The sequence below is a fragment of the Lonchura striata genome, chromosome 2 (assembly GCF_046129695.1).
Source record: "Lonchura striata isolate bLonStr1 chromosome 2, bLonStr1.mat, whole genome shotgun sequence".
NCBI lineage: Eukaryota > Metazoa > Chordata > Aves > Passeriformes > Estrildidae > Lonchura > Lonchura striata.
The window spans coordinates 100,234,757-100,452,564 of NC_134604.1; the positions used below are offsets into that span (position 1 = coordinate 100,234,757).

At 40.8% G+C, this 217,808-nt stretch overlaps 3 protein-coding genes and 1 long non-coding RNA gene across 5 annotated transcripts; 3 read left to right on the forward strand and 1 right to left on the reverse strand.

The window, feature by feature from the left end:
* The first annotated feature begins 1,248 nt into the window (after nt 1-1,248).
* ZRSR2 (zinc finger CCCH-type, RNA binding motif and serine/arginine rich 2) lies at nt 1,249-20,042 on the forward strand. Its single transcript, XM_021532340.3, has 11 exons — nt 1,249-1,362; nt 3,116-3,195; nt 3,341-3,437; nt 3,741-3,849; nt 4,140-4,226; nt 6,477-6,515; nt 8,631-8,746; nt 11,582-11,795; nt 14,123-14,178; nt 14,340-14,449; nt 15,081-20,042. Exons 1-11 carry the CDS (start codon nt 1,316-1,318, stop codon nt 15,560-15,562), a joined length of 1,437 nt encoding a protein of 478 aa, XP_021388015.1. The 5' UTR covers nt 1,249-1,315; the 3' UTR covers nt 15,563-20,042.
* On the reverse strand, nt 19,969-50,844 carry AP1S2 (adaptor related protein complex 1 subunit sigma 2). 2 transcript variants are annotated; one of them, XM_021532343.3, is made up of 5 exons: nt 50,738-50,844; nt 49,600-49,778; nt 42,359-42,467; nt 41,329-41,466; nt 19,969-22,003 (listed from the first exon to the last, which is right to left on the reverse strand). In XM_021532343.3, exons 2-5 carry the CDS (start codon nt 49,776-49,778, stop codon nt 21,956-21,958), a joined length of 474 nt encoding a protein of 157 aa, XP_021388018.1. In that variant the 5' UTR covers nt 50,738-50,844; the 3' UTR covers nt 19,969-21,955. The 2 variants fall into 2 exon arrangements, with proteins under 2 accessions (XP_021388018.1, XP_021388019.1); XM_021532344.2 differs by lacking the exon at nt 19,969-22,003 and adding an exon at nt 24,276-25,737.
* Nucleotides 50,845-51,326: 482 nt separating this feature from the next.
* LOC110471617 (uncharacterized) lies at nt 51,327-132,321 on the forward strand. The gene is made up of 3 exons (XR_002465615.1): nt 51,327-51,364; nt 67,654-67,878; nt 132,226-132,321. It is a non-coding gene; the product is annotated as an uncharacterized LOC110471617 (long non-coding RNA).
* Nucleotides 132,322-165,333: 33,012 nt separating this feature from the next.
* On the forward strand, nt 165,334-186,105 carry GRPR (gastrin releasing peptide receptor). Its single transcript, XM_021532349.2, has 3 exons — nt 165,334-166,087; nt 182,832-183,183; nt 185,672-186,105. Exons 1-3 carry the CDS (start codon nt 165,669-165,671, stop codon nt 186,062-186,064), a joined length of 1,164 nt encoding a protein of 387 aa, XP_021388024.1. The 5' UTR covers nt 165,334-165,668; the 3' UTR covers nt 186,065-186,105.
* The last annotated feature ends 31,703 nt before the right edge of the window (nt 186,106-217,808 follow it).

Consider the following 217,808-nt stretch of genomic DNA (forward strand, 5'->3'; position numbering starts at 1 on the left):
AATGCACTGGAACTGTGGCTTCCCTCAGCTCCAAGAGCCTGTGGGGCAGGGCAGCCATGCCCACAGCAGCCAAGGGACACACTGCAAGTTCACCTCACGGCAGGCACCGAACAGCCCGCTCCCACACACAGCTCCCAGCACCAGCCAGGCAGCTCACACACGGAGCACAGGCTGGGGACATTACAGTCAGGAAAGGCCGAGGGAACTGGGCCTGTTCAGCCCTGAGGAGACAGCCGAGAGGAGACCTCATCAACACGTGTTAGAAAGGTGTCAGAGCATGGGTCCAGCTGTGGACCATATTCTCGTGCTGCCGAGCAGAACAGGCAACAGGCAGAAACTGATGCACAGGAAATTCCACCTGAACATGAGCAAGAACTTCCTTTACTGTGAAAAACGCCAATCACTTGCTTTAAAATTTTAAAAGTTTAATAGTAATAAAATGGTTATAGAGTAGTAAGAATTTAGACAGAGTTAGGACAATGAAGGACAATAAAAACAAAGAAATACGGACAGTCTGGATGCTTTGTTCAATACAGCATGACTGCTAACAAAGGAACAACCCTTAAAAGTCATAGCGCTTTGCATATTCACATGTCTCATACATGATGCAAATATTCCTTTCAAACTAGGAATTTTCCTGTTTTCTGTCAACTCTCCCCTCATCCTGTAGATCAATCCTTTCGGTTCCGAGGTGTCCAGATGTTGGGTACGGTCCAATGAAGAGGCCATAAAATCCCATCTTAGAATTTTTGGGGGTCCTGTTGCTGTTACCTCTATGTGAACAATTTCTTGCTTCTTATCCCTTCCCTGTGCTGGTCACAAAAAGGTATCTTAAATCACATAGCTTCTATTTTAATATTACACTATAGCCTAAAACTGTACTTACCACACTTCTTTCAAAAGATTAATAAAACATTACTAAAAAAGGACTAATACAACGTTACTTTCAAACATAACGCATATAGTATTCATTTTAATACTGCGAAGAGCTAATCATAGAATATTCAATCTTTTTCACGTTTACTGTGTGTGACCAAGCACTGGAACAGGTTGCCCAGAGCGGGTTGGAGCCTCCCTCACTGGGGATGGTCCGGACCCGCCCGGACACAGCGCTGCGCCCTGTGGTGGCCCCGAGCAGGGAGGCCGGGCACACGAGGCACTGCGCTCCTCACACCCGGCCCGGTTCTGTGAGGGGAGAGCTGGGACGGCAGCTCCCGGCGCCGCCCTCAGCCGCGGCCCCGCGGCGCGCGCCCGCCGGAACCGATCGCGCGCCCTTCCGCCGCGGGGTCACGTGACGTCCCGTCGGTCCCGCAAGATGGCGGCGCCCATGTTGGTGCCCGAGCCCCCCCTGGGGAAGCCGAGGTGAGGCCGCGGCCGGGCCGGGGCCGGGGCCCCCCGGGACAAGGGGAAGGGCCCGGGGGTCCCTGCGGAGAGTCGCGGCCCCGTCCTGGCCGGGACCGCCCGGGCGCACGACGGCCGCGGCTGAGGCCGCCCCGCGGCCGGGCCCGGCAGTGGCGCAGCTCCGCGCGGACGGGGGCACTGGGCTCGGCGGTTCTCGGGACGGGAGCGCGGCCGCGCTGGGGGCGCCGAGCGGGCCCGGAGGCGGCGCAGCCGCGGGCGGGGGGCGCTGCCGGTGCCGTTCCGTGCCGGACCCGGGGCAGCGGGGCCGCCGTGCCGGCCCGCCCTCGCTGCGGCGGGCGGGACAGCATTCCGCGCCCGGAAAGCGGCGGCCCGGACTGATGTGAGGAGCAGGGCAGGAGCGGCATGTGCGTGCCTGGCCTGAGCCCCGTCCAGCCCCGCCGCGGAGGCTGCGGGCCAGGGCGGCCGCGCTCACAGCGGGATTCCCCGGTCGGGCTCTCCGGGTGTTTGCCAAGGCCTTGCCCCGGTGTCGTGCCGCTGGACGCAGAGACGGACCCAGCCCTGGGGCAGCTTGGGCGCCGCTGCTCCTTGTGCGCCAGCTGTGTGCCCACCCCCTCCTGCGCTGGCCGGGGAGTAAGGGGAGTTCCTCCCTCCCTTCCTTCCTTGGGTTTCAAGAACAAGAAGTTCCCAGGAACTGGGAAAGAGCTTCTCGCTTGTCAGCCCCAGGCACCTGCCGAGGGCTGCGATCCATTTCGGGCAGGTCCCGAGGTGAGGACCGGCCAGGCTGGCCGGGCCGGAGGCAGAGGTCTGTGCGGGTGGGCGCCGCTGGCAGGACAAGCACTGTGGTGTCACCTTGGCACGCACAGGTGTGCACGCGGTGAGGATGTGAGCAATCCTGAACAGGACTGGAGATGTGGGTGACGTTCTGGCTGGCTGAGTTGCACTTGTGGAATCTTTTAAAATTACACACTCCAAAAGGGGAAGGTTTCAATCTCCCATCAGCATTTGGTGTGGCACAGTGACAAGAGCTGAAGATCATCCCTCCTTCCCAATTCTCCATTATGACCTGGTTAAGAAGAGAAAAGATAGAATGAAACTTGACAGAAAAGAGCTTAATGGGAAAAGGCTTTTAGACATTAGAGGCATTTTAGCCAAAGTGAAAACATGGTGGTGCCTGTAGGCAGCTGTTCAAAGCTATTAGACAAGCAAGGAAGAGTCTGGCCAAGCTTCTGTAGCAGAAGAGCAGTGCTGAGCATTGTCTGTGGGGGCTGTGGAGTGTGTTTTGTTAGCTGTGCATTGAGACTGCTGCCTGTGGAGAATATCAAAGAAGAAAAGAAAGGACTTGAACTTTCATGTTCTGTAAAGGAAAGACTAGAATGTGCTGAGAGTTGCACAAAAATTGTAGGGTAGGAGATCCCTAAGTTTTACTCCCTTATCTTGTCTAGTGACTGAGTTTCAGGAGCTGAAGGAGATTTCATGGAGTTGGTGATGATATTGAGTACTGCCGAGCTCATAAAGGTGACACCACATGTATGGTGTCTTCTTGCTGCTATCCATGTGCAAGTCTGAGCAGCGCAGCCACAGATTTACAGATTTCATTGTCACATCAGATGCTGCTGTGGAGTTACTGTTTCGTATAAATGCCTAGTAATTTTGCAGTTTGTGGGATTTTGTATTGCTTAAGGAAATTAAGTGAATGTATGACAGTAAAATTTGTTTGGCTGTCTTAACATAAGTAATGTTCTCTCATCCTCAGCCATCAAAAGTACAGAGCTATTCTGAAGAAGGAGAAGAGGAAAAAAAAGCGGCAGGCACTTGCCAAACTAAGAGACTCAGGTAACTGAAGTATTTGGTACTGTCAGTGGAACTAGAAGTGACTGGGTTGTTTTTGGGTTTTTCTTTTTAAATATGTCAGTTTGTGTATCTGTGTTGGCTGTAACATGCAGTTATGTAGATATATTGAATTGTGCTTTTTTTTCAGAAGCTGCAGAAAAAGATGAATCTGTGTCTGAGGAAGAAGAGGAGGAAATGGAAGAAGAGGAGGAAGAAGAAGAAGAAAAAAAACTTGAGGCAGAAAGGTGAGAAATATAGAAAATGTCATATGGGCAATAAACATTTTTGTAATCAAATCCATTTTAGTACTTTGAAAAGTTTGAATATATTCTGTGCAACACAATCTTTATTGATTATGTCAAGCTACACAGTCCTTTCTTCTAAAGCCTGAGTGATTCCTATGGAAATTTGTATTTTCAGTAAGATTAAATAAGATGCAGCTATTACTGTAGTAATAAATACAATATTGAATTGTATTTATGAGAGTTGCATCAGTCATGGGTAGTCCTTAAGTTGATGGTTTCAGTGGTGTCTGGTTTCTTTGTTAGACAAAAACTACATGAGCAGTGGTTGCTGAGAGAAGAAAAGGCCCAAGAAGAGTTCAAGCTAAAGAAAGAAAAAGAAGAGGCTGCAAGAAAGCGTCAAGAGGAAGAAGAGGTATAAAGATATAAAACCTTACAGTAGTGCTAGACAACAAGATAGACTTAGTGTAATAACTGTGATGGACCCTTTTTCTTGATGCTGGTGTGTTTGAAAGCATAGACTCTCCACTCTTTGTATAGAAAAGCACAATTGAAAAGAGAAGAAAACAACAGCTCTTAAAATGGTATTTGTCAGATTTAGTTGCTTCTGACTGGATGAAAACTTAATGGTCAAGCAGTTGTAGTGAAACATGGTAATTTTGATTGATTGTAAAGTGTTGTTCTTTATTTTTTTTAATTATAAAGAGGAAGATCAAAGAAGAATGGGAAGAGCAACAAAGAAAAGAGAGAGAAGTGGCACAGCAGAAGCAACAGGAGAAGAGAGAGAGAGAGGTGATTTGTGGTGGTGGGAGGATATACATGTTATATGTCCTGTGACATGATCAATGCAACAGTTATGCATGCTGAAAAGCGATTTTGTTGTAATTAGCAAATGCATTAGTTAGCCCATTCTGTCTAAGTTCCTAAACCATTATTCAGTGTTAAAGAGCATTCAGGGGGTCCATGTACTGAAGTATAACTCTTGTTAACCCATCTGGTTCTTCACAGTATGTAATTGTTTATGTCAGGTGAATACAAAGGTACTGTGCCAATGCAGGTTGTGGTAAGTGCACTTTATGCATCATGTGTTAAAGATAATCCTTCCTTAATGTCCTAGTTGAACACAGTCAGTGCTGAAGAAAATGCCCAAAGAGGATTTGGAATATGGAAGTACATTGCTGCTGTTCCTTAACGCAGTTCTTAATCAAAAGATGTGTTGCAGCTCTTCTTTACCTGACTCATCCAACAGGACGTATCTTTTTTCAGAGCTCCTTGGGTGGAATAAAAAATTATATTGAAGATACAAGTCATTGATAATATTTGTGTTAATGAAACATTCATCTTAAATTTTGCAAGTTCAGTGACCTGGATGTAAGATGTCCTATACAGTAGTCCAGTGTGAGGACTGGCCTCTTATTGCCACTGAAGAGTGACTGCAGCTTTCTAGAATCTGGTCATTTTAGATTCTCCACAGTCACGAAGTTTCCAGTCATTTCACCGGGAGGTGTCTTGTGGCTGTGTCTGATAGCCACAGCAGGAGAAGAGCCATGAGCAGACAGCTGTGGCTGTCTACAGTTAATAGTTGGTTGTGCCACTGATTATGTAACTTGAATGAGGGATGCAAAGAACAGCAGTTATTGTATTTCTTGTCTTGCTCACTCTGGTGTTCAGGTGTCCATTTCTCTCTTTGCAGAGTAAGGAGAGAAGATTATTCTCGTGTCCTTTATTTAGGGTTGAGATACAGTTTGGAGAGAGTTTAACCATGGTAACAGCAGGATTTTATTCCTCCCCTCTGTCCTTGTGTCTGGGTGTCCCCAAGCCCTCAGCAGGATAACTGGCGTCCCTGAACTAGATAGAAGCAGCTTTCTCTTTTCTTTGGTTGTTGGATTCTTTGCTTTGTTGTTTTCTGGGTTATTGTTTATGGGAATAGTGAGTTAAATTGGCTCATAGAGGGCAATGGCAGGCACCCAGAGGGAAACTGATTGCCCAGCTGAGAGCAGAGCCACCCATTTTAGCAGCAGAAAGTTGTTTAATTGGTGTGGCCTGTGTCTTGAAACAGCAGTTTATTCAAATTCTAACAGTGATAAAAGAAAAAAACTAATTTCCCTCCCTAAAATGAATAAATAGATTTTCTGGTTTGATGAGTGGTGGTGGTTTGAGATGTTTTTAGAGAGGGTGAAGGATTTGTTTTGGCTTTGGTATTTTTTGTTTATGTGGTTCAGGGAGTTTTGTTTGTTTTGTCTGTTTAGCTTTTCTTTATTAGGGTGGGTACTGTCTGACATCCTTGGTGATCAATACCAGATGCTGTCTGGATCCTCATCTTTAATTGCATTTTTAAATTTTTATTTGCTCTTTTTAAATTTAATTAATTCTCTTCTGAATTAAACCAGTCCTAGCATATTTTCTTGTACTGATTATGTTAAAATATCTCTTTCCTAGGAACGTCATAGAGCAATTTATTAGAAGTAGTGTCCAGCCAGTTTTGGAGAGTGGTATTGTTATGCTCAGCCTACTTGGAAAAATTAAGGGAAAGAATATCCTCATTGCTTTCCTGTATTTGGAAGGCTAGATATGGTTAACTTATGATGTTTAAGTTTCCTACCAGTTGCATCTCTTGCTTTAACAGAGGCTCACTAAGCATTGCAATTTTCTGTGTGTTCCACAAAATGTATAAGTTAAAACATTTTGTGCAGCTAAACAATTACGGGCTTACCTGTAACCAGGCTGTGTACTAGAGCAGGAGATAGATTTAAGCATCAATAGTTTAATGATCATTTCAAAAATGAAAATTAAACTTTTATGTTGTCTATCATTTAGTTCAGAAGATCATGTATGTGAGGGTCTTGTCTGATGTATCCTTTAACAGCTTTGTAGTACATGAATTGCTACAGAGCCAAAGTAAATCTGTTTTTAAAGGAAACTCCATTACACTTCCATGATGCATAATCACTGAGCATTGTAAATTAGGTTCTTAACTAAAGAAACCAGATGTTTTGCGTATCCTCAGGGTTTTCACTAGTCCTGTGTTTGCACCATTTATAGGCAGCTGTGCAGAGGATGCTGGATCAAGCTGAAAGCCAGGTATGCTCAGAGACTTTCTGAAAAAAGAACTGAAAAGTAATTTAATTTTCATCCAGTGTTTGCCTTCTAGCATGCTGTCCATCTGCTCTCAAGAACCTAATGGCCTGAATAAATTTAATATATAGTGTCTTGCATGAGCTGTACACAATTATTTACTGGGTGGAACATAATTAAGCATATTTCTGTCTGGTTGGTGGCAGTGCAGTTGTGCATGCTGATGACTGTTCAGGAGATCTGAGTCAAAATGAAGGTAGAAATATTGCTGTGTGCTGTTAAAAAACACTCTGCATGATGGGTCTACTTGTGAATTGTAATTCTAAATAAATCTATCAGTCCTGGGTAGCAAGATAAACTTGTCTTTTTAAGCAGATGTCGGGCTCTAAATAAGAGGATTCAGTGTTAGAGGAGGGCACAGATTCTTAAGGAAAAGAAAAAAAGGTGGGGGAGGGAGAAGCTTGATTGCTTGGATGTTGGAAGAGCATGGATTTCAAGCTGGCAGTGTGTAGAAAAGAAAACTGCAGTTTTCATTTGGCTCTTAAAGATTACCTTAAAGAATAATTTGGCTTTTTATCCCTGTCACATGGTTAAACTTGTGAAGATTCTTGTTCTGTTTAAAGGCATTCACTGCATGAATCTGAAAAAAAAAGTCTTAACCTAGTTATCCATTTTTTATTGACTGCCATAGCTACCCTGGAGTTAGATTTGTTTCCAAATCATGTTTAAACTGTTCTTTAGATAGGGAATCTCTTATATAAGATGGGTAGGAAACTGCTCTGAACTGCTGCCTGCCCATAGCTCATGATGCATTAGCAGTCATGTCTGCAAAGGAATAGTCAGAAATGTGGTATGTTAGAGAGCATTAGAGTACCAGTTCAGGGTTCATTTACTGCTGACATAACAGGGCTGTTCTGGTGATAGAAAATTATGGCTGCAAGTCATGAACAGAATTGGTAGCTGGGTCAAATGCTGCCTGTGAATAAAAAGAATTTTCAGCTGATTTAAAATGAGAACTTAGGCTAGTCTAGCTTTAAAGATTGTTTGGTTAGAATGAAAATTCCTTTTTAATATGTGTCTTGATTGTAGTCATTCAATGTTTGCAAGTTGGTGAGGCCATTTTGAATTACAGAAATCTTAATTGCCCAAGATGATCAGTACAGACACTTCTACTTCCAGTGCTAACTGTGAATTTAATTTTTTTAAATTCTGGCCTTTGGAGGTTACTTTTATTTTAGCCTTTTGTAGATGCACATAAAAGTGATAATGATGAGCTTGCTGAGCTTTGGGCTGTTGCAGAGAAAAATAAGTAAATATCCTAGCTTTCTCTCTGCCAGGTTGTGGTGGTTTTGGCTGGTGTAGAGTTAATTTTTTTCATGGTGGCTAATATGGGGCTTTGTTTTGAATTTACACTTAAAATAGGGTTGAAAGTGTGGAGATGTTTTTGTTATTGCTGGGGGCTGAGCAGGGCCCACACAGACCCAAGGCCTTTTGTGCCAAGGCCTTCTCTGCTTCACTGCCACACTGGCGAAGAGGCAGAGGGTGCATGGTTGGTTGGGAGGAGACAGCCCGAACAGGTGACCCCAGCTGACCCAAGGAATATTCCAGACCATCTGACATCATGCTCAGTATATAAAGTGGGGAGAAGAAGGAGGAAAGGGGGGACATTTGGAGTGATGGTGTTTGTCTTCCCATATCACTGTTACATGTGGTAGGGCCTTGCTTTCCTCAAGACGGCTGAACGTCTGCCTGACCATGGGAAGCAGCAAATTAATTCCTGGGATTGCTTTGCTTTTTTGCCTGGCTTTTGCTTTCCCTCTTAAATGATCTTTATTTCAATGCATGAATTTTGTGTCTTTTACCCTTCCACTCTCTCCCTGATCCTGCATGGGGCTTTGTGGGGCTTGGCTGCTGGCTGGGGTTAAACCACAACACAGATGTATAAAGTGAGACCCAAGGCACAGGGCAGCTTTGCAAAACAATGCTTTAAATAGGTTCAGCTTGCCTTGTAGAAACATAGTGCTCATAACTGCATGTGAATTCAGTTGTTAAGTTTTATTTTTGACACTCCTTTTCTTTACAGTTTTCTAATTTTTGTCTATTTTAATGTTTCTTCCACAGCTGGAGAATGGTGTGAGTTGGCATAACCCAGAGCCCCCAGAGAATCTGGGAACAGAGAAGGACAGAGCAAACTGCCCATTTTATATTAAAACAGGCTCCTGCCGATTTGGAGACAGGTAATCCATTGAATATTTACCAGGACAGAAGTGTGTTGGGGAGATAAAATAGAGGCAACTTAATTCAGTCATAAGCAAACTGAGGAAAAATTGCTGCATAAAATACTTTTGTGTATTTGGATATGGATAGAGAGCAGAGCATTGCCTGGTTGGAATTGAGCTGTTTATTGCTATGGCATATTACTGATGGTGCATTCTGGTTACATTGGTCAGACAAGTTTTCCTTAGCTTAGACTCATGCAGAGATATATTCTGATAGAATGTGTATGGTTTGTTATTAGTAAAAGTCTGATATGTCAGATGCTAATTTTTTATATTTTCTAATTTGCCTATGTTCAAATCCCAAATGGATCAAAAAAAGTAAGCTAAGGCAAATCTGCACACTTGGGAAAGTTGTTAGGTAGCTTCCAGAGTTCTCACTATTTAGATGTGTGATGCATTGAGTTGTGATTCTGGTACACTGACAGGGTGTCCCTATTTCAGGAGGGAAGTGTAGTAAAAGGGAAGAGCAGAGAAACTCATCAGGATGATGAGAGATGAGCAACACCTCTGTAGAAGTGACTGACAAGTCCAGACTGTTTTCAAAGAGGGCGATGAAGAGGACTGTGGTAGATAACAGCAAACTCAGGAGTAGGGTGGGAGTGATTATTTGCAATTTAGTCAGGTGTCTTAGAATGTTCACTAGCTTTTACAAAGGAAGGACTTTCTCATGTGAAACAAATGGCAAACTTGTTCTCAGAGGATGTAGAGGAAACCAGAAGTATAAATGAGTTTATGGAATACATGTGCATTGGCGACCAGGAACAATGATGACCCAAATGACCAGCTTTTGGTTTGAAAATCCCTGGTATTTTTTGTGCTAAGGAGAAACAACAGCTTAGCAGGGAAGGATTCTGATATTTATTACATGAATCTTCAGCAAAAACTTAAGAGGTTATTTTACTGACTTGTATCACTGAAACATGTGTGGTCTAGCTATTGTCATGTTCTTTATCCTGGGAGTAATTTGTCCCAGTGTGATATTTATTGTGGATAATTAGAAGATAATTTAACTATATGGAAGCTTGAAGTTCACATCATTTTTTTCTATTTTGAAGTATGTGTTGAATTCCATAATTAAAATTTCACCAGCTATGTCACTGCAGACAGCATTTTTTTTTTTTTTTCAAATGTCTGGATCTTGTAATCTTTGCAGTATTTCTGTTTTGGTGGTCTTTGATGGAGATAACTTCCATGGATTATGTATGGATTGCATAAAACTCGGTTTTGCTTTGAACTTTGCATTTGAACTATGAATAAACCTTGGAAAATAAATACTGAGAAGCATCATATTCTGCCCTTCCTCCTTCACCCCTGTTAATCTCAGCTACCTCCCTTTCATCTTCCTTCTTTTCTTTCACCTGCTTCCCTCATAATCTGGTCATTTTAATGTCTGGTGCTGTCTCCAAGTTGAAGGACTGGTACAGCTAGGGTAGGGCTGGAAGGATGGGTTGAAAGGAGTTATGAAAAACTAAGAGCCAGCATTATGAATAAATAACTGTTGAATCTTGTCAAAGCTCACTATGTCCTGAAGAAGCTGAAACTGGCTGTGTTTGCTACTACCAATTTCCCCAGTAATTCAAACCCTAACATTTTGCAGTAATACTGGATTCTTGGGTCATTCATTTTCCTTGGGTTCCTTTTCTTCTGTCATGTGAATATATCATTTTGTGTACAAACAATATGTGATGGGTTTAATATTTTCTGTTCTATTACTGAAATTGAGCAGCAAAAGGAGGCAGCTTTTAAAATGTAATGGTTTAGTTTGGGATTTGGAGATTGGATTTTTTTGTTGTTGTTGTTTGCTTTTTGAAGTCTAAGGGGTCAACCAGAAGGTGAGAGTCCTGACCTCCCTGCAGTTCTTCTGTGCTGTCCAGTGACAAAGAGACTAGACTAGTCTGGATGTTTTTCTGGTCATGTCATGAAAAGGAGAAAAGTGTTGGAGAGTGCATGACCCAGTTGCTTGGTGACATATTGAATGGGAATCACAAAGCACAGTGAAATAAACATGGAGAACATCTGTGTTATTAAGGAATCTAAAGGTGTCTAGAGGAGAACTGTATTTCAGCATGTTAGCAAGGTAGCCTGAATATGATGGATGGTGAGGGAGTTCTAATACTTTATGTCTGCCAAGAAGCTGCAGATTAAGATATGAGTAACTTAGAATAATTTTTTTGTTTAGTTTTTGGTTTTTGTAGGTTTTTTAGTTTGTGGGTTTGGGTTTCTTTTGGTTTTTTTTGTTGTTATTCTTTCCTTTCTTTTGGTTTGGGTTGTTTTGTTAGAAGTGGAAAAGTACCAGTCTTATACTTATCCAGGTGTAGGTCTAAATGTGCTGTTCTTCCCACATTGACACTTTCTACCTCCATATGATGAGAGCAACTTCAGTAAAAGTTGTTCAGTTTGCAAAAAGAAGAGCAGGGACTTGCTTTAAAATATCTTTATAGAAAGACTCCTGACAAGCTTTTAAGCCCTTCAGAAAATGGGAACACATTAACCCTAGTAGCCTAAAAGAAATTACTTCAGGCCTCATTGTGACACTGGTATCTATATCTTTTGTAGTTCTGCTTTCTTAAGCAAGAATGTGTTTGTTAATGGCATTAAGGAAGCCTTAAGGTTATGTACAAACTCACTCCAAAACATTTGGTTTAGTAATTGAAATATCTTGATCTTCCACTAATAGATTTTCTTTCATAGTAACTGTAACTGAAAATGACAAATGTTTGAAGCTTTAACAAGTGTATTTTCCTCTGAAAGTGCCAATCTTTCCACTTTTCTTTCTTCACTACACCTGTCCAGGTGTTCTCGCAAGCATAACTACCCCACATCGAGCAAGACGCTGCTCGTGCGAGGCATGTTCATCACTTTTGGCATGGAGCAGTGCCGGAGAGACGACTACGACACAGATGCCAGTCTGGAATACAGTGATGAGGAGACCTACCAGCAGTTCCTGGAGTTCTACGAGGATGTGCTCCCCGAATTTCAGAATGTGGGGAAGGTGGTTCAGTTCAAGGTACGCAACCAAGTGTGGTTTACGAGCCTTATGAGGAATTCTGTTCAGCATGCCCCAGCTAAATCCTGTGGGCAAGAGGGCACTATGCTGTGTCCTTACAGCAAACTTTGCATCTCTCATGTCACCTGTAAACTTGTCACTGCTCTTACAGAGCACCATCCTGCTCTGGGTGAATCTTCTCTCCCATTCCTCTGAAGTGTTACAAAAGCTTGTGTTTCTATATTGCAAGTTATTCACACTACTCAACAGTCCACTTATCTCATATTCCTTCCTTTTCTTATCCTGTGATAAGCCCCAGAGGGTCCATTAAGACTGTTAGATAATATAAATACATCTGAGCTAGTGTATTTGGGCTTAAGGAATGAAATAGTGGAGATATGAAATGCATTTGGAGTGTACACCCAACCAATGTCATTTTAGGACTGGCTGAATAAAATAAAATCAGATTACAATGAACTGAAAAGATAGCAGATATTTCAGTAGGAAGAATTATAGAAAGGTAAGTTACATAAATGACCTTGATATTTGTCATCCATCCTTAGTTTGTGCATTTGGTTTGCTCAGTGTTTTGTACTGATTTTTTTCCATTTATATTGTTATTTCTTATGGGGATTAAGAGGGATCTGTAAATGGAGACCTCAGAGATGAATGATGTGTGTTAACAGTCCTATGTTGCTCCAAAATACACAGCTTGGGTGGTGGAGTCTCCTTGTATCAGAATCTATTGCAGCATCCCTTTCTGCTTGCCATTCCTGAGTGTTTTCCTGCAGTCACCAGGAGGCATATAGTTTCTTTTCTTCTTTTGTGTTCATCTACTGACAGCTGCCTCAGGACTGAGATAGCATTAGCATTTCAAGCAAGAGGAAAGTAGAAAGAGTGAGTTTTCAGTAGTTGTATAATGAGCTTTATAGGTAAGAAATGTTCACTTGTTTGGAGGAGTGGAGCATCCCCTCCATATTTTGACTCATGGAGTAATAACCAGTTGTCCTCTACTAGAAGACAGAATAGAGATTCCCTATGCAGCATGGCTTGAAAAGCCTTATCAGCAAAGTCAGGTCCTTGGCTTTGTACCGTGTTTCTGTGCAGGTGTGTTAAGCTGCACCTGCTTGAGTTGCTGTGACTATTAATGTGGCATTCCTTGGCTTCTGAAGCAATTGTGTAACAGCAAGATGATTCTCATGCACATTTTCACTACATTCAAGATGCTTCAGAAAAACATGTTGGCTGCAGGGATCTTAACTGTGAGTGAGCTGAGACTCTGTGACCATTTAGAATCCGATTATACACGCCCCTCTGTCAGCTGACTTCCTTTTCCAATGTAGCCTAAGGTTTTCTTCTGTTTTTTCTGGGAAGCTGCTCCAGAATCTGGAAGATCCTGATAAAACACTGCCTTAGAACACTAGGGCTCTTTTCCCACCCAAAAATGCCTACAGCAAAATCATTCTCATTTGCTCTTGCATTGACACTGTTTATCTCAAATAGTTTAACTCCTTATCTTGTAATACTTAATTATACAGATCCTTGTTATTGTGGCTGAAGCCCTTTGCTGATCCAGCATACAAAGAGGCATTCCCTGAGGCTCAGTCAGGGTTCAGGGATGAAAGGAGCCACTAACCTTGTTTGCTGCGGATATTGCAAGAGGCCTGCGGGCAACAGAGGCTGGAATCACAGTTTGTCCTGGAGAACTGGATTCCACCTGCTTGGACCTGCCTCTTAGAATCTTTTGTAATCAACAGCAAGCTTTTTAAAAGTTTATTTTGTATTTTTGAGACCTACTACTACTACTACTGTGAATACTAAATTATTACAAGAAAGGTTTTCAGAACTGTACAGTGACAGATGGTGTCTTCAGCTTTTTGAACCCATTTTACAGGGATGCTGTGAAGATACATTGCTCTAGAGTCTCTTACTGTAATGAATCCCTCATTTCCACTGTGGATATTAATAATTATTGTCAGAACAGGATTTGGCTGTTGCACAGTAGGGTTGGCCCAGACAAGTGCAAGACAATGGAGTACAAACTTTCTTATGGACTAACTGAAGCCAAGGTCCCAGAGTTAATCAAAGCATAATGCTGGAAACAGTTAAACATAAGCCAGAAAGGATTTCTTTTTTTTTTTTTTTTTTTTGGGTTGGGTTTTTTTTTTGTTGTTGTTGTTTGGTTGGTTGGTTTGTTTTTTTTGTTAACAGTAAGTGTTCAGAAAAACATCACCTGTAAGTTGATATGGATGAACTGTCATAAATGAGAATTGCCTATCTCAGAATGTGTGAGCTGCTGTACAACATAAACCTTCCACTGCTCTAACTTCACGTTTCCGTCCCCTCAGGTCAGTTGCAACTATGAGCCTCACCTGCGAGGAAATGTGTACGTCCAGTACCAGTCGTAAGTACTCAGTCTTACCAATTGTTAGAGCTAAACTCCAGAGTTGAGTTATATCATCCATGCAGTTCATTCTCATACTGTAGTGGGAGCCCAAAATTGGTAAGGGTGTCTGAAATAATTGTGTGATGGTAATGCCATCTTGTTATTTTCACTTTTTAAAGGGAGAAGGACTGTCAGGCAGCTCTGGCTCTGTTCAGTGGACGATGGTATGCAGGCAGACAGCTTCATTGTGAATTCTGTCCTGTGACAAGGTGGAAAACCGCCATATGTGGTGAGTCTTGGAAAAGACACTGAAAGAGTATTCATTCATGGAAGTCAAAAAGAGGGATTATGCTGTAGCTTTCAGATCTGCCTAATGTTGTATTCATTTCTGTTTGGAAGACAAATGTGCTAGCTTGCTTGTGTAGATCAAGGAAAGAAAGGGAGTATTTACACCATGTCACATGTCTGATGTTCTAGGGGATTTACCATGGTCTAGGAAAAAAGGTCTGGATTCTAGCTTTGGAAATAATAATCTTAAGGTGAAACTCCAGGAAATACTAATTTATCTCTTGAGAAGCGACAGCAGTTTCTGGACTATCAACAGTTCTGAGCAGTAAATATAACATGTTATTTATCTAGATTTACCTTCTTACATTAAGGTAAATAAAATTTAATGAAATTAAAAGTTAAATTTGTTCTAAGCTAAAACCTAATCTTCATAGCTGTTAAAAAGCTAATTCCCAGAAAAGTACACAGTGAAAATTAATCTTGTGTGAATTAAATTGATAGGTGGTCAGATGCACGTTCTTCTGTTTGGAGAAGTAAAATCCAGTTTATTACATTTCTTCCAGTTGGTACATAATGAAGAAAGAGATTTAACAGGTCTGGTTCATAAAAACGCAAACCCTAATCTGTTGCAGGCTTATTTGAAAGGCAGAAGTGTCCAAGAGGGAAACACTGCAACTTTCTTCACGTATTCAAAAATCCAAACAACGAGTTTTGGGAGGCCAACAGAGACATACGTCTTTCTCCTGAACGGACTCATCAGTTGTCTAAAAACTCTGAGAGGAGAAACAGATCGAGCCATCGTGACGACTACTACAGCCGGTCCAGGAGAAGGGGCAGCCCGAGCCCAGACCATTCCTACCGCAGAAATGGAGAATCAGAGAGGAAAAAGAGTCGCCGCAAAAACAAGAAGCGGCGCCGCTCGGGGAGGTCGAGGAGTCGAGAGAGGAGAAGGTCTCACAGCAGGGGCAGGAAGAGGAGAGGCCGCAGTCGCAGCAGGAGCCACAGTCGGACACGCAGCAGGAGCAGAAGCAGGAGTTCCTCTCGATCCAGGAGCAGGGGTAAAAAGAGATCAAGCAGCAGAGGAAAAAATAGTGAAACTCCCAAAACAAAGTGAGAATTACTTTCAGAAATTGCTAATTGATAAAAATAGAGCTGACAAAGAAATCTTCCCAATAGGGCACCAGATATATTTGAATTTCAAATAAAGTGTTCTTGCACATTAAAATGTTTCTTCCTATTAAAGGAACGTAGTTTACTGTGTGCGAAGCTTGAGAAAATTAGAAGTCCTATAGAAGGTGTGAATGTCAAGTACTTTAGCTACTCTGTCCCTCTGAACTGCTGCAACATCTGGATGCACACTGAGTACAAGTAGAGAAGTGAAGCCTCTTTGGTATATGCTTATTTCTGTTACGTGTATGTTAAGTGTTTACTGTTCCTGTAAGGAGTTAGTACCGAACAGCCAGTGTGCAGTAAATTGGCACCCCAGCACACTGCAGATCCAGGTCTGTGTAGATGGCTGCCATTTGTATTTTTCATCTGTTTATCGGAAATTGTTTTTTAGACAAAGAAAATGTAATTGTTTTATGAGTCGGAGAAAAGGGATTTCAAAGACATCACTATTTGATTGTACAGTACTTGCCCAGTAGGAGCTTTTTGGTCACGAGTGTTGGATTTTTCTTGACCCTGACTGAGTTGCTGAGCTGATCGCTTGTAGGGATTGCAGTAGACTAAAACCAAGTAGAAGTACACAGAGAAACAATCACTTTATTCAGTACCTTAATCCCCAAGTAAGACAAGAGACCATGCAACTGTAATCCTTGAGTGAGGTTAGAAATACTCTGCATACCTCTTGGTTGCACACCATTTGTACATGAAAATTACCTGCCCACCTTGTGCTGGAGGGGTGAAAAGTGTCCCATCTGGGAACCAAAGATGTGATTGTGAAGGCTCAGTCAAGATGGCCGCAGAGTGGCTGGAGAAACTGAAGAGTTCATACATGAAAGAACACTTCATGGTTTTGGGAGAGGAGGACTTAAGAGCCTTTTTAGGTTTATTTTACAAATAGTTTAAGGCACCCTACTGCCTTGTTTTCCTAAGGCCAAGGTGAAGAGCAGGGTACATAAAAACAAAATTATTGGGACAATACCTTCTTGAAATGACAGCTACAATAGCGAATAGAAATCCTTACCAATATTTTTTCACTTTTAAATAAAAAAGATTTGTGCTGTTAGATGTACTGTATTTCACATGGCTTATCTTCAAGTTTTAACGTGGGCACCTTTGTCCTCAGACACTCGCAGAGAGGTTGTGGCACAAAGGTGCAGGTGCCCTGACGGTCTGTAGAGACACCTCCCTGTCCTTAGCCTCTCCAAAGAACTCAGCTCCTGCCTTCAGAGAACCAATCAGACCCCAGGAGTTAGAAGCCTAAAGCAGGCATGAAGTGCTCCCAGATAGGAATTCCTTACAATTCCCGGCAATGTAACATAAACTCCCTTAGAAAATACAGATATCTGAACTTTACCAATTTACCAATTACAGATATCTGAACTTTACAAATTTATTATTCTTCACAGCAACAATGTTTTTCCCCAGGATAGGTAAGATCAAGTGAACATTGCTTCTGGATATGATATATATATTTGCTTTTCTAAATGCATAGTGCACCTAGCATGCTGATTATACATTTTTCTTTCTTTCTTCATGTGTAACTTGTCCAATATGGAGTAATGCTACAAAAGCAATGTTCAGTTCAAACCAAATTTCCACAATATATTGTCATAACTGTAGGCAGAGCTTAGTTAATTTGATTAAATGTTTTAGTTATTAACAGATGTAGGAATTGTAATTATCATAACTTTTGAAATAATAACTTTTTTAAAAGGCATATTTTGAAGGACAGACAGCACAAAGTTTTTAATTCCATTTGAGAAATTTGTTACTGCCAGTTTCTTATAATGTACATTTTTTTCACCACACCTTAGAGACAAATTTTCCCTGAGGTTTCTGGTTTTTTTAGAGATGCTCAGTTGCCTCACTGGGTCACTTGCAACACATGTGGCAAACTCTCGTTCAGTTGGCCAGCAGCAGGCCGGTTTCATCCTCCATTCCCTGGGCTGCCCTGCTTCCCACAGCTCTCTGGTGGGAGAGCTGGCTTGTGCCCATGCAGATGCTGCAGACAGACTGTCACAGAGCATCATCCCAGCAAAATCAGCTGTCCAACTCAAGGAAAAGGGATGGAGTTGGTGGTGGGAACCTGTGACCAGTCAGCTGAAATAAGCAAACCAGGTTTCATGGGATTAGAAACTAAGTGCCCACTAACAACCACGTGAGAATTCCATGGGTGATTAGGCTTCTTGTCTCCACAGTTTTGCAAAAGGATTTGGGAAGCTGAGTGGCTGTATTAAAAAAAAACCAAACAAACAAAAAACAACTTGCTCAGAAATGCATGTATAAATTTAAATATACTTTATTTCTGCTACTACAATGGCTGCGGCTTCAGCTTGTTTCTCTTGAGGTCTGGACCTAAACGTGCTGGCTGTACCTGTACAGTGTAGGACTGGTAGCTGTGATTATCCTGCACTTTCACACACTGTTTATTACACAGAACTTGAATGCTGTAGGTCTGACATTTAGCTTGCACTTGTTAGCATGAAACCTGGGATTCCACCAGTTTTCTGACTTTGGAGTTTGTATTTTTCAGTACTCTTTCTCTGCTTCATAATCTTAAGTAGTGTTATATGCATGGTTTTGTGTTTCCTTATTATTATGTGTGAGTTATTTTATTCTGGAGAGACAGACTAGAAGTTTTTTAATGTTAAGCCTAATTATTTTCTTTCCCAAAGGGAAAAAGCCCCAGAACACGAAAGGATTTAAATTTGTAAGGAACAGCCTATTTGCATTGCGTGTTATTCCGCATATTCCACAGAAAAGGACCTTATAAAGTGAATTAATGTGGGCCAAGTTTTGTTTTGTCTTCAAAGACTACTTAAAAGCAGCAGCTTTCAAAATACTTTTTTCAGTTGTGGATTCTGCAGGGATCACAGAGGTGTTTGGAGTAATTCTGGCTTTTACACACAGGTTCAGGGTGCCTGTGCCAGATGCCCTACTTCAGTCAGGATGGTGCTGCCCTGCCCTTCAGTGGAGCAGGAGCAGCTCAGCCAGGCAGCAGCGCTGCCTTGTTCAGCAGCACAAGGGGAACTCCTGTAGGCAAGGGCACTGTCGCTGCCCAGCAGAATTAAGGCATCAGGGGACTGGGCTTGCCCCTCACAGCAGAGTGCCTTCCCATTCAACTGTAGCTGGTGGCCACTTCTGTGGGATTTCATTCTGTCTGTCTGTGAGGAAGGGTGGCACGTGGCTGTGTATTGAATACAAGGCATTTCTTGTGGACACCCAGCAAGGTATCCTCTCTGGCCCCAGCCCTTGTGTATAGGGCACATTGTCCAAAATGCATCCCAAGTGACTCCTCTGCCACTTTTATGCCCTGTGATGGCAGCATGGCTGTTTTGCATTGGCACGTTCAGTGTATTGGAAACTGCCCTTCGGTTTATCAGTGACATTCCTGTGTGCTAAATAACTTGGTTTTTTTCTAAAGACATGCAAGAGCCTGCTAAAAGCTCCTATTGCTTCCTGTCCTGGATCAGCACTTCTTACAAAACATGAAAGATGGAAGTTTATGCTAGTTAATAACCTAAAAGCTTAATTTACTTTCTTATATAATCCAAAGGGTGCAGCTCATTTTGCTTTCAGTGTAAGCTTGTAATTAAAATGAACCCCAATTCCACATATGCTCCTGCTCAGCACTGATGTATCAGGTGAACTGAGTATCTATGGCTGAAAACCAAAACTGATGTGATATGGACAGGTAACACTGTCGAGCCGTGAGACAGACTGCAAAGCAAACTGGACAACGTAACCCATGGTACGTGGGAGCTTGACAGAGGCAGCCACAGGGTGACCATCACTGTGGCCCTACCCCAGAAGAACAGCAGATGTTTAGGAAAGCCTCTTTGAGTTAAATTTAGACTTAAATAAGTGAAGACACTCAAGACAACAATCAACTTGCCTGAACAATCCAGAAATTCCTACTTATTCTTTAGCTCTCCCCAACCCTTCCACACAAGACAGGAAATTCAAAGACCAGAATTTAATTTTAAATTAATTTTAGAAATGCCTGAAGATGTTAATTTTTCCCCATGCTTTTGCTGATAGCATGAAGCAGTTCAGTTCTTTCAGAAAGGTGGAGAACAGATTCATCTGACATACTTTTGGTCGAGACCAGGACTGTAAACATTGCATTGACTTGTTCAGAATTCTGTGAAAAGAACTGAGTATTCAGTCTCTATTATCCAGAAATCTCTCTCAACATGTAGTTTAATTTTCAAATTAAGTGGTACTACCCCACAATTTAACATCCACTTAAATAAATTTCATGTTTAATGTGGCAAGCTTTCCAAAAACTTGCTAATTTATTGCTTTCTCTACAATTTAAATGGATGTAAATAACTAAACTTGGACACAGTATCCTCAACATTTTTTAATGAAGTGCTCAAGAACAGGTTAAGCACTGTAATAAAATTTCCCTTTTTTTTAAGCCAGCACTGTGTGGCCTCTTCTTTCCTCTGTTAATGCAGGCACTAATTACATATGAACACAGCAATGATGTAAAAATGGACATTTATTACAATTAAACCAATGTGACAGAGGTCAAACAGTTTGTCACAATCACAACAAAGCTTAATCCAGCCAAGCACATATAAGTGACAGTGTAAACTTTAAAAACATGTTTAATACATATAAAATTGCTTCTGGTTTGACTTAAATCCATTTTACCACTACAATCTTACACACAGGGTCCTTTCACTACCTCTCTACCCTCATCTATCCCTGCCAACTGTGCACTGGGGAAATGCCCTGGGACAAAACCAGCCTCTGGTCATCTGGAATTTGTGTGTAAATCCTAGAATGGGCAGCCGCAGACAAGTTCTAATGGCTTGAGTTCACAGGCACCAGCCTGGAACTGCCACAGGAGTGGCACACAGCCTGGGCCTGGCTGGCTGCTGTGGTTGCTCAAGTATTGATGCTGGGGTCTGGCTCTGGGGCCTTAAAAGTGGCACCACTGCACTTTTCCTTTGGCTGGGTACTACTGAACCCACTCTCCAGCTGGCCACACAAGTGCTGCTGCCAGCAGCACTGCCAGAGCTAAGCTGTGTGAAAGCATGGCACCACTCGGGTGAACAAGCCATAACTCCTAGGGGAACCTCCCCTCCATGGGGACAGGCAACAGAACTTGGCCACTCCCAGGTGTAGACTGCCCCTGTCTCCCTCAAAATCACACACAGATCACATTTTACTGAGAGTCTGTTCAAAGTGTCAAAATATTACTGGATAACAGTTTACATGATTTGTAGTGAATATGCTATACAAATCTAATGTTTAAGAGCTCTCACTGTAAATTCATTGTTTCAACTACATCATGCAGGAGTATTGTAAGGGATGTGTCACATGTTTAACGTGTTGATCAAGAAAAGCAGTTAAATGACTTTGACTCTTAGTGTGTCCTAAGGTACCTATACACCCAATAAAGCATAACTACAAAACACCAAAAAATACAAATTAATTGGTAGACTTCAAAATAAAGTAATAAAAGGTCCCTTCAGTAAAGCTTCTACTTTGAAAGTATTCAGTTTTCATTATGTATCTCTCTATTCAGTTAGAAAGCTGACTTCCCTTTTCTTGTGTACATGGTCAAAGTAAGCCAATATCAGACCTAAAAACAGTTTCCTTATTCAGTCTGGGTTGGTTTCCCTTCTCTCCTACATGCATTCCCTTTGGAGTATAGTAACTTGCACAGTTTTGCTCAAGGTAGCTACACTAAAATACACCTTCATGTCTAGTGAGTTGATCAGTTTTCTGAAAAAAACAGTTATCACCTTAACAGTTTTTTACCAGTTTGATATGCAGATCCTGGCAGGATTCTTTGGTATAATGACAAATTCAGTAGTAAACAGATATTTCCAATCTTTATGCAACAACTGAAATAAGCAGAATAATCACAAGTGGTGACTAAAATGTAGATGAACAAATTCTTTGGTTGCATAAACATAATTTCTATACCGTAGCATTTCATATTTGGAGTTGTCCATGTAGTTTCTTTTCATTTAAGTAGTCTATGCTTATGTCATAATAATACATTTCCTGAAGTCAAATTCTCTTATAAAAAACAGTAGGCTTATCGAAGTCAAATGCAATTTTCCTATAAATGCAGTGAAGGGAAACACTGAGTCAATTTAAATCTAATTCCTTTCATTTATAAATTCTGAACTTAAGATTTCTTGTTCCCTTTTTAAAAAGAAGTATTTTTGTATTGTTCTTGTAGGCCTGAATGAAGCAGCTTAGCAAAACAGTAATACTGACAAACAGCATCTTACACCATTAGCTAAACATTACAATGAAGGCAGTGAACATTTACAGTATGAAACACTGAGATGGCATCAGCTGAAGAGAAGATTTATGTCAATCCAATTTCTTCAAGTACACTACGTGGGGTCTCTGCTTCCTAGGGAGGGAAAATTTGAGACAGTAGTAAATGAACACTGTTTCTAATGAGCAGCGCTGTACATGAGTTAGTATGGAAGATGCTGAATTGGAAAAGAAAGCTGAAAAGACATGAAAACATGGAAGCACTGCAGTTTGCAAACATGGTATTAGCTGCACTAGTCACAAAGCTGTTATTTAGTCTGCTATGGTTCACAGGAATAGCTGATAGATTTTATGGCCTTTAAGCATAATAAAAATAAAACAATTTAGATCTATCAGCAGAGAACAAATCACAAACGAGTAACAGAGGAACTGGGGAGGGATGGGGAAGGATCTTGCAATGGAGTCAGTGATTGTTGTGGTGAATAGTTTCAAGGGTCTCAAAAATCTGTTTGGGAATAAGAAATAAGTGGATGAATGAAACTACAGATGCAACTAAGATACAGTATCCCTTAAGATATTTATAAAAGTTTGTTTGGTTTTTCATACAGTGATCCCATGTTTAATTAATAAAAACAGGTCACAGTACCTTAGTATGCCTGGTGTCAAACTGATCCCTTTCAAAGATGGAGGGGTTTTTAGGACAGGAATTTTATTATTCTACACCAGGCATAACTTTTGGGTTAATTCTAATCTTAGAAAGCTTTCCTTAGATTCAGAGAAAGTTGTTTAATACCAAATTCCAAAAATCATCAGCTTTGTATTCATTACTTCCATCTGAAAGGAAACGGCTTAAACTAGAAACATTAGGCTGAGCTTTTTTTAATAACTATTAACAATGCCATGATAAATAAAAGGGGATACTGTGTCCATATCTAAACAAAAGCTTTAACATCAAGAGTATGAATAAACTTACTTTAGCATCCTAAAACAAGACATGTCATGCAGCAGAAAAAAAAAAGGCAGATAACAGTTAAGGCAGCCAAAAAATTATTTTTCAACTGCTTTGCAAATATTAATTAAAAAATAATGTAGGTAAAACACAAAATTAAGGACCTCAAACCTTGCAAATACCATCAGAATATTGTCTCTATCAGCCTTGACTGTGTCACACAAAATGATCAAGTTTACTATCATCATTCAGCTCATATATAAGGTGATTCAGCAGTGAAGTAACAAGATATGATACTTTAAGTAGACTTCATTGAAAAATCAGTCAGAGCTTGGAACAAGTATATTGAGATGGCTTCTAAAATCCAGCAGGAAATAAAAAATTGCAATAAAAAGGCAAGTTAAATCTGAAAACAAGATTCTTGGTGTATTAAAGATGTAGCGTTGGCTTATTTTTTCCCCTCACTGATGCAATATTTAAATATCCTTAGAACTGCAGTGACCTTGAAAAAGCCAGACAGGATGGCAGGATTAAAGATTTACATGTGTATTTTAACAAATCCCCAAAAGGAGGCACTGACTAAAGAAATGGCTATGTAGCATTTTTAATGTAACTTTTTGTATTATATTCCCAGATTACTTTGTTAGATTCATTTTAGAAAACACATACCTCCCCTATCCACCAACGTAAGGTATTTTACTCAAGAAATCCTATACTGTTAACTAACTATGGCACCAGAACTCAAGAGTATTCTACAAGAATACAACTTCTCAAGCATTTCAGGGCCTTCAAAATATTTGAAATAAATTAGCTTTTTAATTTTAAATTTATTAGACAGCAGTGGGCACTTAAGAGTTACTCAGGAGTACAACAGGATATTTACCAAGTTACCTGAAAACAAAGTTCTTTATAGCTGTGAAGAACTACAGAGCAGTGCTGCCACTGTTTTTAGAGCAGTTTAGTATTGTTGTTCTCACTGCCATTTCAAAGTCTGAGATGATTTTCAGAAGGCATATGCTTAAACACTACATTTCTTCATGTAAACCATGGTCACTGGCTAACCATTAAAAGCAAACCATTTCAAGAACACGAGCTACATGTCCACAGATATGTCACCCATAGAACTCAGACATATTTTAATTTTTTTTCACTAAAGTAGTAATCTTTAGACATATGTGCCTTCCTCATCATTAAAATAATCTCAAGGAACACCTAAAGGTTAATGTCTTTTGCTAGAAGAACAACTTCATTAATTATTACTTTTAAAGAAACAAATAGAATGAATTAAGTTTCATTCACATTATTTGTTTTACTAAGTGTCAAACATTTTATCCAATTCTTAGGCAAAACATTCTGCAGTGCTATATACTACCTGCAGCTCAGAATCACCCAAGGCAAACAACAAATTTAAAATATCAGAACACAGATGAGGAAAAAAGTCATTCACATGAGACAAAAGTGCATGCAATACTTTATTTCAAACATGCCAGAAAAGCTAATTCATTACCTAGTCATTTAGAAGCAAGCAGCTGTATACAGATAACAAGAAAAACAGCATCTCATTACAGCTCAATGCACAGCATTTTAAGCCAACAGGCATGAAATAATGCAGGCTAAAGCAGCATTAACAAGACATCCAAACACATTGTTAATGGCTTACAGAAAAAAGGCAAACTTGGAAATGGAAAACCACTCCTATGATCTTGTTTTCTAAGATTTCAGAATGCTGCAAATCCAATCCAAATCTTTTGTCTAATCCCCTAAATCCCCCATTTTTTTGTCAGTTTAACATTTGGAAGGTAGTGCATTACCACATATAGTACGGGGAACTAGCTTGTTTGTGATTCGTTTTAGAAACTGCCTCCTTGATAATTCATGGAAACTATTTTCAGAATCAGTACTGGTTTTAGGTTAGGTTTTTTTAGGTTACAAACAGGACACATTACATGTCCTCTCATTCTGCCCACTTTTCAACTGAATGCACTTATATTCACCCTCGTGGCAGTTTTCCCATACACAACGCAGCCTGCATTTAAAACTGGAAATGCCCATTTAAGAAGGCATATTACAAGTTAATGGACTTAGATCTTTCCAACCCTAACCATTAATGGTTGGACTCAATAGGCTTAGAAGTCTTTTCCAACCTTAATGATTCTGTGATTCCATTATTCATTTGTAAAGCAATGACACTGTTCTCTCTTTCAGTGGCAGTAACACTTAAATTACTCACAAGAGCAATCTGCACATTTAGATACAAATGTTTTCATTTCAGATTTACCCATCATTCTCTTTGACCTAAGTAATTCTGCCCCCCTCCTTCTTGTAAGGTCAGTCACACTATTGTGTCAGTCTTCAGAAAGGGACAGTGTTATGTGCACCTTTAATTAAGATGCATGGTCTACACAGAATTTAATTCAGCATCATTTAATACTTGTGTGTATACACATTTCACATGATACTTCTTCACTACTTTCTCTGTAAGTCTTATCTTCACCTACAGACTTAAATTAAGAATATGTTTAAATACCACCACAACCTATTTAAAATATAAATGTAGGTTGAGTTATGTTACAATATAGGTATTGCAGTATATAGATGTTTAGCTCAGAAAATGCTACAGAACTTTTAAGCATAAGACTTCAAGCTTACACACAATAAAAAAGTTAAACCATATGGCAACAAGCACAAGTTTTGTTGGAATGAGACGTGAAGAGACAACACTGTAAAACAGAGGGGGAAGAGAAAAGTACAACAGCAGAGAATGGTTGTGGCATTCTATTAGATTCAGGATGACTGGATTCAGCAAGCTGATGATAATGTTCTGTCATGAGTAAGTCACAGGTCTATCTCCTCTGAAATTCTGCATGCATGATGAATGAAGCCATTTAGTACACTGGTACATTAAAGTATTCATGACGTGGCTACAAAAGAAATGTACATATTCTTATACATAATAGAAAGGTGGACAGATATGCAAGAAAACAAAAATATTACCTCGCTATTGTATCTCTGACATTAAAAGGACATTTGATACAGAAATACAATATTGTATTTTTGACTACTCTAGATGTCCAGGGCGAAGGGTAGTGAGGAGAATCATAGTTTTACCCTCCCCATACTTTCATGCTGTGTCCAACAACAGACAGAAAAACTTCATATGATAAATACTTTATTACATAAGCTCAGAGTTTCTTCTTAGCCAAAAACAGTTTGATGCTCCAGAGATGGACCACCCTATCTATTACTTGTCCCTGCATCAGGCACTGCCTGTTGGCTTCCGTCAGAGACAGGCACTGAGCGAAGTGGCATCTGACATCACCCACCACATCTGCTCCAATAAAACACATGTTTAGAGATACCAGGCCTCCAGAACATGGCTGTGAGCACACCATGTCAGGGTAGTACAGCGGTGGAATTAATGGTGACAAAAATTGTATTTTGTAGAAAGAGAGTCTGTTTAGAAAAATTGAGGTCTCTGATACACCTCTCAAAGCAGGCAAAGTTTTCTTGGCTTTTGGATTATCCTGCTGAATTCAATATACTCTTGTATGACTGGTATGAACATTAGTATTCAATCTGCTGAAAGATGAGATAGAAAGAAAGCAACACTCAATCTTAATAATGGAGTTACAGTAATTTAGGAGCATCGGCCCCACATATTCTGATTAAACTTTGTCTGCAGTGAAAATATGCAAAACTCAACTTTCTACATGTCAGTTTCCATCTTTGATCCTGCACCAATTACAGTCTTCAATCTATTTTCGTATCCCACTTCCCAGAATGGCAGAAGTTTTAAAACAGAACTGAGAGTTCCCACAGACTTCTAAACTGTCTCCTCTGTGCCATTTCAGTTTATTCACATGTCCAAGCTTCCACGTTTTTAAATTCTATTCTCAAATTACAAAAAAGCACAATAAAAATATTCCAGAAGATGTATAGTTTTTATACTATTTTTCAGTATCAGTAATCTGAAGACCATGTCACAGTAGCTTAAATTACCCTGACAAGGCTAACTACAAATCCACTAGCTATAGCACCTATATAACTGTCACAGTTACAAGTAAGCTATATGATTCATGCTATAAATTTTAGATTCAAAAGAATTTGGTATATAACAAAGAATTACAAATGTGAATTTCAACACTTAACACCTCTCGCATGGCCTAAGTAAAAAGCATCAGTCTACATTAAAATCAAAACTCTGCCACATATTCCTAACTGGAAAAGGCATTGCATGATAACAGCGTATGTTTTAATGGAGTAGGATTTTTGACTAAAAAAAGTACTAACTTCAGAATTCCTGGAGCCTTCACAGACTAATATTCCCAGAAAGGTCTCTAGGGAAAACTTCTGCTGTACTTACACTGGTTCATGAAGACAAATGAAGAACAGGCATACTGTAATAATCTAAAATGCCCAAATTTTATCTGAGTTACATATGCACACATGTGATTCCCCTCTTCCTTGTACCATTGGAAATGTGGAACCATCAAAGTTGGTGCCTTCACTGAAATGCCTGTCAAAGCTCCTAACAGACTTCTTATTTTTACATTAGCTCTCTGGACAGAAAGAATGACAGCAGCTCATTCTCTTTCTTATGAAGCTGACTGCAACCCACTGTTGTATTCAAGGATTATGTGTGTACACATTCTTAAGCATCATTTTTTGGCCTGGAAACACTGACTATATCCCATTTTACACAACTGTAAACATCAACAAATGATGTTTAAATCAATAAATAAGGCCATGGAAGTGCTAATTTACGTACTTTCCCAGCTTGCACAGTCCCACACAGTCCTGGCATTTTCCCCACCCTCTTTGTATTGTCAATGGTTTATACCTTGAGGAATTTGCCATCTTTGATGTTAAAATCATGGTACACAAAATTAGATTATTGACTCACATTACTGTTGTGGGATTAGTGCCTCATCTTCACAGAAACTTAAGAGTTTACTGATAAAGCAAGACAGATTGTCAGACAACAGGAAGAAAGTGGTTATTTCACTCCTGGTGGCTTTTTAGTTTACATAACGTGTAAACACCACCTGCAACTAGACTAGCAATAAACTGACGTTTTGGAAGTTAAACTAAAAGATTAAATGGAAGACAACAGTAATGGAGACACAAAGTGGTAACGCAGCAATATTGAGAAATAAAACTGGCATTCCAGTGAGGCCTCTGTACCCCACCAAGGACACCCAGGACCATCCCACACAGAGGGCCTGGCACTGTGGGCAGCCTGACAAACAACCGAAAGGAAAATAAAGTTGTGACAAATTGTTTGCCATCACAGAACTACAGCACCTCACAAGTCTGAACTATGACTGATCTTCTTTTGTGCCCCCTACTACATTACACTCCAGAGCAGCTGGCCTGAATACCAGAAAAAGAGAGTATGGGGAATGGACAGGTGTCAAATTCCACAATCAGTATCTACACTACCTTGCTTTCCTTCGGTGGGAACGTGCAGACCTCAAGGACATGCTTCACAGGCTCAGATGCCATTTAAGATAACAATCTAGATCTAATGAGTTTATGAATTAGTTGATCTAGAAGCCAGGGAAAAGGCAATAGTATCCTCACAGCACAATATAAGGGCAAAATAACATGAAATACCATCTCTGAAAAATCATCACGTAGAACTCTGGATACAAACCATTTATCTGACTTTAACACTCAGGTCTTAGATCCTAGTACTGCCACAAAAGTAACAGCTCTACAACACAAGCTGTACATTGTAGAATTGCAATATTTTAAAAGTTACTAAAATTAATCTTCTTCAAAATGACATCTGTGTTTACAACTCATTTTAAAAAGCTAATAATACTCTCTGAAATTGTCAGCCTGAGTCATTGGAGATTTTTTAAATTAGAAAAATGGTAGAGTTTATCTGAGTAAACAGAACTATTTATCCAGTCCAACCCAACTGACATTTTCTCAAACCAAATCTGTCATGACCCAAACTAACAAAAAATCATAGCCAAAATAAAATTAGAATGGCTTTCATTTAATCCAGTCCCCCGAACAGTATACCTATAACTTTCCTGAGAGATATTTCATCTATTAAAGGCATCAAGTGATGCCTTTTTATTGTGCCTCAGGCAATCTACTTAAATGCTACATTATCATCACCACTGGAAAATTTGCCTAACATCTACTTTGAACTGCAATGTAAGGTATTTTATGTTTGTAGTGGACAAGAAAACTATGCTATTTCCTCAGGCAAGAGAGAGGAAAGAAATTCTTTATGTCTATACCAAATTCTCACAAGTTCAGTGTGTTGCAGGGCTGCCATTTTACTGATGGCATCTCCTGGAAGTGACACAGACTTCAATACTTCACACGACTTTTTTCAGGGAAAGTTTGCTTAGGTTATTATTTTAACTTCTTACCCATCAAAACCAGCACAAGCCTGTGAAGGCAAACCATGTTAAACTGCATACAAAAATTAGAACTGCCATATTTTGATAAAGATTTGGCTTTTTTCTTCACTCAGCATCTAACAAAACCCTAGCTTGAACAACATACAAGATGTGGGTTCATGGAGTGTATGATAGTTTGGGAAGAATTCTACAGAAGCAGGCTATTGGGAAATCAAGAGCAGAGGATGAGGGTTTATGTTTGGAAACATGAAGTTTTTGCACTAGGAAGAGAGTCACAGTTAACAAGCACTTCCTTAACAATGCTTCAAAAGCAATTACTTTTACACTCCACTTCTGAATCATTATTAGGCAATATTTCTAATGAACGGCTGCTTTAGGAAATTACTGTTGTTCACTTGCCTTTTCAAGGATTTCAAAACAGGAGAGTACCTGTTTCCCAACCTTTAGTTAGCTAACTGTTCAGAGACTTCTATTAGATAGATGGGTTTGGGTTGGAAGGGAGATTTTAGATCATATAGCTCCAATCCTTGTGCCATAGGCAGAGACACCTTCCAATAGGTCAGGTTGCTCAGGGCCCATCTAGTCTGGCCTTGATATTTCCCACTAGGGCACTTTTATTACAAAATTCTATCTTTACTTTCAAGGAAGAGCGAAGTGTTTCCTCAGAGAACCTAGAAGCACTGAACATCTTCAAAGGTAAGTACTAACTACAATGCTCTTACAAAAAAAAGAATAAAAAGCCCACAAGTAAACAAATAAGAAGAATATCATCTCCTAGTCAAGATCTTGTCTGCAGCTTTCTATACAGAGAAAACAAAAAAATCTTCAAGATCGATGCAAACCGGTCAACAGAATTCTCAACTAGAGTATGAAAAAGCAAGCTGTCCTGCAAATGTTATGCAGCAAAACATCCGAGCACATGGACAGACTGTGGCTCTAAAACATCGCCTCAATAGACCAGAGCAGAAGGCTGCCTGCCTCTCTCCCAAAAGCACTACAAAGATCAGTTGAAGGTTTGTGTACTATAACCGGATAATAGCAGGCGCTTCCTGCCTCTTAGCTGCTGCTCTGATCTGCCAGCTCAGAGGTGATAATCACTCTGGGACGCTCTCCTTCACATGTGCCGATCAGTTGCTACGCAGCGAGCCAGGAACAAGCAGAGCCCAGCCTTCCGCAGTAAGGATGGTTCTAAGAATCCATCAGAGGCTCCACCTCGGCACCACGAAAACACAACTACTTTAAACACATATTACGGCTGAATACTTTGTATTGTGAAGTTAGAGCCAAAATTATTAAAAATCACGGAATTCTTCATCAGATAATCCAACAGTGCCTGTATGTTTGGCAAACTGCCAAACTATGCACAATAGGATTCATTAATGTTTTCTTTCAGCACTGCAAATACAGGTTTGCATCGCTTATTCTCCTTCGCTTAAGGAAGCATTTCTCCAACTTCAGGGCTGTTATCTTTGACGAGCTGACCAGAATATACTGCTGCAATAAGCCATGTCACGTCCAATACTATATTAAGCTTCCATGGCATTTAAGCATCCCCCTTCCTTCCTGGTACTACAGCACTTTGTGTTCTTACAATTGTTTGGACAAATGTTTGCAGGCACAAGTTGTAAACATGGAAAAGAAAAGCTGCTGACTATATGTTTTTAAAAATAAGCAATCCGAATTGGATCAGTTTAAAGGGATATGAAATCCAGTTCTAGAATGGTTGTAGAAATAGCTTTTCTGGCACAATGGAAAGAGGGAGGGAAAGGACAGCTGAAAACTCCAAAAGTCAATACTGCTACTGAAGCTCCTCATTGCACTCCTATGACTCAGGCCAACAGCAGGGGTGCAGCATATGACAAGTAAATTAGATCTTACCTAGACATGCTGACTTGGGAGTTCATAGCAGACAGCGAGTCAGGACAAGATGTGTGGAACACTGGCTTTTTAAAGCACTTAGATATTGTGAATTTTTTTTTTAAATAGGATGTAATTTAAGCAGTACTATCAACTTCAGCAAAAGTCCTGGCTTGCCAAAAGCAGCTCTTTCTACTTCCCTTTTCAGTGCCACTGCTTTTTTCCTCCTGGCAATTCGCTCATGCTCCCTCTGCATTGAGCTCAAGTTTTGGCTAACACGCTAGGAGCCCCAGAACCACAGGGCAAGCAGATCAACACAAAGGTGGCAGTAAGAACGGACCCAGCTGTCTCAACAACAGTCACTGTCAGCATGAGTTTGGGTGAAGCAACCTGCATCCTGACTCAAGACCATGACTTTACCACTGCAAAATGTTCTCAGTAGAAAGCAGCATTTCTACACTGAGCAATTTGAATTAAGATGCATGGTCTACACAGCATCAAGATTTCACGTGGTTTTTCAACATTATGCAAGGCTTACCATAAATTTCACCATATTCTCTATGAAACCAACTACTTCTGAATATGTGGCTTACTACAATTGCCACATAGAACATGTAGTACTCAACACCCTAGTTTATAATAAAATCTCTCTAAAACAGCCAACAACAACAAAAAAAAACCAAGTTCTACTCATTCTGGGCTTGGTTATGCCTCAGAGTAACAAGGATTAAAGTAATTTAAAGTTGTATAACCAATTAGTTAAACATCAGGTTAATCCAAACACCAAAGCTATGAGTCAAACTCCTCCCATTGCCCTAAGGCAACCTCCTTTACCTCAGGAGATCTTTCTTTAACCCAGATGATCTTCATTCCTATATACAACATGCAGCTCCTTACTGCAGGCTAACTATTCCCCATCTCTGATTATGTGCGACCATCTATCCTGTCCCTCTCCACTCAGCCCATCAAATGCCATTTCTATTTCTCCATATTCTGAGGAACCATGACAACCTTGTAGATTAGAGTCTGAACAAAGCAACTATTCCTTCACTCCTGCCAGGGAACAGTACAGGCCAGGAAGTAGCCTTCCCATGGGCATCAGATAATACAACTGTGTTTAATGAGGACAAAGTACATTTCTTCAACCAAAACTATGCCCACACACAGAATTCACACAGGGACATACCGTAGGCAAATAAACTGGGGTCACACAATTATCTAAGCCTGAGTTTGTATGTGTCAGAATTAGTCATTGTAGCCATCTGAGACATACAAAAAAATGATTAGTACTCCTAAGGTCTGTTCATAGCACAGGTGACAAACTGTTTAGGTAGCTTTTTAAAGTTCTGAACACAAGGGAAGTTTTATAGGCACAGTTTCAATTCTAACCTCACCATGAGAATCACACTCTTTTTAATGAACTTGCTATTATGAAGAGCATAGAAAAAGCAATAAAATTGAGGGGAAAATGTGGTAAGTATCAAGCTTGAGCACTTAGGTTTTCCTTACAGTTGTTTTAGAATATGTCCAAGTTCATAAAGAAATTGTTTCCAAAAAATGACTATTGGCTGCTCCCTTCTTCCCAACACAAATCAATGGCTGTATCATATACTAGGAAATTCTTAACTGGTACAAATACCCATACACCAACTGTTAATTTGGTTTTGAACATGTTACAAATACTTTTGCCTACTACAATTATTTTCTTTTATCTGGAAACTAAATCCTGGTATTTATAAAGCTGCATATGAAATTAGATCTATTATCACAGTTCAACATTACAAAAGCCAATCTGTTTACTGAACTACTTGTTTATCATTATATCAAGTAAACAGCACACTAATTAAGTTTTCTCCAGCAAATCATTTTCATGTATGTTGTAAACTTTTTTTATGCAAATTAAAATCTTACCTTTATTAGTAGGACTGCCACAACGTATTCCACTTATGCTTTGGACAAAAATATGTTGCAATGCACTATATATGCAAATAAGCTTTGTTCTGTCATGCAGCATCCGGCATTTTGATACACAGTCAATTGCAGCAGCACCCAGTCTTTTTAGGGCCCATTTTCTTTGCATAGCAGATGTAAACAGCTCATTTCCCAATAAATACATGTTTATATGGGCTGATTGTAAGTAAATAAAGCCAAACATCTGTTTAGTTATTAGCTTTGGTATCCATTTCTCTAACTTGCATTATCCCACTTAATTATCAACACCAAAGAAAGCCAGTAGAAGTCAGAGATTTCAAGTTGATGCGGTTAGTACATAAAAGGAAAATAAAAGGAAACACTCAAAGCACTCTTCAAAGACCATCATGCAAGTGTTGCAGAAAGTTAAGCCCATCACCCATTTTCTGTTTACCCTTGCAAGGACTTAATTACACGTGCAGCACTCTTTGCATAGCACCCATTTAATCCATGCCACCAAAATGGTAAACTTGGTAGTTACCAATCATTTAGATGGGGTCAAAAGGGCAAATGCCTTAGATTGCTCTTAATCATAAGATATCCTCAGACAAACCTCCCCAGTCTTCATTCTGGCTCTACAAACAAAATCAAGCAGCAGTGAAAATGTAGTATCAACTACTGAATTTAAAAAAAGGCAAATAAAAACTCAACATCCACCCAATCATGTACAGCTTATTTACATTTAAAATAAGACTTAAAAATATTCTAAACAATATACAAAAGCATATTTAGTTATTTCACTTAAATCTGTTTCAGCTAATGCTATTCTTTAGATTAATACAATTTTAATAGGTTTTCCTAAAAGTCCACTGTTAAGAACGCAAATAGAAATGCATCAGAAAAAAACATCTGTTCAAAGACTTCAAGGAGATGCAATAAAAATCTCTAAAGCTTACTTTTCATTTCTTAACCAGGTACAGGATATTGGAACCTTAAAAGAGTATGTTATAAAGAGTTCTTTAAAAAGCTTCAGTTGTGCATGAAGGAATATTAATTCAAATATTTTACTTTTTTTAAAGAGCAGTTGTTCATTACTGGAACAGATTAAAAGCATAAAAGAATACAAAATCTACATATATTTCATTCAGTAATTAACTGTCACACAGCATTATTATTAACATTAATAATAAGACTTGTTTCATGAAGAAAAGTTTCATTCAACCTATCATCCTTTAAGTAATTTAACAATTTAATTAAAAATTCATATTTATTAAATCACCATTGTTATTTGCTGAGTAGTCACTTTCATGTTGTATTTTTTAGTGCAGAAAGTTCAACATTTTCACTTTAATCAATCCATCAAACAAACTTAAGAATTCTCAGAGTTGTGAACAAAAGGTCTCAGATTTTTTTTGCCTTTTAATATCAAATTTTCAGCCTTTATAAAATGTAATATACACACTTTTATTGTATCTTGATATCCATCACCAAAACTACTACTGCTGCTAGAGAGCTTGGCAAAAAAAATACAGCTTCTCCCTTAAAAATAAATAAAAGCCCTAAAACACATATCAGCAATGTGCCCCAACATCTGTACAACACACAGAGAAGACCACAAAGAAATGAGAATCTAAAACCAAACACAACAGGATGCCTCCTGGGGACATTCGTATTCTTTTCACCTAATATTCTCTGGCACTCTAACACCATCTCACAGGTAGTGAAAATTCTAGGAAAGGATAGTAGCACTGCAATGTGACACATCATCTCAGACAACAGAGTAAAAATGGAATTTTCTCCTCACAATCCCAAGATCCAAACATTAACATTGATCTTTTCAACATCCTGCCACATCCAATGAAATTGTTCTATTAAAACGCAGATTAATGTGAGCATTCAGAAAGAGCACCTGATATTGAAGATAAGATACTCCTTACTCTCAAGCAGCCTTCTGCAATTGTTCACTGAATTTACCATGTTAATTGACAAGCAGCACATGACTAAACTCCTGAAAACAGCTATGGCACGTGCAGCCATAGCTGCTAAAATACTGCCAAAATTTTCACTGCACCGCCCTGACACAGTGCTTCTATTGCTGAGGACAGGAGACTGTCTCTGGAAAAGAATCTATCATTTTAATGTACAGAATAAATACATCCTTATTAGAATTACAATCTGCAAATACTTTCAGTGTATTGTTAATATATCCCCAACAGTTTTACAAGAATTCCTTATATCAATAAATGATCAAGTTCACAGTTTGCAAACTGATCAGTATTGGAATTCACATCAGAGAGGGTACTGCAGTTATGAGACAGCAAGGACTGCCTATGCTACTTTGTCTTATTTTTAATTGAAAGTTTCTGATGTTTCAATTTGCAAAGCTTAATGAATGCATATTTAACACTTTTCTGAAATACTCCTTCAACTTGAGTCTAAAGATCTTCTAATTTTGATTTCTTTGATGCAATAGAATTAGTCACATCTTACACGCATACAACACTTAAACAAAGAAACAACAACAAAAAAATCAGACTGAGCACAGGAAGAGGTCAAAGCATGATATGCTAATTTCCTGGATACTCAATGCCACTTTTTCAAGAAGATATTTAAATCTCAAAAGTGTTAACCTCCTCTTCTCCCATTAATATTCGGGAAAAAGAGACACAGGTTCTACTATTGATTTTCTGGAATACTTCCTATTGCTTTAAACATGAAAGTATGATTTGGTCAGTATTTGCAGGAAAGCCTATTTTGCTTTCCTGCAAGAAGGAAAAAATTAAAATTATCTATTAAAAATACAGAAATATCAAGGTTTCAGACCTGTCTGCTACAATTAAACTCACAGTCTTTAGAGGTTTTCTCCTAAGAGCTGCATGCAGCACTCCAAGGTAGAAGGGCAGAATCCCCTCCCTTGGCCTGCTGGGACACTGCTACTGATGCAGCCCTGGTTAGAACTGGCTTCCTGGGCTGCAAATACACATTGCCAGGCCATGTCCAGCCTCTCATCCACCAGCACCCTCAAGTCTTTCTGAGCTGCCCTTGACCTGCTCACCCTCCAGCCTGTACAGATACCAGGGATTGCCTTGACCCAGGTGCAGCATCTTGTACTTGATCTTATGGAACTTGCCAAGATTCCCAGGGGCACACTTCTCCAGTTTTGTCCAGGTCCCTCTGGATGGCATCCCATCCTTCACACGTGTCAACTTGTACCATTCAGCTTGGTGTCACCTGCAAATTTATTGAGGGGGCACTCAATCCCTCCATGTCATTCACCAAGACCTAAAACACCACTGGTCCTATTACTAACCCCTGAGGAACACCACTGAAATTCACTGGGACACCAAGCCACTGACCACTATCCTTTGGATGTAAATGTCCCATCAAATCCACCCTTCTTGAATTTAGAGAGAGCAAGATAAATTACATCTGTAGCCCTCCCCTGGCCCACTGATGGAGTTGCTTCATTATAGAAGGCCAATCCATATAAGGGGTTGGCAGGACTTGCCCTCGGTGGAGCCATGCTGGCTGACCTAAATCACCTCCCTGCCTTACACATGCCCCAGCACAGCTCCTTCCAGCTGTGGACAGCAGTCTGGATGACAGGTTGGTAGTTTCCAGAGTTCTCCTTCCTACGCCTTTCAAAATGGGTACAAAGCTTCCCTCACCTGGGACCGCATCTGATTGCCATGACTTTTTTGAGCATCATGCAGAGTGCCAAATACTCTTAACAGCACTATAACCCCTTTCTTCTATAAATACATCTCCAGAGACTGAGTTCTGAAACACATTTTACAAAAGCTACCAAAAACACTACAACTTGTTCTTCTGTGAGTTGGGAGGGATTCCAAATCCATAAAAATCACAGCCATTTCCTAATCCCTAAATAATGTACTAACAATTTATCATTTCTCATTCACAGTAACTCTGGGATGTCCCCATATATATGTAGCTTCTAAAATGTAATTGTAGATCATTATCTGTGTCTAAAATCAAGCAGATACATGTCTTAAAATTGCAGTGACCAACTGATCAACAAAGCTGACTACCTGAAACTGAGATGGAAGTTAAATGTGAAGAGCAGATGGTAGTCAAGGCAGCTGGATCTCCATGATAATAAAAGATTCCATTATTCATTCTTGTTTCACATTCAGAAGAACACAGGCACAGCCAAGGCAAATAATGCCACTGCCAACTTAGGAAGGCAGTCTATTTCAACAGTCCATATTTAAGAAACTACATTAAGTGAAGAATGAATTAATTGCATTCATTGTGGTCAGTTTCTCAGGCAAATGGTAATAAAAAGGTGCTTACAAATGTTGTTTCCTAAACCAGACAAAATCCCTTATACTCCCACCCAGTGGAGGCTTAAATTTAAGAATTTTCTTTTGCCAATGTTAATGACAAAATGAAGGAGTTTTGGCATATCTCAAGAACAACGTAATACCTACTATTATGCATACTTTCAAACCTATAGTCTCCAATAAGCACATTTCATCTCCAGTAAGAAAATTCTCATAGCATATGCAGGAAATTCAACAGAGTTTCATTTCCAAATATGCTAATTCTAAAACCAAAAGCTTTCATCTAAGTAGCAACCCTAAACATCTAAGGCAAGTCAGCCGACATGAACACTGTCAGCACCCTTCTGGATGTAGGACGAGGCAAAGGTTTGAAATAGCAAAGAAAATAAGGTTAATTGATAGCTTATCTTTCATTCTTCATGTGGAAGGACTAGTAAATACTGCCTGAGGCCAAACTGCAAGAGCCTAAGGGGAAAAAAAAAACGTTCACACAGCTTTTTAGTTTTTGATCATTACTGAAATAGTGACAGAAACAAGCAAGTGTGATTTGTGGATAGACTCATTGGCCTTTTTATTTAGAAATCCCTTTAAAAAAATATGTATTTTTAGATATTTAGATGTTCTGCAATCAAATACTAAAAAAAATCAAAAATATCCTACAAAGGAACAGTGGTGAATAAAATGGGGATAATTTCCAAAATACTTTTCTACAATTTTCCTAGGATAATCAACAAAAACCATTTTCATTCATAACCAATGTTTAGGAAATTTTTCCTACTTCAAATGAAGAGGAGCAAGTCTGTACAGACTTGCTTTAAAATACATACATGACTGCTCAGTTTAAATATTATAATTATTAACTCCTTGATTTCAGCATTTTAGCACAGTAAATGACCACACACTTCTAAGCACCATATTGAGTTACTCAAGCCATCAAAAAAAAAAACCAAAAAACAAAACAAAACAAAAAAAAAAAACCACAAAAAACTGAGCAATTAGACTTTTGAGAGAAATAAATCAAATCCTCTCTTTTGTATAGAACATCTATCATTGGTAGTTTCACGCCTTACAAAACTCAAGTGTCACAAAATTATGCACATTCTTATCTTTTAGCTGTTCCACACATCACATGTATATATTTAATTCATGCAACAACACACTGCATCTACCAATTTCTTTCAGTATAATTGAGTTGTTCACACAAGCAAAACCCATTTTTCAGCAGTGCATGCCTTTGTAATCACTAGTTAAGTATTAAAATCTCTCCGGCAAACAAGATACAAAATCATCAGCAACATGTAAAAACATTCTTTTCAACAGAAGCATTTCGACAATAGAGAGACAAGGAAGAATGGAAGCACTGGAGTTAATTACCTTTTACTACCCTTCATCTGGGTACCACTGCCAGTATTGATGACTGACTACTGATAAGTTATCAGGTGGTAATAAATATGGGGGAGGGGGTAGGGAATGAATACTTGAACTAAGTACATTCCTAAGGAACTAACAAGAACGTGAAGGTGAGAGGGGTTTAACAGGCTGGTGTGTTTCCATCACACCAACTGTAGCAGTCAGTGAAGGTGCTCAGACATAGAAGTACATCCTGGAAAACTCCAACAGAAAATGCACATAGGCAAGGCTATTAAGAACTAATTCACTACTCAGCAATTTATGCTTTAGTGTATTTCCTCTTACCATTACATAAACAGTCACTTAATGGATCTGTAATGATTTTCTTTTGTATAAGTATTCCATACAGCTCTTCATCTTTAAGGTACTTCTGACACCAATGCCTGTAGCATTATTAATTAATAATATTGTGTATTCAACTATATATATGTGCATACATATGTACATATATATATTTGGCAATATGAGTATTCAGGGCCAAATAAAAATTACTTTGTTGTACATAATTCAAAACTGAATGGTCAAAAACAAACACATGACAACCCTGCTAGAAATATGTTTTGCATTTGGAATCACACCATGTTTCAGTCTGGTAGTTCTGAAGTATTCTGGGAAGCAGATATTAACTCAAAGTATTAGAATTCTCCACATGTGAGAAACTTATTTTAACAACTCTGTTGATCAAACCCAGCATTTACATAGGAGCAGTTGATACAAAACCAAACTTCTATAGAAAAGAGTCCAAATTTATTGGAAGCTCAATTTAAATATGAGCCCAGACTTTTACAGGGCTTATAAACTAAAATACAGGTATAGGGAGTATACCTGTATATACCTTTATACTTGATCAACAGTCAATACAACTAAGATTGAAAAACACGGAAGCTCAACATTGGACTCCAGCAGTGCTGTGATACACTGCTACATTCCAAGTTAATCAAAATTATTTAATAAACATTGGCAACTGAAAAATCTCCTAAACATGGGGAAAGGAACAGTAATCAGAGTGAAGCTACCAGGGTTAGAGAAAAGTCTCACACTGAGAAAGTGATATTTCCCTTTGCCTAAGATTTTTAACTTGAAGTTATATTAATACATTAAATTATATTCTCTGTAAAAAGAAAAGGTTTGTTGCTTGGAAAGAAAAATTGTAACAAATTCCTAGAAATATATTTTTTCTTTAGAACAGCCCCACAGAAGTAGTGCAAAAAAGTTCAAAAGCAGTAACAATGAGAAAGAATATAGTTATTCTACTTTATGTGCAATTAACTGTATTTGCAGGAGACAAACTGGAATATATAACTAATTTGTTATATCTGTTTTCATATAAGGAGCAAAAGATCTTAAGAGAATAAACAGATTCTTTGTAAACTGCAACAGGACTTCTGGTTAAGATAATTCCTACAAAGAGTAAAGAAGGACTTAAATTGAATCAGAACACAAGAAGTAAACAGGGTAGCAAATCTGTGTGTAATGGCTGACCTTGTTCATGACAAGAACTTTAATGTGCGGTGGATTTCCATGTATTCTGAAGGGATTAAAAAAACAGCTACCAGGCTAAAGAACACCTTGTGTTTCCCCATCCTACTAATACTATGTCCAACAAAAGACTACCAAGTAGAACACAGAAGGCTTGTAAGACTATTAAGCAATTAATTCATAGGAGAAAATATCAAATTGAAAGTTCACATAAGGGAAATAGAGCTCTATTTTCTCTAAGTTGCTCTATTTCCCCTATGTGGACTTTCAACTTGGATCTATATAGCATCTAGCCAGTAAACCTCAGTACACTTTAAAAAATAAATGTGAACCATCCCTACTAAAACATATGCTCACTGACTTGCCACAAGACTGATGATTCCCCCAGCACACCAGCATTTTTGATTCCCATTCAGACATTCAAGGACCTTAACAGTGTACATTTCAGTAAGAAAAAAAAAAAAAAAAAAAAAAAGATAAACCCAAAATAACCAGCATAGTATGGAGAAATATGGAGAAATTATATTAAGTTTTTCTATGCCATTGAACCCCTTCACATCAATTTTTTTTTAATGGTAGACATGCAATCCATCATTCCTCAATGATAATAACAAACAACAAAAGCATTCAAAGTGAAAAAACAATGTTCTTATACTTTATTCTGTATATTTCTATGGCACTAATTTACTGCTTTGCCAGTTTGGAAATGTTCCACAGTAAGCAGCCTATAGCAGAAAAGCAGGTCTAAGAACTAATTAGAACTATACCTGAAAAAGTCTCAAAGAAGAGAGTCTAGCTTCTGGATTTCAGCAATGAAAAAGTAAAGAGGTGAACATGCATCAGGTATGACAAAAAAACTAATGGTTAATAAATAAAAAGAAGGAATGGAAGACACATGAACAACACTATGTTAAATAAGCACGACCTACAATTACCTAGGTATAAACACAGAACAGCCACTTGCATTTACTAGCAGAACACGAAGTCACAGTAGGTTACAAGTCAACATGCCAAACAGCTAATATCCTATTGCACACTTATGACAACTAGCTAAAACTACATGCTAAGCATGCTAAAAAGTACCTTCTAGAAGCTTAGAGGAACATGAAGTTTCTGAGTCACAGCCTACCATGCTGACACTTTGGCCAGAGAAGGTGGATTTCCTTACCTCCTGTAAAAGATCGGCTTGTTCGATGGCTTTAAGAACATTTTTCTTGGATGTCTCCTGAACTTCCCCTCCTAAAAGGAACTCATCCAAAATGAAATAGGCTTTTTCAAAATTGAAGATGATATCAAGTTCACAGACCTAGAAAGAACATCAAGCATTACTGCAAAGTGGGAGGATACTCTCACTTGAGGTATATCCTCTCACAAAACTTGTTCAGTTTCACCAAACTTTACCAAAATAAGATGTTAGCCTAAGGTTGTAACCCTGTAAGGACTAGGGCAATAATAAAAATCACAGTTTGGAGGAAAAAAAAAAACTATAGTATTTTTTCTTCAGTTAAAAACAGCTACAGCAAACTCTGAAAAAAGCTTTCACTGTTTAAAAGGCTTCAATTCACACAAGTCTGTAAGACACAGCTCTTCAAGACACAAGAGAACATTCCCTATAAAAGTTATCTTGTTGCGTGCAGTACGCAAAGGCAGCTCACGCAACCTTACAGAAGGACATGAAAATAATCTCAAATTTCTTGTTCAGTCTGTGCATTTCATAGCGAGAAGGACTACAAAGGAAGGCAGAATGAGCATCAGTTTTTCTAGGAGTGTTCATGTACATTACTGTAGCTGTTTGTGATTGCTGTCTGGGTAACCAGATGTCTCTCTCATCTTTCCTTACCATCCCTGCCACTTCACAACCAATTGCCCCCTTTGGAAGCAGACGTAAGAGGTGCCCACACTAGGGCAGTGCCAGGGAGAAGAAAAGCTTCTTGCTGAGAGTAAGATCTTATATGACCCCAAGTGAGACTACCATGAAATGAAATAAACACAGGCAATTAACACCAGATTAATAACCATTCTTCTACCAATCAATAATTTAATTTTGTATTTTAATAGAGGTAACCATCAGTTTGGTTTGGCCAAGCAAGCCACACAGAATGTATTAAAAACACCTTTTCAATTACTAGCTGGTTATGCTCTTGTAAAAGTGCTGTGGGCATAAAACAAAATGACAAAATATAAAGAATCTAACTCACACTTCCAAAATACTTGTCAAGAAGTTCTACATAGCGATGAATAATTTCCAGAGTTATTAGTTCATTGTCCTGATCTTCAATAGCACAGCAGAAATAGAGGCTTGCATATCTGTAATAACAAAATATTCCTGATGTTAGCATATGAACATAAGCAAATGAATGCACTTGAGGAGCATTACATTCTCAGCAGTCCTTCATACTCAAGTTCAGCATTTTGGTACTTCACAACCAAGCCATTCCTACCAAAGAATGGCTGAAAGACCAGAAGACAAACACATGTACAAGGGAGTTGCGTCTCTGACTCAAGCATGACTTCACTCTTTGCCATCCTTTAACTGACAGAACTAAAATAGCCAGAGAGATGGTTGGATATTTCATTTTGTGGCATCATGGCAGAGTTCTGAGATGGCATACTTTCTTTTCTTTCTGTAACATCCATAAACCAGTATACTAATTAACTGATCCAGTGTTCAACTTTCATCATGTAAGCTATACACAGATAATAAAAACCATAGAAATGTCTCAAGAAAGACAGACTGAATTAGCAGGTTTAGTCTTTATACAGAATTTTAAAAATTCAAAAACTCCAAAACTAACACCAACATCATCCACCCCAACTACTACTAAGTAAACAATGCAATCCCTACTAACTGTCCTGGTATCAGACTGATGAGAGGCCATAAAATAGTTTCTAGCAATCCTCTTCCATCTTGGAAGACAGGGAAGTCATAACTTCAGATGTGATTGAGTTGAACTTTAACAAAAAGACCATCCAATTCTACTGTGCTCTCTTATATTTTTGTTCAAGCCATGTTTAAAGAAAGCTGACTAAAAAAAAAAAACAGGAATGAAAGCTGAAAACCCCATTTAGTTTTTTCTAACATGCCAAAACCATACGCCTTTCAGTCACACATGGCACAAACCAGATTTCAAGTACCACCTGTTGTAACTGCTAATTTACATTAACCACAGCTTTTGTTTGCCTCTTTAGAGGAGACAATCGGCCACATGAAGCACTCCTCAGTAGCCAGCCTTACTGAAAAATAAGTAATTCAGATGTGAATACCTAGTTTAAGGTGCATAGTTGTTTCCCATACAGAGAACTCTATGCCTCTTTTAAAGATTACACATATTTTATCAGCTGGGACTTGTCAGATTTTTAGAAGTTAGAAGTTCTGGGAAAACTCCACTGTATTTTCAGTTACACTGAAATTAATCTCCAAGACACCTATACAGTACCATGATCTGAAAATGTCCCCCTTCTCCCACTCTGCTCCAAATGAAATTGCTACGGCTTCAACATGAAAGAATAATCAGAATAGGTTTTACACAAAATCTTTAAACTACTATAAGACATTATTGCCTATCCTACCACAAAGCATGATGGGGGAAGAGAGGAAGACACCTCCAGTGAAGGACACCTTCATTCCCTCTCTATTTCATCTCTTCACCACAGGGATTCATCAGCTCATCAGAAGTCCTATCTGAGAAAAGTTCTTTTGATTTTACATTGTTCTGTTTATGCCTAACTTTTCAAGGACATTTGCAGTCATTGTAGTAACTTGCAACATTCAATCTGTATAAGGAACCTAAACTATTTTTTAAAGTATTGGAAAGAGATATTATGAAGAAAAAACATGCTTTCAAACCTACTAAGGAATTTGTAAGTCAAGCTACATGTTATCATATTTCATTGTAGCAAAAAAGAACATTGACACATTATTTGATATTTGCACTAATCACCAGCACTCAAGCCAAATCCATCTAAACAAAGCCTTTCATTACCTTCAGAAGAGCAGCACTGATTATGATGAAGTGCAGTTAAACTGTTTCCTTATAGTGCTTAAACACAAGCTGAACCATGTACCAGCAGACCTTATCAAATCTGACTCAAATATTTAAAGTTTAGCCACATGGGACAGTCCTTCTCTGCTCCTCTAGTACTTAAGAGTCTCTCTTGACACACAGAACTATTTTATGGAAAAAGAAGGGGGAGGGGAGAGAGGGAGACCAACACAAAATACTTTTTCAGAACATGGTCTGCTCTCAGTGTCCTCATTTAAAAGAGAATGAAACATACTTTCAAAAGACCGTGTTTGGCAGCTAGCAAGTAGACTGCACATTCAAGCCCTGCCAACTGCAGTTCTGAAGAAATAAGACGAAGAAACACACAGTACTCAGTGGTTATCAACACAAAATAGAAGCCTGGGTATCTATTATTATATGCAGAGAATATTTTGGTATTTATTTTTTAAGTAGCAACCATAACTAATGGATCACTACTCAACAAAAGAAAACAAATGCAGATTTAATGAGCCTGAATGGCAAAAGGCAGAAAAGTATAAACAAGTCATACCAAAGGGCATAAGCATACTACAAAGGAATGCTTCAAATCCAAATTCTTAGAGGCATTATTTTAATTTTTTTTCCCCTGCAGGAAGGGCTTCAGAAAAAAAGTGTTCACTTATAATTCACAGCAGACACTGGAGGTTTTGCCAAGTGCAGAAGTTTACACGGACAGTATCCACACAAAGACAAGTAGATTACTCAGGCTCAGAAAGATCTCTGCTCTGCAGAACAGCTTCTTCCTAATGAGCCTGACAAAAACTTTTACATGCACCCAATGAAAAGGCAAACCTTGATAGAAATGTACATACCCAAAAAGTAAATAAAAAGTAAATAAAGTGTAGTGAGTAAGAAAAATTCTGCCTTTTTTATTCCTATTGCAGTTCTGGTCTTTTTCTTATCTCAATAAATATTATTAAAATAATCATTAGACTCAACTCAGTTGCTTACCCTCATTTAGAAAAGTATTTTATGATAAATATCCTCCATTTACCAGAAAGGAGACCAAAACCAGAGAGACCAAAAACTGTTTGGACCAAATCACCTGAAAATGTAACAGGATTAAAGAACAAAAAGGTAGCACAGCAGGTATAAATACTTATGCAAATTCCTGCCTTCCAACAGATGGCCTCGAGATTTTTTTTTTTCTTTTTTTTTGATAGGAAACAAATCCATGCATCTTCCCTCAAGAGTTGCAGTAATTCAGCTGTGGGAAGCCTCAAAACAGGCAGGCAATGTTTCAGCAGAGTTCTCTTCTGCTCTCACAGCCAGGTTCAGTAACTCTGCTGAGAGAACAAGTCACTGTGGGCAGAGCACAACTTACAAATCCTACCAGCTCAGTGGTGTTCTCCTCCTAGATAAAAGAACACCCTGCTTGAAGTCATCCCTGGAAGTTCATCACCACATAAGCCTGCAAACAAACCATGGATCTGTCAGCATCTAAGTCACTTTGCACATAGATCCCAACTGTGGAAGTTTAAAGCTCACAAATTCGGTACAAACAGAACTGAACTCTAAATGACAACGAGGAGGCAGACAAGTGCTCAATGACCCCAAGAATATGTCGTTTGCTGATAGCTAACCCAATGAAAATTGGGACAACTAATAAGCTGTGCCTGACGTAAGTTTTTTTTCTTGCCCCACAATTTTATGCATTTCTTTAATAAAACATGAACTTCTGAGGCTCCAGGACAGAGTCTACCAAAGTGAAGCACTTTTCCAGTTTCTTATTTCAGCAAGCCTATAGCCCCCAGCAGTTTCAAAATGAACAGGAACTTGATACTGCTAATTCTCTAAGAAAATTCTCTCTGTACCTTCTTGATACTGAGGTCCTCCTAGTGCCACATAAACTGGAACCCTGTACAAAGAAAACCTGATCTAATTAAATTTATCAAGCCCCAGTATCTAATTCACTATAATCACTGCATTCAGCCAGTTTTACAAAGCCACCTAACACCACTAATAATTTTAAAGAGGCACAACTGGCTGCTAATTTATACATAAGGAGAAAGAGGGATCATGCCAAGCTGGGCACATCCCACTGGCTACATGGCTGTACCTTCAGTTCACAATCCTTTAAGAGACCCAGTACCCGCACAATGGCCTCTTTCATGGCTTCTTTCAGTGGAGGGAGAGTAGAAAGAAAGTTTTAAAACTTACCTTGTTTTAAGTCTTTAATATAACCTCTGATTATGCTTATGTTGTGCAAAAGTAAAAGATAACTGACACATCAAGAGCAGCAAAAGCTATGGTAGCTCTATAATACCATATTCCAAATACAGTTCCAAACTGACACATAAAAGCAAAGTCACAATCCTTAATCAAATAACTAATCAACAATAACTACACCCCATGAATGCAGCTAATCAAATGTTAACAAAGTAAAATTTATATAAAATAAGTTTTTCTCCAAGTTCTCCACTTTGACTGCAATATACTACACAATGAAAATAACTCATATTGCCAGAAGCTAAAATCGTGAACAGAAGTCTTCAAAAAAAAAATCACATCCTAAGTTCCTTCTTTAGAAAAACTATAAATGTTAACATTTAATAAATTTTTTCTGACACAGGGGGAAAGCTGCATATTCTACCCTATATGCTCCAAAACCACTATGTACCTTTTTAAATTACAAAATGTGAAGAGCAAACACATCAGTTGTGTTTGTTAAATTTCTAATCAGCTGTCTGCAGATGACTCCCCCTCTGTTTTCATAAAGTGTAATTGTTGTCAGCTTCCCATATTTAATTTTTTATTTTGCCAGCAAGTCACTTCAAATCTCTATGCTTCTTGAAGTTAGAAGCTCACATCCTATTTTTAATCTTCTGGTGTGTATCAGCCTGAAAAACTATCTTCCAAACCAGCTACAGAATTCATATAAGCCAATTCACACACCATGACAAAAGCTGGGCACCTTTCTGTCTGTGTTTTGTAGTGCTGAAGGAAAAAAACTTAAGGAGGCAATGACTGAGCCTATGTTGCAACCATTATAAATGCTACATGTATGAAACCAGAGGGAAATAAAAGCTACATCACACAAGTTTAGATGAATTTTAAGATCCATTTCTTTGAAAATTCAGAAAACATCCTTTAAAGACAAAATGCTACAGGATTAGCTAAGGAGGCTAATCAAAATAGTCCAGCAGTTTTAATAAATGTTAAGTATCATAAGGAAGCTAAATCTACTGTTTTGCCAACTTCTGCGTTTGAGTTCATTTTGCTCCTGCAAAAAGGTATGATGAGACCCTCAAATACAGTTCTGATACTGCCAATCATTCTAGGTTCAATTCTCCTACATGTGAACAACAAATACACTCTAAAAACAAAAACAGCACTTAAACTTCAATAATTTAAGATGCAAAATAGCAATAGGCACATACTTTTAGAACTTATACTGAAAAACATTTGCACCAGCAGGTTCATATCATTCCCAGCAATAGATCAGACAAGAACAAATGGTAGCAGAGATCCTCAAGAGGAACTGGGAGCACCTTTTGCAATTTCACAAGCCACAAAGTTCCTTCTGGTGTGTTTTTCTTTTAGCCACCACCTTCTCAGTTACAAAAAGTCACCCTTTACAAAGAAATCATACTAGCTGGTGCTCATCATCTCGAATTATGATGCAATGATGGGAACAAGTCCCACAAACCTAAGAGCTGTTAGTGTTACCAGATACAGACATTTAAACTACCACCTATTACACCTAGTCCTTCTGGTGATGTTACAGTCAAAAAAAAAGTTGAGATGTTCATTAGCTTGGTACAAGCTCATCTTGAGCAGTTTCATAGGCTGTCTGTGCCAGACTGGTCTGCAGAGAGTGAAATAAGCTACTGCAGTCAGCTGTGCACACCAGCAGTCCAGCAGACAGACTGCAGTATTTAGACCATTTTTAGCCAGACATAGACGTCTCCCAGCAAATTTCTTCATTCTCCTTGACCACAGGACCCACAACACACCACTGAGATGCAAGACCTCCACAACATTCAGCAACTCAAACAGTTCTACCCCAACTTCCACCAGCTCCCTAGACACAAAAGGACATGGCAAATAGTTGTTAACAGCATCAAACAGGGAGGAAAAGAAGCTGTGTGGAATCATCCCCAGAACAACTACTGCTGTTCAAGACTGGGTAAGGAAGGAAACAGACTGGCCTACTAATGCCTCATTTTTCTGACTTAGTCCCATGAATGCCCAGCTGAAAAGGCACTTAAAGGCATTAATATAGAATTTCAACAAGTATATGAGCAAGCTTGTCAACATACATGTTCAAGGTGTTTTATGAGGAAATCAAGAGGCACAAGAAACTGTGTATGCTATCAGCATAGCCTCATGAATTGTTTCTCCTTTCTCCTCATGTTGAAGAACTACATGCATTAGGCAGACCAGCAATACTCACAAGCATGTCTTTACACAAAACGGTGTATATATATGAGAGCAGCACTTAAAACATCTAAATATATTTGATACTATCCATTTGTTATGCTGGAGAAGAGTTACAAACTCCTCATTTCTGGTCCAGACCTTTCTGTCCTATCTGCAGGGAATACAACAATATTTACCTATCATCTCCACTCGGAAACAGGAATGAATAAACATTCTCAGGTTTACAACTAACTAGGGAAGAGAGATAACTCAAGGCTTTGTAGCACCACCTTTAGCCAGAAGAGATGCAGCATACCACATCAGGAGGAGGATTACTGTTATTTCTGCAGAAGACTTATTTCTGGAGAAAAACTACACTCTGATACATTCTAAACATCAGCACAAAGCTAAAAAATGCCTTCTAAATACTCCTACAAAGGTTAGGGAATAACTGATAAATTAGGTTATCATGAAGAAAATTATACAGTACTTCCACTGAAAGAAAACTAGCCATGATTTTTGCAATAATGAAAAATCCCTTTTTGTACATACAGGGAAAAAAAACCAAAAACATAACAATACAACACCCAATCCAAGTACTGTGAAAAACTATTTCCTGATTTCTAGAATCCTTTGAAAGCAAGTTACATTTTCAGGTGATTTATGAAGCCACTTCTTGAGATAAGTATAAAATTTTTATCACTTATTAAATCCGAAATGCATACAAATATGAAGCATGTACATACTGCGTGAACCTAAACAAGCTACCAAGAACTGCCACTCTGTATAAAAATAGGAGGAAAGCTCATTTCTTCGGTACATTTCTAAATGCATGAGTGATTTTCCACACATGAATGACTCCTGCCTGGTTATCAAATTAGATGCAAGGGAAAAGTCAGTCTTCTCTGTAACCAGCAGAGGGAAGAAAAAAAAAAAAAACAACAACGAAACAAAAACAACTTTCATTATTTTCTTGCTACCTAATACACGGTTTGTAATGTATGGCAATTTCGAGGTTAGTGAGACAGAACCACCTTTTGTAGACAATCTTCAGGTCTCTCCATTCCAGGAAGCTGCACATTTTCGGTTTGCGGGCTAATACTGTTTGAACAAGTTCCCTTGTGATTTTCTTCTTTTCTTTGTCAGATAATGGGACATACCACTTCTGGAGTCTCAGTTTCCCCTGGCGACTAAAAAGCAACATAAACTGCATCTGTTGAATTGGAAGGAGGGGGAAAAAAAGAAAAGCGTTAATCTCAGTTTCCGAGTTTCAAAAAGATCTGAGAAAAACCAAGCAGGAAGCAAGACAGACATCCAAAACCCTAACAAATTATGTATTTCTATAGCACTGGCAGATGTTACACAAGATTTGGAAGTAGCAATGATACAAAGGATTCCGCTGAGCAAGGTCAGTCAAGCCAAAGGCAGAGGAAAGCACGTACAAGTTTCAGAAAGGGGTGTCAGAACCATGGGCTGGGGAGTGAATATACCCCAATTTCAGACCAGCCACGACCAGCACAAGTATGGTTTCATTTGCGGTTTCTACCCAAAATGACAGAAAAACAGCATAGCAGACTCTTCCAATACCTAACCTCATTTCCAATTCACCAGATTAGAGCCTTAGAGGAGCAATTTACACTTAAAAACCTTTCTGAAAAGCCTCGGAATACTTTAAAAGACATCAAACCTCCCAGCGGAGAGTCCTACAGCACAGAAAAGCCCAGTCTTTTCCCACATTACACAAAAGGAGAGATTAAGCGCTTTCCCTGCGGTCCTATGTTCCAGGTCTCGCTTCCTCTAAAGGAGTGATGTTGCAATTATATTTTAAGAGGAACTTGCCAGGCTATGTTTTCCAGCGGCCGTAATATTAAATGGAAAGGCTTAGGCTTTTTTCTTTTGCCTTTTTGCTCGAAGTTGTATCGGGCTGGAGAAGTTTCCCAGGCAATATGACACACATGAAATACGATGCGAAAGCCCAGCCTGGTCCCGGGTGACAAGCGCGACCAGCGCCAGCCGCGACGAGCGGCGGCCGCGCCCGCAGCGGCTCCGCGGTGCCGGGCGGGGGCAGAGCCCCGCAGCCTCCCCACATCCCGCCTCGCCTCCCCGCCGGCCCCAGCACCGCCCCGGCTCCCTCGGCGGGAGGAGAGCCCGGCTCCGCGCGGCTGTGCTCACCGTGCCCGGGAGAGAGCGGAGCTGAGGCGGAGAAGAAGGAGGCAGCGCTGCCCAGACCGGCACCCCCGACGCTGCCGCCGCGGCCGCCGAGCGGGACTGAGGGCGGGGCCGGGAGGGGCCGGGAGGGGCCGCCGCCGCCAGCGCGCGCGCGCCTCAGCGGCCGCCCCCCTCGGGCAGGTCAGGGGCGGGCCCGGGACCGCGGGGGCGGGGCTGGGGCGGAGGGGGCGTGGCCCCAGCGCCTCCGGACAAAACTTTATCGGCAGCCGCGGAGGGCGGGGCGAGCTCGGCCGTCACCCAATCGGAGAGCTCAGCGCGCGGGCCGCAGGGAGGAGCGAAGCGGTTTGGACCAATGGGAGGCAGGAGAAGGCGGGGAAGGCGGAGCTGGCGCTGGCGGCAGGAGGGGCTGGAGCAAGAGGCGGGGTTTAGACGCCCTAATCCGCGTGGCCCGAATTGCGATAAGGCAACGGCCGGCGCGGCAACAGCGAACCAGGCGGCGCGGTGCAGATAGCGGTCCGCGAGCAGCCAATGGGCGGGCGCGGCACGGAGCCGGGGAAATGACATCAGTCAATCAGGCGCCCGGAGACTGAGGCTCCTCCTCCGGCCCCGCCAGCCCCGAGCCGGGAGGGGGTAAAGGAGGGGCGGCCGAGCCGCGCATGCGCCGCGTGGTGTTTGCTTCCAGCACGTGCGCGCCCGGGGGGCGGGGAGGAGGGGGGCGGAGGCTGAGGGGGCGCGCGCCGGGCGGGAGCGGCGGGGCTGCGTGTGAGGGGACCGAGCTTGTGTCCTGAGGGGACGGACCCTGTGTGCGGACTGTCCTTCTGTGGGGACTGTCCTTCTGAGGGGACCGGCCCTGCGAGGGGACTGTCCTTCTGAGGGGACCGGCCCTGTGTGGGAATTGTCCTTATGAAGGGACCGGCTCTGTGTGGGGATTGTCCTTATGAAGGGACCGGCTCTGTGTGGGGATTGTCCTTATGAAGGGACCGGCTCTGTGAGGGGACTGTCCTTCTGAGGGGACCGGCCCTGTGTGGGAATTGTCCTTATGAAGGGACCGGCTCTGTGTGGGGATTGTCCTTATGAAGGGACCGGCTCTGTGAGGGGACTGTCCTTCTGAGCGGACCAGCCCTGTGTGGGGATTGTCTCTGCAAGGGGAATCTTTTCCCCTGAAGTCACCGTGATTGCGAGCTTCAATTAGATTGGCAGGACCAGCCGCCGACAGGGATTTAGCAGTGTTGTGTTTCATTAATGCTTGGTTTTTAAATTCACGTGTGTCTACAGAGGCTTTGCGTGCTGAAACAGCTCAGTTTGGGGGTTTAGTTGGCTGGCCGGTTTTGGTTTTGTTGTGGATTGGTTGGGTGTTAAAATTCAAATGGAGATGGGCTGAAAACACATTAGTTAGTTGAAAGAAACAGCGGTGTCTCTGCAAGCCGAATTCGGAGTCCCTTATTGTAAAAACAGTGTTTCAAACACCTGAAGCTGTCAGCCTCCTCGCTGCTCACCACCGCCCCGCAGCACTGAAGGAACAACAGTACCCTGACCGAGCTGATCCGATAATGGTGTGGCAGAGACCGACAGAACCCGGGAAAGGGTCGTGCTCCCAAAGCAGCGCTCCCTCGGGAGCAGCTCACTGCGCCTCAGCATGTGACACCCTTTTATTACTTTCTATTATTGACACTTTAAATAAGTGCCCATTCTTCTGGCTACGAAACGGCTATGGCAGCAGAAACTGGGGCTGGAAATGCTTTTGTGTAAAAAATGTGCATGGTCTGAAAGGAAAGCCAATTTTCTGGCGTTTCAAGGAATGCCACAGCCAATTGTACTTGAGGAAAACTGCAGATGTATTCCTGATTTTATAGAAAGAGGTTATAATTGTAGGAATGAAGTGGCATGAGGACAAGGAAGCGTATGTGAAACCAAGCTGAAAGGATCAGGCAATTGCAGTATTAGAGGTCGTGTAGAAAATGAGAGCTGCTGTTGTAGGGGCTTGTTTCTGTCACATTTAATGTTCGTTGCGCAGCTGTCCCGTTCTCATGTTAACCTGCATTTCATCAAGCACAGGAACAGTTGTGCGTGGATCTGTTACCTCAGAGAGTCTGCTCTTACACCAGGCTGTCACTTTGTCCTCAGCAGTTGCCCGGCTTTGCAGTTCTGCTTCTTCCCTGTGAGGTTATTCCATGGTCTAAAATACCCTGTTTTTCAGAAAACTTTCATAAACAATCTCTTTCCTAATCAGCATTTCACTCATCTTTGAATTCAGCATCACTTATTTGGTGATTCTCTGAGTGCATGTACAGTTTAGAGGCTTTGAGACTTCTAAATCATAATTTAGAATCATAATAATCATAACTAACCAACTTTTATTTCTCTTCATCTGTGCAACTTCCAGTTTATTAGCATTGTTATGGTAATGGGAGCTCAAAAATGGATTTCTGAAAGTGTTGCACCAGACCTGTGTTATGATTTGTCACTTCTCAGCTCAGCGAAATATTTCTGCATAGGGATCAAACCACACACTTTGCAAACACATAGTTGATTGAAATCAAGCTATCCAGATGGTTCAAGAAATGCCTATGTTTTGGTGACGTAATGTCTTGAAGCTTCAGCTTCAGATTCTCTTTTCATTTTAGAGTCTTGTTTATTTTTTCTTTTTTCATCTTTTTTTTTTTTTTTTTTTTTGCCAGATTTTACTACTCATTCACGGTGTATAATTTCATACAGTGATACAGGAGCAATTGTTCCATTACTTTTTTCCCTTCTCTCTTTTACTCGGTTGGATTTCTTCAGACCATGACCTGGAGTTTCTTCATTACATCTCCAGGGCAGAATCACTCTGCTATATGCAATTTCAGGTGCTGTGATGAGGCATGTGAGACCTGTGCTACATGCACCAGTGGAAGCACTGGTGGAAACTCTAGCGAGGTCCAACTCTAGCCTGTCCTGCCTCCTCCTCCCTATTTCAGACAGAAGATGCACTGTTCTCAAGCCTGCTGGGATTGCCACTCATATGATCATTCCTTAACTCATTTCTCTCAAAATGACCCTGCTTATTTTAGGCAGTTTCAGGTGTGATTCCTTGTCAGTTTCTGATCATCTAAACACCAACTTCTCCCACCCTCTCCTTTCAATCCAACCTCTGTGTTCCCATCTCTTTTCCTGTGCTGGCGCTTTGCTGCATCTCCTATTGCCAACAAGGCTGGTTTTGGCTGTACAGGTGACTGAGGGAATTGGCTTCAGGACTGAGCACCTGTGCTGGGGGACAGTGACAGAGGTAATGCTGTCCCTTCTGTTCATGCTGTTTCTTTCAGGAGCTTCAGAAGACTTGCTGTTTGCATTTTTTTTCAGTGTTACAATTTGCACTAATTGTCCCTCTTAATACCGACTCCATCATTTTTTCCTCTATGAAATTATCCTGTCACTTACCCATTGAACTAGCAATGTACTGAACTAGCTCTAATTATCAAATTGATATATATATGATGCTTACAAAAATAATATGTCTTTGAGTAGTCCACAAACCCGTGACAGTGCAAATATCAATGCAGTCTAATTTTAACATGACACAGTGAGTCTTCTGTTCATTAGCTTTTGTTCATTGTCTTATATCCAGCTTGATAATAATCCCCTGATTTATTTTGGATGGATTTTTTTTTAGCTGCTATAGTTGTATAATCCTTTGTATAGTTGGAAAATCCTTTGTATTCCATTTTAGATGTGAGGCAGGTCTTTGGGGGATATGTTCATTGACCATAAGACACTTGGGGTCCTCAGCCAAGAGGTTGCTCTGTAAGTTATTTCCAGCATGACTTGAGAGACAGAAGAGAACTGCCTGGAGCTGGGGAGAGACACAGGAAGGATGCTTACATCAAACAAGATTAAATTTGCTTGGGTTTGACTGGTATGGTTTATGTCAATTTTGGTGTGTTTGTCTGTTTGCTTTTAATTAATTAGACTATAGTTTTGTCTGTAATAGTGGGTCTTATATAAAAAATAAAAAATTAATGCTATAACCTCCTGGCATTTGGGACTTCATGCATGTTGTTATTGCCAAATCTGAAGCTCATAAAATAATTTTGTTGTGTTTTCACTCTCAGCCAAAGTGATGGGTAACATGAACTTTATAACATGAACTATTCATTAATTCAAATGGAAAATCTGCTTACTAAATGTTAGCAGCTTTTTTTTTCTTCACACAGTATTTAGTAAAGAAAGTGTTTGCTCCTGACTCCTTTTCAGCCATCTCAGCACCCTACAGAGGAGGGCAACATACTTTAAGAGTACATGCTGTTTTTGCAGTCCTCTGCTGAAGTAGGCCGTGGACGTGTGAGTAAGACTCACTTTACTGTTAATTTATCTTCTTGATGCTCAATATCAGGCTACATTTTCATCGACTGAATAACTGTGGAGTCATTATGAAGGCAATAAGAACTGAGTTACTACCCTTGGAAGTGATTACTGCTGGATTTTTGCCTCTTAAGCCTCCAAACAGGATGTTACGTTACTATATGCAGTTCCCTTCCCTGATGTGCTGTCTGAGCATTGGCCAAGCTATCAGATTCATGCAGAACACTAATCCCAGTGGAACCAATGGAAGTATAAATGAGACCACAAAGGACAGTTTTCATTTGCTTTGCTTCTTTTTTTTTTATTCACACGGAGTGATCCCTCTTAATGAAATACTATTTAGTGCAATCTAGTAGCCTGATTGCTAGCAGCTATTAAATCATCAGATTTGTCCTTACTCCTCTGTCTTTTCTTTGTTACCGGTTTGCCTGTCTTCTTCTTTTAAACACAGTTGGTTTTCAACAAACACATATGGCTCTCAGGAACACAGATGCCAGGTCACATGTGTGATAGGCACAGCTCCAAAATTATCATCATGGAGGTTTATCCCTGAAGCTGAATTTTCAGAGCTGAAGGAATAGTTTGAGGCTGAAGTGTGCAGCCTGGTTATGAGAATTACAGTCTAAACCATGCCTTACATGTGTCCTTTGCTTTGGAAAATAAAAACTTGGTTTTGAAAGTATCTGGATATGCAGAAATCAGGAAAGGGAGTGTGGTAGATGCCAGTCAGTGAGGGCTTCCTCTTAGCTACCATATTTATTAGCCTCAGCCTGGTGCAAGGCACAGGAGCCATGTGAATAGGAAACGCACAAACCAGCTGGCAGCGCTGGCTGTGTTAGGTTAGCGAGCAGCAGATTTCTCTCTTACTTAGGTCATATTCTTATCTTCTGCTTGTCCATCTTTATATTGGAGTAGTGTTCAGAGGCCCCAGAAGTGAAGAAAATAACTGCATTGCAGACATTTATGAAGAAGTTGTTATGACTGCTAATGCTTCTTCCTGCTCCACTGCTACAAACTCTGATATAGTGCAGCAAAGAACTGATCAGTTACTGAAGGAAGTGTGTGAGGAAACCTGAATTTTTAGCCTCACAAAGAAGTGGCTGGGAGGCATGGAGAGAGGAAAGGAGAGGAGGCTGGGATTTCTGAGACTGCATCAATACTTTAAAGAGTTGTTCAATGCCACACCTCACGTATATCTTGCTCATGCTTTGGCAATCCTAAGAAAGCAGTTGCTGCCACTGTAGTTTCTGAAGTGGCTGATGCTGCACGTTAATGTGCTTGCTGTATACATTCGCTTATATGAAGGAGTATCTGGACAGGCTTGTGCAGAACCACTCAATACTTCCCAGGATAAAGATTTTTTTTTTTTTAATATACTGGGGCATGACTTTGGATAGGGCACCTGGGAAATCAGGCACATTCAGAGGAAGACACTGCAATAGGTTTTCTGGTACACAGTTTGGTCATCCTTAATCCCCTGAAGTCCTCATGTAGGCATCTATGTCCACTTCTGTCCTTGCTTTGAGACACCTGGTGATCCTGTAAGGCCTCTTGATCTGTGTATGAAAACTGATCTTACATACCTTAGGAGGTACTGCCTGTGGGACTCAGATTCCATCAAAGAAAGAAACTGACAGTTTCTAGCCAGGTAGACGCCTGGGAAAGAGCTGGATAAAAATGTAAATAATTCTTCATCTCTCTTGTTTTTCACATTGTTTATAGTTAAGTTCTATCACTGTGCGTTAAGCACTTTGCACCAATGCTTTGGGTTGTTTTCACTTCAGAACTAATGGATTTGGTCCTCACAAAGCTCTGTATAAAAGAGCGGTGTATTTTGAATCAATCGGAGTTTTGCTTTCAATAGCCTTCTGATCTGGTCAGAGTCTCTTCATTCCTGTCCTGCCTCGACAGCGACAACTGCCCTTTGCAGCAATGAGATAATCCAGTTTCCAACCTCTGATTTTCCTGCACTGGCACATTGCTTTGTGTAGTCAGGAGATACAGACTTCCACAGCAAGTATCTTAATTTTCAGCACATAGAAACTTTTCATGAAAACTTGGAAAATGCTCTGACTCTCAGGTGGCAACCTGAAACCAGAATTTTTCATGTTGCAATCAAACTCATAAATCTCCCAAACTTCCACACTGATTCTACAGTATTACACTAAACTTTAATTTCAAATCATTCTGGAAGACTCAGTATAACTTCCTCTTTTATTTTAAAGAAAATACACTGCATGTTCTGCCACTTCCATAAAGGGATCACATAATCTGTAAGGTCTTCATTTGCTGCTATTTTCTTCTTTAGTTGAAATGTTTTAAGATGATGAAACTGGGACAGTCAAGGCCTGTAATCCATTTACTGTCTAGTTTTAAAGGCTTGAGAAGAATTTAAATGATGCGTAGTGATTGTGCTGGCTGTCCACTTGTGACAATTTTATCCATGTGAATTCTCATTCAAACTGCCTAGACCACCTCTATTGACATGGCTTTGTGAAGCCAATATTTGCAATGCAACCCTCCCTCTTCCACAAAGCTGCAGAACAGCAGTGACAGCAAACATCTCTGCCAGGGGATCATTTACCTGGGAACTCAAGGTTTGGACAGATTTTGAAGAACTAGAGTGCATATGGAATGAGTGTGATAAAGCTCAGCATAGTATCTCATGGAATGGGAAGGATATTTTATAGCAAAATCTCTTTAAACTGTTGACTGTTTCCTTTTATGCTTTCACACTCACATACTAGGAAATACCAAAATGTGTGTGTGTTTAATTGCTCTGGCCAAGATCATGTGTGTGATCACACAAAGAATAAGGATACTGTCTATTATTCCTCATTGTGCCTCTGGGTTTCTTGGTTGGCAAGTGACCTGATTTTGAACTTGCTTTTTATATTCTCTGGGAGGGAGTGGTGTTTGGGATACTTTGCCTCACTATTTTGTTTCACTTTTCACAAATCAATGAATTTCATGAATGTGTTTTGCCTTTGTGTATTATTTTGCCCTGGAACAAGGTATCTTGTTGGATACCTTATCTTTAGGTCAGTTTGTTATTCCTCTCTGTCCACATAACTTTTTAATACATCCAACTGCTTCTTCTGGTACTTTCACACACACACACAGACACTTCCACTCTCCACTCTCACTCCATTAATGCCAATCATAATACTTTTTCCAAATCACTGAAAAGAAACAAGGAGCTTCTCCTACCTCCCTGAACATTTTGTTTGAGTGCAAACCTCACTTTTTATTTAATCAGGATTTATTTAATACAGCAGGATATCAAATACACTTAGAAGGCTGTCCCAGTAAGAAGGGACCCCATTTACTCTCTGACTTTAGGACTCTGTGCTGTTCCAGAGGGTCATTAGTGGAACAGAGCCAAAAGGACATTCAATTATTTGCTCAAGTCTGAAAGGCCAATGTTTCACAAGTAGAGAGCATGCTATTAACAAGGATGAATCCTTTGGCAATGTATCCTTTCTACCGCAAAATACTTGCCATGTGGAACCAAAGACCCTTATTACAAATTCATGAATTATTTTAATGCATCCTGGCAGCTTTCAGAAGCATTGCAATCGTGTGGAAGCAAGAAAAGAAATAGAAAGATCACTGTTTTGTGCAAAATAATACAGCTATGCTCATATTTGATCTAGTTCTCTAGTGGAAAAGGAATAATTGAACTTTTCTTTAAAAAATTGAAAGACATTTCTACTACATTACATCTGACCAGTCATTTTAGAAGTCTCGTTCACATAAGACATAACTCAGTGTAGATCATCAATAAAAGAGAAAAGATGTCTAAAACAAGGACGGTCCTTGGTGTGTTGGAGGAGTTGTAAAATCACGTGTAAGTACGCCTTTCCAGAAAGTAATATTCTAACAGAAAAATCTAGCTTGCAAGAAGTCCTTTCATTTCTTAATAATATTTTAAACATTCTCCACAGATTGTGGGTTTTGCTTAGAGCGCTCTTAGCTTGGAGGCAGTTTTTGTTGCAGAGACAAAGGTGTCAGAAAGGAAAGTGGATCTGAGAGTGAACAGCATGTGTTTCCCTGGGGCAGTCTGGTGCAAAATCATAGTGACAGTCAACAAGTAACATTTTTTATGGTAGATGCTTGAACAAGTATCCAGTATTTGATTTCTAGTACAGTTTTCATATAATATTTTTCCCATTTAGCATCTGTTTGGGAAACAAAAGAGATATTATGTGATCACAAGCCAGAGAGGAAGTATTGAATAGGATGCATTGAAATGAAGAGTGTTGTGTATAACATAGTTGGCCCTTATGTAAGGCTGAAACTAAAGATTCAGACTTTCAAAATTCTATCCCTTATTTCTATAGAGCCAAACACAGTTGAGCTGTGGATGAGGTTCTTAAATGCTTTAAAATTTCTTCCTTTTGTAAGAAGATCCCACTTGCTCAGATTTGCAGAAAAAAATGATGTAAAGAAAGCTTAAAATTAATCTCTCTAATCAGTCTTCCATTAAGAATTCAAAGTTTAACAGTTTGCTTTGACACTGATAAATAATATGAATAATAATCATCATTATCATTGTCTTCAAAATTAAGCATCTTCCCTCCCTATTCAGTCATGAGTAATTTGCATAGAGGGGTACCAAAAAATAGTGTAGTGAAATCACCCCCGGGTAGCTAAATAGTCTGAAAAAATTAGACCTGTGTATAAACTATCGGTCAATTTTAATAGGTTCCTCAGACAAGAGAGCCATGCCTGAAACAGAGCAACAAGCCAGGAAATATTTAAGTTGGTTTATATTTATTTACAAATGTTTGTAGCAGATGGTTACCAACATTTCATCAGTGTGGCTGTTTAAGCAACTTAAAAGCTGTAACAAACAGCCCAATTTATGTAGCAGCTCGCCTGCTTCAGCCCACTCTCACTTGTGTTTCCCAGAATGGTTCCCATTACAATTCATCACAGCTAAGTAGCTGAAAAAGAAAATAGTGCAAAACCAGGAAAGTAGCCTGGTTGTCCAAAGCTAGCGATCAGTGGTTTCCCCATCACAGCTGCCTGCTTTGGGAGAGACATCTGTGCACAGCAGCTTGCAGAAGATTTCTCACTCTCATATGTACACAGTGTACCTGGGTTTTTACAGCTTGTAGAGACTACAGATGCAGACACTACCTTAGGAGCTAGTTGGGTATCATTTACCTCACCACTTTCTTTTTAAGAGAGCACATTTAGCAGATGAACTAAGCTCTTCCCCCACATTACCCACATTTTCATGCAACAGCTGAGGTGGTTCGGATGAGGTGGTGGCTTACGGGTGAAGGTGGCTACTCAGATGGGTGACTGTGGTTGGGTATGTGTGTATAGGTGAAAAAATACTGTCTGAACAAAAGAGATAGAAATTATGGTCTCAATTTAAGTTTCCCCAAAGAAGGCCTCACACCTAAGAATATTGCATTTCAAATTGTCATATAGAATATACAGTTTGTATATTATATATCTATATTCTACATATTCTATCTATATATCCTAATGAAACAGAGAGCTGGATTTCTCTCTCTTAGATACCTAATTTGTTCACAAATTCAAGAATAATGATTATCTCTTCATAGGCAGCTGGACAAAAGTACTTGTGATGCCAATGGAGGTAGAAGAAAGCATCAATTTTATCACCAAAAAAAGGATGGGTAGTATGAGTAAACAGTGATTTAAAAATGGAAACAGGACTGCTTGCTTTGTAAACATATATTGTGAATCTGACTTTCCTGTTTCTTTTCTAGAAAGTAGTAAGGAAAAGGGTAGTTGCTGGTTGAGGAGAATGTCACTGAAGTTGGCTCAGAGTAGAGTGTACCACCATCATTGCACTGCCTGACTTGGCCTCAGGGGCTGCCTGGTGTCAGAAACTCATGCTCAGCAAGAGCTCAAAGTGTGTGCTCACATCAGTGTCTGAGAAGGTGTTATTGACTATATATTTGCACTCATTCCCTGGAAAATTAGTTCCTTCCTGGGAAAATTCTGTCTACAGTGTACAACACATCTACATTCTATCTACAATGTGCAGCATCATGCAAACCAGGTGGAGTTTGAACTGGAAATGGTTATAGTTTATGCTGATTTAATTGATTTGGTTGAAATTACTAAAATGCTGAGAATAAAAGGGTTTTTATTCCTTTTCTATCTTTCATTTATATGTGTGCTCAAAACAATTTTTATGAGAAAATCTCCTAAATTAAGAATGATGTGTTTTAAAAGATCTTTTCTGTGTGACTTGGCACATTCTACAACAAGTTTCATTTAAGACCAAGATGTGCATGGTTAGATCTGATGCTTGCCCGCTGTACCCTTTGCTGAGGTCCCCCCTCAGAGCTGAGGAGATCTAAGCTTACACATTAGCCCAACGTGGGAACATTTCCATGTCACAGCGTGACTGATGCTCCCATTGACTCGTTATTGCTGTACCCATTCATGTGTACTGGAGCATTAGCCAGTAGCTCTCTGTGTGCCAGGACCTGCCATTGTGCCACCCAGGGGAGCCCTGGCATGCCTGGGAATGACAGGGCTGTGGGTCAGGGATGCGGGACTACTGACACAGGCTTGTCTGAACCTTCATTGCAGATCCACCCAGTTCTAGAACCAGACAGGCTCTATGTTAGTTAGTTTTGGGTTTTAAAGCAGCTCCAGACTGATATTGCCAGACTCAGGAGGGGATGATAGATGTGTGCAGCCTGGAAACTGGCTGGGAGCCCTGAATAACTCTCCAGCATAGACACTGACACTTTGGAAACTTTGGCAGCATCTCTGCTTACCTTCTACTGAGTGCTGAATCATCCTGCCCAGCTGGGATGAGCAGCACCTGGCCAGAAGAGGGATGCCAGGGAAGCCGCTGTGCTAAGGGGCTGTGCCTGACTGGGGCCCAGGGTGAGCTTTGAGGTTCAGGGTGAATTTGGGGATTTGGGACACTCTTGATTCCTGGACATTCCACGCATTCCAGACATTCTCCCAAGCACACAGGGCAGATGCCCCCAGAACCAGGCAGAGCCAGGCATGCAGGGTCCATATCAGAAAAAGGCAGATTCACCAGACACCAGGCAGGCAGACTTATGTGCTTGCCCTTTTCTCCCTTTGCTGCAGAGTGGAACCTGTGCCTTGCCATCTCTTAGGAAGCAGAAGCTGTGGGACTTGCTGCTGGTCAATGCAGCCAGTGCTGTTAGACTTGTCCTAGAAATTCCTGGTAATTACATATTTAAAATAGATCAGATTACATTTTCATTAGTGTTGCCACTTCTGGAGAAAGAGGAATGCCGAGTGGTGATTATTATTATTGTTTAACAGATTGTGTCTATGCATGGCTGCCACCTGCCACTCTCAGTACTGTGCTGTAAGATTATTTCGGTGATGCTATGAAAGCACTAATTTTTTTGGGGGGAAAATACAGTGCTCTGACCTTTGTCTTGATGCCCAATTTCCCTAAGACTTGTCCAAGCAGTCACCTGGGTCAGCATGAAATATGGTATAGATTGTTTAGAAAGTGTGGATTTGAATCCTTCTGCTGTGTAAATCCCGCATTCAGCAATTTAACAGGGATGTTCAAATTTGCACCAATGGCAAGTTTGGCCATGTCTTTAATTTATAATACAAAATCTTTGTCAGAAATCTGGGGAAAATTACTCCAATCTTTGATCTTCAACACTGGAAACGGTTATCATGTAAATGCAAACTGTGGATGGGCTGTGGTCAGAGGTTTATGATATGCATTGCTCCCATTTTAAAAATATGTGGAAAGAATGGATTTTGTAGCTGAAAGCCTGATAATTCTGTTGTCCTTGTTCAGTTTTTTAGCACCATCTGTTCTTCCGAATCAGAAATTCCTGACAAATCATATGAGCAAATGCTTACTTTATTTCTCCATGCAGTAGGCAAATCATTAGAATTACCAAAATCTGGTTGGACAAAGAAATATGTTTATAAAATGATTGGTTTAAGTCTTTGTTGTCTGAGAAAATTACTTTTTAATGTATTGGCAGCTGTCTCCCTCTGGCATGTTTTCAGTTTAACAGTTTATGTTAGAGCCAGATCATTTGTTTCATAACTGTCTGTAGCGTAACAAACAGCACTTTTAAATCTCCCATCAGCCCACACACCATATAAATGTTGTCTGTCCCAATTGGGATACTTTTCCAATCACTGTTTTCTTAATTGTGCCTGAAAAATGCTTAAATAATATGAATAATATGGTCACATTATAATCCTCTTTTAAGGCCCACAGAGTCATCTGAAATATTTGGATGTTTTTATTAGGTCATTTTAATTTAGTCAAGGAAGATACCCAGCACATTATTGCTGAGTAAGTAAATAAATAAATAAATGAAATTGCTAAAGTGGTTCTATAATGCTTATTTAAATCACATCTAGGGAAAAAATAGTGTTATTTTCTGGTTTCTATACCTTCCAAAATCTAGTGTGTTAGGCACTCTGCAAATACAATCTGGATGCTTACAGGCTAAATCAGGGTTTCAATTAAATGTCTTCAAACTTTCCTTTCAGATATGAGAGCAATGGGTTTCATGATTTCCTTCTTTTCGTATCCAGTGGTGTTCAGTGTATCCATGCTGGTTTTGTGAGTTAACCTGCACAGGGTTAGCTGTCCATGCTTCCATCCCTTGGGCATTGTACAGGACATCCTCACTATCACTTTGGTGCAGCACCTGCACCTTGGATTGAAAACTGCATTCTGAGCACTGAAATGAAGTAATAGGCCTGGCAGCTAGAAGTGAAACAGAGAGAAGCTCTCTTATTTTCCATCTGAAGTGATATTCTTACATCATTTTATCTCCTTAACTGTGTGTTGTGGATATGGCAAAGCAGTCTCAGCATTGGATTAATATTTCTGTTATTGGCAGTGTGGTGCTCCCTTTCCCTGTTCCATAGGGAAAAGAGAAGATTATAGGTCAATTGATCTATACAGTCTAATGCCACCAATTTGCATTTGTTATTTGGTAAGGGTTCCTTACATCCTTTTGAGGAAATGTTACTGATCTTACTAATTTATTAGATCTCATGGAGCCAGAGCAATCCTCAAGCACCTTAAGGCTTAAAGATGTTCTTTGATCAAAACAATAGCATTTGTACCATCTCCTAAGTCCCATTCTTTTAATAAATTTTGCAACCAAGTTAGGAAGGATCTACTGTAAGTAGAAAATTTTCTTGCTAACCACACAGTAAATGTTGCCAGTCTCTGGTATATTTCTGAGATGCATCTGTGTCTATGATCTCGCCCCAGGCTGTACACATTTGGAACTGAAACACTTACTCTGTGTCACAATAATGTGCTTATGGACCATGTAAAAACAGAACAAATATTAAAACCTTTTCAAGTCTTCTACCACAAATGAATTGATGCATAAGGAGGGAGAAATACAAGTTCTCTCTAGGAAGAAGTGTCTGGATAAGGCATCTATAAGGGAAAATGTATCTGGAAGGTGGCTTTTTAGGTGAGAAGCCGAAGCCCCATAAAATAAGAATATGTTGAAAGGCTACTGCCATGGGCAGAAAAAGTGGTCTTCTGGTCTGTGGCTTCTGAAATTTTCACTATAATCTGTAACTACTGATGTGATACCAATATGAAATGTGGAGTTACAAAGGCAGAATTGCCAAGGTAGTACTGTGCATTGCTTCCCTTCCCTTCCCTTCCCTTCCCTTCCCTTCCCTTCCCTTCCCTTCCCTTCCCTTCCCTTCCCTTCCCTTCCCTTCCCTTCCCTTCCCTTCCCTTCCCTTCCCTTCCCTTCCCTTCCCTTCCCTTCCCTTCCCTTCCCTTCCCTTCCCTTCCCTCCCTCCCCTCCCCTCCCCTCCCCTCCCCTCCCCTCCCCTCCCCTCCCCTCCCCTCCCCTCCCCTCCCCTCCCACAAGTATTTACCTGCAGATACTTTGCAGCTCTCGTCAGAACATTCTGTCCATGGGAACCAGAGTGGAGGAGAGACACCAATTCATCATTGGTGCTTGCTTTGGTTCAGGCAGTGTGCTTCCTGGTAACAGAGGTGGAAGCAGGGGTAGTTTTCAGGGCTAAACAGTTTTATTGTGAAGTCCCAGCTCTCAAGTGTTACTAAATGGAGGAGCTACTGGCAAGACCATATGCAGAGATCTCAAATTTGACTCATTTTTTGCTTCCTCTCTGACTTGGGATGCTCAGACTCATGGTATGTAGGCAAAGCAGTCATGTCTACCTGAGGAAGATTCAGTTCTGCAGAGCTCTGCCAACATAGTGGCATTCAGTGTGGGCTTTTCTCCAAGTGTCAGGGCTTTGGTGGAACAAGATGGAATATAGCTCTCCTGGGTGAAAGCAATGCTGATGAGAAAGCTGCAATTAAGCCACACTACTAGAAACAAAAATACAATTTTTTCTGAATACAATTTTCATAATTAATTTTTTAAAAATCCCTTCAATTCAATGTTTTAAAATGTGGAAGTTCTTGCAAGACACTCTCAGCTCTGAAGTGTGTCATAAAGTATTTTTTCATCTATTCAGATGGCAGTGGAGTGTCAAGAATGTCATATTCTGTGTGTGCAGATGTGTAATAGCATTCATGAGCTTCTGTGATGATACAGGTTTTGTTGGAGCTCTCTGACTATAAGAGATCTCAAATGAGCGATTGTACTGAGTAAATTGTCTATGCTATTGTTTTCCCACTGCAAACAGAACAGATCCATTTTTAAACAAGATGGATAAAAATGAGACAAAATTCAATGTGGGGAAAAAAGGACAATTTCAATTATATTTTCCCTGATATTTCCTGAACTCTTGTCATAATTGATTTTTTTTTTTTTTTTTTTTTTTTTTTTTTTTTTTTTATTGCATGGTTCTTTCTATTCAACAACAGTCAAAACTTTGGAAAGTGTTTTCTCCCATTAATAAACATGGGAATAATACACAATCATTCTCTTGATGTTTTGTCTCTTACATAGATACAAAAGAAGGCAGAATTTGGGAGAACTTTGATAAGGCATTTCTCCAAGCCACAGCTGAAGAGAGCTGTGCTTTTGTTTCCTAGATTTCAGATGGTAATTGCAGCAGGATACTTGTCCAGTGCATTAGTGAAAGCCTTCAGTAAGGACAAAGGTACTTGAGCAGTCAATATTCACGGTTGAGCAGATGAGCTGCAGCCTGGGTATTTTCCTGAGGAGCATGGTGCTGTCTGCCTGATGAGCCATTGCAGGGGGTTCGTGACCTCTCATGGTCATTAGAGGGCCCGTGTAAAATTTTGTGAAGAGGTGCTGTCAATGCAATACAGATGACAGCAGCCTGACTCTTGAAACTCTCACTGCACTTTCAGCCAGATGCAGTATTGTCTTGGATTATGATTTACAGGACATCTACAAGATATTTCACTTCAGAGCAAGCAGAACAGCAGCAGCAAGTAGGGCAGCGTGCCTGAGCAAGGTCTCGTATATGTGCACCCTTAGAAGAACAGCCTTTGGAAGGACCACAATTTACAAGGCACTCTCTTGCTCAAATATGCTGCTGGTTTTGGGGATATCACAGGCCACTCTATCCACCTTTCAGCTCATCTGCTTTCTGTCCACTTGGCCCCACTCCCCTGCTCTTGGGGCTGCCTGGAACCTCGTCCATCACCAGCACACAGAGGCATGACCTAGGGCAGCTTCTGGCTAAGCAGGGAACTGCTGCTTCCCTACCATGCCTCTCATCTCATGGCTCCTGGTTAAACCCTAGCTGAAAGCAGATGGTGGTGAATGTGCTGCTGCTGCTGCTGCTGCCATAAAGCAGAGGGCAGTCTGGAGGGAACCTTGCTGCCTTTGCTCTCCCTCTGCTCTTGGAGGCACATCCCCCAAGGCACTGAGGTCCCCAGTGTACTGTTTCTGGTGCAAAGGTGTGTAGTGTTACTCAGGGAAAATAAAATGTCTGAGGCCAAAGAGGACCCACACTCATGTCTTTAATACAGTGCTTTGAGACTGCAAAGGTTTTACTTAATAGGACACATAAGAAATAAAAGACATTTATGTTCTAGAGCCTTCTGTTTTAAACTGCAGTGTCAGCTAAAATGTGTGTATTTTTAAATTTAGCTTTCATACTATATCAATTCCAGAGCCGGTCACATTTTTCCTGTGGTAATATTACTAAAGTAATTCTCAGCTGAGCCCATAGCTTTATTTTGTGTCTTGTCACTCTGATAACTGGAACATACCACAGATATTATGCATGTACTGGAAATAAAGAATTACAGGAAAGAGTTGTTTCATCCATGAGAGTGACGAAGTATTTTCCTGTTAAGAACATCAGCCACAGACTGTCTTTTGGAGTAATTCATACTCAAAAGGTTCTGAAATTGGTTTTAGTAATCCACTTTCCCTTCAATAGCCCCAAAGTGCCTGCATTATGTTCATGGTGGATTCAGACTTTTTTTTTTCTATTTCAATTGCAGCAATTAAAAACATTAGATCACAACCACAGTTTGGGTGGGGTGAGAGGGAGATATGCTAATTTCTCCACATTTTACTTTGTTCTCATGCCAAGCCTATTCTGGGCTGCTGTATGAGCAAATGTGCTGTCTAAAATGGTTTTGTTTTACTGAAATGCCTATCACTTCATTTTGTTTTCAGCAATATGCCTGCCCATTGCTGGATGTTCCTGTGAGAACAAGATGCCATCTTGTGGTTGGATTTTCTTCTCCTAAACCTGAGCTTGCTTTTCCAAGAAACTAGTTCAATTGTCCTGACAGCTTGAGAAAGCAAAATAATTAAACCTGCATTTTTGGATTTAATTATGAACTCAAGTGCTCCACTAAGACCTACAGACTTTTACAATGAAACCTGGACAATTTCAAGGTAAAATTAGTCATTATGTAGAATCTGACATTTGGAGATAATAATTTTTAAGTTGCTGGAACAAAATGCTGATATGGGCAAATTCTTTTTTTTCCAAAGTCAAGCAAACATATTAATTTTGGAAAGTGTAATGATTTTGTGCAGCTGCTTGCAAAAAGGTGGTGCAAGCATTATTCAAGTGAAAGCTTATGTTTTCCATAATTTAGAATTATATAAATAGCAGTTAGGACTACCTATTTTCCACCCAGTTTCTCAAACTCAGGTACAAAGCTGAGTAATAAGAATACCAAAAATCAAAATCTGCCTGGAGTATAAAGTTTATAGAATTTGGGAATACTTATGTAAATACAGATTTTTTTGCCCAGTTGGTTATTCAAATATTGCCTATGAAGTTAAAATCTATTGCTTTTTTGATGCTACTCCCAGTGCTCTCATATGTTTTGTGCAATATAAAGATCCACTTTCTTATTCCATTCTCTTCAGTAAATGAAGGAAAAGCCAAGGGTATGATTGCAGAAATCTAGCAATAGAGAATAACTTCTATCAAGGTTTCTTCACAAGGACTCTACCACGAGCTCTGTAGGCAGAGCCATAGAGCCCTAATTATGTCAGAAACAACTCCAGTCTCTGGAACAGCTGAAGAATGAAAACAATAACATGGAAATGATGCTGCTTTACTTCCCACTCCTTTTAGGCTACAAGCTCAGTCCAGCTTGGTTCTAAAAAACAGTTTACATCTTTTGGACCTGCTGTCAGGGCGCAGCTGTGCACAGTCTGCGGACAGACACTGCCTGTGTTGGGGCTAAGTGGACTCAGGGGCATGCTGACCACAGACATTTGTCTCTACTTAAAAGTGAAGCATGCCCAGAAACTTCCCTGGGAGTCAGGGCTGCCTGCTGTGGGTCAGCCCATGTTTGTGCCAGTTCACCATCTGGCTGGCAGATGGAGGTGGCTGAAGGCACACTGCCTGCTAGCCAGGGCCACGCTGCTGCCTTCACTGCCGGACCGTGCCTGGAAGCAGCTCTGGGGAGCGCTCGCAAGTTAGGGTGGTCCTGTGCTCAGGAGCCTGCTTGGATCGACAAGGTGCACAAACATCAAGTAGTAGAGGAGCTATGTTTGCAGTCAGGGGAGGAATAGAGCAACATGGATTGTTATAGACTGTTGCCTTGTTATTTGGTGTAATTCTGTGCATTGCACAGGAAAGGACCCCCAGACCTGAGGAGCTTGTAGGATGAGGGGAGAAAGGCAAAGGCTCAGGGATGGAAATGCCTGGGCAAAGCTGCTGAGGCAGCCTTTGGCTGTGACTAAAACCCATCTGTGCAAAGTGGAACCTGCAACCAGCTTCCACTGGTGCTCCTGACCCAATCAGCACCTGGCCTCATGCTCCAACTGAGTAGAGGGATGCAGGAAGGTTTTGCCACTTCCATGTCCTATCCATGCTGGAAGGCAGGTGTTCAAGATGAGTTAGGAGAGTGGGATGCTCTCCCAGGCCAGCCACGTAATAGCGTCAGACAACACGTGCTGCCACATCTTAACTGATGTCAATTTGTGGAGGAACATAAGTAAAAGTGTAAGTGTAAGCTGAGGATACAGTGAAGAAAGAGCCTCTATATTGCTGCAAATTGATTTTTTCCTTTTGGCAGCAAAGAAGCTTTTATTCTCACTGCATTGCAATGAGGGCTACAAAGCCCATTTAAGTGCTGTTTGCCTTTCCTTTTACTCTGCATTGCAGCTGGCATACCCAAGGAAAACAGCTTGCTCTGAATGCACATTAAGGGTTGGCCAGTGTATGTGTAAAGCAGAAGTGCTACAGCACCATTTCATAGCCAACAAGCATCAGGACCAGAGAAGAAAGCAGAGGACATGATGGCAGTTCCATTTCTCTTGGGTGCATCTTCACCCATGTCAGCCAAGGCACAGCCACCAGCGCTCTGGGCTTTGCTCAGACATGCCACATGAAAAAGGATAGCACCAAAGGAAATGCAAACTGCCAGAACTGGGTTTTTCCAATCTGCCTGACCTCCTTCTGTAGAATTTCTCAACATCCAAATATCTGTTTTAAAAATTTTGCCAAACAAGCATAAAATTCTGCACTAGCTATTGCTTTTTAAAATTTTATTTTCTTTCTTTTCTTTTTTCTTTTCTTTTCTTTTCTTTTCTTTTCTTTTCTTTTCTTTTCTTTTCTTTTCTTTTCTTTTCTTTTCTTTTCTTTTCTTTTCTTTTCTTTTCTTTTCTTTCTTTTCTTTTCTTTTCTTTTTTCTTTTCTTTTCTTTTCTTTTCTTTTCTTTTCTTTTCTTTTCTTTTCTTTTCTTTTCTTTTCTTTTCTTTTCTTTTCTTTTCTTTTCTTTTCTTTTCTTTTCTTTTCTTTTCTTTTCTTTTCTTTTCTTTTCTTTTCTTTTCTTTTCTTTTCTTTTTTCTTCTTTTCCCTTTCCCTTTCCCTTTCCCTTTCCCTTTCCCTTTCCCTTTCCCTTTCCCTTTCCCTTTCCCTTTCCCTTTCCTTTTCTTTTTTCTTTTCTTTCTAGCTGCTACACTGATTGGTATTAGAAAAGAGAAGTGAGGGAAAGGCATTTTTAATTTTTGCAAATGATCCATTCCCCTCCTCCCTATAACTGCCAAATTTGACAAGTAGCAAATGGAGCAGCACCACATCCTGCCTTGAGTCAGCTTGGGAGCACACACTACTGCAAAGTCAGCATGATCAGGAATTGAAGTGTATATAAACATCAGGAGTATTTTTCATAGACTGTAGAGGTGAAAGGAACCTCTATTTTTTGTCTGGTCTTCTGCATAAACAGAGCATAAAGCTATTCTCTCCAACTGGATTACAGCCTATTTTGAAAGACAATTTCATTTTAGGAGCCTGTGCATTTCCCCTGACAAGTCATTCCAGCTGTTAATTACCTTATTTCATAAAAATTCTGTCCCATTTCAAGTCTGTCAGAGTTCAGCTTCTACCTACTGAATCCTGGTAACCTGCTGTCTGCAGAATGGAAGAGCCAAACTGGAGGAGTTGCACCTTTTTTGCAGGGAGGAAGGGGAAATGTGTGGGTGTAACTCTTGTATCACTATAAAAGCAAATGGGCAGCCTCAGACAGTGCTGACAGCAGATTGCAACCCTGTTAAAGTGTCTTCCTCCCTTTTTCCCATTAATTTATGCTTGTAAAAGTAACCCCCAAACCAGCACTTTTTCACGTGTAGATATATACATCTAAAAGATTGTAAGATCTCTTTCCCCTTCTCAAAACAGCTGAATAGCTCAGTTCTAATAATCCCTTCCTCATTCTGGATCCTTTTTTGTGTCCATTCTTTGAATCTCCCCCCTCCAACATCATCCTTGGCAACACACTACTCTAGCAGCAGCCTTACAATTGTCACATACAGGATAAATATAACCTTAGCCTGACATTTCCTTTTATGTTTTTTTCTCTGTGTTACAGCCCTCACCAAGCCCTTTCCCAGCTCACTGCTTTTCGTGAGAAGCAGTCTGTTCCCTCAGCTGACACAGATACGTGGACATATCTCCAACAGGGTGGGTGCAAAGTCTCTCCAAAGACAGACCTGCCTTGCAGCAGGGCGGTTGTCCCCAGGCCATGCCTGGAGTTCTTCTCATGCTCTGACATCTTCAGTCCTTCCTTGGCTGGTCATGCAGAGCTGTGAGTGCCGGCCTTGCTCCCTGGTGGTCTCTAACGGGTTAAACCCCTGTCCTGGTTCAGGGAAAATTTGGGAGAGAACCCCAAAATGGGTTCTTCTACAAAGCAGAGTCAATCAGCCTCTCCCCTAGCCAGTTCAGGAAAAATACGTCTTTGGAGAAAAATGGAAAAAATTGTTTATTAAACAATAAAACCTGAACAGTATTAAATAATAAAACTTCTTGCCATGCCAAAGAGAGACAAACTCAGAAATTCCCCTCCCTGGGCTGTAGCTGGGCTCACTCAATCTCTGATCAGTCCCTCCGGCACTAGAAATGCCGCGGCCCAGGCCCGGTCCACTGGTACTGCTGCTGCTGCTCTTCTGGTGTTCAGTCCAGAGCAGGTCCAAAGAAAGGGGAAAAAAACCACAGTCCAGGGAACTTCTTTGCCTCAGCTAGCTAAAACTAACTAAAAGCAAAGGATAGCTCTGTCCCGCTGTCTGTCCATCTACAGACAACACAGTCCAGGAGCAGGAATGTGGAGGAGTGAGCGCAGTTTCTGGAAACAAACTCTGTGCTTCTTCTCTCCCCGCTTCACTCTCAGAACAAGTCTTAAAGGTGTAAAACTTACTATTCTGTATAAACAGAACAGACAACTGGGGATACAAGCATCTTATAACCATCCCAGGACAGCACCCCAGATGCTTCTGCTGAAGTTTGCATTTCTGCTGCTCTCTGAATCCAAACATCCTGTCACTGGTTATGAGTTCACACTTATACATTGATATTAGGAAGAAATTCTTAACTCTGAGAGTGGTAAGGCACTAGAACAAGCTGCCCAGAAGAGCTGGGCATGCCCCATGCCTGGAAGTGTTCAAGGCCAGGCTGGATGGAGCTTGGAGCAATCTCATCCAGTGGAGATCTACCAAGGGCAGAAGAGTAGAATTAGATGACTTTTAAAGGTCCCTTCCAGCCCAAATTATTCTGTGATCCTATATAATGTATGAAAAGTGCATAAGCCATATTAAGTGATCTAAGAAGCTTTTAGCAGTCCAAAAATGGAGAGAAATACTTAATCTGGGTGCCCCCAGCACACAGCAGCCCAGAGAACCCACAGCCTCTTGCACCCAGACACCCACCACAGCTCTCAGGGAAGATTCCTGTGGCAAAATAACCTGTGTAAGTATAATCACAGAGTTTGCACCAGATCCAGCCCTGCTTCCCTGCTTACAGTGGAGTTTGTAGAAGCTGGTCAGGATTATTTTGCAACTGTAACAGCATAGATGATACTAACAAGACACCACTGTAGTATCTCAGTTAATTCTGTCTGAAGTGACACTCCTGGAAATATCAAAACAGACAACAATTAATTGAAAACTCATAAGCTATTACCATCCTCCCACATGCTAGAACAGTCTTCTTGTTACCACTAGTTAGATTTCTTGGGTAGAAAAGCCATCACAAACTAGTATTCAGATTTTTTGTTAAGTCATTTTTTAAAGTGTATTTTAAAATAATTATTCAATAATGTTTATCTGCAGTGTTAAAACTGCCAAATGTGAGACACTGCTTACAAACCGGAAAATTTCCTGTTATTCCCACTTATTTTATGTTCTGACAAGAAGTCTAACCATTTCAAATATCAAATCGGCATCCACTTCTCTGCTTTCACCTCTGAAGTGTAACAAACATTGTCAGTTCTACTCAGCCCCAGCATGAAGGGCTTGTCTCTCACTGTACCTGCTCCCAATTCAAGCTAATAATTTCATAGCACTTGTCTATTAATATTTAACAGGCTCCAACACTCTGGAGTCAGTGACCAAAACCAGCTCTTGTAAAGTCATCCTGTAGCTGGATTTTTTTTTAGTTTCTAATGCTTAATCATTCCCATTGTGAAATATTTTTCTTACTTAGAAATTCTGACATGACCTTAAAACATCTTTTGTAAAGAATTACTGCAGAAGTGGCAAGTTAATTTTGCAGTGCAAAATATGAAGACAGTAATAATATATTATTGGCAGGATTTAGTCACAAATAGGAGATAATTCTTCTACTAATAGAAACATAATTTTATACTTCAGTTATTTATTTATTTTACTTTATTTGAATATTTTGTGTTTATTTAATTATAGCTTTCTACTCCTGAACAAACATATTTTTATCTTACGTTATCTTATTTAATATAAATAAAATATTATCTGTATTCAGCAATTAATGACAAGTAACACCATTAGGACTTTTAATAATTCAACATCAGAATTTATTTCTTGCAATAAGACATGAACTAAAACAGAGGTAAAGAAATTCTCAGTCTACTTTTCCATTTTTAAATATACTTAAATACTATATTCATGTCAAGCTCAGAATTTAAATGCATTCTTTGGCTATCCATTGTAAAAATTATAATCTCAGTAAATTTGCTTGGTAATGCTGCAGAAGCTCTCAAGTAGCTGTATCATAGGAATTACACAGCATCCAAAATATGACAGTGAAAAGAGAATCCCTCAATTCTTCAGTGCACTTTCACAAAAGTAAAAGGCATTTCAGTTTATTGGTTGTCATTTATGTGTCCTACGCAAAAAAAAAAAAAAAAAAAAAAAAGGCTCATTAACTATGCCATACATCTGTCTTCAAGCTTTTTATTGAACCTGCAGCTGTGCAATCCAGTCCCTGAATCTATGCTTTCTTTTTCTGTATTGTTTCTCTTTCTCTGTCTTGGAAGAGAGTTATATTAATAGATTATTGCCTAAAAGTAATAGGACAAACAAAGGTGCATTTACCCCCCTGCTGTTTGGCAGGGGGGGGGTTGGGGGGGGGGGTTAGTTTTCACTCTAGCCCTTAAGGTGGAGGACAAAGAGCAGTGATACATCCTTTCTTCCACCCACAGTTTATGGACTCTGTCTGATGCCTAGATGGCAGAAGCAGAGTTCCCACTGTTTGGGCAAGAGAAAAAGGTGCCTTGGATGGCTTCATTTGTGGAGCCTTCCTGGCCCACTCCTCATCACTGCTGCCAGATGCCATCTCACTTGGAGATCTGGGTGGAGAGCTGACTACTTTTGACCAAGGAAGATGGGCAAGGTGTGAGGAGCACTCAGGAAGGTGAAACAGTAGTGAAAAGTATAAATTGATCAATGTCTAACTTGTTCTGCTGCTGGTGCAGCTGAGGGAGTCTTAGAGGCCACTGGTGGCCCTGGACCCATGCCCAGGAGGCCACTAGTGTTGGGGCTGTCGGTGAGGATGTTCACCCTGCTGGCAGCAGCTGAGGCTGGACAGGGCTATGGCTGCACTGCAGGGTGCACCTGCATTAGTTCAGCTCGGGGCGGGGGGAGATGTGACAGCAAATATCCCAGCCCAAACACCCCTCCAGCACAGCACTTCAGACATCACAAAACACTTCTAGGTTGCAGGGTCTGGATTTCCTTGGAAAAACTGGAGGGTTGGTGCTGCTTCAGGAGTGCAGTGAATGTGTCACAGCCAAGATGTGCTTTCATTTTACAAAGCTGGGCTAGGGCTGGAAACATGGCCCATCCAGGCGAGTGCAGTATAGGCACCAGATCCTCAGCACCAGTGTTTCACTCACCCGCTCCTATTGATCCACAATATTTACTGATACAAAAAAATTATGGAAGACTGCCACCCCCTCAACCTCCTGTCTCTGCCAGCCAAGGTCTGAGCTGTGACTGGATCACAAAAGAGCCTGGGTCAAGGCTGAGAATGGGTTGTATTCTGTCTTGAGCTGAACTGCTTGTTTGGCAGGACTGAGAATGCAGCAGTGTCTTCCCTGAGCACAGGAAAGAACAGCTCAACACTGGGGAAGGCCAGTCATCCCCTTAGTGTTGCTGAGAGTGCAGAAACAGCTTTTTCCTCTCGGCCTGACAAGAAAATGTAATGCACTTCCAAGACCCATTTTCACATCAGCCTCCTTTCTCTTATTTAGTCCAATTAGTAGGAGTTTTTGAGGTCAAGTCAGTTAATTTAGGAAAAATACAAACACCATTGACAACTGACACTTGAAGCTCAATAGCTGTGCAAAGGTTGCTCAGTGAGAGTAGGTATTATATTCCTCATTATGCTTCTGTGACCTGGCCCCGTGATCCATTCATGAGAGCAAAAGTATTTTAATACATTAAGTGGAACCTCTGCCAGCTTTTGGATTGATATAATTTGTGGTTGATGAACTCTTGTTCATCATCATTGAATTCTGTAATAAGTTCTTTCACAGGCTGCTGTTGGGGAAAACTTGCCAAGTTTGAACATTTCTTTTTTCTTGAGGCCTTTCTGTATGCTTCTAAACCCCTGGGTGAAGCTTTAAAGGTTAACAGGGAGACCTCAGGAAATAATTACTGTTTCTCAAAGGACACCCTCTGCATGGCATCTTCCTGAGTTACTCAGTGGAATTGCTGAAGGCATAAAATCCAGTTATTTTAAAGTATCTCCCAATAGATGATTCCACATGCTGTAATTATGAACTGAGGTAAAAAAAGGTGTCTGTTACATTGATGAAGTTGCCTAGGTGACTAAAGCTACCTTTTTTTTTTAAATTATTTTTGATTATTAAATCTGTTTGATGTAGAAATCAGGATTGAAATATTTCCCCATCAACTTTCTGAAAACTGGGCAAACTTGCATCTTGCCAGCACAGCTGGAAACAAAATTGGGATGATATGAAAAATGACACAAGTAAAGGATTTTCTAGAAAGGTTTTGTACAGATGAAGGTCTGCTGATGAATTGATATTTGTGTAGAAGTCTTACTAGAAATGGCAGTAATTATAGTTAGAAGTCATCAAAGCTTCTAAGATCTCCACTCTTTTGTAGGAACATGTGCAGTTGTCTGCCTCTTCCCCTAAGAAACAGAATGAAGGTTTGGGGGTTTGTTTGCTTGTTTGTTTCATACCATGAAGGGTTCCTGAAGCCATAGCTTACTGGTTGGTCACTAACTGATCTATGTCAAGAGGGACTTAGCTTTGATAAGAGATAAACATGAGAAGAAAAAGGAAATTTATGCTATAAAAGTATTATGACATTTGATGACAGAATTTGGTATTAAAATGCATGAAAATGAAAAAGTACTCTTTGAAGTGCGGTTCTCCATGATGCTTAGCAATCTGAGCTGTTCACACAACTCAGGTAATCTGAGGGCCTGGCACTCGACTCCTCCCACATCGAGGAGTGTCCTTTGTGACTGGATTTTCTCTCTTTGTCCAACATGCAGTCTTCTCCTTACCTGTCTTGTCAGCCTGCAGGATGCCCTTCCCACCTTTTCTTCCATTCTTCATGACAGTTTTAACATCACCGAACTCTTCTATTCCACCTGCTTGTGATAATTTATGGATCTTCCCTCCTGAGCCTAGAGACTCATCCTCCTCTCCCCTCCCCTGGAATTGGATTTGGATATTCAAGCTACAGAGGCTTTAAATGGGATATGTCCCAATCCTGGCAACTCCTCTGCATGTGCACTAATGCTGCAGCCATTACCCAGCAGATCTTTCCTGCTTAAAGAACCTCTCTGCTTCTCATATAATTTTCAGGATTGCTACAGCACTTTATAAAGCCTGTGCTATGAGAGAAGTGCTATGTCACAGTGCTGATACCTGATTCTATTCACAACCTCTTGCTCAGTGCTAACACGTTACCAAGGGTACAGGTGACAAATTAGCGACTGGGGCGACAAACTCAGAACTAAAATGAAACTATGCAGCTTTTCTAGCATGTCTCTTTTCTCCCTTCACCTTTTACTGGTTTTAAGAGTTCTGTTTATGTTTTATAATTGGACAATCCCAGCTCAGCTTCAGTGGCTGCAAAGAGCAGGACTCGGGCTCTGGAGCACTGGAGATCTGTTTAATTGCTGGCAAAACTGCTTCTGAGCAGCCACTTCTTGCAGGTCCAGATCTGTGAGAAAGGGGGATGTGGTGATTCCAGGCAGGAGCTTCACAAGAGCAGGGAGTCAGGAATGCCAAATCCTGCAGATGGCAAATCCTGCTGGTTCTAGGGGAAAGATGCATGCACCTTCCCCAGCCAAATCCTGCCATTAATTGTGGCCCTGTGTGGGGAAGTTTTGCACCTTGCAGAGCTCTGTGCAAGGCACTTGTGGAACCAAACCCCAACAGGGGGGAGGTACCAGTGATTCTTGTGTTGGTAATATCCTGTTGTCATGAGAAGCAGAGGCTTTTTGACCAATTTTGCTCCATGGCACTTCCAAGAAGTTGAACTAACCAGAAGAGTTCCTGGGGGCTCCTTGAATACTAGAGGTGTCATTATGGCAAACATAAGTGGGGCTGTGGATCTTGTTCATTCACATTAGAGCTTATATTCAGCACGTGCTGGGTGCCTTGAGTCTTTCCCAACCTGTGTCACATATTACTTGTGTGCAGTGATAATTGATGCTTTGGGAGAGGCTGGCACCTGACTCCTGTTTGAATTTGTTTGGTTCACAAAGGTGAATGGGCAGGAAGTGATGCTGTGTCTAGCACCTCTGTGAAAAGCTGATTATAAATTCAGCCAATCCAGTGTCTCCTAGAAGATGTACATCAACCAAGGAGCTGGAAAATACAGTTGGCCTCATTTCTGTCAGAACTGTCCTGGCAAAATTTACCTGGGAAGACAGTGGCTGCAGAGCATCAATCCAACCTCATACACCGTAGAGGGCCATAGCTGAAGATTATGCATCCTTGATGGAAGTTAGAAATCCATTCTCAGGGGAAAAGAAAGTTCACTGTGTCCTCAGTGAATAATTCAACTAAGGAGTTTTGCTATGGGCAACTTGTGAAAGTAGCAGATCTCCATGTATAAAATGGTATTTCTGAAAGCTTTACCCATTAATTTAACATGACTTAGCTCAATTCCAGCCTTCCTTATCCAGCACAGTCAATCTTCTGCTTTGCCAGTCAGGACCGATGTATTCCTCTGTGGCACAAAGTACAGTTCCAGCAGTCCCAGCTGCTTGCAGACCTCAATAACTTGCTTCCATTGCAAAGCAGAGGTGGAACTTTAGAACAAAAAAGAAAGTAATATAGATTTTCCCCTGTACTCAGCATTTCTAGTTCATTCAGTGCTGTGCAGTATTCATTGATGGATAAAGATGTTACAAGAGCCATTTAAATATATGATTGTAGTAAATACACATAATGCTTTTTGCCAGGCTTTTTAGAAATTTATCTTTGAAATACTAGCAAAAGCATTTCAGAACTTAATGTATCTGTACAGTTTTAGAGATACCAATACTTGTGAAAAGCAAGAAGCAAAGGGACCTGCCTAATTGTAAGTGACAGCAGAATACCTGCATAGGTAGATCATGCAAGATGGGGCTCATATTTAAATAAATACAAGATGGGATGTTGTTTGTTTTTTGGGGTTTTTAAATACGTAAATACATCACCTTAACTCCACTCACTAGTATTGAGGTGTTCAGTACTAAAGGGAGACATACAGAAGTCTGGTGGAAGAGTAGTTCTAGGAAAAGGGTACTGAAAGGAGACATAGAGAAATCTGGTGGAAGAGTAGTTGTAGGAAAAGGGAGATGGATAGTGCAAAAAGCAGGGTCTAATGCAGCTTTAGCACTGGCATGGATATCATGGTTGTACCTTGCTGGTTTTTACATGTTACTTCACTGTAAATGCTGAATTTTTGCAGGCTGTTTAGGTGTTCAGGCTTGGCATTTTGGGGAGTGGCAGGCTGGAGACTCCAGGGGAAACAGAGTTTCAAGAAAAGTGGTCTGGCCGTTTTCAGTACTGAAATTAGAAAAGAATGGATTGTTCTACTGAGTCGAAATTGTTTTACAAGGGATTGCCTTCAGCACCGTCAGCAGGCATCTTCCTGCTTTGGAGCAGGAACTTGGACTTTTCCAAGAACAGAAAACTCCCCCGGTTGTGAAGGCATACCTGTTTCTTTCATTGAAAAATTATCTGCAATTGTGGAATTACAACATTTAAACTGGTATAAACTTGCAAATGCTGAAGACTTTTCAGCTGTACCCTCTGAAATCTATCCAGCCCAAGTGTGTTTCTGCTTCTCAGAGCTGAAATTGGCATAGTATCACAGGGGCAGTCATCCTCAATTCATTCAGTAGCAAAAAAAGTTTAGGAGCAAGAATATGGAGCAAAAGAGGCTGGATGACAGAAGAGAAAGGCAAAAAGAAGGTCTGGATAAAACATGGTATAATAAGAGGCTTAATTCTTTCAACCTATTTAACTTATCTAAAAACAAGTTTGTGGGTGATGTGATTTCTCTGGTTATTTTACCCAGAGGAAAATGCTAGGTACTAAAACAGTCTTTGTTTCTTGAGAGAAAGATTCAGTGGTGTATTATAACAACATATGATAAAACTGGATTCAAATAAGAGATTAGGTAGGGGTGTTGAGAAAGGAGGGGAAAACACCGGAACTAATTCCTAAAAGAAGCAACAAATTTACCTAAAAGTGTATTGCTTTTGGTGTCTTATCCAGACTGTCTCCAAAGAGTGTGCTTTGACCACTACAGTATCTTGGGTTTCCTATATTTTTTCAGTTGACAATCTAGAGCTAGTTTTATACATTAAGTAAGAACTGGTGTCTTTTATTCTTGAAGTCTTTGAATGGAGAAGAGGTAGATGAAGGTACAAACTGAGAAAGAGGAAAGGATGAGGAGAAAAAAGAATGTATGAAGGAGAAGAATGATGAAGGACAGGAACTATACAGGAAAGAGGTACCTGGATCTCAGCTGTGCAGTTGGATTATTAGATCATAAACCAGAGAGGAGCCAGGTATACTGCATGCCCTAAGATTTCCCAAAAACCATCACTATTTAAGCCAGCTCTTCTTGCTTCTTGTTTTAGAAACAGAAGTACCCTACAAATTAATTTTTTTTTTTAATATTACCAGCAACTGAGTAGCACCACATCTGTTGTCAGAGTGGCTGAGTACATTTATTATTAAAAGCGAAGGATATAGTTTCTCTCCAAGATGGCTTTATCACTGGCTATATGATGTAAAAAAGAACAGAAGTATAATCTGCACAAATGAGAAATCAAATGTTACATTTTCAGTCCATTTGCTACATTTTTCTCTTTTATTATCTAAAACATCCTTTTTGTGATGTAGTGAAGCAATGAATACTTAAAAATAGCAAACCTTGACTTCAGTTTTACTGCTTCAAGCTTTCTATTAAAAGAAAATCAGCAGGCATTTCTTCAGTTTCTTCAAATTATGATTCCCTTTCCCAGGGGTCTATTTCTGTAAAGATGTTTTCATAGACTCGGAATAGTTTAGTTTGGAAAATGTTGTTAAGACCATTGGGTTATATGTCCCTAAGTGCCACATCTACATGTCTTTTAAATACCTTCAGAGATGGTGACTGCAACACTCTCCTGGTCAGTCTGTTCAATGCTTGACAATACTTGACAATTATTTCAGTGAAAAATTTTCTCTAGGAGACAATTTAAACCTCCTCTGGTGCAACTTGAGGCCATTTCCTCTAGTCCCATCACTTGATATCTGGGAGAAGAGGCTGACTTCCACTTTGCTACAAACTCCTTTCAGGGAGTTGTAGAGAACAATAAGATCCCTCTTGCCTTCTCTTCATATTCTTTCTTATGTTTGAAGACCATTTTAAAGAAAAAGCCTGAGATTTCAGTTTTCAGGACTTTATTCATTAAAGTCCTCATTTGTTTATAATTAAGCACATTGAACTTCATCCTACCAGTAATGATCTTCAGATCTGCTTTTCTCTAGAATACTGTTAGCACTGACAGCAAATTGCAAATAATTAATGAGACAAATGGTAAAGTACTCAGGTCTGAAACATCAAATTTAGGGATGATACCAGCAGAGGGCAATAAATAGACACTGTCCCTGGTACCCAACTCTCCTGCAGTCTGGAGGCTGGGAGCTCAAGACCTGGTGTCCACCATTTCTGGAGAACAATCTTAGGTGCTTTCAATAAATTAAAAAAGAAAAGTCAAAAGATACTTCCCTTTACAAATTCTGTTTGTTGTTCCAGAGTCTTTTTATAAAAAATGCTTGGTAAGTTTTCATAACCAGCCACAATAAAGACTAGTAAATAAATAATAGTACACAGTAATAGGTGGAACAAAAATCTATGAACCATGGCATGCTTGGGTGAAGAAATTCATACAGCTGGTATGTGCATATGCAGTAAAGTAAGTACTTCATTTACAGCTCAAGAAAAGCTTTGTATTAATTTGATTTACAGCAGCTCCTTTGCCTTTGAATAATAGGAAATTCAGTACTGGAAACTACATCAACAACAAAAATGGATGCTGTAAAAAACTTTGTAATTGGCATCCATGGAGATACAGAGCTCTTCATGGCCTTCAGTATGTTTTCTTTAAAATATAATTTCTAAGTTGAAATGTCTCTTTTGTGTACACAGCATATGATGGTTTTACTCTTTTACTTCAGTAGGATCGTGTCAAGGGACCATTAACCAGTCTTTAACTTCCAGCTTGCACATTTTATTGGTTGTTGAGGAGGCATTTGCTGAAATAGGAGAAAAATTGCATTTCTATCCTAAAGAGGCAGAAAGCACTATTGGAGTCCCTTGGAATCGTGTTTAAATAATTAAGTGCCTTAGGCCTACTCAGCATCACCAAACTTTTTAGCACTAAAAATTATTTAAAGGTAGTTAAGACCAAATATTTCATCCACCATCAAAGGGGATGCTCTATTTTGTCTGTCTTAAGGATATTTCAAGGCAGATTCATTAATCTAGGAAGACTTGCAAACATTCTAGTCCATGCAACCCCTGTGGCTAATTCTAACTTGCATGATGCAAAGCAGCCCCTAGGCTGTTATTTAAGGATGTGAAGTGATAGCAAAATAATTCTGCTGTAAGTGTATCTCATGAAAATCATAGAATTTGACACTGGAAATTACCTCAAGGATCATCTGGTCCGACCTTTCTTGGCAATAAAACAGTCCAGATGGCCCAGTACCTTGTCCAGGTGAATCCTAAAAGCTTCCAATGTTGGGGAATCCATGACTTTCCTGGGGAGATTATTTCAGTGACTGTGTTGTGAAAAATTTTCATCTTGCACGCAACTGGAATCTCCCCGGGAGCCACTTGTACCTGTTATACCTCATCTTTTCTGTATTTTCATCCTAAAACTGATGTTTTCATAATGCATTTTAGTTCAAAAATCTGTATTCTGACAGCAGCAATATATCCAGCAGCTGTGTCTGAATAGCTTTATTGAATCTTCTTTTGGTAGTGATGTGAAATTCCACAGGGAGTCAGACTGGGAAATTAAAGGTGTATGTATGTTAGTTAGGAAAAAATAATCTGCAGTTCTCTTTGTTAGCACTAGCAGTGGGATTCATGTTTTGCCAAAGTTATTACTAAGGACTGTAGCAGAGGGGTTGTATCAAGTTCAGCCCTTAGTCTGTCTAATCCACTGTTTTGGAGCTAGAAATAGCCAGCTAATTCTCTCTGTGTCTAAAAATACAGAGTATGATAGATTTACCTGTAACAAAAGCTGTTGCTTAGGGTGAAGTAGGAAAGTTTTTTTCTCTGTAGCAACCAAGTTTGTGTACATCCCAATGGGTTACAAAAAGTGAGAGAGTCAGGGAAAGGATGTCCTAGCAGCTTATTAGTATTCATCTCTCTCTTTCTGAAGAGGAAGGAGGTATTAGTCTTCCCTCTCCAAAGGATCATGCACAGTACTATCTGCCTATACTTTAAAGATAAAAAAGATCGCTTGTAAAATAACCCAAAACCCCAAAACCAACCAAAAACAAACAAACAAGCAAACAAACAAACAAACAAAACCCAGAAAAAAACACACACACACACACACACACACACACACACACACACACACACACACACAAAATCAAACATAAAAGGAAGTCTGATAATTGGCTGAAATTATTCTCAAGTTCTAGTCAAATTGACAGAATCATTCAGAATATTGGAAAAATGAACAGTGAACATTTTTGAACCCTTAAACAAAATACTGATTTTTTATTTCAAAGAGGGGTTTTGTTTTAGACTTCACCTAAATGTAATTTTGAAATGGCTAAAATTATTACCATGGCAGTTTAATGATTTTTTTTTTCATTCTTCTTGGACTTTATATTCTTTGCCTTTTGGTAGGTAATGCATATTTTGGCAACTTCTTTCTTTGTCTTAACAGTCCAAAGATTTCTTATGTTTTGGTATTTGGCAGCTCTCTTCATTCTTCATCACAGAGAGAAACATGGATTTGTTTTACTGTATAGGTGATGGGAGAAGTAGAAAAGCAAGAGAGTCTGTGGAGCAACTACAGGTCTTTCACTGAGTAGAGAATTCACAACTTTCAAAATTCAGGATGTGTAGGAATTGCCTTTTCCTCCAGCAACAAGAGTCTAGAGAACTCAGCAGAAGGATAGCTCTGCCTGTATGAGACTGATTCAATCTGGACCAAACCAACATGTAAGGAACACGAGGCAGTGTTGGGAAGGTCTCATCATCTCAGGAGTTTCATGCATGGCTCTCTCCTGAAGATAAATATAAAGGAACCTCTAATAGCTGTACTAATCTCAAAAGAATTCCACTAGCACATTTCCACAATTTCACTAGCACAAAAGATACTAGCACATTTTTCAATAAAACCATTGTGATAAATATTCAAGTTTTATAATTTGTTTCTCTTTGTAGCAGTGGCTATTAGAATATAGTACTATTAAATGTTTACAGCAGAATATTGCTCTGAACATCACATTTGAAAATGTAAGCATGTTCCTCTGCCAGGCTCTAGCCAGCATCAGCCAGCCTGATGCTGTTTTTCCAAGGCTGCAGAGTGCTGTGGAGTCATTTTAACATGCAGTTAGCTGATGTGGTTCTTCTCAGGGGTGCCCTGTTACAGCCAAGAGCTGTAGCAGCGTTGCAGCCAAGGAGATGTGATGGCACAGCCTGGGGCAGCCCTGCAGCTGAGCAGTGGTGGCTGCTGCCAAGGCAGTCTGGAACTGCCTTTCACAGGGAGCACATACATGTGTTTTTTAAACCTGGATTAAGGGCTTGGCTCTTGCTCAAGATCGAGTCTGGTCTGTTTATATTGTCAGTCTTTTCATAATGTGAGCCTACTCTGTGGGAAGTAATCACCTTGCTGAGAATAAGAGTGATACATTCAGCTCATTAGTGCTCCCAAAGCTCTTTCTGTCCTAGGCTTGCCAAGCGATTGCAATGCTAGCAAAGGTTCACATCAGCTATCCACTTATGCTGCCTATTCATAGTTAACTTCAAGTGTAAAAATGTCAGTGACAAATTAGTGAGAGCTTGGCATCACATCCTTCTGAAATGCTCAAGAAAGGCTGCTTCTTGCTCCTAGGTATCAACCAGCCTTTAACGATCTCGTGGTAGGGTGTTACTGTATGCCTTTTTAGCTCCTCTTTTTTCCAGGCATGTCATTTATCTTTTTATTTCAATATGAATGTTTTTAACTTCCCCTTCCAATCCTTGCGGCTCATTATACCCTACAGTCTGAGAACTCTAAAAGTTTTGTTCTCATGTAGGTTCTTAGAAATTTTGCTCACAACCTTAATCCTATGTTGTAGAAGATATATGAACTGACACCTCTTTTTCATCAGGAAAGCATATTTTCCATTTCTTTGATTTTCTTTTTCCCTGATTTTCTTCTTGTCTGATTTGCCTTTTTTTTTTTTTTTTTTTTTTTTTTTTTTTTTTTTTTTTTTTTTATTAACTGCTTTATTTTCCAGCCCTCTCTGGAGCCAGGGGCAGCAAGACTGGGTGTGGAATTGTACACACACCCCTGCTCCGGCCAGAGAAGGGGAAATGGTTTCATTTCATAGTTGGTGAGCCATGTCAGTGCTTTAGACTCTGGGGTTGCAGTGAATAAGTGCACCTGGTTAAGAAAGGTACACAGGGAACAGTCACAGCTTCTCAGCTCCCAATGCTGTGACAATTCCTGTGTTTTTACACACATGTGACATGTAGTGTTATAAAAACAGAAACTTCTGAATTTCATCGCTTCACCAACCAATTTTGATTATTCTGCAAGAGTGACCTACACTTTCCATTATTTAGCACTGCACAATCTTTTATGTCACCTACAAACTCCAGCAGCAATTTGTCATCGATGAGTGTTTTGATTTCTTTTTTCTGCTATGTGACTCATCAGCCTTTCTGAAAGATATGGTGACAGAGCATGATATTTCAAATATTTTAATCTTAAATATTAAAATTAAGTCAGGAAAAATTTGCCATGCTTCCAGAAAAGAGAGAAAGCTTACAAGTCCTGAATGGCTCTGGCTCAGTGAGATGGTGGAAGAACAGGAGGACGAGAAAGGGGAGAGAGGAAGGAAGGGAAAGAATTCTAATAGAAATCTTCTTTATCTAAATAGATTTGGGGGCCACTTCTGCTATTACTTACACCATTTTCCACACTAAAGTGGTGTGATCTCCTCTGGAATAGCTGTTATGTGGAAAATAAGAGGACAACCAGGCTTTCACAGGGAAAGAGGAAGGTCACCCTGGTGCTGAGACACAGCCACCCTTAGAAAGCATCTCAACGTGAAGGAGGCCAAGTGAATGACTATGAAGGATGCTAACATGGAACAGGTGTCAAAACACATGAGGGACCAAAGTTACATGAATTGGATCCTATTTGTGATGTTTGACATACTGCTCTGCATTGCTTTGTGAGAAGCAGTGCCTCACCTTGCAGTTGATAAGGGAGCTTTGGTTATATGTAGCATGGCACTAGACAAAATGCTTTTACATAGAACACGAAGGCATCCTGTTTAACCCAAGCAAATAGATTGACGTTCTTATTTCGCATGTGTACTGTGAGCTTCTGGCAGGCCAGGCGCAGGGGCTGGGTGTGGGGCTGCAGCCGGGTGTGTGCCAGGAGCACGGGCCAGGTGTGGCCAGGAGAGGGCCACCCAGCCCTGGCAGTGCCACCGCGCCCTGCTCTCCTGCAAACAAGCTCTGTGAGAGCTTAATTGCAAGGTACCGACCGCAGGGAAACAACTGCACGTTGTCATGTAACAGAGGGATAGAAGAGAAACGTTCTTAACATCTGCTGCAGATGTTAATTTTAGGAAGCAGAATTTAAAAAAATATTTTAAAAGGACATAGAAAATGCTATAAAAAGTGCAGGGAATCCTTGCCTTTCATCCTATTAGCCTCTCTCTGATAAATGTCCCACAAACCAGAGGTTCCTTCATCTCAATTCCTCATGTTAACTCTCTCAAATGTCCCCCAGACCAAGCAGGACCATTCCATACCTCCTGCCCCATCAGGAGCACGTAGCCCAGCCATAGGCAGTCTTTGCTAACCTGTTTTTCTCCATTAGGACTAAGACAGGTTAGCAAAGGAACTACCTATTCCTGTCTATCCCACATGCTGAACATGTCCTAAGTGAGGGAAAATCTTTTAAAAGGACTGAGTAGGTAGTAAATCACTACCTGCTTCAAGGCTTCATGCAGGACACTTAGAGGAGGCTCATGCCTCACACAAGTGCTGCCAAGGCATTTCCACACATGGTAGAAAATGGATGTGCCAGTCCCATCCCCACCTGTGCCTGCCACAAGCACAGACAGCCTGCAGTGCTGCAGCCTCTCATAAGGAGTGTGGACATGCTCCTCTAACCTAATTTTAAGCACCTGAAGGATGAGTATGGCTCTAGTATATCTTTCTGAGCTGGCTGCAGTTGGTAGGGTATGTGTAGCACTCCACTCTAACAAATGGAGTGTTTCAGGCTTTCATGCTTCTCTTCATACAAATACACATAATGCCCTATTCAGTGCCTCCTCAAATTACTGAGTTTAGAAGCTGCTATTGTTTTTATCCAACAATCACATTAATGAACATATTTGGTCTCTTTTCCTTGCAGCTCCCATGCCAACCATGCCAGGTCAGTGCTGAGCAGAGCAGAACGGAGCTACTGGGGGTCCATAAACATGTGCCTCACACAGGGTTTTCCTTGGGCAAGCCCCTCATACCTGGTGAAAAATCCCTGCTGCCAAGCCTTGCCTGTGGCACAGTCAGGCACGGTGGGCTTGTGCAAGTTGAGCTTGGGTCTCATATACAGGAAAAGCTACTCAGAGAACCTGCCCATCCCCAGGCCAAACTCTACACCTTGAACCCTGGCACCTCAGTGTCTGCAGGAGGCTACTCAAAAGGTTGAGCAGATGCTTCAGCTCTGTTGCTGGAACCACTGTTTCCATTTTAGTGTGTTACTGGACAAAGCCATTTTCATTCTGAGCAGCATTCTCATTGCTGCTTCTTGCTCAACATAGTGAGTACTGCATTTAGCTTATGACTCAGATGCAAACAATACTCCTTCTAATATTTTACCCCTGCATTTGTTTTATCTTCTTTAATGTCCCCATATACTAATCCTGTTGTTTAGTTGTGGTATGTGCTTACCACATTTAGTGAAGTTTCTGGCTTCTGATGTTTAATGCTTTTGTGAGATTTGCTTCTTTCGCAGTCAAATGAAGTCTGAATAACGATATTTACTGCCAAAATCCAAAATAATGCTATCAAACCAGAGGATTTTATCCATACTTCCACCTAGTGGAGTGGAAACAAGATAAATTATTGCCATGATGACATCATCTTAAGAAACCTTTCCAGAAAGTGATTCTTTGATATACTCTTTATCCTCATCATGCTTAATTGACATATTTATTAGCTAAAGATTATATATATCACCTGGCAATGAACTTAGTGTTCTGTCTTGTTTTGGTTTAATTTCATTTGCATTTATCTCATGACAGCATATTACACACATATGTCAAATATTTTTAAATTAAAGTTTTCTCACCCTTTTTAAGAATTAAGCAATTTTTTTTTCCCTTTAGTCAAAAAAAACCACATGCCAACTCTAAAAAATTAGCATCACAAAGCTTATTGCTCTATCTCCTAATTAGAAAAAAACACTATCCACATTAGAAAAAACTAAATACTATCCACAAGTATAACCGTCTCTTCCCACTGCATACCCCAACAAGACTTTAATTCATTAGGCCTTTCAAGTGCCAAAATTCCTTTCATACTAATAAGATAAGATGGTCCATAGTACAGATACTATACAGGCAGGAAATTCAACCATAAGTAACTATTGCACTATAAAGGAGAATGTAGCAGTTTACCTTCCTAGTGGCATTTGGGGACTTCTCTTACTGCTTCATTCTTGGACTCAATTTTTCTCATCCATGCTTACAGTAATTTCAAAATCCCAGTTCCAGTTTCCAAGACTTCTGGACACTTCTCTGGGTATAGTTTATATATATATATATATATATATATATATATATTGCATTACTGGTCTCATTGTCATTCGTGAGCTGTTCATGACTTTACCAGGGCAGTTCCCACAACCCAGTACAAGGAGTATGAGTTACAGGCACTGTTCTTGAGCTACAAGCTAAACTTTCAGAGGATATTACAGGCACTGGGTTAACCTTCTTTTCAGAGCATCTTGCAAAACCATTCTGTTTACTAAGAGAAATGTGTTACTGTAGGTTAATACGGTGGAAAGGAAAAGGGAGAACAATGATGTGCCAAATAATGTCTGCTTCTCCAGAAAAGCTTCAAAAGATCCTGCTGTCCACCAGGAAACACTACAGACCTAATTAGCCCATGAAATATTTTGATACCATCTCAATAAGGGCTGTACAGACATATAGACACAACCTACCACACTGTAATCAGACTGGAATAATAGTCAGTGGCTGCATCAAAGGTGGGCTGCATCAGCTGTCTCCAACAAGAATCCAGGCAGTTCATGAAAGACAAAGAGGAGGATATTAAAATGCTTCCTTCCCCTCCTGGCACATTCTTCTCCACATCCATAGCCTCATCTTTCACAGACCTGAGATCTAGGGATTTGCACATATTGCATGTAGCAGTATCTTATCACTCAGATACTGTTCAGATAGTCCAGAAAGTAGCTAAGAACTCTCAAAGTTTCATCTTTTGACTCAATTAAAAGAAATTAGTAATATAAAGATGTTACTTTACTTTAAAATTTCATATGTACGTACATACTTCCAATAAGCACCATGTGCAGTCAGGAAAGACACTGAAATGTCATAATTGAAACCAGGGGGAAAAAGTTAATGGAAGGTATTTTCAGAGCTCTTCAATTTTTTCTTTTATGTGCTCAGAAACAAAGTTTTATGAGACTAAAGAAAATACGCAGACAGATTATCTAGGCTGCCAATATGATTTTGGAGATTGGAATATAACAACAGTGAGTCAGAAAGTTATTGTTTTGAGTATGAAGAAGATGAGGTAGGAAATGTGTATTTGTAAAAACACTTTCTTTAGTGTTTTACAGCAGTGGCCAGATAAAATGTAGCTGGGCTTCAGCCCTTCTAATTTTCTCACTGCACATATTCACAATGTCCTTGTAGCCCTCATGAGCTGTCTGCTCCTTTTTCCAGAGGTGATAAACTATTTTTCTCCTGTAAAGGCTGACTGTTCACCCAGGCCAGTGTTCTTCCTCACCAGCTCATCATTTGGCACATGGGCATGGTCTGCTCCTACATCTTTAAGATTTTCTTCTTAAAGCAGGTCCATCCTTCCCAGACCCCTTTGCCCTTCAGGACTCCTTCCCAAGGAATTCTGTCAACCAGCCTCCTAAACAGGGCAAAGTCTGCCCTCTGGAATTAGGAGGTGCCAGGTATGCTGACCCCCACTCCTTACTTCTCTGAGAATTGAAAGCTCTACTGGTTTCTGGTTGCTGCCAGTCATCTGTTCACGAAGAGCAGCTCTGCAGGGCACCTCCCCTGGTTGGTTCCCTCACCAGCTGTGTCACAAGAGCATCTTTCAGGAACCTCCTGGGCTGTTTTGTCTCTGCTGTTATACTTTCAGCAGACACCTGCTAAGTTGAAGTCCCCAAATATGCCATGTCTACAAGAGATTCAGGAATGACATGCATGCCATGAGTTGTATCTTTCATGCCCTTTGGTAGCACCAAATTAAATACAGTGCAAGGAAAGCTGATACTGATACCCACCTGCCCTACTAGATCAACAACAGGACTTCTTTCTAATTTTGAGACAGTGAAGAGAGAGACCTACCTCTTTCCAGTCACAATCAATTCTGTGTTGGTGTTAGGCTTTATCCTGACTGCTGCAAAGGCTGAAATGATCATTTAAATTAATGTTTGCTACTATCTTAACTCATCTCTGCATGGACAAGTGTCCTGGCTCACAGTGATCCTGAACACTTGGCACACATGGCTTTAGTTTCAGGGCTATGAATGTAGTGAGTGTTTTCTGAGCTACTGTAGATTTTTTTAAGACACTACTAATGCTTTCATATGTTTTGATTTCTTTTTGTTTTAAATGCCCATTTACACCTCTAGGGTTGACTGCACCCGAGGACAAGGGATATCCTCTCTCCCAGGTGGGACAGGCTGCTTCCATGGCTGCCTCCATGGCTGTGAGGTCACATGCAGCACACGTCCAAACTTTGCAACACTCTTAGACCACACTGCCAAAACAGTCAGATTCATGATTCTCCATCCACAGTCCACATGTAAAATGGAGAGAAAAGACATACTTTCCATAGCTTTGTGACATAATTGTTTGCAATACAGAAACACCTGAAGCCTCCTATGGAGATTAGATTTTGCTGCCTCTGTTAGGAGGTGTAAGCACAGCATGAACTATGTTCTCTGAAGCGACAGCAGATGAAAGCACCAACAAAAGTGATGGCTTCTTTCCCTTCAGTGAGTGGGCTGGCAGAGGGCAGCCTGAGATGCCTTTACAGAAGCTATTTTAAAATTATCAGGGCATCATCCTGAGATCCTGGGACAGAGCTGTGGATTGAATTCAGATTTCTCAAGACACAGTCAGTAACTTTCATCCAAAGCAATTTCCTTCTGTGTTGTTGACAGGCAAATTGGAAAAGTTAACAGATGACAGACAAGCTGGCAGGGTGACAGGAAGGTTTTGGATGCAGTCTGCAACAAGGACAAGAACATCCATTTTTCTCCCACACCAGAAGCTCACTCCTACCTTTCCATCAGCTTCTGTTTATAGCCTGCTTTGCCAGAAAGGGTGGTTTCACTTCTTTCATGGAAGTCCTTTCAGAGTCAGTCATCTAGGGCAATTGAGCATAGACATTAAGATAATTACAGAGAAAAGTTATTAAATCCTGGCCAGCTCTTGTGCTGTGCCTGATCAGTTTTTCTGAATACAAATTTCTTGCAAAATTAATCCCCAGACCACACTATAAATACTCCCCTGTGGGAGATGGATCTGCATGAATCTTTTTCCTAAAGTAAAGAACACTGTGGGGAGGGGAGGAAATTAAATGGAAAAGTTAAATTTATGAAAACAAAACCCTTAAAAAAGCAAAAATGCAGAACTTAGAAAAACAGAAATTAAAAGGACTTGTCAACAATTTTTGCCTTTCTGCTCCATTCTTGAAAAGGGGGACTGAACACATATTTGTGTTGTTAGTCTAGCATCTTTCAGAGGTAAAAGTCAGACAGCGTCATGTGAGTCCTTACCAAGACTGCTCCATTGAGACTTGTCTGTCTGCTTTCTCTGCCCCTCTGCAGTTTCTGCTCTTGTCCAGCCAGCACTAATGCAATATAAGCCAAGTATGGACCACAGGTGAAAACCAGGCAGGGGCCTGAACAAAACCACAGACAGGAGCAGTGTGGAGAAGAAAAGAGTATGATGGAGGAAAGTGGCTGGTTGTAGCCTGGCATCTCAGTAAGGAGAAGAAAAAGAGAAACACCAGAAAAGTGGGGAAGGAGATCAAAAAAGGCTGGGCCCACTGTGAAACACCATGGGCAGCACTGTACAGTGAAGGTGCACCAGGAGCTGTCTGTGCTGAGCCTTGGCTGAAAGCAGTTAATAGCTGTGAGCAAATAAATTGCCACCTTCTCTTAGTGGCAAGGGCTGCCCTTGTGTGCAGGAGAACAGTGTACACGCTGCTTCTGGGGCATGTGACTCTACCATCCATGGCATTGCTGACAAGAAATAGCCTAGAAGACCCCAAAACCTCTGTTAACCAGCCAGGTCAAAAATGAATAATGTAACAATTTGGTTTTGGCAGTATTAAATGTAATCACTCCAGGAAAGGTTTAGATAAGAATTCTGATTAATACAAATAACTACAATTTTACAGAGGTTGTCAGCTGTCCTCCCCTTAAAAAGCATAATGATTAATGATAGCAAAATTGTAACAAGAAGGCACTAATGGCTTGCGTTTAGCTTTTAAATTGTAAGGAACTTTACAAACAATCACTAATCAATTTAAATCCTCTGCTTGTCCTGTGGTGTGGATGTTGGAAGTGTAAGACAGTTATATTAGCCAGAGACATAGTGAAATTCATCATGCTCCCCACTGAAATAACTGTCCACTTTCATGTTAGAAAGGAAAAGTATTAGACTCTTAACGCTGGCACTAGAGAGCAGATCTTTAAACTGCCACGAACCCAGAGGAAACCACACAATTTATTCCAAAGCTGATACACTCCTAGAAATCTTTCCTACTGTTTTCCACAAAGGCAACTTACATTAACTTGTGCACCTTTACATCATACTCTGGTGTGCAGAACTGTCCCTCATCAAATACAATAATGCTATTATTAACAACAGTGGCTGCCACACATCCAGTGCCCTCAATCAGTTGTGAAGCCACCTCCAAAATGAAATATTAGTCCCTGTATGCAGGGATATGAAATCTAAACTCAGTTTTCACTTTCTAAAAGTACACATTTTCTGCAAAACAAGCCAAAGCTTCCTCACAGTGAGGGAGAAGAGGTAGCTGCTTGGTTTAAGGGAAAGCTCCATTTTAAGATCTGAAATTGCTAGATTTAAATAGTCTAAGTGTGGAGGCATCTCATTTTCTTCTTTGGCTCTGTAAATCAGCATTACAGTTTGCTTTTCATAGAGAGGTATTAGCACTGTTGGACTGCTTGGCAGCTCTTGCTCCACTTCTATTTATCTTTTGTGAAGGTCATATTCCTGCTTGCAGTAGAATTGGCAACAGAATTTGTTAGCAAAAAGGCTTTTTTGCACAGAATTGTGAAGGACTTTAGGAAGGAACATAAACCTAAAATAACCACTGCAAACATTTCACAGGGTTTAGATACTTAAGCTTACTGTTGTCCAAGAAACAATGATTTTGGATTCTATTCTAAATTTAAAGGTTTTTTATACCCTGCTTAACATCACAGTAACAGAAAACAAAGTAGTTGCAAATACTTCTCCAGATGAAGTAAACTTGAAGAGTGGAGTGCTGGCAACACAGTGCAGAAGCACTTGAACTGTTTCTGCAGCTGGTGCCAGAAGCAGTACAGCTGTGCTGCACTGCTGGGCTGAGCCCAAGGAACCTGCCTAGCCATTTCCAGATGTGTTTCTTCAGTGTCCAAGCAGGCACCCTGAACAGAGCATTGCAACACCTGGGGAACTTGCCTGGGTGTGGTGAGATTGGAGGTCTGTGCACAGTGCTTGTTATGTGATGAGTTTTCATGGCACGTGAAACCAGCGGTGCCGTGAAGCCGCTGGGTTTGGGCACATGTCCTCTAAGACATGGTGCTGCATGGGTTCTTATTTGGCATTTATTAGATTAGACAAGCTTCATGTCCTCATGACTGCAAGTCCTAGAGTGAAGAGCATCACCTCAGATTTGCCCATTTGTGTAGAGCAGCTGATTGTCTTCTGTGAGCTCAATTCCTTCAGAGGCAGTGCTGCTGAAAGGAAAGGGAGAGGCGTGTGCTACTTCTGTGTGTGCTGATATGAAACCTGTACTCATGCTTAGTCTAGTATTGGAGTCAATGTTTTGGGACCATTTCAGTTTACAGTTCAGGTACAGACAGTGACAAAACAGCAGAAAGCCAGCATGTCCCTGTGAAGTTCCAAGAGAACAGGCAGACCAAGGATGGTGGTGCAGTTTGCCATTGTAGCTTATTTTGGCATTTTATGCAGGAAATACAGGCTTAGTGAATACCTTACTGTGAAATGCTGACAGTGGCAAAAAGAGGAGTCCAGAAGAACATGGTTAGACAGATGCCAGCTCTTTGAAAGTCAGGTTTAACCAATGCAGGCATGCTCCCTCTAGGACCCTAGCTTAGCAACCATCATCCCAGACAGGCTAAGCTTAGTGACCATCATCCCCAGATCTGCCCTTGGACCACACTCACTCCCAAGTGGTGTAAATTTGCCATTATGTGGTTTTGGGTGGCCATTGCCTGCAACAGAAATGGACATAAACTACACGTCACTGACACTCCTCTTTGGCACTCAGGAAGCCTTACCAGCACCACGGTTTAGGTCTGCTCTACTGGTACAAAGTAACTCAAGAGCTCTCTGAGGAATCTGTGGATCCATCTCTCCCGTGGGAAGATGGAAGAAGTATTCTCCCTAGCACCTCCATGACGGTGTCATGGGCAAATTTCTGCCTCTCAGGAAAGCTTTGGGGCTAATTAAATCATTCACCTGCTTGGGTAGTCCTTCAGTCACTGCCATCCTGCCTTTTCCAGTTCTAACACTGACAACTTTCTTCAGCCACTTGAAGTATTTTCAGTCACTGCACTTCATTTTACCTGGCAGTCTGTTACCCAAATCTGCAACTTCTACACCTGAATAAATCAAATAAAATTTATTTCAACAAATAAAAAGCACAACACTTAAATCTAATGCTGTTATTTAGTTTACTTCAATTCTTTGAATAAAAATATATATATAGATGGGATTAAAAAAAGAAGAAAAAAATAGCCCCAAAACTGTGGAGGCTCAGATGGCTGAACAGGAAAACTTCACTTTTCAGCAGCTGAGATTCTGTGTCAATTTTCAGAACAAAAAGTTGTTCTGATTCTATGTCCATTTTCAGAACAAAACTTCTGAGCCTCTAGTTCATCTCTCTGCTTTGGAAACCCCCAGTCTAAATAAGCAAATCCAAGGACACCCAGTCTAAATAGGCAAAACCAAGGTTTGTACTTGGTGGAAGAGAAGCAAGCAAATTAAGAAGAGCACTAGGATGCCAGAAAAAGAAACAGGACTCAAGTTGAAATGCAAATCTAATGTCTTAATCACAAGGCTGTCCTTTCTTTTCATACTGAGAACTTAAACAATTTAAATGTTTTTTTGAAAAATACAAGCTGAGTGTAGAAGAAAATCTAAAGAAGATTATGTAGGACTGTGATCACTGTCCTTATTGACAATGCTTGTAAATGTTGTTCTTCAGATGCACTACTGTGTCCTACAGCATTGGGTCAAATGTGCCTGCTAAATCTGCCACTGTCTCATAAGGTACTTAATTTTTTTGTAGCCAAAGAAATTTTAATTATTCTAATCTCAGGGAAATAGTCTTGCAGGAAAATAATTTCTCATTTATCTAAGTATTGATTTCAAGAGATGAGAGTCAGACAGACGTAAAATGAAAATTTTAGACTTTTGTAAACTGAATTTGAGATCCATCTATTTGGAAAAAATATTTTGAAGAATGGTCAGCATTTGAAGGAAGCAAGGAGAAGGTGTGTGGGTTAGCTGCTGCAGAAGCAAATTTGTTCCAGTTTTCCACCAGGCTGACCAGCCAGCTTCCCTTTCAGAAGGCCCTGGGACCGAGCTGCTGGTGGACTGCACTGGGTGCTCAGCTTCCTTAAGCACAGTTAAAGTTTACACAAAGCAGAAGAGAGCTCAACAGAAGTGTTTGTATAAAGAACACTTTACTGAAAACTGGCCTCAAAGTGCTGGTGATGTGTCAGGGAGCTTATGCACAAAGGATTCAAATAAAATATGCTTTATAACAATGTGTAGATATCGTATGTCTCCTCAGTCAAGGCTTTCTGAGGGTATTTTTGGGCCTCTAAGTCAACAAGCATTTGTCTTCCCCCATAAAATGCCTTGCTTCTCTTTTCCAGCCAGACTCTTTCTTCATGCCTCTGTATGGGTGTTTTTCCAAATGACCTCCACTCTAAGTCTTCATGAATTTTAATTACTTTGAGGTGGAGTCCAGAATGTTAATGATACTTTAATACATTAAATCTCTGATTAAGTAAGGTGGGCTCTATTTGCCTCACTCCTTTAGTGAGAAAGATTTGTATTCAGCACACGAAGTTTTAATGCCTAACAGCTGAAGCTTAATATATTTTCAAAGTTTCAGAGATTAATTTAGAGTAATTGAAAAAAAATCCCAGAATTATAATATAAAGAAATGAAGATCCAATGGAGTAAATATATCCACAGAGGAAAATTATGTGCATTTACGCATAAATTTACCTTTAATTTTATTTTAAATTCTCTGATATTTTTTCTGTTGTTCTTATCAAACTTGTGCTCAGTCCTTCCTTGGTGTGTATCTTTGAAACCATAATTACCTTTTTGCTGGTTTAGGGAATTTAAAATGAAGGTGCTTCTCTGCAGAGTGGTAGCATTGCTAAATGTGCATTTCCCTTACCATAACTTCTAATGCTCTCCCCAGATTTATTTAAAGTGAGAGGAAGTTTAATATCAATTATAAATACAATTGACCAGAAATTTTTCTTAAATCTTTATCCACTCAGCATATCCAATTCTTTCTTGACTGACTAGAAACCCATGATAAGACTTACTACGAAATATATTTTTTCCTGAGTTTGAGCAGTTTCCATAACGAGTTTACTGACCCTTAGCATTACAAAATTTTGACTGACTCTTACATCTGATGCCTTTAGGAATATTTCTGCCTTTACAGTATGTCACTCATGAGCTATGAAAGCATGATGATTTGGAGAACAAAATTCAAATTTTTTCAAAAAAGTAGTTGTCAAAATATTTTTTTACCACCAACTCATACACTTCAAATATGATTTCTTGTGCTTCTGTGTGTATTATTCATTATTGATGAACAAAAGCACTACAACTCTGGAAATAAAATATGAGTATATAAAATACTAAGCTTGAAAATCTCTCCGAGGTACTAATTACTGAGACTGAAAAACATAGTGTGGTAGGGGCTGCAAGAACAACTCAGAACTCTTTCTACTTTTTCAATGTATAAGTCAAGGAAAATATTACCAACTGGAAAGATTATAAAGCAATGGAACAAGGCTTCTTTCAAACAGATCGTTTTATTTGACTGTGAGAACATTTTGAGAAAACAAAATGCATACACCAGGACTTTTTGAGTACCTTAGTTATATCAAAACAACCATGTAAACTTTTCACAGAGTGTCCGTTAGAAGATAAGTATGCACTTAAAGCCCAGCACTGCATCAGGATGTTTTTAAGACAGGACCACCACTGCCCACACCCAGAGTTCAGTGCAATCAGGTTTTCCCCACATGACCTTGTATTGACTGCAAGTGTCGTAGGGCAGGGAGGGGTTCGTGGTCTTGTAGTTATGTTGAGAAAGATATGGGACTGATGCCTCTTTAGGTATTAACAACACAAATAATTCTTGGCATTGCTTTCAACACTATGGCTTAGCTGAGAAACCACAGGTGGGCTCCAAGTGCTTGTGGTCTTACGTAAAGGACAGAGTTTGAAAGGGGGGCTGTTCAGGAGCATGTAGGGAAGGAGAAGTTAAACAGTGAAATGGTGCTGCCCACTGCAGTCTCAACACTGGGGCACTTAACTAAAATTATTTGCATATACATACAGCAAGGGGATATCTGCTTTTGCTGAGCCCTATTAGTTTTGCAAATACAAAGAGCTTTTGGCATGAACTAGGCAACAATAACTGCCTTGGAGAGGTGTACTGAGCAAGAAGAGGTGAAGTAATACTTGTTTTATTTTTTGAAAGGAATATTTGTTTCCTTTCTTCACCTCTGAGTTCCCATCCTGAGAGTTCTGGTGCACATGGAAGTAGTCACCTAATCTTCCACTGAATTATTTACATCAGTGTTTGCAGGTTGAGGGCTTAATGGACAAGGTCTATGTCTGTTATCAACTTGTCTCAAAAACTGAAAATGAATGATGATGATTTTACCCTGAGTCTGCAAAGATTGATGCATTTTCACTGTTCATTTCAAAACAACTTGCATCAAAAATTCTTCTGCAACACATAGCAGTCATAATACATTTTTATGTTGTCAACAATAAATCAAAACAAGTCTAACAACCAGATATTGCTATGGACAGCAGTCAGATTACTAGCTATGTTTGCCAAGTCGTAGAGCTCCCTGCCAACTCCATTTCTGCAGGAATGGCAAGCCTGCTACATTCAATAATAATTTGGAATCAGATAAGGAGATAATTACATAAAGGACAGGAAGGAGAGAGAAGGGTGAAAACCAGACATGTTGGGTCTTATCAGCCTCATCCTTGATGTGAAGGCAGGTGGCTGGTCCCTGCCTGGCCACGGTGCAGGCAGCAGCACCAGAAAGGTGCCAGCAGAGGCTGATCTCAGACCTGCTCCAGGAGCTGTTTCCTGTGTTCCTGGAACATCTTCTTCCAAGAGAGAATAAATCATGGTGCTTGCCCAGAAAGGTAACATAATGAGAACAGATCAAGTGAAATGTTCAGGCTGGCTTTGGTTAAAGTCTTGGAAACCAGCAGTTTGCCTTCTTGGCTCTTTTGTCTGAATTTGGTTTTATGCACTTTCAGGGAATTGTGTATTTCTCATATTTCTTATTAAAATTTTGCAAAAATAAAATAAAAATACATTAAGGTACCTTTATATCAGATTTTAAATACCCACAGATCTATTAAAAACATGTATTGATCTTTTTCATATAAAATCAACAAATTTGGCTCCAGCGTAATGTTTTTCATGCATTTCTCAGTATTTCAATGCTGTGAATAATTTCAAATGAAGTTTTAAAAAGACATTGGGTTTAATAACAAAGGTAGCCTTTCTTCCTTATTCGTAGCCATGGACTAGGCAGCATCAGAAAGTGTTTTATAGGCCAGAGCTTCAGTTAAATGTTGACTTTTAACCACCTCCACTAATGGATTTCAATACTGTTTGCCCACATTTTCTCATGCAGACATGTAATTAGAGCTCACAAGATGAGAACAATGATTCTATATTTGCATTTATTTGTTTCAAATTTTCATTATAATTTTCCTGTAATTCTGTTTAAGTAGAATTTTATTGTGGTGTTTTATGAGCACTGTATTCAGCCTCCCTGGCATTATAAATTCACATACTATATTAAAATCACAAACTGTATAGGGATTTGCCTGGTAATAAGTAACTAACTGAGATGATGTTTCAAAAATTCTGGCTTTAAACCTGTGAGACACAAGCGTGAGTTCATTATATTTAAGATGTTCTATTAAAAAGAAAACAAACTCTAATATATACTTCTCATAATCAATTCAAAATTACAAAACATTCTGGATCAGAGACCTAAAGTACCTAGCAACTGCTCTTGTTTGGAAATTAGTGCACCTAGGGAATTCCAGCTAACAGAGTCTTAAACAGATCAAGAGAGATTTAAAGAAGTACATGTGCAAACAGTTAAACAATTCTGCTTATTGGATGATCTCACAGCTGAGAGAGAACAGAGGTGACATAAGAAAAAACATTGGTTTGGGTTTAAGTGTATTTACTGAATATTACTTATACCAACCTTAACAGCAGTATACCTTTCAAGTATCTTGAGAACCTGGCCTGCTTGCAAGCCTTGTTTTTGTGCAGTGATTGCTCTTTGTAGCTTCTGAGTAAGATATTTGGGTTCTTTCAGAGTTCTAAAAACAAATCTTCTCCTTTGAAACAAATTATTTTGCCTAGAAAAGGCTGACAGAGAAAAACTAATTTAAACTAAATTAAATCAGCACAGTTGCTGGTGGGTTTGTTTGACTGTTCAGAACCTGGTGCACAGCCTTTTGGAAAGATCTACCTCAGCTCTAGGAATGGCTACAAACTCCATCTGTGCAAGTCAAGGAAAAAAAGGAAAGGAAAAAAAGGAAAAGGAAAAAAAGGAAAAGGTGACTTCCTAGTCCAAGACTGGTCCCATTACTAGAGGTGAGAATTTTTTGGTAAATACAGTTGAACTTCTAAGGGAGATTACTGTTGTTGGACCCGAAACTTTCACAAGGTCTTCTCAGTCAGTCACCACAGCCATTCCCATTGCCCCTTGCACCATGGTACACTTGCAGGGATAGGAAAAAACAGGAAATATCCACCAAACAGTCTCTGAGGTACCCTCTGCACATGTGCAGCAATTTCTTTCTGTCCATTGCCATTCCTGGACATAAGTCAGCAGTGAATCTGCTTGAAATACTTTCTTCACAGACAGTTTTTGGAGCAGTAAGTGACTCTTACAGTCAGACTTCAGTAAATTTCATAAATGAGGCAGCTGTCCCTTAGCTTTACTGTCCTTCTGCACAATGCCCATTTTTAGACAAGTGTGATCTGGAACATCCCGTTGTTACTTCAGATTTTCCCTTTGCCTGCCCTGCTGGTATCTTTGGTTCAACATTATGGAGATTACACAGATGTAGATGCTTATCAAGAAAGGTCTCAGCTGTTTGAGCCACAGCTGTATTGCTTTAGGCATTACAGTGCTTGAATCAGGCTTTTACACTGTCCTATGCAGCTGAGCTCCACTCTCCAGCTGTTTGCTCCTGGTTTACCACAACCCTTTCCTGTGGGAGGTGTCAAGCAGGAAGAGAGGCACAGAGCTGTACCAAACCACAAGCAATGCTTCGGTCCTCTGCTGTTGTTATTATTATTATTTTACCACACCCTCTTCTATCCCTTGATATGAAACAGCACAGGTGGTCCCACAGTCTTGTCAGTGTCTCCCCCAAGTGAATGATGCCATAACCACTGAGCTCAGGTGGAAAACTCAACACAGTGTTTGCATCCAGCCTGCCCCGTCCCCCCTGGGTGTCATTCCCCTCAGCTTGCAGCTGGGCACCCTTGGAGCCCTCTAGTCCATGCATGAAGGCTTCTCTTTGCCCATCCTGAAGGCTCTGGAGATCTTTCTGATGACCTTAGAGCTGCACCAGGGATTCTCTTTCTGTGGCCACTCTGGATAGATCAACATAATTATTTGACCTTCTGCCCCTGACAGTCTTGTTCCTTGGAATGATTTGCTGTATGTCCATTTGTTTACCTGTGTTGTCAAAAAAAAAAAAAAAACAAACAAACCAAAAAATCTCTGCAAGTGCAATTTATAACAGAGAAAGCAGATCTTTCAAAACTGCTAGGAAGAAAACAGAGCAGGATAACTCAAAATAACTGGTCTGTGACCTAGAGTTGTTCTGTTGAGCAGTGGTGCACCTTTTGCTGAACAGTAATGATGAGCCACCCTGTTGAGTTAACCCAGTGGTCCTCCTGGCCTTAGTTGTGTACTGGTTTGCAACAGGAAAAAAGGGCTGCATTTTAAGAATAGAATAACATACCCTTGATATAATCTCCCAGCTTCACAGCAGTCCATGATCCTCCTGAAGCACAGGTTCCAGCTGCACCTTCATGCTGAGAGACTGAAGACAGATTTTTTTTCTTTCTTCATCTGAATATTTTTTTAATTCACTGAAGTTTTTTTGCCTACAAAGTTATCTCTAGCATTAAGTTTTCCAGTTTAATGTTCTGTGATTTGGGGTAGCTTTAGAATTCTTGCTAGTTCATAAATTGTGTCATTTTTCTGTTCACCTCTTGTACACTGTTGTGATTTATGGAGTTCATAATGTCACAGCTGAACCCTCTCTTTTCTGGGCTTTTATTTACAACATGCTTTATGGGGGGTTATTTGCAAAGGCTTCCTTGAGATGCTAAAACTGAAGAGTTTTACCTCCTGTCCTTATATCAGGAAGGATTTTTACCTTAAGATGATAGTACTCTTCCAGAATAAAGATTCTAAAGTATCTTGTAACAATAGAATTAAGCTATTACAAGAGTGTGTGACCTAACTACAGTGTGCATATGACAATGCAGAAGAATTAATTTTATTATTTACCTTTATACTGGAGCAGTGTTTCTTCAAATCTAGCTAGCTAGCTAGCTAGCTATCTCAGAAAGGATTGTCTAGATTAATTACCATTTTATGTACAGTTATATATTAAAAAATGCATAAAGTTCATTCTCATATTGCATTATATTTACAAGGTTTTCAGTATATTTTCTGAAGGTTATACATCTAAGTGCTCAACAACCCTTTGAAAATATGATCAGCTAGATATGTAAAATCAGAAATTATAACCTATTATTATTTACACAGACCTGAATATTTTTTTTTTATTCTTTAAAATCTAACAAAAGCCTTTTGTTGTCTTAGAAAAACCCATATACACATCAGTAACCTGGTGAAGCTGCTATTTTCCCCTGAGTGCATTGCTATGTGTTGTTAATTTTCAGAGAAAGCTGTTTATGGACTCAGCATCTGTGAGTATATCATTACGTATGATGTACTCACAAGCCTTTCTGATTCAATTTCAGTGTTTGGTAGAAATAGGATCAGATTTACCAGATGAGGCAGCAGAACCCTGAGTCAGAATTCAAGGATTTAAATAGCATAGCATTCTTTTCTGCAAATGCATCTCAAAAAATAACTTGCTAGTTTTCTCTGTTAGAAATTCCCTTAATATGGATCATTTAGAACTGGTTGAATAGTAAATAAATGAAGAAATAAATATTTCTAACCAAACATAATATAATTTGCAATTAATATTATTAATCCTCTTCCAAAACCAGTTTGGGGCTTGCTGCAAATTCCTGTAGCTATTTAAAATAAATGTGAATGTGTAGAAGTATTATTTGATTGTGTTGTCTCTGCCAGAAATACAAAATATTATACTAAATAAAATACAACAAAATACAATAAACAAGAAACATCTAAATTCTAACACTAGCATTTCTACAAAGCCTCTGCCTGTTTTCATAAAAGGTTTATGAATTTTGCATGACCCATTTCACCATATGACCAATCTGAAATTGTTTTTGACCCAGTTAAATACTCACTGAAAACTTAAATGACTTCAGCAAACCCCTATCCAGACCTTTGTTTAGATATCAAAGATGGATTAAATCCTAATTTAAGGCAGGCACACACGAAATATCAGCCTTTCTGCCTGTGTTTCACTGCTATAAAACTATGAGAATAAATTTAACCATTCCCATAGGATTTTGGGAGAATTCATCAGGATGTCCTTGTAAAACTGAAAAGCATTGGTCTGACAAACATCTTCATCAGAAGTGTTTATCTTTGCTGCTACTTAGCTCCAAAGAAATGAAATATTGATTGTCTTCCTAGATTGCTTTAACCCTTTCTACTTTCACTGCAGCAAGTGGTGTTCATAGAGCAGAAATTACTTAATTGTTCTCTTACTGGACATGGTCACATTACTACCAAGTGAGTTTTTAACAAATTCTTAATGGTTGATGATTTTTAGCAAACTTTTCATGTTTAGTTTAGATTTTTTCATTTAAAAAGAAAAGCTCTGAAAATAGCCCTATTCACTTCAGTGGGGAAACTTCCTCTTGCATACAAATGACATGCCATGATCCCAGAGAGAAAACTGCAAGGGAAACTTAAATTGTCAGTGTGCAGAAAGACAACATCATTTAGGTCTTCTATAAATTTGGGGCTGGAATGAACTAGATCAGTTTGCTCATTCTGTTTCTAGCTTGAGATTTCTATGATTTATTCATAAAGGGCTTTATTCATGGCATATTCAAGATCAACACATCTGCAGGCTGGGAAGAACCTTTGGTGCACTGCTGAACAAACCCCTGTCCTTTCACTATGGATGCTTAGAAGCACCTTTAAAGCTTCAAAACCACCCATTTCCTGCAGTTTAATGTGACCAAGAAAGAGCTCTTCATATCTGAAGAATGACAGTCTTGCTTTTTTGTTTTTTTGCTTTCCTTTCCCCACCTGTAATTCTTATGCTCTGAACTTTATAGGATATTTATCTATTATTTTAAGAGTAACTTCCATAAATAACTTACAATTAAACAAAATAATTAGGTCCTGAAAGAAAAATTTAATGCTTTGCATCTGACAAGAACTATTAATCTCTCCCAGAAAGGGCTGCAGACACATTGGACATCAGCAGCTAGGAAGTGCCAAGGCTCTAAAAACTAAGATAAATGACTGTTTTGCTTAAGCCTGTCTGCTCTTTATGGGCCTAAGAGGGGCTTAGCTTCTGAGTGATAACATACACCGTATCCACCCACAACACTTTCACTTGGACTCAGTTTCACACATTTTGAAGTAGCTCTATTAGCATTCTTCTTCATGAATATTGCTTTAAAAAATGGTTTTTAAATGCATCACATCACTCATGTTCACAATGGCATTTGTGCCCTTTATGGTGCATAAAGGCAACTTAATCATTCCAAATGCCATGTCACATCCTGGCTTCCTGCTGAGAAATCTGGCAGTGTTTGGAGGCTTGGCAATATGACATTACAGTCTCTTAAACTGCATCTGCAGCTCTTTCACAGGCTGGCTGAAGAGGGAGGGGGGAAGAAGAAAGTAATTTTTAATGTATGGTTCAGTGTTTAGACCTAAACTGGGACTAGGAATAGGAAGATCCAGTAAGAAGTGACAGAGAGTAACATGGTGCAAAGTTTCCCAACACAACACCCGCCCTGCTCCCGCCTCGTGTGAAAGGAGCTGGATGTTTTTCCAACTTGGCTGGTCAGTCTTGGAGGTTCCAACAATACCTTAAAAAGGAGGGGCCTACACAGGCTTCCATTTGAGCCTTGGCATCCATTTGAGCCAATAACCTTATGCTGCTATGGTTATTTGGCCAGGAGGAGCCAAACTGATGTGCCTCCTTTCCCTTGGGAAGCAGCCCTTTTAATCTCCTCTGCGAACTGTTAGTAGCAGCTGTGGCCCCTGGGGCTCTGTGCAGCAGGGCAAAGCTGGACACTGTGGTTTGCCCATCTTCTGCCACCAAAATGCAATTGTAATTACAAAGGAAACAACCCAAATGTAGGTTTTCTTCATATCTTCAAATCCAATTGTTATAATCACCAGGTGATTGTTTCCGATGCTTCCTCCTCTCTGGTGCATCCTGCTGGTCTTTGCCCCTCAGCTACTGCATTTTTTCTGAGAACAGTATTACTGATTCTGCCATTCTGAGAGCTGGATGGAGTGTGCTGTTCCCGGGGGTAAAACATGGTTATTGTGGTGAATCTGATTTAGTAATTTGGTAATTTTGTTCTCTCTGGCTACAAGAAAAGTTGTAATTGGTGACTGAAGAGCTTCCTTAGACCGAAACAGTGTTTAGAAGAATAGATAGAATTTAGAGAATTCATAGCTCACTTATTGATATAAAACAGCCTGTGCTCCTACCTGCTCACAAGGTAATTCGTTGTTTTCCACATGGAGGCTTTGTAAGGACAGATTTCTTTTCTATTTGATTGTCTCAGCCAGAGTTTCCTGTTGTGCCTCACAGATTCAAGGGTCCTCTCCTACCTACCAGGATCAAGATGACCAGGCAAACTCCAAATCTGGATAAGCAAAACCAGTGCATCACATTGGGCACAAGCTCTTCCCAGCTTGCTCTGCTGGGTTTGTGGTACCCTCTTGTTGCTGCATCCTTGCCCTGGCTGCTGCCCTGCCTCTCCCCAGCCACAGCATCGTCTCAGGACAGCAAAGCAGCAGCACAGCAGTTTGGGGGCTGCCAGAGTGGGCAGCTCCCCTCCCTCAGCCATCTGCAAATGGATGCTGCATGACTGGCTTTTCCTTGTGCTCTGTTCCTGATCCACATGAATGCATTTTATTTGTGACTGATGTTCTGTTATGAGGGGGAAAAAAATCAATTTATTTAGATATGTTGCTATGTTGCTTTATGCTTCGCTACCTTACTTGTTTCCATTTCTGTTAAAATGATAATATGAAATAAGAAATAATACCATTCTAACTCAAAAGATGTATTTAAATTACAGGCACAATTACTCTTGTCCTTTTTTGCCTTTTTTTTTTTTTTTGAGACATGGAGTTATGTAAGAATGACTTCAGAGCATTTTAATAAAGTTCAGAAATATAAATTTAAAATGTATAGCTGGGAAGCAACAAGGAGGCAATGCAGAAGAAAAAGCAGAGACAAGACTTTACTTTTAACGGTATGCCAAGTAAGGGGAATGGTAATCAGTTCTTGTATTCCAGCTCGAGCATGATTAAAATCTATATTACAGGATCTAGTATATTTACACACAGACATAGAAAAAATATAAATACTCTCTATTTTCACTCTAGTAAGCCACATAATGTTGGGCATAAAACATATAAGTTGCTAAGCCATTGTTATCTTGGTACTGGCACAATGGTATTATTTGCTATTTGAAATACATAAGATAAAGAGTAATTATGTAATAATTAAACAAAAAAGGAAAGTATGTGCTCCTGGAAAATAATTATTCCATCTTTTGGTAGTCTTTCTTATCTATGAAGCACAGGATACTGGGATTACCATTCTACTGAAATTTAGTAAGGAGACTACATGCACAGTATGAGATCCTCTAAGCTGAAACCCATTATAGCAGATAGTGAATGTGTAATAAAACTCTTTGGGTCTCAGATGAAATACAAATTTGATATATGAAGCAACTTTCCAAAAACCTTAAGTGCCCAACAATACAAGAGGAAACTTGTAAATGCTGGGGGGGGGAGGGGGGGGTCTCCAGCTTCCTGGAGAAACTGGCTACTCATGGCTTAGAGGGATGCCCTGCTCACTGGGTAAAAACCTGTCTAGTGGTGGTGACGAGCTGCATCCAGCCGGTGGCCAGGCAGAGGAGATGTTCCCAGGGCTCTGTGCTGGCCAGTCCTGTTTCACACCTTCATCAAACACCTGGACAAGGGGGTTGAGTGCACCCTCAGTGAGTGTACAGCTGAGACCAAGGTGGAAGGAAGGAAGTGTTGATCTGCTGGACAGCAGGAAGGATGCACAGAGGGATCTGGGCAGGCTGGATGGATGGCCAAGACCAATTGCATGAGATTCAACGAGGCCAAGTGCTGGGTCCTGCACTGCAGGCAGTGCTCCAGGCTTGGGGAATAGTGTCTGAAGGATGCCCAAAGGAAAAGAACCTGGTAGTGCTGGCTGACAGTGGCTGAATGTGAGCCAGCTGTGCCCAGGTGGTCGAGAAGGCCAGTGGCATCCTGGGCTGTATCAGCAATAGTGTGGCCAGCAGGAGCAGGGCAGGTTTGTCCTCTGTACTCAGCACTGGTGAGGCCACACCTCAAATCCTGGGTTCAGTTCTGGACCCCTCACTACAAGAAATTTCGCCTGTCCTCTCTCCATTCTCTCTATCTCTTTCTCTCTCTCTTTTTCTTTCTCTCCTTCCTTTCTTTCTTAAGAAGTCATTCAGATCTAGGGATATATTTTATTATTAGACTTTACACACAAGAAGGGGAATGAGATGAATGAGAAAATTTCAACAGAACATTCAACATATTGGCATACATTAAAATAAATTTCCATTGACATTGCTTGTCAGTATAATCCCAAAGATCTTTTTCAACTTTGGAAATTCTGTTTTAACAATTAATTTTGAACAGTTTAATTTGAACAATTCCTTGCAGAAATACAATTCTGAGAAGTTTGCTTTAAATAGGAGAATGGACTTCAGATGTAATGGATATATAAATGCAGTTTTGTTACCCAAAAAGTGAATAATTGCCTTTTTATTTCCTTTTTTTATGAGAAAGGGAAGCAAAGAAATGTTGAGCTAAATTAGTTGCATTGTTTGCTGCAATTCTTTTTGATCAATTAGAATACAAGGTTAAATTGTAATACTAAGTGTAGAAGTGTTGGTAACATGATAATAAATATTGATGTAAGTTTGACATAACAGAGTGATTTGTGTTACCAATAATGAATTTATACCCTAATGTCTTAATCAATAAAATCAAGAAATGCTTTCAAACCAATATGTAGTACAGATAAAATAAGGCTTAAAAGGTTGTTCCTTGGCACTGTCCCTAAGGTGATGTTTCTGGAAACAGCAGAAACATTCTGCTCTGCCAGAGGGTGCTAAAGATTAACAAGGTGAAAAAGAAAGCAGGCTGAAGCTTTGGTGGAAGCAAACACAATTTAGTTTTGGTAATTAAATACTCACTTCTTTTTTTTGACTTCTGCTTTTCTAAGGCTGTAGGTGTTTGTGAGGACATCAGTGAGATTTGTCAGAGGTGATCCTACCACAGGTCACAGGTACTATCCAGTCTTCCTGATCTCAGGAGAACTAAGACTTGAGCCTAGAACTTACCTTCGCCACCACAGCTGCTGTAACTTTCTAGCATTTCTAGCATTTTCAATCCTCTTTGGGTCCCACAGCCCTGAGCCATCCACACCTCATCACATTCAAGCTTTGTTTTCCAGCTGCTTAATTCTGCAATAACAGAAAGGCCAAACTAGAACAGAACCAGCCCTTCTGCACATTTCCTATGTGTATAGCTAAAGACAATAATATACTGAACAAACCCAGGTGGAGATACCAGAATCTCCCACCTGCTTAAACACATCACACTATAAATTCCTTCTTTACTTACTGATCTCTTTAACAAAGTTATTTTCAACATGTTGTCAACTGAGAGAAATCTGCTGAGAGCTTGTGAAAATTACTACTCTCAGGAATACTTCTAAGGCGTGAGTGGTCCTGTGAGTTTGGAGTCAGACAGTAAGAGGCAAATCTCAGTTTGTTTTAATCAGGAAAAATATCATGTTTACTGTTATGCATCCTCAGAATGCCTTTATTTTTATCTCTAATTTGTATTTCTCACTTAGAAGAGAACAGAGCACAGTCATTCAAGTGCAATAATTTTCCTACAACAGAGTAATATTTTTGTTGCAAGTAACAACAAATGAGAATCTCTTTTGGACATAAACAGATGCGGCCAAAATACCACACTGAGTTAATTAAAAGAGTGGATTCCCAATTGGATTATGGTTGTAGTTAATTACATAGGTGCTTGCCAATGGCCTACAGATAGCAGAACTTCTTGGCCTCTGACAATGGAACAGATGATTGCACAGCTACAGAGAGCATATGTTTTTCACTCCCCATGATTTGATTATACTGGACAAGATTTCATATGAGAAGCTTTTTGTTTGCTTGTTCTCTTATAACTCTGTGCTTCATCCGGTCTCTTTCTTACAAGAGAGCCTGGCCATTCAGCCAGCTTCATTTGAAGATGATCCCTTTTCAGAAAAAAATTACCTTCAAAGTCCAAAATCCCCTATCACTATCATTAGAGAAAATATCTTCTCTTACCTTTGTATTTTCACTTTAATTTGCTCTTTCAACCAATACTACTCATTATTCCACTCACACTGGATCTACCAAAGGTTTCTACCTCTGCTTTTCCTGTCCGCACTTCATTTTTCTGCCTTTTTCTTTCTCTCCTCCATGATACTTCCTTCTTACCTCCACAGGTGACATCTGCATATTCTGTATACCTCTGGACCCAGTAGCTAAATTATTGGGTCCAGCAGGATCCTACAACTGACTTTAAATGTCTGGTACTTGTCAGCAGTCCCTGGGGAGCATTGGGATCCTGTAAGGATCTCATGTTCATGACAAAGAGCTACCATAGAATGTGCTAAGCATGGTGTGAGCCTCAGTCCAATTCCTCCTACAGCTGCCTTACCCAAGCAGTTGCAAATGCTCTAGGTCTTGCTTCCTGAAGTGAGGTGTCTACCTAGGAAGGTCTGACTCATTTTGTGCAGTTGCCTCTAGGTTAGAGTTTGCAAACAAAAAGCATGAACGTCACAATTTCCTCTTCAGACAGAGAGGATTGAAAGATAAGTGATCACTGGTGTTCAGGTTGCTAAAAAATGCTAATCAATTTTAAATCACTAAAACAAGTTAAAGAGAAGGGGTTAATAGAAAAAAAATCTTGTGCCTTGCAGGGACAGGAGATGAAAAAGAGCCTGGAGGCTGATGGAAATAGAGGAAAAGGAGAATAAAGGTGACAACTGAGATGAAGAAGCAAGTAGTGTCTGTATTAGGTGAAGAGTTTATCTGAATTAAATTTACTGGCTTTGGCTTATAATTTTAAGCTATGATGTTGCTTTTGTGATTTTTTTTTGCATGTTTTGGGGTTTTTTGGTTGGTTGAAGTTTTTTTCCCCACTTGACTGCCTATTGCAATGAAAAACCCAAGCAAATCAGATTGGCAATTGAGAGCCATACATTTCCCTTCCAAGGACAGTGCTATATAGATACCCAAAAATACGAACAGTCCTGTGTCCCAGTCTTAGAGAATGTAATAATCTGTGGATCTCCCTCTCTTTTACAGGCAGGGTGGTCACTGCCACAGCTGCCTGTGCATGGATTTGTTGGGGGCAATGTAAATCACATCTGTGTTTCTCAGCTGCAGTTGCAGGAGTTGCTGCCTGCCTTGGTGCCATGTGAACGCTCTCTGCAGCAATGTCCTTTCCACTCTGCTCTTTGCATCACAGCTGCTTCACTGTTTTTTCATAGTGCTTTTCATTCTCTCTTTCCTTATGAATTTCATGACTGTGAGATATTTTAAGTATAGTGTCCTTTACACCTATAGCTATTCAATACATTAGCCTGTTAAGATCTGCTGTTAAATAAGACTCTGCACTGCATTTATAGACTACAGTTAGGCTAAATTCAATTTCCTCCCCTTCCCAAGAGTGCAATGAACATTTTTGTTGCAGAGGCTGGAGTTAATAGTGGAATTCTCCCTCAAGAAACTAGTAGTTTCTCTCGTCTGCATAAATGAATAAAAATCAGGACTTTCCCATAGAGCTTCTCTCAGGACTTCTAGCTAGTGACTCATTGATTTCTATACCATTTTCTGCCTTTCAGATCTGTCTTTCAATCCATCCACCCATCCATCCATCCATCCATCCATCCATCCATCCATCCATCCATCCATCCATCCATCCCAAAAAATTAATTTCCTAATTCTTAGGTCCTGTGAATAATCCAAGGCTCTTCCCAGGCCACATTTAGTGTTACCACATAGTCCTGAAGCTGCATATTAAGTTTGGACTCTTCACATAAAACACACTATTTTTCTGTAGATGAAGATGAATTTTAGAGAAGAGTAAATGGAGGGTAAGGGACAACTGGTGATAGAGCCACTAAGCACAAAAGCAGTGATAATTTGGGTCAGTCAGTTTGGAAATGGCTGTAAATGACCAAAAGCTCACTTCAGTTCAGCCAGCTTTGCTGAGGGTCAAGCAAAATTCCAGAAGATCCCTGTCCTATCTGCTGGACCCAGCACCTTTTCTCTAGGGACCCCATATGTCCAAGCAGGCCAGGTCTGGACCTGGGCTCCTGGAACAAAGTTTCTCAGCCTTTTGGCAATATCCTGTATCTCCAATCAGGAACCATTTCTTTAGTCTTAGTTTCTTTCACTCACTTCAAGGATCACCAAGATTCTGTTTGGAGGAAATTTTGGATATTTTTTCCACTTCAAATAGAATATGAGAAATAACTATGCAAAAATAAAATTCCTGACAATGAAGAAATGTTCAGCTTTGGATGAATGAGCAGAAATTATCTGTGGCCAAAAAAAAAAAAAAACAAGAGATGTACCCATTGTGGGGTGGCACATGTTCATCTCACTTGAGTTGTTGATGATTATTTGGGGACAGAAATAAATCAAAGTTTTTCTAAGTTGAAGGCATAGTGGTGTTGAAAACCTGAGTAGTGAAAGTAAAGCTGTGGTGTGTTTCTGGTGGGGCTGTGTCACCAGGGCCTGAACAGCTCTGCTGTGTTGGTGTGATCCTCTCCAGGCTCTTCCTGCAAAAACACCTTCTTCCCATCCATGGGGATTCTCCAGCTCTTGGTGAGGAGGGCCCATGCTAAAGCAGGTGACCTCAGAAATACACAAGCTGATTCATTCCTATTTGCTTGAGCTCTTCTGAAGGACAGAGAAAATAAAACAGGCCAAGTTACCAAAAAGGGGTAGAGCTTCCCAATACAGGGTTCTGAATATTGTAGTACTGTGACAGGAAGATACCGTTGTAGAACTATTTCCAGCTAAATCTTTTGGAAAAAAAAAAAGAAGAAAAGAAGAGAGAGAGCTTAATGTTAAAAAAGGTCATTAAGCAATTTCTGTATATTTTCTGCAGAATTTAGGTAGTCACAGCACCTTGTCAGTGACAAGTCCAGTGGAATAGGGTAGGAAAAGAGAATTCATTTTCTGCTGCAAATGAAGTTGCTATTTAACTTCTCTTGCCAGAAACTCTCATCCAAGAAGATAACAGGCCTGCTTGTTACAGAATGTATTTACAGCTTAACAACAATAATTAAATTCCCATAGCAGGACTTCAGTGGAAGTGCAGTTCTGTTTGAAATCCTGTGTGACTTCAGACTCATGGGCAGAGTGGGCAGATTTGAGGCATTGTTCACTTTGTACATACCTACCTGATCATGTGCCAGGGCACACAAATTGGTGTACAGAAACAAACCTACATGGTCTCCACTCTATTTTCTGCTTTGGGAGGCAAAATACTTAATGAAAAATAACTTGCATTTATGACAACACATACATAAAATAATAAAAAGGGATTTATATTCTATTTTTTTGTTGTTGTTGTTGTCTGCCAGAGTTATCTACTGTGCATTTGTCTACTCCCTCCTTCTAAAACCAGATTTAATTATGCTACTCTTAGTGGCTATGAAGCTAAATTCTAAGTGACTTTCATCACAGTCTGTGTCTTATCATCTCAGAGAGGGAAGAAGTGACTAATTCTTTTTCATTAGGATGAATAAACTCATCTCCAGAAGATAAAAGTTGGTCCAGACTACATCCCATCCCTTGAACCAAATATAATGCATTTTAAAGTAGAGAAAATTTGCTAAAAATTGAAACTTTTCTCCCCGAGTAACCTGATTGATTTCAGGAGGACCAAGTCAGGCGGAGTCAGGGAGCTGTGACTTGATGCAAAAATATGTTTTTGCTAAGAGAAAGGACACAGGGACAATTTTAGTTATGTGTTTTGGGCAATCACATTGAGCAGGCACAAAAGGCATGCATCCCCCAGAGCTGTCTGCATATAGATCTTATATGCAGATCTTATATGCATCTTTCCTTTCTAATTCCACACAGGCTGAGATGAATAATTGTACTTTTATCACAGTGCATCAAATGCCTGTCCTTTCCTTGCCTTTCCTTGTATTTTGCCTTGCTGTACCTTGCCTTTGCCTTTTCCCATCACAATTCAATATTATAGTTAGTGATAAATTGTTGTTCAGAATGTTTTAAGAGTGACTATATTGTTGAAATAACACCTGGAGGTTCTGTTTGCTCTGTTCCAAGAGCTCCTCTAAAAAATTAACAGCAGAAGTCTTGTGTTTTGTTAGCAGTCAGACATCAAAGTACTTTTCCCGTTTCCAAAAATCGTGGTGTACTTTCCCTGGTTTGTCCATTTCCATTATTGTTTAATAAAGTCTCCATTGCCTGTGTGCAGCTGCTGTTTGCATTATGCATTTCCAGTACCTTCAGTGATTTTATTTCTCCCTAAATCAATCCCAAAATTCGAAGTGATGGAGGCTTGGTGGGTGATGCTGATACTGAAATCAGTAGATGTTCCTGCATATATTGTCCTGTACTATTATGAAGTGACCTGCCAAGTCTTGGCCTGCTGACCAATGTGCAGATGCTTCTGTCACTGTTTTCTCCTGACAGCTTCTATTTTGTGACTAAAATGGATTATAGCCCATGTGTTGTGTCCAGGTCTTCCTGCTGGGTTTGCTCTCATTCCTGCAGCCAGCAGCTGCAGCCCTCTGGACCTCAGAGCCAAGAGAAACACTGAATTTCCCCCAGACCTGCACCTTGCCATGTGAAGGCCAGAGAGAAATGGAGTTAGAGGAGGAGGTGAAAACAGGATGGGTTTTTACTGTGAGACAATGGAAAGTGTTGTTGCCTGAGCCCTTTACAACCTGGGTAAAGCACTGGCAGGTATTCTGAGAGTGATGGGGGAACATGGAGAAATCCCCCTGAGGTTTTTGGGTGCTTCTGGGTGGTTGTACAGCTTGTTCAGATGAAGATAATGGTGATTTATGCACTAATTTATGTTTATTTGGAAAGTTAGTGGGTTCAATTTGCAACAGAAACTCTCAGTATCTATTTACAATAATACAGTCTGAGTCTTGTTTAGAAAAGTAACACTGAGTCTAGTTATATCACTCCAAGATATTTTCTCTCTTTCTTCTATTTATAATTTAGAAATCCTGAGCATGTGTCATTTCTCTGCAAGTCAAAAGACCCTGTTATTTGCAGTTACTGAAAATAATATTTTGGCTACAATAAAGATGGCAGCAATCTGCTTCTGCTTGTTAATGAAATGAAGTGATTCACATCTAGAAAATGAGAATTCATAGCTCTGAAGAAAGAATTGTCATCCCAAAGTAGTAAGCAAAATAAAATTTAGTTTCAACTGTTTACAAGTGGAAGCTTGGGAGCTTAATTGGAATATTTTAGTGGGGTTTGGGTTGGATTTTTTTGTTTTCTTTTTTTCCTATTAGCACTCTTGTCTTTTGTTTGTCCTATTATACATTGTCTTCTTGATTAATATCTTTTTATGTGCTGAATTCTGTCTTCCTTCACATAAAAAGATACTCATCAAATGATATTTACATTAATCACATCTGGATTCATTATTTTCCTCCTTTCACATTGTCTCAGATGCTTGGAGGTAAGGATAAAAATAAATGGTTTGACATAATTTCTAACAAGACAGAGACAGGCCACGGCTGTCAAGGGAAGTGACAGCCACAGAGGAGACACACATTGCTTTGTTCTCCCCTTCAGAGCCTTTGGCTCATCCCTAGCAATCACTCTTGATTGCACACCAGACAACTCTCTCACCTGGGGCTTTTTTGACAAGCAGGTCTCTCAACAGACTGAGATTTTCCTTTTTGTATGACAATCATGTCATATGTGTACAAAAGCACTGGACCAGCACCTCTTTGCTCCTGTTTGGGCTTCCTGTGTGCTTTTGGGTGTTATCACTCAAAAAGAAATCATCTCTCTCTGATTTAGCTGTCACACCTGGCTTCCCTTCAGACCATATGCAGAGAGGAGGGAAGCCCCAGATGTCTGTCCTGGGGGAGTTACCCACCGAGTGCCTGTAGGTTGCTCATATTGTCCACTTAATTATCTTTTATTAGGCCAGGAAAACATATAACAAAATATATCTATAAACATTTGTAGACAATTATTACCCTGAAATTAATTCTGAATGACAGTTTCTCATTTTATTTTACTTAACTGTTGTGTTTTATTTTGAAATAAAAGCTCATTTATTTCCAGCAAAATGAGCAAAAGTAACACATTTTGTAACATTTACAGTATCACAGTTTTGCACCTTCAAAACATGTGATGACACAGATACAGCTGGTAGCTCTGCAGTGAAAAGTGCTGGTAAAGTGTTAGTGTTTAGCTGCCAAATAATAGCTTCCATTATGAAGTTAATTGGATTAAATGTTCTTTTGTTTGGCTGATTGGTGATTTTTTGGTTGGTGATTTAGTGGGTCAGATTATTACTTTCATAACTATTACCAAAAATATTTTTAAATGCTTTCATACGAAAAGTAAAGGAACAAGCCCTTTCCTTAGTTGTTTAAGCTCTAAATATAAGTGTGAACTTCTTCCCTGAGTTAGAGGTGATGGAAGAGGGAAGGAAAACTGCAACAATAGGACAGACTGTTTTTTTCTGAAGGTGCAGCTCCAAATGGAGTCAGAGCTCTGTGCAGGAGGGTTGGGAAGGATAAGGTCCCCATAAGGTGAAGCAGGAGCTCCTGAAGGAAATGACCTCCAAGAGACAACTCAGATATTACCAGGACATCCCTATTCTGTGACAAGCAAAATTAACAATTGCTCTTTGACTGTCTTTTTAGATGTTTGAAAATCTCCTGAATCCTCTCTGCCATGACTATCACTTGCCTCATTTATAAATACTTATAAATTTATAAATATCACTTGCCTCCCTCCTCTCAACATGGAGAGAGCAGCAGAGCTTTGGATCAAATGCACTTGGTGCATGGGTTTGGAGCAGAAAGTCTGCATGTGGGTCTGCAGAACTCAGATCCAGGTTGCTCTGCTGTGAGCACACCGAGGAGTCCTGGCTCCATTGCTGCTCAGCCAGCTACTTGTTTCAAATGTCATATGAAGTATTGCTGCAGTCACTTCTCATAGATAATGGTGGTTATACTCATTTAAGATTTTAAACACTGGCTATGCTTTCAGGGCAGATAAGGCAAAATGGGCCTGACAGTAGATTTTCTCCTTAATCGAGTGGAAAAGACTGTGCTGAAAGCCCAAAGCTGAAATAAGTTAGAATTTTTCAAGACAGAGTAGGTGCTCAAGCACTGGAATGGTTTTCTTGGAATCATGGTGTATTTTTAGCACTTGACCATGAGGATGGGACCTATCTGATCAAATCCTGACAGTGCCAATGGTAAACAGAGCCAGTCACCTTCTTTCGTCTGGACAGAAAATGTGGAGAGGGAGATGTCCTGGGGACCCAGTCTGTGTCAGTCCAAAGTGGACAGTGCAGGTAGTGATATGAATTGTAAGAGAAAAGTGTCCATTTCCCCCATTTCCCCTGTAAAGAAACAAAATTAATGTAAAAAATTAATTGCACCCTAAATTTCTACTTCTCATGCTGCCATAACTCAAGCTTGATACATGGGGTCAGTATGCTAAGGACAATGCAAAGCTCTGATGCTGGTGTCAGGCAGGAGCTCAGACTGGATGATGGCTCTCCAGTGGGGTAACCATCTCCAAGAAAAAATCTGCACCAGGAAAACCCCAAGAGGCTTAGGAGCAGGAAAATCTTAACAACACAGGTAGAAAAGTGGACAAGTTACCACCAGGATGGTCAGAAACAGTAACTTCAAATAGCAATCACAGTGGAAGTTATGATTTTAACTCAATTCTCCTCCCTAATGAGATTGTTCTAGAGAACTGGAACGTCAAGGTCCATGGAACAGAGGAAGATGTTATTAAGGGGAAAGATAAAAAAAGGGGTGTTGATTTAGTGCACTGACTAGAAATTGAAATTATGATCAAAACCAAAACTGATAGACAAGCAAATTACTTAGGAAGTACTTCAACCGAAAAAAACCCAAACAAACAAACGAAAAAAAGGAGCCAAAAATCATATGATGTTTTATCAAAATCAAAGATGTTTTATTTGGCAAAGAGAAACGGAAGTAATCAATAAACAGCTAGGTTCAAATGTAGTTTTTATCATAAAACTCTAGAATGGATTCATGCACAAACATCTTGCTCTGTGGACTACATGAATATGTAATATTATTATCTATGTCAGAAGAGCTGTAGCTGGGCTTGCCTTCGCCTGATTTCCCTGCTTTCAGAATAATGTTCACCGAACTGAGAGAAAAAACCCAAGGCAGTTCTGGAAGGTATTTCCTGCACCAAATCTGCAGATCCTCATTTTAGCCCCTCGTAGAATATTGTGAGTTTGAAGAGACCCACACAGATAATCAAGTCCAAATTCTGGTCCTGCACATGACAAGTCCAAGAATCACACCAACCTCTTTTGAATGCTATTGGGTACTTCATTAAAAATATTTACATGAGAATTAAGAATAGCAAATTTGTTTAGGAAGCTTCTGAAGAGCACAACCATTCCTGTAACTATTTACTCTTGTTAAAATCTTCTAGTCTGAATCCAGTAATACAAGTAGGAACTTGTTGTATCTTAAGTTAGGTATTTCCAAGGCTTTGTTTTAAATTCTATTTGAGCATCTTGACTGTTACAGGTTATTTCTCCACACAGCACAGAAAGAACCTCCCAGGGATTTTTATCGTAATTTGGCAGCTGAGCTCTGCAACATAACTAGATCTCTCAAATGACTGAATCATTTTTTCCTTGCTAATGATGCTTAATTTTCTTTTCAGAGGAAATAAAATTCATAGTGAAAATCTTTCTTTATTAAATGACATTTGTAATAAGCTGGAACACAGAAAATGAGATTGTACCAAAACTTTTTTTCTTGTTGCAAAGTGCTTGCTAACATTTGGCCTTCTGCAAATACTGAGGATATGTATATGGTATCTGCTATTCCTCATTTATTATGATTCTGCCCAAGGTTGAGGCAAAGGAATAACTATTAATCATTTCTCCCTTCTATTTTTCTTTGCAGAGGGGATTATAGAGTGTCCTCCAAGAGGAAAGGGAATTTCTGGACTGTTAAAGCAAAAAATAATTAAAAAGACATGGTGAGAGGGAAAACTATGCTCTTAAAGAAAACCTTGAGAAGGATCATAATCACTGAAGTCTTAAAGTTGTTATGTGGGAAACACCACCTAGGAATTTATGAGGAACAGTGGATTGTTTCTGAGTGTAGCTGCAGTCAGGGCAGAAGAAGAGGAAAGGTGTCAGGGTCAGACCAGGGTCCCTCTAGCTCTGCCTTCTGCACATCAGCCTGGGAGAACATGAGCCCATCTTCTGCAGGGTGTTCTCTTCTACTCCCAGCACCCACCCTTGGATTAGGGATGCTGGAAGCAACACCCTTGCCTACTCCCTTTGCCTGTTTATGGACATGCTGTCCAAATTTGCCCATACCCTTTTGGAGCCTGACTCTCCCCAGGACAGCACATTCCAGAAAATCAGTTTCCATTACTTACAAATCCTCTTCTAGGGTTGTAAGGTTTGGTGAACAACACTTCTAGCAGCCACCCCATTCCTCACCTCAACATTTCTGTGAACCCACACCACATCCTCGCTCAGCCTTTTTGTTGGCTGTCACCATGTACACACCAGCTCTCCATGGATGCTGTCTGCACCCTGCTGAGCCCTGTCTGAATGGGCAGTATTGCTGGAGCTGTGCCTGATCACTGGGAGCTTTGTGAAGGTGTCAGCTGTGGAGCTCAGGTACCCCTGTTCTGCTCTCATCCACATAGATCTATGGGCTTCTGCACTGTCATCTTTCCTGGGGCAGCTCTGTTCTCTCCTAAGCAGAACTTTGGGCTAAGATCCTAAATTCCAGCAGGACTGACTTTAAACCAGCATGTAGGTGGCACTCACATGCCTGCAGCAGGCCAGTGAGCTGTTGCAGCAGTGCTCTGTGGCAGCCAGATAGAGCAAAAGCTCCAGCAGGAAAAACCACATTGTTTTGGAGGAGCAGCAGAGCTCCCCTGCTTTTGCTGCTGTCCCAGGAATGGTACCCCGTGGTACTCCCCCACCAGTCCCCTGTTCCCCATAGGATGCCACACCAAGGATGAGGAAATAGTGCTTGGACTGGAGGGACCATGTCATGCCAGTGAGTAGGTGGATGCTGACATCCCAGCCAGATCCTGTGATGGGATCAGGCTATGTGCTGTCAAGGGGGATACAAACCTGATTTTCCTTTTACCTGGCTGTGGGCTTTCCAGAATCATGTCCTTGAGACCCCCACTCTTCTAATCTTCACTCCTGTTGAAAAGTTCAGTGGGTACTGGAGAAAGAACAGGAGAGAGGAGGACAGCTGGGACAACCAACTGTGCAGTTGCAAATTTTAATTACCTTTGGAAATCAAGGTTTTAACAGGAAAGAGTGGGCAATCCAGGCTAGTGAAGTACTACTGCTCACAGAAGACTGCAGTGAGAACCATCTCCCATCTGTCACACCCTAGAACTGTGTGCCTTCCTGCAGGTCAGAGCCATCTCCTTACAGCAATTATCACAGTCTGTCAGATGTGTCAAACAAGAACAGCACAAGACAGAGCACATGCTTTTTAAGGATTACTCCCTCTAATGAAACATCCTGGAAAACCTTGTAAATACTGCACAGAAAATCATAGCCTACTATGTCAAAAATTATGTTAAGGTTCCAGCAATGCCCTTCCCTTGGGGGCTGTCATTCTGCACTGGGCACAGGGCATTGCCTCATGGATAAACACCAGCTTTCATCTTTGGCCATGCTTGAGCAGGGAGGCTTCAGATGTCAATATAGAGTCCTAAGGTTCTTGGGCAGAGCAGCTTTACTGCAGCAGTGAAGCACCTAGAGCTGAATGCCCACATGTAGCATTTGGCTCATTTGCCAGGAGTGATTTGTGGGGTCTAACAGATTTTTCAGGCCAGGAGGAATGCAAGCCTTGAGCATATTGGGAACCTGTGGAAGCAGCCAGTGATCTCCCTACTAAACAGACATTTTTAATGCTTCTTCTGTAAAGTACCTCTGAACATACAGATAGGGAAAAACAAAACCTTCTGAGTAGTCAATTAAAAAAGCCTGTTCCACACATAGAGTGTTTTGTAAAGAGCTCTCTGAAGATTTGGGAGGAGGACAGTTGCCTACAGAACAAGGCTAGGGCTCTATAGTGATGACTTGTTTACCTTTGTATTAAGACATGAAATATACATTACATGTTTACTGGCACGTGAAAGGGGCAACTTAGGAATCTACTTTTGAATCTAAGAAAGAGTCAAGGAATTACAGCTGCTGAAGAGGCTGGTCTCATTGAAGAGACCAAGAGGATAAAATAGTGCAGTTCCCTAGTAACCAAAAATCTAGGCTAGAAATAAAGAGATTTTCCAATATAGATTTTCCTCCATTACATGATGCATCTCAGAAGCTGTCTGATCCTCTAAGCTATGCAGTCAGAGTGGCAAGGAAGATTCTTTCTCCTTGCAGATTCAAACTCCCTCCCTTCACCCTCCCACTTCATCATACCTTGCTGAAACTGCTTACACTCAGCATCACTTAAGACTAACAGAGATCCCTAATTTATTTTGAATTGCTGGGTTGCTTTGTGAGATACAGTGTTGTACTCCATCATTGCATTTTTCAGCTGTGTTTGCCTGGATCAAAGACCAGGAGCACCTCGGTGGCAAAAGCCAAGATCTACAGTGTCAGGTGTTAGTTATATACACACAGTGCTAGTAAGAACCCCTGACTCTAACAAACATAAAATCTGAGAATAGTTGTGCTGATCAGAGGTTGTTATCTCCAAATCCTGTCTCTGACAGTGACTACTGTGCATGTTTACAAAAGACTGTCAGGACAGATCAAGCACGTAGCAATACTTCCTTCTGTGTTATCCAGCCTCCAGCAGCTGGGGGTTCAGACACTCCTAAAACTTAATCAGTATTTTTGTATTTAACTGCCCTTAATGGGTTTTTGTTTCCAACACATTTAAACTTTCAGCATCCACCACAGCGTCATAAGTCAATGAGTGTGGCAGCATAATTATGCAATGTGGGAAGAAAAAATTTATTTTGTTTATTTTGACTCTGCATCCTGCTAAGTTCATCTGATGCTTTTCTTTTTATATTAGGGAAGAGTGTGCAGTCAGTGCCCAGTGTAAGTCCCAAACTTAGCATTACTCACGGCTTCATAAAAAACTGCTGCATCCACTTCAGGCATCTCCTTTGGAAATGGAGGACAACTAATTTATTTGATTGCTCTTCCTTTTAAAGCTGGTCTGAAACTTGAATCATCTTTATTGTCCTCCAATCTTTGCCAAATGTTCTATTTGAACTGAGCAGTTCAGCTTCATACGAGTTGTATGGATTGGTTTTTGAAGATATGTTAATTCATATCATTTAGCTGCTCAACTGAAAATGCTCTTTTTGACATAGCACCACTATAGAAAGTCAGATAATATATTTACTCTTTCAAGGTACAGAATTAAACTTCAAGTAGTCTAATTATATGCAACATCAGTTAATTTAACACTTCTTCATTTCATAATGTAAGAAAAATATCTATGAGTTACTCTTTCACATACATTTCTGACAGAAATGTAGAATTTAATTCACAGAACAGAACAATTTTATTAGGACATTAATTTAGCAGTAAATATTCAGCTTAAACTTTTCAAATAACTAATGCCTTTGTTGCTACACTGACACCTGAGATAGTAGAGATGGTATTTGACTCATGAGAAAATTTTCTTGTAATGATATTTTGAAGTTATCAGAACACAAAAAGTGTTCTGATAACTTCAAAATATTGAAAAGTTATACTCTGTTTTATCAGAAAGCAGTCAATCAAAGCAAAACTTTTAAAAGCTCCTCAATGATGGGCCCTTCAGGGCTTTAATTACTACAGGTACTCAACCCTCAAGTCCACTTGAAGTGAGATTGTTTCTTTCAGGCAAGCTGAAGGCAATGCTGCTACCACAGGAGTGTGAGCAGTACTTTAATGTAGCTTGTGCTGGTAAGGAAATTACAGCACTTCTCAAAAACAGCCCCGAGGTTCACACTATTATTTTAGCACATTGAGCACTGTGTCTTCAGTCAATTTAATCAGCAAATTGTATGTCTTTTGGCTTGATCATGACCCAAACTCTTTTAATTAATTAGCTCAATTCTGTTCTTCAAACCATTAGAAATGTGGCACATCTTGACTGAAATAATTGTTATTACCTGATGGATCCCATTAGAAAAACTCCTGATTTCATGAAGGACAGGCAAGTCAAGGATCTCTTATTTTTTGCACACACTTGGAAGCCAAGTGCCGTGCTGCAGGTGTGCCCCATCAGGGAACAGCCATTCTGCCACGCCCTTAGAGTGGTTATATATATGGTACTTACTGCTTATGGTCACTGCCTTTCACCTTCCTTACATTTCTCACCCTACCAAAACAGCAATGGAAGGGGAACAGAAATGTTATACCTGATCAGATTTCTGCAAAGAGACCAGCTCAGCATTCCTCTACACTGGTTAAAAAAGGGTTGAAAACACAACCTCATATTATAACAAAGTGGAAAATGAGAGGAATGATTCATTTAACACCCAGAAATGAAAGCAGTGACTCAGCTGAGAAGGAACAATGAGAGTTTATCCACACTTCTCCAGCACTGGAATTAACTGCTATTTGCTCTCTTAACTATGGCAGTACTGCCATTTCCAGCCTCATATTCAATTGATGTTTTTGGCTTAATTCTCAGCTGGGGAGATTTTTTTTTTTTTTCCGTTTTTTCCTTTTTTCCTTTCTCCTCCTTTCAGCAGCTTCAGGTAGCTAATAAAAGAGAGCCACCTACACCAAGCTGTTTATTGCCACCTGCTCCCAGTGCTGGTGGGATGGCAGCAAGCAGGGCACTGGTGATTCAGTGTTAATTAGACCTTTCTGGCCCAGCAGCTTTCCTGAGGGCTGCAGTTACAAGTGACACTCTCAAATAAAAGCCCAGATAGGGTCTAAAGATATCAAATAGGCAATCCTTTAACCCTGCTTTTCTGCTTTACTTTTCCAAGAGCATCCCCATGGTGGGATGGTCCCTCAGGGTAGCAGAGCTGCTCTAATAGAGCTCCCCCATAACCAAGGAGTCCTGTTCTGGGCTGTCAATGTACTCTATTCCTTACCTGACCCCTCCACAATGTTTCTTGATGTCTACCTTTTCCTACTTTCACCCTTGCAATCATTTATTGAAGAAAGGTAAATGATACACTGTTCCTGATCTGTTTTCATGTTCTGGACTACATGGTCTGTTGTTAACTCATTCAGATGGGACACTGTGACACTGTGAAAACAATCATCTCTTCCTACTGAGCATCAGGAAGAATAAGATTAAACCTTTTCCTAAGGAGCCTGAGATATACCCAGAGTAGTTTGTGACAGTCCAAATTCTGGTTTGCACAGGGAAATGAGTTTCTCTAGTTGGCCAGTTTGACCAGATGAGTGAGATTTTCTTTCTTGCTGAATTAATACATTCATTCATCCTGGGGTCAAATAGTCAGAAAATCTAAAACAGAATTTGCTGCTATTGGCAGCCTGTGACTGAACTGGATTAAATCAAGAAGACTGGGACTGGTACAGGCTATTTTTTAGCTCTGTGCAATGGTCCTTGTTTTACCCACACCGTGTCAAGAAAAAGCCCCTTCCACAATACTTTAGTAGCATTTCCATGCTGCAGTTGCTGTTTTTATTCACTTTTTTTCTGTAGCAGAAGATCTCCAAGGGACTTTCCTTACCATGAAAAGAGTGGTACACAGTGATTTGGACAGTTCAATTGTTAGTACAGGTAAAATCCTTAATCTCACCCTCAAGGATTTAGTAAAACTTTTTATTCATGCTAAATGCATTGTTAAGGTCCACAGACTCTATTCTCACCATCACACATATTGATCATGAAATTAAAGGCAAAATGTATGCTCTGATCCTGATCCATTGCCATATACTGGCACCTGATTGGAGCTCGAATAATAGACAAAAGCCCATGGCTCAAAGGGCCATTACTGATATTTTCCAGAGCTCTGTCTTTGAAAACCCTTTGTGCCAATCTCTGTCTTCTCAAGGGACAAAAGAAGGATTTTTTTATATAGTGTATAGACCTGGCAGTCACTAGATACTTGCCAAGACAGCATATCCTAGACCTTGAGATCTCCTAAAACAAGAGATAAAGACTATTTTATTCCTTACCATATACACTGATTTATTTTGCATAGTAGCTTCAACAGCTCTGCTGGAACACACAGGACATAGAAATGTGAACAGTTTATTTTCTCCATTTTTCCCTAATTCCTTGATGAAGGAAACCTGAATATAGATTATGTGTGTTGAGAAGAGCCTGACTTTTAAATTGGGCCTGAGAACAGGACCTGTCCTCCTAAAATAAATAAAGCCATACAGCAATGATGAAGAGCAGCATTCTCCAAGCTTCACAGTCCTCTGATCAGGCCAAAGAGGTCTCCACATCCATGGGGCACAGCTGGTGGGCTCAAAATTGTTGAGGGTGTCACCTTCTGCTTGGTGCCCTGTCCTCTGGAAGGGACCTCTGGCTTCTGGCACCTGGTGTGAGAGAGCTTCCAGACCTGCCCTTGCTGATGATGAGATTGCTGCTCACGTTGTCCTGTTGTCTGCGAGGCAGAACCAGAAATCCAAATGGCAGAAATGTCCCTCACACTGTCCTGCTTTGCAGGCACTGCACCAGATCTGTCTTCCATTTACCAAATACCCTTCCTGAGCTATAAAATTAACCCAGTCAATTCTTGATTGTCTGAAACTACTGAATTTCTTTTGCAAGTCATTCCTTTCAGGTCATCACAGAAAGATTACTTTCAATTATATTGTTTCCATGGGTTTGAATATATATTTTTAAGTGGCACAAGAAGGAATGCTATTACAGTTCCCAGACTGCATCATGACTTCACTTTGTTACTATTTAACTTTCAAATAAGACTTCATGGAGGAGGGAATATCCTTGGTGTTGCAGAAACAGATCCCAGCTGAATGCTTCATAATCACAAATGCTTTTTCATGTAAGCAGAATATATATCACTTCAATGGATTTCCAGCTTCAACTTGAAAAGAAAAATAGAGAGTCTGATCCCAAGCTGTGTTCAAAGAAGGATGTGTGAGCAGGCTGTGGCAAAGACTTTAAAGAGACACGCTATCATTCTGAGATTTGTCAGGCCATTTTCACTTATGCATGGTGCCATTTATCACCCAGGCTTCATAAGAAGCTGATACGTATTAATCTGTCCTAAAGCAATATTTCATATTATCTGTCACTTAGTAAACCCTGCAAGTAAACTGATTAAAAAAAAAAATTGCATAAAATCTGTAATGGGAGGAGGAAAGCAATAATTAGATAAATGCAACCTGGAAATTATGCACAGCTTAATCCTCAGGCTTTCTGTTAATAAGTACAAAATATAAAGGAGGAATTTTTAAAAAATATGTTTCTAAGGATGTTGTAAGGTTATGCAGGGAAAAGATCAGAAAAGCCAAGGCCCAATTAGAACATAATCTGGTTATTGCTGTAAAAGACAGTAAAAGTATTGCTATAAGTGCATTAACAAGCAAAGGAGGACTAAGGAAAATCTCCATTCTTTATTGAATGCAGGAACAAACTTAGTGACAAAGGACAAGGAAAAGGCAGAAGTAATTAAAGCCTTCTTTGCCTCAGTGTTTAATAGTAAGACCACTTGTTCCCAAGGGTACCCAAACCCCTGAGCTGGAAGACAGGGAAGAGGGGCAGAAGTCCCCATAATCCAAGAGAAAATGGTTGGTGACCTGTTACATCACTTAGACACAAATGAGTCTATGGGGCTGGAAGGAGGACCTAGAGAGACCTAGAGACCTGGGGCTACTGAAGGAGCTGGTGCAAGTGCTCACTGGGCCACTTTCCATCACCTACCAGCAGTCCTGACCACCTGGGGAGGTACCAGGGGCTGGAGGCGAGTGACTGGGCCTGGAAGGAGGACCTAGAGAGCCACAGGCCTGTCAGTGTGACCTTGGTGCTGGGGAAGGACATGGAGCAGCTCATCGTGGTGTGCCATCAGACAGCACATACAGGACAACCAGGGGCCAGGCCCAGCCAGCACAGGCTTAGGGAGGTCCTGCTTGACCAACCTGATCTTCTTCAGTAAGCTGGTGACCTGCTTAGTGGATGAGGGAAAAGTTGTAGATCTGTCTGACTTCAGTAAAGCCTTTGACTTCATTTCCCACAGCATCCTCCAGGAGAAACTGGCTGCTCATGGCTTGGATGAGTGAGCATTGTTTGCTGGGTGACAAACTGTCTGATGGCCCTGGGAGTGGTGCAGGGAGTCTTATCCAGCTAGTGTCAGTTTGCAGACAACAGCAATTTGATCTGCTTGAGGGCAGAAAGGCACTGTAGAGAGATCTGAACAGGCTGGATCAATGAGTCAGTTCTATGAGGCTCAACAACACAAAGTGCCAGGTCCTGCACTTAGGTCACAACAACCCCAGGAAATGATCCAGACTTGGGGAAGAATGTCTGGAAAACTGCCTTGGGGAAAAGGCATGGGGTGCTGGTCAACAATGGCTGAACGTGAGCCAGGGTGTGCCCGGGGGCCTGAGAAGGCCAATGGCACCGTGGCCTGGATCAACAAGAGTGACAGGGCAGTGATTGTCCCACTGGTGAGGCCACACAAGTCCTTTGTTCAGTTCTGAACCCCTCATGGCAAGAAGGACATTGAGGTACTGGAGCATGTCCAGAGAAGGGCAACAGAGCTGGTGAAGGGTCTGGAGTTCAAGTCTGATGAGGAGCAGCTGGAGAGGAGGCTCGGGCAGACCACATCACCCTCTACAACTGCCTGAAAGGAGGCTGTAGCCAAGTGGGAGTTGGTCTCTCTTCCCAAGTAACAAGTGACAGGGGAGGTTTAGATTAGATATTAGAAAATATTTACTCACTGAAAGGGTCATCAAGTATTGGAATAGCTGCCCAGGGAGTGTGTGCAGTCACCAGACCTGGAGGTGTTCAAAAGACATGTGGATGTGGCACCCGGGGACATGGTTTAGTGGTGGGCTTGGCAGTGCTGGGTTGATGACTGGAGTCAGTAACCTTAGAGGTATTTTCCAACTTAAATATTTAATTTTATTTTTCTAATAATCAGGGTTGCTCCATAGAATGGGGTTGGGATTTCTGTGGCCATGCTAAACTCCTGCACAAGCAAGGAATGTGCTGGAAGTATGGATGAGGCCCTTCAGAAGAGGTCAATGAAAAAAGCTGCCTCCTAAACAGGAGTAGAGCAGTGCAGGCAGAAGAACTGCATAGCAAACAATAATTTCTGAAAACTGTGCACACTTTCTAGTCTTCTGTTTTACTCATGTAACCCTGACTCTGCTGGTTTGTCCCTGGTTCATTCTGTCTTGTTTGTTTTTTACCCTTGGTGTGCTTCATGCCTTCCCTACGGCCTGTCTTTCAGCCCTTTGTAAAACAGCTCTTTCTATTTTCTTGTCCTTTGCACATCTCACTCCCATGTTTCCCATGTTTCTGGATTTCTGCTTGGTTTTCTTCTTCCTCTTTTTCTCTCCCTGTACATGGTCTCACACAAAAAAAAGGGGGTTCACAAAGAACGCTAAATATTAAAGGCATTGAGTCATGAGCTAACTTATTCTTTTAGTTCAGTATTTTTAATCCTAGGGGAGCCAAGAATAAAGCCAGAGGATGATCCAACAAGCCATATGACAGGGATGGGTAACTAGCTATCATAAGCAGTGATGACCATCTGGACACACATGTGGATCCATCTTTAAGGGCATTTTGTGTTGACATAATCTGGAATCATCTTTCCAGCTGCAGCTGGAAAAGAGAGTATGTTTATTTAACTCATCCAGGATAACAGTTTTTTATATTTTGTCCTATTGATCTGACTCTGAGTAGTTCAGAGCTGAATTAAGGGTATCATTATGATATAGCATAAAACACTCCTGGGATTTATTTCTTGATAATGGACTTCCTCAGCCAGGAAAGAGCATCATTTCAGGCACTCTCACATAAATCTGACATAGTTTTCCATTAGATTTGAGGGACTGCTCTTGCAGCCTTTCCAAACAGTAGAGCCGACTCCAGACCAGGATAACATGATTTGCTGCCCATGGAAATCTTGCTATCATTAAGTCACTGAGAGCTGGATTCATTGCACCTGATCAAGCAGCAATTAAAGATTTCTTACAAGTCCTAAGCTGTCTGACTGATTTAGCTACCAGGGAAGATGACCAGTGTTCCTCAAGGAAAGCACCCATCATCCTTGTTGGTGCCCTTGTACCATCCCCTTTCCAGCCCCTTTCACACCCTCCACTCAGCCACTGTCACAAATCACAACGTAACCCTCACTTGAGGACTGTAATCTGAACACTGATCACTTTGCTCCTTTTGTGACTGTAAAATCAACGGTCTCCACTGCGATGAATATTTACACTTTTAAATGGAAAATATTAGGTAAAAAATTGGAAATTTTCCAATGCCTAATGCTAATGTGCTGCATGTACAGTTGTGAATTTGTTGCCTGTTTTGATCAATTGGCCACTAATGAAGGTTACCAGCTTAGAAGAGGCCTCCCTTCCCCTGACTGATAGCCCTACTTCAATTTGTTCAAGGGCTTTGTTCAAAAGTAGAGAGACTAAGGAATAAGAAGCAGAACTGCTAATAGACTGAGATTTATAAAACATGACATTTTATTATATGTAATAAAATCAACCTACAAAACAAAGGCAAATATTAAATGATACAGTCATGCATTTTGTTATCTATGCAAATATTTTTAAACTGTGTCAGTTTTGATTTGGTCTGTGTAAGTTCTGGATGATCACATCCTTGGGAGAGAGAACATATTTCTTTTGCTCATAAGATCCACTTGTCATGTGAGTTATCACACAATCATATCTTCACCCACTTCCTTTAATGTATTTAGTTACATCTCTTCCAATACATCAGGGTGATTTTGCTTATTGGTGCATTTCATTGCTGTTACATTGCACACATTGGTTGCCATGACTTTTTTCTTTCAATTCTTCATTTTAATCAGCATTCCACGCATGTAACATCAGTCCTTCAGCTCATATAAAAACTAAATCCCAAGATATGCTTGCTTTTACAGTCTGTCAATCTTAGACACAAAATTTACTTTTGAACTTTCCCAATATTCAAGCGAGGCATGGCTCTGTGGGGTGTGATATATATACATATAAAAATATCTACAAAGCATTTCTAATTTCATAATCTATAACACTATAGATGTGTCCTCTAGCCTATGTCAAATTCCCTATGTCAAAACACATATAATTCTAGCTTATACCAGTAGTAAGGCTAAAGTTTAAATGTTTCTCTTTGTATCAACCTTGCTTCATTCCTACCTTTTCAAAATGATGAATAAAGAAAAGAAGAAAATATTAGTTAGTGTAGAGCAACTTTTGAAGTTAATATTATTGTATTTCACGAAGTCAGGAGCATGTACTTAAATGTGATACTGCTGCAATGTTGGGTAGAACAGACAGTTCTATTATCTCATTTTCACATAGTTCTCAAAGTTGCCACAGGGAAAAGAATGTGTTAGAATTCATTCAGTCCCAGAATTTGTCTGTCCTGAAGAACTACAGAGCTCAGCTAGCATGCATGGATGTCCAGAAGACTTGAAAGAGCTGGTTTGCTTGAGCAGTGATGGAGGACGCTGGTGGCAGATGTGTAATGGATGCACAGGAAAATAGGAAAATTAGCTGGGTTTTTTTCCTTCAGTTTGTGCTCAGAAATATGTTTCTTTACTTTCTCACTTTGGCATTTTTTAGTCCTTCATTCTACCATCGCTCTACCAGTATGATGATTCTTGGTTTGGTTTTTGAATTCCTTTTTTCCTCTCCTGTGACTCATCTCTTAAACAGAGTAGCATATTTCATTATCAGGCCATAATACCTGTGTTATACATTATCTTTTGGTGTCCTCCTTTCATAGTTTCTGGGGTAAAGGTCAGATTTTCTGCCTGCAGTAGCACAGAGTCCTGCTCTGAGGACTTGTGCATGTTCCATGTGGGTTTGGGATCCTGACGAGGCTGCCGGGCCAGGGCTGTGCAATGGATTTCCTGCACACGCTCTACAGTCTGTGTTGATAACTCTTGGAAAGCCCAAAATTAGTATTCTGGTCATTTAGTCACTTGATTGATGCATTCAGAACCACTCCACCAGGCTCCTTCCCTTCTCATCCTTGTAAAATCTTTTTTCATCATTTGCATTAGAAATCACAAGTTTGTCTCATTTTTGGGGGGTATTACAGGGTCTTTGCATTTATTTAAAAAATACATTTTGGATGGTCTCTGAGCTTACTTTTTTATTATCTGAAGAGTTGTTGCTAATGCCAACATTTCCTTGATTCCTGTGCTTTACAAATTATTGTACTTCCTATTCCTTTGAATATTTCTAACCATTGATCTTATCCCAAGAATCTTTCTACTTGCTAAAAGTACATATAGACTTTTCCCAGCCTCCTCTGACACTTGCCCTGCTCTCACCTTTTATGGTCTATAGCCCAGATAATGTACTCAGGGCTCAGAAGCCTGTTCCTATAAATGTCTCAGGCTAAAAAACACACCACACCCCAATGCCACAGCCCCAGCAGTGCCCCATTAAGTGTGGTCTGCTGTGCCGACTGGGAGACCTTCAGAGAATACCAGTGCACCTCTAGTCACAGGCACTGCAACTCTAAAATACATTGTTTAAGGGCACAGATCGCCCCATTCCTTTAAAGAGACAATTGTTTCAGCTGTAATTGTCCTTCACCACTTTCATATATGGATAGGAGATTGTTTACAACTCTGTTCTTTGTCATTTAGAACCTCTGAATTGACACAGTGAAAGTTGTTCATTCAAATTAATGTTTCTATTGGGCTCCCGCTGTTTTAAATGTTGCAGAAAATATGTTTTTCAAAATAGAAATTGGTTAATTTACCAGAAATAAGTTTTACTTACTATTCATAATTTAGAATATGTTTTTTTTTTTTTTGGACTTATATAATTCACACCACTAAAATTAATAGCCTCTTAAATTATCTTTTAAGCATTATATGATTTTCAATATATCCTTTTTAATCATGAACAGAAAAGTGCAATTACTATTCACTTCCTGATTTTCTCCTCATAACTACTACTTAGTCTGCATTAAGCCACTCCAAATGGGAGTCCTTCATCAAGCAAAGGAACAATGTCTTTTGTGACTGAAAATCATAATGATGAAATCCTGAATAGCACACACTTTGCTGTATAATCAGTTATAAAATGTGGCACATTATTTTTAGATACAGTACAGGAAGTTCAGCTGGGGCCAGTGGTCCCTCCCAACCCAAAATTGTTTGTGAACAGGCAAAGTGTCTTTTCTCACACTCCTTGCACAGGGGCCATTCCCAATTACTTCCCTGTGTTTCAATGCATCTGCCACATTTGTGGGGAGTCCCTCATCTTTCTAGCTCTGCCATGTGGACTAACTGGGTACTGTAAGAATACATTCACTCCCTCTATAATGTAGTGTAGCACCTATGTTTCCTGTTTACCTATCAGAGGGAGGAAGCACAGCGTCTTCCATGGTGAGTTTCATCTCACTAAATCTAGATGTGTGCAGCTTCCTTGACTTGAGGTGGGTTCCTTGCCTCCCTTTGCAGTCAGTGGAGAAGCAGGAATTTCTAAGACATAAGTCATTGCATCTCAACACAGACACCTGAAGTCAGACTAATTTCACTCTTGTTTTTTTCTCTATTGCCTAGAGGCAGTCAGACTTTTCATCAATTAGCTGGAGAACTTCATCCATCCCATTTTTTCTGGAAAATATTTGAACCAAGAAATTTTGAATCAACAGCTGCCCTGTCTTGGATGGAAAAAGGCACTCACTGCCTCTATTTAATGTGAGAAACAGATTTTGATAACAGCTTGGTGTTGGGTACATTTTGACTTCCCAGAAACTACATGTTTTATCCATCATGCACCGTGTCTGCAAAGTGATCCTGTCGCAGAGATGGGTAAGACTGTTCTGACCTCACACTTCTGGAGCCCTGGGAATGTCTCAGAGCCCTTCTGTGTCACAGTGGCTCTAGAGCCACCAGATATCACTGCCAAAATGTGCCATATTTTCCATGTTGTGCTAAAAAATCCAGCCAGAAATGTGTCCATTTCCTGTTCTGAAACCTGTTTATAGAGGATAACTTTCTGTTGGGTTTCTTTTCTGAGGACTATTCCCCTTTCCTGATAAAACTGGTACACTCAAAGGTCTGAAAAAAAATCCTTTTACTCCAGATTTTTAATGCAAATGTCTAATTTGGAGTTGAACTAGAAGAGAATGCTTAAATGGACTTCCCTCTCCCACCAGCCCTTTTCCTTAAACTTTTCCAAGCCAAGTACTCAGGTATTTGTCTGGGTATTTTGATGGAGGAAAAAATGATGGGAAAATTTATCTCTGTCTGGTCACAGTTTGAAAGTTTAAGTAAAGATGTATTTCACAGGAAAGGAACCAGAACAGAAAGCAGCTCAGTGAGCATCAATGCCACTGTGAGCTAATTGAGACTATAAATGAGCAGTGGTGGCTTTTCTGGAATATTCACTTTAGTGAATCTGTTTCATCAGGTAGGTCAGGAACAGGGGTCATTCAAGACTGGGTCATTAAAATCACAGTGTAGGAAATTCCAGGTAAGGACAAACTGTGGAGACTGAGCCTCTTATTTTTGGAGAGGCAATGGAGGAGCATTTATTTAACTGTTTTTACAAGACCAATCCCAGTGTAGATATAAATTCCACTGGTAACTACATGAAACTGTTTCTTCCTAGGCACGTTATCTTTTTAGTACATATTCAATAGCTCTTTATTGTCATATTTTTCTCATTTTGTCTACATATTTTACCTCCTACAGGCTATTGAAACCACACACTGGAGACAGAAATATTTGCTTCTTCCCATGATGCCTATGTTATGTGAGATCTGTTAATGACTCGTATTTTTTGTATACCCAGTAAATGAGTGGGGATCCACTTTCCAAAGAAGGATCTGAGACACAGCTATTAGAGTTAAAAACATGCATTAATTTTGAGTACCCAATCAGAGATACTTTCCACCTTACTTTTTCAAAGCCTTATATAGCAAATTCAAGCAACAAATCTGAGTGTTCAGTGTTTTGATAGACCTGATCACAGAGTTTCATATCACATATCACAGAAAATGAGGAACATCTTGACCATATGTGAAAAGCTCACTGTATGCCTTGAATGCCCTTGCACAGGAACATGGTGGCAGAGGCAATAATTGTAGCTGATCCTCCACAGCATCACTTGGCCATTCTTTTTTCCTCCAAGATGTTCCTGCAACTCCTCCAACCATCTTTAATAAATGTGTCTGAGATCTTAGAAGGAGCCATCTTCTCTACTACATATCTGATATTTATGCCTTGAGAAGTTTAATTGTGTTTTGACTGAGTAGGTGACATTAAGCCAAAATGATAAGTAATCATATAATTGAAGACTTCAAAATAGTGTTCAAGAGAGCTGTAATCCCACTGCACTGACAAGCTGAATTCTAGCATTCCTTTGTTCTGAAGCATTTTCCACTCCATTTGTTCACAGGATATTGTTCCCATCATGGCTGGGTACTGTGGTTGGATCCACTGCAGCACCTCAGTTGCAGCTCCTGGACTGGCTCCTGCCCTACATACGTCACCACAGCCTGGTGGGACACCCTGGCCATCATCTCACATTTGTTGGCTTGAAGTACAAGATGGGTGCAGCTGAGATCCTCAACCCTGACTGATGCTGTGGGGGGGGTCTGACTCCTCCCAATGCCCAGTCTCCTCACACAGTCACCATTTCTTCCTGACCTGGCTTTCTTTTCCCTGCTCCCTCTTTCAGCCTCAGTGTAGCCACACTGATGTTTCCCATCCTTGACTCAGCCCAGGCTGATCTGGACCTGTAAGGGGATGAATTCTTTTGTTGTTACACAGGGAATGAGACACAGGGACTGGGACAAGTGGCTTCACAGAGTAGCTGTTACAGAGTGAATATTCAAAGGTGAAGAAATCATTAAGACACAGTTCCCAAAACCCTGAGCCACAGGGCCTGGATTACAGCTGATTAATCAACATTGCTTCATAGTGCTTAATACTGAAAAACAAATTATCTTTTTGTCTTTTTTAGGATTTTTTTCCTAGTTGTTTTCTTCATTCTCAGAAGTGGCTCATCTACTTTGCCTGAAACCTCTGAAAAATATTTAGCTTAGGGTGGGCACATAACACTGACATTTAGAGCCTGAAGCATTCATATCTGACAAAGTTAAAAGCAACTGAAAACAGGATATTGTAATAGGAAACAAAATAGGAATACCAAACTTAATAATAAGCTCTATCACCTCTGCCTATTGTAATGAATGACTCAGAGAAGGTAATTCAAAGGACTCTCGTTTGCCCTTTCTCAGAAGACGAACAAGGCAACATTAAATGAAATGCAAAGGCTAAAGGGAAATACTTCTCAGAGAGAATGCAGCACCTGAAATTCACTGTCAGGTGATAATGCTGAGAACAAGAGTGCTGCCATTCACAGAAGAATCAGTTCCACATAATAAGAATACCTGCAATTGATTGATAAGACACATTCATAGAGAACATTTTTCTTTATGCTTGAGGACATGGCAAGTGCTAACTGCCTGAAGAAGAACTTTTCCTAACAGATTATGTGGCCACTGGGATTATCAGATCTGCTTCTCCAAAGTATTCAGCACTGCAGTTGAACATGTTTCAGCTATGAAGTATTCAAAACTACCAGTTCATTCACGCAGACCTAAGCAGTCCTCTCAGCCAGTGATAGATGGGTGGAGGGGTAGGGTTTTGGGGTTTTTTCCAACCTAGGAGCAATTTAAAGGGAGACAAGTTGCTCTGCTGAAATGATGAAACATGGATCCTCTCATGAATTAAATAATTGCAGTTTTAATATCAACATTCAGTGTTCCCAGAACAGATTAAAAACACAACTATTTATTTAAAATATAACCTATTTCCTTGATCAGCATCTAACCAATGTTTTAAATTGAAACGTATGTCCTTTTCATCAGACATTGCATGATATATTTCAAAGGAAGAAACGTCAAAACCACCTTTCATAGCAAATGTCTAAAGGCAACACACACTTTGACTGCGAACTTGCCACCAGCTATTTGCTGTCACTTATCTAACATACTATTGAATACATACTACTACATCATACGTGTCATCAGTGCTACAGATGACTAGTAATAAAACATACAGTATGATTTCCCTTACAAGCTGCTCTGCCTAGTCTGATATGATGGAAATGTACAGGAATTTTGTTTAGAACTTATTCTTCAGATAGATCTCATTGTATTTGTTCAATAATGAGCCTTGTATAAGCAACTTCATTTCCTCTGAACCACAACAGCTATCACACACTAAGTGTGAATTCATTATAGATTCACTCACCATTGTCAAATTGTAACATATATATTCTTTCATCTAGGTTTTTTTAAATCAAGTAAATCACTAATTACAACGAAAAGTGCTACAGATAGTCTTATTCTTAAAAGAAAGAAGTTATTCTGTAGGTTAGTTTAAATCAGTATTGTCTCAGCAGTTCCAGCTGGGATGGAAATAATCTGAATAATGAGTTTGTCTCACTAGAATATCTCAGTGTTCTGGTAGGCTTCAAAAATAATACTTGTATATAACTCAAGTTATATATAAATAATATAAATATTACCAAACTATCACTTTATTCTTGTCATGAGATTAAAAAAAAATTTAAAACCACAAATTAACCAAAACCAAAAACACAAGCAAAAGTGAAGAAATATCTACATATCTGGGATTATTCATATAGTTTTAGATTAATCAAACCTTTATGTGTGATTTTGGTCAAAAACTGATAGAATCATAAAAAATCCTGAGCCAGATGGGACTCACAGGAATCACCAAATTCCAGCTGCTGGCCCTGCACAGGACAACCCCAGGAATCAGTTCCCATGCCCGAGTGTTGTCCAACTATTTTGTGAATTCTGGCAGGCTGTGCACTTCAACTCCAGCACTAGCTCCAGTGCCCAGCCACTCTCTGGGTAAGAACCTTGTCCTGTGCCCAGCCTAGATCTCTGCTGACACAGGTTCCTGCTTTTTCCCTGGGTGTGAATCGGAGCAGTTCATGTCTCTGTCACAGCCCCTGCTTCTCCATGTGCTGGGGCACAGGGCTCCTCAGTGTAGGGCAAAACTCTCCTTCTCTGAGCCAGAAATGGCCTCCTGCTCCTGATTTTGACAAGATGTGCAAACAGGATGGAGCAAGCAGAACCAGTGTGTGCTGTGTCTGTGTGCCTGCTGCAATCTGGAAATGAAATCAGCACTGAAATTGTAAAAAATGTTGAAACACCCACAATTAATAACTTAAAGGCACTCAGGGGAAAAAAACAAACTTGTTCAATTTATGGGGTATTTACAGGACCCTTTTCATGTCAGAATCTACTGTTCCAAAAAAAGCAAATAACTTGCCTTATCCATTCTTCCAATGGGGTTTTCTTGGGGGTTTTATTTGGTTTGGATTTTTTTTTTCTGCACTGAATAATCAGTGTAGTAATTCAAGTCACTGAAGCAAAGCTGAGTAAGTGCAGCAAGGAGGTTGAGACTACAAAAATCTTCTGCTGGGCTACATAAGCACGAACAATATGGGTACCACTTCACTGCTATTTCATGTCACCTGGTGTCACCCTCAAGGCTAAATTATTTGGGATTTTCTTTAATTGGCAGTAAAGTCAATTGAATTTTTAAAATTTTAGTTATATTGACATTTAATTATTCATTCTAAGGGTATGATACAAAATATCTGGAGGAAAAAGGATCCAGAATTAACTGACAATGCTAATACTGTCAACAGAAAAGAAAATATTTTCCTGATATTTGAAAGGAGAAAGAAGTCATCAATATTTTACAGACAACAGAACTGAGCAGGATATTATATATATATATACACACACACATATACACACATATATATACACACACATATTCAGCTAGACCTCTATAACTGTGAATATATGTGCATATATATATGTGTATATATATATGCATATGTAGGTATATGTGTATACACGTAAAATACACTAAATCACTGGAAAACACAGATAGTTAATAATCTGGAGATATTCTGTGGAAATCCATTTTTTTTTCAAACTTATCATGACCAGTACTCCAGGATAATTATCTGACACTAAAGTGACACCAGGGAGAAAACAGAAGTGAATATTTTCCTCTTCAGTTGCAAAAAATATGCAGAATGATGGATATATTTCCCTTTTTCCTGGGGACCTGGCTGAAGGGGTTCTCACCTCTGAATATTTAACTCTATTACTATGGACTAATTGCTGCCATTTCACTTAAGGTAGTCCACATGTTTGTGAGGCACACAAAGGAAATTATCATGGTGAAAAATAATACACCAAGTTAATTTTTTCCATGGATATTACTAACCCAAATTATTCCAGCATCTTGGGTCATACAGGAACAAGGAGTTGAAGGGAGCAATAAGGTTATTTTGGCGGCAGGATTGCACAGGTACAGAGGGAGACACTGAGGACCACACATGTAGGACAGAGAGTTATATATATATATAACTGAACCAAATGGATTGAAATGACTTTGCAAACCCTGAGAGCAGTTGGGAAGCTGAGGGAGGGAGGTGGCAAAGAGAGCAGCAGGTGACAGACACCCTGTGCCCGCCAAGGACTGGTAACTCCTGAGCCCTTTCTCACCCCAGCCACCTGCCTTTCAGCTGCTCAGGGTTGCTCTGGTACTTCCAGAGTGATTCTAAGATACATTCAATGAAAACAATTATTGTGCTTCCTTTTGCCCACCATATTCTGGCTGCTAAGCAGACATCAGGTTATGCTAGTTTACAACACCAGAGCATCCCTAACCAGTTGTGTTGCTTGTGATTTAGAGCAATCCAGTTGAAAAAGGTTTGGAATCCCATTTGCAAAAGCCCTGATATCTTCACAGAAAGGGACCTTAAAAATAGAAGTACTGCCCAGTGCAGATATCACTTGCTAATACAGATGACTCATTGCACTGTAAAAAATGTAAGCAAAATCTTATATGGAAGTATCAAGAAAGCCTTTAGATCAAACTATGCCACTGTGTCACTTCTGAGGAATCTGTACATTACAAGATGTCTTGTTGCTACTTCTGATTTTGTGTAATTTGCAGCCAACCCACTCCTGTTCAGTCAGTGATACTTTTGGTTCAGCACATCAGCTGGGATCAACCAGCACAAAAGCACTCCCATCAGTGGAATTACACCAATCTGCATTCACCATGTGGCCTAAGGCAGTTACCACATCTCTTATGTCAATAGTTACAATTTTACTTCTGTTAGCTTCACATATCTGTGACATACCAGCTTCTAGACATCACAGCTTGTTTTATTTCTGATTCTTGCTGCATATGGTGAAGTGCCTGGGTATTTTGGTACAGTTTGACGTGCTTTGGAAGTGCTAAATGGCCCAGTCTCACACAGTTAGCACTACTCCAGCAGCCTGTCTAGGAGCATCATCTTAGGCTATACTCAGCTACGGAGGATTGCTTGGGTTTTGTTTACTGTATGCTACAAGAAACCTGGATTTGAACTGTTCTCCATAAATGTGAGTTTGTAGATGACTGCATGGCCATATGGGTCTGGAGACTTCTGGAAGGGGAAACACCCTCAGCAGAGAGCTTCCCCTGCCCCCACCATGCTCCTCCATCAAATTCCCAGATCAGACCACCACACAAGATTTTCTCACTGCCCAACTAATACTGACATGGAAAATTGCAATTTTTATAACAGATAAGAAACCGGAGAAGTGTTTTATCACTGTGTTTTATAATGACAACGAAAATATTCTTAAAAGTTATCTGCATCATTTAACTGTGGACAGCATTCTTCTTACTTCGCAGCAAATGTCTATGACTCAGGACCACCTGGAGTATCCTTGTACATGTGTACACCAAGGAAAGAGAAGACTGAGGAACAATCTCTGCAATTGAGGCCAACTGGCCCAGAGATCTGAGATATTAAAAGCACCTGAAGTGATACTGGGGGCATGTGGAAGCTTGTCAGACTGTATTTTGTCTGTAATTTGTAATAATTTTATTATTACACCAAACTAAAAGTTGTGCTGCATTCTCTGGGTTGGGGTGAAAATACAGATGAACATCTGATAGTTTAGCTAAGGAAAAGCTGTTACAGCGCAGGATATCCCTACATGGATACTAGTCCATCCCCTCATCCAGGTTAACCCATTCCTTGGGACATAAGAAATTCTTTGTTATTTCAGTTCTTTGCTGTAATTTTCATAATGAACTGACATCTTTGAATTTGTATGTATATTAGCTACTTTCTGCCTATTTTATTGATTCATTTCAATTTAAGGAATGGAATAAAACAGATAAATCAATCCCCTCTACAAAAGGCCACAAATCAGCTCTGTACAACTGTCCTAGTGCCAGGAAATCCACAATGTGAATAGTAACAGAAATGTATGAATAATGAGAAAAATAAGGGAAATAGCTTCATTAAGGTAATTTCCTTGGAAACAGTTATTGCTTTAAGCACTGTAACAAAAGATATTTTGTTTACACCACAATTTAAAGAAATTATTCAACGATTCCCATGAGCATTCTCTGACTTAAAAATAAACACATTATGTCTTAGTCTGTGCCCAGAGAGTTAATGGTAAAACAAAATCATTCAGCTTAGCTCTCACTGACACTAAAAGCATTTTGTACTGCTCTGCCAGTTTCAAGTGGCCAGACTTCTGTCAGGCTTAACAACCAGGAATTGTACTTTTGCACATTTGGAAGAAGTCCAAAATGTATCCCAATACCGAGTACATTTTAAGCTGCTTAAGGAGACTTTACATGATGAGAACAGGGAAAAGGCTCAGGAAAGCAAATTACTGCAAGGTACAACTCCACAGATGCACATTCTGCCCCCAAAGTTGTAGCAGCACTGTGACATTCTAGTTATTTAGCTATTTTCCAAGATCAGAGGTCCCCTTGGGCACCAATACCAGTGGGACAGACTCAGGTATGGTGTTTGTGACTGCTCCAGAGAACAAAGAATAATATTTTTGTTACAGAGTGCATTAGCTGCAATAAAAAAAACACCCCTCCATATTTGGAACATAATTGGTTTCCAGATTTGTGGGGAGTTTCCTACAAATTAAAGCAGTACCAGGTTGCTTTCAAGAAACTCATGTTCACCCCATGTGGTAAATTGTTAGAAGGTCACAGTGAAAATCATGTGTTAATAACATGCTATAAACTATTCTATTAATACTTTTATAAATATATAATGAATACTATGAAATCAAAACACCAAAACAGATTTACTAAATAAGACTTTAAAATACCATAGAATATTAGAATGATCCTCAAAAATAGTATCTTTCCACAAAGACTGAAAATTTGTCTTTATTATGTATTGAATGAGTAAGAAACCTATAATTACAAACCCCATTTTTTCTTTCAGCCTCTTTGAGACAGAGCCATATGCTCAGAAATATTTCTCCTGAGCAGTGTTCAAGTGGCAGTGATTTACATTTGAAGTGTCCATGTCTTACACTTCCAAAAATACACATGAATTTAAAACTGAATGTAAGTGGTCATGTCATCTTCTGATTTAGTAATTATTTTCATTATAGCACCTTTTCTGGTCAGATGCAAAACAAGTTAGTTGTGGAGTGGCTAACTTTGGCATATGTGGTCTGAAATCCAAAAATGCCTGCATGCTTATAAATGTCAGGCTCCTGTTCACTTGCGTTTCCACCTCCTCAAGCTACTAAACTCCTGTATGTCCCACTGCACAATATGAACTGCTTCTCTGCAAAGGGAAACAGGTTTTAATTCTGTAATAATCTGCCTAGACTCCACATCCTTGCATACAAAAAAAAAAAAAAAAAAAAAAAAAAGGAAAAAAAACCCCACACAAAAAACCCCCCACAACCTGACACTACACCAAAGGGAATAGAAAATTCCCTGATTAATGCAAAAGCATGCAAAGCTTATGAAGCTGCTTCAGCATAAGACTTACAAAGCTTAATCCAGTTTTATTGTATTCTAGACACTAATAGAAAAGCTTTGATTAAAAGGATACTCTGTAAGAGTAAAAAAAAAAAAAGGTTTTGTTAGATTTTCTATGTTATTTTGAGCAATTTCTTCTAAATTTTAATCCTGCTTTAGTTCCTGTGAGAATTTACAGCAGTAATGGGAGCAGGATGTCCTGTGGAGTGCAGACAGATCTTTACTTTTTGTTACCTCTCCAGCTATGTCAATCTGTTGCTCAGGCTAACAGACACTAGTGAGAGAGAAAAAAATATTGTCAGCACATCAAGGACCTTTTGTCTGCTCTTGGCAGTGACTTGGTGCTTCCAGGAAAGCTTGGTGATATATACCCAGTGATATATATCTGTCTCAAATATATATAAGCATGACACATTTACAGAAGTCTGAAGAGGCAACCTAGAAGAAGGCTGACTATTTATCTATATATTCTCAGTAAAATTACTTTTAACATTTCTCTCAAGATATGCAAACACCAAATTTGGGGGTGAAGGGTATTTGCAGATTCAGCTGTGTGGATTGACTTTGGTAGCCTCTGACTCTGTAGATTCAGAGGATTTCACTGGCCCCATGTTGAGTCAAGGAATTTCAAAATCAGTCCCCGTCATCCTTGTTGATAATTCTTTAGCACTTCATGCTAAGGGCGTAACAAATCATAGTTACCTGTAAGGAGCATCCTTCACTAATATTCATGAACCACCTTCAGGATGGCCTCTTCATAAATCAGCCTCAGAGGAGTATTATTTAAAAGACAGAAACAAATGAAGCCTGACACATCCTGAGTAGTGAGGGGTTCTAAGTAAAAAGCAAAAATGTTATTAATGGCAAAGCCCATTAACACCTAACCAGTAGTCACAAAAGTGACTATCAAATAGTAAGACTTATCCTTCCCTTGAAAGTGATTGTTCTTACAGGAGGAATGCTACAGCAGGCACAAATATTGCAAAAAGAGATCACACTGCCTTGTAATTAAAATATTAACACCCTCACTGAAGGAAGAAGGTGTATCATAAAAAAAGCCCGAAGTGATGCTTTGCTAAAGTGGTGAAGTCTAGCACAAAAACAAAGAAAAAACAGAGCCAGCTGGTCTCTGTTGTGAGATTTAGGTGTTTAAAGCCTTACTCTGTCTAATCACACTATCCTTACTCAACAGTATGACTGCAGTAAGTGGATGGCACTTCAAAACCTGTTTAATCATCAAGAGTCAAGACAAAGGGTGTTTCTGGGGCAGACAGTACAGTTTGCCAGCAATTTTCCATAGGAAAAGAAAGGGCAGAAAAGTAGATAGATAACTTTGATGAGGAATAGTGCAGACAAAATTTCTGTCTACTTAAGTGCTTTGAAGTTTATTCTCCATATGCCCTTACAGGTCACACAGCCATCAGCCACCTGTGTATTTTATTGACAGAAGTTGGTGCAATATAAGTTTCCAGATAAGTACAGTCAGGCCCACTCTGCACTGAAAAAAATTGCCTAGAGGACAGTAATGGCTTTTTGAACTATTCAACACTTCTTCACACTGTACAATGTCCATCAGCAGCCTAAATTCAAACCTTTTCCAGCTCAAGTTTCATATATAAAATATTTGGAGCATCAAACAAAAACCTGCACCGGCTTCTGCCTTGTACTGAAATTCGATTTCCATATTTACTGTCCTCCATCTGAGAATGCGAAAAAAAGAAAGAAAATAAATTGAATACATAGCATTGATTAGACTTAGTGGTGTTGAGTAGTTTGGGACAATATAATTAATTTTATATGGGATTTTGAGGTACCATTGTGCTATGAGGCGTGTGCTTCTAGACCTTGATCTGCTATTTCAGCATAAAAGGTTCTTTTCAAAAACCTTTGTAGTAAGCTCCTCATTCTCAACATCTGATACAATCACTAGGCTATATATCCAAGAGATCTTGGTCTCCAACTATCTTCCTCCACTTTAAATAGAAAAGAGTCTATTCATTCTTTCAAGACTGTCTTTGCATCATAGCAGAACCATATTTCAGTATAAATAACAGTAATTTTTTATCATCAAGGGATTACTTGTATTTATTTGCTGACTGAATCATTACAAATCAAACTGGTAGAAAATTTACTCCTGTTGGGAAGCCTTTATAGAATCATTCAATTTTCTATAAACATGTTTAATTTCTGTAAGCGACAGTAAATTATTTCTCTGATTATATTTTAAGACTTTTTTCTTTCATTTTTCTGCCTCCCAGAACTGTTGATTGAAATCTGGAGGCAGGTGAATAATGACTAGCTCATTCCAAGTGTTTGAAATGCAATATGGGCTCCATGGTGATTCATTAGATTAGGTAAGAATACATGGAGGTTTTCCCAAATTGCAGGAAGCTGTCCTAGTTACTATAAATGATAAATATTGTTATGAAAATAAATGAAAACTAAATAACTGCTTTTATTCCTCAGGATGTTCACAAATCACTCACAGTAATGAGTCAAGATTAAATACATCTACAATCTAGCAGATCCAGAGTGTCTAAACCTTAGACATTAAATACCCATGCTTCTTGTCTGCTGCCAGAGACTTTGCTTAGGATGGGATTTCAGACCTCCTTATATGGCCGTTGTCCACCAAAAGTTTGGAAAAAAGTGGAGTTATTACCATTTGGAAAAAAATGGTGCAATTTACCTCTTCTGAAAAATTGTGCTTCTTAGAGATATGGACTTAGAATCCCTACTGACACTAGGGATCATTGCTGGTGGCCAAAAACTTTATAAATAGGCATGATTTATAGGGCAGGCATGGGAAAGAAAGCTGGTAGCTTTGCTAGTCCTGGTCTCAATAGGGTTGCTGGCTCTGTGGCACCTCACAGATTTTCCACATGGCACCCATTCAAAGCAAGCCCCACAGAAACACTTTCATCATTTCATTTTCTAATTCCATCTCTACCTGCTCCATAGGCATGAGATGCACTTTCACATCATCCAGCTGAAAGCTTGCTCATGCCCAGCTTGTTGTGATGACTCCTGACCTGTCCTCTGCCTGGCTGGAGGGCACCTTAGTAATAGTACAATAGCAGAGTAAACTTATGTGAGGATAAATTTGTCCTTTGGGTTTTTTTTCCTGCATAATAGAGAGCTGTAAAATGAACATCACTGCTTTTAGCAAGGCAGAAGACATCTCTGATGTCCTGCAGCACTGCTGACTGCAGTCACTGCAGCATTAAACCCTGTGTGGCAAAGGCAGGTGATGGTTCACTGTAAACAGAACAAGACTTTTCCCCTCTTCTGCATCTGAAACCCCTGGATTACAGCAATAGTCTGTAACAACTTTTGTGTGGGGCCACAAAGAATCAGGAGGACTTGGGAACAGTGTCAAAGCAGTGCCCAGGGCTGGCAGAGAGCAAAGGAAAGGAAGGCATCCCCCTCTAAAGACTGAAAAGGAAAGCCAGAAGGGGTTGCCATAGAAAGGGAGGTAAACAAGGATGATTTGCCTACAGTGTGTTCCAATAAGATAAAGGATACACTAAAACTTCTCTAGCAAGGAATGAAAGAACTGTCAGGGGTTTAAACATTCAAATAAACACTTTTTACAATTTTGGTCACAAGGAATTTTCTGTGACTGGAGAGAGTAAACAGTGGCTCTCATAGAAGATGATTTCTGAGTTTCTGGGCTGAGGCTCAAGAGACATTTAAAATGCAGAGTTTTTTCTTTTTTTACGCTTCTTCCATGCCTGAGGGGAAACATATAATGTCAAATCTTTAAGTGCAAAGGTGAAAAGTATGTGCACAAAACTTCTAGAAAGCATGGACAGAGTGACTCATATGAAAGTGGACAGTGGCCTTAAATTTCTCCAGCTATACTGTAACTAAGCAAGTAATTCTTAATTTTGAAGAAGAGCAACTGAAGATTTTAAGAAAACTTCCAACAAAGCTCCTCGACTACAACTGCTAGAGGCTTGAGACAAAATCCAGCCCTTCACCTCTGTTACAATCTGCCCCAGAAGGTAAGAGTAACCCAGGTTCTTGTGAATAGATCCCTTTATGGGACTAGACTGTGTTTGGAAACTGACCTCAGGTGGGAAGACAGCTCCAAAGAAAACTGACCCAGGTTAAGGAAATGAATAAACATCTAAATGGGATAATCCATAAGAAAACAATATTATCTTGATCCTAATTGTTCCAAACATACCATCAGCCTGCCTTACCCATTACCTGAAAATTATCCACTATCTTTCATAAGTGTTTTGTGGACAGTTTGCCACAGCAGGGTGTTGTTGAAGTAAAAAATCAGCTCTTTCCAAGGACAAGGTCATGGATATTTGATGGTTTAGTTAAGGATAAAGAATTGACTAGTGTGGAGACCCTGGGGCAAAGAAAGGGCCCCCAAGCAGCCAATGTAACAGGACATGGTGGAGTTACAGTGCAAGGTAGTAAACATGCACCAAACTGCAAACCTGCAAAATATTACCCACATCATGGAAGTCCCCCACACATCTACCAAGGAAATAAAACCCAAAACCAAAAAACCACCAATACTCAGTGACAGCCTAAAAGCAGGAAGAGCACAGAACACCAACAAGTTGTCCTGCATCCATGACTCCACCTCCATAATGAAAGAACCTTCCAGACCGCAAAGTCCCACTTCTTCTAATGCCCTTCCCCAATTCCTGTGGCCTTCCTGACCCCCTCCCACTTTCTCCTTTTTCTTTCCATTGTCCTATTACCCCTTTTTTATGTTCCCATAAATTCCTACCACCTTTTCCGCTTTCCATGGCCTCCCTCCACTAATGCCTTCCCCCAGAGTTCCTTCATAATACCTGAGGAAGCGTGAATGGGAGCGAAAGAAAGGAAAATTTTCCTAAAGTAACCATCTTTTTCTTTAAAATTAATGATTTCTATTTGGAGTTTCCTACAGGCACACCACCACCTACACCACCTCATACAGAGTCTGTCACAGCCAACACTTCCACAGGTGCCAGAGAACCAGTCCCTGCTATAGGAACCTTCTACTGACTGCCTTTCCTGATAAACCATGCTAATAAAACCCCGCATCTGTCCTGCTGGCTCTAAGAAAATCTATTTGGACATTGGGAACTCAGAATTGTTTGCATTTTGAAAATTGTCTTATGAATGCTTTTGATTGTTTTTGTCATTTTGTGTTGCTTCAGTTGATCCTTCAGAGAAGCTTTCTTAATAATATCAAAATGGGGAGTTGCAAAGACCCTGGGGAGCATCCCCTGAGTTGGGGAAACAGAAGAAGCTACCCTCAAAAAGCCAATAAAACCTCATTGGCTCCTTCCCCTGTTCTTATGTCAGTTCCTGTGTCCCTGAGCCACTCCCTCCCTATTCCCTGGTTGACCCTCATCTTTGTACTGCCCCAAGACCAGGGTCACCCCAGGCCCTTTGAAAGAGAGAAGCCTGGACCCTCCATGAGTGCATGCCTGGGATTCTAAACATCTCACTGAACATTAAACATCTGTGGAAACCATGCAAAGGCCCTTTCTTCATTTTACCCTGGACTTTACTAGCAGCTATTCAGGCTACAACAGAGCAGTAGAAAATTAAGAAGAGGCTTATTGGCTCAGTAACAGATAATACAGCTATGACGGGTGTGGTGATATGAAAGCGAAAAATGGGGCTTCCTGGAAGTGTTCAGATAGTTTGGAAGCCAGCTGAGCTTCCAGCATCCAGTTATACCTAACTGAACAAACCTCGTTCACTAGATCCCTGATTTTGCACAGATGCCAGCATTTTTGTCAAAAGCTATAATGTTGATTTACAAAATGAATACATCTTTCAGTGAAAAATAAGGGGCTAGATGAAGCATAAAAACTCACTCTGTGATAAAGTCTGCAGAATCAATGTGGCCAATTCATCTAAGACAGGAAACATTTAAATAATTATATAGCAGAAGCTTCCTACTGATATTATAAAGAGCATTCCCTAGAAAATAGCAGTATAGCCTGTATCAGTTAAAGATGCACAGAAGATGCTGGCCAAGAGAAAAATTGGCACACTTAATTGTTTGAGCTTCAGAAGTACTTAAAGATTTACAGCATTGCAAATAAGATGTAGATGAATTATTTGACTTTTTTGTTCAAAAGCACTGACACAAAGACAAGGAAAAATGACACTTGTAGGGATAAAATCAACTGAACTTCTACCTGCTAACTGAAAGAGCACTTTGTCAGGGTGACTGACTCCATGTGTCTCTATTTTTAAATAACCACCATGAAAAAACAATTAAGAAAATAAATGATACAGAGAAGCAAACTGTCGTCATGGATTTTTCTATCTGAAACAGTCAGAGCAAAAAAGTTGATCTATCTGACTTTAACTGCACCAAAATTCATCTTCTAACAGGAAAGTGGGGTGGAGTTTCTAAACTGCACTGTACCTTAGACTTTGAGCAACTCATCTGGCTCAAAGCCAGACATTCCTTCACTGAGATCTTCAGTTATTAAAAATGGCACACAAAACTGATCTTTGTTTTCAGTAATTAATTAGTTCATTAACTAGCAAAAGAAATTAATCACTGAGAATAACAGGCTTTTCTCTCTGTGGGCAGTTGTCAGCAGGATGGGCCCAGACTCTTCAGTGCTGCCCAACAAGAACAAGGGGTAACAGACAAAAACTGAAGTTCCATCTAAATATGAGGAAAAGCTTTTTTACTGTGAGGATGACAGGGAACTAGAAGAGGTGGCACAGAGAGATTGTGAAATCTCCTTCTCTGGAGGTAACCAAAATTCACCCTGATGTGATTCTGTGCAACCTGCTCCAAATGAACCTGCTTTAGCAAGGGATCTGGGCTAGATGATCTCCAGAAGTTCCTTCCAATCTCATCTGTTCTGTGATTTCTGTCATTCTCTATATACTTCAGCAAAAATTTGACCTGTACTCTATTTTTTAGGCTCCCATGCCTTTTTCTAAAGGCCATATTCTGGAAACTGCTGCTTTCATTGTTCAGGTCATTATTGGATCAAAAAATAGTTGTTCAGGTTCTCTTGGATCAAAACATGATTATTATAGGTAACTCTGATGCAGCATAAAAAACTAGCACATAATGTAACATTGGTGTTGCAGAGAAGCAGAAATGCTCTGGTACTCAACTGTTTGTGTCAAGGGCATCACTGGGATAACCAACATAGAAACCCAGAGAAGCTTTGGCAAAATGCTGAATTAACTGACATAAAAGAAGCTACTTAAGATGTTGGCCATGACATGGGAAAAGAAGACACTTTTTGAATGTCCTGTATTGAAGCATGAAATAAGCTCTGAAAAAAGAGAAAGAAAATTGAAGGGAAAGTATTGAAAGTGTCACCTAATAATACAAGAAGGGACTGCACAAAGAGTGATGGAGATTAAATGAACCAGTGGAAAGGACACACATCAGAAGGAGGGCTAGGGAGATAGCAGGTCAAACATAGATGTTTTTTTAAGAAGGAGAGTTGAGTTGAAGCATTTGCAGCACATTCTCATTTAATGCATAAAACAAGAGAAAATATGACACAGATTAAAAGTTCCCCTTTGGAAAGGGGAAAAGAAATAGCAATTTTGGGCAAACATCAAAGGGTGTAATTGCTCTGTTTATACTGAATGAAAAATGTTCTGCAAAGGAGTCAATTTACATAATGTGGAGGCATTTAGTATGATTTATAGCCCTGCCTTAAAGGCAGTGGAGTGAAAAAATGTTGTTAAAACCCTTACATTTTCTTAGAGGAATAACTGGTGTTGAAGAAGAAACTTGTAAGAACATCACAAGTTCAGAGACTGGGAAGAAGCTGCAGTTGGACATGTGTTAGATGGTCCCCAGTGCCATTATGGGAAATGGGAGGAAAGCATCTTGCAGGCAGCCAAAGTCAGATCCCACAAGACTCTGAAGAGGATAGACTTTCCCCCTAGAGCTCTACTGTGTGGTAGCATCTTAAACAGTAAGCTAGCAGCCACCTGCCCTGCTGAATCTCCCCAAATTGCCTGCCTGCCTGTGCTCTAGTTCATGTGTTTTATTTTATTTGGTAACTTCCACACCAAAACCAATCTGGATTTAAAAAGTGTTTCTTCATTTCTTTCTGCTCCTGTTGCCAGCTGGACTTGCTTCTTGAGATTGCCCAGATCTCAGGTATCAGTACTCACAGGAACACAAAGGTGTGTGTGGAAAACACACAATCCAGCAAAGGGACAGGGCAGGATCTCTCTTGTGACAGCTACCCCTCAGTTTTTGCAGCTTAAAGCAGCTGCAGAATGACATCCTCATTCCCTGCAGAGCTCCCAGATGGGAAGAGAGCTACATCAGTGAGAGGTACAAGGCCTGATATCGTATCAGGCTTCAACAATAAAACATCTTTCTTATTCCATTTAAATGACACTAAGGGGAAGAGGAGAGAAGTGCAGTAACTCAGAAGAGCCTCCTTTACACCAGTGTGACAGGGCTGCCCAGAGTTTGTGGTAGGAGAAGTCTGACACAGAGGCTCTGGCAGAGCTTTGTAGAGAGAATTCTGTGCAGGTGAGTTCCCAGCTCTGGGGGCTGTGCTGATCACTGCCTGGGAGCTCAGAGGGTGCACATGGCACGAGCACTTGCTGCTGGGTGCCTTTAGGCTGAGCCTAAAGTTACAGCTCAGCTTTGCTGCTGGGATCCAGGGTAGCTTTATTCCCAGGCTACCTCTGGCCTCATAATGCCCTTGAAAAGGGACTGCTTTTCCTACAAAGATATTACCACAGCACTCTGTGCTTGCTCTTTATGCTGATCCCTCTGCCCTTCTCCTGTTCTACAGATCCTAAGGCCAGGCAGAGTTATCTCCTTGTGACTGGCACAGGGATACTCCTGTGAGTTCTTCATAGTCTATGAAATGCTCTCCTTTCTGAGAAAAACTGCTCTGCTACTCACCTTCCAGCTGAGATGGAATTCGTGGCATGCCTGTTTTGTTTTGAATCAAAAGGAGTGATCATATTTTTATTTGCCCATGGATAATATTTAGTGCAGACTTTTTAAAAAAAGTCTTTTTGCTTTGGTCTGCAAAACATTGAGCACTCACAAGTTTTTAACAGCCTGGTGTAGTGGGACTTATCCCTGCCCATGGTAGGGGGGTTGAAACTTGATGGTATTTTAAGGTCCTTTCCAACCCAAACCATTCTATGATACTATGATTTACTGATCTAAATGACAAATGATAATTCCCCACATGATAATGGAATCATCTTGATCATGTTCTGGTGATAGTCACTGAGAAATTAGTAAAAGCTAGAGCTAAGCATTCTTCTTTTCAAACTGTGTTCTATTTGCTTCCTTGAAAATATGGAGATTGAGTTTCCTGAACTGAGCACACATTAATTTCTACCAAACAAGTACTTATGGAACAAACTTGTTCATGTATTTCTGAAAGGTATAAAAAAACAAATGAGAACATTTTTGTGAAAATTGCCAAAGATAATGTTTCACTGTTTATCTTTGAAAAAACCAAAACAGAACAATATTAAGATAAAGACTCTGCCTCTGCTAGCTGAAGGTTAGCAGGTTGATAGTGCATGTAAAATCAATACCAGATAACTTAATTGTTGACTAATCTCAACATTCCTAAGGATAAGTGACTATAGAGTCTGCTGGGATTTTTATCCTATTTCATTAATGAAAGAGAAAAGATTCTTTCCAGGATATCCAGGCTGTTCATTTTATAGAGTGTCCTTTAAAAAACACTTCAAAAGTGAAGAAACAGGAATCTGATACAAATCTAATACAGAAGGTAGTCAGGTAATTCATAATTTGAGCTCCATTCATAAATGTATTAGTTTTATAAAGGTATAAAAATATTTACCCTCTCACACACAGTCTAACTCATTATCCCAGTCTGGTACTGTAGTTAGGACATTTGTCTTTTGAGCATTATTTAAACAATTTAAACTCATTAGGGACCATAATACCATTACTTACAGGGAGCAAGATCTTACATAAAGAGCAGTCTCACCTGCCTCACCTATGGAATAAGACATTGGCCAAAATCAGTACAGATTGTACATCAGGGTCCTGAGTGTGTGGCAGCCATAGCAGAAAGAACAGGAAAATGTCATGGTATTATTATGTCACCACGAAAGGTCTTATTGTTCCCAGTTGAATTCTCTATATTCCTGAACATGTTCCTGTTACACACTTGCTGTGGGATTTTCAGGCTATTTTAGAGTATTTATAACACAGTTATGAATCTTCATAAACACAGATCATTGTCAGCATGAGCTCTAGTGAATTCAGCATTTCCAAGGAGAAATAAATAGGCAATAAGAAGCATAATTCTCATTTCACATGTCTATTCAAACACTGTCTCACATCAGTCAGATCCATACACTTTAAAGCCTGCCTCGAGAGACTATGGCTGTACTTGTAAATAGGAGCAGAAGCACTCAACAAGCTGAAAAGGAGCCACTGAAACACAGGGGATGTCACTGGACACAAAGCTTAACAGACAATCATGATGAGACAACATGAAAGCCTTGACTGAATGCAGGTCGTGTTCATGGTTGTTCATTTGTGGAGATTTTTTAAGGAGAATAATCTTTGCTTCCAGAGTGGTTAAGAGCCTTATTTATTACTTCATTCTGTCTGCTGTATAACAGCAATTCACTGCCATTTCTTTCTTTGAATCACAGAATCACAGGATCAATCATGTTGGAAAAGACCTCTGAAATCACTAAGTCCAACCCATAACCCAACACCTGCCAACTAGACCAGGGCACTTAATGTCATATCCAGTTTTTCCTCAAACACCACCAGGACAGTCACTCCACCACCTCCCTGGGCAGCCCATTCCAATATCTAATCACCCTTTCTGTGAAAAAAATTCTTCCTAATGTCCAACCTAAACCTCCCCTGGTGTAGTGTAAGATTATTATGTCCTCTTGCTTGTCATGGGTTGCCTGGGAGAAGAGGCTGATCCCTATCTGGCCACAACCTTCTTTCAGGCAGTCCTAGAGAGTGATAGGGTCAGTCCCTTGGACATACACTTTGCTGCTCTGAGAGAGCATTTCTGCCAAAGGAACACACCAAAGCTTGGCAATTGTGTTGTAGGAAATGGGTTAGATTTCAGCTGTGTCTCAATTCATCCTCACTGTCTGCTTCTCTCTTCAATGAAATAAAAGTGAGCTGCTACATACTTCACAGGGCTTTGCTCCAACAGCCATGAATTTGCTGTTTGATTATATTGATAAGGAGATGCTTATCTGAGACCAGTATTCCTATAAATTATTATAAATAACAGCAATCCCATAATTAAGCATTTCTCTTACTTTGATAACAACTGTATTTGTAAGAGAGGGTACTTAATTTTCAGGATGTGAACCATGAGAAACCAGATGTTTACATCTTTACATTTGCCTCAGGCTGTAATGCCTAAACCTAAGAGGAAGACAAAAACCAAAACCAAAACCAGTGTAAAGGAATATACCTGCATCTATCCCCATGATGCACAGGTGGGGCCCATAGCATTAATCTAAAAATCTGAAATCCTTTCTGCTATTTCTAATAAATTATGAACATGGGGAAGACAAGGAGTAGATCTTTTTTAATCCTGGTATCTATTACAGAAAAGGTGGTCTTATTTCATCCCTGACAGGCATCTGCAGGGAGTTTGCCAGCTTGCCAATTCCTCTTGATTAAGGCCATTTGGGTCAGCTCCAGTGAAAATGTTAATTATTCTATTGAACCAAGTACAGGAAGGAAAAGATGGATGGGTTGGTTGGAGTAATGACCACTGGATTCGGGGAAGGTGAAGAGACAAAGGAAGGCAGTAAAAGGAGTGCAAGGCTCAGGAGTGGGAAGGAGATGAGAAGCCGGGGTGAGAAAGGTGAGGGAGGGCCAGGCGTGGCAGGGGCTCTGTGTGTGCTTTGTGCCCTCATTCTGGGAGTGAAGTGGGAGTCCTGCCCCACTAGAATATGCTCACCTTCCCCATCTTCCCACTTATTCACTCCTCCAGTGTGCAGCGGGTGAACAGCACAAAATACAGAAGCATCTGAGCTGGCAGTGTGCTCTGGCGGCCAAGAAGGCAAATGGAATCCTGGTGTGCATAAGGAAGAGCATTGCCAGCAGGTCCAGAGAGCTGATCCTGCCCCACTATACAGCCCTGGTGAGGCCTGGACTGCTGTGTCCAGTTCTGGGCTCCTCAGTACAAGACTTGAAGATCCTGAAGTGGGTTCAGTGGAGGACAAAAACAATGAATAAGGGATGTGAGCATCTCTCTTATGAGGAAAGGTTGGGGAAATTGCACCTGCTTAGACTCAAGGAGAGATTACTGAAAGGGGACCTCATCAGTGTTTATCAGTACCTGAAGGGAGGGTCCCAGAGGATGGAGCCAGGCTCTTCCCAGTGGTGCTGAGCAATCAGACAACAAAACAACAAAAAGTAAGAGTCTTTGAAGTCCACTAACAAGCTGATAGGTAATTTCTCAGAGTGGAAAACTTTTGCTCATAGCTTTTTATTGTGACTTAGTTTATCCTCATGAAATACTGAATGAGCACTCTTAATAACCATTCTGAGTGAAAGAACAACTTGGGCAGTGAGGTGAAGTGCTTCCACCTGCTGTGATAGCCCAGACAAAAAGAACACTTAGAATTGCCTTTACACACACAGAACTTACTGTCAAAAAAGGTATTTTAATTTATCAGCTCTCTCACTGAGTTTTCATAACATTTTCTAGCTTTTCTGTTTCTTTGGTCTCAAATTAGAGCTATTCAGATGTAGGGAAATGTAGGGTGCCTTCCTGTGTACAAATATATTGATACTTTTTAGTTTTCAGTTTAGTTAAAGTTTTTATGTCAGGAAAATGTCTATGGTTAGGCATTGGCCAAGAGTGTTCCCAGTGCCGCCTATTGGCATTAATGGAAAACATATTTGACTACCAAGGTTTGAAAAAGAATCACAAAATCTGTACTGAGTTTTCAGATGTGGCTGCAAGCTATACAGCTGTGTTGGGTTGAGTCTGCCTCAAAATTGTTTTACTGTCGAGGACATGGTTTCATTTTACCTTCATCATATTTAACATGCTTGAAATGGTCCATTTGCATTGTACATTACAGAGAGCAGCTTGAACTGTTACTGCTGTTAAATGTCTTATCAGTACTGCTAGGGTTTTTTCATCTAAGGGATGGAATGTTTTCAGTTTTGGATGGCAAAGCATTTAATTATTTCTACTCTTTCTTCTCCAGTGCTTTAAATATTAATACCATATCTGTGTTTTGGCACACCTGAAAGAACAGACTGAGTAAGACACAAAAGTTTAATCTCACAGAGGTGGGTGAAGGATGGTCCTGTTATCAGTCACTGCTCAAGTTCCTGGAAAGGATTTTCAGTGTGACAGCATAATTGGTGTATTACAGATAATTACTGATAATTCAGAGTCCTCTGATGACTTTCATCTGTGTCCAATACCCCACCAGCATATCTGGTTTTCTGAGGCTAGCAAATCTCCTTCATTTTAATGACAGCATCTTTGATAAATAAATGCCTGCTGAAAATCTTTCCTGTCAGATTTGCAAGGTGGAAGCTGAGGACCTCAATGTTCTTCATGTAGTCCACAGTGTGTTCATACTGCCTAAGTTTGAAACTTCTTCTCTGAATAAAAGTGAATAATTTAGTTTCAGCTGCAAAGTTACTGACAGCTGGAACAGTCCTTTTGCCTTTCTTTCTGCATATTGCATCCAAATTAACAGTATAAACACACTAGAAGAATACTAATACATTCAAGATTGCAGGATGCATGAAAAGTACCCCAAAGTTAAAAAAAAAAAAAAAAAAAGGTAAGTGTCCAATGTACATGTGTCCCAAGAAAAGGGATCAAAGCAAAAAGGGAACTACAGCTCCAGTTAAATGACAGCAGAGCCATTCCTTGGTAGAGGATCCTCAAAGCATTTGTCAGATACTTTTTCTTTTCCATATTCATATTTTCATTGAACTTCCAGGATGATACATTCACTTTGTACTTGAATTCTCTCCTTTTCTAACAGTGCAATCTGATAGATAATAGGATTAGTTCCATGAAATGCAGAAAAAGCAATAGTTATACTTTTTGTATTGTTTTAGAAGCCCCTTATTTGGGATTTCTCTGAATAGGATGTTTGTTGAAGCACAGTGATATGCTGAGAAAATTATTCAAAAAGTCATTTATTTTTCACACACTTGTCTGTCTGCCCAGAAAACCAATAATTTGTTTATTCAGTTAAATAAGATAGGACAGTGACTTGCCAAGAAACAGAAATGAGTGCTGAGAGCTGTCAATACATTCATGAATACAGATGGTATTTTACACTGACTTTGATTTAATTTTAGCTGAGGGCTTATGCTTCTTTCTGAAAGATTTTTTTCCCTATGGTATTCATGGTGAGAGCCATCAGGGCTGTAAACTCTAGGGATCTTCCAGCTCTCTCTTCATATGGATAACATCCATCGTGAGAAGAAGAGCTGTATTTTGTTGGAATGACACAACTGAATTGAGGTCCTATTAAATCATATCCATTGGCACATTCTCTACAAACCTTTGGCAGTCTTCTGAGTGAAGTTTAGGAACATGTTTATGAATGTACTCTCCATAGATGGAGTGAGAATTGCACACTGTGCCTTTCTTATTTATGAAGCATGGAGAGCTTTCTTCTCCTGGTTCAGGGCTGACTTTTCCAGTGCGCTCATAGTTCTGTATCTCAATTTTGTCTCTCTCTGCAGTTGCTATAAATGCAGAATTGAACTTGCTTAATGCTGTTATGTGTCTTCCAGGTAAATCAAAATAACAAATTACTACTTCAGGGAAGTTATGCCATTAAGAAAAGCAGTGTGATATCAGAATTGGCTGTCTCATTGCAAGCAAAGCTATGCTCCAAATCAGATAAACCTTTACCTATTTCACACTTTCAGGTTTCCTTCTGATACACTATTTTTTCTGGAGATAAAAGCCCAGTTATTTCAGCATTGCAAAGCCTTTTATCCCTCTGTCTTCATTGCTGCTACTGTAGTTGCTTCTTGCAAATTATTGATTTCCCCTTTTTTCCTTCATTAGTTTATAATTTGTTAGGTGCTCAGAGAGCACAAGACCATTCTGAACACCATTATACACCATACAGGTAAATATACAATTTCCAGAAGTTGTTTATACAAAGCACTCTTCTGTTATCTACTTTCATTAAACCCTAAGTTTATGAAAACATTCATGGAGTCCAAGCACAAATGTATTGTCTGACTATCCTTATTTACAACCTCACTGACTCCTAACTTAAGTAACATTAGGTCTGAGGGCAATGGCTTCCTTCTATGAATGTTGTGTTGATTTCCCCCCTACTCTTTGTATTTCTTCTACTGATTTTATTTTTTAATATGCTGTCTTCTTGAGACACCAGAAGCAAGGCGTCTGTCCTGCAGCACCCCAGCCCTCTCTCCACACTTTTTGGATATCAATGTAACATTTGCACCACCTTGCTTTCTACAGCCATTTGTCAGAGCAAAGTCATTACTTGGCACAAAACCCAGCCCTGGAAAATTCACAGGAGGTGTTTTAAGAAATGTAATTACACTGGTACATGGCTTTGCTTTCCAGAAAACCCAATTCTTTTGCTTCTCAGACATCAGCTGGAGTAAAGCATTAAGGATGGAGTCGGATACAAATCCCGTGGATGGCTGTTGAGGACAGTGCACGAAACTAAAACCAGAGCTAAACTAAACTGAGATGAGAACAGGTCTGCCCAACTTCTGCCTCTTCCTCTCCTGCTTTAGGAAGACTCTCCCAGTCTGTCACAACCTGTCACTCGCTGGCTTCTCACGCCTGCTGAGGCCTGAGCGCAGCACGGAGGTGCCTGCGGCCGGCTCTGGGGCCTGCCAGCTGCGGGCTCGTTGCTCGCTGGGGCGGCAGCGGCCCCTCCACGGCCCCTCCACGGCCTCTCCACGGCCTCTCACAGCCCGCCCTGGCCCTTCCACGGCCCCCTCACGGCCCGTCCTGGCCCTTCCACGGCCCCTCACGGCCCCTCACGGCCCCTCACGGCCATTCCACGGCCTCTCATAGCCCGCCCTGGCCCTTCCACGGCCCCCTCACGGCCCGTCCTGGCCCTTCCACGGCCCCTCACGGCCATTCCACGGCCATTCCACGGCCCTTCCACGGCCCCTCACGGCCATTCCACGGCCCCTCACGGCCCGTCCTGGCCCTTCCACGGCCCCTCACGGCCATTCCACGGCCCCTCACGGCCATTCCACGGCCCCTCACGGCCCCTCCACGGCCCCTCACGGCCCTTCCACGGCCCCTCACGGCCCCTCACGGCCCCTCCACGGCCCCTCACGGCCATTCCACGGCCATTCCACGGCCATTCCACGGCCCCTCACGGCCATTCCACGGCCCCGCCCGGCCCCGCCCGGCCCCGCCGCCGGCTCAGCGCCGCCCTGCGGCGGCCGCGCCCGCAGCGCCCGGCGGGCTCGGGGGGCCCGGCGCCGGGACGGGGCGGCCGCGGCGCATCCAGCGACCCCAGTAAATTACAGAGGACTCGCTCACGCAAAACTGCGCTCAGAGCTCCTGCAGGGGACTGCCCCCGCCCCGCGAGAAGCCGCAGGAGCACACTGCGGGGATGCACCGAGGGGCTCCGAGCCGCTCGCTTGTCCCTACAGCCGCTTCCCCTTGTAACTTAGAAGGCAAATCGCTGCCTTAAGTAGTTGAGATTTGCTCTCTTTCTCATGTGAGAGAAGATAATAGAAAGCAAATCAGACATCAGATGTAGACAAAACCGTTTTGTTTAGAATGATCATTATTGCGTGACTCTATATTGCATTATTTTCTTCTTGAAACATCCCTCAAGTACAATAGGAAGACAGTAAATGGTAATATTACCTTGCCGTGTTTCCCCAGCACATTTCTTGGTGAGTTATGCCAGGAAGCTTTGGAACCATTTGTTTAGAAAAAAAGCTTTAACAGCCTTGTTGATTATGGGTTTCAACACATTTTTCTTCTCTAAAATATGTATTTGACACTGAGTTGTTTCATTTGTTCCAATCTCCCAGAGTACAATTCTTATTATTAATAACAACAATATTTCCATTTTTGGGTTTTTCTCTTAGGTGGGGAATTGTACTTTCCCATGACAATCAAGATGGAACAAAAAGTGCATTTTACCTTTTAAAAGGAAAAGAACAGCATGCATTCAGCAATAATTCATTCCACCAGCTGCTTTTCAGTGACAACATTGAAAGACAAAAATGTTCCTACCTTAGGAGCCCAAGGAAGATACTAGGATGATGCAGGGAAGAAAAAGAGTGAAACTGGGTGTTAATCCATCAGCACTGCTCAGCCCAAGGAAGGGCTGGCACATCCTAAATTATACTTCTGGCAAGCCAGGGGTCAGGATTTAGTCTTGTTAAATTGGCACGTATATTTCCTGTGAAGTGACACAGCTGAGATGCTGGACATAGGGCTGACGCTCACAATTCTAAGTGTCAGCATAGAACTTCTGGCCTTTAGTATTCCTGCCTGGCCTTGCCAGAGTTAGTGTTTGAGCAAACTCAGGCTGATTCTGCCCAGGTTTCACCAACCAAGTAAGTCTGAGATACCTCTGTAATGGTCCCGGTGGAATTCAGTGCTGTCTGGCAGTAGGTCCTGAAAAGAAGGTGTTAGTAAGAAGGACTGGTAACATTGAGGGTGGTGTTTTATTACCTGTTTTGTAGTGTGTATGCCACTCCATGCTCTGCTCTTCTCAGCTGTCTTGCTGGTGAAATGCATCTACATCCCTGCTAAGGGCCAGCAGCTGCAGGGAAGAGCTGGCTCTGCTGATGGCCAAGAGCAGGAGAGTTTTCCAGGAGTGTTTGACCAAAGTGCCCTGCTATAAAGTTCCCAGTTTAAGGTGCCCTTCAGGAAAACTTAGCAAAGTCAGGACAAGCATGAGTTATGTGCACTTTTCATGCCTTTCTAATGCTGCTGTCCCCAACCTTCTTGCACCCAGAGACTTCTATTCCCCATTTAGCTTGGAAAACAGATGCATGGAAAAAGAGCATCTTCTTTTACAGCTACAGCCCAAACTTTTAATCTGACTTCATGCCTTCCACATGACTGAAGTTTTGTGAACAGAAGTCCATGATTCTTTAAGATTCCTCTAGCCCAAACTGTGCTACTAGCTTCACTTAACTTGGACATGTCGTTTCTTAGGATGATGTGTTTGATTATACATTGAACCCAAAATCTTGGCTTCCCCTGCTTTTCTCATCTGCCTTCTCTGTTTCTGCATGCTTTTTCCCTTCTGCAGGATCTTTGATGGCTTCTTTTTGTTTCCCCTCAGCTGTTTGTGCGATGATCTTTCCTTTGTACCCTTCCTTGCCCCTCTGAGCTGTCCTTATCCACAAACTTATGTCTTATTTCCATGCAGATGACTTAAATTCAATGACTTCGCCTCCATCTATCAGGATGGGAATCTCATCCTGCAACATTTCCTTGGGAATTATTTGCTGCTATCATGAGCTCCACATGGTTAAAAGAGATGTTAATGTTTTCTCTGCACCAAGGTGGCAGCACTTTTCTTGACTGTTTTTCACTCAGTCTTGCTTCCTACTTTTTGCTCTCCCTGCATCCCCAGGTCTTTCTGTCTTGGAGGCTGTGGGTGTGGAGAGGTGTGTGTCTGCATAAAGTATGTGAAATAAAGCTTTTCCTTCCTCTTTTTTAGCTAAGATTTCTTCCCTATATCTTGCCTATTACAGCATTCTTTGCTCTCAAAAAATGCATTGTTGCTTCTTGAAGGGTTGCCAAGATCCTTTTCCTTGCATTGGGCTCACATCAACACTCTGGTGCATCTTTTCCAAATGTGCCCTCCTTGAAAGTGGCTCACACAGGCAGCTCTCTACATTCTCAAGTCCCTTTTCATCCTTCATTTACAAGGTACAGGCTGGTTCCTTGCTCTTGCTGGCCCACCATGCAGCCTTTACTTTCTTACTTACTGCATTTTCAGATGCTGTTATGGCTGTGTTACTCTTTTGGCAGAAGATTCCTGTAAACATAGAGCTGCATGTGGCTCCTTCAAACACTTCTTTCTCCATGAGCACACATCCAGTGTGTTAGGCAGTTCAGACATCCCTTCCAGCTGTGTCAGTTTTTGATGACTGTGTATCATGATGAAATGCTGAGACTAAGTAAGGGACTTGTGAAGCTGAAAACACACTGAAGGAGTTGCCTAATTTAGAATGAGAAAGCTATTTTCAAAGGCACAGTGGGAGCACTTCACATTGTATGACCTGCATCTTCATTTGCACTGTGGGCTGTGCGTCAGCAAGGCTGCAGGATGGAGGAAACTTGACAGTGCTTCATTTCCATTTTTACATATGCAATAATCCAGCACATCATACCTACTCAAGGGATTTTTATGCTTTGAATTATATTCAGTTCCTTCCCCAGCCCCTCTGACCTCCAGTCATGCAGGTATGAGTAAATATCTTTGCTCAAGAAAATAAAAAGTTTATGTAATTTACTCTCTGTAATGCCCTGATATAAATCTGAACCCTGGAATGAAATGGGTTAGAAAATCACCTTTTTGTGAACTGTTTCTGTTAACTTTGGTGACTGAAACAGAGTGGTGAACACAGAGCACTATTTGGGCACGTAGGGGTGACAGCAATAAAAATGAAGAATTTGCTTGAAGAGATTATAGGCAGGATGCCTTACACTGCTTTGTTCCCTCTGGGAGATGAAGAGTTTGCAGGAGAATACTTAGTAAATCAGCGGATGTTGTGCTTCACAAGCTCAGCAGTGAGTAATCCCTGGTTCACTGGTTCCTAGCCCCAGTAATTCAGTTATCAGGAAACAGCAAAACTCTGAGCACAGAGACTCCTCTCCTGACTCTTGACCCTGGATGCAAGTTTATCCATCTTCTCTGAGCTGGGAAGAGGTCGATATGAAGGAAAGTCACACAAGCAACCATGACACCCCTGGCAAAGAGCCATGCTCCAAGAAGATGATTTGCCATTGCCCCCATGTTCCCTGCATGTTGGAGGTGCCTGGTGTGGGGGATGCTGCATGGGCTGCCCACCCTGGTGCATCAGCTTGCTCCTGCTCTCCAGGATGATGGCTGGGCCAGCCTCAGGGTCTGCTGGTGGCTGCACCAACATTCTCTGGCTCCCATCACCAGATCATCTCCCATGGAACCTCACAGAATCCCCCTGTTGCATTAGATTTTCCAAAGTGGTCCATTTAGATTTGTAGAACACATGATCAGTGTCTTACAAAGGACCTCGGCACACTGGCTGTTAGGGCTCTGAAAATCTGCCTGGAGATGTGATTTTGGCATCTGCAGCTCTCCAAGCACCTTTGAAAAGTGGGTCTTGTGTACTTTTCTCAATGTAGATTGCAGTTGTTTGAAACTCTGGCTCCACTTCCAGGTGGCAAGCTCATGACTAATGTAGGAGCCTAAATTTCATTACCTTTCATGTGGGTTTAAGTGCTTTTGAAAAATTTGCCCATCAAACATGTACAAATCTCCCCCAATGTGCAGAGTTAAGAAAGTTTTCTCTTTGCAGCTGTCATTTGGAGGTTGGACAAAGGCTGAGAGATTAAAAAAAGCATCTACTGAAAGGATGTGTGGAATCTCCCATTGTCCAACCAAAAACCATTACAATGCAGGACCAGGCTCAGGAGCCCTGCATTATTCTATTCACAATTCTGCCAACAGCTTGTTGAGTAACTTTGTGCCAGTCACTTTGTTGTTTTTTTGTTGTTGTTGTTGTTGTTGTTTTGTTTTGTTTTGTTTCTGATTTTTTTTTTTTCTTTTTAACAATGCATTCAGGTTACTCCAGTGGTGAAACAGGGGTATTGATGCTTACTGTCCTTTAGAGAGAGCTTGGGATCTTGAAAGGAACACAGAGGTGGTATGCTCATACCAATGTCCAGACATTTTTCGTGCTCAGGGAAGGTAAACAGTAGAGCGAAATTATTAAAAAGGTACACCATTCATTATAAACAAAACCCTCGCAAATGTAATTTATGACAAGGCAGAAACATGTCTGGGAAACATCCTCAGCATTTTTAAGTTACTTCTGAGGAACATCTGCAGGCCAGGCAACAGTGAATAAAACCTGCGTACTTCATCTTCCCTGAAACAGTGTATTTATATTTGACATAAATAATGAATATTTTTTTACAATCTGAACTGTTTCAAGCATTATAGGATCTGGTTTAGTTTGGTTTAAAGTTTGGTGGATTTTTTTTTCTTTTTTTTTTTTTTAATCTTTACAGTTTCTCATTCTCTGTGGTCAGAAGACTTTGTCCTAAATATGAAGCCTGGATTTGTCAAAAGCAAAAATGAGAAAGCTGTAAGTTTACACTTGAAGTGCTTCTTGGAATAACAATCAGCCTTGCAAAGATAAAGGTGAAGTGCATCCTCCCAGAGGTCATGAGAGCCCTTTCCTTCACTGATGGAGACATGAGGGATATGGTGATATGCCCCATCTCAAAAGAGTGTTCAGCATCAGTGTCAGCCACCAGATCAGCAGGATTTCCAGCATTGCTTCTCATTTCTTCCTTTGCTCACCTCACATAGTTTGCCATGTAAGGGGAAGAGAGGTTTCAGTGTAGAAGAGTTCAAATGGTTAAGAGGGATGACTTAGTGGTCCTGTTAGAGGATTTTTGTCAAACTGACCACTTTGTTTTCCATCTGAAAAATAAAGGCTTGTGGTGGGAGCTAGAGATGTTATATCTCTGAGTGGTGGGTTTACAAATCCCAGTGTCAACAAGTCATTTGAATGGGAAAAGAGACAAGAAGTCCTCACCTCCTACTCAGGATGGATCACTGCCAATTACTGACCAGGCTGCTGGGCACAGGGGTCCATCAGGGTTACACCAAGTGGCTGCTCCCACTTCCAGAAGTGTCCTCTCCCCTTGATCCCAATGCTCCAAAGGCAAAATGTGGGGGGAGGGAGGGGGGAGGTGTGCACCCCTTCGTCATGCAGCCCCTATCACCAGGCTCCCAGGTATGCTGGGGGATATTCTGGGAGATGTGTCCTACCATGGTGTGTGGCAGGGCTGCTTCAGTAGCTCCACAGTTCCTCTCTGTGCCTTTGGCTCTGCTGTGCCAAACACGGCATTGCCTCCAAATGGCATCCACCCAACCTGGCAGCCCCGCCCAGAGCTGGCCCTGACCCGCAGAAGTGCCCGTGTGCCCCGATCAGAATGTGTGCACAGTTGCTCTGCGTCCTCTGCTTTTAACCGTGGTAGCCTCCAGCCTTTTCTTAAAAGTAGGCTTCTCTCTGAAAAGAATACTAGAAAATTTGGCTTATCCTGTGCACTCTCAAGCTATCAGCACAGCATTGTCATGTGTGTTTGGCTTGAAAAATATATGTAAGTAGCCCTACTTAAAGTTAAGGGTACACATAAGTCCTTTGTTGACTTAGAATGGACAGCAGAAAAACAGCTGAAAACACTGACCCAGGTCACGAGAATGAAGCAGAAAAACAGCTATTGAAACCTCCTGCTTCAAATCCCACCATGGGACACCACTTTCAAACCCCTGGAGATTTTCCAGAATGTGTCCTGAAATGCTTCTTTTATGCAGTAACCAGTGATCACACTTTAATGCCTGCTTTGAATCTCCTCCCCTCTCACTTCCAAGTAACTCTAGCAGTTGGTGAAACATTCTTTTGCCTGCAAAAATGAGCAGTTTTGAGAGAAAATGTAAAGTACAGCTTTATTTAATTCTGCAGGCTGGTTTCCAAATTAACTATGTATCTCAGCAATCCAGAAAGTCGTTGTGTACATTCATAAATGGTCTGTTATAAAGCAATAAGCCATCAGTGATAGTTATATCTTCATTCAATTTTAAAAAGGAGTATTTTAGACTGTTATAAGCCAAGAAAATTTCTTTCTGTTGCATCTCAACATGCATTATCTATGGAAATTATTGCATAGAATGGTGAACTTTGTCTCTCAGCATTGTTGCTTCCAAATTAAAAAAATGGCATAAAAGTGTGCAGAGTTAAGGTTTGCCTGTATAACTTCAGGCTCACAGTGCTAACATTCATTTGCCTACCTTAACGACAATGTTGGGTTTTATCTTAATTGTCTGTATTAATTTCACTTGCCTAGGCAGGAGAGGAGAAGATGAATTTGGCTTTATATCATCATTCTCTTTCATTGGAATAATCGAATACCAGAGTATAATGAAAATAGGTGTGCTTTTAGTTGAGAAAGTGGGATGGCTTTTCTAAGCACATTGTTTGCAGTATGAAATTACCTGCATTTGGTTTTGTTTGGTTGGTTGATTTATGTGGGTTTGACTCTTTGGTTTTGGTGGGTTTGTTGGGGGCGGGAGGCGGAGGGGCGGGGGTGGGATTTGGTGAGTTATTTTTGAGGGAGGGGAGATTTGGGGTTGGATTTTTTGAGGGGGGAGGGAGTGGGTGGCGAGCCGATGACGCACGTCGGGAGCCCTAGGTGAGCAGATGTGTATTTTGTCACCTAAAGAGTTAAGGGCGGCGGGGCCCCGCGCTGCCCGGAGCATCCAGCAGGCGGCCGGCGCTGCTCCGGCGCTCCCGGCGCTCCCGGCAGCCGCGCACACCGTGGGAAGCAGCGCAAGGATTGACGTCCGGAACATCCTGCCTATGGGATCCGAGCCGCCAGCCGGGCCCCGCTTTCCCCCCGCGCTTTAAATCCGGCTGGCCATGGCAGGCACCGAAAGCGGGAGACACTGGCGGTGCAGCGTGGCAGCAACTCCCGAAAGTTCTCGCTTTCTCTAACTCCCCGCTTTCGGACTCGGGGCTGCCGGGCAGAGCCGAAGCTGGGAGTTTAACGAGCCCCGTTTGCGAAAATGCCTGCCACTTGCTGGTCTTTGAATTTGATAATTGGCCTTCCAAAGCTGAGGAATACTTAACAGCAAGAGAAGTCAAGGAGGAAAATGCAAGTTTCACAATTCAAACAATGCTAAAACATGTTCTCCTTTCACCTTATGGAAACAGGACTGTGGAGCAAGCTGCAGGTGCTTTTTGGTTGGGTTATTCACAAGATGTGTCACAAAGTAATATGACTTTTAAACTCTTCTGACTGTTTAAAGCCAGCAAGGAGCAGCAAAATTAAAGCAAGAAATTAATTTAAGGAATTTGAGGACTTTCAAAGAAGAAAGCTGTTTTCCGAGAAGAGTAAAACAGGACGATGGCATCTGGAGAGTGCCTTCTGCTAGACCTAGAAACAGATAACTTCATTTTCTATAATATCTCTGTCAACCAGAGTGCAAACTTTTCACTCCTGGGGGAAGACTGGTTTTACCCAGCGTTCCTCTATGCCATCCCCACTATCTATGGGATCATCATTCTGATAGGCCTTATTGGCAATATCACTTTGATTAAGATATTCTGTACTGTGAAATCCATGAGAAATGTCCCTAATTTGTTCATTTCCAGTTTGGCTCTGGGAGACCTGCTGCTTTTAGTGACTTGTGTGCCTGTGGATGCCAGCAGGTACCTTGCTGATGAGTGGCTGTTTGGCAGAACTGGATGCAAACTTATCCCCTTCATACAGCTCACCTCTGTAGGGGTGTCAGTCTTTACTCTCACTGCTCTCTCAGCTGACAGGTAAGCTTGGCTGCTGTTACCTTGAAAAGAAGCCTGCATAATATGACTCCATAAAATGCACAATTATTAATTTGTATTTTCAGGTATAATGTTTATTTTTATTGTGATGAGGGAAGAAGAACCACCTCAGGTGATTTCTGATGAATATTAGCATACAACTTGGGGAGGATGCAGACTGAACACAGAATACTTTTTCTAAACTAAATGTTTGTGCAATTTAGCTAATAGTCTACATTAATTCAAAGAGGGAGAAGAGCAGATCAAGCTAAAGACCGAGAGAGAAAATGCCATTAATGAAGCTCTGCTAAAAGATAGCATGTTCATATTTGCCAATAAGATAATTGATCCATGCTTCATGAAGTGTGAAGGCACTGGAGCAGCAATTTAAGGTGCAATGAGAATCAATTTTTTCTAGTGGCTTGCTTCCTTAAAGTTAATAATATGTGAGACAATATTTAATAAAATATTTTTCAAATATTCAAATTAGCTTGCCTGAAGCCAGGAATCGCACTTGCTATAGCCAGTGTATTTCCCTTGGTTAAACAGTTTGCCCCTTATCTAGTCAAAACTGATCCGTGTTTTTAGTTCAGAAACTTCATTTTCCAATAATGTTTAGTAAAAAATAATGTGTAGTAAATACGCTAGTTTATTTTATGAATACTTCCAAAAGAGATTAAGGAACACATAATCACCATGCTGAAGTGGCACAGAAGTACTGAGTGAAAAATTATTTCAGTTTTGTTGTGATCAAAAAAGACATGGGGATTGTATTCTTGCTCACAAATAAGTGAAACTACGTTTGCTTTGGGTAGTCTCTTGCATGCAACTGTCTCTTGCTAAGCTGCTTAAAAACATCAGATTACTTTTGTGCAGATTTCAATGTACTTCACACACATATTTCAATATACTTTTTGCAGTCTCAACAAAAGCAGTAACTCCTCAGTGTTACAGAGACAGAATGGTCAATATGTTTGTCCTCTCCTCTGTGTTGGGATATATAAAAATAGCACTGTCTGTCCCAGTAGCAGATTACAAACAGGCCTATGTATGGATAAAAGTCTTAAAGCAATATGCTTTAAAGTTCTGTAAAGGTAGGAAAACTGCACTAGTGGAAGACCACATGCACTTTTGCTCCTGAGTTTGATGTGGTGCTTTATGTAGTGTCTGGAGCCCCTCTGATCACTCTGCAGAAAATGTTGGGAAAACAATAAGTATCTCTCCAGGAAAATACATCTTCCGAAAGCTTTAATGTAAGTTGTTTTAAGGGGTGTAAGTAAAAGAAAAATGCATTGTAAAGAAGATTATGTTAGAGATATTTATTGCTATCTGATCACATGCTACATAAAGTAAACATTGTAAATGCTTTTACTGAGCAGCACATCAATAGCACTTTTTGCCTGAAGTGTTAGAACAGAACAGAAAACAGCAGCTGTGCCAAGCTTGGGGGTTTGTGTCTTCAAGTTCTGAACTTCAGCTTTATCAGGAACCTGTTAACCATCATGCTGCACTGATGATCAAATGTTTCCATTTCCAAGGGATCATTTTACCCTCTTCTAATGCATCTGTGGTCCACTGCTGAAGGAGATAATAATGAAACTTGTAACTTTGTTAGGTCTGTGAATCTAATATGCTGTGCATTTGTAACACAAGTGTCCCTTATCTGTTAAGTTTGCAGAAGTTCTATTTCCATAAATTATCTGCAGTGTTGGGCTGAATTTGTTACAAAATAATACAATATAATGCAATAATAATAGTCTACATTTTGTCAGCTCACAGTCTAGTTCCTTAAAGCTGTCACCCTGAACTCCAGACCCCAGTATTAATCATGTCAGAATCATTAGGGAAATAACCTTAAAACATAAAGGGAAAACTTACAAAATGTGAGTTGAATGTGAACCAGCATGGTGATGCTAGCTGGGGGCTGTGGAGGGTCTGGAAGCCCAACACCTGCAGGTGAGATGCTGAGCCTGACATGTAGGGGTGGTTTCATAGACACCCACTTCTGATGACAGACATGACACTGCATGAAGCGAAACAGAAAAAAGGGGTGTGGTGGTGAGATGATTAATGTTCAGTGAGATGAATCCTACCTGAGATGCACACATGAGGTGTATGAATGTCCTTGTTCTCACTAATCAAAGCCATAGGCCATGTAAAAAAAAAAGTCTCCTAAACCTCCTGCTCTGAATAGCATAACATGGCACTATCTCCAAGGAAAGGGAGACCTGTCAGTGTACTACAGACCTTTTGTCTATAATTCATCATTTGCAAAAAATTATCATAAAACCCTCTTGGTTTCAGTATCCTTACATTGACAAAAGCAAATGGAAACAACTGCTGGCATTACTGAACATACCATGGTGATGCCTAGAGAGACATCACAGGGAACAGAAGTCTGATGTGTAAAGAAAAGCATTGGAGTGTGATATTGAGGGTCATTTCTAGAGACATGACCATTGAAACACAAGGTGAAAGGCAGTGGGTAGGTGTGATGGGCAGATAGAGTATGTGAGACTGTGAGACACTTATGCTACATTACAACAATGGCACAGATCGTCCTGGGTGTGTCGGATCACCTTCTGAAAACAAGGAGCCCAGTTTTAGTAGGTTTTTGCACATCATCAGTGCATGAGTATATGCCTTCCTGAGGTATACTTGCATTATTTCCATTTCCACTTTGCCCTGTGTTAGGAATCTCTCATCTGCCAGTGCCTGCAAACGCCAGCCTCCAGCACAAGCACCTAAAGCTGCTCAGTGGTTTGACCCAGCAGAATGAGGGGTTGTCCAGAGGATTGACTGTTCACTTGCACATTTCTCAAGGAGAAAGAGAGGGACAAACTGCTGACCTCAGCTTTTCCTGAGTGGGAGCCTCCCAGCCTGCAAGTGCACTGTGCATGTTTGGACACAGCTGGACATGCCTGCACAGGTTTGAGCAGCAAGGGACAGCCAGAGGGTCCCTGGGTGCTTAGGATGAGTCTGTGTACAATCATGAGATTTCCTTCAGATTTCATTGTTATTTCAGAAATATGTGAGAAAGGGCAAAAAAGAGTTAACAATATTATAAATGTATTCCTCTGGGACCTCTCCACTGTCTGCACAGTGCTTGCATCTGTCTGGCTGCGTGAGCAGGAGCAGTGGGAGCTGTCGGGAGACACCTGTTTTCCTGCAAGTGTGCCACACTTTCAGAGCAGGCAGGAGAGGGTTACGGCATGTGCTGTGCCTCCAGCCACCTTCCATGAGTGATAAGGCGCCAGTGCTGAGTATACAAGAGCGAGGAAACAAGCAGCCCATGTGTGTGCATGATGTTTGTGTGTTTTAGAAACACTGTAAATGAGGTTGGTAGGGGAAGGACAACTGTCTGCCCTGCTGCTCTGCACTGTCGAGACAGTGGTTTCTTCAGCTACTGCACAGCTTATCCCAGAAAAAATGGGAATTTGGGTTCTGCCCTCCTCCTTCTCCACCTCCTCCTCAGTGCAAGGATAAGCGGTACAGAGGCACCCGTGAGAGCAGCGACACCTGAGCTTCTAGCCCGGCAAGAAAAGCCAAGGCTGTCCCAGCAAGGGACAGGAAATTAAGGAAAATCTTTGCACAGCAAGAGGAAAAACAACTATTTAATTGCCCATGTAATGGGAGATGTCTTTATTTAATTTGCTTTCTCCCGTGACTGACAGGGTATTACATTTGCATTTGAATTAAGCAGGCTGTCAAGCATTGATCATAGTTCCTCACTGTTAGGCTGAGATGGTTAAAGATCGAAATTTCCTGGTGCTCATGCAGTGAAACCTTCCTGAAGCAATGCTGTTTTTACAAGCACACAGCAGAGTAATGTAAAATGTAATTGGAGTTTACAAGCAGCATCTTTACTTTAAGCACCATGGATTACATGGATTCCAGTACTGGAAAGCTGCAGCATGCTTGCCAGCCGGAGCTGCCTGCAGCCCTGTGGTGGGAGTGACAGCATAGTGAGATATGTGGAGTGACATTACATGGGAGATTAGGTGGCTTACGGTGGTAAAACCAGCTGCAGACAGCAGGGTTGCAGTCATGTGGGACACCTGAAATGAAAATATTGGCTTTGGAAATGTTGACCTTAGTGCCATGGGTGCAGCAATGGATGCAGGAATGCTGCAGGGCTCCCAGCTTTGCTGGGTCCCTTGTGTTTGCTCCACAAACACAAATTTTGATGTTCCTCTGAACTCATATGATGGCTTGTTTATCTAAGAAATAAAACTTCCAAACAACCTTCCTAAAAAAAGCAGCAGTGCAAGGAAAGAAACAAATCCAGAATTTCTACAAACACTTTTAAACCTGCAGAAGTCTTTGTTTAGAGGTCTCATCTCTTCTGTGATTTAGATGTCTCCAGACCCTACTATTAATATTGCCTACATTACTACAGGAGGTGTAATATCTATGTGCCAGTTCATTTATTTTACTTTACAATCACTGGTTTATATCTCCACTAGAGGACTAAGGGAAGCATGCCACTGTAATAAAATGCTATGAAAAGTCAACCCAGATTTCCCTGAGTTGATATACATAATGACACTTTTTAAAAAAATACCATCAGTTGTAAAGTGACAAGTCTGTAATAGTTAAGATATATTCTGGGCATTCTAGTCACAGGGAAGAAAACTGGAGGGACTTTGGGGCCCAGCTCAAAGCCTTCCCTCACACTGAAGCACCAGCAGCTCCATTTCCACCCTTTCCACTGACACAGTGTCTGTGCTTCTGCCCTTCATGTGCTGATGGATGCAGGGTGATATATACCTATCTTCTTCAACTGATGTACAAGAGTCTTAGATTCTGGTTGCTGGACACTGTGTCAGTATAATATAAACACTCTTTACACCCCTAGTTTTAGCTCTCATTTCCTCAGCCCCTGTATCCATTTGCACCAAGAGCAACTGATAAACAGCACAAACTTTCTTAATATCTTCATTAACCAGAGCAGATGGCCAAAACACAATAGATGCACTTCTATAACCTGGAAGATTAAAGTTCCCATTTATAGCGGTGGGACTGGTACGGAAATCTGAGTTTAGAGTCAGTGCTAATGTGCTGGAGACTGTCAATATTTAAGCAATCCAAAGGAAGAAAAGTCAGATTACCTATTGTTTACATTTCAGTAAAACCTGAAACCCCCAATCAGTTGTCATGGTCTCATATACGAGGTGCTGTACACACTGTTATTAAGGAGAGCAACCGGCTGCAGACAATTTGCAAACTATGCGTCCCAGCAGTGGGCTGGGATTTCACCATCACTCAAGCAAGGAGATGAGCTTATGGTGGACCCATCAGTTCATGTCTTACTATTTGATGTTCAGATGTGGACAAGAGCCTGGCTGAGAAGAGTAGGAGATAGCTGAGCTGAAAAAATAGAAGCAGGCACAACCACGCTGTGAAGCATCCAGTAACTCCTTTGCTCAGAGACGACCCTTACAATAACCTGTTTTCCTTTATTTTGGAAAAAGACTTCACCACAGTTCCTATGGAGTCCCCTCACCTTGTTTTTCAGCAGTTTAACACCCAGGTGCTCACTTCACCCTGTACAATCTAGGACACCATGGGCCATGATCTCCTGGCCATAGTAGGCTCTGCAAATCCCCTACACAGTGTCTGCTGCATAGGATCTCAGGCAGAGCAAGGGCTTTCAAAATCCCTGTGCCATGGGGCAGAAAACAGGGAGAGTCCATGGGTCTTTCACAGCACTGAGGCACCTGAAGTTATCCCAGCCACAGGCCAAGTGCTCTGCTGTAGAGAAAAGCAGAAAGCTGGAGATGCCTTGCAGAAACTCCCCTCCTATGCCAGGCTAGTGATCAGTTTAATTGGATTGCAGAAAACTCTGGAGCATCAAAGGGAGAAGCATTGTCACAGCTCTGCCCATCCTGTCCTCACTCGCCCTCTGTCCACAGTCAGTCTCTGCATTCTCTAGGAAGGCAGGACAGAAAACAGTATCATGACATCCTGAGAGAAAAAAATGTTTCTTCACACCTTCAGGCAACCCTGAAGCATGAGATTGAGACATGAATGTTCAAATGTCCCGGGAGAACCAGAGTTGTGGATGCAGGAGTAGGAGATGCCACATTAGCCATCAACTCAGCAGTAGTTCTTGCCCACACCTCTGCACAGAGGCTACTGAGTATCTCACAGGATTTGGATTAAAACAAATCTTTCCAGTGAGATGAGGCTGCTTTCTGAATATTCAGACTAAAGGTGCATAAATCACTCTGCCACCTCTCGTGTGTCTGCCACTCTGTTACCCTCTCCTCTTAGAACTCAGGTCATGTTTCAAATTGAAATTTGTCTGACCTCTAACCACTGCATAATAACCTAACTCACAGCAAACCTGAAAGGCTGAGAGAGTTGGGGTTATTCAGTCTGGAGAAGAGAAGGTTCTGGGGATATCTTATAGCAGCCTTTCAATGCTTATGGGTTTATGAGAAAGACAGAGAGGAACTTTTTACCAAGGCCTGTAATGGATGAGGGGCAATTGGTTTTAAACTGAAAGACAGTGGTTTAAGTTAGACATAAGGAAGAAATATTTTATTGTAAGGACTGTAAGGCACTGGAGGGAGCTTGCCCAGAGAAATGATGGATACCCCACTTCTCGAAGTGTTCAAGGCCAGCTTGGATGGGTCCTTGAGCAGCCTGACTTAATTAAAGATGTCCTTGTTTATTGCAGGGTGTGTGTGGGGGGGGGTTGGTCTTGTTTATCCTTTAAAGGCCCCCTCCTAACCAAGCTATTCTATGGCTCTATGATGAGGGCAGTCAAGGATAGCAATCGATTGTTCAGCCCCTACATGCTGCTGAAGGTTCATATTGTGGTGATGATCTCTTATGACACCTGTGTTTACTGAAACCATGGAAAGGACTTAAGGATCATATAACTGGCTCAGCTTTATATTGAATTACACTAAAGCCATGACACCATGAGAATCCCACAAGAGATCTCATTTTGTCACATGCAGAAGAGTCTCTCTAGTGTCTTCTTTTATCTCTTTCCTTAACAGAGCATCAATTTTTTTGCATCTCCAGCTCATTTGGCTACTGTATTTACTGTTTTACACATAACTGAGTTAAAATGGTTTATTTTAGACTATGGCCATTTACTCCAATGACTCTACAACATTCTCAGTCTGGTTAGCCACTGTGTCATCTGCAAACTTTTCCAGAAAAGGTTTTATAGCCTGCTCAAGGCAGGTGATATGCACAATAAATAACACTGAGGCTGGAGAAAGTTCCAAGGACCCAGGCTACGAATGGTTCCACACACTGCTTTTTACCACCATGCTTGATGCACTGCTAGGGAAGCATGGGGCTCAGGGTCTCTACCTAGAATCCCCCCTTCTGAGACCAGGAGTCCTAATTTTAACCCTTTCCTGTGGGAGTGGGACAGGGATTGATGCATAGGAGAGAGGGGACCACATGTACCCTGATTCACACATGTGCACATCTACATGCACGGTCACCCATGCCAACGTGCCCATGAAAGCTGCAGCTCCTCTGTACAGCATCATGGCCCACACCCTATTTACATCCTCTATTATGTTGTGACAAGATAAAACAATGCTGACATCTGCTATGTGTTAAATTAAGACAGACATATCAATTATCACCTGTTAGTAGGATTAACCTATCTCTTACTCCCCCTCTGCAACTGGCCATGGGCAGCACAAATATTTGCACTTTTCTTGGTCACGCCATCCAGCTTTTCTGAACATCACATCTTTGAAGATAGTTCTCCACTTCTGAGGAAATTCACCATTTTTTCAAGATTTTTTAAAAAATTAGCACCAGTTGTTCCTCAGCTGGTTCCTTTAATACTCCTAGGTGTAAATTATTCAGGCCTGCTGGTGTGAAATTAGTTTGTGTTAGCAGATGTTGGCTCACAGATTCTTTAATAGAGCTCACAAGGTTTCTACTACATCTGTAGTACTGCACACATAGTATAGAACCACACAGATCTCCTGCTCATTTGATCCTGAAGCTGACTATCAGGTTATTGCTTTTCACTTTGTCTCATCATTATTCATATCTTCACTATTTATGTGTATGCCTGACTTACTGATTTTTTTATTTCTGTTGTATTTAAAAATGCACATTTGTCTGTTGCAGAGTGACCTTTGGTAATTTATTGGCTCTTTCAGCTTCCCTTATCAGTCACCAACATTTTAAAACTCCAATACTTGCTGTCATTTACTTTTGCTTTTTTTCCCATCTGTTGCATATTGATTTTTGTAATTACTTATTTGAGATTTTATCATGACTCCTCCTTTTCTGTTATCCAGGGCAGCTTTTTGCTGTGCTTTTTTCATGGCAAGGAGGGAGACACCAGGGAGCAGGCTGGAAGTCAGCGACTAATATATAGTTAGTGATATCTCTTTAGATTGTGTTCTCAGTCAGTTGATTTGAAAACTGCTTTTAACTTCAGGAAACCTGCCTCTCTAAAGTTAACAGAATCATAGAATCATAGAATCATAGAATCATAGAATGGTTTGGGTTGGAAGAGACCTTAGTGGTCATCTACTTCCAACCCCTCAGAAGTTGGCAGGAACACCTTCCAGTACACCAGGTTGCCCAAAGCCTCATCCAACCTGGCATTGGTTCTAAATATATAAAGCTTTTTATTCTATTTCCACAAAATTAATATAAGCACACCACAGCTGCTATGCTTATGGAAGTGCTAATTTTTAGGTCAACGATAAGCTCTGCTTTCTCTGTCAAAACAAGGTACAATATTGATTTATTGTACAGGCAGGACTTTTTCTGTTGAGCAACTGCCATTTTTAGAATCTCTAATGAATTTCTTCTATAACTGGCTCTGTGGGATATCCAGCAGTTATGCCACCTGCTGAGGTTACTCAGTGATTCTGTCTTAAAGCACTAAAGGCGGTGCTTCCAGCAGAAATAATTCAGATTCTCTAGTGAAATGAGGAGTCCATGTCTGAGGCCGCAGCTTTAGTTGCCCTGGTCACAGTTCAATCCTCAGGCATGCAGATCTTCCACTCCCAGGCTGCTGACATCCCTGGAGACTTGGGCTGAGACAGCAAAGCCTTGGATGGGAGCACCCCTGGGCTTGCTCCTTCACGTGCCTGGTGGCCCCGTGCCAGCAGCGGCTCTCGCAGTGCCTCCAGGCAGTGTGGTGGCCACAGGGCAGCCCCACGGCACAGTGTGCTCTGGTGCCACATGGCTCGAGCAGGCACTGAGCACACAGAAATGTCTGCAGTGCCTAGCTGCTGCTGGGCAGCTGCGTGGGAGCTTGCCGGTTTTGAAATTAAAGGATGTTTCCAAAGCGTGTCCAGGGGGGCATCAGGCTCAGCATTGCCAGCCAGGCAAGGGAGGGGAGATTGTCCCTCTGTGCCCTGCACTGGGGTGGCCTCACCTCAGGTGCTGGTAGCAGTTCTGGGCACCACAATAAAGGAAAGATACTAAACTATTACAGAGCAAAGAAAGGAGGGCAACACAGATGGTGAAGGGTCTCAAAGGGAAGCCATATAAGGAGCTGCAAGGTCATTTGGTCTGTTCAACCCAGAGGAGACTGAGGGGAGATCTCAGTTACAACTTCCTCATGAGGGGAAGAGAAGGGGCAGATCCTGATCTCTTCTCTGTGGTGACCAGTGGCAGGACCCAAGGGAATGGCCTGACCTTGTGTCAGGAGAGGTTTAGGTTGGATATCAGGAAAAGATTTTTCCAGGCTGGGCACTGGAACAGGCTCCCCAGGGAAGCAGTCACAGCACTGAGTCTGACAGGGTTCAAAAAGCATGTGGACATTGCTCTCAGGCACAAGGTCTGACTCTTAGGGTGTCCTGTGCAGGGCCAGGAGTTGCATTCAATGACCCTTGTGAGTCCCTTTCAACTCAGCATATTCTGTGGTTCTGTAAATGGATGAGTCCCAGCCCTGCTTCAGACAGCAGGTCTCACATCTGTTTGCAAGGATCCATAAAGCTGGTACCACTGAAATCTTTAGCCTGGCATGAAGCTGAAGTCCTTCTGGGAATAACTACCCTGGGTGTAAAGGGGATTCTTCTGGTGTCCATGAAACTCATGCTATTTCCTGAAGTAACCTTTTAATCCATTGTTTTTCATATAGTATATTTCTGAAATATTTTAGGTTATTGATGGTTATGATTAGGAATAGCACATTCACTATCAAATTATTAGTGTTTAAGATCTCCTTCACCAGCATGTAGTACAGTTCAGTGGTCTCTAAAACATTTTGTCTCAATTCTGAATTTAGGCATTCCTAGACTGAGGTTCTTATTTTATTCCAGGATAACATAGCAGTATGCAGGTATACAGATTGAATTTTGAACATATGCTTCAAAAGTAAGAGCTGTGCCACTTTCATCAATGCCTCCCTTTTCTTTCTATTTAAATGTTAAATTAATAATAAGAGAATGTAGGCAGTACCTGCCAATGTATTTAAGATTTGCCCATTAGAGATGTCTTTGTGCCCATATGCAATTTACTAAAGATTTTAATAACAGATGTTCACTCAAGAATCATGCATAATAATGATAATCTTAACTAAGTATGCAGAAAGCACATAGACCCAGAATAGGTTGTCGGAGTGTGTTGATGGGTTAGACAGTCTAGCAATTTTGTGGATTTACTGAATTGTCTTCAGAGCTATAAATATTCATAACATCTATGGTGGAAACAATAAAGAAAGTTTGTGGCATTGCATTTGTCATAAATTTCTTGGTATATTTAATAAGATTCTTTTCTTGCTTTCCAGGTGGAGCTTCACACTCAACAGGGCTCCATCTTCTTTATTTATGTAGTTTTTCCATGGCATCAATTTTTCTCTGTTACCTGAGGCTCTTTTGCATGATAATTGAGCCAATCTTTCATATTATGTGGTCAAAACATTAATGTGATGTTTGTAGAATTCAATTGCAAAATCTTAATGAAAGAATTTTTGTTCAGTCTGTTCTCGGGCCAGGACCAGACCAATGTGCCATTAACCTCTCAAATGGGAAGAGATGACTGGGGATCAGAGCAACTGCAAATTGCACTTTTCTCACTGTATCAGTTACAAGTGGGAACTGAAGAAGTATGGGGGACATGCTGACTGAGAGGCAGTTCTTCCATCCTTACCACAGGAAGTCATGGCAATTTCAGGAGCTCATTTTCTAGAACTGGGAGGAACTCAGTGTTTTCACTTCTCAGCAATTTACATTACTGTTTCTGTAAGACAGCAGTCTGGTCCAGCCAATCCTTGCTTTTTTATTTAAGTCTGAGTTTCAAATTAGTTCAACTTCTCAAAACAGAGCACAGTTCAAAGAGATCCAGAACTTAGTAAGTGGATTTCTCACTTGCGAGAGAAAGAAAGTGGCAATATGTACATCTTTCCACCAGCCCGATGCAGTCTAAACATTGGGATCAGTAATGAAGCAAGGGTGGGCAAGGCTTCTGAAATCTTGTTTGAGCAGGTTCTAATACACTTGGGTTTTAAATCATTAAACAAATTCAGGAGTGGGGCACAGGACATTTTTTAATAAATGGTGTAGGGTATAGTAGCAGGTGATACTACTTGGAGGAGACTTTCCTTGACATTTAAGTACTCCTGCAAATTCATTTTGGAGGGGCACTGTCCCTTTTCTCTGGAGGAAGGATGGGCAGGCTTTTTTCTCCTCTTATATTTCTAGCAATTGTGATGTTAAGCTGTAGAAAGATGGGCATGCTTGGGAGGACTGAGATAGAAAAGGGCAGCACTCTGTGGCAGAGTCTTTTTCAGGCATTTTCTCTCCTTACACACCTGGGTCATCTACATTAATTTTCCTTGCTGTCATAAGGGAAGCGAGAAAGGCATTAATACAAAGCAGTCATGGAAGACAAGAGCAAGCTGAGGCTGCCTACAGCACCAGCTTCTCCACACAGTATAAAGTTACTTCCCTAAAGAAAATAAAAAAACAAACCAGAGACTTAGCCATATGGTGCTAAATTAATTTAAAATCCCAGGGAAACATCTGATTTTCCTCCCATGCTTTAGTTGTTTTCATTTAATTTTTTTGGCTGTTATAGCAGGCATAAGTAAGTGGATGAAGGTGACAGGAAAAAGCCATGAAGGAAGCACTGAAGCTGCAGTCTTTGTGGATCAGGTCCTTTCTTGCCCAGAGAGCAAAACTGCAGCCCTTCTATGCTTAGAAACATATAGGCAGTATGGCTTTGAAGGCAAAGCCTGTTTATGCTTCAGGTGACGTGTATTTTCTTGGCTCAGCTGAGGAGCACAAAGATGGATAAAATATTTTTGAACCAACAGAGAAACTACACCTAGGAAACACTGACATCCATTTGAGGCCATATTTTGGTTGGTATCTGTGGGCAATTTATCTGTAAGTGTCTTTTTCATGCTGCAGCTACTTCTGTGTTTATATTTGAAGCTGCAGCTTTGGGGCTAAGTGCATGGTATTAACCAATGTTTGCACACTCCAAGCTTTAGAGTACATTAGGTGATGCTATCATTAGTTACATTATTATTATTAACACGGACAATGACAGAGTTTTCCTGTTCCTCTGGCATACTAACCTCAGTGGGAAAAGTATTCACCACAGATGTGGGTATGCCACATTTTAGTGGTTCATGGTAATTTCAGTAGTTTCAGTTGTGAGAAACAATTACTCAATGAGCACAATAGAGATCCTAAGGGATGTGTAAAAGATGTTTTCAAGGATTCAGTGGAGATGCACATGCTCTGTGGATTCCTACCAATCCACAATGAATTTTTGGGATTAGGTTAAAAAATGATCAGGTGTTCTGGGTTGAAGCAACACAATCACCAGCTTTCTCTTGGGGGCTTGGATACTGCCCTGGAGAACAGGAACAGCACCAGAGTCACTGTGGCTGGTGTGGGGAGGATTTCCTTAGCAGGGGAATCCTCACAGTACCTCATGAATTCCACTTACATTAAGCACACTTAGCATAGCCCCATGAGTAATTTATTTTGAGGGCTTCTTTGAGTGAGATTTCAAGACAAGGAGCTGACTGGCATCCATCCTGGCTGGGAGGTCCTTGGCAGCTGCAGTGTACCTGGCAGGTTGCTGCTGCACCAGTGGGAACAGAGAGCTTCAAAGACTGAGCAGTAGTAATGTCAGCATCTCTTTCATATTTCCAATCAGATCAGCAGCCTAGTCATTCTCATGTGGCATGAGTGGCATGAGTTCTTGACTCATGTGTGTTTTTTTATTCAAATGAGTCTTCACAGGTATATTTTGGAGTTTTGGGCTTTGTTGCAGTGCATGAATCATACCTCTGGTTTTTAAACTTTTTAAAAAACTTCTTTAAAAACTGATAGGGAAAGGAGTTTAGCTGAAAAGAATATATATATTTCAAACAATTAATCAATAATTAGAGATTGAATGTGCAAGCAGCAGAGGTGATCAGTCCAGGTCCATGCCTAGCTCTGCTGCAGAGAGTTAAGCGTACAATGGGACTCACATTCTCCGAGGCCATGTTATGACCTGGGCTAAAAATTATGCATGAAAGCTCAGTTCCATGAGAGCCATGGCTCCTCTAAGGTGTATAGGTATATTCATCAATGTCTGCTTCAAAGTGGATTGAAATATTCACATGCTGGATGTTAAATATGGGAAAGCTGCGTGCCTCAGGCTAACTCATTGAAAAACAAATTGCAGAGGACAAAGCTGTGAAAACTTGAAATATTATTTGACATACAAACTGGAAATACACATACTGAAAATCAGAATGAGCTGCTACTCAAGTCCAGTCTACCTGGATGAAGTTATGGAGAAATGTCAAATAAATTGTAAACCCCAGGTTTGACCCTGCCAAGAAAGTAGAATGGAAAAGGAAAAGTGTGAAGGCATTTCTGAGCCCCACTTAGAAGCCAACCAGGAGGTGCAGCTTTTTCACACCCTGAACACCAGCAACAGGAAAATCCAGTGGTGTCCCAGCCCAAGCACCAGCCTGGAGGGCCAATTCCTCATGTATAGCATCCTCAGGAGCAGCCCCTGCTGCTGCTGTCCAGAGCCTGAGCTGGCATGGGAAAGCAGAGTGCTGAAACACAAACTGGAGAGACCCACTGACACATCAGCAAGACAGCTGGAAATGGGGATTCCTACCAGATCACTACTGATCAGACACACATCAATACTTGGAGACTAACAGACATTACTAGAGATTTCTGCTTGAATTAACCTACCATCAAGGAAGTCATGTAGATAGTCAGCAAAATAAATTTTATTTGATTGTCAGGCTATTAAGAAAGTACCTACCGTGGCTCTGCACCTAAGAACTTATATTTTCAAAATCTGTTTTCTAGTTTTGTTTCCTCTGTTTTAGCTTTCTGTTCTTTCACGCCCATCCTTTGGGTCTACACTGAACCCCTTGCAAGCAAAACCTCTCTCATATCTTCTCTTACATCGGCTGTAGGAGGCTTTAAAAATATTCTAAATGCTTAGTAGTCAGTGCCAGCTTCCTAGACATTTGTAATTATGTTCTGTCCAAATTAAATTGTTTGTATATGCCATCTCTGATTAAAATACACCAGTAACTTGAAATGGAGTAATTTTCTGGCTCTTCCAACTTTGTTAATGTTCATAAAAGTTAAACAGTTTCTCTATATTCTTTAACTTATACATGTTCCTGGAACATAATACTAGAAAATTTTCTCTCAGCTGTGTTTTGTAAGACAACCCCTGAAATAATCATGCTAACATGTCATGTTGATAAGCACACAGTAAACATCTGCAGAAAGACCTTTGAATCAACTAAATTTGCTAATACCTTGATATATTATTAATTTTCTTTTGCATTTCTCTTCTTTAAGATTTACTGAAAACTTTCAGCGAGCTAATGTTTCTGTCAATAATCTATATCTGGTCAATGAGACTATAAATGGAGCTATTTCAACACCACTCCTTTAGTAATCTGCCTAGCACTTCTGTTTTATGACTGCAATAGCCAGAGCATCATATTTGTTTAAGATCTGTGATGTTCTTCGCCTGACTTTATGATCTGGTGCTGGAAGATTGTGCTTTGTGGTATGACACCACTTAATCTACAATTTTCAGAGTGAAAGTTAAAGAGGTGTTAAGCAAGCCTTTAAAATACTATCTGGCCACTGCAGCTGGAAGAAAAAGGGGAGCTGCAGAGCTTGGAGAATAAGTGTTTAAACAGCAAACTACTGAGCATGATGTTTGTAGTACATGAAAGGAAAAGTCCTCTACACAAGATACCTGTATGAAGAAATACCTGCAAATGTCTAGATACAGTCATCATAAAAATAAGTATGCAACTATATATGTAGTTATGTATATATGATTGTACATACAAATAAATATTTGTATGTATTTAAAATCCATTCAAGATATGTAGATACCATGGAGGGAAAGCCGGGTGTGCTGAGCAGGATATTGCATAAAATCAGAAGCTGAATGCATGCTTTCCCTGCAAATAAAGCAATTACCCAGCTAAAACAGTTCAGGACTGATGGACTCCTCTGTCAAATGCTGAGCTTGAGGATAATGCAGGCTATAGCAGGTGGGGACTCAGGGGTGCCCATAGAGCCTGGTTGGTGCTGCTGCATGGGGGGCCCTGCTGTGTGCCCACGCTCGGGCACGGTGCTGTGCTCACTGCCTGCTCCCACCCCAGTGCCCACTGCAGCTGCCTGAAGGAGCCAGGATGCTGGAAGAAGCTTAGAGATGGACTCGAGGAGCTGATGGGATGTACCCTGCATGCCAAAGAGAGCTGGGACCCTCCAGGACCCAGGCACACACCGGTCCCCAGGGAAAAGCGACCAAGGGGAGCAAAGTGCACCATGGGCAGAGGGAGGCAGATCCTGGAAGAAATATCCAAGTTTGTAACTGCTAGAATATGACCCTCCATGCCAATTTGTGAAACCTGTAGATACCCCTTCCTAATTATCTTTTTTTTTCTTCTACTATGTTCTTTAAATGCATATGTGAATTGTGGCTTGCTTGGAGTTCAAATCCTGCCAGAGCAGGGCTCCAGCATATATTAAGCTCTGATGTTTTCCATTCCTCTCATTACACACACCAATTTCAAACAAATTTAATTATTTGATATTCTTGGATTCTAAAGTACAATTTTCTGAAAGGCTGAAATCATGAAAGACAAAATTTCAAATAAAAAAAATGTCTCTATGTATCTAGAATAGTAAGCAATAATGGTATTTTTTTTTCTGCAAGAGACTCAGTTAGCACTTCTGGCTACTTTACCTCAATGCATTGAGTTAGGGAAAACTCTTGCCAACTGCACCACCAAACAGCAATTAAGCAGGCAGCATGCTCTTTGTAGCTTGAGAAAAAATAAGGTTTGCAGGAGACTGCTATACTCACAGCCTGAAAAGTGTGTCAAAATCTCAGCCCAGTTTCATTCAACACTGTTCTGGGGTGTAAGCTGCTGTACACTTTGGAAGAGAAGCCTATGATTGCACTTCCTGTCTTAATGCTGTTTGGACACATATTAATGTCATTAATATTAATTAACATGTTAATGACAGGGAGCCCTGTGTTTTGTTGGGTCAATTACAAATTAAATGAACTCATAATCAATACACATGAAACTGAATGAACTGATGACAGGTGGCTCTGGTTTAAATTGAGAAATCTATTGAAAATATTGAAACAAAAAAATCCAGTCACAAGTAAAGAATTATTTTGTGGTTTTATTTCTGAATAGAAGGGAAAAACAGGAATACTATGTTTGAATGTTGAAGTAAATAAACTATATCCTTTTTTTGTTTGTTTTTTTTTTTAGGTATAAAGCTATAGTAAGGCCAATGGAGATCCAAGCATCACATGCACTGATGAAGATTTGTGTGAGAGCTGCTATAATCTGGATTGTATCCATGTTGCTTGCCATCCCTGAAGCAGTATTTTCAGATCTGCACCCTTTCCATGACAAAGGGACTAATAAAACCTTTATCAGCTGTGCTCCTTACCCTCATTCAGATGGGCTGCATCCCAAAATCCATTCAATGGCATCATTTCTTATATTTTATATTATTCCCCTGTCTGTAATTTCAGTGTATTATTACTTTATTGCTAAGAATTTGATCCGGAGTGCTTACAACATCCCCGTGGAAGGAAATGTGCATGTGAGAAAACAGGTAGAGATTTGACTCTCTTCAAAAATCCACATTCTCTATGAATCTGGGAGGAAAGAGGGAATACAGGGAAATTTACACTGTGACAGACGGTGTCTGTGGTACTGATTTTAATAGATTAGGTGGGGTAAAATAATTAAAATGGATGAAAGAAGCTATAATACAGGGCTAAACAGTTAAAGCATCTCCTCCTCTTTGTAATTTCAGAGACTTTGGTGGCATGGTTACCATGGCAAGCATAGCAGGAGACCATTGCCAAAGCCTGAGAAGGCATTGACTAGGATGCAGGCAAAGGGGCAGAGCAGACAGTGTTTGCAGATTGAAGCAAAGGGGTGGTATGGGAGAAAATCAAAACTTCACGAAGTTGCTTTGTCAGAGAGAGGACCTTGGATGAAGCCTTGTCTGTTTCTAAACAACCTATTTACCTTGACATATTTATCTTATTTGCCTTACCTCTTCTTTTTAACTGAGGTGTGCTTCAGCCTCAGCTAAACTAACACCAGCCATTCGTAGCTGAGCAATTGTCCACTCAATTGCACCCAGCTGACACCTCCACCTTAGACTGACCCAACAAAATCATCTTACACAGCCTTCAGGTGTTATGCTGAAGCAGTAAGGCTGGAAGGGCTCAGGTTTTGCCCATCAAATGATGTGCAATCCCTGAAATCCTTATCCTTTTTCCCTTCTGAATGTGCCTCAATCTTTTCCCCTGCAGGCCATTTCTCTGCTGATTCAATGGCTGTTTTGATTAGTGGCAATAAAGTGCAGTCCTTTCCCCTTTGGTTTTGGGGAGAAAGCTCTTAAAGAAAGCAAAAGGCCAGGCTGGTCTAGCACCCTCTGTCCATCATTCCCGTCCTGCAGTGCATTCAAGTGCTATACATCTCCATCTGAGATAACTGGTATCGATTTCTTTATTGCATTGCTTCCTTTCTTTATAGTGCAGATGTGGCCTCAATAGCCCTATATCAAATTAAGAATACATTTTAAAAGAATATATGGTTTAGCCAAGGAGAGCCCTTTTTCAAAGGATTTAATTTTCAGCCTGCTTGCTGGAGATGTTATCATCTGGTGCATGTCAGTCCTTCCTGAGCTCAATGGCTGATTTTTAGTCAGTGCCATTAAAGGGGCATGAAATAAAGTTCAAATGGGCTTGCCATGTCTCTCCTGCCTGCTTCCTGCTTGCAGCTGTCCTGAGAATAGATTAGCCTGTGTAAGATGCTCAGTTTCTGTTTTACCTGTGGAGCTTGGATGCAGAGTGAGGATGGGGCAGTGTCCTAGGAGCCTGGCCAGGCACTGTGGCAGGAGCAAGGGCAGCAGGGCTGAGGCTAGGAGCAGTTGCAGGCCATTCACATCTTACTTAAGTACAAGAAGTGGGATGCAGCTAATTCCCTAGGAGTGTCTGGGGAGCATTAGTGGGATTACCACAGAGGAGAACATTAGGGAGCCCTAAAATATCAGCAGTGTTACATTTTCCAATCCTTCAAATTCTGGCTGCATAACCTCTCCCAAGGAACAGTGCATTTTAGCAGGTTTTTCTGGGCAACTCTCTGTCCTCTCCTTTTGGGCAACCTCCTTCATGGCTTTTGCATTCATAAGGAAGAGAGATGTGTTTTTCAGTGGCTTTGTTATCTTAATGTACACCACTTATGGGCAAAAGACAAGGTATGGTTTACCTCAGCTCCCCTCAGTTGAGCAATACCTTTGGGTTGACTCCAGGCCTGTAGAAGTAAGTAAAAGGGAAGCATGGCTGGTCTGCATGAAGGTTAGACTTCGTGCTAGCTGGCTTTGTGAAAGCACCTTTCCCTGACAAAGCTCAGACTGTGTGAGAGGTGGTCATCCATCTATTCACCACCTGTAGCTCTCTCCTGGTGGCTCCAGTGCTTTCAGCTGAAGGGTTCACCTTGCTGCCACCTTGGTGTTCCTCCAAGTACAGAATATCCTTTCCCTGTTCCTCCATCTCCTCCAGACTCTGAGTGCTGGACTTGGTCGTAAAGGGCTGTGCAGCTGTTGACAGCACTTTTGTGTACATACACCACATGGCCCCATGGCAGAATGTCCTGCCCGTGAAATATCCCAGACTCCTACACAATAATTAATTATAATAATAGGAATAATAATAAGGTGATTTATTAAAATTACATATGATTGTATACATTATGTGTGGATAACTAATGCATATTGTCCACACTTTTCTTGCCAGAGCTGGGATTTTGCAAAGTGACAAGCCACTTGAATTTTATCTCTAAACAGAAAGGAAAAGAAAGACTACTTCTTATGTAATAAATTCTCAGAATTAATTGTTTATAAGGGAAGGGGGTTGAGGAGAGACAAGGAGAATTCTTGACTGTGTTCACCTGCAGTCCAGATTTCTCTGCTCTGGATGTACCACCTGCCATATGTTAGCTGGAAAGTTGCAGCACTGGCAAAAATAGTCAGCCCCTGGTCGGAGCTAGGAGCAGCAGCTCAGCTGTGTTTCTGTTCCTTCGTGCAGATTGAGTCCCGGAAGCGCCTGGCCAGGACCGTGCTGGTCTTCGTGTGCCTCTTCGCCTTCTGCTGGCTGCCCACTCACATCATCTACTTGTACCGGTCCTACCACTACTCCGAGGTGGACACCTCAGTGCTGCACTTCATCGCCAGCATCTGTGCTCGGATCCTGGCCTTCACTAACTCTTGTGTCAACCCCTTTGCTCTCTACTTGCTCAGCAAGAGCTTTCGGAAGCAGTTCAACAACCAGCTGCCGTGCTGCAGAGCTCGCCTCCTCATCCGCTCCCACAGCATGGCCAGGAGCACCACACGAATGACCTCCCTCAAGAGCACCAACCACTCCCTGGCCACCTTCAGCCTGATCAATGGCAACCACATCTGCCACGAAGGCTGTGTCTAAAGGGCGCGGCCAGGGACATGGGTTGTGAGCGTGGCTGCTGGACTTTGCTCCATGGGCATGGTGAGCGGCGCACACACGCATGCACACGTTCATGCAAGGAGCTGTGGTGTGTTCAGAGAGCTCAGAGGAGCTTGAAGCATCCAACATTTCATCTTTGGGCTGAGGCTGAAGCATCCAGCATTTCACCCTGGACTGAGTCATTGCCAGAGCATCAGATCATTGAGCACCAGCCCACAGGATCTCCCTGGGAAGTGCTGCTGTGCTTTCAATGAGAGCAAAACGAGCTTCTTAAGATCAAATCTTTTTTGGCTCTGCAGAATCTTCATCACTTCCTGCTCAATCCCAAACTTATGAGACTTGCAGCAGTGATAAAGACCATATCAGGTGCACACAATTTGTCAGAACAGTTGCATCCATCACTTCATGGTGTAATGTATTTTGACATAAAAATAAATCCATTTAAATAAGGTAAATACTTTTACAAAGGAGTTCAATGTTGGTCATTTACAGACTTTTCAAGTATTTATTAATGTCCTGAGTACAGTATTAATTCATGGTCTAAAAGACATCAAGGGTTTACTGCGGCGTGTCTGTGGCCCCTTCTGACCTTGCACCACATCAATGTGAAAGCAGTAACGTGAATAAATGTGAGTTGGAATATGTTTACAGCTTTCAACTGTGTGAGCTTTTGCCTTGTGGAAGAAACAGCAGGGCAATTTCCAGGCATTACTGTTTTGTTCTTCCTGTCTTCAAAGGTGTGAGATAGTGAAAGTTCCATCACCTAAGTGGTAAGACAAAATTTGGATCTGGTTTAACTAAGAGCAGGCAATAGCAGAAACTGATGTACAGCTATTTTTCATGTAGCAGTGCTTTGTAAAACACTAGTTTTTCAGCAAAAGCTATCAGCAATTCAAGGTGTGATCTCCAGCCTACATTTTTTCCTACTGTCTTCACAGAAGACTGTGGAGACAGAGAGCCAAAACTGGCTGACAGATTGGAGAAACAGGTCTACTGTAAAGTTTGCCCCAGAACAATTCCTGTGCCAGATACCATCTATTCTGGAGCAGGAGTACAGTGTCCTGCAGATAACAAACTCCTGAAGCGCCTGGGCTGTAAGACACGCAATGAAGCTGCACACCTGATAAATAAAACTGCCAAATGATGCCATAAACCAATCACTGTAGCAAAATATTGGGTTTTTAATGGTCCTTATCCTCTTTGATGACGATCCTTTTCATTACCACACCAAAAGATAAATTAAAGCTGGTAAAACTTTACCTGGGTTTGCTCTGCATTTGTAGAAAAAGTCATGTGTGCGGTGTGAAAGCTCTCAGCCCTGCATCTGCAGCTGCTTTGGGATGCTGGTGGCATCTGCTGTCTCCAAGGATGCAAACAGGCTCTGATGACAAAGGCAGAGGTCTGAAAACTTTGCCTCATTTTCCCTTTTGTGCTCCGGATGGACACGCAGGTACGTGAGTTCAGGAGGGGCCACAGCACTGTGCTGCTAAGGAGGGTGTACATTATGTGTGCATACACTGCCCTGTTCCCCCAGCAGCCCTGGGCACTGCCACCTGGGTGTCAGCCCCTCCTGCAGTCATAAGTGCCCCCACATCACAGTCAGGCTGAAAACTAATGGGATAGGGATATTTTACAGATCAGTCAATTCCTTTGATGGCTGACTGTGTCACTGTGATGTTAATTTAAATTTACTGAGCTATCTGAGGTCCTCCCTTACTAAAATTTTCAGTGCTTTCCCTAATCTTTATTATGAAGCTACATACAGTACCAGAAGCTCAGTCTGCAACAATTTCAGAGAGTTTGGTTGAGTTCTGAGCTGTTTATGACATTTCAAAATGAGAAAAATTTATCCAGCCTAAGGGATTTTTATGAAATATTTTCTTTAGCCTAGTAAGAATTTAATCAAAGGCAAGCAAGAATTACATACTTCAACAGCAAACACACCAGGTGTGCTATACAATGTGTCCTCCTGTTTGGTAACAAACAAGAGATTACTGTTATTCTACAAGAGACTTCAAAACTTTGTGAATTTTTGTTTCTGAGAGAAGGGACTAAAATCTTAAATCATGAAACACAAAAATGAGAAAATCATAAATATGGGGAAAAGAGCACTGTTATAACTCCCTTAGGGCTATGGTGAATCAAGCACCCTGCCTCCCTGAGAAATGCATTGTTTTGAACACAGGAGAGCTATGAAGATTTAGCACTGTAGATTTAAATAAGTGCTATTGATTATATACTTTCCTTCAAACCAGAGCTAGTGACTCTTCCAAGAACAGGAAACGATTATGGCTCTGGTCTGAAAAGTGCTTTCCAGAAATGCAGCTGCAGGTTGTCCATAGTGTCACAGCCTCACTCCTTCATTTGCTCAATACTATCTAGTGATAGACTTGGCACTGCTCGTTGAACTCGATGACCTTAGAGGTCTTTCCAACCTTAATGATTCTGTGATTCTATCATTCCTTTTAAATTTGGTTTTGCATCTTATAGGCTTAAACTTAGGGGGAGCTCCATGTAAAATGCAATCTTTTCATCAGAATCTAAGACACATACCTGTTCTTTTAATATTTAGAAAATTATATCTAGTCTTTTCAAATGAGATGTAAGTTTTCATTAACATTCTTTGATATAATCAGATCCCTGGCTCCCTGTTCAATATCTTTAAGAAAATTTGAAGGGTCTGTGGAAAAAAATACAATGAAAAAAGTTCCTTGCAAGAAGTATTTTGAAACATATTTCACAAACTTGCATTTAGTACCATAACACCATTGAAAAAGCAAACCTGAAGTTGCACTTGTTTCTATTTCATCCTCATATTAAATATATCAATGCAGCAGTTGAGATCAGGGAAGGAAGGAAGATTCAAGAAAGTTTTCTGAAATATGCCAGCATGTAACTGAAATATTTGTAGCTGCAATTTTTAATGTGTGTTTCTCACTCCTTGTCTCATTACCTTGGTTTCAAAAACACGATGTACTTTACACTCTTGCAGCAGCCTGATCCCTTATCTAGGGCTCTCCCGGTGTTTGCTGGCACAGCTGCAGTGCTGATTCTTTGAACCTGGAGCGTTGTCTGCAGCGTTTTGTTTGTTTGGTAGATTTTCAAAGTGCCAAAGATAAAACCCGTGCCCAAGCATAACCCAAGAAATCCTGTGCTCAAGATAAAATCCTGGCAGGCAACTCCAGCACTCAGGTACTGCCCAGTCCTGGGAGGCTTTGCAGTCCCTGGCTGTGACCCTGGGGTGGCTGTCCACCCTCCTTTCAGCTCTCTCCATCAGCACTGGAAGCATTGCAGTAGTGATTCAGACCATGTTTTTTAAGGAATGCTACGTTTCAATGCCCCTGAAATGCCTGGCTCCTGGGAGACTGAGGAATTTTCCACACTGGGTCCACGTCTAAAAGTGGACAGGTGAAATTCCCTTTGAACCAGGCAGCCCTTGGGTTCAGTCTGCCCTGTCCTGTGTGGCACATGGCAGTTGTGTCATTATCTACAGGCTGGGCGTGTGGGTCAGGATGTGTGTGTGACACAGTGGGGCACTACTGCTGTTCCCCCAGCACAGCTCTGCTTTCCTCCTGGGTCACAAGTGCTACCAGGAAGAGAATCACTAAAAAAATATGTGGCTGTCATTTCCTGAATTGGTGTGAAATGCAAAAGTAACATTAAACAGGTACAGACCCAGTGTCTGAAGAGGGACTACACTGAAGCTGGGCAGGTACTCTTCATCAGGAACTGTAGTGATAGGACAGGGAGCAATGGGTACAGACTGAAAAAGGGGAAAATTAGGTTTAGACATACAGAAGAAAAGATTTACTTAGAGTAGTGAGGCACTGGAAGAGGATGTCCAAAGAAGTTTGAATACCCTACTCCTGGAAGTGTTCAAGGCCAGGCTGGATGGGCCTCTGAGCAACCTGGTCTCGAGGAAGGTGTCCAGACCCTGGAGACAGGGGTTGGAACTAGATGGTCTTTATGGTTCCTTCCAAACAAAACCATTTTTTGGTTGTATATTGAGTTATGTTCATGCTTGTATTGAGTTATGTCCCTGCTTGCTCAAGAGAAATTAAATAGGATAACACATTGTTCTTCATTAGGAATTAATTTTTCTTCTGAAATTCCTGAATTCCCTTCCTGAACCTGGTGGGAGATGAAGATGCCAAGTAAATCAGAGCTTTCAGCTGTTCTTGCTCTAGTTTAGGATTATTCTGTGCAATTTGGCTCTAAAACTATTTATTCTAGGTTTGAAAAATCACCACAAAGGACCAAAAAGTATAGAAACTTGCTAATACTGACACCAGATAAACAATTCAGATTCCTTACCTCTGTTTACAAGCAACATTTTTCTTTCAGTATTTCCAAATATTGCCTTTTAGAATATGTTTAAATATGAAAAATCAAAGGTGTATGATTCTGCTGCATGACAACAATAGGTGCAAGCAAGCAAAAATATCAGATAGGGGAAAGGAAGAGTTTTACTTTTAAAGGCAAATATTTATTTATGAAAATATTTATTGAACTCAAAGAGTTATTTTTTTAAATCCACCAAATTCTACAAAAGGTAATGACTTTTTCTTTGTTTTAAATAATGAACAAGAATTCAAAGCATCTCTATTCACCTAACAAGAAAACAGGAAACCTGTTACTGATATGTGTAATCCTGATTCTCCCAATTAGCTTGATTTATGTAGAATGAATGTTGCAGTTAAAACCCAGAAAGATTATACTTTTATGCATGGTTTGGCAGAAATAATACACTTTCTTCCTCATTTTTCTAACAAAATACATTTTTTTTACAGCAGAAAACCATCTGTGTGTATTCAGTTGGGGGGAAAATCCCTGTCTTTCAGCCTTCTTTAAAGGCAAGAAGCTCAGTGCTTATCTGAGCAGTGAGCACTCCCCTGAATGCTAACTGCTCATTGTTAGTGCTGGGCCATGATAACAGGGTAGTTTATCCTCCCCATCCTAGGAAACCACAGCAGGTGATGGGCCTCTATCATTCACCATAAATTATTAGAGATTACTGATATTGCCCTTTCCAAGACACAGATGGCAGCAGCTCAAAGATGCACGGAAATATTTAGATGGCATTGTTCAAACCTGAAAGTTTTGTACACTTTACTGAAATATTTGTGCTACCCTCACTTAATTGTTTTTTTATTATTATTTTTTATGACACCATCTTTATATATGATACCATCTTTTAACCCTGAAAATCACGGATGGAAGATAACTGATTTTAGCTGACTTGGGTCTTCTGTAAATTGGTATTTATTTAGGAACAGACAAGTTGTTGTAAGGCTATAACACGTATTTTAGCATGGGTAGCTAAAATAGACATCACTCCCAGGTGAGTTCAGCCAGCCTGCAGGGGCCCAGCAGATGAGCTGGTCAAGCTGCTGTTCCTGCAGCGCTCTCTGGCACAGGGTGTTTCTTGCAGGGATTGCACATCTCACATGCACCTCTGCAGCCAGAGCCTCTCCAGAGCCAGCAGCCCCGGGCCAGCCTGGTCCTCACACACTCCTGGTCAGAGCACCTCGCCCTGACCCCTCTCTCCTCCCAGAAGGGCTGCAGGGTTCCACCCCTGCCATCCACAGCCTCCTCCTGCCCCCCTGAAAGAGGCACTCCACATCTCCAAATCATGCTTCAGGCACCCCAGGTGCTGTTACTTGGGCACAGGCTTCAGATCTCCTATAACTTATTTCTCCACTGTAAGTAGCTTCCCTAGGAAGCCTGAAGTTTACCTGACCAGGCCACCTGGAAAGGCTCAGTACCTTGAAATTGGTGGAGGTTCACTTAACCCATGAGTCCTCACACAGGCAGGGCAGCTGTGCAGGTCATGCCACGAAAGGGATGAAAGAGTTCTCCTTGGAAAGAGTCCCCCCATTGGAAAGTCCCTCACTGCTGGCCAACTGGATTAATATTATGTCTTTATTACTTCATAATAATTGAGCACAGCAATTGTAAAATCTTTAAAGAATAGAGAGTGAATAACATTCTGCTTAATGGTAAGATTATCAATGGAGACTATGTCTCATTTTATATTAAAATCACATCTAAAAGTAATTTTATAAGTGCCTAATTGCTTGTTTATGGAAATAGCTACTTCAAATGATTTCTGTGATTAGCTTGACTGTTTCACTGTAAGTGGATATGAATTAAAGAGAATCAATCCTAGAATTCTTTTGAAATAAAAGATTGAATCTGTCTTAATGTAAATTAATTACACTTACTGGCAAAATGCCTGCCTTATGCTGAACATCTCTTTGTAAGTGCTACTCTGTGTTTTCCAGGCAAGTCAGGTCCACCCAGTGTATTGCTTTGAAGTGAATGGATCTGGGCTTTGTGTCAGCACTTCCAGCTGCAGTCAGACAGTGTATTATCCACACAAACATCACTCTGCAGCTGGGTTTAGTGGGGGTGGATTTGACATCAGGCTCTGCACTTTGGCAGAGAAGGAAGACTATAACACCTGAACATTGAGCAAGTTTGCTTGTCCAAAGCATTTCAAAGGGTTAAAAGAAATTATTAAAAAAAAAAAAAAAAAAAAAAAAAAAAAAAAAAAGGTGGTTTCTGTGTTTTCTATCTGTGTTTTATGATTGCCTAAACCCAAATCAAAGCAGGTACAAATGGCCCTGGAGGTCAGCAAAAAAGCTGAGCATAGTTCCAAAGGTGTGGGGTGCCACTCTCCTGCCTATAGCACTGATAAAAGCAGGCACCCAGCACTGCTGAGCATCCACCTTGTCCTCACCATCCATGGAGATGGACAGGCACATCCAGTGCACATGGTACCCCCTGTTTTAGACACTTCCCTTTGCATGAGACCCAGGCCCCATTTCCCATCTCCCAGACCGACTCTAGCATGGGCTGAATGCCTGACTCTTAAATGGCTGATGTCTGTCCAGCTAAGTCCCAGCACACTGACCTGAGTCTCTCTGCCCAGGGCCCCTCTCTGTCCAGCCCTGTCTCCTTGCTGGCCAGCAGAAGGATGTACCTGATTCCTCATTATTCTATTCCTACCAGCTGCTGCCCTGTCACCACCATCTCATGTCACCTTAGGCTGGCTCTTAGGTTTAACAAGGAGAAGGGGTCTTTTACTCCCCATAAGTCACCTTAATGAGGCATATAGGAGACCTCTTCAGATGGTGGCTCAGGTCTTTGCTCATTTGTCCCTCTGGGGTTGTCAAATTCCTTACTGGCATGATAAGGTGAATTGGCTGTTAAAACACTCTCAAGGGCCACAGGGACCCTGTGGGACCAGTTTAGGCAGCTTGCTCAAGCTCTGTTAGACCAGAAGTCTAACTTACAGCCTGTCCCCCCTGTGCCATCTGGTTATTCATGTAGCAAACCGAATAGGGAGGAATAGTCAGAGTAAAAATGTCTTATTGCCACAGATACACTCAGAAGAAGGTAATAGCAAATCCAGAAAATTCTCAAGACAATCTCATGCCTACAGTACTTACACTTGTGCTATCTATGCCAGAGGCTGAAGGTAAAGAGCAAGAGAAATGGTCCTTGATCTGATACACACTCAGATGTGCCATGAAAGGGACAATCTGTAGGAAAAAAACCCATAATTTATTGATGACCAAAAGGAAACTTGGGAAAAGCGGGTGTGTTTCTCCCTGTAAGTGCAGTGTGGCATTTCACAGAAGAGGCAAGCTGCACAATATCATCTGAGTGACAGAGTATAGGTTGAAAAACACTCTTAATTTTATGCCCTCTCTCAGCAGTTAGCAGTCTCCAGGCAGAACTCACCTCTGCCCAAGAAGTGGAGCCCTTTGAGGGAGTGGTGAGCACTAAACTCCAGGAGGGCATTTCAAGTTCGGTTGTTTGTTCCAGTAGGAAAAATCATTGAGCACTTCTAAACATTCTGAATGTGCATTCAGGACCAGTTGCTGGCAATCTAGAACAAGCCAGGAATCGATTCAGGAAGGGTGGCAAACCATTACCATGATATGCACTTAAAAATATCTTAAAGAGACCACACGGTATTTGCTTTTTATAAAAATTAGAACAGCAGGATGAGACGTCACAGCTTTATTAGCAGTGCACTCTGAGGACAGCAGAAGACACAGCCCACTTCATTTCTGCTTCCAAGTGCATGGATACAAAAGCTTAGTTACAAACTACAAGACTCTGCATATTTCATAAAATGTGTATAAATTTGGTATCTCCTATGAATATTATTTATTGCTTTGTAAAGTAATGTATGTATGCATTCAGCCATGTGTATAGAATGTAAATATCTTGTATTGCTGTGCACAGAGACAGCGCAGTTTATTTCATCTGAAACATACTTTGCTTTCCTTTTCCACAGGCTGTATAATCTGCTATGAAAAACAGTGAAAAATAATTTCCCTATTAAAAGAAAATTTGCATTAATGTCAATATCTCAGCTCTCTTGAAATAGCATTTAGAAGGAAATTTAGAAGAAAAAAGGTCAGAAAGTGAAAACGTGCTGCAATTCGGATTTTTTTTTCTGTGACTTTGATGTATTTTCTAATTTCATGCACTATGCTTTTAAAATTGCTCATGAATGGCCTCTACATAAATGGACTCAGTTGCAGACTGTCAAATGTGAGTATTGAATTGCACAAAACTTACAGCTAATAAAGCATGACAGACAAAATAGATGACATCTGTTGCTTCTTAGTTAGAAGAAAACCCACAAGTTTGATAAGCATTTTTATCCACTTGCTTTTGTGTCAATTTTCAAGTATTAGAAAGGGTTATCTTCCAGTGACCAGACGAGACCAGAGGCTATGCCACCAAAAATCCCACAGAGAACCTCATCCCAGGTCCAGTTTGCTCCCATAGACAACACTGGAATGGCAATAGGTGTGCAAACCCAAAGAGTTTGGCAGAGGTTTTTGAAACGTGTATTACTCCCATTTCTGCCACCACTGACCTGCAGCACCAGGGGCTGTGGAAGGAGCAGGGGAGGGAGGAGGTCACAGACAGAGCAATGAAAAGCTGCAATCAGCATGGCCTGTAAAAACAAAGGGCTCACAGCAATTGTATTAGAATAATTGGATACACCTAACAGTTATTGGCTGTGAAACTCAGCTGCACAAGCTTGATTAATTAATGGAAAAATACAGAGGCATGCTGTGAAAGCTCTCCTGTGATATGTTGGCTCATGTGGTCTTTGTGTCTGGCTCACTGGAAAGAAACTGTGAGTGACCTTTGTTCAACATCCATACCACTTTGGGCATTTGTTACAGAACAGTTTTGGCTCTCCAAGAATCAACTGCAGCTCACAATTGAAAGAGATGTTGCTTTTGTGGAAAGTTATTGTACTTGTGGTCATCAATCCAATCCACCTAGTCTGTGGCTCTTTTCCATCCTCATTACAAACATTGTGGGCTGGATGCAGATGTAGGAATGTAGGAGAGCTGCAGGAGGCAAAATGTCACACTAACTTCAATTTCTTCTTCTTGGCATTGTTTGATTCAGATTCATAATGCAGCTCACACTTTGTTATATCTTTAACTTTCTATTAATAATATTATTTAAAGCGTAAACAGTATAGACAACTAATGAAAGACTGTTTATTGGAAAGGTTTTATTTACATATTTATGCCATCCCTCATTTAAAACTTCAATTTCTTCTTCTATCCTGTTGGCTACAGTTCTCTTATATACTACTATACAAAACTACTTCTTATATTGCATTATCTTGCAAGTGATCTGTGTATTATAATATTAAATACTATGAAATAATCTGAATACTGTATTTGAGTAGGTATTTTTCAGAGATTACATGTATCAAAACAGACTTTTCACTGTGCATTTAGCATGAAAAGGTATGGAGTACAGTAATATCACATTAGTTTAATTTCTTTTTAATGTAGCACTTTGCACATTAGTGGAAGATCCCTGATACTCACTGGAAAACCTATAGAGAAAAGTGTTGCAAGACATCTCCTAGCACTGCATGCAATGAAGTTCCCAGAGACTGCAAATTCTACAAGTCTGCAGTCTGGTTTCTTTCTGCTCAGGCAGACAAGGCTAGTACGAGTTGTGCTGGCACATCAGCAATCTCATGACTTGAACACACGAACAAGAAAAGAAATCCTCTGGGCAACCTGTTCCAGCGTCTCACAGTAATGAAGAATTTGTTCCTGACATCTCATTTAAACCTGTGCTTTTTCAGGGTGAAGCCATTCCCCTTTGTCCTAGAACTACAGGCCACTGTAAAAAGTCCAGCTCTCATTTCAGCTGCTTTGGGTGCTGCAGGGCTCACAGCAGGTCTCCCCAGAGCCTTCTCCTCTCCACGCTAAACAGCCCCAACTCTCTCAGGCTGTCCTCGTAGGAGAGGTGTCCAGCCCTTTGTCCTTCTCAAGCTGGATCCCCAGAGCTGGCTGCAGAACTCCAGGTGAGGTCTCATGAGAGCAGAATTGAGGGAATGGATCCCTTCCCTCAACACCACTCCTGAGGCAGCTGAGGATGCTTTGGCTTCCAGGGCTGTGAGCACACATTGCTGGGTCATGTCCAGCTCCTTGTCTACCAACACCCACAATTCTTAGAACAGCTTTGTCATACAATACAAAGAATGGTAGAAAGAGTCACCTTATGCTGCCTGACATTACTTTCAGATGGCAGAAATGTTCTGGAGCAGAAGTATGCTTCTCTTTGTTTCTGCTGCATCTCGTCCAATGTTGACATTAATTACCAGTTTACATTGTATTTCTATTTGCATGGGAGACCTTGGAAACTCTCTACTGGAAAAATACACGTCTTTGCTGTTTCATACCATCAGACTTAGGGATTTATTAAGACACTTATTAAGAAAATATGTCAAGTCTCTTACCTAATAGTTTTATTAAGTTTGGGTTTATTAACTTTACTGGGTTTTATTACGTTTTCTGCCACTGGCTTAAAGGACACCCTTACCAGGAAATTAAGTTAATGAAGCTTCTATTTCCATATTATACTTATATTAGGAATATTATGTGCACCCTCATTCAGAGCTGGTCAAGTGTAAATAAGGATATCTTTACTGGGAGTTACTCTAGGGTCCCTCAGGCCACTTAATTCAGTTTCATCAATATGATTGAGAACTGATTCTTAAGCTTTCTTGTGTAACCTCAGCTTCTTGCTAATCCTCCTGGAACAGAGATTATTGGCCTTTGATTAAGGTAGATTATTCATTTTTTTATGATAATTTTTAATTTATTTGTAGTAACCATACTTGAATTTGTTACGCTTCAGGAGACACTCCAGTAAACTTGTGAGCGCAGTTTCCATGTAATAAGGGAACAGATCTGATAAGTTGCTACACCTTCACACAAACACAACAGACCTTAGAACAGGCTCTGAAATTCAAGTGAAAGCAGAGGATCTAGAAACACATTCTCTTGCACTGAAAACTGAAATAAAGCATATGGTATTGGGGGAAACTAATTTTTGCTGAGAGAAAAATGTGCTCTCCCTGCTGTCTCACCAGCCCAGGATAATTTTCTGCAATGACACTCTCCAAAGTCTACCCAGTAGATCTTTTCCAGGAACAAGAGGTGCAGGAAGGACCAAATGAAATATCACTACATCTGAGTTGTGCTGTTTCATCCATTGAGGAACTTGAATGAAATATTTCGGATGTTGGAGATGTCAAATAAAGTGTTACCTGCAGCACTGGCTTCTTTGCAGATTTTTCTAGATTCCATGTGAAAATAAGGCTTCAAAGAAAACAGCAAAGATGGATGGGACAAGCCTTCTCAAGCAATGCAAGATGTTTTTTGGATAAAATTAGGCCAAGTTACTGTACCTGGTGAAAGAGTGGAAAGTGATGGAGATATCTAAGAGAAAGGCTGAAGTTTTAAAAAGTGACTCGCCCTACAGGCTAGCATCACTTTCAGTGAAGGAAACAGATTTATCCTACTCTTTTTGAAGATCAAAACATCAGGACACTTCTCCAAACATTACAGATTCTGCTATTACCGCTAGCATGGGCACTGCAGAGAGCTAGATTCTCACCTAGACTAGGCTGAACCCTGTTCATTGAAAAGAGGCAATCACACTGATTTCATTCCTGCTAAACACTTAAGCCATTTTTATTACATTATTTTAAAGAGTATAATTGTTATGCTGAATTTTCCTAAGAGCACAGGATCAGTTTTCCACCTGAACATAGGCATTAGCAGCATATGAAAGATGTCAAGGTGAGTGTAATCATAATTTCCAGAAAAAGTAAAGGCACATGGGTACAGACAAAATAATGACTCTTTGCTTTTAGATTTTGCTTGTCACTGCAGTGAATTTTATAATTAAACTAAATGTAGTATAGAAAAAAATGCAAACACCAGAAAAAAAAATCTGTGTTTTCATAGGCAGCATTGCCATTAGAGCTACATCTCCACAGGTATCAGGGAAACAAAAAGATAATATTATTTTCATGCTTCTAGATGAGTTGTAGGAAACCTTGACAGCTCCTTTATAAAGTAGTCCTTTTGATTAAGCATTTATCAGTGTTGTCAGTCAGTTTAAACTATAATGCCAATGACAAGTTCATCTTCTCCCTGTGTGCTGCAATGATTATGAGCTGGACACACAACAGAACACAGAACACTCCTACCTTGCATTGAGGCTGGATGGTCCATTGGCTTCAAAGAGGCTGTGAGAATCTGTTGGACTCTAATTACTGAAAGATACAGGGGTTAGGTGTTGGTTTGGGTTGACTATGGCCTTCTGCACCTTCCAAAGTGGAGAAACAGGCCTGTCTTCAACACTGGAGAGGCACATGAGTGTGTGCCTTCTCCTGGCTGTATATGAATGGTCCTTGCCTGCTGATGGTTATTCTTGTGTTTTTCTGGCACGGATGTGTGGGTTTAGAGATGCTTTAGAAAAAAAGGTTTCTCAAAATGGGATTTTTAATTGTCATTTTAGCCATGTATGGGATGAGTCATTCCTGTGATAAGTGTTAATGGTAAATTCTCCCCTTAAAGGGAATATTCTCAGCCACAGATATTTGTTTCAAACCATCCTTAGTTCATCCTGAGGCAGCTCCCATTTGAAGTCACAGATTCCCACTGAAGTCCTTTCTAATCTTTGGGAAAAAATGGCACCAAGGCTGAAGAATCAGATTGACACTTCTTTTCAACATTGCTTTGGTGAACACATGTCCCTGATAGCACTTAAAGGGCAGGGGAGCAGCATTCAGGCTTGACAGGGTGCAAGTCTATCAGCTGTACAGGTTATTGCAACTGTGAATTTCTACCCTTTTCTACTGTCTAATCCCAGTATTCTACACAAAGTCGGGGTCTTTGAAACACTTCCATGTAAGTATGGCAATTATTTTGACTCCCAGTCTGCCTACAGCTGCTGGTGGCATACCTGCCTTGCATGTCAGTTTTTGTAAGCCAAACAGGAAACTCTAGTTGAGCTGAGAGATTCAAGGGCATCTTTCAGTGGAGACATGTTTGTATTTGAGATTAATAGTGCCCTGCATAAAATCATGACTTAGTGCTTATGCCATGGAAATTTCAATTCCCATGATAATCCAATCTTCTTCAAACCTAGTTAAGAGATGCCTTATTATAGCTCTTGAAGTAAATGACAAAGCCTGAAATTCCCATTAGATTAATTAACATTTTGAAGGCACTCTCCTTTGACACTTTTTGAGAGCCCAGGACAAGAAATAAATTTCATCATGACACCCACTCTGGTACCGCCTTCCAAAATGCCCAAACCTTTCAGGATAGCTCATCACTCATGTGCAATGAATGAAATGTTTATTAGATGCTCTGCATCTGTCCCCCTGGCTTTGCAGAATGTTTTCTTGAATGTCTCTAGACACAAATTCTATTACTATTTTTAAACTGCCTTTCAGAACTTGTTAATTTTCTGTATTCTTCAGTAGTTCTGTGAGTTTCTCTGCTCTCCTGTAAGATTTAGTATCATAGGTATCATAATTTCTTCTTAAATATAAGGTTTAATCTGTACTTTAATATAATTCTTATTATCAGCAGGAAATTAGGATAGCATCCAGGCAATTTGCAGAAAACTAGGAAATGAGAAAGAGAAGTGAGCAAGAAGCCTTCAATAAGTGTATGACTGCAAGATAAATATTTTGGGAATTTATTGCTTATCTTGATTATTTGCCATATTGGTATCTCTGGAGCTTCTGGAAAGAAGTGAGAGAAAAATCTGTTTGCTATGGTTTTGGCTGGGAATTAGTTAATTTACTTCAGCTGGCATGGGGCTATTGTGCTGAAAACAGTGCTGAAAACACAGGATGTTTAGAAGAGGGAGGGAGAGAGAGGAAGGAAGGAAGGAAGGAAGGAAGGAAGGAAGGAAGGAAGGAAGGAAGGAAGGAAGGAAGGAAGGAAGGAAGGAAGGAAGGAAGGAAGGAAGGAAGGAAGGAAGGAAGGAAGGAAGGAAGGAAGGAAGGAAGGATGGATGGATGGATGGATGGATGGATGGATGGATGGATGGATGGATCACAGCTCTAGCTTTGATCCAGCTGAAGGGGTGTCCTAGGATGTGTGCACACAGGCTTAGCAGGCATACCTGTTTATAAGTAAGCTTTCCCCATCCCGGAGCTAAGTTTCTTGCTTTCTATCCAAATTAGTTATCACACACACTTTATTCTTCTAGACCTTGCTGGAAATGGGCCAGAGGGCTTCAGGGATCTTTGGTGGTATTTCTTGCAGATGGCAGAACACCCATTTGCCCATGGAAATTGGCTGCATGGGGCTGAGCTGCCAGCTGGGGGTAAACCAGGAGACAAATCTTGCTGTCATTCAGAGTGATCTGCAAGAGCTGGAAGGATAGACGCAACTTCTCACTCTTGTGATATACTGCCAAGCCACAAATATATATTACTTTTTACCCCTTAGCGGATGTTTTTATTTGTGAAATTAGAGAGGATGAAACAGATTCATTTCTTCTGACTGTGCCAGCTGAAGTAGTACAGATGATTTAAAAGGTTCACCTGTGTTCTCTTTAGTTCAGAGGAGCAATTCCCACTGAAATTATTCTTTGCTTTTTATATATTGGACTACATCCCTTTGGATGCCAAACGTTACCCCTCTCTCTCTAGGAAAAATTTCCCAGATAAAAGCTATCCAGTTTGCAAGGTATGGCACCAACTTCTGGAGCTTGCACACCCTCTTCACAATCCTCTCCAGCTCTCTCTGGGGTCCTCATGGTCCCCTTCAAAGAGAATTGGTTTTGACAGTTGTACCTGAAGGCTTTTGCGGCTAATAAAAAAATAACCCTGGCTTTTTGTGACCTGTAGTTCATGCCCCGATTCCATGAAAGGTCTAGTAATAAGTTTTTTCTAGCTCACACAATGATGGTCAGTGACTGATGTTTGAGAGCTAAGTCAGCCTTTCACAAAAATTTCATTACTCTGTTTCACCAGGTCAAAAGGCCTAGGAAACAAGACACTTAAAGAGCTGTGACAGAGGGAGCAGTGAATGAGCAGGAAATGAAAAGGTCTTGTTGCCTGCAGCAGTTCTCACTGCACTGACTCAGGAGATGTCTGAGAAGGAATTCTCATTGTTCTGGTGTCTCCATTACCAGGGAGAGGAATGAATTCTTCGCTGCAGCACCTCACCCAGGAAACACAGCCAGAGCCCATGGGTTGGGCTGTCAATGGGAGCAGAGTATGTCACTCTGCCATTTCAGCATGTACCCACTGCTCCTCCTCCTTGCTGTCCTGGGAATTCATTCCTTCTCTCCTCTGCATTTTTACTTACAAGAAAATACTGTGATCTGCATGTATTAAGTATTTGATGATCCATATTCAAGTTGTGCCACTGTCGTACATATTTTACTGCAAAAACAAATTATACTCTGTTCTCTCTTGTGTAATTTTAAAAGATATATAATTGCTCCATGTAATATTTTGGTTGTCTGATTATTCCAGCTGTTTATATTATCTCTGAACCAATACATTTATATAAAGGTAATATATTATAGAGAATGGAGGCAGTCTTTATTGATTGTAGAGGTGAGAAGGGAAGAGAGCAAATCTTACAACATAGGACCATGTCGTCTAATGTAAAGAACTGTAAATTGTAGAGAGCTAGAGATGAGCTATGCTGAGTAGTCAGGAGACTGGAATGGGGAAGTGTCAAGGAGTAAAGTCCTACTAAAGCAGTTTGCTGCTGCAAATAATGATTTGGCTTAGTGGGTTTGAGAGTGGTAATTGAACCTTCCTCACTTATGTTTTGCTTATGTACCACCTACTCCATTCTCTCTAAACCAACAAATATACTATTTTAGCTGCTTTTGTGTTTTGCTACTACAAGATAGGATCCACAAGCTTCAATCAAGACAGTGTTGGTGGGGCAGTGGGGGAAGAATTATCATGTTACAAGACACATTAACTATCACAACCAAGTATTTTTAACTGAAGTGACACTGTGTTGCAGTGACTGGCTCAACTAAGAATTTCAGAAAACAGGATAAACTTCAGAAAGATGCATGAGGGGGTCTGAGTAGCTTCTCTGTCACAGGTGTGAGCCAGTCCTATCTCATGTGGCTAAGTACAGAGATTTTGCCAGACCTCTTTCTGAATTTTTCTTTTCTATATCCAGCCATAAGTCTCTCCTTGTGATTTATTCTTTGCATAGCTTCACTCAGTAAAAGATTTCTGTTTGATCCACATTTCATGCTGCTCCACTTTGCAATGCCATCTCAGTCATCATCTGAAAAAGATGGAGATGTCTGTGTGCTGAGGGCTTTCCTCACCACACCAAACATGAGGAACACCAGTCCCCACACCAAGCCCCTGTGAAAGCTTCATTCCAACTCTGGTTTGTTAGGGAAGAGGAATTCATTCACCACAAATGCCTTCAGCAAATATCCCAAACAAACACCACAATTAACTTAGCTGTGTTCCTTTGACTTTTCCACTGAAGCCATCAGTCAACTTAATGTCCTCCCTTCTGGACATGAGCCTAAGTATATCTGCTCTGTGGAAATGAATGCATACTCCATTTTCCCTTTGTGTTGCAAGTGCAGAATATGAAGATTTTGGTCAGCAAACAGATAAGGAAAATTCCCAAAGTTTCCCAGAAGGATTTAGGCAAAGCAAAGACTTGATGAAGTGCGATGTCCATGGCCGAACTTCATGAGTAGCAAGTGAACCATGAAACCATGCAGTGATCCTCATTGTCTCCAGCAGCCTCCATTCCCTTTGTGTGGAGGTGGAAGTAGCCCACTGTGGTATCTTGGTTGCCCCTCTATGTGCTCAGGCACAATAAGAGGTGGAAAGCCATAATGGGGAAAAGGTGCAGAATTGTGCTGCTGCTTGTACCCTGATTGCAGGCTTCAATGTGACCTTTTTTCCTGCACCATCTAATGGAGTGGGGGAAGTCATGCAGGCAAGTATCTTTATAAATGTGCAGTCATTCCTGATCTGTAAATACCACAAACCAAGAAGAAGGGAGAGAAGTAATAAAACCATTAATATCATCCTCCCTCAGTTGCCCCAAGGAAAGTGAGAAATTAATGCTCTTGTGGCTGGGTACTCCCACTGAGAGCATCCTCTTCTCTGTGCAGGGAGGATTTCAGGGGCCTAATGATGCATGTTACTTCTTGATGCTGCAACTCAGACTGTGTCCTGCCGTGGCACCATGCCTGGGAAAACATGTAATTGTTGAAGCCTGGCCTCAGGTGCTGAAGGAGAGAAAGGAACTGCAAGTGTATATGTCTTAGAATAGATATTGAAACAGGAATATGGTTGACAGTACACCAGGCCCCTGGGGTGAATACCAAACTATTGTATCCCATACAAAAGGCTTGGGGAAGGGGAAAAGCTGATGACTGCAAATTAGCTGTTTAGGAAGCCATTAACATGGCTTCTGGAAACTTCTTTATTATGCACTCTTACTTTATTCGGGAAAAAGGATAGTGGTGGGGATAGAGACATTCTCATCTATACTATGGAGTAGTGGAGCAAACTAAAGGCATGATGTGAAAGCACAAGCAATTTTGCAAAATTTGTTTGAAAATACTGTGGCATGATTGTAGCAAGATGCTCTGCTATGGAACGTGATCAAGCAGTTTGGAAAATATCCTGTTTGCAAAGCTGTTAATAGTGGATTGAGAGGGGCTGCCACGTGCTGGTTTTGCTGATTTGAATTGTACTAAAAGCAGTCTGGCTAACTAACCCCAAATTATCATTCTGATAATGAGGCAAATATCTGGCAGATAAACTGCTAAACTTGCCTGGAGATATATGATGGACAGTCAATCACTTTAGAGTATAAAAGGCCAGTCCAATTTCATAGAGTTAGGTTCTCCCAACATATTCTTGGATAGGAGGAGGCCCTCAACAGATATTCCTTGAGGTTAAGAGAAAGGGATCTGCCCACGAGCACTGGTATCTCTAGTAGAGATCACAATCTCTACTTAACAATTGTTTCTTTTTGCTAGCTTTAATATAATTGCTTTGATATAGTGCACTATACTGTACTACACACTGCTAGTAGTTTTAGCTTTTTATACTGTGTATAAGTAACTCTAAGATCTTTTTTCTAATCATTTGTCATAATAAATAATATCATATGATTCTATCTATCATTAAAGCCTGCAGGACAAAGTTACTTAAGCCATTAATGGTCTGTGGCTAAGATCAGATGCATCTGCCCCCAGGCTCCTCTCTGAGAAAGAGTTTAGTACCCAAGGGGGTCCTTTCTGCACCTCACTGCTCAGTGGCAGGGCTTCTCTAATATACTTTTCCTGAGGCTCCCACAACAATGACTTAAATGCTTCTCATGCTGGGGTATTACTCATGTAGAGTATAGGATGAAAATGAAAAACATCTCTGTATCAGATGATGAAAACCTAAGCACAATACAGCATGAAGGACCAGCAGCTCCCATAGGGTGGTGAGATCTTGCCCTGATACAGAGCAGAGCAGACTATTGTGCAAAAGTAAAACAAATACAATAGTCAAAAGAGTAAAAGGCAGAATCTTTAGAAATATTCAATGAAATCCTCTGTAGGTATTCTTCCATCTGAGTCTCCATAGCACTACTAAAGGCAAAAAAATACCACAGGGAAAGATGGAGACATATGTACTGCTTACCTATTAAGAAATCTCTTTTTTTATTGTTGTTGTTTTATGTCTTTAAATCATTAAGCTAATGGACAGACTTTGCACTTTCTAGCTCTTTGAAAGGATGTGTGCTGGAACTCATCCCACATGTTCATATGTCATCTAGAAAAATGAAGTAATGAAATTTTCTGATGATACTCTATTATTTAAGGCAACAAAATGGAATTCAACTGTGAAGAGTTGCAGATGGCTCACAATAGCAAGTGATTGTGAGAAAAATGGCAGATGAGATGCTGATAAATATGAAGTATTACACATGGAAATAAACATTCTTAACCATGCATAACCATGATGAGCTCTAAATTAGCTATCAGCAAGCAGGAAAAAAAAAAAGATTTTTGAGTTGACATTGACAATTACAATAAAATCTCAATGCCATGCTCAGGAGCCATCAAAAAAGTAAATAGAACATTAAGAATTCTTGAGACGAGAACAGAGAACAAACAGAATAATAATCTTCTGTCACTGCATGGTCATATTATGACTGTTACGTGCTGTTCACATTCTTTCCTCCTCCAGGAAACAGAAGAAGAATATATATATATATATATATATATATATATATGAAGGAAAGAGCAGTCAAAGCCTTGGAAGAGCTTTTTTATGAAGGCTAAAGAGTTCAAAATGTTTTTATCTTTGAAAGAAAAGGCTCAGAAAGGAGCCTGTGTATCTTCATGTGTACACAGCCATGAATGGCATGTAGCAGTGAATAGGGACTCATATTCCCTATTTCTCACAACAAAATAAATAAGGGTCAGCTAATTAAATTCTCATGCAACATGTTCAAAACTTTAAAAGAAATGGTAGCTGTCTTTCACGTGGTGGTGCCAGGCATTTCAGACCGGGATAAAGGCCATAAAATCACACATTTTGTCTATAATTCAAAAAACATCAGAGATTATTTCTGGACACAAGCAATGTGAGTAGCCTCAAATGCAACCTGGCTAGAAGGGTAAAATTACTTAACAGAACAAAATGCCTGCTGAAATATATTGACATAGAAAATTCCTGCCAACCTGGGAGCTGTGAGCCTGGGATCCAGGCCTGAGAACCAGAAACATACTTAAGAAATGAAGCAGTTGGCCTCTTTGAAAAATACCCAGGGTGCCTAGAAACTAGAGATATTCTGAGATACCACCAAAAAGTACAAAAACATGGGCCTGTAATGACAATTAATAATCTGACAAGGTGAAAAAGAGTCTAGAAAATAAAAAATTATTGGAAAGAAAGTCAGAAAACATCACTTATCATTTGTTATATGTGAAAAATCAAGTTTTGCAACATCTACTGGCTGCTTGAAGGGATGATGTCTACATCCTCTTATGCCTCTGTGATATGAAAAGGACTTAATTTTTATGCAAAATGAGTAAAACAACTGAGAACAATGCATGCTGCATACATTTTTTTTCTTCTTTAAACAGGCTAAATTCTCCATGTGAACTCTTTACAAGATGTTAGACTCTCACTGATGATCCAGCTGCAAGCTCTGTGACATGAGATAATCTCTGAAGTAAGAGTCTCTCTGTTTTATCTTACTAGACACCCTCTGAGCCCACTTTTGGAGTCAGTTTGGTTTGTTCTCCCACTTGTGGAATGGTTTGGCCCCTTCTCCAATCTGTCTAACTCATTTGACATTATATATGTATATAAGTAATCTGTTATGACATGTGCTGCTAATTGTTGATAAGCTTATTTCACTAGGGATGAGGGTGTAGTAACCTGTAATAGTCCCTACACCCATTACAGATGGTTGGCTATTGGTTGCTATAATATTGATTGCTGCTATACAATTGATTGTTGCTATACCACTGGTTGGTGCTGCATTGACTGCTGATAGTAATTTTAATGGCTTGAGAGATAGATATGTAAACTTTATTGATATATGTATCCTTGCAGAGCATTTGTGTGATTTTTCTTGGTGAAATTTAGAAGATAAAGCCTCTTGTGTCCTTGTGTATTAAAAACTCCTGGAAACCCACAGTTGTGATCTCTATATACCCATGGGCTGGATAACCCTTTAGGCCATGACAACCAGACACCAGCCCAGATGGACCTGGGAGAGCTTGCACTCTCCTGGAGAGCTGCAGGACATACCTGATGAGCTAGCACAGGCCAGGGAACTCTCTGTCAACAGCCAATTTTAGAGGGGGAAATACTTTCACAGCACAGATGTGCTCACATTGCTCTTCTGACATTCTCCAAGTCTCTATCTTCATTAAACCGCAGTGCCCAAAACTGGACAAGATATTCCTGCTCAGTTCTTACTGATACATTGGGTTTTTTGCCAACTCCACGTGTGTTTATAGTTCATGGTAGGTTGTTTGCCTTTTTCATAACAGTACAGCATTGTTGTGTTCTGTTCATGATCCTTCTCCGAAACAGCAACCTGGCTACTTGTTAAACTGTGCCCAGGCAGCTGGATGCTCATCTCTTGGAACATTCCCTTACAGTTTTCCTTGGTGTTCATGCTCTTTTTCTATACTGCCAAGGAACTTTGAACCTCGAACTTGTGTTCCAACCCAACTTTGTGCCATCTGTAAGTGTGTGATTGGGATCAGCAGTGCAAGCACTGGGCAGAATTGAAACAGAAAAACCTCTGGAAGAGCCCTTGTTGGCACTTTACATTTTGCCATTGAAGTAATTCTCAGTGTAGATACAGAACATATTTTGGATTCACCATCTAGTGATTTAATTCATGCTGTATTTCTTTTGCTGGCATATAAGACTGTCATGTGAGATCAAATCAAAAGAGTCCCCAAAGTGAAGTTTTATAGATTAGTTCTAGATCTGCTATTAGAAAATTAGATTTTTTTGTAACACAATTTGCTCCTTACAAATCTCCACTGCCTCCTTAACTTTCTTTATCTTTTGGGTGCCTTCTGAATAGTTCATCATTTGACTAAAATAATTTCCAAGCTCACTGACATGTAATTCTCCACATCCTCTTTTTTCATGATTATTGGGAGAGTCACTACTATTGATCTGAGATGGGTCCTTCAGAAGAGGAGGGAAGCAAAATGATTGCTATTGAATTCATATCCTAGACCAGCTGATCAGGTCTAGTGTAATAATGAGAATGCTCACCATTCCTAGAGGCTTCCATAATGTGACATGACAATTCTGAAACACATCCTCAGGAAAGGCACACAGTAGCAATGTCTTTTTACACTCTGCATTTTAGGCAAACTCCTACCAAGTCTGATCTGTTGTGGGAGATGGACTCAGTACAGCAGTGGTGGAAGTCAGTTGTGTGGATAGGCCTGCTGAGATCATCACAGAAGCTGGATGCAGTGGGCAAGAGGGAAGAGGAGAAAGGAGGGTGCAGAAGAGCAACTGTGCAAGAGCTGACAGAAGTTATTCCCACTTTTTCTGCAGAAATGTGCCCACAGACTGGACTAGACAGGGTTAAGCTGATATGAGACACAACTCTGTTGTACACAGTCAAAATGCTTTTCTGCTTCTTTCACGCATCACTGCCCATGGAAGGACAGAAAGCACCAAGTGAGGGAGGAACAAGGCACACGGTGATCAGGGCACATCAATATCTCAGCAGCAAAGTACTTCACATTGAACAAAACACTTCCTTGTTCCTGTATGATGTTGTGTGCTTGTGCCTTCAGCACATCTATAGGGTTGTCACACACTGTGGTGGCCTGTTGACTCCCACTGACTGGGAGAAAACAAAGTAAAATTAGCTGTGACATAAGCTGAAATGTCAGGCTCTCACTTGCTGACAGCCCTTATCAGCTTCTAAGACGAGTAGTGCCTAAGACCACCTGCCAGCCTCCAGGGTCAGCATGCCAGGTCCAAGCCAGGGTCCTAGGAGAGAGATGGGGAACAGGAAGCACACTGCCCTATCTGAATCTGTCTGTGCTTGCAGCTGTGGGACTGAGGTCAGCTCTGGCCATGGTCACAGCTGTCAACCAGTGGAGAATGCCTTGTGGGCTTCCCCCAGATGGTGACATCACCTCAGGTGCTCATCCAGCGTTCCAAGGCTGGCCCAGAGGCCCTGGTACCCAATCCCCCCCTGCAGAGACTGGTATTTCAGCAGGGTCAGTCAGCTGGGCTCTCAGGGTGTCTGCGACTGAGCCCCAAAGGGGAGCCTCCAGTGCAACATGCACCATTACTGACCAGGGACCTTCTGGTAAGTTTGGTGGGGTGGAAGGAAACCAGGACACCTGAAAAAGTTCAATTGAATGCTTAAATTCAATCAAAGACATGTACCTATCAAAAACATATTTTATTTAAAATTGAGAAGAGCCAAGAGGTCCAGAAATGTGCAGAGTTCTTGCTTTGAAAAAAATCAGGTAAGCAGAGTTATTGAAAGTGTTTGAGCTCTGAAAAATAAATATTTGAGTGAAAGCAGGGTTCCTTCCAAGAAACTGTTCTACAGTAATACATCTAAATAAACAAATAGAAATCAATATTATTCATTAATAATTCAGTTTGGGGATATTCTTGGCAACTTTCAAAAATAATGTATTTTATCAGTTCAGTGCTCTGGATTTCATCTTAAGAAAGGAGAAAAAGTTATTCTTTCATCTATCTTTGTCTACTTTGGGGAAAATAATTTCTGTATTATTACTGGGTGATTTTTCAAAATTTCCTCCGTTCTTATAAATGGATCATGATCACCTTGGGCAACACTGTACAGAAGAAAGTTCCTAATAGTGGATAGGAGAGGACAACCTCCTGTTTTCTTTATCCATTTTTTCACAGTCCAGCCTGACATAAATTGTAAATAAAATACCAGAAAACCTAATGTAAGGATTTGATTTTAAAAATGCTAAATTATAGGAATATAGTTAGTGTTGCTCAGCATAATGTCCTAGATAACAAAAATTTCATCAAATAAATAATTATTTCATTCTTCATTAAGAAGACATTTAATTATTAAAGATAACTTCTCTAACATAATAGTCATACACTTTAGGCTTCAGGACATGACAATACTCTGCTTTAAAATGTAAAAAAAAGAAAAAAGCTGAAAAAAGCTCAGGCTGGAAACAAAAATAACTGGCTTGTTACATACTTCAAGTTTCTCTCAGCAGGGAGGTCACTAAATGGGAACATATATCTTCCTCATGGACTGGCCCAGGTACTCAGCATCCTCATCAGTACCTGCAAACAGATACACACTCACTTCTTGTAAACCACAGGCATGACAGAGATTAGCAGGGAGGTCAACAAACACTAGGGACTGGGGCAAGAGAGCACTTTGAGCAGAGTGCCTGAGTGTAGCTAAACGCCAGTTATACATCAAGGCAAGAGAAAGAAGAGGCATTCCTGCCGAGAAAACCAGGGTGCCTGAGAGGCGTGTTGGTCTTTCAGAGGAGAGGCACTCTCTGTGAAAAATGCTTTAGCAAAAAGGGTAAACAAAAAGATTATCCCAGAGAATTAACTGGGAGAGATCAATATTCAGTTGTTTCTTAGTACCACAGCTCTAGGGAGCAAAGTCCAGCAAGAACAAACAGTTGGAGAAAAGAGAGTTAGACCCAGACCTTTCAGCTGGGAAATCAAAGAAGGACACCACTGGAGAATGACCACTGAAGTACGTGGAGGAGCTTATCTTGTCATCAGGGTGACACTGACATGAGAAGAATGCACTTGAGTTGTTTCTGAGGCTGAGAACAGGTGCAAGTGAATGAGTACCAAACTTCCTGTACACCAGTAAAAGAGTACTGAGGCTGAAATCTTCTCTTACACTGGGACTTTGTATTATCTATTGGTCCTGCAGAGGTAATGGGTTCCTGCTGTATGGAGGGAATGCAAGGCTCTAAAGAGGAGCAATAACAATTTATGCAATTTCATGTGTTTCAAGTGTTATACAGATTTATTATTTTATCATTGAAAATTATACTGGGCTTTTAAACTATCTGTCTGACTCTTAACTCAATGTGCTCATCCTCCTAACAGTTATCACAAATAATTTGTGAAAGTAGACGGTGGATGAAATGCTTTAGGAAATGACAAAGGTGTTTGGAAGACAGACAGAATTAACTGATGAACTCTGCAAGCAGTGAAGCATACTGCAGTGCTTGCTGATTTCCACATATGGTTTGGTCTTCCCAAAATTCAGGTTATAAGTTACTCTGCAATGAACTGAACCTTCCACGACAAACAATTGCGTGCATATGTCTGAATTAACCACAGGGATACAGGGTAATGTTAGCTGTGATTGATATAAAGTGACATTTATTGGAAATACAGCTTTAATTTTTTGTGTTAGTGAGAAATGTGGACACAGGGTACAGAAAGAAACAGACACAGCATTACCTCTTTCATCTAAGCAGCCAGACCACCAAGTAAAGCAGCCTGCCTGGTATCTTTGAAGTTAATGTAATTAATTATGCTGACTGCAGATGTGCCATTACAGAGGCATCTTCTGAAAATGAGGCTGCTGTCATTTTAATCCCCACCCCACCCATGTGTGAAGTCCCATAAAGGTGGGATGTGTCTCTGAGCTGCATCCTCCCAGAGCTGTCATCCTCCAGCTCCCAGCTGTGAGCACCTGCCCCGGAGGCTGTTCCCACAACCTCATTGGGAGCAACACGTCTGTCCAGAGGGCCAAACACAGAATGGCCACACTGACAAGTGACACCATGTCCAGAGTGTGTGTTTATAGGGACATGCAGAAACCCACATAAGGACATGACAGCCAGGTTGTATAGGAGACAGCAGGTAAGTGTAATAATTCACTGGAAGATATATGAAGTCATGTTTCATATGAAAAGATCTGCTATATGCTTTGATTCCTTTTTCTTCTGACACTCTTAGCTGCAAATCACAATTATTACACATTACAAATAACACATGCCATGGATTCCATTTTCTGATTCTGGTCTAAGGGGTACTTTTCATTTGACCAGTCTTCTCTTTTTGGTAAATAACAAATACTCTAGACAAAAAAAGATTTTTTTTTTTTACTTCATCTTTTAAATTCTGGGATTTTTTTTTCTTTATCATGCCTTGCTTTGGTATAAATTCCTCCTTGTTTAAATTTTATACTAGGCAACATTCTAAAGTTGAAGGTACTCCACACTGCAAGCTCATACATTAGTTCCTTGGAGTGGGTAGAAAGCTTTTGGGTAGTTAATACATTTGAGTTAACTGGCCCAGCAAAGGCAAGATGTGGGCTGGCTTTTTGGTTGGTATCAGCTGTCCAGTTTGTATTTGCTGATTACATTAGAAATCAGCAATTGCTTTCAGTTTGCTTAGAGCTTTCTTTGCTTAAAATGTTATAAACAGAGCTGTAAGAGGCATCTTGTTTTCTACTAGTTTTGAACCCTGAGAAAAATGTGGAAATAGAGATTCTTTGCTTTGTTGATTTTACTTCTGATTATTCTAGAGTAAAATACAGAGAAAATAATTTTTATTGCATGTGTGAATTTCAGATCAGATATTACAAAACCAGGAAAATGCTTTGGAGGAGTTCTAAAGATTCAGTGTTTAGTCTTATTATTTCTAGGAACCTCATTTTAACTATCCATGTTTTTTAAAAATATTACTTTGAGTAATACCATAATTTTTGCTGCCTTTAATTCATTCCACATGGAGTAATTTTTCATAGAATCATAAAATCCCTTAGGTTACAAAAGACCTGCAAGATCATCAATTCCAACTATTAACCCAGCACTGCCAAGTCCACCAGTAAGCCATGTACCCAAGTGCCACACCCACACGTTTTTTAATACTTTCAGGGATGGTAATTCCACCACTTTCCCGGGCATCTTGGAATGGTTCCAATGCCTGATCACCCTTCCAGTGAAGAAATTTTTCCTGATATCCAACCTGAACCTTTCCTGGTGCGATTCAAATATGTTTCCTTTTGTCTTGCCACTTGTCACCTGGGAGAAGAGACAGACTCCCACTTGGCTACAATCTCCTTTCAGGAAGTTTCAGGAAGTGAGAAGGTCTCCCCTAAGCCTCCTTTTCCCCAGGATAAAAAACCCAAGCTCCTTTAGTCATTCCCCACTGGACTTACACCTTCCATTTCTAGTATTTATTTGCTTCATGTAAGCAGTATCTTCTGTGTAAGATATTTTCAGGAAGGGGAAGTCTCTTTGCATGTAAATACAGAGTTTGGGAGGAGAGGTGGATGGCAAAAAGCTTCTTCTTTAGCATATCTAACAGACAAAATTCTGAGAAGCTAGTATGTCCATTAATTTTCCAAAGAACATAAATAAACTTTTCTAAAAATTGCTTCTGAAAAATTGAGCGTATTTTTTATGGTAGTTGGATAGCAAAAGATTTCTAATCACATGAATACACATGCAAATGTGATCTGTGAGAGCAGTCTCACCTATATAACTATATCTCAGTGTAAACAACACGGACATCTGAATTTCCTGTGCAAATTAATTAGAAGGAAGTGATGACAACTACGGGGTCTGGGAGAACCCATTCCAAAGTTACAGTGGCAATGGCAGACAGGTGCCATAAACAATGTGCAGGAGAAACAAAATTCTGTTGACAAAAAAGCAATTCATTCAGGAGTTTTCTAGAGGTGCATTAGTAGTCAGACTGTGTTTCAGCCCTGTCCCCAGCCATCCTTAACAAATCAGGTTTTGCATGGCCTGGTTTTTGGTAGCAGGGGGGGCACAAAGTGGTTTCTGTGAGAAGCTGCTGGAAACTTTCACCATGTCTATCAAGCCAATTCCTGATGGCACTGAAGATGGACATGCTGCTGGCCAAGGCTGGGCCATTTAGAGATGATGGTAACACCTCTGTGATAACGTATTTAGGAAGAAAATCAGAACAAAGGGGGCACAGGTTTTTTTCTTCTAATCAGAGAAAGAGGTGAGAGCATTTGAGTGAAAACAACATGGAGACACCGAGGTCAGTGTAGAAGGAGAGGAGGAGGTGCTCCATGCGCCAGAGCTGAGACTGCTCTGCAGGCTGTGGTGAGACGGTGGTGAAGCAGCTGTGCCCCTGGGATCCACGGGGGATGCAGAGATCCACCCACAGCCTGTGGGATCCACAGGGATGCAGAGATCCACCCGCAGCCTGTGGGGATCCACGGGGGATGCAGAGATACACCCGCAGCCTGTGGGGATCCACGGGGGATGCAGAGATGCACCCGCGGCCCTGGGGGATCCACGGGGGATGCAGAGATACACCCGCGGCCCTGGGGGATCCACGGGGATGCAGAGATCCACCCGCGGCCCTGGGGGATCCACGGGGGATGCAGAGATACACCCGCAGCCTGTGGGATCCACGGGGATGCAGAGATGCACCCACAGCCTGTGGGGATCCACGGGGGATGCAGAGATACACCCGCAGCCTGTGGGATCCACGGGGGATGCAGAGATACACCCACAGCCCGTGGGGATCCATGGGGGATGCAGAGATCCACCCGCAGCCTGTGGGGTTCCACAGGGGATGCAGAGATCCACTGTAGCCCCCGGGGCGGTGCCCAGCCGCTGCGGGTGGTGCTGGAGGAGCTGTGATCCCCTGGGAGCCGGGAGCGGGTGGTGCTGGAGGAGCTGTGATCCCGCGGGAGCCGGGAGCGGGCCCTGCTCCAGGCCGGAGCTGCTGTCCGTGAGGCCCCGCGGGAGGAGCCCCGCCCCGCCCCGCCCCGCCCGGCCCCGCTCCTCCCGCCCCGCCCCGCCCCTCCCGCCCCGCCCCGCCCGCCCCGCCCCGCCCCTCCCGCCCCGCCCCGCCCGCCCCGGCCCCGCCCCGCCCCGCCCCGCCCCGCCCGCCCCGGCCCCGCCCCGCCCCTCCCGCCCCGCTCCTCCCGCCCCGCCCCGCCCCGAGGGCGGCTCCGGCCGGGCCGGGCCCGCAGAGCTGCCTCCCGTGGGAGCGGCCCCACGGCCCCACAGGGACCGGGCTCCTCTCCCGGGGCAGCGGGAGAAAATCTCGGTGGTGACCTGAGCAAACCCCCGTGCCCGCTCTCCCTGCGTGTCGGTGGGGAGGAGGGAGGGGCTGGGGAAAAAAGGTGTTTTAAGGGCTTATTTTACTTTTCATTATCCTCCTCTGACTTTGTTAGTAATAAATTCACTTTTTACTTCTAAGTTGGGCCTGTTTTGCCTTGGAGTGGTTTCTTCCCGCCCTTACCTCACTCATGAACCCCTCATTAATTGTTTTTCCCTCTCCACTCCCCAGCTGGGACGAGGCGGCGAGAGGAGAGGAAAGTGACCGACTCTAGTGGGTGCTTGTGTGTGGCTGGTGTCAAACCACAACAGAAAGAAAGGAAAAGAGCACAAAAAGGCATATGTACAACACATGAGACTGCTTCAGTAAGATTGACAGAGAGAATGTATTCATCATATAACCTTTCCTCGGGTCTGCATCCTGTATCCAGCAAAAATGCAGCTTTGAATCCAAATGCACTGAGTCCCAAACGACAGCTAGACATCCAGCTCTAGGTACACTGTATTCTAGAATGCAGGAACAGGCCATTAAAAATAATGATGATACAGATGGGTAGAGTATGAGAATATTATTTCTCTCCACTGGCCCTGCAAATTTGTTCTGTGGGGGTTATTTCATTGAATTGGTTCTCTCAAAGTCCCAGTGGAGCCCTCATAACAAAATAACCATAATCCATTTTTTTTTCTGGTGTCATCCTCATGCAGTCATTTAACTTCTTTGAGAGGAAAAAGGAGATTGAAAATACCAGTAAGAGCTTGGAATTGGCTCGAGTATGTGGCATAAAATTTCACAACTTGCTGGACTTTTAATTGAAAATTATTACCTTTCCCTTTCTTTCCAAGGACAGTAAAAGCAGATGAGCATCATAAGAGTCCCAAAGAAAATTGTGCTCAGCTAGATTCACTACAACTGTTCAAACTTCCTCTAGAGGTGACTAAATGGGACAAATGGGAAAGTAAATTTTATATTTGTTCCCCACTGAGTTACTCCAAATCTTACTGCCTGCTATTATGGTATATAACATATTGCCATTAGAGTCCCTGAGTCACAAATGCTCAATAAATATTTTGCAGTCTTCAGCCCAAAATTGTAGTCTTCAATGAATACAATTCTGAGCAAAGAACTGTAGAAACAGAGTTCCTTTTCTCTACGATAAATCCTGATCTAACAAAATGCTCTGGTAAATAAGATATACTGGCAAGATTTAATCAATTTCTGTATGTGTCTCTGTCCTCCCTTTTGAAAGCATATACATGTATTAACAGGCTAAATGAGTTTCTAAACTTCAGTTTTTCCAAAAAGATGCATGGAAAACAAGGCTGACATACCATAGGACTATAAAAATTGCACCTGTCTTCTGACAACCTGCAGGATACTGAGTGCTCATGGTGCTCAGAGTCCCAGTGCTTATGCACTTTCTAAGCTGCACTGTACCTGGACCTGGAAAGTATCAAGTCTTACCAAAGTCTTGAATCATACGTGATTTCACTTACCCTGGTGTTGGTCTCCAGCTGTTTTAAATAAACATAAATTGTCCAGATTTCCAGGGAATGGCCACCCCTCTTCTGCACTTAAGATCTGTCAGAAATGCCAACCAGTTCTTTACCACGGCTGTACACACTGAATGGCAAATTTAACCAGTTAAACAAGGTAAACAAATTGTTGGGAAAATGCATGCCCTCCTGAAAACCTGCTTGTTTGGTAGTATGTAGTGGGCTGAATATCCAGTTGGGCTGGAACAAAGAAGGAAGCAATAACACAGGGTGACTGAAACCTGCATTTTACTATACTGCCAGTGCCAACACAGCATGATATCTTCAGCTCTGTCTTCCAGAAAGGAGCAATAGCTACACAATAGGTAGCTTTGATGTCCCCAGTATCCAGGACAGGACTACAGGTCGACAGAGACAATCCAGCAAGTTCTTGAAGTTTGCAACAGCTTTTTACAGCTTTTATGTAAAGAGAGCCAAGAGAACAACTGAAAAGGAGACACTGCAAGAACCATGAGCATTAGAAAGCAATTGGAATCAGAATGAAGGGTGAGTGCATTCCTTAAGATGGAAAACAAAATCATCTGGCTTCAGAAAGTTAGCCTTCCAGAAAATTACCTGGTTCAAATCTGGAAGGAAGAAGAAGAGCTAAAATGTCCTCAAAGAAATAGATCTCACATATGTGTTTTGTGGTGAACCAGATACTAGGCAGAGTGAGTAAGGAAAAGGAAAGATTAGATAATTATTTCTTGGGGGACGCAGCAGCAGATATACCAGATCTCTCTGTAGTGAGGAGTTGGATCCATAAATTAAGGGAGAGATAGATAGATAGATAGATAGATAGATAGATAGATAGATAGATAGCTAAGTTAGCATAACTCGAAAGGAAAACCCACATTCCAAACAAGGCAGAAGTTGTGAGCAATTTACAATAAGCAGTTTAATTGTCTCTAATCCTCCATATTTTCCATCTAAGTATTTTTTTAATAGTGTTCTTGTAGTAAATCTCAAGATAAAAGCATTTTCTGCTGTTTTCCAAACTGCAGAAAATAAGCCACAGAGCCTGGAATAAAGAAGCTGCACTTCAAGGATAGAAGTTAATTGCAACTGGAATATGTATTACCAACCTGTGCAAACAGATAATTGAAAATATGGGTCATGAGGAGAAACAGGTGATGGGGAAGGGTATTTATTAAGTGGAATCAGCCAGAAGTAAAGATACTTGTGCCAGGGATGGCCAAAGGTGTGGATTAGAGTCAATCTCAAAGATATAAGATATCTAAAATGGGATTGATGA

What these genes read in the sequence shown, in the direction of transcription:
- ZRSR2 (XM_021532340.3), top strand. Translation starts at nt 1,316, where the DNA reads ATGGCGGCGCCCATGTTGGTGCCCGAGCCCCCCCTGGGGAAGCCGAG. An exon ending in AAAAAACTTGAGGCAGAAAG is followed by an intron (nt 3,438 to 3,740) that starts GTGAGAAATATA and finishes TTTCTTTGTTAG; the next exon opens with ACAAAAACTACATGAGCAGT. An exon ending in TGGATCAAGCTGAAAGCCAG is followed by an intron (nt 6,516 to 8,630) that starts GTATGCTCAGAG and finishes TTTCTTCCACAG; the next exon opens with CTGGAGAATGGTGTGAGTTG.
- GRPR (XM_021532349.2), top strand. Translation starts at nt 165,669, where the DNA reads ATGGCATCTGGAGAGTGCCTTCTGCTAGACCTAGAAACAGATAACTTC. An exon ending in ACTGCTCTCTCAGCTGACAG is followed by an intron (nt 166,088 to 182,831) that starts GTAAGCTTGGCT and finishes TTTTTTTTTTAG; the next exon opens with GTATAAAGCTATAGTAAGGC. An exon ending in ATGTGCATGTGAGAAAACAG is followed by an intron (nt 183,184 to 185,671) that starts GTAGAGATTTGA and finishes TCCTTCGTGCAG; the next exon opens with ATTGAGTCCCGGAAGCGCCT.
- AP1S2 (XM_021532343.3), bottom strand. Translation starts at nt 49,778, where the DNA reads ATGCAGTTTATGTTGCTTTTTAGTCGCCAGGGGAAACTGAGACTCCAG. An exon ending in CTGAAGATTGTCTACAAAAG is followed by an intron (nt 42,468 to 49,599) that starts GTGGTTCTGTCT and finishes TTGTTATTACAG; the next exon opens with ATATGCAAGCCTCTATTTCT. An exon ending in TTGACAAGTATTTTGGAAGT is followed by an intron (nt 41,467 to 42,358) that starts GTGAGTTAGATT and finishes TGTTCTTTCTAG; the next exon opens with GTCTGTGAACTTGATATCAT.